At 38.2% G+C, this 244,092-nt stretch overlaps 2 protein-coding genes across 2 annotated transcripts; both read left to right on the forward strand.

Moving 5' to 3' along the window:
• Positions 1-42,051: 42,051 nt before the first annotated feature.
• Positions 42,052-158,826, forward strand: MGAT4D (MGAT4 family member D). The gene is made up of 15 exons (XM_020989857.2): positions 42,052-42,443; positions 76,630-76,791; positions 92,961-93,101; positions 93,845-93,978; positions 102,189-102,235; positions 104,302-104,415; positions 110,992-111,067; positions 140,244-140,355; positions 142,087-142,217; positions 145,067-145,174; positions 149,243-149,436; positions 151,933-152,011; positions 152,111-152,192; positions 155,176-155,288; positions 157,503-158,826. Exons 1-15 carry the CDS (start codon positions 42,350-42,352, stop codon positions 157,521-157,523), a joined length of 1,608 nt encoding a protein of 535 aa, XP_020845516.1. The 5' UTR covers positions 42,052-42,349; the 3' UTR covers positions 157,524-158,826.
• Positions 158,827-169,639: 10,813 nt separating this feature from the next.
• Positions 169,640-242,461, forward strand: CLGN (calmegin). Its single transcript, XM_020989860.2, is given in 16 exon segments — positions 169,640-169,775; positions 193,468-193,623; positions 195,420-195,493; positions 200,052-200,110; positions 204,182-204,323; positions 207,786-207,867; positions 209,456-209,615; positions 209,618-209,647; positions 214,994-215,183; positions 217,265-217,378; positions 217,515-217,665; positions 219,965-220,180; positions 226,409-226,528; positions 226,715-226,871; positions 229,390-229,490; positions 241,904-242,461. Coding segments are annotated over 15 exon segments (1,824 nt in total). The 5' UTR covers positions 169,640-169,775; positions 193,468-193,476; the 3' UTR covers positions 241,985-242,461.
• Positions 242,462-244,092: the final 1,631 nt, after the last annotated feature.

Genomic DNA, 244,092 nt, shown 5'->3' on the forward strand with positions numbered 1-244,092 from the left:
TTGACCACATGGTCCAGGTCCCTGGTGTTCTATTACCTCACAGTCCCTGCAGACTACTTGCCCACTCCTAGATCCCTCCCATAGTCTTTCTGTATGTAAAGTCCATCTTGTCTCTATTAAGGTGCTCAGATTCTTAAAATCTAGCCAACAGCTCACAGATGCTCAGATCCCTTAAGAGTCTGGCTAATACACTGAATCTTTAATAAGCCTTGTCTCTGGCTGAAAGAAGGCTTGGGTTGAATTTATTTGGGCAGGACCAGCATGTCATGATTTTGGGGTCCCAGCACCCCTAAACCTCTAGACCTCATCAGGGAGAGGAGGGAGAAAAAAATTTGGAATTCAAAATCTTACAAAAGTGAACGCTGAAAATTATCTTTACATATAATTGGAAAAAATAAAATTCTATTAAGTGGGAAAAAATAACTGAAGGAAATGCTAAATTTCCAAAAAAATGTATGTTGCAGCACTTTTTGTGGTAGCAAAGAACTGGTGATAAAATGGGTGCCCATCAATTGGGGAATGGCTGAACAATTTGTGGTATATGCATGTAATGGGATATAATTGTGCGGTGAGGAATGATGAATGTGACAAATTCAGGGAAACTCGAGAAAACTTATATGTTCTGATGCAGACCTAAGTGACCAGAGCCAAGAGGATCATTTGTATGATGACCACAGTAACATAAAGAAAAAGAACATTTAGATTCCAAAACCCTGATCAATAAAATGACCTAATGTAACATCAAAAACTAATGGCACGGTATTCTTTCCATCTCCTGGAATAAAGATTTTAGACTATCTGGGAAATAAAAACCTTTTTATGAAGGCAAACTAGGTCATCTTTTGCCTCAATTCTTACCTAGCTCATTGTGATGGGGTTGGAATCTAGACCCCAGAAAGGAAAAACCCCATGGCCAAATCTCTGGCATTCACCTGAGGCTATAATCCCATCAAGTGGCCTTTCATTGTGGCTATACCCAATCTCCCAATTCTGTTAATCTAGCCTGGCCTTCCTTTGTTTTACCTCCCTATGTATGGCCCCTGGCCATTTCCCCGCCGCCTTAATCCTAGCTAGGCTTCATTCTCCCATGGCTATGAGGTCTAGGTCCCAGGAGTTCTGTTCACCCCAGCTTACTGGCCACTCCTAGATCCCTCCCACAGTCTTTCTTATACAGTCCACCTTGTCTCCATTAAACTGCTGAGATTTTTATAGTCTAGCCACTGCTGGGATTCTTAAAATCTAGCCACTGGTCAGATTCTTATAATCTAGCCAATAGCTTACTAATGTTCAGACTCCTTAAGAGTCTGCACAATGTGATGTTCTAATAAACCTTGTCTTAGACTGAAAGAAGATTTGGGTCAAATTCTTTCAGACAGGACCTGTGTGTTGTGATATTGGGGTCCCAATACCCCTGAACCACATCAATTGTATTTTAAATGGAGCTATTTGACACAGCCTTTAAACCCAAAACACTCTGGCTTTTGCTGAATGGCCAATACTAGCCCCAACCCATACCTCTGTGGCTCATTGCTTAGGTTTTGATGGGTTAGAATGAGTATAAATAGCAATTGGTTTCTCTTCTGACCAGAAACTCTAAGGGTCTTCCTTTCCCAGATTGATATCTTTGTGATGGTAAATCTTTTTTTCCCAACTCTTACCTAGCCATAAATCACTGAATAGGTGTGGCCTTTAAGAGACTTGGGAAATGATGGGGTGTGGCCCAAGCCAAGGTCTTTGCCCCTTGCCCCAAAGGGAATCTGGCTTCCCTTTGTCTACAGGCCCCAGCCCCTCATCTCCCTTTGAAAGCCCTAGCCCAACCTTTTTGATCTCATCACCTATTCCCATTGTCTATTCAATCTCTCAGGCCTTCAAATCAGAATTCTCACCCACACCCTTTTCCCAGACCCTCCCTGGTCACCCAAAGTATATAAGATCTACCCTGGCCCCCATTCAGGGCTGAGAATCTCAGGCCTACAAGGCTGAGAATCTCTCATGCCCACTTGTCCTTATAGGAGTCACCTGGCCTTATGTGTTTTATCACAACGTTTCCTCTGGCTGAAGAAGATTTGAGTTTTATTCTTTCAGGCAGGGCCTGGTACTGTGATCTTGGGGTTCCAGCAGCACCCCAAAAGTCCTAGACCTCTTCATAAAGGCCTTAATTTAGAAAGGCCAAGGTCACGCACTGTACCCTGGGCCATTACCAGTCTCTGGACCTCTGTCTTGGCACCAGACTTTAATGACTTGGGAGGTAAGAGTGAGGCTGATGACTTTGGGCAGCTCTGCCTCACTTAAATCTTTTTATTTTAAAGTAAATTATTTACATATACTAATTAAACAAGTGGGGGCAAGAGGGATTGTGTCTACTCAGCTTCTGGGCTATAGTATCCTTATTGAATAGTTTTGGTCTACTATGATTAGGAAAACCTCTGTTGAAGTGTGGAGTGTCTTATTTCATTCCAACACCAAACCTAAACTAACCAGGAACCAGCCTGAATCAGGCCTGCCCATTAAACCATCCTTTTAAAAGCCTAATTCAAAATGTACTTATTCCAAGAAGCTTTCATTAATTTTCCCAGTACTTGCTTCCTTGAGCCCTTCATGAGTCCTGCCTAGCACTTTGTTTCACAACTCTGTAGTTCACATAACACACAATGTCATGTTTTATAGTTATTTGTGCTGATATTTTATCCATTTATGAAATTATATGGTACTTAATTAAAGGCAAGATTTACATCTTAGGTAAACTTCATATCTCCCCCAGGAACTATGCTTGCAATTGTTGTTACTAATACTGCGGTTGTTACTAACAGTCAATACCATCATTTTTGTGTATATAGTATTGATGGGGTTGGGATCTGGGCCCCAGAAAGGAAAAACCCTGGACTTTCCCACATGGCCAAATCTCTGGTGTTCACCTGAGGCTATAATCCCATCAACTGGCCTTTCATTGTGGCTACACCCAATCTCCCCTCCATTGTCTTACTTCCCTATGGCCCCTAGTCATTTCCCACCCTTAGTCCTAGCTAAACTCCGTTCTCCCTTGGCCACGGCGTCCAGGTCCCAGGAGTTGTGTTCACCCAGCTTATTGGCCACTCCTAGGTCCCTCCCACAGTCTTTCTGTATATAAGGTCCATCTTGTCTCCATTAAGATGCTCAGATTCTTATAACCTAGCCAATAGCTTACTAATGTTCAGATTCCTTCAGAGTCTGCCCAATATGATGGATGTTCTAATAAACCTTGTCTTTGGCTGAAAGAAGGCTTGGGTCAAATTCTTTTGGACAGAACCCACGTGTTACGATTTTGGGGTCCCAGGACCCATGAACCCCTAAACCACATCCTTTTGGTGGCCCATAAAGGGAAACTGCCTAACTTCAAGTTCTTCTCCAACCAAGACTGGAAGGTATATAAGCCTCCTTTCCCTCCCTTTCTTGCTCTGCAGTTGGGGTTGCTCTCCAAACACCAAGACTTGGAGGTGCTTTTCTGGCAGGCAGTTATGAGGCTATCTCTCACTCGGCCTGATGCTGTCAGGCTCTCAGTCCACTGGGTCAGTTCAAGGCCATGGACCTGGGCACACCTTCCTCAGCATAGAGGACAAAGATGGAAGCCCTATCCAGAAGTATATGGTCAATTCTATTAATTCCCTCAGTGCTAGGGAATTGGGGGAAACTGCAGTTGCTTTTTGGTTCCCTGAGGCTTACTTACCCCCTTCCCTCTGCACCTCTGAATTTTCCTTCATGGGGGTTACAGGGAAATTCCAGGGTTTTCCTTTCTGGGGCCCAGATCCCAACCCCATCAGTGGGAGTGGGGAAGAGAGTAAGGAGTCAAAAGTGTTGAAGCTCCAGTCTCTACTCTTAAGGAGCCTAGGATATAGTTTAGAGATACTCTGTTCAAGAAATTCTATATTACTTAAGTCTCTATTTCAATGGAGCTCACATACCTAAATGGATATATTATTATACATTGAAATCACCCCAGACCTGCAGAAAAGTAAGCAAGACATATGGAATGCTAACTTCCAGCGAGGGATCTAGGGCTGACCTGGGGCAAAAATTGGGAAGCAAATAAAGTTTATTTTTGCTGCCCTCTCATCTACTTCTTCTAACCCCTCTCTTTAGCTCTCCATTCCTCTCTCTCATGCCATCCCTTACTACCACCTCAAACAAACCCTTGGCTTCCCAGAACACCTTGATGCAGTGCCTTAACTTAGTTCTAGAGCAGTTAGGCGGCACAGTGGATAGAGCACCACACCTGGAGGCAGGAAGCTTTACCTTTCTGAGTTCAAAACTGATGTCACCATTTACTAGCTGTGACCTTGGGCAAGACACTTCACCCTGTTTGCCTGTTTCCTCATCTGTGAACGGGATGTCCCAGCGAAGACTCCTCAGTGTAATTAAGGTTTGGGATAAGGCTGAGTGGGATGAGGTCCCATGAAAACTTCTTAGCAGAATAAATAGAAATTGTATTAGACTCAAGGCAGGCATAGCCATTAAATACCCATTAGGGTATTTAATCAGGTCCTTTGTTGTTGTCTGTGTCTCCTTTCATCAGTGTATTCTGGTGGAGGGACACTCAAATCTCGAGGTTTGATATAATAATAATAAATTAACTTTCTGTTTCTCCTTGGATACCTCTGTGTTCTTTAATTTGAGTGGCATCCCACACATCTGTAAAATGAACTGGAGAAGGAAATGGCAAGCCACTGTAGTATCTTTGCTATGAAAACCCCAGATGGGGACAACATGGCTCCACCTTTTTATTGCTCCTCCTTTCCTTGATCAAAGTCAATTCTATACTCCTTATTACTCCTTCCCACAACAACACTTAACTGGTCCTAAGTCTGAATCCTTCTCAGCTAATGCTCAAACTATCATCACTAACCACAGGATAAATAAGAGACCTCTCCCTGAAGGAGCTGCATTTTAGAAAGACTTTACAGATGCTTCATCTGCTTGTATTACAGTCACTTCTAATTTCTATTTCTCCCATGTTCCCCACATGAATCCTTCATTGTTACAGAAAAACAGTTCAGCAATACTGTAGAGGGCCGGCTTTGGGGAGTTGGAGGGCTTAGGCCACCTTGGGTCTTACCTGTAGATTGTACTAAGCCTGACAGCTGTGAAACTCAGGATGTCGGCTCACCACCCCCCTGTTCCTGTCTCTTGAGAACAGAATGCAGTAACGGAGGAAACGGATGGGGTACAGGACAGGATGCAGGAAAGAATGTAACAGACAAGGTACAAGGAAGTAAGGAAATCACCTAATTAGATTTGTACTTTTCATGAATAACAATATTACTATTGCTTGATCCAGTACTATATAAGCCTGAGCCCCCAGATCAATAAACAGAGTTTGTTCTTCACTGCTCTCACCTGGCCCGTGATTCTTTCTCTCTTCACACTCTGCCGGCATCAGACCACAGCTGGGGATGCAGGTGCTCCCGGCACAATACCAACCAACAGAGATTATGTCCAACCGTGTATGCAAGATTGTGCCTTGGTAGTAGCGCTCTCTCCCACTCCCTAAATATAGTTTAACAGCAATTCAGGATACAAAGTGCTTTAGCCCAAATGAATGAATCTTACATGGTGGGATTCCAGACATTAAGATGAATTACTAAGTATATATTTTCACAAAATTAAAAATATTTACATACTGAGTCATCATAAATTTTCAATGTTATTTATTTGAATTGGGAAAAAATGTGTTTGCATTATCTAGGCAGGCAGGCAACAAGTATTTATAAAGCACTTACTATGTGCCAGACAGTGTGCACTGGAGATACAAACACAAGCAAAAAGAAAGACAATCCCTGCCCTCAAGGACCTTACATTCTAATGGGGGAAGACAACACATAAAAAAAGAACTGCCAAGAGGGATAGAGGAAGGTATGGAGGCAAGAGCACGGTGGTGAAGTTCAGAATCAGAAGCACAGCCAGGAGGGGAATGACGTGGGCTGGCTTGGGCCTGTCTCTAAAATGGAGGCCCCTGGGGCAGCTAGGCGGCGGTGGATAGAGCACCAGGAGGACCTGAGTTCAAATCCGGCCTCAGACCAAACACTTGACACTCACTAGCTGTGTGACCTTGGGCAAGTCAATTAACCCCAATTGCCTTAAAAAAAAAAAAGGAAAAATGAATTGGAGGCCCCAGAAGGAATTCACCCAATGGGAGAAGGCTCATGGCATGGCTCCAGGGTGAAATGGGCCCTGGGACTAAGGAAAATAGCAGAGTGAGAAGGCAGCTAAGTTATGATAGCAAAGTTGGAGAGAGTCTAAGAAGATGGAACAAGGCATTTACTAGTATTGATTGATTAAAAGATTTAATAAATATATTTTCTCGGAATACTCTAATTCTGAAACTAGTCAAAAAAGAACAGACACACTTCTATGTATATATATATATGTGTGTGTGTATATATATATATATAAAACATATATATTTACATATATACATATGTAAATGTACATGGATCAAATATCATATATCCCACAAATTTCTTTTAAAATGTTTTTGTTATGAAATTAAATGAAAATTTTAATTTAACTTACATATTTCCAATAAAATGAGACAGTGGATATTATAAGCTCTTTATAATTAGAAGTTGTTAAAAAGACAGATTCTGCACCCATTGCATTTCATTTAGTTATTTCAACTGACCAAAGAAATGACTGACCATACCAAAGATTATTCTGGTAGCAGCAGTAATCACCACTCCTATTTTGTGTTTATTTTTACAAACCCTAACTTAGCTCAGGACTTCCCCGGTCTGGTTGTGTGACATTGACCTTTTAAAAGCATTGCAAAGGAGCATTCCACCTGCTATGTTTTAGAAAGTCCTTTAGGAGAGCAACTGCTCTCCTGGATACTGGATCCTAGAAAAAGGAAATCTGCCTTGAAAGGAATCACGCGGCAAACTAGACATGGCTGGTCTCATTATTAAACTGCTAACACGGTTCCTTGTTTTTCTCTTTAAAAAATATTTGTTATTTATTTTTAACATTCTTTTTTAAAGTTTGAATTCCAAATTCTTTCCCTCCCTACCACATATCTCTCATCCATTGAAAAGGCAAGCAATGTATCAATTGTACATGTGGAATCTTGCAAAATATATTTCTATATTAGCCATATCACACAAAAAAAAAAACCAAGAGAAAATTATACTTCAATTTGCACTCACAGTTCATCAGTTCTTCCTCTAGAGGTGGATAGCGTTTCTCATTATGAGTTCTTTGGAATAGTCTTGGATTGTTGTATTGATCAGAGTACCTAAATCTTTCACAGTTGGTCATTATTAATATTGCTGTTCCTATGTGCAATGATCTTCTGCTTCTGCTCACTTCACTTTGCATCAGTTCATATTGGTCTTGCTATGTTTTTTTTCTGAAACCATACACCTTGTCATTTCTTATAACACAGTAGTACTCCATCATAATCGTGTGTCACAAATCGTTTAGTCATTCCCCAACTGAAGGGTATCCCCTCAATTTCCAATTCTTTGCCACCACAAAAAGAGTTGCTATAAATATTTTTGTACATATAGGTCCTTTTCCTTTTTCTTTGATTCTTTTGGGGTACAGACCCAGTATTTCTAGATCAAAAGGTATGCACAACTGGTTTTCCCTTTGGGCATAGTTTCACATTGTTCTTCAGAATGGTTGGACCAGTTTACAATTCCACCAACAGTTCATTAGTGTACCATTTTCCCTCATCATTTTCCCAGCATTATCATTTCTTATAGGTGTGAGGTGGTACCTAAGAATTTTTTAAATTTGCTTTTCTCTCATCAATAGTGATTTAGAACATTTTTCCATATACTTATAGATAGCTTTGATTCCTTGTTCTGAAAAATCCTTATTCATATTGAAGAGGATGAGGTTCAGCAGTTGAGTCATCTGGAAAGAATTCAAGAGGCAGATATTCTCCTAGTCAAGAGAGTTTTATTGCCTCAAAAGCACCTGGCTAGCCCTGAGGGTGGGTATTAGCAGTTTTCAGGAAGATAGGGATTTGTTTTTATACAGAATTTTTGGGCGTTTGACAAAGAGCAGAGTGTGCTCCTGCATGAGTAGTTAATCTCAGCAAAAGAGGGAGGCAGGAAAGGGAAGCAGGTGTACTGAAAAACAGTTCAAGGATGTGATCACAGAATAAAGAACTTAGCTTGCTCCAGTATAGAGGGCGTATCATGTACATAGATTATGGACTAAGGAAGCAAGATTTTTGTTGTCTGACAGAGCTTTCGGTTACTGGGCAGAATTAGATGAGACTCTTATAGTTGCTAGACAAAAGTTAGCCTCACCATTCCCCCACTAACTAATAAGAGAAATCTTTTGAGACTGAAGGCTAACGTCTCTTCTTTGGTAACTACTTCCTGCTGGGAGGGAACATAAAGCTGTCCCTGCCTGAGTGGGGGTGGAGAGGGGAGTAAAATGAGGCTAAAGCAGCATCCAGGGAGAAGGGGACAAGGAACAGGTATCCTTGTTACATGACCATCTGCAGGTAGACAGCCAATAGGCTAGGAGAAGACGAATCTGACAAGCAAGTTCAATATGTAGGGCCCAAATAAGGAGCATTAAAAGTGATGTCAGAATAGAGGAAAACAAAGAAGGAAACCAAAAGCCCTATGGATATCCCTTGACCTTTAATCAATTGTTTTCATATATTTGACCCGTTTCCCATGTATTTGAGAAAAGAGGCAATTATCAGATAAATTGCTCATTTATCAGAGAAAATTGTAAAAATTCTTGATATTACCTCATTGTTTATGGTACCTTTTATCAAATGTAGCTTCTCAGATCATATCTTCAAATTAGAGCTATTTTTGCTTTTGCTTTGTCTAAGATTATGATTACTACCTCTGCCTTTTTAACTTCAGCTAAAATATAATAGATTCTGCCTCAGTGTGTATCTTTCTGTTTCAAGTGTGTCTCTTGTAAATATCTTGTTGGATGTGGATGAGCTCATCCCACTCACATTCATAGTTATGATTACTGTATATTTCCCTCAATCTTGTATTCTTCTATTTATCCTTTTTATCCTGTCCTTCATCCAAAGTTGGTTTTGCTTCTGTCTACTGTTTCCCTTATCCTGACTCCCCTTCCCTTCCTCCCACACCTTTCTCTTAATCCCTTTCCCTCCTATTTCCCTGTTGGGTAAGATTCATTGTGTATGAATGTATATACATTTATACATACTACGTATATATATATTCTTCCCCTTTTGAACCAATTGTAATGAGAGTGAGATTCAAATATTGCCCACCACTGCACCTATTTCCCCCTCCATTGTAAAAGCTTTCCTTGCACCCTCTCTTTATTTCTTTTCTTTTCTTTTTTTGCTTTTTGGTGAGGCAATCAGGGTTAAGTGACTTGCCTAGGGTCACACAGCTAGTAAGTGTCAAGTGTCTGAGGCCAGATTTGAATTCAGGTCCTCCTGACTCCAAGGCAGGAGCTCTATGCACTGTGCCACCTAGCTGCCCTTCACCCTCTCATTATTTTTAGATCATTCCAGTATAATCAACTCACACCCATGCCCTCTGTCTCTGTAAACTACTCCTAACTGACCTAATAATGATAAAGTTCTTAGGAGTTACGTGCATCATCTTCCCATGTAGGAAAGTAAACAATTAAAGTTTATTCTGTCTCTTATGTTTTCTCTTTCATATTTGCCTTTTTATGCTTCCTTTGAGTCTTATGTTTGAATGCCAAATTTTCTATTCAGTTCTTGTCTTTTCACCCAGAATTCTTGTAAGTCCTCTATTTCTGGGAATCTGTAAGTTTTCAGTGTTTGCAAGGTGGTATGATCCTGGGAGATGTGTGATCACTGCTCTCTTGGTCTGAGCTCTGGTCTTCACGTAGGAAAGGCTCCTGATGTTCTTCAGCAAACAAGGTCTAACATTGATTCCTCTCAGCCATGGAACTGTGATCAGATCCCTTGTTCTCCTACAGCCACAAGCACTAGGGCTCCTCTCTGCCTCAGAACTGAGACCTGGAAGTGCATATGGGCAATACATTTGCCAATCAGCACCAGCTGTACCCAGTGCCAGCAAAGGGTCCCCTGTAATCTCTGACCAGTGATGCTATCCCTTTACCATCTCTGAAGCTAGTCACCTCCAAAGCCCACCACTGGTAGTGCTGCACCGTGCTCCTGGCCAGTGCCCACCTCAGTGTCACAAACCTCTCTTGCCAACCTCCTAAGTTGTCTTAGGCTGGAAAAAAAATGTCTCACTCTGACCTTACAACCCTTCCCATGATTCCAGTTGTTGTCCTGCTGGCTATTGTTGTCTCTATTTGGTGACCAATGGAGCTGATTCTGAGAAAACTTGAGTCAAGTTCAGGAAGGAACCTAGACAGGCTGAGGGGGAAAGGCAGTGGAGGTCTAAGCCTTGGAAACTTTTTTTGCAACTCACAAAGGTTGCAGTCAAAAAAGGTTCAACTTGGGTTTAGTTTGCTTCTTGAAGTAGAAGAGGATCCTGAAAGTTCATAATAATGCCACTATCTTTATGTAAGCATCTACAAAAGAGGAGGGCATCCTCTTTTTCCATCACAGAACTATTTTAACAGATGTAGTATTTGATCAGTTACAGTGTGGAACTTTTCTCTATGTCAATATAAAAAAAATTATCTGCTTTCACACATATTTTCCAAACAGCTTCTCCACTGACAATTTCTTTCTTTGGTGCCTTTCTCATCCAACATTCCCAACTTATAGCAATGCAGAAAAATTACATGCTACAAGAAGATAAAGCTGCTAAATCACCTTCTAGTTTTTTTTCAGAAAACCACTGACATATTGAAGTGAGGGCAAGGGGAAAAAGTCTTTATTTAAAAGAGTTTTGTTTTTGTTTTTTAATTTTCTTTAGTTGGTATGTTTCTGAGATGTCTTAATTTTAGAGAGTTACACTGTCAGAACATTATTTTCAAAATCCAAATATAATCTGTGTAATAAAATGTTCTCAGAGCATTAGCTATAAGAGTGTACTTTGCAAATTTAGGCATTTTTAGGTTTTTGAGTACAACTTTTGTAATGACCACACAGATCAGAAGTATAGGAAAATTTTATTAATGACTTCAGAAAGAAAAAAAGGGCTATTTTGTGTAAAAATTAGAAACTGTTTTGCTATGTAGCAAGTAATATAACAAAAACCAGGCCAAGAGTTTGCATGCATGCATAAAAATTAAATTCTCTTTAAATGTTTAAATTTTTAAATTTAATTTAATAAATTTAAATATTAAATAAAAATTAAATTTAAATTAAAATGTATGTCACCCTGATATCTGATCATAAACATAAAACATGATCATAGCTCAGAAGAAAAAAGAGAAAAGAGTCATACATTTTCCTAGGTTAAAACATGTAAAAACTGTTCCTGGTTCCTGAATGAATGGGAGCTGTAGACCCTAATTCTTTCAGTCCTCAGTCTTCCAAAGCAGTGTAGACTTCAGGTCCTATTTTAGGCATCAGGCTGACAATAATAAAAGTAGAAGTCAAGAAATGCCTACATCAGTCACACCTCTCTGCAAATAATTTTAATATATATAAAATGGTGTCCATATCACAGGTCATGATAAAGGTATACATTGCTATAGGCTTAAAGCCCTGGGATGCTAGAAATTATTTGCCAGTCTCAACTTTTGGCCACTGAGGCCAACAATTTTTTTTTCATGAGTCGGTATTTATTTAAGTTGAAGAACAGATTATGAAGCGTGGGGGGCACATGGATAACAGAGTCAAAGGTGGAGCCCTAGGAGAGAGGGAAGAAGTGGGGAGACAGGGAGAGGAGAGCCTCTCCTCTGTGTCTGCTCTAGACGAGGTTGATCTTGATTTCTGAGCCTTGGTCCAGGGCACGCAATAAAGCACAAAATAAGATGAGGATCCAGGGGCTGCAGGTTTAGGAAACACCAAGGGGTGGCCAAAGTTACACATCCAACCAGGTGAGGGCTGGGATTTTCCTTGGATCAGCAACACCATGTTCTTTTAGGAATTGAAGACTGCAGGCCCAGATATAAAGCAGGGACTAGAATTAGGACCCAACTTTAAGAAGATAAAATATCCTTAGCTCTGTTTGGATTCAGATAATTCAGTTTTCCAACCATACAATATCAAATCCACCTCATAACCAGACTCAGGAATAGCCAGGTGGGTAACATTCCCTTTGAAAGGAACATAATGGGGAAACTGAGCCAGGAGGATCCCATCTTAGACTGAGGCTAAAATTGTCCTCTCAGCTTTTCCCAATGCTGACTTCCCACCAGTATCACGTTCTCTGAGTAGCTTGTAGCATTTCTCTCAGATGGTGGGTTATTGATTATCGATGGATTATGACCCATGAGACAACTCAAAATAAAATCCTATGAGCTTTTACCTCAAACAGCAAGTTTTACTAATCACAGCTTAGAAAAAACTTTTCCAGGATTTACATCTCAAACTTAAATTTGTCCTGGTGTAAAAAGCCAATCATTAGAGATTTCTATACACTTGCAAATTCTCAGCAAGCCATACATAACCCAAACAAGCTTTTTGGTTAGTTTACACATTAAAACAATAGCCAACAATAGCTAAATTATTTTAATGGTAACCAAATTATGACATAACTGATACAGAAAGTTTACCAATTTGAAACCACTACTCAAAATTAAAACAAAGACTTAGATACCTTGAAAGCAGAAAGGAGTTTATTGCTTTCTCATGAGAAAGGGCACCGCCCCTCACCAGACTAATGGCACCGGCCAGGAGAGTACAGATTGGTTACAGAAGCAAGGTTTATTTATACCCTAACTCAAGCTCCTCCTCCCTAACCCCCTTCCCCTTATCCCATTGGCTGGGCTTCAGGGGGCACAATCTATTCACAGAAATCTTCCCCAGCAACACAGACAAGAAAAGTCGGGAAGTTTTGCAAGGGCAAGCAGTTCAGATTGGGGGTAGGGCTATTCTTTCTGCTATGTGCTTAAAAACAGGGTCTGGGGGTGGGAGGGGGTGTAGTTTTGAAAGCATGCTTTTACAAGGTCAGAAGGGCAGCAATACAAAAACTATTGACCTTCTGAGGAGGCTTCACTTCTGAGAGATCATCTCTCACAAAACAAACCCGTTACCAATCAGGTGACTTCAGTTTTGTTAAATGCACTTCCAAATTACTTTACATAGAGAATCAACATCTCATCATTAACAGTAAAACTAGAACTTTAAGAAGAGCATGCTTACCCAAGTTTGGAGACTAGCTTCATTATCTTGAGCAGGATATGCTGAACCTGGGTGATGCTTCCAGGCAAAGGTTGTCCCAGAGCTGCCCTTCCCCCCTTCCTTTTCCCCAGGTTGGGGAGGGTGAAATCAAAAGTGAGGGGTAAAGGGTGAAACTCTCTTCTCCTATGGGAGGGATTGACAGATACCCTCTTGACTCAAGCGAATCAGATGTTTCAAAACTCCTTAATGATCAATCACAAAACCTCCAGAATATGCCAAGATATTTTTAGCTGTTCTAATTTTCCCTGTAACCTCCATGAAGGAAGATTCAGAGGTGCAGAGAGAAAGAGGTAAGTAAGCCTCAGGGAACCAAAAAGCAACTGCAGTTTCCCCAATTCCCTAGCACTGAGGGAATTAATAGAATTGACTATACACTTCCAGACAGGGCTTCCATCCTTGTGTTCTATGCTGAAGAAGGTGTACCCAGGTCCATGGTTTGAACTGACCCAGTGGACTGAGAGCCTGAGAGCATCAGGCCAAGTGAGAGACAGCCTCATAACTGCCTGCCAGAAAAGCACCTCCAAGTCTTGGTGTTTGGAGAGCAACCCCAACTGCAGAGCAAGAAAGGGAGGGAGAGGAGGCTTATATACCTTCCAGTCTTGGTTGGAGAAGAACTTGGAGTTAGGCAGTTTTCCCATATGACCCACCAAACTGATGCAGTTTAGGGGTTCAGGAGTCCTGGGACCCCAATATCACAATACGCAGGTTTTGTCCAAAAGAATTTGACCCAAGCCTTCTTTCAGCCAAAGACAAGGTTTATTAGAACATCCATCATATTGGGCAGACTCTGAAGGAATCTGAACATTAGTAAGCTATTGGCTAGATTATAAGAATCTGAGCATCTTAATGGAGACAAGATGGACCTTATATACAGAAACCCTGTGGGAGGGATCTAGGAGTGGCCAAGTAGTCCATGAGGTAATAGAATTACCAAGGGTGGGAAGTGGCCTGGGGCCACAGGGAGGCAAGACAATGGAGGGGAGATTGGTGTAGCCACAATGAAAGGCTAGTTGATGGATTATAGCTTTAAGTAGAATGCCAGAGATTTGGCCATGTGGGAAAGTCCAGGGTTTTTCCTTTCTGGGTTCTAGATCCCATCCTCATCAGGCATAGGATGACAAACTGAGAGGCATACACTGTGAGGTGTAGTCTAGATAGAAGCATGCTTGGAAATTCTCTCACATAATTGGGTCCACAAATAGAAAGTCATACAGACAAGGAGTAAGGGATGAAAGGAACAGGCAACACATGAACTTACTCTAACCCAAAGTGGTCAAAGAAGGGAAGAACATACACCCACAATTGGGTACAGAAATAAATTTCATTCAGTAGGGAAATTGTTTCTGGTTAGCCCCTCCCCCAATCTGCCCTCCCGTCTATCATCCCCCTTATCTTATCCCCTTCCCCCCTATTTTCCTATAGGTAAGATAGATTTCCATACCCAATTGAGTGTGTATGTTATTCCCAGTAGGAAAATTGTTATTTGTCCTTTGTTCCTGAAGAGGAATAATGACATCAGGAGGGTGATGTCTTGACCAAGTGAACTGGATTTAAGTGAGGCAGGACTTTGCAGAGTCATCAGAATCATCAGCCTCACTGTCTCCTCCAGGTCATCTGAGTCAGGACAACTGGAGATGACCCCAGATGCAGTGGGAGATAGGGAAATAGGAGAGAAAGGCAAGGAGAGGAGAGAAATGGAATAATAAGAGAGGTAGTTTAAGGTAGGGATTAGTCCTAAGAAAAACAAACCATAACTAAGAGTGAATATGGAATTGGGTTTAAAAGAAAAGGATAAGAACCTATGATTGAGCTCTGAATGCGGGAATAAGAAGGGTAGGGGAGCAGAAGCAGATTACATGAAATCCATAAAGCATGGATAATGAGTACATTCATTCTTTCTAACCACCTTCTTCATCTTTATAAAGAGAGAACTGGAAACAAAGAGAAGAATATTGGTTAGAGGAAAATACACAAGTAATGATCTTAATAGTGAATTAGAATGGGAAGAGCTCACTCAGAAAGTGGTAGTGGAATCCAACAACGTGTTGTTTACAAGACACACTTGAAATATAAAAGATTAACACAGAATTAAAATAAGAGGCTGGAGCAAGATTTATTCTGCTTCAGCTCAAGTAAAGAGTTAAGAACTCTGATCAATCCAATTGATGAGGATGGGATCTAGACTCCAAAAAGGAAAAACCCTGGACTTTCCCACATGGCCAGATCTCTGACATTCCCCTGAGGCTATAATCCCATCAACTGGCCTTTCATTGTGGCTACACCCAACCTCCCAATTCAATTACCCTTAACCAAGCCCTCCCTATGGCCCCTGGCCATTTCCCACACTTAATCCTAGCTAGGCTCCATTGTCCAGGTGGCAGGAGTTCTGTTCACTCCAGTTTACTGGCCACTCCCATTCAGATCCACTCCTAGATCCCTCCCACAGTCTTTCTGTATGTAAGGTCCATTTTGTCTCCATTAAGATGCTCGGATTCTTAAAATCTAGCCACTGCTTAGATTTTTATAATCTAGCCAGTAAGCCTTACTAATATAGCTTACTAATGTTCAGACTCCTTAAGAGTCTGCCCAATATGATGGACATTCTAATAAACCTTGTCTTTGGCTGAAAGATGGCTTGAGTCAAATTCTTTTATTTTTTTATTTAATATAAATTTATTTATTTTTAGTTTTCAATATTCACTTCCACAAGTTTTTGAGTTCCAAATTTCTCACCCCTCCCCCCCCAAGATGGCATGCATTCTGAATACCCCTTGCCCTGGTCTGCCTTCTCTTCTATCTCTCCCCCCTCCTTTCTCTTATCCCCTTCCCCTTCTATTTTCCTGTAGAGCAGGATAGACTTCTGTACCCCATTTCCTGTATTTCTTATTTCCCAGTTGCATGTGAAAACATTTTTTTTTAAAACATGTGTTTTTAAAACTTTGAGTTCCAAATTTTCTCCCTTCCTCCCTCCCCACCCACCCTCATTGAAAAGGCAAGCAACTCAATATCGGTTGTACATGTGCAGTTATGCAAGACTTCCTTAGTAGACATGTTGTGAAAAACTAACTCTATTTCCCTTAATCCTATCCTGCCCTCCCATTTATTCTATTCTTTCTTTTGACCCTGTCCCCCTTCCTCAGAAGTATTTCTTTACTTCTTTTTTTGATTTACCCCTTTCCCAATCTGCCCTCCTCTCTATCATCCCCCTGCTCTTTTGTCCCCTTCTCCCCTTATTTTCCTGTAGGGTAAGAAAGATTTCCATACCCAATTGAGCCTCCTTAAGCCAAATCCTATGAGAATAAGATTCACTCATTCCCTCTCACCTTCCCCTGTTTCCCCTCCACTGTGAGAGACTTTTTTTTTGTGAGATAATTTACCCCATTCTACCTCTCCCTTTCTCTCCAGTCATCCTCTCTCATCCCTTAATTTTATTCTCCAGATATGACCCCTTAATCTTCAACTCACCCTGTGCCCTCTATCTATCTATATATACATACATACAATTTTTTTCCTTCAACTACCCTAATACTGACAAAGTTCTCATGAGTTACAAATATCATCTTTCCATGCAGGAATGTAAACAGTTCAATCTTAATAAGTCTCTTATGATTTCTCTTTCCTGTTTACCTCTTCATGTTCCACTGAGTCCTGTATTTGAAAGTCAAATTTTCTATTCAGCTCTGGTCTTTTCATCAGAATGCTTGAAAGTCCTCTATTTCACTGAATGACCATTTTTTCCCCTGAAGGATTATACTCAGTTTTGCTGGGTAGGTGATTCTTGGTTGTAATCCTATCTCCTTTGCCCTCCGGAATATTATATTCCATGCCCTGGTCCTTTAATGTAGAAGCTGCTAAATCTTGTGTTATCCTGATTGTGTTTCCACAGTACTTGAATTGTTTCCTTCTGGCAGCTTGTACTATTTTCTCCTTGACCTGGGAACTCTGGAATTTGGCTACAATATTCCTAGGAGTTTTCCTTTGGGGATCCTTTTTGGGAGGAGATCTGTGGAGTCTTTCAATTTCTATTTTGCCCTCTGATTCTAAAATATCAGGGCAGTTTTTCTTGATAATTTCTTGAAAGACGATGTCTGGGCTCTTTTTTTGATCATGGCTTTCAGATAGTCCAATAATTTTTAAATTCTCTCTCCTGGATCTATTTTCCAGGTCAGTTGTTTTTCCAATGAGATATTTCACATTGTTTTCTAATTTTTTATTCTTTTGGATTTGTTTTACAGTGTCTTGATTTCTCATAAAGTCACTGTCTTCTAATTGCTCTATTCTAATTTTTAAGGAAGTATTTTCTTCAGTAATCTTTTGGACTTCCTTTTCCATTTGGCCAATTTTTCTTTTTAGGGCATTCTTCTCCTCATTGGCTTTTTGGACCTCTTTCCTGGCCTGTGACCACAAGTATTCCTTTCTGTCCCTTAACTGTGAGGAGGGGTTCCTCTCCACAGCCACTACAAGCTCCACCACACCAGCGCTCCTCCTCACTCCAGCACTGCCGCCCAGAACTGTGACCGAGATCCACACACGGGCAAAGCAAGAGATTCCTGCCTCAGCACTGGCAAAGAGATCCCTGCAGTCCCTCTCTGATCAGCCACTGGATTCCCCCTCAGTCCGTGGGTTGGAAGCTCGGGAAGCAGCTGCCCCCCCCTTCCAGGGCTAGGCTCTTGGGGAATGGAGCTGAGATTCCGCCTTCCTCTCTGACCACCAACAGAAACAGACTTTCCCCACTGATCTTCTAAGTTGTCTTTGGCATTCATGGATTGAGGAGTCTGGAAACCTCCACAGCTGCCCGCGATTCAGTCCTCTGAGGCCTGCTCCAGGTTTGCTGCGGCCTGCGCACCCACGCTGCACTGCGCTGCACTCCCAGCCCGGTGCGATACACCTTTCTGATCAATCGTCCAGGTTGTCTTGGGCTGGAAATTTGTTTCACTCTGTCTATTTGTGGGTTCTGCTGCTTCAGAATTTGTTTAGAGCCATTTTTTATGAGTATTTGGAGGGGTTTGGGTGAGAGCTCAAGCAAGTCACTGCTTTCACTCTGCCATCTTGGCTCCACCCCTGCGAGTCGAATTCTTTTAGACAGGACCCATGTGTTGTGATTTTGGGATCCCAGCATCCCTGAACCTCTAAACCACATTACAATGGCCAATTACAATTCTAGAGGCTCAATGAAGAAACATGCAACCCATCTCCTCACCTAGGGGTGATGAATTTAGCAGGCAGAATGAGACATACATTTGGACATAGCCTATGTGAGAATTTGTTTTGTTTAGCTATACATATGTTATAGGAATTTTTTCCTCTTTTTCAATGGTGGGGAAATGGAAAGAAGAAAAAACTGGCAACTGGTGGAGTCTGAATGCATATCACAGCATACTTTTTAAAAATTTTTCTTGGATTTTTTTTGTCTGTATTTTTCACAAGATGGCTTATAGGGAAATATGTTTGCCATGACTGCACATGTATAACCTATATCACATTGCTTGCCTTCTCAATGGGGGAGGGGGTGGAGGAAGGAGGGAGGGAGGGAATTTAGAACTCAAAATTTGAAAAAAAGAATGTTAAAATTGTTTTTAAATGTAATCGGGGGAAATATTAAATTATTTTAAAAAGATGAAAAAAATGATTTTTAACTGACAAAAAGTTAAACTAAAAAAATGCAGTCTAATACTGAATAATCTTCTTTGGAAGCCATATCATACTATTAACTTATATTGAACTTGTAGTACACTAAAACCTATAGATCTTTTTAAGATATCATAATCTCTATATTTTGTATTTGTAAATCAATTTTTTTTCAATCCAAGTAAATTCAAAACAAAAGTGGTATCATGGGACTATGGACAGAAAGAATTTTTATTTTTATTTGTTAAATGTATTTTTAGTTTTCAGCATTCACTTTTATAAGATTTTGAGTTCTAAATTTTCCCCCTCACTCCCCTCCCCCCTTCCCAAGATGGCCTGCAATCTGATATAGGCTATACATGTACAATTATATTGCACATATTGCCACATTAGTCATGTTGTAAAATAAGAATCAGAACAAAAAGGGAAAAACCATGAGAAAGAAAAAAAAGAGAGAGAGAGAGAATGGTATGCTTCAATCTGCATCCAGACTCCCTAATTCTTTCTCTGGATGTGGCTAGCATTTTCCATCATGAGTCTTTTAGAATTGTCTTAGATCATTGTATTGCTGAGAAGAGCTAATCTATCAAAGTTGGTCATTGCGCAATGTTGCTGTTACTGTGTACAATGTTATTCTAGTTCTGCTCACTTCACTCAGCATCAGTTCATGCAAGTCTTTCCAGGTTTTTCTGAAATCCACTTGCTCATCTTTTCTTATGCCCAATTAATGGGCATCCCCTCAATTTCCAATGACAGAAGGAGTTTTTAGATGAGTGTGGGAAGCAGATCACAGAGGCCTGAGGTGTAATATTAAAGTGATAATAGAGATTCGAATCACCTCTCTACCCCAAGTTGAATCATCCAGATTTTTTGCTGGAGCACTTCCTTAGCCAAAAGAAGACATTTGTTACTGGCCTAAATTATAATTTCATTCTTCAAAAGGCAGAGGAAGTGAAAAAGAGAAGTACTATTCTGGTCCTGATTCTGGTCAATGAGAAGGAACATGGTTACTGAAGTAGCAATGACAGGAACCTTGGAGAATGTGACTACTCCATCACCATGTAACTGATAGAAGAAGAAAGTCAGGCATATTCTGATTTGCAACCTAAGTTTTGGGAGAGTGAATTTCAAAGGATTCAAAGAAAGTTTAAGTAGGATCTAATGGCCTATATTCTTCAGGGAAACATGATCCTGAGAAGAAAGGGAAATTCTAAAGACTGACATTTTAAAGAAATTATTCCAGCAAAGAAGGGAAAAGGAGAGGTATACTACAAGACAAGTGTGGCTGAAGAGGGAATTCCCTGACTAGTTCAGATTTTTAAAAGATAGACAATAGAAAATGAAAGCAAGGGAAGGTAATTGGGGATGAATACAAAAGAGTCATATGGCCCTAACATAATTAGTGTCAGGAAAGCTAAAGTTCAGAGTGACCCAAACCTGGCAATGAATGCTAAGGACACCACACAGGTTCCTTGCTGATGTTGTTAAAGCAATTTTAGAAATAGGAAAAGAATCAAAGAAGGTATGCTACTGCTGCTTAGGGTGGAGGGGATAGGAATAATGGATGATGATAAAAAGGCTGAGCTATTTAACACTTATTATTATTCCATTTTCTCTACTAAGATTTCTCTTTCTTTGAACCAAGAAGGACAACATAAAAATAGTTAACAGGGAGTTGAGATTAAAGATAAATATGGACATTGTAAAAAATAGCACCTTACTGCTCTTCATAAGCTCAATTCACCATTCCCAGATGAGCCACATCCTAGGGTACTAAATGAACTGGCAGGTATAATTGCTGAGTTGCTTTAAGTGATTTGGGAAAGATCATAGAAAATTAGAGGAATTGTACTGAACTAGAGAAGGGCAAGCCAGTATGCTTGACTTTTTTGCTCCTGGCAAAATTCTAGAACGTAATTAAAAGGTAAGTTTGTGAGCACTTAGAGGCAGAAGCAGTGGTTACTAAAAATCAGCATAGCTTTCTCAAAGCAGAGTATACGAGAATAATCTCTTTTCCTTTTTTTTCTAATAGAATAGCAAGATTGGTAGATTTGGGGAATGTTGCAGACATAGTATACTGTGATGTCATTGAAGCATTTGACAAGTCTCTTAGAAAAGATGGAAAGATGTACGCCAGATGATAATATATTTAGGGGGATTTAGAACTAGTTGAGTGACCAAAACTGAAGAGTAGTCATTAATATATGGATATCAGTTTGGAAGGGGTCACTAATAGAGTGCCCCAGAGATCAGTTCTTGGCTTTGTATTCTTCAACATTTTTATTGATGAAGGCCCAAATGGCATGCTTGTCGACCTTGCACATGTGGCAGGATGAATGCAAAAAGCCTGCAGGTAGAGATGGATGAGAGTCAGGATCCCAAAAGATCTTGATGGTTTGAATCTTAAAAGAAAAAAATTCATTAGAGATCAATATAAAGTGCTTCATAGGTTCAAAAAAATCAACTTCTCAAGCATAGGATGGGGGATGCGTGGGTAAAACACCATTTATTTGAAAGAGATCTGGGCTGTTGTTGAATATGGGTCAATAGTGACATGGAAGCCAAACAAGAAAATGTGACCTTAGGCTACATAAAGAGAGGCATGGCATTATAAGCATATATTGGACACCTAACAGATACTTGTTGAATGACCAACTGATAGAATGAGGGAATAGTTTTCCTTCTATTCTCTGCCCTGGTTATACCATATCTGGAGTGCTGTACTCATATTGAAATTTTACATTTCAGAAAGTCATAGACACACTAGAGTATGGACAGAGAGGGCAACCAGGATGATGATAAGGCTCTATAATATGCTATATAAGGATTGGGTGAAGGAACTGAGGATGCTTAGTCTAGAGCCGAAGACTGAGGAGGAAATCTGACAGTAGACTTCAAGTATTTGAAGGGATAACAGGTGGAAGAAGACTCATCTGACTTGGTCCCAGAGGTTTGATGTAAGAAAAAGCTTTCTTATTTCCTTACAGTTCTCCCAAAGTAGACTAGGCTGCCTTGGAATGCAGTGGGCTCCCCCTCACTGGGGGTCCACAAGCACAGCCTAGGTGGAAACTTGTCAGAACAATTGTGAAGAGTATTCTTGTTCAGGTATGGGCAGGGGTATGCTGGAGCCAACTGGTACTGGTTCCAGAGAGCCAACTGTTAAATTTTCAGTGCAATCATTTACACATCAGAATTGGGCAAATGTTACGCATCAGGGCTTGATTTATTGTTTTGTTGACTTTCTAGACTAAATAAAGTGATAGGGGAAACATTAACAATGCAGACTAAACTTAAAAGTCTGTTGTGTGTACATTTTTCCAGAAAGTCAGTTGTTAAACACTTAGCAGTACACCTCTGGCTGTGCATTGGACAAGATGACTTCTGCAGTCCTTTTCCTATTTATGATTCTATGATTCTCCAAATAATACTGACTCTTCTCACCTTAAGCCTAGATGACAACAGTTGACCAAGATAACTTGTTCTTCCTGACTTCAATCCATCCTGCTCTCCAGTGTGAAATTGATCTTCCTAAAACACTACTTTCAGTTATGTTACTTCCCTAGCCCAACCTATCCATTCCTTCCTTATTTCTCACCACTCTTCAACATACACCCTCCAATACAGTCAGGCCAGAGTCTTCCCTCTTTCATGAAGATGACATGTTCAATCTAATCCCTCTGCTTTCAGATGAATGCTTTTCCTTACCTACAATGGCCTTTCCTCTCACCACTCCCATATAATTCCTATCCATCCTATACATCTTTCAAGGCCCAGAACAATTTCTGCCTCCTCCATGAAGCTTCCTCTGCCATCTTCAGCCCTCACTGGTAATCCTTTTCTTTGCAACATGTAATCTGATGCTTGGGCAGGTAAGTGGTGCAGTTGATAGAGTACCTGGCCTGGAGTCAGGAAGACTGACCTTTGTGAGTTCAAATACAGCCCAAAATACTTACTAGCTTTGTGACCCTGGACAAGTCACTTAACTCTGTTTGCCTCAGTTTTCTTATATGTAAAATGAGCTGGAGAAGAAAATGGCAAACCACTCTGGTATCTTTGCCAAGAAAACTCCAAATGGGGTCACAGAGTGGTACACAACTGAGATGACTAAATACCACACACAGTCTAGCACTTAGAATCATAAGACTTCAGATCTTAAAGGGACCATTAGAATCATCCACTTCAATTTCTTCATTTTACCGATGAGGAAACTTAGGCTTGGAGAGGGTGTGTGCATTGCCCGTTTACTTAGCTAGTGAACAACAGAGCCAGACTTGAACTTGTCTCCCAATGCCAAGTTCTTCACCCAATGCTGCTTCCCAGAAGAGAGAACTTTTAATAATATATGGTCATGTATTATTTGCTCTAATTTCACATAATTCCTGGGGCATCCTTTTCCCTCCCCCTCTCGCCTATTAGCTCTTCAAGGGCAAGGCACCTGACTGATACTTCTGTATTCCACATAGATTCTAGCACAATGTTGAGCACATAGCCAGCCCTCACCAAATCCTAGGTGACTGAATCTAGGTTAATTGCTTTCAAAACAAAATACAAGGACTTTATGAGATGGAATGGAAGATGGTGAGGGGAATGAGGAAGAAGATAGCAGAGACAAAAAATAGTGCCCCACATGAGGCCAAACATGTGGACCAAGTCACAACAGAAGCGGTCATTTGAGCCATCTTCATGGTTGTTAGAGATTATCATACATAGTCATAGGTGCTTAAACTAGAGCTGATAGGGGCCTTAGAAGCCATTTAGACCAATCCTTTTAATTTTACAGATAAGGAAATTGAGGCCCAAGGTCACTAAATGATGATCCAGGGTCACTCAGATAGTGAGTGTCAGAGATGAGATCCCACAGTGTGCCTGCAAGATGCTACTAGATGTAATTTCATATGTCATTAAATGTCAGAAGAGGAAATTTCTGTTAACTCCATCTCCTCTCTCTTTCCTGCCTTTGTCATTCAGGATACTTCACCCTGCTTGTCCGAAATGGTCTCTTTGCACATCAGCATCTGCTAAAACCTTTTCCTTTCTTCAAGGCTCAGTTCAGGTTCCATCTCATTAGTGATGCTTTCCCTGATTTCTTTCTACCTTCAAACAACCTTTCCCTTCTTGGATCTTTGACATTTTCTGTCAGGATTTCTCATTGGCGCTTATTGTACATGCATTACATTGTCTCGAATTTATATAGCTCTGGAGTTTCATAAGCTCTAAAAAGAGCCTTCTTCAAAACAACCCTATGAGATATCTCCATTTTAAAGATAAGAGAACTGAGCCTCAGAACAATTAAGATTAAGTCTACTTTTCTAGGGTCACACAGCTAGTATCAGAGCTGGGATACGAACACAGATTTTTCCTGGATTCAAAGCCTACCCCTTGTCCACCATATCATGTATGGATATTTATTTGTCTCATTTCCCCCATTAGATTGTAATCTCCTTGAGGGCATGGGCTTTGCCATTTCATTTTTGTAATCCTAGAATTTAGTACATAGGGAGATGGTTCAGTTATCTTTGACCTTATTGACTTCCCTGCTAATTGTGGCCTCCCTTACCCCAGGTTAGGATTTTGGTCTGTTAGTGGACCACATGCCTGCAATTTAGGTGCCATCCTTCCTCCAGCTGCCTGGTCTATTCTGCCTGGATTAAGTAGGACTAGGTTTTACCTAATTGTTCAGGCCTCACTCCTCTGGTTCAGAGAGCAGGGTACCAGTGGAATTGAGAGTTTTAGAATTATTGGCCTAGGATCTGATGGGATGAGTCTAAAACTAAATCTCAACATGGAGACTTCGCTGAATCAGGGTAGCCCAAGATGAGACCAGTTTGCCGTTTGTTAATTCATCCATAAGCAGTTCCATAAATCTTTTTACAAACTTGTCCGTGAGAACATCTCCACATAGTCTCTCTCCTTTCTTTTATTGTTCCAGACTCATGATTTCATCTGTATAGAGTATTCCTGGTGAAGAATTTCTTTTACCAATTCAATATGGCACTGACTGCAATTTGCAGTGTTAGGGAAGTACCAGGGACACTACGAAGTTAGGTAACTTGCAAACATCATCCAGCAGAATATTTTTATTCTGTGTTAATTGCCAATTCACCTAAAATTAGTCTGTGGCTAAGCTCTGCCTTCGTCAAAGATGATTGCTCTTACTCTTTTCAATTGCAGCCTAGATCAGGAGTTCTCAACCTGGGATACACAGACCAACACCTCCCCCCTTCCAAGGGTCCATGGAGAGATTTCAGGGGAGTCCATGAACTTGCAAGGAGGGGGAAAATCATATCTTTATTTTTACCACCCTGTAACTGAGATATGTAATTTCTTTCAAGTAGGAATTTTAAAAAGAAAAGATTATTCTGAGAAAGGGTCTATAGACTTCACCAAACTGTGAAAGAGGTCCATGACATACAAAAGGTAAAGAACTACTAGACTAGATAATCAGCCAGTCAATAGGCATTTTTTCTCTTTTATTTATTTTTCTAATTCATTATTTATTTTAAATATTCATTAATTTTTTAATTGCAAGTTCTTTCCCTCCATCCTGACCTTTCCCAATCCATTGAGAAGGCACACAATATGATATTATACATGTGAAATTATGCAAAACATATTTCCATATTAGCCATGTTGCAAAAAAAAAAAACAGGCAAGGAAAATAAAGAAAGTGAAAAAATTATACTTCAATTTGCACTCAGAGCTTATCAGTTCTCTCTCTGGAGGTGGATAACATTTATTTTGGGGGGGGCTAGGCAGTGGAGTTAAGTGACTTGCTCAGGGTCTCACAACTATTAAGTGTTATGTGTCTGAGGCTGGATTTGAACTTAGGTCCTCCTGAATTCAGGGCTGGTGCTCTATCCACTGCGCCACTTAGCTGCCTCCATATATAACGTCTTTTATCGTGACTACTTTAGAATTGTCTTGGACAATTGTACTAATCAGAGTAGCTAAGTCTTGATTTGATCATCATTACAATATTGCTATTAATGTCTACAATGATCTTTTGTGCTGCTCACTTCACTCTCTATCAACTCATATAGGTCTTCTCAGGTTTTTCTGAACTCATCCTGTTCATCATTTCTTATAGCCCAATAGTATCCAGTCACAATCACATGCCATAACTTGTTCAGCCAGTCCCCATTTGATGAACATTTCCTTAATTTCCAATTCTTTGTCACCACTGAAAGAGCTGCTATAGATTTTGCCCTTCTTCTTTGGCTTGGCTTAGGTCCATTTAGCTCAACTCAGCTCAACTCACCTCAGCTCAGTTCTGCTCACCTCCTGGTTTAACCTCAGAGGAGATTAAAGAAGATTATAATTCCCTGTGGAAACTATGGACTGCTTCAGGATCTCTCTTTCAAACTCAGGCTCATCGGAATTTTGTAATACTGACAGACTCACAGGAAATTCAACGGTGGAACCCACATCCATATCCTTGAATGACAGTTCCAATAAGGAAAATAAAGTCAGGAAGAGAACAGCCTACATCCAAGCACAACTTAAGGAACTGCACACTTATTTCAATCAGAATGCATATCTTGATTCCCCACAGATAGGACACATATCTCAAAGATTGGGGATTACCCACAATCAGGTGAGAAAATGGTTCCAGAATATGAGAATGAAGAGGAAAAAACAGATGAATGTTTCAACCCAGGAATTCCAGTCATCAAAGATGTGTCACCCATCAGAAATGAGCCCCAGTGTGACTCATGGTGTTGCCCAGCCCATCATTGCCCAGCCCATAGTTACCTTGCAGCAAAACTCTTGGACAAATACTACTCATGCATTCAAAAGGGACAACCAATCCTGGGGTTACTACTCTCATTTACATAAACAACAGAAGATAGAAGAGTTCCCAAATGGCAATTATAGTCAAGCAACTATTGTTCCCACATATCCCAATCCTTATTTGGAGCCTAGTGCTTTTCAGTCAAACTACGGAATGGACCAGCCCTGGAATATGTCCTCAATAGACAGCAACAGCAACAAAATATAGGAAATTACCAAGCTGGCCTACTTTCTGGCTACCCTGAGGCCAACTCATTGACTAGAGCATGTACAATCTTCACACAACTTTAATACCATCATAAACCCCAGCCACACTTTCTACCTCATTCTCTAGTCTTGCTCTACCACCATATTAATTGCCTTTTCCCTCAAGCATTCCCTTATTTGGATCTTGTTTTTGAACCAGTTCAATTCTTTTCTTTTTCTTTTGGCACTTGTAATTTGAAAAAAAAATCCTTAAAAATTAATATTTCATGTAAAATTTTTTCACATTCATTTCTTAAAATTTTGAGTTCCAAATTTTCTTATTACCATTAAAAAAAAATAACATAACCACACACAGACCCTCCAACATTTTAGACATTCTCTTTGATTCTTAAAGATATTAGGGTTCTGAGGAGACATATTTTTTATTTGACTGACATGTAAACAATTTACCCCTACACATATTTATTTTAAGTCAAATCAATATTTATACCTTTTTATGTTTCTATTGGAAAATCAGTCCATCAGTCAGTCAATAAACATGTGTCAAGCAAAAAAAAAAAAGAGCTGCTATAAACATTCTTGTACATATAGGTTCTTTTCCTTTTTCTTTGACCTCTTTGGGTACAGTCCTAGTAGTGGTATTCCTGGGTCAAAGGTTATGCACAGTTGTATTGCCCTTTGGGCATAGTTCCAAATTGATCTCCAGAATGGTTGGATCAGTTCACAACTCCACCAACAGTGCATTAGTGCCCCTGCTTTTCCATATCCTGTCCAGCATTTGTCATTTTCTTTTTCTGTCTTGTTAGGTGTGAAGTATATCTCAAAATGGTTTTTTATATTTCTTTAACCAATAGTGATTTAGAGCATTTTTTCATATGACTATAGAGAGCTTTGATTTCTTCTCCTGAAACATATCCTTTGACCATTTATCAGTTGGAGAATGGTTTTTATTTTTATAAATTTGACTCTTTTCCCTATATATTTGAGAAATGAGTCCTTTATAAGAGAAACTTGCTATAAAAATCTTTCCCAAAGTCCTGCTTTCCTTCTAATTTTGACTTTTTCCTTCTAATTTTGGTTTTGTTTGTACGAGCCCTTTTTATTTTCATGTAATCAAAATTATCCATTATACTTCCCATGATCCTCTCTATCTTTTGTTTAGTCATAAAAACTCCTCCCTTATCCATAGATCTCACAGATAAAATTTTCCACGCTTCCCTCATTGGTTTATGATAGTACCTTTTATATCTAAACTATGTACGCAGTTTGACCTTATCTTGGTATATGGCACAAGATATTAGTCAATGCCTAGTTTCTGCCAGCCGACTTCCCAGTTTCCCTAGCAATTCTGTGCAATTTGTGAGTTCTTGCCCCAAAAGTTTGACTGAGTTTATCAAACTGGATGTTACTATGGTCATTTACTATTGTACATCAAGTATTTATTAAGTGTCAACTATGTTCATGTGAACTGTGCTAAAAGCTGGAGATACAAAGAGAGGCAAAAAATAAAATCCAAAAAAATAGTTCCTGCCCTCAGGGAGCTCACAGTCTAGTGGGAGAGCAAACAGGCAAGGAACTATATACAAACAAGATATATGTGGGATGAATTGGAAATAATCCATACAAGGAAGATACTCAGGAAAGTCTTTTTGTAGATGATGAGATTTTAGCTGGACCTAGAAGGACAGTGTCCCCCAGAATCAGATTTCTGAGACAAAGTTTTCAATGTCGTGCAGGAGAGCCTCTCTTTCATTATCAATGGTGTCACCTACTATAGGAGGCCCAGAACTAACACAGGTATGAAGCATCCTGGGGGGTATTAATGGAAAGGGTGAAATTTGCACATTCAAATAGCCCGCAGACCATAGAACATGGGGCATCCGCATTGCTACGGACACAAGGCATAACTGGAGCTGAAACTTTACCTCCTCAAGGACATCTACCTATCAATCAAGGACAGTGTTGTATTCTGCAATCCTCATACCTGAGACCTATCCAGAGGGAGGAGCAGTGGATGGTCATGATGTTGCTTCAGGTAATTGCGTGCATTTCTGTAGACCTCTGAGCTCCTTCCTCTCCTCCCAAAAATTGTTTAATCACCTACTGGTCCTAGAAAAGAGAGAGAATGTTACCATGGCTCCCTGGTCCTCTGGACAACAAGGACCATCTCCGAAGAACATTTCCCTTGGATTCCAGGCCCTCTTTCCTTACTTGGCATGTCAATTCATCCTTTTTCTTAGAGATCTTCAATCTTTAGGATTTGCTTCTTGAATTTTGACCTACCTTTTCTGTCCCATTTGGTGAAAAGCTACTTTCAGAGTTGCCACAGCATTTGTTTTGAAGTTGGCTTTACCACAGGGGTCTCAAATCCAAGGTGGAAAGCATTGGACTGCTTATAAACCGCCCCCCCATAATATTATTTTCTCTTTCATCTCTTTGTTTAAATGAATATGTAATTAGATGAACAAATCTCAAGAAAGGAGTACTATAAACTAATGTGCAAATCCAGTTTGGCCTCCTTACTACACCCAATTGCCCCATATTGGACATCCAGGCTCTCTCTTCAATGAAGGCTTAGTGGTGGTCCGACAAGATCACTTATTCTAAAGTATAATCTACCTTGATCTGAGCCTGGTTCCTTCATCTAGTTCCTGGCATGGGATCTCCTTCCCAATTCAACTTCAAAACCTTCCTCTTTAAAACCTTTTCTTTCTCTTGGCCCTCTTATCAGATTCCTGATTAGGGCAGTAAAAATAAATACTCCTATAGGCCAGTAAACAATGGCTACTTTTCCTTTAGGTCTTAGATTACTGAGTCACTACTCAGGCTCCTCCCTTGGCTTCCTGGACTTTGGGCTTCACTGTAAAGTTGCTGCCTGATGCAAAAAGCATCCATCGGACAATCAGAAGCCCTGTCTCTTGCCCTGGCTCTGCCACTAATAGTCTGAGTAACTTTGGACAAATCATTTGGTCTCACTGAGCATTAGTTTCTTTATCTGTAAAACGAGAGGCTTCAACAATGATCCTTATGATTCCTTCTAATCTATGATTCTGTTATGATTGTGTAGTACCCCTCTCAAATAAAAAATGTCACAATAGACTTGATCCTTTGGACCATCTTCATGGTCCAATTATCATTTAATTTACTTATATTTGGCTAGCATCCTGATTTCTAACCAGGATCCTCAGGAAAAAATTCTGGAAACAGCCCCCTTGAAATTTATTTCATTCAAATTAAAGAGATTTTCAGTGGTGAGAGGCCATTCTGTTTCATGAACCCAACTACAATGTTGTACTGTTAGTTGTATTTACATCTATAGTTGGTGTTATAATTTGTTCTGTGCCAAAGTCTAGCTGATATATCTATATCTGTATCTATCTATCTACATCTTTATGTATCTGTCTATATCTATATAATCTGCATAAAGTTCAAATCTGGCCTCAGATACTTACTAGCTTTGTGACCCAAGTCACTTAATCCCTATTTGCCTCAGTTTCTCAACTGTAAAATGAGAACATCCTAGAGAGAAGAATGACAAACCACTTTAGTATCTTTGCTTAGAAAGCCCCCTGAACAGTGTCCATGGGGTCATAAAGAGTCAGATAACTAAATAAATGACTAAAAACAACTACCTAGCTCTCCACACATATATATGTATATATAACATACATGCACATAAACACACACATACACATACACAAGCACAAAGAGAATATGAAAAAGATAATTTTCTGAGAACTTTCATTTAGACTGTAGTCTCCCTAGAGGCAGGAACTATGCCCTTCCTTGTCTTTGTAGTTCTAGTACCAATATATTAAAAATCTGTGATTTTGTCATAGTAGAGAACTCTCCAAGGAACTGTATCTACCAACACAATTCTTTAACCAGTTTAGGCTTAATAGCTGTATCCTGGGGAGTTGCTTGAAGCATAAAGAAAGGGATTAAGCTCTTTCCCCTGTCATGTAATTAGTGAGTATCAGAGACGTTACTTGGAACACAGGTGTTCTTAACTCTAAGCTAATCATTCTAACCACTACACCTTGCCTGCATAGGTCTAACACAATGCTCATAGTCTTCAAAAGAGATATGCAGAGAAGTAAATATCAATTAATTTGGGGACACAGGGAGAGCCCTACCATCTGAGCTAATCAGAAAATTACTTCTGTAGAAAGTAGAACCTGGGGGCAGCTAGGTGGTACAGTGGATAGAGTACCGGCCCTGAAGTCAGGAGGACCTGAGTTCAAATCTGACCTCAGATCAAACACTTGACACTTACTAGCTGTATGACCCTGGGCAAGTCACTTAACGCCAATCGCCTAAAAAAAAAAAAGGAAAGAAAAAGAAAGTAGGACCTGAATTATGCCCTTAAGGAAGCCAGCGTGTCTAAGATGTGGAGGTGAGGAGGGAAAATATTCAGGTATAAGAGACTTTCCACTCTGTCCATTATTGAAATATGAGGAAAGATGCCATTTTTTAACATAATATGAAAGGCTATGCAAAAACAAAGGATAATCAGAATAAGCATAGTACTATGACTGTCTGATAAACAGACAAAATAACAAAGGCATATATGCTACATACATTTGTGCTCATACACATATATGCTTGTGAAAGGAAAACTTCAATACTGCTAAAAATGTTCACTAGAAATCAAACTGAAAGGGTTAGTTGAATTCTATTCCCTCAACAGTCAATAACTAGGGTTCACCTTGGGAATATCACAACCTCTCTGAACCTCATATTTCTCATCTATAAATGGGGATAATAACATCTGCAATACCCACTTTTTGTGGTCAGTAGGAAAATGCTTTATAAACCTAAAAGTTTTCTACAAATATGAACGATTATTTTTTGTTATTGACAAGTACACCCTACTATCATTGTCAGAGAAGATGCTATCTATGTCCAGGATCGCCAAACAGCCAAGGATAAAGGATTTACCCAAGGTTGCACGAGGAATCAGTGATAGAGTCAAAAACAGATATAAGCTCTTCAACCTCTAGATCAAATATGTTATTATTACTATTAATAATAAAATGGAGGGGCAGCTAGGTGGTGCAGTAGATAGAGTTCTGGCCTTGGAGTCAGGAGGAGCTGAGTTCAAATCCAGCCTCAGACCCTTGATATTTACTAGCTGTGTGACCCTGGGCAAGTCACTTAACCCGGATTGCCTCACCAAAACAAAAAACAACAACAACAAAATAATAATAATAAAATGGAAGATGCTTGTGTCCACCAATGAGACAAAAAAGGCTTCACCAAAGACAAACTGGACAAACCAGTCAACAGTGATGACAGCAACAGGTTTTTTTTATTTGTTGTATTTAAGGCAAAGTCTAAAAGAAGAGGTCATATGGCTGAACCAGAGACATCCAAGGGATTGAGTATAGGGACAAGGGAAGATTGCTAGGGCATGCCCCTCATGGTGGAGTCAGGACCCATTCCTCCAAATCAGAGCAGCCCTTTCATCCCTTCACACACCTCAAAACAGAAGGGCCAGGAAATGTCGCTGACCCTCAGGTGAGTTTTTTCAAAAAGATGAAGTCTGTGATGCTGTAGTGGGTCCACGACTGGGGGCACATCAGGCTCATGGATCAGCACTTCTCCAGTGTTTTCTGGAAGGGGAGATCCTACTCAGGGAGGTTTAATAGGTTTCTCCCCCTTGAGATCACAGGCAAGGGAACTGCTAATCAGCTAGGAAATACTAAGTTTCTAGCCTTTGATGTTCCAAGTATAATGTTTCCAGATATGCAGGTAGGAGTGTTTGAGAGAAAGGGCAGAGCAGAAGGGAGTGTGGCAGGATGGGGTAAGCACAGAGAAAGCCAGTCTGTTGGCTAAAGAAAGACTAAGCCAAAAAAAACCACATTGTAACAGGTTACAGGTTTTTGTCTTTGTTTTTTTAAATTTTACTCAGACTGTAACGGAAGGTCTTCTAACACATTAGGTTGATGTTCTGAGGAAACTCTACAGAAGAATGTGGACAAAAGTTGCATAGGATGGACAGGCAAGGATGGGTTGTGATCAGCACTGATGGAGGGGAATACCCACACTGATGATGTCAAGGATGGATTAAAGCATTGATATATTAATGAAAAAGATTATTAACTGTACTAATAAATGGAACAGTCTACAGATAAGCCATAATATTATAATCTCATGGTGATCACTTGAATAAATGAAGGTTAATGTTGAGAAGGCAGTGTGGCATAGGGGAAATAGCCTTGGATTTGGAAGTAGAGGACCTGGGTTCAAGTCCTGGTTCTGTGAACCTTCAGCAAGTCACATAACCTTCATAGGTCTTGGTTTCCTCATCTGTAAAATGAGGGGGTTGACATAGAGGATATCTGTTGCTGTTTTTTTTTTCAGTTATGTCCTACTCTATGTGACCCTATTTTGAGGTTTCTTAGCAAAGATACTGGTGTCCATTTCCTTCTCCATCTCAATTTATAGATGAGGAAACTGAGGCAAACAGGGTTAAATGACTTGCCCAGGGTCACATAGCTAGTAATTGTCTGCGGTCAGATTTGAACACAAGAAGATTAACCTTGCTGACTTCAGGCCCAGCCGCTCCATCCATTGGACCACCAAGTCTTTTTTTTTTTGTAGGCAATGAGATTAAGTGACTTGCCCAGAGTCATACAGCTAGCAAGGGTTATATGTCTGAGGCTGAATTTGAACTCAGGTCCTCCTGAATCCAGGGCCGGTGCCCTATCTACTGTGTCACCTAACTGCCCCCAGGGACTACCAAGTCTTAATGTACAGATCCCATTTATTCAGGTGAGTTGGAGGGGCCAGTTTCCTTCTTGAGTGTTCATCTATAAGTGATATCATAAGAGGTCTTCTTTGTATATTGAAATGTTTGTGTTTGTTGATGATTGGGTTCAAGCTTAAGAAAAGTTATTTTTTTTGTTGTTTTTTTAGGCAGTTGGGGTTAAGTGACTTGCCCAGGCTCACACAGCTAGTAAGTGTCAACTGTTTGGTCTGAGGCCTTATTTGAACTCAGGTCCTCCTGACTTCAGGGCTGGTATTCTATCACTGTGCCACCTAGCTGCCCCAAGAAAAGTTATTTTTTAAAAAACTGGCCCATCCCAATTTCTTCAAGTTAAGCCTGATTCACTCTCCCAGCTCCTGGATATATTTGTTAGCAATGATATCCTAGAATTCAGAGGTTCCCAAACTTATTTGGCTACTGGCTCTTTTTTTAAAAAAAAATTTACTCAGTGCCCCCCTGGCAATCTACTTTTTTTTAACTCTTTAATTTTTTAAAAAATTTGAATCATTTCAAAAAATATAAAATATTTTTAATGACATCTTAAATTTAATAATTTATTATAAATTTTGGGGGTTTTTTTCCAGGTAATTGGGGTTAAATGACTTGCCCAGGGTCACACAGCCAGTAAGTGTTAAGTGTTTGGTCTGAGGCCAGATTTGAACTCAGATTTCACTAACGTGAAAATATGTTTAATGGGTATGTAAATGTAAAGCCTATATCAGATTGTGCACCATCTTGGGGAGGGTGGTGGGGAGGAAGGGGGAGAAAAATTTTAAACTCAAAAACATATGGAAGTGATTGTTGATAAATCAAAATAAATTAATTTTTAAAAACTTCAAATAAAATTTTCACATTTTTTTTTCAAATTTTGAATTCCAAATTCTCCCCTCCCCACCACTGGCAAGTAGTTTGACATAGGTTATACAGTCATGCAAAACAATTTGCACATATGACATTCTGTGAAAGAAAACACAGATAAAAAACCCCTCCAAAAAAATAAAGAAAAAGTGTCTTTGATCTGCATTCAGGTTTTACCACTCCTCTCTCTGGAGAGAGATAGCACCTTTCATCCTAAGTCCTACAGAACTCTGACCTATATCTTGCCACTGGACTGTGACGATTCTGGAGGAGAGAGTAGGGTTGAAGACTTGCACAGCTCTCTGCCTCACTTAAATCCAATTCATCTGCAAGTCAAGCTGTCCCCCTCCTATGTCACTGGTCCTCTTCAGGAAGGAAGGAGGAACAACTGTCTATGAGTAGTAGTTGCTGCCCCACTGGGGGACCCAACAGGCCGGTTCCAGTTGGGCAATGCTGCTATTTTTTCCTCCTCCTCCCCTTCTCCCTCTCCTTCCTTTGTCCATGTGGGGAGTCACACCCTCACATGTGGGTCCTTTGTCCAAAGGAATATAAACTTTGATCCCTTATACTTAGCAAGGTATTTTGGGGTTTGAGTGCTAGATTTTTGTCTTCCCTATTTATTTGTTCTATCATTTTTTTAAAAAATGAGACAATTCTTTTGTCTCATGTAGTGTTCATTTATGATTTTTTGAGCTATAGTGCTGGAAACCAGGCTTTGATAAAGCCCACTGGGATTCAAATGGAGCTATTTGACTATGTCTTTAAACCCAAATCACTCTGGCTCTCACTGATTGGCCAATAATAGGCCCCAGCCCAAGCCTCACTTGCTCATTATTTGGGTTTTGATGGTTCAGAGTGAGTGTAAATAGCAATTGTTTCTGTTGAGGCCAGAAACTCTGAGGGTCTTCCCCTCCCTGGTTGATTCTTTTGTGAAGGCAAATAGACCTTTTTACCTCAATTCTTACCTAGCCTTTAACTATTGAATGGATGTTGCCACAGACAAACCTGGTGGGAAAAACCTTGCTGTGGTTGTGTGATTTGTCCTTCGTTCTCGAAAAGGACCATGACATCAGGGAGATGATGACATAACTTGCAATTGACTTTGGTCTGAGCGAGGGAGGGCTGTGCAAAGTCACCAGCCTCACTTTGTTCTCCAAAGTCATCTGGGTCCAGTGGCCAGATATCCATCAGGATGACCGGAGATGGCCCAGGATGCAGTGGGAGACCTTGACCCTTTGAAGCTAAGGTCTTTCCAGGTTCTCACTTTGAGTGAGGCAAAGCCTATTCAGTGAATAGGCCTCTTTAAGAAGTGAGTCCAGGGATGGCCCCTTTAATAAAAAAAAAAAATCAAAATGGGAGGGGAAGACCCTCCGGGTTGCTGGCCAAAAGAGAAATGGTTACTATTTACATTCACTCTGAGCCCAGAGGGCCCAAAACATAACCATTAAGTGGTGCTTGGGTAGGGACTGTTGTTGTCCAATCACTGAGATACAGAATGAATTGAGCTCAAGGCTTGGGAAAGACCTTAACTTAAGCTTAAAAAGTCCAAGGTTTCCCACTGCATCCAGAGCCATAGCCAGCCATCCTGACCTATGTCTTGCACTGGACTCCGATGACTCTGGAGGAGAGAGTGAGGCTGATGACTTTACACGGCTCTGCCTCACTTAAATCCAATTCATTTGCAGGTCAGGACGTCACCTTCCTGGTATCATTGGTCCTCTTTGCAAGGAAGACAGCAGCAACAACTAAACCAAACCAAAACACCATCTCTTAGATTGAGTAGAATTGACAAGTACACAAATAGAACTACTATAAATGGTAGCCTAGCCCAATATCTATAGTTTGATCTGACTTAATAGCTAGCATTCCTATAATGCTTTAAGTTTTGCAAAGCGCTTCACAAATATTACGTAGGTAGCATGGGGAAAAGGCACTATTATTATCCCTGTTACAGATGAGGAAAATGAGACAGAGGCTAATGACTTGCTCAGGGTGGCACAACCAGTAAGGAAATGTCTGAGGTTGGATTTGAACTCTGGTCTTTCTGACTCCAGGTGTAGCATTCTATCCATCCACTATGCCATCTGGTTGAAATTGGAAATGATGATACTTATACAGGATTGCTTTGAGGAGGGTGTTTTGTAAACTTTAAAATGCTCTATAAATGTCAGTTACAGAGTATTAACATCATTGGCTGCATAGGATTTTTTAAAAATTCAAATGATATAATTTTTGCTCACAGAGTTCTTCCTTTCTTATGTCTTCTGTAAATTGGGCTCTTTAGAGACTTTTTCTCATTCACCTCTTCCTGTTTATCTAGTGCTTTTATAACTTTCCTCCCACCTTAACTCTGCCTTTCACTCTACTCTGTCTTTGTCTACCTAATCCACCCCCCAAATTTTCACACTATGTACCAGGGAGCCTATCCCACACACCTCTGGTGTGTGTGTGTGTGTGTGTGTGTGTGTGTGTGTGTCTTCACCTCCTCATTACTGCTCTTTCCATAAATATTCAAGAGTTCCTATTTCCTTCCCAACGGGACAAAAACCCTCCACAAGCTGAGTGAGGGGACCAAGGAGGGGGGGTCCCTCATCCCCCACTCATTGAACAGGTCAAGAGAACAAGGATAGTTAATCCCTGACTATGGAGCTGGTAGGAAGAGTTCCCATCTAGTAAAGAAGGCAGTGCAGAGTTGGGGATCACTGTCTAATTGAGAGTCAAATTGGTAATCGGTAGCCCTGGGAATCATTCAAGAGACAAAGAAACAAGATAAGGATGAGGAACTGGGGAAATCTTTAAAACAAATGCAGGAGAAAAATTAGCACAAGTTAGGCAGGTGGTGCAGGATGAAATTGGGACATAGGGGTGACTATTAAAGATTTATTAAGTATTTGGGCCCTGATCAGAATGTCAAGCAGTGATACTGCCTGACTGCACCTATGCCCTTGCAGAGAGGCACTGTGGTAGGAAAAAAGTGTGATACTTGGAATCAGAGACCTTGATTTTCTGTCTCAAATCCTGTCTCTGACACTTAGTTATTGTATGATCATGGGTCAGTTGCTTAAACCAATCTGAGCCTCATTTTTTCATCTGTAAAATGGGAATAATGCCTATACTACTTATCTCCTGGGATTTGTACAAGGTTCAAATCAGAGAGATAATGTACGTGGAGCTTTTTATGTAAAAATATACACAAAGCAATTCAGCTGAATGAACTGGGCAGCTCAGACAACCCACCTGATAGAATTTTTTTTAATTGGCTGGTAAATTCAATCAAAATTGTTGAACTGGTCTCTGAATGAACAAAGCCAATTGAGGCCCCAGGGAAACCTGAATGATCAGGTGAGGTATTGTCCTCATTACTATCCTCTTTTAAAGTGCAGATTCTGAAGGGTAGAACAATATAAAAGATCTTTAGTGCTGGAATGAATCTTAAAAATAATCTAATCCTTGGTACATATAATCTAATCATTCTGTGGAAGAGGAAGCTAATGGTGATCTGTCCAAGGTCACACTGGTTGGAGGCTAATAGGTTTTGAAAAAAATTTGAACCCAGGTCTCATTTAAAATCTAGTGTTCTTTCAATACACCACTGCTACCTCATACTGTAACCATGATGTACCTAATATTAATTTTTTTTGGATCAGTTTTCCTCTGAGAGGAGGGATGGGCCGCTGAAGATGCTATCTCACAGGGAGAAAAAGGAGAAAAACCGCCAAAAAGGGAAACAGAAAACTACAAAGACAAACTTTGTCTATTTTAATATTCTGACCTTGGGGTTGGCCCTGATGTCATTTTTAAAATGGGACATTCTGGGCTTGGAAAGGAGAGGGGTGTGATGGGTTCTCCTTTGCACAGTTCCATATTTAGATATACAGTGAATCTATGGTGACTGGCAAAGACTTAGATCGCTATACAAAATGATCTGCAAAGTACCCAGCAGGATGCTTCTCATCATTTTTTTTTTTCTTCAAAAAACTGTGGCTAAATATGGCCATTGGGGACCTCCTCCTGTCATTTACCCTCTATTCCCTTCATGCTCCTGTGGGCACAATGAAGCTGTTAAGGGTGGTCAGAAGTGTCCCTGAGGCAAGGCTGGGTTCAAGGTGTTTGGTCCTAGGAATTAAACCTCTGTGTAGCAGGGAAATAGAAACAAGCTTTGTCCCCTGAAAGCCGCCCCCACCTGTTAGGGTTCAGGTTTCATTTTGGTCTTTTGAATGGTGTGTGTAACATGGAGAGACAGAGAGAAATAAAGAGACAGAAAGAGAAGCTCTACGGCTATTGTAGAGGTGGGGTATTTCTCTGGCATTTTAGAGGAGGAGAAGGTGAGGCACAACCCTCCCCCACTTAAATCCAGTTCATTTCCACATTGTGGCATCACCTCCTTGATGTCGTAGTCCTCTTTAAAAATGAAGGACCACCGGGGCAGCTAGGTGGCGCAGTGAATGGAGTGACAGCCCTGAACTCAGGAGGACCTGAGTTCAAATCCAGCCTCAGACCAAATGCTTGACACTTACTAGCTGTGTGACCCTGGGCAAGTTACAACCCCAATTGCCTTTAAAAAAAAAAAAAGGAATGAAGGACCACCACCTCTACCACCATCACCACCACCAACAGAGTGGGGTAGAGGGTAGAGGGCAATATGAGACATCAGGAACAGTATCTGGCAAGTTTGCAGGACTGTGCTCTACCCAAAAGCTTAATTCAATTAAATTAGTATTTATTAATTAGGTACCTACTATGTGCCAGCTCCAATGGTTTTCTAGTACAAGGGTTGTTTTTTTTGCAGTGGGGTTAAGTGACTTGCCCAAGGTCACACAGCTAGTAAGTGTTATGTGTCTGATGCTGGATTTGAATTCAGGTCCTGCTGACTCGTGCTCTATCCACTGCACCACCTAGCTGCCCCTTAGGATAAGGGTTCTTAACTTAGAGTCCTCGAACTTCAAAAAAAATTTTTTTTGCAACCATATTTCAATGTACTTGGTTTCCTTTGTAATCCTATGAATATTATTTTATAAATTAAAAAAAACCCTTTTTTCTGGTCTATAGGCTTCACCTGATTGCTAAAGGGTCAGTTACAAAGCATTTATTAGTTTCTACCATGTGCCAGGCATTACCTGGAGATAGAAAGGGAAAAAAGGCAAAAGACAGTCCTTATCTCAAGGAGCTTATGATCTAGGAAGAGACAACATGCAAACAAATATGTACAAACTATATACAGGATAAATAGGAAATAATTAACAAAGGCAAGGCACTAGAATTCAAAGGGGTTAGGGAAGGCTTCTTGCAGAAGGTGAGATTGTAGTTGGAACATAAAGGAAGGCAGGGAGTTCAGTAGTCAGAGCAGAGGAGGGAGAGCATTCCAGGCATGAGGGATAGCCAGAGAAGATGCCCAGAGCTCAGGGATGGAATGTCTTTGTTCATGGACCAGCCAGGAGGCCAATGTCACTGGATGGAAGAGTGCAGGGTAGGGAACTTACTCCCTTAAACCTTAGTGTAAGAAGACTGGAAAGGTTGGAAGGAACTAGACTATGAAAAGCTTTGAATGCCAAATAGAGCATCTTGTTTTGATCCTGGAGGCAATAGGAGCCCTAGGAATTTGTTGGCCGATGGAGGAAAGGGGAGGATATGGTCCAGCTCAGCATCCCCACTCTCAGATCAAATAAAAATACTTCTGTTTGGAGTCTCTAGATCTTCCCAAGCTGGCTCCAGCTGACCTTTCCCAGCTTATTACATATTCTTCTTCAAGTACTCCAGAGTCCCACCAGATTGGTCCACTTCCTGTTCCTCTTACAAGTCATTTGATGTCTTTTCTTTAGATCTTTGGACAGGTCACCCCATAAGGTTCAACTTAAATGCTACCACTTACACAAGGCTCTTCCCAACTCTTTCAAAAAGTACTTTGTCCATTATCACATAGCTAATGAAGTGTATGACACAGGATTCTAACCCAGGTTCCTGAGCTCAGTATCTATTAAGCGCCTGGATGTACCCAAACCTGTTCATATTCTAGAAAAGGAAATTAAAACATACCATGAAGAAAGCGAATTTGAGAGGGGGAGTTAGAAATGGAGATAGTGGCATTAGGGAAGAGGGGAAATCATAGGATTTAGAGCTAGGTCTTTCCTCCATATTTTACAGACGAGGAAACTGAGACCCAGAAAACTTAAGTGATTCACTAGTTATTAAATTGAGGATTTCTGTTTAGTCCAATTCCAGTTTATTTAGAATTTTCTGTAACTGACATTTTGATTTTTTTTGAAGAGGTAAACAAAAAAAAACAAGCATAAGTTACTGAATGGAAAAGTCCTTCACAGTTTTTATTCCCCCACCCTTTTTCCCTTCAAAATCAGACATAAACATTACAGCCATATCAAAATATTTTGTTTCAGATTGTCTTCGTAAAATTTCAAGGGTAACTGAGAGGGAGGGACATGGTGGTATTGGAGGAGAGAAGGAGGAAAGGTGAGAGGGGGGTTAGGGAGGAAGACGGTGGGACTAGAGAAGGGAAGGAGGGAAGATGAGAGGGGGTAGGGAGGGAAATGGTGAGGTTGAAGAAGAAGGTGAGAGGGGGTTAGGGAGAGAGAGTGGGCGCTGGAAAGGAGAAGGGAGGGGAAAACTGGGAGGGGAGATAAAATTCTTGTTTCCTCTCTCTACCCCAGCTGGTAGGGCTTACTAACATGTACTTTCCCAGTAGAAAAAACAGGTTTCTTGAGCCTAATCTGGGTTTCATGTTTGTTTTTGAAACATTACTGAAGTCAAATCAGTAAGCATTTATTAAGGGCCAAGGATGTGCCAAGTACTGTGCCTGGCACATAGCAGTCCCTAAATATTTATTCAGTAGACTAGAGAAGTCAGAGACATGGTGAGAATGGAGAGAAGACAGGGATATATACTGGTAAGTCTTTAACGACCAGGTCTGAGGAGGAAAAAAAAATGTAGGACACACTTTTAATTTTAATCTACATAATTAAGACTTTCTTAAAACCAAATAATCTACAACACAATGTATCAATCCCTGATTTGTACTATTTGTGAAATGCCTACAGTGGAAATTTGACAATTGGCTCAGAGCCTATTGAGCTGGCTCCCCCTGACTCCTGGAAAGAGGGAAGGTGAGAGGGGGTTAGGAAAGCTAGGTGGCACAGTGGATGGAGCACTGGGCTTGGAATCAGGACGTCTCATCTTCATGAGTTCAAATCTGTCCTCAGACACTTACTAGCTGTGTGACCCTGCCTCAGTTCCTAGTCTGTAAAATGGAGAAGGAAACGGCAAACCACTCCAGTATTTCTGTCAAGAAATACCTCCAAATACCTCCAAGAAATGCCTCCAAATGGGGCCACGAAGAGTCGACTCAACTGAAAAACGACATGACAACAAGAAGAAGAGATTAGGGAACTAGATGGTAGGGCAGCAGATGGGAAAGTTAGGGAAAGGAGATTGGAGAGAACGAGGCGGGCAGCTCAGACCAAGCCGACAGTCTGAGCTCTAGCCGCTACTCCTTCGGTGGTCAGGCCGGCTCTTTGCACGTGGGGGCAGTGGCTCAGGAGGCGTGGCGCGCTGCCCTAGAGCACACGCCCCGCGCACTCGGCCTGGTTCCGGCTGTTGCCCCTGTCCCCAAAGCTGCTGTATGTGCTAGCGACGGAGTCAGTGCTCAGTCCACGTCCCCGTCCGCCTATCTTGGCAGGTGCCCGGGGGTCAGAGGAGGGCAGAGGAGCCCGGGGCTGGGCAGCCGCGGCTGCAGCGGTACCTGGAGCGCAGGAGACTCCCAAGGGCGCTACAGCAGCCACTCCTCTCTTCTCCAGCCGAGGGGTGGCCCTAGAGGGGACCCACAGGGGTCCCAGGGGGGCCGGGGCTATGAAATGAGGTTCAAGCAAGGGAGTTTGCTTGCCCTGCTGACGCTGGGAGCCTTCCTCTCGCTTTCCTGGCTCAGCGCTGAATGGGGGCGTCGGAGAGGTAAGGATGAAGATCTCTGCCCATGTCTGGTTCCCCCATCGCCCCACTCCGCACCCTCTGCCCCCCACCCCCTTCTACTTGACGTTGAACACTCCTCTAACCTTTTCCTTTCTTTCCAGTACCCTGGGGACGGTTTTTTCCAATTTACTTCCAACTCTTCTCTCTCGTCCCTCTGAGAGATTTTCTGAGCGAACGTTGCACTCCAGCCCAACCACCGTTTTCGAGCTTTTCTTAAGGGTTGCCTCACGCGCTCAAGCAGGAGTGCAAGATATGTGGGTGCCCCAGGAGCCCGTTTCCTGCTCTGTGCAGGCCTCTTCTCCATCTAGCTTCACGCTGCCCTGCTCCCTGGTCCCTTCTCTTACTGAGGTTCCTCTGCTCTCTCTTTGCACCCCTTTTCTCGTCCTCCACGCTATCTAGCCCCATGCCTGCCAGCCCCATTCCCTTGGCCGTTTGGAGTTTGAGGAGTAGTGTCTGCAATTTTATTTTCGCAGAAAATCGCTTTTTAAGACAGGCAATTAACATTTTGAAGATGTCCCAACTTCTGTAACTATCGCTACCCAGGGTGTGGGAGAACCTCTGGATGCCATTGGAAAGACATTTTTTTTTTTTAATCTACCCGTGCAGCCAGCGTGGAGTAGAGCATGTTTGTTACTTTTATTTTCTTTGCCCTTCTGGCTTCTTTCTGTTTACTGTGTTAGTTTTATTTTCTTTGCTTTTATTTTCTTCTGGCTTTCTCCTTTTTTCTTGAAGGATGGTACAATGTAAAGAATCAGGGGACCCAGGCTCAAATGCCACCTCCTGATGCTTACTATCTGTTTGACCTAAGTAAGTCATTTAATCTCCTTCGGCCTCAGTTTACTTATCTGTACAAAAGAGGGTTAGGCTAGATGTCCTCCGAATTCCCTATGAACTCTGGATCAAAAAGACCCAAAGAATTCTAAATTTCTGACTCCATAATTCGGTACAGCCAATGTCTGCTGGGAGCTTTGGCCTTAATAAGTCATACTGCCCCCCGGGCCCCTGCCCCCATTGAGTGACCATATAAATGAATTTAAATCTTCCAGTGCTTTTTTTTTTCTGAAGTAGAAAGGTAAAAGTTAGTTTTTCCCCAGCGAGATTAATGGATCTCAATTGGGCTGGCAGTGAGTGACTTGAAGGCTGATTACGTATCTACAGTTTCTCAAGAGATCCGTGGTGAAATGTTTGAAAAATGGTTTTATGACTTAGAGAAATGTGCTAGAATATGATTTTGTGAGTTTGGTCAAGTTACAGAATTTGTGAACTCTTATGAGATTCTAGAGAATGGGGAACTCTTTCCTCTACTAATAAATGGGGAACTATTTGCTCTGGGGCCTTCGGCTAAACATCGAGATCAATCTCCTTTGAATTCCTTTAGATAACTGTGACTTTGGATAAGTCTTTTTATATTTCTGAACTTCAGATTTCTTTTAGATAAGATGAGGAGTTTGGACTAGGTGAACCTTGTTACGGACCCTCCCAGCTCTAAGTCCTATAATCTCCTTAAAAGATGTTGGTTATATCTTTAGATATAATGAATGACACCCAAGAAATCATAAAAAACAGGCTTATAAAATAATTTTCTTTTACTAAGCTATTGTTGTATGTACTTATGTGGAACCAGCTTCTGGTTACAGAACAAGCTAGTGACAAAATATTTTCACATCAAGAAAAATTTCAGTTTGATATCCAAAAGAGTAAAATTCTTTTTTAACATAATATTTTATTCCCCCCCAATTATTTAAGACAATTTTTAACGTTTGAAAAAAAGTTTTGAGTTTCAAATTTTATTCTTCTCCCCTCTCTGAGACACTAAACGATCCATTATAGTTTATACATGTGAAATATGGAAAACACAAAATAGTGCCATTCTAAAGTAACCCAAAAGTTTAAAAAAAAATCCTTTAGTACTAACCTGGATCTTAAATGGGTTCACAGATTTAGGACAGAAGGGATTTAATGAGCCCTTTGAGTCAGACCCACCCTCTCATTTTACATATGAGGAAACTTAAACAAGACAAAGTGAAGTGTCACCCAGGTCTAAGATCTGAAATATGCTCTGGAGTAAACTCCATAGTCTGGTGTGAATACATATATACACACACTCACATACATACATACATACATACATACATGTATAAAACAGCTTGTGCTTAAAGTAACTTCACAATCAAATACATTTTCTGCTGACAAAGTCCCTTCCTGTATTCTGACTGAATGATCATTACATTGCTCCTATTCTAGGAGCAAAACATCCCTCACCTGTCTCTTCCGCCTAAATTGACTTTCGTTTTTCCTCTTATTCTCTCTTAATTTTTGCTTATGTATGAAGCTCCAAATTGAAGGACACAGGGGCATATTTTCCATATTTTACTTTTGATTGCCGATGGCCTGACTTAAGCATAGCACTTTGGGCATTCTCTTTCACACATGATCCCACAGAAAAGCTATACCAGATTCAAGGTACTTTCTGGAGCAAAACCTTCCTGATCTGTTCATTTTTACCAGCTGTCCAGAGGATACTTTAGTTCAAAACAAAAGGCATTGAATCAAATGCCTAGCATATCAAGGGATAAGGAAGGATCCCTCCACGTACACATGAGGTATGCTCTCCTACAGCATACCATACCGCTTCTGGAGGAGGGAACATAGAGAAAATATATATGACCAGGGCACATGCATGGAGGACACACACATACAGAGAATATGATCAGGACCCGAGCATATCCATGACAACTCACATCCCTGGTAATGTAGGCTACCAGTGGTCTTTGGCATTGTCATCATACTGCCCCATGTTGGTCTCATGATTGTTAACCTTTCTGGGCTTTAGCTCTTCAAGACTATCAGCTAGGCTCTCAGCTCTATTCTAAGATATAGTAAATAGAAAGCCTACTGTTGTGGTGGAGAGGCTAATATTGCTCTTAATCCATAGCTGAGGTGATTTGCCACTTCTAGATAAGGGCAGCTGGAGTACCCTAGGCTAAGAATAAGTCTTTTGTTTTAACTATCTGGGGATCTGACTTATCTGATTTAGGATTGGAAATTCCTTGTAACTTCTGTTTAATCCATTATCAGCATTGTGTGTCTCACAATTCCATTTTTGGGACTTGATCAAATAAATCCTCGTAGGAGATGTTTGGCATAGAAATGAAATTGAACAAGAAAAGTTATGTGAAGAGAGCAAGGCTCACTTGCCTGATCCATATTTCTGCCTTTCTGTCAACAAAACCCTTGGCTTTTGTTGTATTCTAGACAGTGCAAAATGACTCCCTGTATGTTACTCAGGCATGGCTTTCAGCGAACCAGAGTAAATTTATGATCACCCTTTTATTTTTTTTAATTTTTTTTAGGCAATTGGGGTTCAGTGACTTGCCCAGGGTCACACAGCTAGTAAGTGTCAAGTGTTTGGTCTGAGGCCAAATTTGAACTCAGGTACTCCTGACTTCAGGGCCGGTGCTCTATCCACTGTGCCACCTAGCTGCCCCCTATGATCACCCTTTTAGGACATCATACCTTTTAGGTATGATGACTGGGTTGGTGCTTCTCCAGTGTAAACACCTCCATTGGATCTGGTAGCAGATGGGCCAATGACCCTCTCTCAGGGTGGTCTCAAGGTCTGCTGGAAAGACTAATGACATTTCTCACACTAGCATTTTCACACCTGGAGCAGTAGAATTTTCTAGTGATTTCCATGCTCTAGTTTCTTCCATCTTGTCTGTAGACAGTATGACATTGGATAGGGCACTGGCCTAGGAGTCACAAATCAGATCCTTACACGCTATACTTTAGGCCAGTCAGTTAACCTCAATGTGCCTCAGTTTCCTCATCTGGACTCAATGGCCTCCAAGGACCTTTCCAGCTCTAAATTTATAATCTGTCAGCCTATGAGCTTTCATTTATCTTCATTCTTTTTTTGTGTGTGTTTTTAGGCAATTAGGGTTAAGTGACTTGCCCAGGGTCACACAGCTAGTAAGTGTCAGGTCTGAGGTCAGATTTGAACTCAGGTCCTCCTGACTTCAGGGCTGCTTCTCTATCCCCTGCACCACCTAGCTGCCCCTATCTTCATTCTTAAAGCACTTAATTTTCCCCTCACAGAGCCCAGCACTTACATATTGCCTTGTTTCATGGATTGCCATGGCCAAAGAATTCACTACTTACTGGCCATTCTACTGAAGTGGAGGCTGTCTTGTCGTTAGCCAGGCCAGTCCCTGTATAGTAAACATCATCTTTTTGTTCCCACATTGCTTTAGACTCTACCCACAAACTCCTTTGCCTTTGCCTTATTGTAAGTGTAGTGATGCCCCTGGGTTCTCAAAAGCTGTGCCAGCAGAGCACAAGTTCTGGCAGGTTTGACCATGCTTTGCACATAGTAGGGGCTTTTAATAAATATTTGGATCAGATTAAGTAGATGAGGAGCAGAGAACCCTTGAAAAACCAAAATATGAAGGGGAATTGAAATTTTACAATATCCCTACCATTGCATTCCCACAGTGGAGTGGATAATTGATATTTGACTGTATAAAAGACTGTCCTCTAGAATAGGCATCTGCTGTCCAGTGTGAGGTGGCGTAAATATTTACTAGCCCCTCTTTACAGACATGGAACAGCTTGAGGTTGTAACCTCCCTTAGCCATACAAGCACATGAGCACTGTCTTTGGGTTCAGGTCTCCAGAGCCACTCTTTGCCTCCAGATCTTTCCATTTTAACTTAAATTTTTCCTTCCTATTATGAACTTGAGAACAAACATGGCAACATACAGAGTAAGGATCGTATACGCGATTGTGAACTTTTATTGTAGACTTTCAAAGTGTGGCTTCAGCACTGGCTTGGTGGGGAGCGAGCTGTCCTGGAGCCTGGGAGACCTGGGTGGGTTCTCTTTGAAGCATTGACAGTCTTCTCCTGGATCCTCTCTCCTGGGTTTTCATGACGCTGCTCTTTCTCGGTTCACTTTCTACCTGTCTGATCATTCCTGTTCAGGCTCTTCTGTTAGATCATCATCCGTATCACAGGTCCTCCCAATCTCTCTCATGGGCTCTCTTCCCTTTTCTCTCTGTACCCCCTCATTTGGTCATCTCAAGCTTCTATGTGAGTCTGAGTATCAGTTCTCTGCACATCTATATATCGAGCCCAAACCCCTCTCCTGTGCTCCAGTCTCACATCACCACCGTCCCACTGGACATTTAAAACTAGATGTGCTATAGGCATCTCAAACTCAATGTGTCCAAAATAGACCTCATTAATTATCCTCATTATCACCCCCAAACCCATATCTCTTCCAAAATTCTCTATTGCTGTCAAGGGCACTCCCAGGTTCACAATCTCAGTGTCATCCTTGACTCCTCACTCCCCTCACAGATTCAATCAGTTGCCAAACCTTATAATTTATTTCTATGCGTATCTCACATACACTCCTTTTCTCTATTCACACAGCTACAACCCTAGTTGAAGTTCTTATCACTTTTGACCTGGGCGATTTGAATAGCCTCCTAATTAGTTCCCCTATTTTAAATCTCTCCCCCCTGCAATCCATTGTTCACATAGATGGCAAAGTATTTTTTTTCCCTAAGGCATAGGTCCAATCATATCACTCTCCTACTCAGTGAGCTGCCTTGGCTCCCTGTGACCTCCAGGATTAAATATAAGCCCCTCTATTTGGCTCCTTCTTATCCTTCTACTCTTCTTTCTCTTTATTTCTCTCCATGCACCCTGTGGTCCAGGTACTTGCTCTTTCTGATACAGTAGCGTCCATCTCCCATCTCCATGAATTTGTTCTAATTATCCTCCATGCCTGCAACATTCTCCCTCCTCATGTCTGCCTCCTAGAATCTTTAGCTTCTTTCAGGGTTCAGCTCAAATGCCACCTTCCACAGGAGGCCTTGCCCAGCTCCTCCATCTGGGGAGCCTGTCCCTTCAAAGGTTACCTTTCATCTACTCTGTATGTATCTTATATCTATTTATGCACATGTCTCCTCCATTGGAATGGAAGCTCCTTGAAGGCAAAAACGGATGTTGCTTTTTCTTTGTGTCCCCAGGGCTTAGCACAGTACAGTATTTGCTGTTGACTTGTTCCAGTTGCGTCTGACTCCTCGTGACCCCATTTGGGGTTTTCTTGACAGAGATACTGGACTGGTTTACCATTTCCTTCTCCAGCTCATTTTACAGATGAGGAAGTTGAGGCAAACAGGGTGAAGTGACTTGCCCAGGGTCACAAAGCTAGTACTTAAGCATCTGAGGTCATATTTGAACTCAGGTCTTCCTGATTCCAGCTCTGGCACTATCCACTGTACCACCTAGCACAGGGAACACCTAATAAATGCTTGTTCATAGAGTATCGTTCACATTTTACTGATAAGGAAATTGCAGTTTAGGAAAGTTAAGTGACACGTCTAGAGTCACAGAAGAAGTTAGGTGGCAGAAGCCAGGTTTGAACTCAGATCTTGGCCTCCAGATCTCATGTACTTTCTGTTTCACAGCATTGGACCCTCCATACTCACTGCATCCTTAATATGCTTTATTGTAAGTATTCTTATTTGCCTGTCATATGTATTGTATTGGATGTAGTTACTTTGGTTCCCCCCCCAAAAAATTTTTCTGCAACCTGGGTGTGACTCTGTAGTTGGTTTTTTAAAATAGGGCTTGGCTGTGAGTTTGGGCCAGTAGAAATGGATGAAATGCTGGAGAAGGCTAAGTTGTGGAATGGGTAGATGAGAGGCAAAGATAAGGACCAGATGGATGCAGTATTCTGAGTTAAGATCAGGCTGACATGTTAGAAGGGGAAACAGAGAAGCTGGGATGAGACATAGCCACAAATCATGTGTTGTGATCATTAATAAAAGTCTTTAGTAGGGTATATGGTTAGAAAACAAAACACATAGGTGAAGGGTGACTGGGGATTTCGGAGTGGCTAAACTCTCTGGAGGGGTTGTTTTATTGGTAAAAGGTCAAAAGGGAGAGAGACTATAGGAGATATTGGACTTCCTGACTGCTTGTTCAAAAGGGTTGTAGTTTTAGAGCTTGGAAGGACCTTTAGAGATCAGCCACACCAATGCCTTCCTTTTATAGACAGAAAAGCTGAATCCCAGAGAGATGAAGGTCACACAGGGAGGGAGTAAGTAGCAGAGTGAGGATAGAATGCTCAGGTCCTCTGATTACGTACATGGCCACTACTTCCATTACAGACCGGCTTACAAACCTTGTATTAGGCATCTATAGATTTCCAAAACACAGGATTAACAGATGGAAGGCATCTTAAAGGATGGGACCTTAAAGATCACCTAATTCAGGCTCTTTTATTTTCTAGATGATCTGGAGAAATCAAGTGACTTGGACAAGGTCAGGTATGTAAATGCCATAGCCAGGATTTGAACTCAGGCTCTCACCCTTCAAGTACAGTTCTCTTATCACTGCACCATGATTACATGATGAGATGTTGGACTCTGATGGAATTATCTTTGACATTGGACTCACGATGAGATTAATAATGATGATGTTAGGGGCAGCTAGGTGGTGCAATGGATAGAGCACTGGCCCTGGTGGCAGGAGGACCTGAGTTCAAATCTGGCCTTAGACACTTGACGCTTCCTAGCTGTGTGACCCTGGGCAAGTCACTTAACACAGACTGCCTCACCAAAAAAAAATATAATGATGATGATGATGATGATGATGATACCTAATATTTATATAGTGCTTCCTATGTTCCAAGCACTATGCTAAGTGCTTTACAGATATTATCTCATTTGATCCTCATGACAGCCCTGAGAAAGAGGTGCTATTATTATCCCCATTTTACAGATGAGGAAGTTGAGGCAAACAGAGGTTAAGTGATTTCCTCAGGATCACACAGCTAGTAAGAGTCTAAGGCTAGATTTGAACTCCAGTCTTCCTGACTCCACATTCATCTAGATCATCACTTCTTAAACTGTGGGTCATGAAAAATGTGACAACAGTAAAAGGTTTCTGAACATACAATGACTGAAAAATAATTAAAAATCAAACACGTAACAAATCAGAGGTGTTTTTGGCAGCACTCGCCCCTGTTCACCTCAGCCTTTCTGCTGCTGCTTTTTTTTTTCTGTATAGGAAACCAAATTTGAGGTGCTATTGACTATCCCTTAAAGTCTAAGGGATTTGTTCTTTAAAACTTGGACTCAGTCAAAATGGCTGCACCCAAGGACCTAGAAGGCCACATGTGGCCCCGAGGCTGCAGGTTCCCCATGCCTGGCCTAGACTGTCTCAGAACAGCACCTCATGAGGGTTTTGCCTACGCAGGCCATTTGGCCTAAAGACCTGTTTTCTGCACATATAGTTCTATCCAGAAGTGGGGAACCTGCAGCCTTGAGGCCACATGTGGCCTTCTAGGTTCTCAAGTGCAACCCTTTGACTAAATCCAAACTTCACAGAACAAATCCCTTTAATAAAAGGATTTTTTCTGCAAAATTTGGACTCAGTCAAAGGCCGCACTCAAGGACATAGAAGGCCACATGTGGCCTTGAGTCTGCATGTTCCCCACCAAGGCTAGGCCCACCTTCAGTCAGCCCTTTTTATCTGTATATAAGGCATTAAACCATCCATCCTCCAAAACTGATCATGACAGGAGACCTTATCCATACTTGATCCTGTACTGTCTTTTGATAGAGGCTGTTTTCTATACTGTTAAGCCCTATGGATCAGAGCATCTTTTTTTTAAAATTTATTAATTTATTTTGATTTATCAACAATCACTTCCATAAGCTTTTGAGGAAAAGGAGAGCAAATAGTATGCTTACATCTGCACTCAGACTCGATATTTCTTTCTCTGGGTATGGATTGCAACTTCCATCATGAATCTTTTGGAGTTGTCTTAGATTCTTGTGTTGCTGTGAAGAGCCAAGTCTATCAAAGTCAGTCAGCCCATAATGTGGCTGTTACTGTGTACAATGTTCTCCTGTTCTGCTCTTTTCACTCTGCATCAGTTCATGTTAGTCTTTCCAAGTTTTTTTGAAGTCTGTCTGCTCATCATTTCTTTTTTTTATTTTGCTTTTTTTAAATTAATTTTTTATTTTTAGTTTTTAACAATTACTTTTTGAGTTTTAAATTTTTTTCCACCTCCTTCCCCACCTCAAGACAGTGCACAATCTAATATAGGCTATACATATACATTCCTATTAAACATTTTCACATTAGTCATGTAGTAAGGAAGAATTAGAACCAATAGAAGGAACCACAAGAACAAGGAAACAAAACAAAACAGAAGGAAAAAAAAGCAAATATTATGCTTTAACCTGCATTCAAACTCCATAGTTCTTCTTTGTGGATAGCATTTTCCATCATGAGACTTTTGGAGATGTCTTAGATCCTTGCATTGCTGAGAAGGGCTAAGTCTATCAGAGTTAGTCATTGTACAATGTGGCTATTACTATGCACAGCATTGTCCTGGTTCTGCTCACTTCACTCAGCATCAGTCCATGCAAGTCTTCCTAGGTTTTTCTGAAGTCTACCTGCTCACAAGTCTTGCTTCTGAACACACAGCATACGCACCTTGCACATCCCCTCAGGGGAAAAGGGGTCTTGAGTGGAAAAAGTTTAAGAAGCCCTGACCTAGATTATGTTAATCCATTTATCTCCTTTCCTGATAGTCACAGAAAACTAGAAGAAATTTAACCAGCCAGCTAGTCCTCTCATATATAGAAAAGAATCTCTGCTCCAAAATACCCAGCAAGGAATCACCCAGCTTCCCCGAAAGACATCTAACATTGGGGAGGGTTTTTCTTTATATCAAGCCTAAGTTTCCCTCTTTGCAATTTGATCTCCTTTGGAATTATTCTATAGAAGAAAGAGACTGGCTAGGAATTTTTTTACCCTGCCAGAGTTCCCCCAGTATCCAGTATCCAACCAAGAGTCAAATGCTGTTGTTTCCTCCTTTGCAACATCACTCTTTTATGCACACTTCTCTCCTGACGCTGCCAATCACTGGTGGGGGCCCTCAACACCTCTCACCCAGACTGTTGGTTTCCCTTTCTCAAGCCTTTTCTCACTCCAGTCCATTCCCCACTCACCTGTCAAATTAATCTTCCTAAAGCACAAGCCTGACCTTGTCACCTCTCTCTTCAGCCAATTCCTGTGGGCTCCGTCTGGCCTCCAGGATCAAATATAAAACCCTGTTCGGCCCTTCAGAACTTGGAGCCTTCTACCTTTCCAGTCTTCTTACACTTTATTCCTCATCTTGTACTCTTTGATCCCATGACACTGGCTTTCTTATTGTTCCAGGAACAAGACAGTGCATCTCCAAAACTGTGCATCTTCACTGGCTGTCCCTCATGTGTCTTCACTGGCTGTCCCTCATGTGAGCCTCCTTCTTCATCTCTGTTTTCTGACTTTCTTGGCTTCCTTCAAGTCTCCGCTAAAATCTCACTGTCTGCAAGAAGGCTTTCTTTATCTCCCTGAAATCCAGAGTCTTCCCTCTGATCTTACCTCCAATTTATCATGTATGTAGCTTGTTTGTACAGACTTGTTTACATGTTGCCTCCCACATTAGATTGTGAGCTCCTTGAAATCAGGGATTGTTTTGCCTTTCTTTGTATTTAGCACAATAGTGCCTGGCTTATATTAGGTGCTTAATAAATGCTTATTGATTTGATTTACTCTAATTTCTGCTCTGTCAGGTCAAGTAGAGCCAGTCTAATTGGTCTTCTACATGACAGGCTTTCAAAAACTGAGACTGCTTTCATATTCCATCTGCTTCTTCCTCAGGTCCTTCAGTTGAACTTCCTATGGCATGGTCTTTTTTTCTTTTTTAATTTTTAAGCAGTTGGGGGTTAAGTGACTTGTCCAGAGTCACACAGCTAGTAAGCTTCAAGTGTTTGGTCTGATGCCGGATTTGAACTCAGGTCCTCCTGACTTTAAGGCCTGTGCTCTATCTACCGGGCCACCTAGCTGCTCCCAACCCTCCCCCCATGGCATGATCTTAAGGCTCTCAACCAACATGATTTCCCCTTCTGGATTCTCACTAGCATCTATTTTCCTTCCTAAAATGTGATGCCTAGAACTTAATATAATTACCTAGATGTGGACTAATCAGAATTGAGTATAGTAGAGCTGTTGACTCTATAAGCCTCTCCCATTGCAGCTGAAGATTGCTTAGCTTTTTTTTTGGTCTACCTTTGACTCATATTGAGCCTGCAGTCTACTGAGAGCCCCACACCTTTTTCAGGCTAGTTAGTTGTGTTCCCCACCCCAATCTTGTATTTGTGAAGACAATTTTCAACCCAAATTTAAAACCTCACATTTATACCAATTACACTTCATCTTATAAATAAATAAGCATTCACTATGTGCCAGGCACTGTTGTTAGTGCTTTATAACTATCATCTCATTTGACTCTCACAACTGGTCCTGGGAGGTAGGTGCTTTTAATATTATTCCCATTTGATAGCCCAGAAAACAGGCAGGCAGATTTTAGTGACTTACCCAGGGTCACACAACTAATAAGAATCTGAGACTGATTTTGAACTCATGTCTTACTGACCTAGCTGCCATCTTTACTAGATTTGGCTAAATGCTCTAGCTTGTCAGGATCTTTTGGGATCCTGACCCATCCAGCATCTTAGCTACTGTACTCAGTCTTGTCATTTTCAAATCTGATGAATGTGCCATGTATACCTTCTTCTATGTCACTGATAAAAATGTTAAATAGGGACAGATCCCTGGCTCATTCTGCTGGAGACCTCCTTCCCAGTTAATGTCAGTTTTCCTGATCCATCGCCGTAGCCTTATAGCTACTTTCTGAACTTTAGTCTACCACAAGACAGAGGTACTTTTGGTGGCTAAGACCTCATGCTTCATTAGGAAGGAGAAAGGAAGGAAGATCTCTGGCTGCTTACCTGAAATCATAGCATTCAGGGGATCAACAGGTGGATTCTTACCTGTAGCTCACTTGACGCAGCTGGACCCAAACAGTGATTATCTTACTTTGCACAAATCGAAACCTTTGTTTTGGTTCAGATAACCTAATACTAACATGAAGGTGGCATTAGAAGTTTAGCAGAGCTAAAAGTGATTGTTTAATGAGAGGATATCAAACATTTCTCCTTCCTGCCAAATTGTCTAACCTTTGTTGAGAAGTTGTAATTAAATAAACACATCTTTGTGAAGAGAAAGGTTTAGATGCAGTTATGCAGTTTAGATTAGTAGCACCAACAGATTAGTGATACAACTCAAAATGAACTATACAAGTTGAGTCACAGACCATTGGGCTAGTAAGATTCACCAGTGGTTTGCGGCTGGGGCCCATGAAGGATACTTAATAATAAGGGAAGAAAGTGGAATGTAAAGAGCTATAGTGACAAGAATGTACAAAGGTCAGCTGAGGGATGTGAAGGGACAAAAGCAGGGATTTAGAAGCCACCTGCTCCTTTGAAAAGTTTTTAAAAGTGTGCGTGTTAACTTTTAACAAGGGAATAGCAAAAAACCCCTTTCACAGGCATGAAAAGAGATTAGAGCTGTGGCACTGAAAGGGACCTTAAAAGCAATTATTTTTTAAAAATTAATTTTGTTTTTTCAATTAATAAGCATTTATGGCCTCTCCCCATCCCTCACACCAAAGAAAAAAAAGAAATACAAAACTCCTGTAATAAATATGTATAGTCAAGTAAAACAAATTCTCACATTGGCCATGTCCAAAAGTATATATCTCGTTCTGCATTATGAGTCCATCACTTCTCTGTCAACAAGTGGATAATACTCTTCAATGGTACTCACCCTGTCATTTTACAGATTAAGAAACTGAGGCCCAGAGAATTTAAATGACTCGCCCAGTTCATATGAGTAGTAAGTGGTTCAGCTAGGATTTTGAATTCAGCTTCTTTGACTCTAAATTCAGCTGACATCCCTATTCCTTCACACTTTTCCTCTTTTGCTTCTGGATTTTTTCTTTCAAAATATATTCCAGACTTCAGTGCTATTGGAGAAGTAGTGTTGCCAGGCAGACCTGGGTTCTGGTTCCTGTCTTTTTTTTTTTTTTTGGTGAGGCAGTTGGGGTTAAATGACTTGCCCAGGGTCACACAGATCGTAAGTGTCAAGTGTCTGAGGCCGGATTTGTGGTTTCTCTTTTTGACATATGCTGACCATGACACCTGAGCAAGCATTCCATGCAGCTTTCTAAGAAGACTCAAAGTTGCAGAAAAGCTGCCAGTCTTAATTCAGAGAAGGAATTTCATCAACCAGAAGTTCCTTTTACTGGTGAAATCACAGGTCCAAGCCTCATCTCTTTAAAAAAAAAATCCTTACAGTCAGTATTTATATGGTTCTGCTTTTTATTCCCTGATCCCCTCGTATTAAGTCTTTCCACATTTCTTTGAATTCTTCATATTTGTCACTTCTTATGGCGCAATACCAGTCTGTTATGCTCACAGAACATAATTTTTTAGCTGTTTCCCAATAGTCACACCTTTGGGTTGTTTCCAGTTTTGAGGCTGTTATGAATACTGCTTCTATGACTCATTTTGTACAGATAGCACTTTTTCCCCCTGACTGTAATATCCTCATAGCCTTAGTGGTATGATACTTTATGTATTTCTATCAAAGGGTATCTTCTTGAAGGGTTATTATTATATGTTCCATTCATTATAATAGTAATGGAACATGGTTACAGGTATGAATCCTAGCCCAACAAAGACAAACATTTGGAGTATTACTGCTGACATTTGTAGGCAGTGTGGTATAAGTTTGGCTTTGAGAGTCAGACACCCACCAGCTTTGCCCCTCACTACATAGGGGACCTTGGGTAAGTTCTTTTACCTTTCTTTACCTCAGTTTCCCCATCTGTAAAATGAAGGGATTGAAACAGATCAGAGGTTCTTTACCTTTCAGGGAGGTGAAGGCCTTTGGACCACTTTTCAGAATAATGTTTTTAAATGCATAAAATTAAATACAGAGTTACAAAGGGAGACAATTATATTGAAATATGGCTATAAGAATATTTATCAGACAAGGTCATGGATCTCAGGTTAAGAACCTTTGGATTAGGTGGACCTTTAAGCTTTGTTCCAACTCTGCAATCAGTGATTATTCTTGTCCAGGTGACTAGACTGTGTCTAGTTTGGGGGTTCCGAAAGCCAACCCTCCCTCTGTGTTGATGGAACTAAACTATTATGCAATACGCGTCCTAAGGGGTGTATGACTGGCACCAAAGTTCTGAGTGAGGCAAGTTTCTGGGTCCCCACATCAGTCTTTTCTGTCCTAGATAGTGAACTTGGGGAGTTGCAGTCAGTGCAGTCTCTTATCTCCTCGCCCAGCCCCACCCTTGGATGGGGAAGGTGTATTAGATCAGGTTGAGGTTAATTTGTTGTGAAAACATCAGAGTCCTCATTTTACCACCTAATTGGTATTTACAGAAATAAAACTCTGGTACATGACTTTTACCGAATAAACTATGTTTGCTTCAATTGTGTACTTAAATAATGATTAATTTTGCTAAAGGTCAGTCATGTTACATTGCCAGAGAGGACATGCAGCTGTATCTGGTTCACTCCAGCAGCTTTTATCAGGAAGAAATTGCCCCTAGACTAATTCGTGGGACACTTTCTAAGCAGGAGCAGGGGTGGTTCATTGTAACTTTTGTCTCATGTTCATTGATGCTTGGCATCTGCTACCTGGACAGGTGTCAGTGAATCTTTCTTTTCCCCCTAGGCAATGGGGTTAACTTGCCCAGGGTCACACAGTTAGTAAGTGTCAAGGGTCTGAGGCCACATTTGAACTCAGGTCCTCTAGACTGCAGGGCCCTTGCTGTATTCATTGGGCCACCTGGCTAACATCCCCAGGTGTCAGTGAATCAAGTCAGCTAGGATTTAATTAATTATTCACACTTAGGGCTGGTTAGTTTGCAAATGCTCTACATGCATTTGTGCTAATACTCTGGGCCTCTATAAAATGGAACTTTTTTTTTTTGGAACTTTTACTTATTTGTCTTAAAGAATACAAACTAATGTGTGCATGGGAGGAAAACCCCCCAATTTTTTTCCTGACTTTTTTTTGATACCTTTGGAGAAAGTTTATTCCACAATTCTAGGCTCAGTGAGAACAGCTGCGTTCTTGTGTAGCCCTATCATTGTAGCACATACCCTATGGAGAAGCAGAGCTGTTTCCTGGCAGTGTGTAAATGTGTGTGGATTCATAATTACACAGGATCATAGATTTAGAATTAGGAAGGACTTTAGAGGTCATCTAGTCCAGTGCCTTCATTTTACAGATAAAGGAAACTGAGGCCCAAAGAGGTTAACTACTTGTCCAAAGTCACATAGAGGAAAGAAGTGGAAGAGACAGGATTCGCATTCAGGTTCTTTGTTTCCAAACCTTGCAGTCTTTGCTGCACACAATGCCTTCCAACACACACACAAATATAGATGTATGCATATACACAGACACATGTTTACGTATTTATCCTTAATCATTTTAGTGCTGAACGTGGAGTCAGGAAGAGCTGGTTTACATCCTGCCTCAGATAGTAACTAACTTTATAATCCTGGGCAAGTCCCTTAACTGCTGTTTGCCCCAGTTTTCTCATCTGTAAAATGGCAATAACAGTAGGAACTACTTTCTAGAGCTTTTTTGTTTTGTTTTTTTCTAGAGTTTTTGTGAAGATCAAAGGATGTCAAGTGCTTTGCAAACCTTGAAGTCCTATGATGATGATGTTCAGACACGTTCTTATATGGAAGATTTTACCAGATCAGCAAATTTAAAATATTCCTTACACTTGGATTTCTTTTGAAAACTCATCTATTGAGGAATCACTAAGATCGTTATAATTTTAGGTGATGACTGTTGAGGACTAGGGGCATTCTGAAAGTAAGGAGGAAATATTACAGATAAGAGAATCATGATTATGTTGGGGTTTGTTGTTCATTTGTATCTGACTCTGTGACCCCATTTGCTGTTTTCTTGGCAGAGATAATGGAGTGGTTTGCCATTTCCTTCTCCAGCTCATTTTACATGTGAGGAGACTGAGGCAAACAGGGTTAAGTGACTTGCCTAGTAAGTGTCTGAGGCAAGATTTGAACTCAAGAAGATCAGCCTTCCTAATTTCCAGCCCACTCTATCCACTGCACCACCTAGCTGTTCCATGTAAGGGGTAGGGCAAGATACAGCTGAAATGGTGGTTTTGAGTCTGGTCATAGAGACCCTTGAGTATCATGTTAAGTTTAGAATTTTTTTTTAATTTTAGTTGGTAATGGTGAGCCCCTGAAGATGTTAAAGTTGGGGAATGACTTGATCATAGCAGTTCATTATGAATATTAATTTATGTTGTGGGTTGGTTTGGCGGGGAGGAGGAACCAGAAGTCTGGAGATTGACAAAAGGGACTGTTGATTGTACAGTTCTGTGTGTAAGGTAATGAAGGCCTAACTAACCACCACAGTCAGTGACTGGGAAGGTTAAGGAGGGAGCAGATGATGGGAGACATCAGGTGAGCTGCTTAAAGAAGCTCCCTAACAATAGAGTTACTTAGATTCAGACTCCTAGAATTTTAAGGCCAGAAAGGACCTTACTTCACCTTTGCCCAACTCTCTCATTACACCATTAAGGGAACTGAGATCCAGAGAAGTGAAGGACAACCCAGTAAGTTGCCCAGTGAGTCATTAGCAGGGCTGATACTAGAATCCCTATATTTTTAGTTCTCTGAAATCAGACAGTAATAACTTTTCCCTATGTGTGGGCCAGACCAGAAAGGGTGGCAGTGTGAGTCAGGCAGCATACTGGAAACTCCAGTGGCCACAAATCAGAACTTGGGCCAAAGTGCCTCCATTCTGGGAATATTGCATTTCTGGGACACTGATCTTCAAGTAACAGAAAGCTAGAGGAAGTCGAGAAAAGTACAGCTCCTTTAGCAGCCAATGGGTGGTGACCACGCTCCGTAAGGGTGGTTTTAAAAAGGTCTTCCTTAGTTCAGAAAGATGGAAGCAGAGAGGGAATAGAGCAAAGGCTAGACCATCTTAGAAATACTATGCTCAGAGATTTAAAGCTGGAAGGGACCTTGGTCAATCAGTTCAATTCTCTCTTATTTTCTAGGTAAGCAGCTAAAGCCTGAAGAAATTCATTGACTTTCCCAAGGTCATACAGGTACTGACTGGCAGAGTCTAGGTTCAAACCCAGGTTCTCTCATTTCAAATCCAAGACTCATTCCAGCACATCCCCTCTATGGTAGCTTTACACACAACTCTTTAGTGTCCTAAAATAAACTTCTGGAACTTGTCACCCTCAGGGATGGTATAAGCAGAGAAGATAAATAGATTCAAAGATTATTTAAATAAGTTCAGGGGTGATAATCCCATAATAGGATTATTTATGGTTCCTGGTTACCTTGGAGATGATTTTGTCCATTAGCTATGAAATCAGAGACGTTTAAAAAAAATTGTGCATAAAAAATAACTTCCACATTGACTACAAAGTGGGTGCCATTGCCCACAACAGACGATTGGGTCAGATAGACCATTAGTCTTAATTAATCTTAGCCCCCAACCATGCTATGTACTCCTTATGTTCAATATGTCCCCAGTACCTAAGCAGTGGGTGATATCAAGGAATGCTGGCAGAGTGGACAATGGTGGTATATAGGGACTGACTTGTAGGCCCGGTGACCTGGCCAGCATCCTCAGAATTGCCACTTTGTGTACCAAAACTAAAGAACCTGTGTCCTAATGAGTGGTCTTTCACAAAAGACTATGTTTCCTTGAACACCCTGTTGCCAGGGCGTGAATGGGCCCCTCTAGAGAATTGGGTTTAAATTGAATCAGATTAAACAAGCATTTATTCAACAAGTGAGTAAAGTCATTTAGTGGATGATAACTTGTTTCATAAAGAATTATAAATATTTTGTACATCTGTTAATCCTCTTTTGATGACAAATATATTAAGAACTCCCTAACTAGAGAAAGTGACTTTCCTATAATACAAAAAGGGGTTGGATTTCTTTTTTCTTCTAGTAATTTTTTTTAAAAAGAGGAATCAATAAAAGTGCTTTGCAGTTTAAAGAGTGTTTTTGTTTTACTTTTCCCTCCATTACATGTAAAAACAATTTTTAACATTCTTTTAAAAAAATTTTTTTGACGTCCAAATTCCTACCCTCCCCACCTCCCCTCCTCCCTCCTTGAGAAGGCAAGAACTTTGATATAGATTTTACAATGTGCAATCATGCAAAACATTGCCTTCAAGTATAAATGATCTTTTTATTTGCTTTAGATGTGGTGTGTGAAAAACTCCTTGTTAAGGAGTCTGATTTCACTGTAAATGTCTGGAGTGTACTCCTTCCCTTCCCCCTTGTAAATGTCTCAGCTTTCTTCAAAGTACCCACTTCCTACCTTCTCCTGATTTCCCTCCAGGAATTGTCCTGATTATATCTGGCCACTGGACCTAGATGGCTCCAGAGGAGAAAGTGAGGCTGGTGACTTTTGCACAGACCTCCCTCACTGAAATCCAATTTACTTGTATACCATGGCATCACCTTCCTGATGTCATGGTCCTCTTCTTGAACGAAGGACAAACAACAACAGTTACTAACACCCATTCCCTCTTGAAATTACTTTGTCTTTGCTTACTTATGTAATGTTATACCTATCACCTCTCTCCTCCCACCTTGTAGAATGTAAGTTCCTTGAGTGGGGTTTGTTTTCATTTTCATCTTGATATCAAGATGATAACAACAGAGGTAATGAAGTGCTGAAGTGGATAGAGTGAAGAGTGCTGTTGCTGGCACAATGATCTCCTTGTTCTTCTCACTTCGCATCACTTGGTAGAGGTCTAGGCATGTTTTTCTGAAACCACCCCCCTTGTCATTTTTGTATTTTGTATGTATAGTTCCAAATTGTCTCTAAAGCCACATTTTATTATGTTAGGTCCATCTTATTGTATTAGGTCTATTATATTTGGATCAAGTTAGGATCCAAATGAGAAAAATGATGTCTGAGATGAGGTACATACATAAATCCATACGTACCTGTGCATGTTTCCTTGTGGGGTCCTGAAATCTTCCATCAGTTTATTCCCATCATCTTAATGCTTTACCATGCTGAAGCATTTTGTATGCCCTGAAGATCTGGACGTTTCATTCTATAGCCAGTCTTCCACAAAACTTATAAAAATGTGATATAAACTTTACTTCTGGAAGGTTTGGAGGGATCAATGATCTTATTTATTTGTAGTCTCTACCTCACAATTCTCAGCCTACCTGAATGTTCTTATGTCACCATTCCCCATTCAGAGAAAAGTCATGATGGCTCTTGTTGTAGGCCAGGACTGGTAGTTTTGTTCCAATTTTGGAATGAAATGAGATATTCAAGGAACATTTATCACTTAACAAAAGGGGGTTTACTTGGCTATCGCCAGGAAAGGACATTGACAACAGGAAAAGTCTATTCTGTGAGGACACTGAGCTAATTCAGTGGAGCAGAGCAGAGCTCCCCTGCGTCGGAGTGACCCATAGGACCCATAGTGATCTGTTGGAGCCCAGCTGGAGCTGTTGTTGCTTATTTTATACTCAGGTATCCAGGAAGTCATGTCAGTGGCCTAAGTCTTAATCCTCTGAACCAGTTCAATCATAAGGACATGCATTTTTATACTTTCTAAGGAAGAGCTAGCTAACCTGAATGGGCTAGGGTCTTCAGTTACTGCTCCTACCCCACCTACTTTTTGTTTCTTGTGTTTCGTTTTTAAGCCAGCTATCTCTCCCTTAAGTTCTTGACCTGAGGCTTGCAAACTTTTTTTTAAATCTGATAACTTTTAATATAATGGAATTTCTTTATAATCTTGAATTTTATGAATTTTAAAAATTCTGAGAAGGGGTACATATGTTTCACTGTGCTTAAGGGGTTCATGACCCCAAAAAGATTTAAGAACCTCAATAAACAGAACATTCTTCTCCATCCTTAGGGTTTTATTTTATAAATAGGCTTGGTCGTGGAATGTTTAAGTGCCACAACATAAAGGATACTATTTTCCTGTTAATGTCTCTCTCTTCAGTAAGTTAGCTGGGTTTGGATTTTTCCCCTATAAAAATTATGTTGCCTTTCCTCTAACAAGTTACATTTGCTCAGCTGAGTGGGGATATTTTAAATTGTCCAGTCTGCAAGAAAAACCACTGAGGCAGAGCTCTGAGCCAATGGCATTTTCTTAAAGGGTCCATGGCTCTCTCTAATGAAGTGGATCTCAGATCTTCCTCACTACCTGAGATGCCCCCTTCCTCTTAGGGCCTTAGTTTTATAGTGCTTGATACCTGGACAATACAGGTGAAGCAGACCAAAAATAGAGAATCTTATTGGTTGACAGACCTTGCCCATCACCCTCTAGGAGGGTCTACACAAAATGTGGAATCCCATTGGTTGACAAACAGACTAGTGAGCAGACCTTAGCCTATCTTGACCTTTCAGGAGGTCCTGCTAAGCCCTTGAACAGGCTCGTGGGGTTGGACTGATGAGCAGATGTCAAAACATCTACATGGGCCAGTAGAAGGGCAGGCCACAGTCTGCCAACCAGGGCTGCTCACTGGTTAAGCGCTCATGGTCATCTCCCCATTTTGGGCAATAGAAGGATGACAAGGGATAGAGGGGCAACAAAAATAGCTAAGGGGCTTTCCATGTAATTGAGTAACCTCTACCACACTGGTCTTTGGTCACCATAACAAGGAAAAACAATCTAGTTAGTTTCTTATGATTAAACAAGTGAACTTACAATCTGCAGTTCATAGCTCTGGGTCCTACTATCAGAACTAAGAGTCACTACCCCACGGAATCATATCAAACTGATTAATACAAATAAAACAGGGGTCCAATTAACCACCTATCACAGCTGTATAATAATAATAAGTAGCACTTATAGCATTTTAAGGTTTGCAAAGCATTTTTTGTGCATTATCTCATTTGATTCTTACAACAACTCTGTGAGGTAAGTGCTATTGTATGATCCCCATTTTACAGATAGAGAAACTGAGGCTAAGAGAAGGCAAGTGACTTGTCTAGGGTCACAGCTGACAGAAGAAAGGTACACTAGTTCTTAGTTCCCACAGCTTCCTCTGGAGTCTTTTTTTTTTTGGCAGTTGGGGTTAAGTGACTTACCCAGGGTCACACAGCCAGTAAGCGTCCAGTGTTTGGTCTGAGGCCGGATTTGAACTCGGCTGACTTCAGGGCCAGTGCTCTATCCACTGCGCCACCTAGCTGCCCTCTCTGGAGCCTTTCTTCAAGAGGAGCCAGGATAGGTCTCTCACCCTGAATATGGACCAACGTTTATTTTTCCATCTGCACTACTTGACTTTTTCATCGACCCTCAGCCCCCCAGTTCTAATTACTTTCCAGTATTTGATTTGGACATCTCCTTTGTAAGGTGGTTTCCAATCACTCTCCCCTTGGAAAATAAAGCTGTGAGTTTGATTGACATTCCCTTTTGCCAAATGGGAACGCTCAGCAAGTCAAATGACTTGAGTCAGATTGTCTGGGAAAATGAACATCTCCACAATTAGCATTTTGAACCTCTCGAGTTTTGATATCGTTGCTTAGCCACTGAACCAACCAAGCACAGCCAGCTCTTGAGAAAACTTTCCCTCCCGTGTTTGCCAGGTTGAGCCTTTGGGGCCAGAGCTGAGCTGTGCAAGCCCAAGTTTGTTGCATCATCCATATCTAAATTCTGAACACAGGATTATTTTCTCAACGAACATTAGGCAATTGCCTGGGAACCCTGGCAGTGCAGGGACCCCTTGATTAACCTGCTAGAGCTTCTGAAGTTTCTAAACAACCTCAAATAGTGTTCTGTAAGCACAGTATTGTGCTATCCACTTTCAGTCAATTAACAAATGTTTATTAAGCACCTGCTGTGTGCCTGAAGCTATGCTAGGTGCTGGGGACCCAAAGACTGGAGTGAAACAGACCCTGTACTCAAGGACCACACAATCTACCAGGGACAGGAAGCCCCTTCATAGACAGATAAAGGCGGGATATATGCAAAATAAAAAATGATTTGGGGCTGGCATTAGCAAGTGGGAATATCAGAAAAAGGCCTCTTGAAAAAGCTGGCGTGAGCTGACCCTTGAAAGGAATCCCAGAAGCAGAAGTGAGGAGGGAGCATTCTGGGGAGATAGAACATTGGGGATGAGGGGGTGTATTGTGGAATCAGCCTGAAAGGGGGCAGGTCATAGTCATATTTCAAAGGGCTTTGAATGATACACAGAGAAGCTTGTATTTTACCTCAGAGGCAATGGGGAGCCACTGAAGTGTTAGATTTGATTTCTGTCTTACAGATTTTCAGTCACTTATCATCTCTCACCTGGACAGCTGTATTCTTTTCCTTTTTTTTCTTTTTTTTGGGGGGGTCAGTTGGGGTTAAGTGACTTGCACAGGGTCACACAGCTAGTAAGTGTCAAGTGTTTGGTCTGAGGCCAGATTTGAACTCAGGTCCTCCTGACTTCAGGACTGGTGCTCTATCCACTGCACCACCTAGCTGGATATCTGTATTAATAGCCTACTAATCAGTCTCTTCTGTTCTCCTGTTTATCTTCAACATAGTTCTCAAAATGATCTTCCTAAGGCACAACTCTAACCATTTCGTTTCCCTACTCAGAAATGTTTAGTACCTTCATCTTGCCTGTAGAATAAAATCTGTATTCCCTGGCTGGCTTTTAAAGCCCTTGGGGATCTGGTTCCAGCATCTATTTTTGGAGTTATTTCCCATTACACCTCTTGACACCCTCTGCCTTCTGTCTCAGTGGTTCTCAACTTCCTTTTGTGTCATGGACCCCTTTGACAGTCTGGGAAACCATTCAGATCCCTACTCAGAAGAAGGTTTTTAATGCATAAAATAAAATACCTAGGATTACAAAGGAAACCAATTATCCTGAAATAAAGATGTATTTTTTTCCCCCATCCTTGTTCATGGTGCTCAAAATAGTAACTCTTGCTGTTAACTGAACTCAGCAACACACCTCCTAGACTGAAGGCTTCTTTCTGGCTGCCCACCCTTGCCCAGCATTCACTCTTGTCTATTATTATAAGCCTGCCTTGGGGGCCCAAGCCTTCTGATTCTAATGACTGTCTCCTAGTGGTTAGTTCTGTTTCCATCCTACCATTCTCTTCTGTTATCTTATCTATGCACATATTGTATTCTCCCTGCCTAGTGGAAGGTATGCTTCTGGAAGGAAGAGATTATTTTGTATCCATATTCATAACCCCAACAACTATTGATTGTCTTGCACTATGTATTTTTTTTTTTTGGTGAGGCAATTGGGGTTAAGTGACTTGCCCAGGGTCACACAGCTAGTGAGTGTAATGTGAGTCCGGATTTGAACTTAGGTCCTCCTGACTCCAGGGCCGGTGTTCTATCCACTGTGCCACCTAGCTGCCCCTGACAATGCAGCCTTTTAATAAACTGTTGAGTTGAATCGATGGAGGATTCTTTTGAGAGTATTCTAGCATTCTTGGCATGTAATTTATCTAATATTTGCTTAAACACTTTTAGTGACTGGAGGCTCTCTACTTGTTTATTCAATTTGTTTTAGTGTTTTGTAGTTCTAATTATCATAAAGTTATTTCCCATTTTGAATCAGAATCTGCCTCTGTTGTCTTTCTCTTATTCTCTTTGGAACAAAATAGAAAAAGTTCCCAACTGCTTCTGGATGATATGTAATGCAGAACATTATTTTGCCATTTAGGTAGTAGGGCCCTTTAGGCAATGGAAAGCAGAAGTTGCTGCTTAATCTTGCCCCAGACCTCTTTCCTCCTAAATCTAAACAATAGTGAAATGTACTCTTGCATAGTTGAGCATAGCCCGTACCTCCAACACAAATGGATAAGAAAAGCTTGCAATATAATTGCTTTAGATAGTTATGTTTATACCAGAGACCAGGATACCTGGTCTAGTTTGTGTGATCTCTGACCTGTAATGATGGGGTGCTCGGGTGCTTGTACTTGTGCCCCAATTTCTCCCTAGTCTCAGAAACACTGTCTCTGACAACCGCTCCCCAGCCCAAGGACACTGGGCCTCAGCATGACCCTTATCTCTCTCCCTGGTACAGCTACACAGAGCTGGGCTGCTCAGGGCCCAGCCCTCAGATCATGTCTCTGGAAGCCTCCCAATTCCTTAGTAAGTTCCTGTGTTGTGAGAAAGCTTTCCCTTGTTGCAGAGCATTCTTTCATCAAGACAGAGGGAGAGGGGTGTCCTTGGCCAGCCCAAGGACTCTTCCTCCTTCCAGACTCCAAAGATCTATCCCCCTCCCTGTCCGGTATACTCCCTGTACTTTCCCATCCATAGCCCCTAAAGACACCTGCACCTTTGGATTACCTCGTCAGTGTTCCTGGCATTTCTTTCCCATGCTCTTTTCCATATAAACCCTAGCTCGACCCCTGATCCAGCTGCTTGATTTGGATGTGCATACCCCTTGCAGCTGTGTGCTAATAAATCCACATTTTAAATTACGTCTGGGTCTCGCTCGAAGATTTCTCAGTACAACAGATAGACCTTTTAAATGTTTTGAGACCATTTTTGTGAGCTCTTTCATTGTTTCTTAAGATTAGCGCCCCCAGGGCTTTTAGCCATGCCTCATATTAAATGGTCTCCAGACCTCTTCACCTTCCTGTATTGTTTGTAGTATATGGCATCCAGGACTTACTACAGTATCCCATATGTGATCTTAACAATGTAGGGGATTGGGGCAGCTAGGTGGGGCAGTGGATAGAGCACGGGCCCTGAAGTCAGGAGGACCTGAGTTCAAATCTGACCTCAGACCAAACACTTGACACTTACTAGCCGTGTGACCCTGGGGAAGTCACTTAACCCGAATTGCCTAAAAAAGCAAAAAAAAAACAATGTAGGGGATTGTTTGGGGGTCTTAAAAGGAGTTCCACAAAAATCAGATCTGCCAGTGAATGTGTAAAGCAGTTGACCCATATTTTATGGTACATTTTAACTTACAAGGTAGGGCTTAGGGATTTAGGAGGGACTACGAGAATGGGACATGGGGGCAGGAGTAATAAGGAAACCATAAAACTGGGGTGGGCGTGAGACCCTGAAACTGAGGCAGCTGCTGAAGCCTCCAGAAGAAAGTGCCCCTACACCCTGGGACCAGATTGATAATTTAGTGTGATATAGGTAAGGGGGAGGAAGTATGTAGCAGAAGGAGCAACTCTGGCTCTGGACTCGGAAGGCCTGGGCCTAAGTCCTGCTTTGGTGCTGACTACTTGTGTGACTTTGGGTAAATCCCTTCACCACTCTGAGCTTCACTTTGCTCATGTGTCAAATTGAGGTGATTGTGCTGGGTGATTTCTGAAGTTCTTTCTAGCACAACATCTATGATTCTATGATCCATCCAATTGGACACGATGGAACTGTTACTAATAGTAGGATTACTGATTCTAATGGCATGATGATTCATTTGGGTTACTGCTATTCCTGTACACCTGCTAACATTGTTTTTTTATAGTTCTAATTTATTTTTGCCTCATTGAATGTTAAACCTCATAGTCTTAATTCGTATTTCTTGAATTATTAATGATGTATTTTTTAAAAATTGGTACTATATATCTTTTTTTTTCAATTATTTTTTGACCAGCTGTCAACTAGAGGTATTATTAGGCGAAAGAAAGAAAGAAAGAAAGAAAGAAAGAAAGAAAGAAAGAAAGAAAGAAAGAAAGACAGAAAGAAAGAAAGAAAAAGAAAAGGTGATTTTCACTTCCAAATGGTTGGTCATCTCTGGTTTTTTCTCTTTATAGACTTGTAGAATTTTAGAGCTGGAAAAGGGTATTAGAGGACATCTAGTTTGGACTTATTTATTTTAGTGGTGGACAACCCAAGGTCAAGGGGTTAAATGATTTGCCTGTGGTCACACAGCTGTCTGTGGCAGAGTTAGGACCAGAACCTGAGATTTTCTGACTTTTGCTCTAATGCTCTTTTTTTTAAAAATCAGTTTATTTTGATTTATCAACAATAACTTCCATAAGCTTTTGAATTTTAAATTTTCCTTCCCCTCCTCACCTCTCTCCCCAAGACAGCACGCAATCTGATATAGGCTATACATATACATTCCTATTATACATATTTTCACATTAGTGATGTTGTAAAGAAGAATTAGACCAATGGGAGGAACCATCAGAAAGATGAAACAAAACACAACAGAAGAAAAAAATAGCAAATAGTGTGGTTTAATCTGCATATAAACTTCATAGTTCTTTCTCTGGATGTGGATAGCATTTTCCATTATGAGGCTTTTGGAGATATCTTAGATGCTTGTATTGCTGAGAAGGACTAAGTCTATCAATGTTAGTCATTGCACAACATGGCAGTTACTGTGTACAATGTTCTCTTGGTTCTGCTCACTTCACTCAGTATGAGACCATACAAGTCTTTCCAGGTTTTTCTGAAGTCTGCCTGTTCATCATTTCTTTTTTTTTTAATTTTATTAATTTATTTTGATTTATCAACAATCACTTCCATGTGCTTCTGAGTTGAAAATTTTTCTCCCTCTTCCTCCACCCCACCCTACCCAAGACGGCACACAATCTGGTATAGGCTTTACATTTACATTCCTATTAGACATATTTTCATATTAGTGAAGTTGTAAGTAAAAATTAAAACCAGTAGGAGGAACCATCAGACAGATGAAACAAAACTCAACAGAAGGTAAAAATAAGTGATAATGATTCAACTTCCATAGTTCTTCCTTTGGATGTGGAGAGCATTTTCCATCCCAAGGCCTCTGGAGTTGTCTTAGATCCTTGTAACACTGAGAAGGGTTAAGTCTATCCAAGTTAGTCATCGCATAAGATGGCTGTTATTGTGTACAAAGTCCTCTTGGTTCTGCTCATTTCACTCAGCTTCAGACCATACAAGTCTTTCCAGGTTTTTCTGAAGTCTGCCTGTTCATCATTTCTTGCTAAGAGGTTTTTTTTTTTGTTTTGTTTTTTGGCCAGGCAATGGGGTTAAGTGACTTGCCCAGGGTAACACAGCTAGTAAATTGTCAAGTATCTGAGGCCAGATTTGAACTCAGGTCCTTCTGGCTCCAAGGCCTGTTCATCATTTCTTACAGCACAATAGTATTCTATTACATTCATATACCACAACTTGTTCAGCCATTCCCCAATTGATGGACATCCTCTCAATTTCCAATTTTTTGACACCACAAAAAGAGCCGCTATAAATATTTTTGTACATATGGGTCCTTTTCCCATTTGTATGATCTCTTTGGGATACAGCCTAGAAATGCTATTGCTGGGTCAAAGGGTCTAATTTCCACAATTACTTGGTCCTATTTCTAATTTTATTACATTGTTCTCTAGAACATGGTAGTAAGGATTTCTGCCACTTTGTATTTACTCATTTTTTTGTGTGTCCTGGCATTTTTGTTAAATAGATTTTATTAGTATTTTTATATCACCTAAATTTCCCCCTTTGTTCCTTCCCTTCCACCTCCTAGAGAGCATTCTCTATAATAGATCATTTTTTTAAAGGAAGTAAAAAGAAAAAAGAGTAAGTGAATAAAAATTTAACAGTCAATCCAGTACATTGAAAAATATCTGGCATTATATGTAATGCTCACATCCAGAAACACCATGCCCCTCCAAACCTCTGTAAAGAATGGGAAAAGATGCCATCTTATTATTTCTTCTTTGGGGCCAAGCTTGTTCTTTTGCATTTTGCACCATTCATTTTTGATTATTTTGTGGTGGTTCTTTCCATTTACATTGTTATAGTCATTGTATATATTGTTTTCTTGGCTTTGCTTACTTTACTTTGCATTAGTTTGTGGAAGTCTTTCCTTGCTTCTCTATATTCATCATTTCTTGCAGCAAAGTAATGATCTTGTACATTCACATACCACAGTTTGTGTAGTCTTTCCATAAATGATGCACATCTACTTTGTTTCTAGTTCTTTACTATCGCAAAAAGTGCTGCTAGACGTACTTTGGTATAGAATCTTTCTTTTTGTCAATTACCATATCTCTAGGAATCTTTGGGTCAAAGCGAATGCATATTTTTACCATATTGTTTGGGTCATCTCAGATTGCTTTCCAGAATGATTGTGTAGCTCCAGCAACAATGCCCATCTTGAAAGGACCCCTCCAACAATGACTGTTCCTATCTTTTATCATTTTGCCAATTTTTAGGGTGTAAGTTTTAATTTGCACATCTCTATTATTAGCGTTCTGGAGCATTTCACATTGGTTTTAATAGTTTGCAATTCTTCTTTTAAGATTAAAATTGTAAGATCCTTTGTGTGTCCCAGTATTTTTTTTTAATCTGGTTGAAAGCTGTAGTTTTATTGGTATACGGAATTCCTGGTCTGAAAACTCCACCAATGCAGATTCACAATTACTCTTGCAATTTCTAGTCTTAGAGACTCACCTGGGGAACTGAGAGATTAAGTGATTTGCCCAGGATCATTGAGCCAGGATGTTTTAAGAGGCAAGACTCCAGGCCCAGATCTTGACTCCTTTGCTGAGAGACCAGTATAGACCAGTTCCCTAACCACTGTTCCAGGATGCCTCTCGTGTTGCAGCATATAATCAGATTTCTTTTTTTTGCTTTTTGGTGAGGCGAGATTGGGGTTAAGTAATGTGTCTAAGGTCACACAGTTAGTAAGTGTTAAGTATCTGAGGCTGGATTTGAACTCAGGTCCTCCTGACTCCAAGGCCAATGTTCTATTCACTGTGCCACCTAGCTGCCCCATATGATCAATTTTTGTGAAAAAGATGCTCGCTCCCACTTACAGTAAATTTTGTAGCTTTATAAAGCATATGGCTCCTATCATGCTTCTGACATTTACAAAGTTCTTTCCCTACATCCTTTCAGTGAGAACTGTCATGGATAGACTGCTGAACTGAGAGTTATGCTAGACAATGTCATATTGTGCCTCTGATACTTACTAGCTTTATATTCTTGAAAAAGTCACAACTTCCCTGAACCTCAGTTTCCTCATCTGTAAAAAGAGGATTATAATACATTTAGTAATTACCTCTCAGGATTGTTATAAGCATCAAGTTTGTAAAGTGTTTTTTGCAAATGACAAAACATAGGTAAATGTCAGTTTATATAATTAATGCAAATATTATTTGAGGAGAGAAGAGACAGACTTATACAAATGATACTTATCCACAATGGCCAGCATCTTTACAGTCACACTTAAAAACAGTCTCAAGTAATATGCACAAAGAAATAATTGTATTCTCTGTATCTTTTACCGTATTGGGTTTTTTTTTGCCACCTTAAAGGCTCTCCAGCAAGATATCTCCCTTCTATGTGTCAAAATCATAAAATTGCATGAAAGATATAATAGCACAGATAACTTTGTTCTATGACTTTCTGATGGTTAATATTAAGCTAGTCATAAAATAAGGAAACATGGTAGTCAAGAGTGTTTGTTGTTCTCATGGAGGATCAGAGGCCAGAAGGATGGAGGAAAGAATGAGTGATTATGAGAAGGGTGGTGATTGGGAACTGTGAGGCTAATGGAGCTCACTCTTCTTAGCAGAGGAGTAGGCTGAGTCATCTCCTGTAATCGAGGTAACCATTGGGAACTGGAGGTAAAGGGTAAAAGTCACTGCACAAGGTATGATGATAAGCCTTGAATAACTAAGCATAATTGGAACTATGGAATGGAGAAGGCTTGCCACACAGCAGAGAGCACAGCTAAGGATACGTTCTGTACCTTTCTGTTTCCAGTTATTTGTTGTATTGCTATATTGATGCAAATGTCTCTTGTAGCATTTTATTGTTCTTAACCATGTGGAAAAGATGTAGAGTGCTGACTAAATGACCCACTGAAACATGCCTTTCTGATTTCTGTGGAAGATTTTATTTTGATTTCTGGCTCCTTGTCTCACTTAATCTAGGCTTCACTCATTTGCTATCAGGGACAGAGTTTAGCCACAACTCACAACTCCACTCCCCTTGTTAGCAGGCTTCTTCTTGAAGCCTTCTGGGAAAAGTGTATGCCTTCTGTGATATGTAAGCCCATCACCCTAGAAAATTGTACGGTTAAATTTTTTTTTACCAGAATTGTCTGTTAGTTTCTTTTTCTCAATTCAGTTCACATTTATCAAGCACTTTGTTTCAGTTCTAGGATTTCAGGGAATATAAAGCTTCATTGCTGATACACAAAGCAATTTGCTGAGCTCATCCAAGAAGAATACAAGACATTTATATTGTGTCTCCCTTCTTTATCCTGGCTAGGGTGAAATAAAGCCACCTGTATATTTAAGTGCTGTACTGTTAACAGGCCAGTTCTGAATGGACTGTGAAAGTGAGGGGCTATGTGATTTTTTTACTGAAGAACTTAGAGCCTCTTACAGATGTATCAGTCTATAATTTGTAAGCAGAAGTAAGGTCCCTTTGAACATACCAGTCATGAGTAGATTAGATTAAATAGAATTCCTTTGGAGTCCAAGTCTACACTAATGAAATTCATCTTTTTGGTCACTTTAGCTATCTCTCTCCATGGCCTTTCTTATTTCTCTGGATTTGGCCTAATAGCCTGTATCATCACAAATCAGCCTTTTGGTAGATGGTGAAAGAACTGGAGATCATTCATTCAAAAAGACCATAAGCTACTTGTCCTCTTTTTGTGGCAAAAGTTTTTAAAATGCAGTCCGTTCAATGCAGCATCTGAAATAAACTTAGCTTGGAAGAACCTTAGAGTAGGTCCTTCACCTTTTTGTGTCCTGGACTCCTTTGTTAGCCTGGTTAAGCCTTCTAAGAATAATGTTTTGAAATGTATGCAATAAAATACTATGAAATAGTACTGTAAAGGAAACTACTTATGTTGAAATAAAGATGTAATTTTTTTAAAGGCAATTAGGTTAAGTAACTTGCCCAGGGTCATACAGCTAGTAAGTGTCATTTGGTTTGAGGTCACATTTGAACTCAGGTCCTCCTGACTTCAGGGCTGGTACTCTATTCACTTTGCCACCTAGCTGTCCCCAAAGATGTAATTTTTTTTCCTTATCCAAGTTCATAGACCACAGGTTAAAAATCTCCTGTCTAGGCAGATCATGTTGAAAAGGGTACAAGATCTAGGTGTGTACTGCAGAGTCTGTTTAGAATATTTACATTGACTTAGAGTTTCGATAAAGGAAGAAGAAAAAGTATTTTGAGGGAAATCTTGAAACTGCCATCCCAGAGCAAACTTGGACTAGCTGCCAACATAAATAGCTTGATTTGAGAAATCCACAGCTCTTTACTTTATGCTAAAGTCTCATGGTTTTTGTTGAATCATGTCAAATGACAAACATGGATTTCACCCTAGAGGAGCTTAATAGAGGTGCCATGAGATAATTCCGAAGAAATAGTTTTAAAGCAATTACTAACAACAAAAAACCATAGAAGATAGATAAATATGTAAATACTGAGGAAATTTGTAATAAAGTAAAGGTATGAGTGGAATTGATCCCAGATCTTTAGGGTAGGGAATTTTGAACCAGATTTTCTTGAAGGATTGTGTGTGTTTGGTGGGGCAGGAGGAGGCTTCATTTAGATGGAGGAAATGGCATCTATAGAAGTAGAGTTTATTGTGTTTTCCTGACTGTTGAGGGCTGGGAAGAAGGATTGGAACAGAAAATCAAGTAACATAAATTCAAGGCATGAGCAGAAGGAAGTTTGTGGAGAACAGGTTACTAGACTGAGGAATTTAGATTTTAAAAGAATAGGCTATATAAAGAACTTTGTCATCTATAAGAATATGAGTCATTCTCTAATTGATAAATGGTAAAAGGATATGAACAAGAAGTTTTCCAATGAAGAAATCAAAACAATTTGTAGACCATATGAAGAAATGCTCTAAATCGTTATTGATTAGAGAAATGCAAATTAAAGCAAACTTGAGATATCATTTAATATTTATTAGATTGGCTAAAATGATTGAAGGGGAAAATAACAAATGGAGGGGATGTGAAAAAACTGGGACATTAATTCACTGTTGGTGGAACTGTGAACTGATCCAACTATTCTGTAGAGCAATCTGGAATTGTGCCCGTAGCGTTATTAAACTGCCTGTACCCTTTGATCCAGTAATACCGCTGCTAGGTCTGTTTCTCAAGGTGATCAGGGGAAAAAAGAAAAAAAATCTTTATGTTCAAAAATATAGCAGCTCTCTTTGTGGTGGCAAAGAACTAGAAACTATGGAGATGGCCATCAATTGGGAAATAGCTGAACAAGTTGTGGTATATGATTGTGATGGAATAGTACTGTTATTATAAAAAATAATGAGCTTGATGATCTTCCGAAAACATGGATAGGCTTGCATGAAATAATGAAGAGCAAAATGAGCAGAACCAAGAGAACAGTGTATACAGTAATAGCAATATTGTTTTAAGAACAATTTTGAATAACTAATTTTGACTATCATAAATACCCAAATTATCAACAAAGGACATATGAAGGAAGACACTATCTGCATCCAGAGAAAGAACTGATAAATAGAAGTATGTACAAAATGATGTTTTACACACACACACACACACACACACACACACACACACACACACGTATAGATAGTAACCATCTCTAGGGTGGGGGAGGGAGGAAAGGGAAGAAAAAAAGGAAAAAAGTTAGTATCATACAATCTTTTTTTTTCCTATTCTACTATGTTATGGAAATTCTGTTTTTAATTTTTAAGTTCAGAAAAAAGTAAATAAAGTGAAAAATAAATAAAAGACTGGAAGTAAAGACTCAATGAGGATTTTTGAATAGGCAAAGGACAGTCATAGAATGTGAGCTAGATGGGATCTTAGAGGTGATCTAGGCCTATTCCCTCATTTTTCCCAATTAACTTATATTTATACTTTTTATATCATCCTCATTTCCCAACATAACATCTCTCATTCAATCCAAATATTTGAGCAAAACCCAACTGGCAAAACCATGTCTGCAACATTCTATACCCATAGCCCTCCACCTCTCTACTGACAGGAAGGAGGTGTGTTGCCCCTTATGTTCTGTGGGATCAAGGTTATTCGTTGCAATTAATTTGGACTCAGTGGTAACATTTTAAAGTTCTTTTTGTTTGTGGTATTGTGGTCGTTGTCTTAATGGAAACTGAGTCTTAGGTCATGAAAAAAGCAAGAGTTTAGGGAAGATTATCCGAAATGTATGAAGGAGGGATTAGGAGTTATATATTGAATAGAGAAACTGGAAGCAAGTAGACCGCCTAGGAGGAGACTAATGGAAAAAGGAGAAGGAAATAAGTATTTAGATAGTACCTGCTATCTAACAGTCACTGTGCTATGTGCTTTCCAAATATGTCGTTCGATCCTTGCAACCTTGGAATGTGGGTGCTATTATTATCTCTATTTTACAATTGAGGAAATTGAGGCAAACTTGTCCAGGGTCACACAGCCAGTAAGTGTCTGAGACTGGGTTTGAACTCAACTCTTCCTGACCTGAGGTACAGCGCTCCATCCACTGTTCTACCAGCTCCTTCCGAAGTACTTCAGATATGTGATGAGAGTCTGAATAAAGGAGGAATAAAAACTAACACCAAGATATAATTCTAGGATCTTGGAGGATGATTATCCTCATTGACATTCATGGAGATGTTGGGAAAGGAGTATAATTTTTGTAGCGAAGATTTTGACTCAGGGAGAGTTTCAGGTGTCAGGGGCACTTCAGTGGAGATGCCTTCTAAGGAGTTAGAAATAGGGTACTGGGACAAGGGTGAGAAGCCAGGTGTAGATGTAAGCAGCAAAATTATTTACATGCAGGTACATTGTGGTCAAAACTATGAGAATAAATGAGATCCAAGAGCGGTGAGTGTCGATTGAGAAAAATAGAAGTGTTAAACCTTGAAAAAATGCCCAAGGTAAAAGGTGAATGCAATCAGAGAGAAAGCTGGGAGAATCAATAGAGCACAATGTTATTTTGAAGCTAAGGGTGGAGAATGTTTCCAAAGTCTGGGGTGTGGTGGTCAGCCATATCAGATGCAACTGAAAAGTCTAGAAAGATAAGAACTGAGACTGAAGGTGACCCTGGGTGAGTCAGTTTCAGTAGAATGGTGAAATGCAGAATTTTAGAAGGCAGAAATTGAGTTACAGGTAGTAAAGGAGAGTGTTGAAGAGGGGATTAGAACAAAGATGCAGCATCTAATTAGCTGTGGAGTTGAGAATATCATTTGGATTTTTCATTGTTTTTGTTGTTCCAGAGGAGAGAAAAATCTCCACTTTTTGTTTTTGCAGGAAATGATGCCAAAACTTATAAAAACCAGATTTTGAAGTTTCAGGAAAAACTGTCATTTTTACAAGAAGAAAATAAAAAAAGATCTCTGGAGCTGTCGAATGCCTTGAATAAGATCAAATGTACCAGTTCAGAAAGAACAGTTCCTGCTGCAGAACTTAAAGGTTTGTTCCAGAAAAGGTTTTTCCTTTCTCCCCTCCTCCCTCTCTCTGCAGAATTTTGATTTTCAGACTCAGTTCTCTTCCATCTGCATGAATATCAGGCCTGATCATTTCCATGTTAGGGAGGCAGAATTCAGGGAAGTGATTGTTCCTTCTTGGCTGGATGGCAGTGTTAACTTCCCCCTATCACATCCCATAGGGTCCTTGGGCTTCAGAGTAATGTTGAGATCAGGACTTTCCAAGGCACATGTGAGACTCATTGTCCTATGGGAACCTAAATGAACTTCCAGATTATAGCACCCCATTTGCCTTCTTTCTGGATGCATGTTTGCATCATCTCATTCTGCCTCTCTCAGCACTCTCCTTTTATCCCTACCCAAGATGCCCCCTGCCACAAAGTAGGCAGGAGCAACTCTCTTTACTACTCATGTGCATTAAACCTTACATTCTCTATATTTAAATTTTTTTGTTTTCTTTTTTAAATTAATTTATTTTGATTTATCAACAATCATTTCCATAAGCTTTTGAGTTTTAAATTTTTCTCCTCTACTCTTCCTTCCTCCCTCCCAAAGATGGCTTGCAATCTGATATAGGCTATACATGTACATTCCTATTAAACATATTTTCATGTAAGTGATGTCATAAGGAAGAATTACAACCAATATAAGGAATCATCAGAAAGAGGAAACAAAACAAAACAAAACAGAAGGAAAAAAATAGCAAATAGTATGCTTCAATCTGCATTCAAATTCCATAGTTCTTTCTTTGGATGTGGATAGCATTTTCCATCATGAGGCCTCTGGAGATGTCTTAGATCCTTGTAATGCTGAGAAGGGTTAAGTTTATCAATATTAGTCATCGCACAACTTGGCTGTTATTGTGTATAACATTCTCCTGGTTCTGCTCACTTCACTCAGCATCAGACTGTACAAATCTTTCCAGGTTTTTCTGAAGTCAGCCTGTTCTTCATTTCTTATAGCACAATAGTATTCCATTACATTCATATACCACAGCTTGTTCAGCCATTCCCCAAATGATGGGCATCCCCTCAATTTCCAATTCTTTGCCACCACAACAAGAGCTGCTATAAATACCTCATGGTCATTGCACCCTATTTTTTTCAGTTCAAAAACTGGTTTATAACCTTTCATCGCATTATCATCACATGATATAAAATTCTGTCACTCCACTTAAAAGGTCAACAGAGCAGCAGTGTATTCCCCCGTGTCATATGGATATGCATTTATCTCTCAGAACCTAGATTTCTCAGTGTGTGGCATGTGCATTGTCGGTATATTTGCATGGTTTGTTTAGAGCGCTGCAGTACTAACAGTATTGTCACTCAACCCAATGAAAAGTCATAGGTGTGAGAGGTCACAGGAGGAGAGGGTGGGTAGGCAAAGTTTCCATGAGTAAGTCCCATGATATGGTATGCATCTTCCTGCACTAGCTAAACTGTACAGTTTGTCTGCCAGTGATACAATTTAGTAATAAATGATTTTTAAGTAATACCGGCACAATTTAAAAAAAAAGCTTCACATAATGGTTGTACCCCACTTTTTTGCAAAAAAAAAATCTGACAAAATCTGCGATAATTATGTGGTGAAATACAGTAATATTAAACATATTGCCATGTGCCAAAGCCACATGCTAAGCTCTGGAGATATAGACCCAAAAGACTCCCCTTATTACCTTCTGATGGAGGGAAATAGAACATTTAGGGTAATAGTAGCCAGGGAGGGATAATTTGGTTTGGAAAGTTTTAGGGATGATGACTGAAGCCACTGGGGTCAAAGTTGTATTGATTAAGCTTCTGAAACTAGAAAAAGGATGTGGAGGATGGAGGAAGAGACAGCAGTGGGTCTTTTGAGTATAGTGGCATGATATAGGTAGTGAAGAAATAACCAGGGAGTGAAGAGTAGCTGCAACCTAAGCCTAAATGAAGTGATCAACTGAGCCAACCACTATCCATCACAGCAAGGCCCCCAACTGTGAATTCTAAGTATGAAAAGATTAAACCTTCCAGGGCTTGGTTTTGGGGCTGGGCAGCATGGCAGCTGGTGAGGAAATGGCCAGAAAATGAAATTCAACTGTGTAACTTCATAAAGAGGAGTAATGTGATAGAAGTCTGGAAGGGTACACTAGAGCCATATTGTGAAGATTCTGTGCTAACCTGACATGTTCCCATGAATAAGCTGAGTCACAGGAGACAATCATGGTTCTTAGATGTCCCCTTGACCTCTCCATTACCTTGCAGCCAGTATTCTCTTCAGGATGTGATAGATAGGGCAAGGTGATGACTTTGTGTTTTATGATTATTAATAGTAAAAATAATAACTAGCATTTTATTTAGTAGAAAAATTAAATCCTATTTTATTCTAGAGGCAGTCACTAAAGACTCTCTTGAGCAGGAGCTTACATAGTTAGATCTGTGCTGTAGGAAAACTATTTTAGCAGCTGTGTAGAAAAAGACTGGAGAAGAGAAAGTAATGCCTGGCAGGTGTGATAGGGGCCTGAACTAGGGTGGTGGTTGTCCGTGTGAGAGAAGAGGAGGAGATGGATGTGAAGGAGGTGGTGGAAGCAGGACCAGTTAGATTTAGCAACTTATTGGAAATGGGCAATGTGGAAAAGGAGTGTAGGATGACTCTGAGATTGTAAAGCTGAGCATTTGGGAGAGTGGTGGTGGTCTTGTTGCCTGATAAAGACGTTTGGAGGAAGATATTCCTAGAGAGGAAGAGACGAGTTCTTTTTGGGACATGTTGAGTTTGAGTTACTTGTAGGATTTCCAGGTGGTGGTCTCCATCACGTATATGATGATGAGGCTCCAGCATAAGCCTAGATATGCAGATTTAGGAGTCATCTGCATACATACCATAACTGAACCTTTTGCAGCTAGTGGGATTACTGAGAGAGAGGGTATAGAGAGAGTAAAGGGCCTAATACAGAGCCAAGAAAATGAAAGTTTTTATTGGGGAACTCAAAAATGTTCCTGTTGTCTGTGTAATCAAAAATCGAATGAAGTAACATTGACCAAATTGAATTGATAGAAGGAAGAAAGCAAGCATTTATTAAGCACCTTACTGTGTGCTATGGGATGTACGGGTGTGCAGAGGGGACCAACACATGTGGTTTGAGGGTTGCCGAGCCCTTTTCAGGGCTGCTCATCCATCTGTCACTCAGCTCTCACCTGGGACTCCAAGAAGCTGTAGCATGTGCTGCAGTCACATTTTGATGAAATAATCTCGGCCTACATACTAAACCAGGTTGAGGGTAACTGACAGGCCACAAACCTGTCAGTGAGTTGGGGGATATCTACCCCAAACATGCAAAGACTTCCCCCAGAAGAATGGGTGGATGAGAACAATTTGTTCCAATAGCAATGAAGGCTAAAGCAGGCACTATGGAGAGCCTAGAGCTTGTTCAGAGATCAAAGATGCCAAGGTCATCCCTTGCATCCCAGGCCATTGCCAGCCATCCTGACTTTTTTCTTGCCAGTGGACTTTGATGACTTAGGAAGAGGGAATGAGTCTGACGATTTTGTGCTGTGCTTCCTCACTTAAATCCAATTCATGCATGAGTCAAGACATCACTCTGTGATGTCACTGGTCCTCATAGAAACCAAGGACATACTATGTGCCAGGCACTGTGGTAGGCGCTTTACAAATAATGTTTCATTTGATCCTCAACAACCTTGGGACCTAATGCTATTATTATTATTGTTATCATTTTATAGTTGGGGAAACTGAGGCAGAAATCAAGTAATTTGCCCAGAGTCACCCAATCAATAAGTGAGGTCATTTGAAGATAGGTCTTCCTAATTACAGGCTAGCACTCTATATTCTATGGTGCCATCTAGTTGCCTCTAATTGGAGTGTGTTGTAGCCAAAAGAACCACGCATTTGAATCAGAGGACCTGGGCTCAAATCCTGTGTCTGCAGCTTACCCTTGTCTCTTAGGGTTAGATGATTTCTATGCACCATTCTGTCTTTAATGCCTATAATCCTAGTGCATTTGGAAAGTTAATGGGAGAATTAACAGAATTAAAGACAATCAACAAGGTTATTCTGTGGCTGAAAATCTCTAGCAGCTATTTAGTGTGTTCATTTGAATAAAAAAATAGATATGAACTCATCTTTGTTTCTGCAGCAGGTAATTCAACTGTGGAATTAGGACTGACATTAAAAGAGGAAGTTGAATTGCTTAAAGGGGAAGAAGTAGATCTAACCTTTAACTTGGAAAACTGAGATAAGAAATAAAGGAAGAGTTATGTGGCAAAGATTTATGATTTCAATTTCCTTGTAGCCTTTTGTTACTATAAATCTTGCTTTGGGGGGAAAAAAGTGTCATCCCAGTACAAATATACAGTGAAAGTTTTATTTGTAAAAGCCAATGCAAGTGCAAGCCTAAGGGACATTACAATGTTTCTAAATTAATAACCTGACACAAAATACCAAAAAGAAGCAAGGGATAGAGATCATGATTGCTAGTCCAATCAGTAAGGCAGAGCATCTGAGCTGTGGGGACAGCAAGGTTGCAGTCAGTAACCTTGAGAAGTGCACCTGCTTTTATCCTGTGGTGGTGGTGGGGGGGTGTTGCTTGTAACCAACACGCAGTCAGGGAGGGACATTTCACTTTCCTTTTGGGATTAGAAAGTAGCTCGATACTGTTATATGTTATAGTGTTGAAGAAGGGAGAGAAGATGAAACAGGTAGGACTTTGTCACTAGTGTGTGATTGTTGGATTCAGCTGTTCTGAGGGATTTCTATGGGTGTGTTTACCAGAAGAGGTTATGTGCCAGGATATACTGCCAAGTGAACTGAGTTCTGGGGTTTGGAGAACACTGTTGGTAACACATCCTTTTCCTAGGTCAATCCTGTAGCATGTTCTGAGCCACTCCTTAGATAGAATGTTATATATGGGAATTGCTTCTTGGTATAGAACTAGTGCAACAGTGTTACTAAAGGGCTTTGCAGTGTTGTTCATCATTTGTTTTAGAAGAGGACCAATGACATCACAATGTCTTGACTCATGCAAGAATTGGATTTAAATGATGCAGAGTTGCACAAAGTCATCAGCCTCACTCGCTCTCTTTCCTGAATCATCAAAGTCCAGTGGCAAGACAAAAGTCAGGATGACTGGTGACGGCTTAGGATGCAGTGCATGATTCTGGTGTCTTCTAGGTCCAACCAAGCTCTGTTGGGCTCCACAGTACATGCTTCAGCCTCCATCACAGCCATTGGAACAAATTGTTCTCATCTGCCCATTTCCTCCCATTTCTGCCTGGAACAGTCTTCATGTGCTTAGGGTAGACATGCCAAGATCGTTTATCAGAGCGTGGCTGCTGTGCATATTACAGCATGCAATGTAGTGGGATTTGGGCAAACTCTATCAATGTCATTGTGAAATGACCTTAGTATTCCTGTTCCAGAATAAGCATGGCCTTGTATTTCAAGATTCTTGAGATATTGAGAAAAAAGTGCATGTAACAGAAGGTCTTGTGACTGCAAAAGTCAAGTATTTCTGTGGGAGTGGATAGAGTGCCAGGCCTGGAGTCAGGAAGACCTGAGTTCAAATTGGACCTCAGATACTTACTAGCTGTGTGACCTGGGGCAAGTCACTTAACCTTGTTTGCATCAGTTTCCTCATTTGTAAAATGAGCTGGAGAAGGAAATAGCAAACCACTCCATGATCTTTGTCAAGAAAACTCCAAATGAGAACAATCTGGAACCATGCCCAAAGGGCTATAAAAATGTGCATACCCTTTGACCCAGCAATAGCACTTCCAGGGCTATATCTCAAAGAGATCATACAAATGGGAAAAGGACCCACATGTACAAAAATATTCATAGCAGCTCTTTTTGTGGTGGCAAAGACTTGGAAATTGAGGGGATGTCCATCAACTGGGGAATGGCTGAACAAGTTGTGGTATATGAATGTAATGGAATACTATTGTGCTATAAGAAATGATGAGACCTGGAAAGATTTTTATGGTCTGATGCTGAGTGAAGTGAGCAGAACCAAGAGAACATTGTACACAATAACAGCCACATTGTGTGATGACTAATATTGATAAACTTAACCTTTCTCAGCAATACAAGGATTTAAGACATCTCCAGAGGCCTCATGATGGGAAATGCTATCCACATCCAAAGAAAGAACTATGGAAGTTGAATTGCTATCTTTTTTTTTTCTTCTGTTGAGTTTTGTTTCCTCTTTCTGATGGTTCCTCCTATTGGGTTTAATTGTTACTTACAACATCACTAATGTGAAAATATGTTTCATAGGAATGTAAACGTATAGCCTATATCAGATTGTGCACTGTCTTGGGGAGGGTGGTGGGGAGGAAGGGGGAGAAAAATTTTCAACTCAAAAGCATATGGAAGTGATTGTTGATAAATCAAAATAAATTAATAAAACAAATTTTGAAAAATTAAAATAAAACAAAATACTTCCTGCCAAAAAAAAACCAAAGAAAACTCCAAATGGCATCACGAAGAGTTTCTGAAACAACTGTACACTTTATACAAAGGAATGGGTTTTTTTTCCTGCATAGATCCCACCAATTGATGTGAAATGTCCAAAAACCCCAAAATATGTAAAATTACAAAATACACTTAAAAAATAAGTCTGAGGTCTCCACACTTGAGGCTTATTCTTCAAAAGGAAGAAAAGAGAAAGGGGATAAAATTATGGCCTGACAAAGCTTTCCATTCCTGACAGATAGAAAGATATTTGCCATAGTGTTTATCCTAAGGTTTATCTTAGATTCTACTATAGAAAGCTAGGTCAAACCATGGATAGAGTCAGGAGGAGCTGAATTCAAATGCCGCTCCAGACTGTTAGTAGCTGTTACCCCCAAGCAAGTCACTTAACCTTTGTCTGCTTTAGTTCCTTTACCTGTAAAAGGAGCATAATAACAGCAACTACCTCCCTGGATTATTGTGAGGATAAACTGGGATAAATGTGTAAATCTGCATACAATATATTATTGTTACTATGATTACTACTATTTATTTCAACAAATATCTATTTATTATCCTTTATTTGTAAAATATCACTCTCATTGTTAGGGATGGAATACTTCAACGAATGCATGTCCTCACAGATATGGGTATCCTTTCTAAGGATACAGAATCCAGGCTTACCTCTACCGTCTCATTTTGTGTTACTCTTGCCTATTTCACTCCCTAGAGGCTTTACTGAATGCCTGTCCACAGTGCAGGAGTACTACTATATTCTTTTAATATTTCATTGGTGCCAGTATAGTACTTGGGGAGTTACAAAGATTAAGGAAGTAAGACATGGCCCCTTCCCAATACTTGGTTGAATGATTGTAGAGTCCACAACCTGGTAAGGGGTAATGACAGATACAAAAATGGCTTTAAGACAAAGTGATAAAAGATGAGTGCGTAAGACATGTAAACCTTGTGCTGAGTAAGATCTGAAGAGAGTGAGCATTGTTACCAACTAGTGTTGGGAGCAGGATACACTTGTTTTACCCTGGAAGAATATAAGCCCCTTGAGGGTAGGGGATGTTTTACATTTTATCTTTGTATTCCCTTCTAGGGCCTAGCTCAGGATCTTGAAAATAGTTGATACTTAGTAGATGCTTTTCAGTTGACTACATTGTCATTTTTCTTAAGCCATCACAAATATTTTTGGGGTTGTTTTTTTTGTTTTTGTTTTTGTTTTTTGTTTTGGCTAGGCAATGGGGTTAAGTGACTTGCCTAGAGTTACACAGCTGGTAAGTGTCAGGTGTCTGAGGCCTGATTTGAACTCAGGTCCTCCTGACTCCAGGGCCCTCTAGCCACTGCACCACCTAGCTGCCCCCCATCACAAATATTTTTTGAATTAATGTTATGGAGATATCATGTGGGGAAAGATTAAGCAGCGTGTGATACATGAATGGAGTGGATGCTGTTGCATTGTAAGAAATGATCATTCAATCAAGCATTTATTGAGTGACTGCCGTGTGCCAGGTATGTTGCTAGGTGCTAGGGACACAAAGCCCCACAGTGCCTCCCCTCAAGGAGCTTATATTCTATCAGCGCAGACAATGAGGACTTATTTAAGTATATATGGAAGAAATACAAAGATTAAAAAAATGAAATACAAGAGAGTTAGGGAAGGTACCAACAATGGGGGTGAGAGTGGATTAGGAAAAGCATCATGTAGGAGGTGGTTCTTAAGCTATATCCTAAAGGAAGAGGGATTCTAGGGAGGAGAGATAAGGAAGGAGTGCATTCCAGGCATGGAGTGGGGCCAGTGAAAAGATAAAAAGAGAGGAGATGGAGTGCCACACACAGGCAACAAGGTGCCAGTTTGGCTGAATCAGAGTGTGAAAGTCTGACGAGGCTAGAAAGGTTGGTTAGGGCCTTTGCTCCCGGAAAGGGCTTTCAAAGCCAAACTGAGCTGTTGACGCTAGAGACAATAGGGGGCCACTGGAGTTTATTCAGTAGAGTAGTGATGTGGTCAGAATGGTGAATATGAATTCCAAAAATTTGGGAATACTTCTGTGAGCTGATGCAGAGTAAGGTAAGCAAAACCTGAAAAATAATATATACTGACTACATAATATATAAATAATAATAATATATAACATATACAAATAATAATATACAATAATATATAATGACTACAACAACACAAAAGGAAAGAACAGCAGCAAGAACCGAAACTGAATGCTGTGTAATTATAGTGGAGAGGAAATGAACAAAAAAGAATCCAATATCTTTTACAAATGTCAATTTTTGTCATTCAAAATTTAATAAACAGCAATTGACACACATTTCCCTATATAAAGAACTGAAAACAGTGTTAATGTATATGAAATCATAAATATTTATTACAGATTGCATTTTTAAAAATCATATACTAAATTTGACATGTTGACCTCAAAGTTATCCTTTCTGTAATTATCACCCTTTGACCTTTGTTTTCATTCTCTCTTCTAAAATGCTTCAATAACACCTTCTCTCTTCTCTTTTCCTTTTTGGCATTGCTATCTCTTACTCCCTTTCCCTTCCAATTCCCACTCTTGATTTAAAAATAACAACGACCTTTGCAACCAATAACCAAAGTCAAGAACGAGTCTACACATTGGCCAAGTCCAAACATGCACATCTCATTCTGCCCCTCCCCTCTGTAATCCCTGTCAGGAGGTTGGGTAGCATGCTTCATCCCTCACTGGCCCTCTGGAGTCTTGCTCAGCCATTGCTTGCATTGTTCTTAAGTTTGGATACCTTTCCTGGACCTCTGTTGATTTTTTGCGGAAATGAGGAACTATAGATGTGGAATTTTGCATATGCTATCAGACTGCATTGATGTGTGGGTTGGTTATTTGTTTTTGTTTTTTCCTTTTTTTTATTCTTTGTTTCAGGAGATGCCTGGGTGATGGAGGGCTAAAGGATATATTTAGAAGCAAAGGTGATATAAAAGTAAAACATATAAATACTATCTTAAATACAGCTACAAAAAGCAAAAAAAAAAAAGACATGGGCACCTTATTTGTTTTCTTGATTTGTTTTCTTTGCATGCCTTTTGATACTAAATGTTCTGATTCTTTAGTGGGTAGCAGAAGTTAGTACAGACACTGATATTATGTTGCACCAGAACAGCAATCTTGCTACCTATGTAGATAACACCTGGACATCAAAAGATTCTGATGAAAACACCGAGTTCTATTCCTGAGACAGGAAGCTTAGAGGACACACAGATAAGACGGCTGCAGTGTCTTGCTCCACAAATAAAGGTTTGAATTACAGTGAATCAAAGAGACAGTTCCATTTTAGATGATCTCATTTCACATGAGAATATTCTTCGGCATTTTTGAAACCCCACTAAAATGAGAGGAAAGGTTTACCAATGTTGCTTACTTAGTGCCTGAGTTTGTGCTTATTGCGGCCTATTGGATGATTGTCTTACCTTTTCTCCCTTTTCTCAGCCCTTTAAACATTTTGGGTCTCACTAATGTACCAATCTAACATTGTGATGTGGGGAAAGGAAAAAGGTGAAATAAAATCTATTGACTTTGCTTCATGTAAACAGCTTTAAAACAAATAAACAACTGGGCAGTGGAGGAAATTAAACCTCATGGTTGAAATGAGTTTTTCTGATTAACTATGGGTTTCAGTTATCTGTTATTCTTTCCTGCTCTCATGACCAGAAATTTTAAAAAATGGCAATTGATGTTTGTTAAATTAATGTTTACAAATGGTTAAATGAGATCCTTACCCTTATCATCTTCTCATTTAACTAGTAGGCCCCAGAAGAATATTTCTTAGGTGTTTATGCTAACTGCCAGCGGGAAGAAAACCATTGCAATTATCCAGGGCTCGATTTTCATGTGAACAATCTTCAAACCTTTCTCAATCTTAAAACATAATTAAAAGAAAGGAATCAAAATGAGAAGAATCATGAATGGAGGACAGTTTTCATAAAAGACAACTATTTCAAAGTGAAATGGTGAGATTCAGAGCGGTTATTGAGAAATAGGGAGTAAAATGGAGAGAAAATTTGTACCAAGAATGGCCAGATTATAGAGAGAAACAAAGAAATGAAAAGAGCCTATTGGGGATCAGAGGACCCATGTTTGAATCCAAACCCTGCCAATCAACCTGGATGACCTTGGGTAAGTCATTCTTTGGGCTTTGATTTCCATATTTGTCACATGAAAGAATTAGATTAGATGGCCTCTGCAGTACTTTCCACGTTTACATCACTGATACTAGGTGCAGTGAAACAGACATTTTAAGTCCAGTTTTCTCCACTGGATTGAGGTTTACTCCTTTCGATTACAAAATGCAGAGGGTCAATGAAGGGGCAAGGCTGTGTGGTAGTGGTAGTGTAGTGAATGGAGTACTTAACCTTGAGTCAAGAAAGTTCAAGTGGGTTTAAATCTCCCCTGACCCTTTTTAGCTGAGTAACTCGGGCAAGTCACTCAATTGCTGTGCGCCTCAGGCAACTTACTAGGTTTTTCCTGTCAGTGAGCTCAGAGGGATGTCTACCCCAAGATGTGAAGACTTTCCAGGGAGGAATGGGGGACGAGAACAGTTTGATCCAGTGACCATGAAGGCGGCTGAAGCAGCTGTTGTGGAATGCCGAGAGCTTGGTCAGACATCAGGGATGCCAAGGTCATCCACTGCATCATGGAACTGCAGCCAGTTGTCTTGACTTTTGTCCTGCCACTGGACTTTGATGACTCTGGAAGAGAGAGTGAGGCTGATGACTTGGTGTAATGGCCTCACTTAAATGCAATTCATGCAGAAGTCAAGACATCACCCCATGATGTCGTTGGGCCTCTTCAAAAACGAAGGACAAACAACAAGGATTTTCCTGTTCTTTTATATATGGGTTGATTTAACCCGAAATTTATGGCCTAATCCAGTGGCTTTTTTTTTTTAACCATGGTTTTAGCGGGAGTTACTGGCCATACATAGTTTGGACTTCAGTTAAAGCATTAGTTAGAGGAAAGTTCATCATTCATTTAGTTTACCTGTTTGTGTACACTCCACCCCAATGGCCCTTTCCTTTTATTGGTCAGCTTTTCCCAGAGTCTCCATTTTAAGGAACATTATGCCCAGTTCAGCCATGTCTTCATTATTCCTGGCTCTCTCGACTTTGTTTTGATGTAGGTTAGTTTGTTACATTTCTAATGGTGACTTTTGCACATGAAGTGTTATCAAAGATTTTCAAGAGAAACATAACTGGAAAAGGGGTGGGCCAGTCCTGTAAAGAAAGAGACAGATAACAGATGGAAAAGCCCAGTGCTGCATTGATTGATGTTTATGACATTTTAAAAGACTTAGTGGAAATGTATTGGCTAAATCTTCAACAAAAGACATATAGAAGTACATGGACAAAAATCATATAGGATAAGGAAGCTTGGAGGGGTGGCCATTTGTACTGGTAGAATGAGTATCTACATCCATGATGCCAACAATTCACCTATATGCCAAATCAGAATTTGAAAAGGAAGATAATGTATAAACAGCCCACCAAAGGGAGACTTGTTCAAATGAAGGAGTCAAATAGGTTAACTGCAAGTCACTTGACCTCTGGCCTCAGTTTCCTTATCTGCAATATTAGGGGGTTTATTCAATGATGCTCTGAAGTCCCTTCCAGCTCTGAATCCATGATCTCATGATCCCAATACCTCATTTGATATCTCTCTGAGCCAGATCTCATTGACAAACCTACACTTTCCCCTCCTTTCCACTTTCATAAACTCGCTATTTTCAGATTATAATTCCATCGGGATTGCATGAGTCCTTTGAGATATGTTTTGTATGTTCAGTGTTGCAAGGTCTTTTATTTGTTCTCTCATTCTTTTGTGCTGCCGACATTGGACATCAGCCTGCTGATAGGTGAAAAAGCCATGGTTTCCTTTTTGGAGCTGGACAGCAATTTAAGGGTAATTGGGAGCCCTTTGTAAAACTCTTCTTTACATTCCGGTAGAAATGTCAGGGGGCTTAAACAAGTTAGTATGCCTTTAAAAATATCAGCTTTTCTTATTCATGCTTGTGCACATCTTACTAAGAGATACACTTTTAACATGAAAATCATTTATTAAATTCTCATTAGTGGGATAAGGATTTCATTAAAACTTCATTAAAAAGAACAGGTTATTATCTTTATATTGGAGTCATGGAAATATGAAGTTAAAGATGATGTCTGATAATTTAATAACTAGAATTCTTTATAAGAGTCACTTAGAAATCCTGGTTTTCTGAGTCATATAAGGAAATTAGAAACTACGCATTAAAGTACAAAGATATATGAAGTAAAAATTGAGCTAACTCATTTTATTTTGCCCCTTCTTGCTACTTTGTGCATATTCCCAAACATCACTGGCCTGTTGGCCATTTTAAGAGTAAATCCTAGGAAATCTGTAGCTTCCTCCAATCTCTTTGATAGGTTTTTTTAAAAACTATTTCCTCTTTTTCAAATGTGTCTTCAGATAGCTGGAGATCCTTTCTACCTTCTCTTGTTCCACGTGTTTTATCAATGGGCTGTGTGTGAGGTGAAGAGAAAGGTTTATTTTCATTGGCAAATGGAAAAAAAAAGTGCATGTAGAGATGCATCCTGTAGAAGTGAGTCTGAAATGAGGGTCTACCTATTTCAGAATCATTCAGAATACAGCTCACTGAGAGAGTAGTGCTCAAAGTGGGCCTTAAGGAAAGTGAGGTGTAGTTCTTCAACATTCAGAGAATGTGAAGGGGGAGTGCATTATAGACTAAGGAGGATGACCTACACCAAAGTGGGAGACAGCAGGATGAGATAAGGAGACAGCTCCAATTCGGCTGAGGTGTGGAATGTGTGAAGAGACATAGTGTAAAATAAAACCTAAAAGGTTTTTTTGGAGCCAGCAAGGGGAGGAACCTTAAGTGTCAGCCTAAGGAGCTTGTTTTTAATTTCATAAATAATAATCACCAAAGCTTCTCGAGCAAGGCATTTATGGTGGTTGGCCCCTATGGTTTAGGAATACCAATCTGGCAGTCATGTGGAGAGGAGAGAGAGAAGAGGCAGGAATACTACTGCAGAATTAAGAGACCATTGCAATAATCCAGGTGAGGGCTTGGACAAGGGTAGTGGCTGTGTGAGTAAAGAGGAAGGGATGGAAGTGAGAGATGTTTGGAGTTAGAGTCAATTAGATTTGGCAACTAAAGGATTTTGGAGGCTGAGGGAGAGTGAAGTTGTGAATCTGGGTGATACCCTTGCCTTCTCCTGAGAAGATGCCCTCTTCTTTCTTTCATGAATCATAAACACAACCAGTTTGAAAAAGGAACTTGAGGAAAAACTAGAACTTAGGAGGGATAACTGGAATCTTCTAGCTGCAATCTTTCACTTAATCAACAAGCATTTTTCAGGGACTACCACATATTAGACACTCAAGAGCAAAGACAAGAATGGACCTTACACTCTTGCTTTTTGTGTTTCTCATATGACATGTCATTACATTACCTTATTTATAACACCCTCTCCTTCTGACCCCCAACTTCTTGAGAGCAGTGGCTGTCCCTTCTTCATCTATCTCTCTCCTAACCTCATACAATACTTTTCCAATACAGTAAGGAGCTATGATTTTATCACCACAGGTACTCTCTGCCCTAACCCCACTTGTAATCCTTTATAAGTTTGTGTAGACCACCTTTGAGAGTTGCTGGAGCTAATTTTTTTTCATTTTATGGTCAGTTTAGTCCACTGTGGTCATTCTGGTTTGACTTTGTGGTCACTCCTACCTAGATTGGTTCTTAGACACAGGTCATAATCAACCCAGTACTTAACTTTCCTGTAGCACTTGTCAAAGCTTCAGCTCCCTTGGCAGAGCCTTGAAGAATTCAAATTCACTTCCACTTCATGATGAGACATAAGAGGAAGACTTTAGTGTGGGAGACATGATAGACACAATCAGACAATGAACTTGCACTGTCTGGGCAGCTAAATTGAGAGAGTATTTCGTAGGTGCTTATTATGCCCTGGTCAGTGCACTAGGCATGGAGACTTAGAAGCAAACATGAAATAGTCTGCCCTTGATGAATACCTTACATTTCGTGGCTTGTCAGGGGAGACTACATGAACATGAATAAATATATACAGAACAAATGCAAAAGGAATATAAGGCATTAAGTGACCAAAAAAATATTGAATTGGGTGCTCTGTTCTATTAATTTTAGGAGCTTTTATTATTTTGGATTCTGCTATAGCTCCAATTTCTCCAAATGATGGATATATGAACTGCAGGAACTGTCATGTGTTGGCTCCTCAGATCCTGGATTTCAGGAAACTTTGTTGGATGCTGGTGAATAAGGACAATCAGTTTGTAAACTTCTTGAGGGCAAGAACTAGCTTTTATCCTCAGGGCCCAGTATAATACTAGGTGCTTAATAAATGTTTATTGAATGAATAAATATTTTAAAATTATAGATGGGTTAGGGTTAAGTTGCTTTGAGGTTGTGCTGTATCGTGATTACATGTACTGTATTATATTTGCTTTCAAAGATGACACGGTGGTCTTAGATTCCAGAAGACCTAAGTTCAAATTCTGCTTCAGACTTGCTGTGTGACACTGGGCAAGACAGTTAACTTTTTCTAGACCTTAGTTTTCCTGATCTGTAAAAAGAGAGGGTTGAACTCTGGTCTCTTAGGTCCCTTTCAGGTCTAAATCTATGATCCTGTGAACCTTTCATTACTGTATCTTTTTTTTTGTGGTGAGACAATCTGGGTTAAGTGACTTGCCTAGGGTCATACAGCTAGTAAGTATCGTGTCTGAGGTGGGATTTGAACTTAGGTCTTTCTGACTCCATTGCCAGTGCTCTATCTACTGTGCCACCTGGCTGTCCTGCTACTATATCATATTAATACAAACAATATGCCTTATACCTGAGGTTTCTTTGAAAGAAAAAATATATGGTGCATAAGTTATTATTCTAAATATTATTATAATATCATAATATTAAAAAAATATTGTTAAGTTATTTTTACTATTATAAATACCCAAATCAACCATAAAAAACATATGAAGGACATTGTGGCATCCAGAGAAAGAATTGATAATAGGAATATGTAATAGAATAATTTTACGTGTGTGTGTGTGTGTGTGTGTGTGTTTATGTTTCTAATGATAACCATCTCTGGTGGGGGGAGGATAGAAAAAATTTACATGATAATTTTGTTGTAAATTATTTGAAAGAAATAGCAAGTTGTACACAGGTTTGCAGTTTCACATACAATCATCTTTTTGTTGTACTATGTTATGAAAATGCTTGTTTTATTCCATAAATAGGTACTAATGTAAAAAAAAGAGCAAAATATATGTATACATGAGTACATACATATACAAGTATGTACACATGTGTATGTGTGTATATATATGTGTGTGTGTGTGTGATTATTTGGAAAATAATACTTAGTATAGGTTGCACTCAGCTTTTAGAAAATCCAGATTTGAGAAAATGTGTGTTTTATGTTTGAACCAATACAATATTTTCATCTATTCTAAAAAGTCTGTGTTGTAATGTAAGGAGAATGTAATAACAAATATTTAATATGTTGTAGTAAGCCTGTAACTTCTATGAAGTTGAACTATCTTAACTTGAAATAGTTCATAGAACTGGTTTTCCAAAATTCTGATAAAGGATAAGTTGATTTGGAACGCTTGTCTCTTCTTTCAGGTGATATGAATTTGGAAACCCTTGGATTTTCCAGCTTAGACTTCATGAAGCTTAGCAGCCTATATTACCATCTGCCTCATCTAAGGGCTTATGAAAACAGTATTTACCCAAATATAATCTTTGGGAAAAATAAAACAGGAGGTGAGGCATACACTTTAATTTAGAAAATAAATTGCATCTGTGTTAAACTAAGGGGATTGAGAGTGGGCTACTGCAAGCTACTTGGGGATAACGATTCATTTAGAAGCAAACCTGTGCTGGTCAGTGTCAGTGGAAGCCTTCAGGCAATGGCCAGATGGTTGCTTGTCTAGGATATTGTAGAGGAGAGTCTTTGAGGTGCAAGTTGGACAGGATGAGGGGTGGGGAACCTGTGGCCTCTGGACTAGATGGTCTCTGAGAGTTCTTTTCAGAGATTCCATAATTGATCATTTTCTTACTTTGAGTGCCAGCCTGTTATTTAGCAACATGGGAGCTTAGTCAAGTGTAGCTCCCTTGGAGCAGCAGAAAAAACCCTGGCCCTGGAGTCAGAGGACCAGGGTTCAAATCCCCTTCCAGCTATAAATTCTAAACCTGTGATCCTAAGACCTGAACATGAGCATATCTAAAGAATTGAAGGAAGAAAGCCTGGGACTAAATGTTGCAAACTGTACATGAAAATATGACATGCTGATGGACATAAGTATATTAAATAGTCCAGAAATGGGTGTAGCATGGTTTACGTTGCTGACATAACATGACACAAAATGAGTCCTTTCCCATTTACTAATATAGTTGTTCCCTTCCTTTTTCATATATTATTTTGTCACATCAAAAGAAAAGTCTTGTGGCTAAAAAAAAAAGTTTATTACTTGAAATGATACAGCTCCATCCTCTTGTGTTTGCAGTCTCTGTGGTGATGGGTGTTCCCACCATAAAAAGAGAAAAAGAAAGTTACCTGATACGAACGCTGACTTCTCTCTTCTTCCAAATGTCCAAATTAGAGGAAGAGGACTGTCTTGTGATTGTCTTTGTAGCTGAGGTGAGTGTGAAAAAGTAGCCATGTGAAGGAAAATAAAACACATCCTCACACCTCAAAACAAAAGTTTTGGTTGGCATTTATTAAGATTTCATCCCCTAGTTCTCCATTAGAATTCGTCTTGGGAAGCCTGAACTTGGGGGAGGAACATATTGGCAGATTCTCACATCTGATAAGTTGCAAACTAACAGGTTTTAAGTGTATTGCGGGGGGAAATGTACAATGTTTCCTCTTTAGAAATTTTAGCTCAAAAATGAATATTCCAATCTGCCAATTAACTTATTTATATACAAAATTTCTTTGTAAAGGAATACAGCAGTAATAATCAAATTCCCTCTTCCTATAGTTTGTTAGTAGGATTATGATTGGTTTCATACTCTCCCTCTGGCAATCAAAATACTAGACACAGGTGTTTTAGAAGTCCTGCAGCTCACCTCCCACCAATCATTCTGTCAGCTAATCAATCAGCAAACATCTATTAAGTGATTGCTGGGTGCCAGACACCTCACTAGGACCTTGGGGATATAAAGACAAAGTGACAACTGTCTCTGCTCTCCAGGTGCTTATTATATTCTTGTGAAGGAGACAAGAAATATGTTTGTGTGTATGTCTGTGTTTCTATATCTACATGTGTATATATGTGTGTGTGTATATGTATAAATGCACACACACACAAACACACACATATATGAGATACCTTAAAAGGTGGGTAGTTGCCCTCTTCTGTTACAATTTAAAGTTTGTTTTTAATAATTCCATACTGAATTAATAAATAGACATGAGGCCATAAATATTACTCCAGATCTTCTTCCCTATTATTTTTTTTTAGAGGATTATTGACACTCTGTTTTACCTCTTGTTCTGTATAATATACTGTTGTATAGCTTTATTCAGGCATTTTTCTTTCTGCCCCTACACTTTAGCTTAAAAAATCTCTTGTCAAACATGCTGCTGCTTTTGCCCAACATGGTCCATCTCTTGCCAGGAGCTCCTTGTTCTGCTACCATAAGCCATTTCAGTGCATAGCCAGCTGCTCATCTCCCATACCCCCTGTTCTTTCAGTGTATGACCTTCAGCTGGAAGACAAAATAAAAACATCACCCATGCTCCCAGCCAGAATTTCATAGTCCCTGGAAAGACATCTCAGAGATCTTCTGGCTATTCCCTGTGTACCTTTGTGGATTAGCTTCAATAACAGGATTCTTCTTACCAGCTAGTACCCCTGAGTCCCTCCTGTTGTATTGTGGGGACATGAGCTGGTGCTGTTCAGTCACTCAACAAGCATTTATTGAACCTCTGCTATGTTCTAGGTACTGTGCTAGGTGCTGGGGATACAAAGTCAAGATTAAAATTAGGTTCTTGGTCTCATGGGGTCTCCATCCAGCTCAGGGAAAGCATATGAGTACATACAAAATAAATACAAGGCAATTTCATGTAGGTGTTTCTGCTTTGTTTGGAAGGAGGCTTAGGATTCTCAGAAGTAGGAGTGCACTAGAGGTAGTACATTCCAGACATAGGGGACAGCCACTGAAAATGCAAGGAAAAAAGTAGATAGGACATTGTATATAAGAAAGAGCAAGAAGGCTAGTTCGAACTGTAGTGTGAATGAAGGGGAGTCAAGTATAATAAGCCTAGGAAAACAGGTCAGATCCAGATTGCAGAGGACTTTAACTCCCAAACAGAGGAATTTGATACTAGGGGTAGTAGGGAGCAGCTGATGCTTATTGAATGAGGGAGTAGAGTGGTCAGAACTATGCTTTAGGAAAATCACTTTGGCAAATGTGTGTATGGTGGATTTGAGACAGGAGAGGCAGGGGACTTAATTAGTCCCTAATTTGAATTAATAAGTCTGTAACTGGGAAGGCTGTTGGATTTGTCCAAGTGAGAGGTGATGAGTGCCTGACCTAGGATGGTGGCTGTGTTAGTGGAGAATGTGACAGAAACAGAATTGACAGAAAATTAAAAATAAATAATTTTTTTAAAGAACAAAACAAAGAAAAAGAAATGGAATTGACAAGACTCGACAAATGATTGGATGTGTAGGATGAAGGGTAATAATGGGTTGAGGATTGTTCTAAGGTGGCAAAAGTAAGTGCCCAGAGGGGTGTTGGTGCTTTTGACATTCTGAAGGGGGGGGGCGCAGGCTTTCAGAAACAGATAATGAGTCCAGTTTGTGTATGTATATTGGGTTTGAGATGCTATCTGACATATGGTCCAAGAAGTTGGTGATTTGGGACTGGAACTAGGGAGAAGGAGCAGGGTTGGCTAAGAGATATAAAGATATATAGATTGTGCAGTTCATTGTGCTAGGACCTAAGTTGCTGGGAACACATAAAGAAAGTCCCTGAGGAGGTTATATTATAATTGAGGGAGCCGAACAACTGGGCTGAAAAGCTGGGTGGGGAATGGATCCAGACAATAGTCTGGAGAATGAAGGGCTGAGCCAGGTTTGAAGTGAGCCTGATTGGTGTGGCTACTTCCTCAGATGGAGGTTCCAAGGAGGAAGGACCTCCCCAAGGAGGCCATGAAGGTGGAGTCATTGCCAGGGTGTCCCAGGCCACTGGGACAAAAGTGAAGTGTTTGATGTGTAAATTTGTGAGTCTTCTGCAAGGAGTGGGGCAGCTAGAGGGAGTGGAGAGGGAAAAAAACCCTGGACAGTTTTAGGATACACCAGAGTTAGGGGGAGGATCTTCAATTTCTTCAGAAGAGCCAGATGTAACAACTCACCACCCAAGTGATGGGAAAAGCTGCCTACACTTAATGCTTCTCAGCCTCACTACCTACTCTCTTAATTCCTTGCCATTTGGCTTCTTTCCCCAGTATGCTGCTGAAATCATTCTCTCAGATGTTGCCAATGATCTCATCACCAAATTCAGTGGCCTTTTCAGCCTGCTTCCTCCTTGATTTCTGTCCCATTTCATTACAACTGTTTTGGAGATTTAAAGGAGGTTTCACAAAAGAACCAGATGGGATCAATGAATAATATTTAAAGTACTAAGCCTTTATTCTAGTCTGCTTTAAACCACATGAAAGAAAGTTCAGTTTAACTAGAGACCCTGGGGGTTGGGAACACAGGTGCAGACACAACAAGGAAAATATATAACTCAGGTAGTCACCAAAACTTTCAAACCAAGGCAGCAAAGGGATCCAAGCAGAGGACTCCAGCCAGGGCTATTTGATGATGCATGCAAAAAGGCCACAGGTTTTTCAGGGATGTGGTAAATCCTCATTCAGGCACATTTTATTATTTTCCCATCTTTGATAGCACAGGCAGGGAGATGCCAGAGATTGATCAGTAAGATTTATAAGCACGGGGCATAGAAGTTCCCAGGTATGGAAGACTGAATGGCTGGGTGAGGGGGAGGGACACAAAATAACAGTCAGGGTGTATCCTGAAAAGGATTGCTGCAAGAGAGACTCAGTGTGGCCCAAAAAAGGCATAATCTTTGGGCCAGCACAGCCATTCTGTACCTTTTGATAACTTAACCTGCCTTCTTCTGGGTACTCTTTGCCTTTAGAGACATCAGGTTTAACTGATTTCCCCTCCTCTGACTCTAATTACACATCTGTCTTCCCGTCTGAATCTTTATCATTCTCTTAGGTATATAAGGTAGGTCTTCACAAGGGTTCAGCTTCCCATCACCTCCTTCCACAGAAAGATCATTCACTCTCACAGCTTCTACTGTCTTCTCCAAGTTTTTGAGTGTCCCAAATCAACCTCCATCTCTGACCTCCTGAGTTCCAAACCCACATCTTTCCCTGCTTTTCCCATCAGCACCTCAAACTTTAGCATGACTCTACCCATGCTTATGGTCTCTTCCTTTTCCCTGAGCATCAGAGTCAGAGGCGCTTAGGATGCAGCCAGGCTTCCATGTTTGAAACCAGGGCTCTGTTTGGTGTGCCCTCTCTCCTTCAGATTCTCTTATTGAATGAATTACCAACTCCTGCCGATTTGACCTCTGCAATAGCCCCTGCATTATCAGGCCTCCTTTCCCATTGCTGCTACTGTTTTACAGCATTTCTGAAAGTACTTGTTGACCCTGTTCTTTTTTTTAAAATTAATTAATTATTTTTTAGTTTTCACCATTCATTTTTATAAGATTTTGAAGTTCTAAACTCCCCCTTTCTTTCCACTTCCCTTTCCCCAAGACAGCATGCAATCTGATATAGGCTATACATATATGATCATATTAAACATATTTCCACATTACTCATGTTGTGGAAGAAGAATCAGAACAAAAGGGAAAAACCATGAGAAAGAAAAAAAAACCCAACAACAAAAGAGAAAATCGTATGCCTCCATCTGCATTCAGACTCCATCGTTCTTTCTCTGGATGTGGATAGCATTTTCCATCATGAGTCTTTTGGAATTTTCTTAGACCATTGAGGTCTAACACAAAGGTGTTAGACTGACTACCAAACTGAAGGTATACAGAGTCATAGTGCTGACCTCATTACTGTATGCCTGTGAAACATGAACAGTATACCCAGTGCCATGTCAGGAAACTGAAACGCTTCCATTTGAATTGTCTTAGGAAGATTCTGAAGATTACCTGCCAGGATAACAGACACTGAGGTCCTTTCTCAAACTAAACTGCCAAGCATTCATACTCTACTTCAGAGAGAGCAACTCTGATGCAAAATGTACGCTTGCCAAAAAGATTATTGTATGAAGAGCTCACACAGGGGAAGTGTTCACATGGTGGCCAGAAGAAGCAACTCAAGGACACTCTCAAGGTCTCTCTTAAGAACTTTGGAATTGATTGTGTGACATGGGGGACACTGGCACAGGACTGCTTGGAAGGTGCTGTGCGCTCTGTGAACAAAGCAGAATTGAAACAGCTCAAAGGAAACACAGGATGTGCACATTTGGAGAATCTGCCCCAAATGCTCACATGGACTATTTGTGCCTGACCTGTTGTAGAACGTTCCAAGCTTGTATTGGTCTGATCAGCCATAGTGGGACACACTGAAACTTTGCTCTAGCTTAGTTATGTCATTTTGGTCCTCTCTGAGAACAAAGGACAACCACCAATAATGGGTGTAATAATATCTGCCTCTTGGTTGCTGGAAGCTACAAAATGCTATGCATATATCAGCTATTATTATTCAGAGAGGGATCAGTGGAGTAGGAGAAAGAATACTGGACTTGGTGCCTTCTGGACTGTCACTTAACTTCCCTGAATTCAGTTTCTTCATGTGTAAAATGGGGATCATAGTACTTATTGCACCTTCTTTATTATTTGGCACCAGTGAAATAATATATGTAAAGTGCTTTGCAAAGCTTAAAGCCTTATAAGTGAAGCAACTACTTGTATTACTACTTTAATTGCTGCTATAGATTAGTTTATTTACTAATGTGTAGTCACTTGAATTTTATCATAGCATTAAATATTTAATGTAGAATTTGGCTTCCTCTTCTTCATTCCTAGCTCTAGTTCTCCTTTTTTTGCTTTGTTAATAACATTTTATGCATTGAAATTACAATTTTAAAAATAATTTATTCTAAATTGGGTGAGGAATGACATGAATCCTAACTATGTACCTATCTACCACTTTAAATTCTAGCATTTAAATTCAGGCTAACAACTGAATTTTCCATACTGAAATTAATCATTTAATGACTCCCTCTGGAAGTCTCTTGTGATAATCTCTAACCTGTATGTTCCCTGGTCTGCTAAGCCTGAACTAAATTCCCAAGTTTTAAGTAGCCCCAGGCAAAGCAGACTCTACTAGGGTTGATTTGTTCACTCATTATTATTCAAGGAAAACCAATATAGCCAGAAAACCTTTTCTCATGATTAACTGAAGTGGTGGTTCAAAGTAAAAATATCCATAATGATTTTTTTGTTTTCAAAAGATTAACATGCCAGACATTTTATATTTAAATATATATTGTCAACTGTAGGTCATCACCCTACAAGTCCATATGTGTATTTCAAAGATGCTGTCCCTGCTCAAAACACCTTGAGAACTGCTTTTCTGTATTTCCTTCAGCATCTTAAGCTTCTTTTAAATTTTCATCCAATCCTAGAGTTTCAGAGTTGCAAGGGACGCCAAACGGGATACTTGGCCAAGAATATTCCTTTTAACATCTCCAATTATTGACCCTCCTGAGGTTTGAAGACATCCATTGGGCGAAAGTCACTGCCTTTTTTTTTTAGTAGTATTTTATTTTTTCCCCCATTTACCTGTCAAAAAAAATTTAGCATTAATTTTTATGATTGTGAGTTCTGAATTTTTCTCTCTCCTTCCTTTCCCTCCCCTCTTCTGAAAATGGTAGGCAGTTTGATATCGTTTATTGTACATGTGCTATCATGTAAAAAATATTTCCATAGTAGCCACAGTTGTGAAAGAAGAAACATTAAAAAGACATGAGAAAAAATAAAGTAAGGCAAAAAAATGCTTTGATCTGCATTCAGAGTACATTAATTCTTTATCTGGCTATGGATAGCATTTTCCTTTGTGAGTCATTTGTATTTGTCCTGGATCATTGTATTGCTGAGAAGAACTGAGTCATTCATAGTTCATCATCACACAGTCTGCATATGATATTTTTTCTGGTTCTGCTCATTTTACTTTGAATCAGTTCATGTAAATTTTTCCAGGTTTTTGTGAAATCTGCCTGTTCATCATTTCTTATAGCACAATAGTATTCCATTACATTCATATACCATAGCTTGTTCAGTCATTCCCCTATTGATGAGCATCCCTTCAATTTCCAATATTTTGCAACCATGAAAAGGGCTGCTATAAATATTTTTGCACATGTAAGTCCTTTTCTCTTTTTTATGATCTCTTGGTCACCACCTGTTCTTTTTTTTCTTTTTTTTTTAGGCAATTGGGGTTAAGTGACTTGCCCAGGGTCATACAGCTAGTAAGTGTCAAGTGTTTGGTCTGAGGCTGGATTTGAATTCAGGTCCTCCTGACTTCAGGGCCAGTGCTTTATCCACTGTGCCACCTAGCTGCCCTTGGTTACCACCTTTTCAATTGCTTTTCTAATCACAGATTCCTTGGGGTGGGAAGTAGCCTTACAGCTCAACTAGTTCTTTGCTTTCATTTTACAGTTGAAGTAAGCAGACCCTAATAAGGTTAAATGACTTGCCCAGAGTCACACAGGTATTAAATAGTAGTAGGATTTGAACCCGGGTCTGTTGATTGCAAATCTGGTATGCTTTCTGCTATACCACATTGTCTTATGTTGAGCGGAAATCTGTCTGCCTCTCCAGTACTCCTCCCTCTTCTCTATACTGTTAAGTAAAAAAAGTCTAGTCTGTCTTGCATATGACAACCCTTCAAATATCAGATAAGTTCTCTGGTGTTACCCTTTCCCCAAGTGGTCCCTTCTTCGCTTAGGCATTGGAAAATTCCTTGCACAGATTCTAATGTTACCTTCCAAAGATGTGTAGACAAAGTAGTCCCAACCGTGGTCTGACCAGGGCTGTCATCAACTACCTCCCTTGTTCTGGGTACTGTGTGAACTATACCTTTGTTAATGCATCCCACTCTTACTTTAGCCTTTTTGGCTACCACATTGCATTCTTGATATTGTTCCATTCTCCTTTATGGTAAATTGGCATCCTGGGAGGGTAGATTTGAGTTTTGAAAATAGCCAAATATTATTCAAAACCAGGTTTGTTGGCTAAGGTGAGTATCAAGCCAAGGCATTCTATTTCAGTCTGAAAATGAGACTATCAAGTCACAAGATTTAATTTTGAAAAATGTATCCTATTCATTCATCCATTTATTTATTTGTTTGCTTTATTTGTTTATGGTTGGTAAATGGGCTCTTTCAAGTTGGTAAATTAGTCCTTTCAAAAGAAATATTAGGTCCAAAAAGGTTTTGAGAAACAGCAGCAAAAATTGGGTAAAGGATATGGCCTTCCAATGGAGACTAATGAGGGACAGCACTTATTAGGTATATAGGTTTGGGAATGTTTATTTTAAAAACTGAGTTTCACAGCTTTCATTCAATCCGCAACTCCCATACCCACAAGAGGGGAGGATAGAAGTGGCTGCTACATTTAAACAGCAGATGTTAAGCCCACAATAAATATGAAAATTGTGGTGTTGAGAAGTGAAAATTCCAAGAAATGGGAAGATGCAACAACCTTTCATATTTAAGTTCTATCTGCAGTTGCTGAAAATGTGGACTTGCTCGAATAGTAAGACCCTTTTAATTTTAATGAACCCTTTGTTTCCTTGTTCATTAGGTTGATGAAGCTTATATTAAGGATCTTGCAAAAATGGTCCAAGAGAAGTAAGTATCCTATGCAAGTTATATATGTTATAAAGGGAATCACTTTTCCATTTTATCTTTATCCCTCCTCCTCACCCTTCACCTTTTTATTGCTTTCTGCTTTTTTCAAATATTTCTTCTGCTAATGATTTGGTCCTTATAGGCAAAATGAGCTGGGGTGGGTCTGATCCATGAGCAAGGGTGGATATACCTTGTGAGTAGTTCGGTCCATTTCTTTGCAGAGCCTTCTTGCATCTGAACCTCTGCATTTGCGCCTTTCCATTCATTCAGTTCAATGAGTATTTGAGAAGTATCTGAGGGAAAGGTTGGAGGATTGGCGAAGGCTTCCTATAGCAGACAGCACTTGATCTGATGGGGCCTTGAAAGACATCAGGGTTTCTAAAGGTGGATGTGAGGAGGGCAATGCATGGGGGTCAGCCCATGCAAAGGAAGAGAGTGGGAGATGGTGTATTGTGTTAAAGGAACTACAGGAGGTTGGCCAGTTTGACTGGGATGAAGAGCCTGTGAAGAGGAGTAATGTGAAATTAACTTGGAAACATAGCCCTGAAGCAAAATTGTGAAGGGTTTTCAATGCCAGAGGAGTTTGGGTCTTATCTCCTAGAGACAATAGGGAGCTACTGAAGATTCTTTACCTTTTTTTTTTTGTGAGGTAGTTGGGGTTAAGTGACTTGCCCAGGGTCACACAGGTAGTAAGTGTTATGTGTCTGAGGTCAGATTTGAACTCGGGTCCTCCTGACATCAGGGCCGCTACTCTATCCACTGTGCCACTTACCTGCCCCAATTTTTTTATGAAGGTTCTTAAAAGCAGGTGATGACATAGATCTGTAATTAAGGCCTATCACTTTGCTTTTATTTTCTTTCTCAGTCAATAAAAATCTGTTTTCTGTCTTCTCTCCTATTCCCACCCTACCACTACCATCTTAAAAAACAAAAATAAAACCCTACAACAAATATACATAGGCACCAGGAGGTGAATGCTTTGAGCAATCATTTCATGTGCTTTTACCAGAAGCAGTGATCATATTGGTTTGGTTATTATCCTCAGGGCAAGAGGCAGAAAGTAGAGGAAGGGGAGAGGAGGGAGGGGGCTGAACTCCAGTGTCTCACAGAATCAGAGCTGCAAAAGACCTAAGAGGCCATCTAGTCTAACTTAGACAAAGAAAAAGATCCTTTTCTAGCATACCCAAGAAGTGGTCACTTTGCCTTTTCTTGAAGCCCTTCAGTGAGGGGAAACCTACTACTTTTTGAAGTAGCTCATTCCAATTTTGTCAAGCTTTAATTGTCAGACAAATTATCATTAAAAAAAGTCAAGAAACTGACTGTTACAGCAGATGTTCAGATATTTAAAAGTTTCCCATCATATCTAAATCATGACATGGTGCCAAGCTTATGTCTGTTTTCCCAAATTTGTCTGTTTTCTCTTTCTGCCTGGGTAGTCTTTCATATTCTGATGACAATTTCACTCTTCCTGCTTGCATCTATCTTCATTCCCCCAAATGTTCTTCACCCTGCTTTCTCTGGTTGGTTCCTGGGTTTCCTCAAGAGTACATCTTAGTATGGAATTCTCTCCCATCCTCCATCCATCCACCTCCCCTCTCCCCAGCCCTTTACCTATTTCGTTTCCTATGAATTAGGTATTGCAGTCAAGGAATTCCATGAAATCTCAGAGATACCTGTAAGGTCACATTTGTCTCCCTGCATTTGAATCTGTAATTCATCTTTCTCATTACCCATACTTGGTCTATCAAATTAAATATCTGATGTTAATTTTGATTGCAAAGGAAATATAGGAAAATAATGTATAAAATTTTTCAGTAATGTTTTCTAAGTATCCTAAGGAACCTATGCTTCATTAATAAAACATCCTGAATTCATTTTCTAGCAATAATAGCTATCCTATTTAGTAGCTATCTTTTATATTCTCAGGTTACATAGCTTACAATGAAATCTTATTAATTTCTTAGGGAAATGGTCTGTGTTGAGGGAGAAGACCTGCTTTATGTTTGTTTGTTTGTTTCAGGAAATACACTATTCAGTATTGATCTACTATTTGTTTCTGTTTACAGATTCCCCCAAAAAGTGAATTCTGGAGTCTTAGAGATGATTTCTCCACCTGCCTTTTTTTATCCATCTTTTTTAGACATCAAGTTAATGTTTGGGGACTCAGAAAAAAGAGCGAGGTATGACAATCTGGACAACAGTGTGTTTAAGTTGATAGTGATTAATTTTGTGAAAAATGTATTAATAATGTTTAAGAATCTGCATCCAAGCTGTATATTCCAAATGTTGTCAATTTTTGGGTACATTTAATGAATTTCCCAAAAAAAGCCTGGATCCCGTGGGGAAGTCTTGGAGCTCTGAATCAGGAAAGCTGCATTTTATTTCTAAGGCGGCCACTCAATTAGCTGTGAAATTTTATGAAAGTCACTTAGCTCTCTGAGACAGTTTATTTAACCTTTCAAATGAGTACATAAATACCTTCCTCATCTAGGTGTTAAGAATCACTGGAGGCAATAAATATGAAAAGAACTTTCATAAATTAAAAGGTTTTTTTGACTTTGCATTATGTTACTGGAATATCATAAAGGAAGTAGTATTAAAATGCTACAATGTTGGTTCCTTCTCTGAGTATTTTTCTTTTTTTTTTGTTTGTTTGTTTGGTGTTTTTTGGTTGGGCAATGGGGGTTAAGTGACTTGCCCAGGGTCACACAGCTAGTAAGTGTTATGTGTCTGAGGCCAGATTTGAACTCAGGTTCTCCAGAATCCACTGCACCACCTAGCTGCCCCTCTGAGTATTTTTCTTGAGAGCAAGACTAGGCAGGACTACTCCCTGAAGCTTACAGTTCTGTTTGCCTTTGGTTTGAAAGTGCCTATAGTATGTCAGACAGCGGATGCTTGCTACAGGCTTGATGTATTTGCAGAATCCTAGAATCCCAAAGTTGGAGAGCTCCACAGAGGCCACCTCATCCACTCTTTCCCTCAACAAGAATGCTTTCTGGATCACACTGCATGATTGGTTGTCCAGCCTCTATTTTAAGGCCAGCAGTGAGAAGAGAATATACTTTTTCCCTCAGGTAGCCTATTCACTTTTTGACAGGCTTATTTGTTAGGAAGTTTTTTTTCTATTTGGAGCTAAAATCCTCCTCCTGACAATGTTCCACATGTTACTTCTATCACCAGCTGTCCTGTAGACCAGTGCAGAAAAAGGACCTGGGATTTAGAGTGGGATCGGATCTTTGAGGTTATCTAGAACAACCTTTTCAATTTTTAGATGAGGAAGCTGAGATGTTAAGTGATTTATTCAAGATCACATGGAAACAGGATTCAAACCCAGGTCTTCTGATGTAACACCCTTTCCACTGTAAAATACTGCCTTCCCAGGCTCATCACTTTTCAGTTTCACAGCCCTTCTAATATTTAAAGACACATCATATTCTCCCCCATATACCCACCCAGACATTAGATCTCCCCAGTTCCTTCTATGTGGCAAAACTTTGGAGCCTTTTATGATTCTGTCTACTCTCCTTTGGATCCTGCCAGCTAGCTGATCAACATCCTTCTCAAAATCTGGTGCCCAGAATTTAACACAACATATTCCAGATATGGTCTGACCAAAATGGAGTGCAGGGGGACTATTGTGTCTGTCTTTCTCATCACTGTATCCTCAGTCTCCCTAAGATTCTGTTAGCTACTTTGGCTTCCATATAACACGTATTTAGTTTGAAGTCCATCAATACTCTTAGATATTTTTTGGAAGAACTGCTTTCTGGTTATGTCTGCTCCATCTTGTACTAGTGAAGATTTTTTTAAAAATCCCAATATAAGATTATTACATTTATCTCTCAAATTTGATCATTGTCCAGATGTAGGCCAGGGGTCTAGGTACTGAACCCTTTTTGAATACTGATCCTTTCATCCCATATGTTAGCTGATCCTTCTAACTTTGGGCCACCTTTTGTCTAAGTCATTGATAAAACATCAACTGTGTAGTACAAGGATAAGGACAGATCCCCTGAGGAACACCATGAGACTTTCTTCAAAGTTGATATCAAGCAGTTATTGAAAAATCTTTATTGTTGTTGAGTTGTTTCAGTCATGTCCTACTCTCTGTGATCCTATTTGGGGTTTTCTTGGCAAAGATACTGGAGTGGTTTGACAGTTTTTTCTTCACTTCATTTTACAGATGAGGAATTGGGTCAAAGAAGCTTAAGTGACTTGCCAGGGTCACACAGCTACTAAATATCTGAAGCTGAATTTGAACTCAAGTCCTCCTGACTTCAGGGCTGGCACTCTAACCACTGTGCCAGCATCCTATCTGCCCAGTCTTTGGGTCTGACCATTCAGTCAGTATCATCTCCTCCTAACCATACTTTTGATTAGAAAACGTCTCCATCACAATGACAGCCAAGAGACTTTGTTAAATACTTTGCTAAAATGTAGGTGTAAACTATGTATACAACCTATACCTGATCTACTAGTCTATTTTCCTTGTCAGAAAAAAAAATCAAGTTAGTCTCCTGTGAAAACTGGCATGGTTTGTTCTTGATGAAGTCATGTTGACTTTTTGTAATTCCTGACTTCCTTTTTCAGTTATTCAATAACCATTCTTTTAATAATACATTTCAGAATTTTATCAAGAGCAGAAATCAAGCTCACTGGTATACAGTTTGCAGACTTTACTCTCCCCCCGCCCCATGCACTTTTTTATAAAATTAAAATATTTGCCCTTCTCCTCATGTGACATCTCTCCTGTTCTCTATGATGTTGAGTTTCAATTCCTTATTCACCACTTTTGTTTTATTCTTTCTAGTCCAAAGGTCATTCTCCTATGAGTTCTATGTGTTTCTCTATGAGTTCTCAGTATTTCTAAGATGGTTTCTTCATACAACTTCCCCTTTTCCTCCTCATAGGTAGGAATTATATCTCCTTCTGTCTGTAGAATTTCTTTCTTGGACAACTTACCCTATCCTTTCTCTGATCCCTTTGAAATCGTCTTTCCCTGCATAAATGTTCAAGCTTTGCTAGCTTTCTTCTTCATCTCTGTCCCAGGTTCTCAGAAAGAAAGGGAGTGCTCACTTTTTCCCAAGGTTCCCACCATTTCTACTTTTTTTTTTTTGCTTTTTTTTTGGCTAGGCAATGGGGTTAAGTGACTTGTCCAGAGTCACACAGCTAGTAAGTGTTATGTGTCTGAGGCCAGATCTGAACTCAGGTCCTCCTGACTGGAGGTCTGGTGCTCTATCCACTGTGCCACCTAGCTGCCCCCCCACCCGTGTTTCTACTTTTGCAACTTGTTTCTCCTTGTTTGGTGAGGCTCTGGCCCTTCATCCCTCATCTTGGTCTTTTCTGCAAGATTGTCACAGAAAAGATATTCTAACAGTTTCTTATGTCTCATATTTCAGAAGATTTATTCTCAGAAAACATTTTAATGATTCTGCTGGTTGAGTCCGCAATCTTTCATCTAACCCAAAAGAAGTTCATTTGTTCTCAATCTTCGGGTCAATTTAGCTAGTTTTTGATTAGCACTTGCTCCAGCTGTTCATTAAATGCTAGGTGTTGTGGGGAATATGCATGCATTGCATAACACTGCCCTTTACTCAGGGAGTTTATAGCCTTTTGTCAGGGGAATAAAACTTTTGTATATGAAATTATGAAAACAGTAGCAATAATAATGCATGCTAAATCACATAACATTGTATAATCAGATAATGGTACAAGACACAGCATGGCATAGTGGTTAAGAGTCCTGACCTTGAAGCCAGGAAGATCTATGTTTCAAGTGCTGCTGCCTCTGACCTATATTGGCTGTGTGACCATGGGTAAGTCACTTAACTCTGATCAGCAGTTCTCTAGGACTACAAATTGTTATGTAATGGCTGAAGGATTTCCTCATCCAGGTGTTTATGGTATCAATGTAATCACAGGTTTAATTCTTATCCCTATATTTGGCAAAATATTTCAAGTCATAAAAGTGAACTAATGGAAGAGACAAGAATCATGAGTTGGAGGGGAAAAATCAATTAATTTCCCTTCTGGAGAGCATATTAAAACAGTTCATTACATGCAGAACATAAGGTTCTTTTAAAATCTTCATTTAGAAAATTACCTAATTAGGAGCATATGGGATTACCAGCATATGGTTTGAGTGAATGAAAAAATGTGAAGAGTTTATGGCAGGGCAGCTAGGTGGCACAGTGAATAGAGCACCAGCCCTGGAGTCAGGAGGACCTGAGTTCAAATCTGGCCTTAGATATTTACTAGCTGTGTGACCCGGGCAAGTTGCTTAACTCTAATTGCCACCAAAAAAAAAGTTTGCTGCATGCCAAGCTCTAAGGATATAAATAGACAAAAAAAAAAAACCCAGGACAGTCCCTGTTCTCAAGGGGCTCATAATCTAATTGAGGAAGACTTATTTTATTACTTAATTCTTTGGTTCTAAGTTTTCTCAACTTTCAAAGGAGGGAGTTAGACCAGATGACATCTTAGGTATCTTCTAGCTCTAAATGGACAGTCTATGGATTCTCAAAATGATTTAAATGTTAACTGTACTCATAAGATCAGAAAATCATAAATCCAGAACTAGAAGTAACTTCAGGGGTTATGTAGTCTGACCCTCCCCCTCCCCCCCCATTTCATTAATGAGGATACCAAAGCTCAGGGAGTTTTAATAATGATTTGACCAAGATATACAAGTAGGAAACATCAGAAGTGGGATTTGAACCCAAGTCCTCTTACTCTATAGCCAGTGCTTTTTTTCCTCTGTATCATATTTGAAAAATACCAATTCATTCTGTTTCTTCAGAATTAAATAAAATCAAATGTACTTTTATTTTAATATATTACTGTTTAATTACTAAATGACCATTTTCTGTGTCCTCTTAGTGCCTGCTTTTACCATGGCAACAGATTTTAAAGAGGTGGTAGATTGTTGGGGTGAGAAATGTGCCCTTAAGAGGTCTTGACCCTCCTATCCCCATCAATATGCAAATCATTTGACTGGAATGCAGCCAGCATTGCCAAAGTAAATCACTGATCTTTCCATCATTCTGATTGCTTTTCAGTTGTACTAAGACTCGATTATGGTTTTACTCCCCATTACTCCTTCAGATGACTTTTTTATTTATTTTCATTTAGGAATTAGTTGCACTTATTCAAATCATTATTTATTTGTTTTGGTTTGGGAATGAACTACTTTGAGCCAATGACAAAAATATGTCAAGTAGAACAAAAAAAAAAGTAATTTTTCCCCTACCGTTTTCTGATCCAAATGAGATATTTTTTCACTTTCTCTCAGTCACCTAAAAATGCCCAGGATATCAGTATATTATATGCAGAAGCATAAGAAAGAATTGCAGTCCACTGTGCTATTGGATAGCTAATAATATCTTTTATGTACATTATGGATTGCTTCATGTGAGGATAACTGTAAGTCACTTGACCTCAGAAGGCATTGAGTGGCCCCAAACCCTAGGAAGTAGCAATCGAAGCTGCTTTGAAGTTGTAGAGAGATTCCATAATAATTTCCAGCCCTGCTGGCACCATTGTTGTTAGAGCAGTTCATTCATTCGTTTAAAAAATACTTGATGAGAACTAGGATGTGTGTCAGATTCTCAATTATGAGAGAAACCTTGTATGTATAGAATTACACATGTCTGAATGTGGGGAGAGGGAGAAATTGGGGGTTCCTGAAGGAAGGTTCCATGGACATGGAACAAGGAGAGTATCTACCAGCAGCTGCTGAAGCTTCAGCCTTCAGCTCCAGTGGCCAAGACCAAACTAGTCATTGCATTTTGCATTTGTTTATTTATTGCATCATTTATGCATACTGATTCACTTTTACTGATAAACATGAAGTTCCTATTTGACCAGAGACTCGACCAAGAGAAACAGTGTATCATCTTTCCTCCTTCCCCCACCCTTCCCTGGCCACCCATATACCACGGAAAAAAAGGATTTTAAGTTTGTGTCATATCTTATGGCCTGCTTTAGCATATGTTCTGTATGATAAAGTCATTCATTTTTAATATCACTGAAGCCCTTGTTAGGAAGGGCAGATATTTGTAAAAATACATAAATTATGCTGGCTGAGAAACTTGTTCTCTTTAATTATGGATCTTGTTTACCCCATTTAAATTTATCCAGGTCAAGGTGTCGTATAAGTATCTCTTTTAAGCATGACAAATTGTGGCAGATGGTATGGAAAAAAGTATCTATGGGAAGATTTGTATGCAGTCTATGATAGCCCTACGACTCTATGCTAGGGGGCATCTTTCATACAGTTTGTATAAAATGTATGTAGACTGACAGTCTATAGACAATTGGGCAGATAGCAGAAATGAAGCATTTTCTTTTACTCCAGATGACAGCTTTCTTGGTCCTCATGTTCCTCATAAATATAGGAAAACTGTTTTTTTTCCTTGCCACCAAATAATTGCACTGGTAGGAAGAGAATTCTGGTGGCTCCCAATGATGATGATTCAGATTGATCATTTAATAAATTACAGAAATCTCAACAGAAAATGGACTACCAAATTAGAAGATCGGAGGAGTCCAGCTCAGCATTCCAAACTCCCCTCATTTTGTGGTGGTTGATGTTAGCTACGTAGAGCACACAAAGATGCTGGCTTCACTTAACCCAGGAAGCACTTTCTCATAGTAACCATCTTGAAGAATTTGATCCCTGAATTGTGTTGTATACATCATACCTTTGAACAATAATGGAAAAAAATATTAATGGAGATTTTATTGCTAACCTTTAGGTGGAGGACCAAACAAAACCTGGATTATAGCTTCTTGATGCTGTATGCCCAAGATAAGGGCAAGTTTTACCTTCAGGTAAGGTAATATTATAATCATTCCAGCAGGACCATTTCAGTTGAACAGAAGCATATCAGACAGTGGTTCTATGGGGGCTAGATGCTAAGATCGATCTCTGACTTGTTATATCTCCCTATTAGTACAGCAGTGTGAGAGGAAAAGATAAGAAATGGTATCATTGTAATAGGAAGTGAAAAATGGTAATAGAAGAAAATGCTGTATAAGGACTTTCCAGCTGGGGAGGACCTGGGACAGATTCATGGAAGGAGCTGCCTGTGGACTGAGACTTAAAGGAAAGCATAGTATGTCAATAGGCAGCAATCGAGGGAGGGCATTCCAGGTGTAATGAATGGTGTGAACAGATATCCAGAGGGAGGAAAATGTGTGCTATGTACAGGGGCCACCCATTTTTTTCTCCATGAGATATAGTTAGAAAGGAAGGTTGATACCAGGCTCTGGAGAGTCCCGTTTGTTTTGTTGTAGCAATAATCATTCCTTTTATTGTTTATTGATTTTTTTATATTTACCTTTTTCATTTTTTATTTTGGCAACTTAATGTTTTTCTTCTTTGTTCAAGGTAGCTACCAATTTATCAGTTTAGCTTATCTTTAAAAAAAATTTCAGGGTTCATTTCTATCATCTTTTGTGACCTGGTTTAACCATTCCCCCCCTAATTTTCAACATTTTGTCTTTTGTTCTTGGTTTGGGTTTGAACACTGATTTTCATACATGGAAATAAATGGGACTGACACTTGAAGAAAGTGGAGAGGTTTTTAGCTCAGAAAGTGAAATTAGTAATCCAGATTCTTCCATTCCTGTGTAATGGGGTGGCTCTTTCCAAGTTTCCTTGGGCATCCTTATGTCTTCCTCTGTGGCAGAAATACCATATTACTTCCTGAAAGCCCACAACCAGGGATCATAAGTTGGCATGATTTTGTTCTGCTATTGACATTGTAGCTCCCAGGTGAGGTAAGACCAGAGGATTGGTGACTTTCAAATCACTTTAGTTATTAAGCACCTATTATGTGCAAAGCACTGTGTTGAGTACGGGGGTTTTAGTGAAGCCCAAGCTTAATATGACTGCACCAATGCAGGTTATGACCCTTTTAACAATTTGGTAGGGTTGCAATGTTGAGAGCTGCTGTGTCTGTAGAATTCATCTCCCTATGGTCAATGTGGGGATGACCATTTTTGAACCTAGACAGGGTGGTCCTTGGGCAGCATACCTAGGAAAATTTGGGGATAGAAGGAAGATTAAGAATTGTGGGGAATGAAGGACAACTCCAGGGAAGAATTGGCCCCTGAATGGAACCTTGGAGGTAGATAAAGATAAATCCCGTGGATTTATGGGAGGACCTCCTACTTTTTAGATGGCTCTCATTGCTAGGGAGGAGCCTGAATTGCTTTCCTTGAAACCTGTACCCTTGGCTTCCTTTAGTTCTGATGCCTCCGAAGTTGTTGTCTTTTCACAGTGTGGCCTCATTATTTGGGATTGGTGGGTTTGGGGAAGGGGCAGTGCATTTCTTTTTTATAACCTCAGAGATGCCCGCAACTTAAAAAAAAGAATTAAAATGCATTCCAAGGCAAATATAAATGACTTAGGGATTTATTGCCCTGCCCTTAGTCCCCTTGAAGGTTCAGGTGAATAATGGAATAGTGTGGAGAAGGGGACAGCAGTTCAGTGGAAGGAACATCAGACTTTTAGGATGATGAACAAGCTGGCTCCAGCTTTACCAGCTATCACCACATGCAAGTCACTTAACCTTAAGCCACCATCTCCTCATGTGCAAAATGGGGGAAATAATACTTGTATTCTTTTACCTCTGAGGGAAAAGGAAAGCTTTCTGTAAGACTTAAAATGCACAAGAAAAGAGGTGTGATTATTACTGAGTCTACTAGGAATCTTTTTTTTTTAAATTTACTTAGCTTCATTAAATCAGCTTGTGATTGCAGTCAGAAGAGTTTGCTTGCTGTTGATGTAATAATTCAAATTGGAATTTCTATAGTGCTTTAAACTTTGCAAAGCCCTTTATTTACGTTTCAGATCTGACTTGAGCCTTTAAACAGTGCAGGAAGGTCAGTGTTGTTGTTGTTGTTGTTGTTGTTGTTGTTTGTCCCTTGCTCAGAGAGGACCAAAATGACATGACGTGAGGTTTGATGTAGTGTGTCCAGCTGGGGCTGATCAGACCAACATGAGCTTAGAAGGCTCTATCACAGGTTGGCTACAAGTAGTCCATATGACCATTTGGGACGGAGATGTCTCTAAGTTTGCACATCTCATGTTTCTTTTGAGCTACCACAATTTTGCTTTGCTTATAGAGCACAGCTCCTTCTTTGATGCAGGCATGCCATGCTGGGTGGTCCTATGCCAGTGCCTTCCATGTCTCACAATGAATAGCAAAGTTCTTGGGGAGTTTGGTACTACAGGCTATAGATAGACGGTATGATAGACTATATACCTATAATCCTCAGACAAAGAAACTAAGGATCAGAGATATCCATCCACAAGATAGTGGAACTTGCCACTTGACACTGTTAAGTGTAGGAGGTAGGATTGAACACCCAGGTCTTCTTGAACCCATACCCAATGTTCTATCCCCTGTGCCATGCTGATGTCCAAATGAGCTTACCAGATAGACCTTAGAATAGTTTCCAAAAGAGCTTTTGAAACTGGCACACACTTTTCCTGAGCAAAGTATAGGCATAAATGAATTATTTAGTCTTATGTAGGTTGCGTAAGTGGTGTGATACAAATTGTTGTTGTTGTTGTTGTTATTGTTGTTGTGTTGTTATAACATCAGCTAGGTGATGACATGACTTAGCAATTGACTTTGATTTGAGTGAGGGAGAGCTGTGCAAGGTCACCAGCCTCACTTTCTCCTCCAGAGCCATCTGGGTCCAATGGCCAGGACCACTGGAAATGACCCAGTGATACAAATTAAATCCTTCTACAGAATAACCATGGTAGAATTCTTTAGGGACAACATAAAAACCTATTGCACCTTTTGAGAAGTCTCCACACCTGTAACATTTTTTCAGTGCTACCTAGACTTTCCTAGCTCAGCAGATTAGTGGCAGACCAGAATTCCTGATGAATATTGTGTGCTCCTAGGTACAACGAACCTTTTACAAATGAACTGTTGGTTTTCATAATTTCAGAGAAGATTTTACATTTACTCACACATAAAAGCTGATTTTCATACTGGATATATCTGGAGACTGAGCAAATTCACAAGAAAAACATGCTTTACCTCCAACAACCTTCTACTAATCCTTCTTTGAATTGTGTATCACTTGAATAGTACTAATCACCATCTATCTACCTTATAGTATCCTTTTTTTTCCCCTCTAGACCCACAACTTTATCTGTATAGGAAACTCCCTAATGTGGCAACTTTTTCCACCAAGGCACAGTGATAACTTCTCGGTAATTTATATATAATCTTTCAGCATTGCCTGAAGCACTGACAGATTAAATGTCCTGTCTGTTGACCATGGGGGTCATATAACTAGTATTTATCAAAGGTAGCACTTGAACCCAGGTGTTTTTGGATTTAAGACCAGCTCTATTACCTCATATTGCCTCTCATTCTGTCCGTCTGTCTGTCTATCTATCTATCTATCTACATATCTATATCTTTCTACCTACATACTTACTTAATTTTACATCTATATACATCTTCCAATCCAGGGAGGGAAGTATGAGTGTGTGTGTGTGTGTGTGTGCACGTATCTGTGTATGTGAGTGTGTGTATGCAATATACATACATTATATATTATATATAATATATGCATATATTATATATTATATATAGTGTATATATATTATATATATATATATCATACATAATATATATATATGTGTGTGTATATGTATATATATTATATATATATATCATATATAATATATATATATATGTGTGTGTATATGGAGAGGGGGAGAGGAGAGAGAGAGAGCGCAACATATCTTAATTCATCTTTCCATCCCCTTAGCACTCAGCACAGTAAAAAATGGTACAAATTTAGAATCTGAGGACCTTCACCTCTGATGTAAACAGCTCTTCACAATACAGCTTCCACTTACTCTTGTTACTTCTGCCTTTATATTTCTCCCTTTCAGAAGCACTTTGTTCCAGCCAGACTGGACAATTGGCCTGAATTCAGTTCTTCACTGTGGGAGTGCAGTTCCTACTCAGCCGTGTCTTTCAGAATCCTTATTTTCTTTACTGATTTCCTTTCCTCACTGTTATCTCCTCCTCTCTGAGGCCTTCCCCACCTCCCCTGGTTGTTAATACTCTCTCTCTTTTCAATTTACTTTGTATTATACTTATCTGCAAATATGCTCTTTCCTATTTTCTTGCCTAAGAAGAATGAAAATCTGTAAAAGCTGGGATTGGTTTGTTTTTGTCTTTGTATGCCTAGCAGTGCCCAGCACAATGCCTGGAAACACAGATGCTTAATAAATGTTTGTTAAATTTAGTGGGGGTGGGGGGGAAGGCCAATTAGGAGACTGTTGTCACATTCAAAATAGCATTGTTCTGGGTGAGGTAGAAAATGACTTTCATCCCTTTTATTTCATGGTGTGATGAGCCATGATGTGTACAGCACAAAGGATGTTGGATCTGGAGTTAGTGACCCCGGATTCAAATCCTGACTCAGTCTCATTACCTGTGTAACTTTGGGCAGACCGTTTCACTTCTCTAAGACACAATTTCTTCAGGGATAAAATATGGGCATTGGATCAGATGACCTTTAAGACCCCTTCAAGTTCCGTAAATTCTGTGATCCTAGGAGCAGATTAGCAAGAGTCAGCAAAGAAGCCTTGATCTCAAAATCCCAAGGATGTAGACACTGGGGGAGGGAAGGCAAAGGGAGAAGGATTACCTGTCACTAAGAACCTCTTTGCAACCTTATTTAACATGCATTCTTTAAAGATTCAGTTGTTTCTCATAAATATTTGTAATAGAAAAATTTAATGTTCTGTTTAGAGAGATTTTTCCCCCCTCTTCAGGTACAGTCTTATTATTCCCCACCCTAGCACTGGTTATTATTAAGGTTAATTGATAATGAAAGCAGATGGTTCCCCCTCCTCCCACCTCCCCACACCTGCTAATAAATCCCTCTGTGATCTCGTATCCTGAAGTCATGAGATACTATCTCATTTATTGTTCCTGATTCTTTGTCCACAACAGACTTGAGTCAGAGTCCAAAATTATGTTGAGATGCTTCCCTAGCCAGTGTGGGCAGAAATGTTGGGCAATCCTGATAACTGTTTGATAACCATCTTCACAAGATTCTCAACATGTTAACTTTTTTTTTTCTTTTTGGCTCTCTTTTAAAATTAAATTTTATATAAAATGAACCTACATTTCTCCTTTTCCTGGCAGGGGAAATTTGATTCTAAATCCCCATACAAGTACAAATGAAATATGAGAAGCTTTATGGAATGATTAGATAAATTTTATATAATCGGAAACCTTTATGAAACATGAGTTTCTCCAGACAGACCCTAATACCAAGCTCTAGCTGAGTTTTTCCTGAAAAAAGCTTTGCTATAAAGTTGCTTGATTTGATGAATGATCTGCTCTTTTTTTTTTTTTTTGGTGAGGCAATTGAGGGTAAGTGACTTGCCCAGGGTCACATAGCTAGTAAGTGTCAAGTGTCTGAGGCTGGATTTGAACTCAGGTTGTCCTGATTCCAAGGCCAGAGCTCTATCCACTGCACCACCTAGCTGCTCCAATAAACTTCTCATTTATAGATACCAATTATTTGTAAGTCCCCTTGCTGGACCTCTTTGGGAAATAAAAAGCCTAAGGCCTGGACTCTGCCTTCCTAGAATTTACAGGCTAGGAGAGATAGACGAGGAACAGAGATAATTTCAGATAGTATAATGTCAATGTGGAAGTCCAGTAAGAGAGAGGAGAGGGCTGTTTTATTTCAAAGTAAGGCAAGATTACTCCCACTCTGGAGGAAGGAGAACTGACCACATGAGGCAGTGGAAACAGGGTTGGATTTTGGAGTCAAAGATTATTTTTTTTTATGAGGCAATTGGGGTTAAGTGACTTGCCTAGAGTCACACAGCTAGTAAGTGTTTTGTGTCTGAGGTCAGATTTGAACTCGGATCCTCCTGACTTCAGGGCTGGTGCTCTATCCACTGCACCACCTAGCTGACCCTGAAGCAAAGGTTATCTTGATCAGAATCTTGGTACTTTGACCGGCTACCATTGTGACCTTTGGCCATTCACTTAGTTTCTCCAGGCCTCAGTTTCCTGATCCCTTATATGAGGGAGTTAGATGCAGTGGCCTCTGAGGTTTCTTCTAGCTCGGTTATATCTGTGGAAAGCTCTTGGGAAGAGATGAAACTTGATGTTGGCTTTGAATTAAACAGACAGTACTGGAAGGAAAGAACAACCCGGTATCAGCAGGAGCACAAGGATAAGAAAGCAGGGGACATTTGTGGGGCATAGCGAATCATCCAGCTGGGACAGTCTGGGTGTCCTGGGTGTACCGGTGAGGGCAAGTGTGAGATAGGCTGGAAAGCTAGATTGGAACCAAAAAAGAACGGGCCTTGCATATGACTCAGAGGAGGTTAGATTTGTTACTGTAATAAGGAATCAGGGGCCTTTGAAGTTTGTTTGGTTGTTTTTATATGAGGAAAGGGAATGCTCAGAGGCAGTTTTTAGGAAAATTACTTTGACAGTTGTGTTTGGAGGAAGGAAAGACTTTGAAGACAGGGAGACCAGTTAGGGAGCCACTGCACATGTCTAGTAAGAGAACATGGTGGCCTGCGCCAGGAAAATGACGAGGAGGAGGAGAAGAAGTCATTGGTCCTGGTGTGATACAGTGGCGTTGGCTCCAGTCCTACCTCTGAGATATATACTGTGTGATGCTGGATCAGCCACTTCATATCCTCAGGCCTCAGCAGTCTCATTTCTAAAATTAGATCACTAGATGGCCTCTGGGGGCCTTCTCAGCTCTGAAAGTATGAGCCTGTGATCCTGTCACATTGTGCTGTTGTTTAGTGGGAGACCAGAAACCCCCCAAAACAGAATGCAGTAGTCAGTGGTCCGAACACCCCAGGAGATAACGTGAGGGTCAAAGAATATGAAATTATCAGAGACAAGGAGCAGGTGAAGGGGCACCAATCCAGCTTGTTAATAAAAGTGCCAAGGGACACACAATTCTCAAACAAATGTGTTAGGAATCTAGGTAAGTAAGTGGCAGGTTAAATACCAGGCAAAAGGTACATAATACAGGTGCTCAAGCTAGTTGGGTCACAGCCCCACAGTCCAGAGAGCTCTGTGATGTCAGTGAAATCCTGAAACCAAGTTTGTTTCTGTTAGGGGCATATACTCTATATATATACTCACAAGCTATGGAGTCACCAACTCACCTTAGGTGGTAAAAGGACTGGGGCTGTGTGTATTAGTGATCAATCATGATCAGAGAAAAATAGTGCGTGGTTATTTAAAAAAATTTTATTCAGTCAATGGGAATTTATTTTTTTTTCTTTGCCATCTCCCCCATTAGAAAAATGCAAAACAAAATAAAACCCTTGTAACAAAATGCATATAGTCAAGCAAAACAGTCACCTTATTGGCCATGTTTTAAACAAGGAAAAATAGACACAGTGTTCCTTGAGGCTTGTCTGGCCTTAGGAGTGCAGGATCACAGACTGAGAGCTGGGAGTCCAGATGCCCCATTTTTCAGAGGAAGAACCTGAAGGCCAGGGTAGTGAAGGGATTTAAATGTTCAGGGGACAAAGCACTGGGCCTGGAGTCAGGAAGACTCATCCTTGGGAGTTCAAATCTGACCTCAGATACTTCCTAGCTGTGTGACCCTGTGCTAGTCACTTAACCCTGTTTGTGTCAGTTTCCTCATCTGTAAAATGCACTGGAGAAGGAAATGGAGAACCAATCTAGTGTCTGCCAAGAAAATTCCAAATGGAGTCATGAAGAGCCTGACACAACTGAACAACAGTAATAAATGACAGAGGTAGGGTTCAAACTCAGGTCCAATGACCTGGCCCCACCGGGTATTAAAGGTTTCAGTTCTCACTTCAGCCTTTTTCTTAGCTTGCTTTATTATTGTTTCTTTTGATATTGTTATTTTTATTAATGGCACAGAAGTGGCAGAATAGAAAGCACGCTGGATTTGGAGTCAAGAAGATCTGCATTTGAATCCTGCCTAGATGCTTACTAGCAGTGTGACCCCAAGCAAGTCATCTTTCTGCCTCAGTTTCCTCGTCTATGAAATGAGGATCATAGATAGCACTTACTTTCCAGGGTGGTGAGGATCAAATGAGCTAATATATGGAAAGCACCATATAGATGTTTTCTGTTATTAGGTGATAGGTTCCCCCAGCCCTTCCTGCTTGCAGACGACACAGTACTGATTGAATTGCACCTTGGAACACTGCAAATGCCTACTCAAGAAAAGATCCATAGCCACTGGACTTGGAGTCAGGGAGACCTGACTTCTAATCCTTCCTCAACCACTTAATAGCTGTGTGACACTGAGCAAGTCACTTCACTCTCTGTCTCTCATGTTTTCTCCTCTGTATAAAATGATGATAGCGATAGGACCTACCTGACAGGACTGTTGCAAGAATCAAATGAGATAACATGTGAAGCCTTTTGGAAAAAAAAAAGTATTATACAAATGATCGCTATAATGGTTAATGATGCTATGTTGATGATACAATTAATAATATCAGGCATCTACATAACATTTAAAAATTTTGAAACTTTACCTTTAACCAATTGAGTAGGCACTATAGGTATTATCCTCATTATGCAGACAAGGAAACTGAGGCTGAGAAAGGTCAAGTGGTAAAATTCTCTAGGGTCAGGAATCTAGAAAGGTAAATTGCAGATTCAATTACCAGCAAAAAGGCATAAAATCTGAGTAAGATGGGTCTGATCCCAGAGTCAGAAAGCACTATGTTGTGAATAGCATTTTGAGTCAAGGTTTGTCTTATACAAGATATCTCAAAATTTAGTGCTGATTTTAGTTTTAATAGGGCCACTAGATGGTGGAGTGGATCGAGTGCTAGACCTAGAATCAGGAAGACTCATCCTGAGCTGAAACCTGGCCTCAGATTTCCTAGCTGTGTGACCTTGGGCAAGTCACCTAACCCTGTTTGCCTATTTCCTCATTTATAAAATGAACTAGAGAGAGAAATGGTAACCATTCCAGTATCTCTTCCAAGAAAACCCCAAACTAGAGCCACAGAGGGTTGGACGCAACTGAAAACAATTGAACAAAATAAGTTTTAAAAGCTTTTAATGGAATTCAAATTCTTTTTTTTTTTAGGGCAATTGGGGTTAAGTGACTTGCCCAGGGTCACACAGCTAGTTAAGTGTCAAGTGTTTGGTCTGAGGCCGGATTTGAACTCAGGTCCTCCTGACTTCAGGGCCAGTGCTCTATCCACTGTGCCACCTAGCTGCCCCCTAGAATTCAAATTCTTAAAGCAGTTTTAAGCTAATAAAACTCAAAATGGCACTAAATTTTGGGTCATCCTATCTATCTATCTATCTGTCTGTCTATCTATCTATCTATCTATCTATGCCCACAAATTATAAAATTCTTAACTTGCCTAAAATGGTAATGGTCTGGCCTTAGAATTTACTGGCCTTACATTGCTTGTTAGTAGTTACACAGCTATTACGTGCCAGGGGTCAGAATCAAACCTTGGTCCTAGTCCTCATCTAGCCTTCTGTCCATTATGACATACTGCTTCCAATTCTGTCCACTCGTGTCTGCTTTTGTTACACTTGCCCCACCCCCTTACATGATGGTAGCACATCAAGTGTTGACCCCCAAGATGACCATCTCCCTCACCCCTGCCATTGCTGATCAGTGTTGAGACTCATTTCCACTGATCTTTTGAGCCCTGATTTTAGCTTCCCATTAGCAACAGATATTTAAAATAAAGCATGTCAGGCCAGCTTGATTTCATCATGACTGGCCTTCCTTCTAAAGATATGGTTTTGCCTCTGGTAGTTTTTAAGTGCCCCAAACCCCAGTAATGCTTCCATGTTACTCTTATACATAATTCAGGTAAGTATTGTGTTTACTCTGTACTTCAAAGGATCCATGATCTTATTAGTGTGGGTTCTTGCTCCAGTGGTGCAGATAATAACCCCTTCATGCTTTCTCAACTGATGTAATTCTTGTTCATAGACAGGCTATTCAACACTCTTTAAGTCTTCCTCTTCTATTTCAATATTGCATGGTTTTCAGTGACAAACTTGGCCCTATTTGTCTGTCATGCTACATCCTTGATATTAACCGGCTCACCTCCTTTTCCTGTTACATAATAGATAGAATGATGGGTTTTGTGGACAGATGACAAAGAATTGGAGACAGTGAGTGTAGACCAATCTTTCTAGAAGTTTGTTAGTGAAGGGAAAATAGAGATGGGATGGTGGTTCAGGAGGGTAGCAGGGCCAAGGGAAGAGCTTTTATAGATGCTTTTCAAGAATAGGGCAGACCTCAGAATGTTTATGAGTAGAAAGGAAGGCAGCCTCTGGAGAAGAAGATGCAAGAGGGTTGGGAATGGGAACATAAGGCACTGTAGCAAGGGTGCAGAAGGAGCAGAAAGGGATATGATGGGATTGGGCATAGGTAGAGGAATTAACTCCTGAAAATGAAAAAAGATTCTTAGAATCTTGTAAGAGTTTAAAATAGGAATAGATCTTAGAGATCAGGTACAAATGCTCTCTTTTTAAAGATAATGAAGTTACTTGCCAAGATTACAAAGCTAGTAAGTGTCAGAGGACTGTCTTCCTGACTCCATGTCCAGCATTCTATCTAGTATTCCACATACTGCCTTCTTCATCTGAGATGCTGATAGTGTAAAGAAGGCAATGACTGAAAAGCAAGTTGAGAATTTCTTCAAGAAAATAAATCTGACATTGTCTGGGTCAGTGTCTGTTCAAGCTTATGGCCCATGCCATTTCCATCTGCACAGACAATCGCAATGCCTGATCACCCTGAGAAATCAACAAAGGTTAAATTATGATTACAATTTTTGTTGTTGTTGTAGGAAGCACTCACATGAATGATATCACAGTTTTGTGGAAGCACTGAAATCATATTTCTTACTTTGAAGTATCAACACATAACTGGAATTCTGTACCAAGTATAAAACTAATAATAACCTGGACAAATTCATATATCTCGTCTACACAAGTAACACTTTTCCTAGGGGGTCTACCCATAGTGTTGAGGACCTTCCTCTAGATATTATTATATGTACTATGGATTATATGTATATTATATTAAGTATTACATAGATTGAATGGATATGATTATATATTACATACATATTATATATTATTATAGTTATTATGTTAATTATATCTCTTGGCATTATTATGTGGGTAGTCATGGAGCACCATGGTGCTGTCCATTCTTCTCCTTCCATTGACTACTACATAACTGGTCCATGTTCTTTTCTAGTCACTTGTCTATCTCTGATCATATCTTTTAAAAAAAATTTTATTAATTTATTTTGATTTATCAACAATCACTTCCGTATGCTTTTGAGTTTAAAATTTTTCTCCCCTTCCTCCCCACCACCCTCTCCAAGACAGCTCACAATCTGATATAGGCTATACATTCCTATTAAACATATTTTCACATTAATGATGTTGTAAGTGAAAATTAAAACCAATAGGAGGAACCATCTGATCATATCTTTTATATGCTTCTCTTCACAATTCCTTATAACATCATGCAACCCACTCACATCCTCTGTGCATCTTTCTGTGGCCCTTTGGGTGAACCTCAGTGTTAATTCTTTGGAGGCTGTCATGTGTTGGAACTCCAAGCCACACAGCATAACTATAAGAATTTCTTTCCCCTGGCCTCCCTGATGCCAGATTTTACTGGGTTAGGAATCTTCCAATGAGGAATCTCTTTGCACACCCACTAACAGTCCTAGTAAATTGCCCAAAACACTGAGAGATGCTGTGACTTGCCACAGGTCAAGCAGCATGTATATGTCAGAGGCACTTGTGCTCAGGCCTTTCAGGCTCTGAGGCTGGTAACTTTGTCACATTGCCTCTGTTACGAGAAGAATATCGTTAAAAAGATGGGCCTTGGTTTTAGGGCCATTAAAAGCTCTCCAAAATTTTCCCAAGACATCTCTCTCTAACTCCTCCTCTTTTTCCTATTTAATTCTTGGTTGAGCTCATCATCCATATGCACTGTCTTTTCAGCATAGAGCATAATTACGTGATTTGTGGGTTTAATTGCATTTCGTTCTTTAAACAACAGATATTCTTCATCCACTTAGTTTTTCCTCTGTGGATAGTCAGGCTGAACTCTTAAAGTGATTATGGCTCTCAGCTGAGAGGCTTTGCATTGTTCCTATGCTTGATGTAATAATCAGCACAAAACTTTAGTTTACATCTCAGCTCTGCAGTCACTTAACCTCTCTGGGACTCGGTTTCCTCATCTGTAAAAAGAGAGGGTTGGAGTAGATGATCTCTAGGTTCCTTCTATCTTTATATCTGGTCTTCTGATCCTAAACAAGTACGTCTGTAGTTATGAAATAACCCTCATGAGTATTACAAAAAGACAATGGAATAAATCAACAAAAAGTATCTTTATCTCTTCAAGCATCATTTGTGTGCTGTAAGTAACAACACCTTTTGAAATTCCTAGGTAGATGTTTTATGGGTGGCACAGTGGATAGAAGCCTGGGCCTGGAGTCAGAAAGACTCATCTTCCTGAGTTCCCATCCAGCCTCAGACACTTACTAGATGTGTGACCCTGGGCAAGTCATTTAACCCTATTAAAGCACCTCAGCTTCCTTATCTGTAAAATGAGCTGGAGAAGGCAATAGTAAATATTTACCAAGAAAACCCCAAATAGGGTCATGGAGAGTCTGAAATGACTGAATGTTTATAATACTAGCATATGCAAGGACTATTGATTTGTCCTTATTCCGTTTAAATCCAGAAGTAATTCTGAAACTTCATAGCAGTTTGAAACTCCAAAATCAACTTCTGAAAATACAAGTGATTATGTGTCAATTGTTTTCCCTTCTCAGTTCACACTGGACCAGAGGTGCCCTCTGGTCCTGACATTAAGAACCATTCATGGAACATGATTCATGTGCCTTAGGTATGTCTTACAGAATGGTTCCACAACTCTGGAGCCTCAGAATTTGCTGAGTCAGACAGAAGAGATGAGCCAATATTGTACTTATACAGCAATGTCTTCTTATACTTAGGCTTTTAAAGTAATGGATAGAGGTTAATTTTCTCATTTGAATACAGGTCTGCCCTTGGTCTTCCACTAAAGGAAGATTAGAACCCGTATGGTCTTTGATTTGGAGAACCTCTGGCCCAGGGAAGAGCAGTGATTGGTCCAAGGTCACACAAGTAAAGGGAAGCAGAGCCCATACTCGAACCCAGTCTAAGTCCAGTGCTCCTTTTGGTTCTACTGCTATGCAAGCCACAATACTCTACTATACTGTGATTCAGCTTGTTATTCAATTACACTCAATCTACCAGTCAATCAAAAAGCATTTATTAAGCACTCTAGGAAATGTTTTGGAGTGCGCAGTGGGAAATGGCTACAAAAGTAGGCAGCCTTACCCTGGGGTCCGTGCGCTGTTACAGTTATTCCTCAAATCCATTTACATTTAGCTCTCCTTCATCAACTAATTGTACTTTTCTAAAGCTGAAAGCATCTTTGAGAGAGGCTCAGTTACAGTTAAGTGCTTTCTATGCATGCACAGGGGAACCAGAATGAAAATGTGAAATGTGACAGCTACTTTGAGGACCCTCATTTGGAATTTGTCATAAATTCAGGCTTATCAGTATGGGCAGTTATTTTAGCCCATGATTTATGCCTAACTCTGTCATGGATTGAATAAATGTGTTCTTATTTGCTGTAATTTAACTCATTTCACTTGAAAAAAGAGGATACCAATAAGGATGATCTCTATATCAGCTCAATTAGCTCAAGAAGAGATTTTTAGCTCTTAAGGACACAGAAATGCATATAAGCATGCATCAAAAGTAATTGAACAACTTTGCAGTACACTGGGATATATAAAATATTAAAGGATCAGAAAACCCAAGGTTAATTAGGTAGAAATTGAATGTGGGGGAGTATTTTTCTGTGTCATTCACATAAAATGGAAAGAAAATATTAAAAAATGGGTGCTTTTCTTATCTCTTAAAGGAAATAAACCTAAAGTAGTTATTACTTAGTTATTTGAATATTTTATAATCTATACATACTTTACATACTTAATATGTATCAGGCACTGTACTAAACCCTGTAGATACAAAAAAAGGGAAAAAAACAAAAACATGGTCTCTGCTGAGTTCATATTCTACTATAAGGGGGTGGGGTTAGGGAGAGACAAAATGCAAAAAACTGTGCATACAAGATATACACTATTAATGGAAGATGGTCTCTGAAGGAAAGTTCCAGCAGTGGGAATGACCAAAGAAAGGCCTCCTGCAAAAGATGGGATTTGACCTGAATTTTGAGGGAAACTAGGGGAGCCTGGAGGTAGAGATGCTGAGGGTGGGCATTTCAGGCTCATGAGATACCCTGTGAGAAAGCACAGTCTGGAGATGGAGTGTTGCATGTGAGGAATGCTTAAGTTACTTGTCCAAGGTCTCACAGGCAGAAAGCATAGCTAGGATTCAAGTCTGTCGCACACTGCATCTCCAAATGTGCTACTGTCTCTTTCTTTGAAATGTGAGGTCCTGAGAACAAGCCTGTTGTGCAGCAAGGGCTCTTTCCTCACTTCTGTGGCTGTCTCCTTACGCTGAGAGAGGAAAGGGAACCATGGCCAGAGAGCAGGGATCTCCTACCCTAACTGTTCCAGCATCTCAGGGAGGAACCTGTGGCTGCAGCTGAAGTGGGGGATGGCCACAAGTTCAAGTGCATCTTTTCTCAGTTCCCCGACTGAACAGCTGCCCTACAGTCCTGGAGTCCTGGTTTGCTTCTCAGGAATCAGACCTTGGGATCTGCCCCTTTCTCTTGCCGTACCAATGAAGCACACAGGGAAAAGCAAAGCTAAAAGGAGTTGATATATCACCAGTGGAGAAAATAGACACAATTTGAAAAAAAGATTTTGCAGAATAATTTCACTGCCCTGAGTGATAGTAATATGAGTATGGTTTCTATTAGTCTCCATTCTGCTCAAAATTTTGCTTGTGCCTTCAGGTGCTAGTACCAGCCTGTGAGCTGGGCTTGTCATTCAAATTGGTTTATAGAATCAGGTCATACCGGTTTAAAATAATAATAGCATTTATATCATATTTTAAGGTTTTCAAAGCAATTTACAATTTTATCCTCCTAACCATGGAAGGTAGGTATTATCTCCATTTTACATATAAAGAAACTGAGGCAGACAGAAGGTAAGTAACTTGGCTATTTAGTCACACAGCTAATAAGTGTGTAAGGCCAAATTTGAAATCAGGTCGTCTTGCCTGATTGAATCATGGAACCACTAGTTGTTAAGGCCACACGTTACTTGTGAATGGAAAATCATTGGGTACCTAGAAGCAGTATGGGGCATGAGTGTCCAGAAGGGTGTAAGGTATGCTGACAGCTGTAACCTTAGCTACATGTATGTGTAATAGGCAAAGATTACAGAGTGTTAGAAGGAGGATGGATGGCAATATAGTCATACTTCGCTTCCTTCACAGAATTTCCCTACACATAGCCCCCTCTGAGGGTCTCTGGCTCACATACTTTGAGCCTAGTCCTATTCCAGAAAAGAGCTAGCTGCTCTTTTGACCTTCTTTAAACCTTATAAAATAACATCATTTTATTTGAATTATAATGCTGTAGAACGGAACACTTCCCTAACAAATATACTTAGGCCTTCTTGTGATATTTTTCTAACTAACTCCCATAGTACAAATATACACTTCTTGGCAACAGTCATTTCTACCATAGTTCTTTGCTTCCCATAGTACAAAAAGCCTATCTGTAGGATTTAAATGATCCTTTTGAAAAAGAAAAATTGTATTAATCAATGTGTTTACTCAACAAGTATATTTTCTTTCCTTAATCAGGTTTGGCTTTCTGTAGCCAAATGTCAACATCCATAACTACTGTATCCTTGTTCATGGTTGTGAAATAAAATCATTATTGTGTTCTATCAGGAAAAAAATGCCAAAAAGTTATTTCCCACCAACAATGTACTTGTAGATGCCTAAAGTAGAGTGAGTGAAAAAAAGCCTCCCAAAAAATTATTATATCCTACTATAGGTGGATTTGACCTTAATCTTTGAAAAAAAAAATAGAAAAATACTCAATGACTAGAAATAATTTCATCTTCGTTTTTACTGCCATAATCCAATTTTCTGGAATGAAAGCTTAAAAAGACTTATGGGGCTGTTGGGCATGCGCTGCTTTCTGATTTGGTTGAATAACCAAGTCCAAACATGCTTTGCAACTTTAATACCTGGATAAGTCTTTGATTTTATCAGAGTGGGTTGTTCTTTTACCAATGCAGATCATAACTCATTTATGTCTTCTCATTCAGTTCCATTCTTGTCCTTATCCTTCCATGATTATGCTGCAGAAGACCTGCCTAATGTGCTAGAGTACTTCCTCTGGTTCTTTTAACAATCCAGTTACCACAGCTTTGCTATCCTTTCCCTTTCCCTAAGGGAATGTTATTACTTTTCCTTGCCATATAACCAGCCCTCGTCTTTTTGCATCATGCATATCCTCAGTGATGCATTTCTTTCATTTAAGTTCTTGTTATAGTCTTCTTATAGCTTGCAGGTGCCTTCTGTTGTCCTTTTAGTTACCTATAGCTTTTATTCTAAGATGATGCTGTTCTATAATCTGCAGTCATATCATTGTTGGGAAGATGTTGGTGTTAAAAAGAGAGATTTTGCTGATGTGAAGTCGCTTGGGATCATTGAAGGCACTGTGAAATATATCTGTTGTTGGACAAACTCAGTAGGTTCCTATCAAAGTGTATGATGCAAGTAATCTGAGCAATAGGCATTCCTCATCCATTTGGGTTTTCTTGGGTGGATTGCTAGACTGACAGTAACAATAGCTAAGATTTGTAAAGGGTTTTCTGGTTTTGCAAAGTATTTTACCTATATTATATCACTTGATCCTCACAACAATCCTATGTGATAGGTTCTCATTTTTTACAGATGAGGAATTAGAAGCAGAAAGGTTTTAAATGGATTGCCCAGGACCACACAGTTAAAAGTGGATGAGACAGAATTTAAACTAAAATCCTTCTGACTGCAAGGCCAGCACTCCATTTGCGGTGACACTTTTTGAGTGACTGTAGATATTTTCAAGTGGGGACCACAGTGTTCTGAAATTGAATTCAATCAATATTGTGTCATTTGCAAATAGCCCTTGTTGGGTGAACCTCATCACTTCTAAGGACTCTTTCTTACATTTATAGTTTATATGGGATGTCTTCCATGACATTGGCAAACATATTTAGAAAATAATTATCTCCCTGTTTAATGCCTTGATTGATAAAGACAATCAGACAGTCATTGAACTGAGTTACCTCTGTGACTGAGGCAGTTCGGTGCTACAGTGTACAGAACATTAGGCATAGAGTCAGGAAAAACTAAGTTCAAATCCTGCCTCAGACAATTACTAATTGTGTGACTGTGGGCAAGCCTGCCTCAGTTTCATCAAATGTAAAATGGTGTAATAATAGCACCGAACTCCCAAGGTTGATGTGAAGATCACAAGTATGCTTGTTCCCTTTTCCCTCTTTATCAAGGAATTTCTTTTTTATCTTCATGTATACAAGGCTAACAAATTGCTGAAGCAGAATCTCTAGGAGATTGTTGAGGGAGAATCTTTAAGGATGCATTTTGCAATAAGGAGTCATGCTTTTTTTTTATTATTAACCCACAAGCACACACATACACATATACCCATTAAATCTTACATTCTATAATTCTCACTCAATTCTGCATCTGTAAAGATGTGGTCCTCTTCCACTTCTGCTCTGCAGCTCCTGATTCTTTCTACTGTGCTCCACTGCCTCTTGGGTTGTCAACCTGGATATATATCCACATTCCGTTCTGCTCTTAGGTGTCTCTATGCCGTTTGCTTCACTTGTTACGTGAAAGTAATTTCTGATAACAAACTAATTACCCCCATCATGCCTCCTTTCAGTGCCCTTTTTAGTTATATTTCATTTTAATCCTCTGTAGCTTGTGATATTCATTATTTGTACCAAGAGAACATTATAGGGAGAATACTGCTATTCAAAAGGTGAGGCTCTATGAGCATTTTAGTATCATTGAGGGCACTGGGCAATTTCCCAAAAGCAACCTAGTCTGCAGTCCTGTGCCTCTAGACCAGAAGAGTGCCAATGAAAGATGAATCAATGTCAGCCTAGAAGGCAGAGTTATAGTGACATGCTGTGGGATCCTATTGTGTTCAACATTTTTATTAGGGAAACAATTCTTGCTCTTAAGGAGCTGGAATTTTCACTGGGAGAGACAATGTGTGTGTGTGTGGGCATGCGCATGCATATTTCAAAAGGACACATGCATAGCAGATTACAAGACAATCTTGGATAAGGAGGCTCTAGGGATGAGAGGATCAAGAAAGCATCTGAGGAAGGTGCTCTTAAGGAAACTAGAGACTCCAGTAGGTTGAGGTGAAGAAGCAAAACATTCCAAGAATGGAGGACAACCGATGCTAAGTCACAGAGACAGGAGGTGGAATTCAATAGAATATGCATATTGGATGACAGAATCTAAATCCAAAAAAGAACTTGACAGTCCAGTCCAATCCATTCCAATCAGATGAAAGTCTATGTTATTTCCCCCTGTTACTTATCTTAACCTGATAGGACAGATGCAGAAGATCTTAGTAGAAGTATAAGTAGGCCAGGACAATGCAATTAGCTAAGAACTGTCCACCTACTGAAGAACTCTGAGCATGCAAATGTAGTTTACCACCCCATGCATAGCATTATAAATGTTTCCATATCTTGGCTCATTGACTGCTTTTTCTTGGTTTCATTTCATGTATGTCCCTTGTTAGAAAAATCTGCCATCAGCCTTTTCTTTTCCCTCCACCTAAATCTTATTGTTTGATGGAACTAACATTGCATCTCATTCCTATAAAATGTTAGTAGACTCTAAACTATGGCAGTCCCTCCTCTGCCAGTTCATAGTATTTCAAATGTATTCAGTCCTATCTAATACACATTTATTCAGAACACTGATGATAAAGGGCATTTGGGAAAGGCTTCTCTGAGTAGGTGGCATCAGGGCTCAGATTTGAAGGAAGATGGAGATTTTAAGAGGCAGAGGAGGAGGGGAGTGCCTTCTGAGCATGTCCCCAGTGACTAAAGTCTTCAAATTTCCACAGTGTCTTTGTAGAAGCTGCCAGCCTCTGATTGCAGCTGGAGAATGAGTGGTTCCAGGGTCCATTGCACTACAGCTCTCAGTCCCAAGCCCACCAGATTTTCTGGCCAAAGACATTGCCTGGTTTTCTGTCTCAGACCAAACTGTTCTCTGGCAATCTTTCATGAAATACCTGATGATCAAACTAAAGTTGCACTGGTCGCCTCTCACTCCTGAGAGAGCTCCCCTATAACGGATGTCACCATTGGCAGTGACAGAGAGCCCTCTGCTGGGTGACTTTGACATGTTTGTTTTGGAATTCTTTTGAATGTCTCAGGACCCTGGGTTAAGAGAAAAATTCCATAAAGAGGTTCAGGACCTGAGACAGGGACAGAGTTCAGTTATGAACTTTTCCAACCCATTTCAGACTGTGAGCCAGTATTTAGCTTGCAAGAAGGTAAATCTAATGGATTAATAACCCATGTAATTTAGGGTTGAAGTCACATACAGGGAAACAATCTCCTGGCTGCCCTGATTAAACAGTCTCCATGTTGAGTACCAGCTTTGGAAAGGAATAAGTCATATAGCCAGCTCCACAGCCCCATAGTATTTCAGAATGTTTGTCACATCTTAAGGTACATATTACGCAGTCAGAACAGATGCAACATTTATCAATTAAGTTCATCATCTTATGTAAGTGTGGTTGCCAAAATAATTACAATAGTAATATCAACTTTTCTTCCATGTATGTACAGCTACTAGATGTCACTGAGTGAAATGGTGAGAGAGATATCTTTTGTCCCCTCTGCACTTCTGTCAGGTACTTCATTGTTCCATAATGTTGGGCATGATTTTAAGGATGGCAAAGGAGAAACACTTTTCCAGAATCCTTATAGTAAGGAGATGCCCACTTTGTTCTTTTCTTCCTAATTGAGGTATAACATGTCAGTGGCCATATCTTTGGTAGACTGCCCCCTTCCTCCTGCCCCTGGTCTGGAAGATGAGTCATGTCCATTTTTATTTCCAAATAGTCATTACCTGCCCCTGCTTCTGGGATCCCTAAGCTAGGCTGAAGTCCCTTATGGAAAGGCACTTGACCAAGGAATGACCATTTCAGAGCAGTATTAGTATACTAATTATTAGTATTTAGTCAGTATTTCTAATATATATTTCTATATAAACAGAAAGGGAGCTAGCTGGGTAGGTCTCATACTGACTTAGAAAGCTACATATTAATATCTATTCTAGTTTTTTTTTTAATTTTGTTAACTGTTTCACAATTACATTTTAAACTGGTTCTGGCTGGAATGTGTTGGCTGCATATTTTGCTTCTGGACTAGAAGGCGTGATAGGTCCCTTGGTGCCCTTAGAATCTGTTTGGCCAGTCAACACAGGTTTATTAAAAGTACCTGACGTGTACAGGCATACCTCATTTTACTGCACTTAGCTCTTTTGCGTTTTGTAGAAATTGCTTTTTTTTTAAATTGAAGGTTTGTGACAGTCCTGTGTTGAGCAAGTCTTTTGGTGCCATTTTTCCAACAGCATGTACTCACATCATGTCTCTGTCATATTTTCATAATTCTCATAATATTTTGGACTTTTTCATTGTTATTATATCTGTTACAGTGATCTGTGATCAGTGATCTTTGATATTACTATTGTAATTATTTTGGCAATCACACATAAGATGATGAACTTAATTGATAAATGTTGTGTCTGCTCTGACTGCTTAAAACATGTACCTTAAGATGCGATATTCTCTCAGGGTACAGGCGAGAAAGGGACGTCTGTGGAACCCAAATTAAGAACCCCTGATCTAGAACCTGGTTTCTATTAGCACAGTTTTTGAGGATCCAGGATCACCTATACATTACAATGAGTCATTAAAAGCTGTGTTACAGCACAGAGAACTCTAGAGTTAGAAGATTTGGTTCAAATGCCACTTCAGATGTTCACCACTTTTGTGAAATTGGGAAAATCACTTCACCTCCAAGGCCTCATTTTCCTCCTCTGTAAAATGAAAGGGGGATGTAGACTAGATGACCTCTGAGGTCCCTTCCAGCTTTATATATGATAGTGTAAGGACTTTACTAGCCTTATGTCTTTACTGAAGTAATGGCATAAACAATATAGTTGTTTAAACGCTTGAACTTTTGAAAGAAATGGGAATTACATACCAGCACTTTTAGTAATAGCAAAGAACTGACTACAAGTTAGATGTCCATCCATTGAGGAATGGCCAAAAATTTTGGAACAGGATTGTCTGTGCCTTTAGAAATGGGAAATACTGTGAATTTAGAGAAGCAAAGAAAAGCTTTTTGAATTAATTTGAATTAATACAGGGTGAAAGAAGTAGAACCAAGAAAACATCATCCACAATAACTAATTCCAATTGGTACATGTCCATGTATCCTACACAAGGTTCGAACCCTCTATGCTGAATCTGGGATGCCTTCTTATCCTGGTGTACAGTCTCTCTCTGTGTTTTACCAGAAACTGTCCCCAGTGTCTACACATCTTTATGTCTGTCTTACTATGCCAGTCGTGGCTAGAAAAATGATGTGTGTGTGTGTGTGTGTGTGTGTGTGTGTTTAAAAAAGTTTTTAAATTTGGACTCAGAGCAGTGCATTTTCTGGATCTAAAACCATGTTAAAAAAGAAACTGAATACTGGGTGAATAAAATTACCACGCTTGGGCATGGAAAACATAACCTTACCCTCCTCTCTTTGTAGAGATGGGAAGTGTGTAGTATTATATAGACTCAAAAATGATTGGATGTGTTGATTGACTTTTCTGAATTTTTTCTCTAATTCTTTGCTGTAAATAATGGTTCCGTGGGGAGAGAAGGCTCCATTTGGAAATGAGGATCATATAAAAACAAAATGTATCAACAAAAATGGGAATTAGTTACATACTATATTTTCATAAGTGAATACAAAAATCATGTGGCTTAATTTTTATTACTAACCACAGGTATTTTGTGGAAGAATACAATTCAATATTCAACAAGCATTTATTAAGCACTAATTATGTGTCACCATGGGGCAAGGCACTGGGGAAATAAGGAAAAAGCAAAGCCTGAAGGAGTTTACATTCTAAGGGGGAAGACAACATGCATAGAAGTAGAAACATGTATGTATATATGTACGTCTGTTTGGAGAGAGAAGGAGGGAGGCAGGGGATGAGAGAGAGAGACAGAAACAGAGAGGATGAGATTTAGAGTAAAAAAAGCAAATTTGAATCCTTCCTCTGCCACTTTCTACATATGTGAACTTGGACAAATCCTGTTAAAAATATCATCTCTTGGGGGTGGAGCCAAGATGGCAGAGTGAAAGCAGTGACTTGCTTGAGCTCTCCCCCAAACCCCTCCAAATACTCATAAAAAATGGCTCTAAACAAATTCTGAAGCAGCACAACCCACAAAAAGAGTGAAACAAATTTTCCAGCCCAAGACAACCTGGATGGTTGATCAGAAAGGTATATCCCGCTGGGCTGGGAGCACAGCGCAGCGCAGTGTGGGCACGCAGGCCACAGTGAACCTGGAGCAGGCCTCAGAGGACTGAATCTCAGGCAGCTGTGAAGGTTTCCAGACTCCTCAATCCACAAATGCCAAAGACATCTTAGAAGGTCAGTGGGAAAACTCTGTTTCTATGGTGCTGAGACAGGAAGGTGGGGTCTCAGCTCCATTCCCCAAGAGCATGGCCCTGGTGGGGGGCAGCAGCTTCCCGAGCTTCCGGCCCATAGACTGAGGGGGAATCCAGTGGATGATCAGAGAGGGATTACAGTGTTGAGGCAGGGATCTCTTGCTTTGCCCGTGTTTGGATCTGGGTCACAGATGTACGTGGCAGTGCTGGGGTGAAGAGGGACTCTGGTGGGGTGGAGCTTGTCATGGCTGTGGAGAGGAACCCCTCCTCACAGTTACAGGACAGAAAGGAGCACTTGTGTTCACAGGCCAGGAAAGGAGTAGACACCTTGTGCCTTATCATACCACCTTGGAAGAACTGAAAATTTACAGGACCCTACAAGTATCTCTGAAAACAGCTGTACAAACCCCTGAAGCTTGGGACAGTACATTCTCCACATTGGAAGCAGATTCGTACCTTAACAAAGAGTTTAAAACTCAAGTAATTGGCCAGGATCATGAGCAAGCAGTGCAAAAAGAGTCATAATATACTATCTTACTTTGGTGGAAAAGAAGATCAAAATATACAACCAGAAGAAGACAACAAAGTCAAAGCTCCTACATCCAAAGCCTCCAAGAAAAATATGAATCAGTCCCAGGCCTTGGAAGAGCTCAAAAGGGATTTTGAGAAGCAAGTAAGGGAAATAGAGGAAAAATTGGGAAGAGAAATGAGAGTGATGCAAGAAAATCATGAAAAACAAGTCAACAGCTTGCTAAAGGAGACCCAAAAAATACTGAAGAAAATAACACCTTAAAAAATAGCCTAACCCAAATGGCAGAAGAGGTCCAAAAAGCCAATGAGGAGAAAAATGCCCTAAAAAGAAAAATTGGCCAAATGGAAAAGGAAGTCCAAAAGATTACTGAAGAAAATACTTCCTTAAAAATTAGAATAGAGCAATTGGAAGCTAGTGACTTTATGAGAAATCAAGACACTGTAAAACAAATCCAAAAGAATGAAAAATTAGAAAACAATGTGAAATATCTCATTGGAAAAACAACTGACCTGGAAAATAGATCCAGGAGAGAGAATTTAAAAATTATTGGACTATCTGAAAGCCATGATCAAAAAAAGAGCCTAGACATCATCTTTCAAGAAATTATCAAGGAAAACTGCCCTGATATTTAGAACCAGAGGGCAAAATAGAAATTGAAAGAATCCAGATCTCCTCCTGAAAGAGATCCCCAAAGGAAAACTCCTAGGAATATTAGCCAAATTCCAGAGTTCCCAGGTCAAGGAGAAAATATTACAAGCTGCCAAAGAAACAATTCAAGTACCATGGAAACACAATCAGGATAACACAAGATTTAGCAGCTTCTACATTAAAGGACCGCAGGGCATGGAATATAATATTCCGGAGGGCAAAGGAGATAGGATTACAACCAAGAATCACCTACCCAGCAAAACTGAGTATAATCCTTCAGGGGAAAAAATGGTCATTCAGTGAAATAGAGGACTTTCAAGCATTCTTGATGAAAAGACCAGAGCTAAACAGAAAATTTGACTTTCAAATACAGGACTCCAGTGGAACATGAAGAGGTAAACAGGAAAGAGAAATCATAAGAGACTTATTAAGATTGAACTGTTTACATTCCTGCATGGAAAGATGATATTTGTAACTCATGAGACCTTTGTCAGTATTAGGGTAGTTGAAGGAAAAAAATATATGTATGTATAGACAGATAGATAGATAGATAGATAGATAGATAGATAGATAGATAGATAGATAGATAGATAGATAGAGGGCACAGGGTGAGTTGAAGATGAAGGGGTCATATCTGGAGAATAAAATTAAGGGATGAGAGAGGATTATACTCAGAGAATAAGAAAGGGAGAGGTAGAATGGGGTAAATTATCTCACAAAAAAAACCTAGGATTTGGCTTAAGGAGGCTCAATTGGGTATGGAAATCTGTCTTACCCTACAGGAAAATAAGGGGAGAAGGGACAAAAGAGCAGGGGGATGATAGAGAGGAGGGCAGATTGGGAAATGGGGTAATCAGAAGTAAATACTTCTGAGGAGGGACAGGGTGAAAAGAAAGAATAGAATAAATGGGAGGGTAGGATAGGATTAAGGGAAATAGAGTTAGTTTTTCACAACATGTCTACTATGGACGTATTTTGCAAAACTGCACATGTACAACCTGTATTGGGTTGCTTGCCTTTTCAATGAGGGTGGGTGGGGAGGGAGGAAGAGAGAACATTTGAAACCTAAAGTTTTAAAAACATATGTTTAAAAAGAATGTTTTCACATGCTACTGGGAAATAAGAAATACAGGAAATGGGGTACAGAAGTCTATCCTGCCCTACAGGAAAATAGGAGGGGAAGGGGATAAGAGAAGGGGGTAGTGATAGAAGAGAGGACAGACTAGGGGAAGGGATACTCAGAATGCATGCCATCTTGGGGTGGGGGGAGGGGTGAGATGGGGTGAAAAATTGGAACTCAGAAACTTGTGGAAGTGAATGTTGAAAACTAAAAATAAATAAATTTATATTAAAAAAAAAACCCAAAAAATCATCTCTTCAAAATAGGATGATATAAACAGCCTGTACCAGATATAAGTAGATTGTATGAATTTCCCCCTGCAGAACACTAAAAATTGAAAATGTTTATTTTAGGGACTATTATTAACATGAACATGTATTGAACTGAATCCCGAAGTGCAATGCTATACTCACAGAGGGTTTGTTAGAGCTTTAAAAAAATTTTTTTTTTTTACCTACAAAAAGAAATTTGTGAGCCACCACTTTCCCCTTCCCCCAAACACCTGCAATGTAATGTTTGGATTAATAGGTTGCAGGTATGGAGACATTATACCTATAAGCAGGGTTTGAATTTCTTTTTTTTTTTTAATAGTATTCTGTTTATTTTTTTTGAGGCAATTAGGGTTAAGTGACTTGCCCAGAGCCACAGCTAGTAAGTGTTATGTGTCTGGCTTCGGATTTGAACTCAGGTCCTCCTAACTCTAGGGCCGGTGCTCTATCCACTGCACCACCTACCTACTCAGGGTTTTCATTTCTAACATAAACATTCTATGAACGGTTAAATTTTACATAAATTAAGGAAACAACACTTTATAAGTGAAAATACTCTCCAGGGGAAAAAAGGAAATGGCTTTTTGTTTAGTACCTGAGGCTGTGCTTTGCTGAGACTTTTAAAAGACTTTTCTTCCCCCTTCAAACCAAAACTTCCTCAACAGAGTTGAGAAGAAATGAGGAAATGGTTAGCAGCTGTGAGCTGGAAAGAAGACCAGCAGTGAGCAAAGCCTCCTGATGCTTTTGACCACTGGCCATCAGCTGTAGAACTGTTAGATCACTGAACACAGCCAATAATCCTGGTTGTATTGCATTGACAAATGGACTTCCCCTTTCTGGCCTTCATTTCTCTTCTGTAAGATGGAGGGGAAAACAAATCCCACAAAAAATATTGATTCACTGATAGGTTTGGGAAATTGAGGTTTTATTCATAATGCCAAGGACCACCTCTCCACCATTACCACCACTCAACTTCTGCCTTCACTTCTGGTTCCTTGTGTACATTTAGAAAGAATATACTACTGGTCTGGTCTTCCTGATGTCACCATGTTTCTGCTGTCCTTGGCTGCTGCGTTCTAAGCTTTGTTCCTTTTCAGAACACATTATCCCATTCCCTTTTGCATTTTCTGGTGGTGTAGAGTAGTCTTGTATTACTAGAATTTCCTTTTTCTTCGTGTTTGAAGGTCATATTCCTGGTCATTTGTGGAATTTATTGTCTCTGAATTGTGTTGATAAATGTAAGACACTGTGTGTCTTGGTTTTGGCAACCTTGGTTTTTGCTTTTGTTTTGTTTTGTTTTCTGGAGATGATCTTTGCATTTGTTCAAATGGTATTTCCTATTTTGTTTGTGTTCAGGAGTTCAGGGCAATTTTTTTGTACTATTTCTTCCATTACAGTATTCAGATTCTTTTGACTTCTGGGAGACCTACAATCCTCAGGTTGTCTCTACACATGCCATCTTTGAGATCAATACGGAGAGCGTGTTTCCTTGTGGTGTTACTACTTTTCATTCCTCTTCTTCTAGATTATCCTCCACTTCTTTGTATTTTTATTCCTAATGAGTTGTCCTCTCTTTTGTTTCTTTGGTGACACTTGCCATTGCAGATTCAAATGTTTTATTCTGCCAACTGTCTTCTTGTGTTGGCCATAAAGTCTCATTTCTCTTTTAAAGCACTCAGAAACAGCATGTTGTGTTTCCATGTTCTCCTCAAATTCCATATTCCTCTCATCAAATGTTTTACAGTATTTATACATGCCTGAACTTGTTTATTAGATCTGAAATCCATATTTTCATCTGAGGTCAAGGTTAGCCCTGTTGATTTGTTGATTTATGCTTAAGGTCTTTGAGTTTTCATCCTCTTAAGATCTTTAGTAATTTTCAATCTTTTTCCCTATTTCCTCTCCCCCATTGCTCACTTTCTGACTTCCTATCTCTTAAGCATTAATTAATCAATTAATATATTTATTTACTTGTTTATATATATATATATATATATATATATATATATATATATATATATATATATACACACACACACACATATATATTCATTCATTCATTCATTTATCTATCTATCTATTTATTTATTTATTGGCAATTGGGGTTAAGTGACTTGCCCAGGGTCACACAGCTAGTAAGTGTCAAGTGTTTGGTCTGAGGCCACATTTGAACTCAGGTCTTCCTGACTTCAGGGCTGGTGCTCTATGACTTCCTGTCTCTTATGGTGCTTTCCTTTGGGGTTCAATCTCATAGTGTCCCAGCCTCTTCCCAAACTTGTCAATTCATGGTGCCCTAGCCAACGTCTCTGCCCCAGTGGTGTTAGGGCAGACTGCTGGGTTTTCTCTCAGGCTTAGTGGAATGATGAATACCTCCACGCTGCTTCCTATTGTCCTGTCCCATTCACTGTATTTCACTTTTCCTGTAGAGATGCTTTTCAGCACAGAACACAAAGATTCTGGCTGTTTTCCTGGATTCTGGCACATTTCTACAGTTTGGATCTCCACAACACTGGAAAGAGGGAGAGGGAACGGGTTATACTTTTTTTTTTTTGGCCAGTCCTTGGGTTGGGTTGGCTAGTGCAGCCTTGTGACTAGTAACATGGTGGTCAGTGAGGGAGGAGGTGCTGAGTCATCTCAAGGTAGCTATTAGTTTATAGAGTTGTTGGGGTTTTTTAATGTTCTTGTTGGGTTTTTAGTGTTCTGGACCATGGAGGTAGCTAAAATTGCTTTATCTGTGGCCTATGAATTCTGTTTTGTTGAGGTGTGAGAGGTCATGAATATCAGAGACAATGTTTAGCCCTTTATCTTGTTGGTCACATGAGTGATCCAGTTAGATATGCATTTCCTATCATAGGGTCATAGATTTAGAGTTGGAAGTATCCATAGAGATCTAGCTCCCTTATTTTGCAGATAAAGAAACTAAGACTCAGAAAAGTTAAGTGACTTCCCCAGGTTCTCACAATAAGTGTCTGAGGTAGAATTTGAACACTTTTCTTCCTAACTCCAAATCCAGTGCTATTTCCAGTATACCATTCTGTCTAGACGTTTTCTATCTCTTCATGAGCTCTCTCATCCTCTATCCTAGTTAGTAAAGTTGCTTCTCTGCCCTTGAGGCTCCAGTCATGGAGGTCTAAACCTCTTTGTGTGTGTTTTATGAGGCTTCCCTGAAGGACAAAAACAGCTCTAGTGAAATCACCCAGTTCAGTTCCATTACCCCCTTTCCTAGATCAAAAATGAATTTAGCAGCCACACTACTTGAATCTTGGACATATGATAATATACTAACATAAACAGTATCAGGATGCTCCACCAATGCAATTTTATGTATGGTACTCCATTACTAGAAAAACAAAGATGAGAATGAAAATAAGTGTGCAAAAATTTGTCTGTGAATGATAATGATTGGGGGAAAGGGGAATAGTAATTTAGTCTGTCTACTCTCACTATCAGAAAATAAATTCACAGTTCTTCAGGTGAGTATGAAAGCAAAACCCAATAGCATTCCCTCATCAGATTGTATTCTCATTTTGGTCCTGTGAAAGCAAGTAATTGCATTTCAGATGTAAAGTTCATTTTAGCTATTTATCACAAACCATGAAAGACTAATGTTATTTGGGTATTGCCTTTTTTTCCAGCTAGAGGATGATATCATAGCCAAACCAAGGTACTTTACGGCAATAAAGGATTTTGCACTTAGGCAAACCTCTGATTGGCTTGTACTGGAATTCTCAAAGCTTGGGTTTATTGGTAAGTAATTTCTCTGTTTTGTTGGAGCCAAGATTTGGGTTGGTTTTTTTTTTAAAAGGCATTAACCCTGAGAGTTCTTAAGAATTTAAGAAGGGAGTTAGTATTGACCAAATAATAGAGGCATAACAGGAAATAGTTTAAATAAAATTGATTATTTTAACAGAATCATCTGATATTGGTATTCCAAATAATACCAATATGCTTAGATTTTTTTTAAGAGGAAGAAAACAGTGTGCCATATCTAAAGAGATTTAATACATACAGAAACCAAAGATAGTGATGTTTTAGGCAAATATATTTCTGAAAATGTCAAAGGAAAAATTTATTAAGCCCTGTTTTCCAACTAGCTCCTACTATAATAAAAATAAGAGCCAATGTTAATGGAGTGAGTTAAGGTCTGTAAAGTGCTAACTTTAAATTAATTCATTTTGTCCTACTAACTACCCTTTGGGATAGACATTATGATTATCTCCATTTTACAGATGAGGAAACTGAGGCATCCCCTAACAGAAAATTCAGAACTCACATAGCTATGAAACATTCTGAATCATAATAATTTATGCTTAATTTAGCTATACTAGGGAAGTGAGGGAGATCAAAGAAAGGAACAGAACTGCTATTCAAAAGAAAAGGGAGGTAACAAATGATAGGGAAAAAAAGGCAAGACTGACTATTTCACAATTGTCTTGCTTCTATTTTCTCTGTTAAGGATGGCTACTGGATTGGAATGGATAACCTTGATGAGGTCCAGTCACCAAGCCTAGACAGACCATATTTCCACAGTGTGGGAAGAAGTGGGAAAAATGATCTTCAAGGGCTCCCTTTTGTTCTAGAATAAAGTAAAACTCATCCTGGCATTTTTGGCCTCTCATGTACCAGGCAAACTGGCTTATTAGCTGTTACTTGAATTCAACCTGTTATCTCCTATCTTCATGCCTTTGTATATGGAGGTTGCCTTCCATTTCTGGAATGTATGCCTTGGTCATTTCCTCCTCTTAGAATCCCTTCCTTCAGGGTTCAACTTAAATGTCAACAATTTTTATTGTTAGGCACACCTTCCCTGAAGGCAAACCTTCCCTGGTTTCACAACTAATAGTGTCCTCTCCTTCCTGAAATAATTTTGTATTTACCTTTCTCTGCATGAGAGGCAGCACAGCATAGTAGAAAGGAACTGGCCTTGAAGCCAGGAAGATCTGAGTTCAGATTCCTTCCTGTGACACACACTAGCTGTGACTCCTAAGCTGTTTTTTAAAAATCTTTTATTTTTTTCAATATTTACATTCTTAAATTTTGAGTTCTGAATTATCTCCCTCCATCTAGCCCCTTTGAGAAGGCAAGTGATATGATACTAATTATATATATGAAGTCATGTAAAATATTTCCTTTTTAGGCATGTTGCAAAAAAGAAAAGAAAAGAAAAAAATTAAAGCAAGGAAAAGAAAGGAAAAAAAGGTTCAATCTGCACTCAGAATTTATCAGTTCTCTCCCTGGAGGTGGATACCACATTTTTTTCATCATGAATTATCTGTGTTCTTGTTGCTTTCTCTGATAGAATGTAAGTGCTCCTTGAGAACAGGAACTCTCATTTTTGCTTTTGTATTCCTAGCTTAGTGTAGGTACATAATAAATACTGATTAATGACTTGATGGTTATATGATATATATGTGTACATGTATGATATGTACAGTTTATGTACTTAATTGTATTAGTTATTTCTCTTCTTCCCTCTAGGAAAACTGTTTAGAACCAAAGACTTACCTTTGATAGTGCAATTTTTAATAATGTTCTACAAAGATAAACCCATAGACTGGCTTTTGGATCATTTATTCTACGTGAAAATATGTCATCCAGAAAAAGATAGCGTGAGTATTTCTTTGTTTTGTAGAATACCAACTATGTGTAGACAGAATAATGTGACATTATCGAGGTATGAACATTTCACCGGCCATGTTGAATGCCTTACTGAAATGGAAATGGACACCATTGATGAGGCCTTTCCTGATTTTCTGGGCTGTTAGTGCCCCCAACTCCACTCTCCTCCAATATTTTGTACTGACCTATTTGTGTACATATTTTATCCACCTTAAAATTGTAAGCTTCTGGAGGACAAGGAGTGTTTTACTTTCATTGTTGTATTCTTAGTGCCTAGCACAGTGCCCTTCACGTTGCAGGTACTTAGGATAATGCTAGGGACCAAACCCATTACTTCACTGGTATAGAGAACTCCTGGATGAGACTTTCTACTGATAAAAGTCAATACCTTCTATGGAACTCAGAGTTTTAGAGAGAGTTCTCTTGATCCTACGACATTCACTGACTTCCTCAGGAGGCACCTGACATTACTAGTAAGCTCCCAAGGCAGACCCTGAACCCAGGTAATCTATAAGAAATTTAACTGTGAGATTCCTTCCCCTCGGCTCCTGCCCCAGTTTCCACAGATACCTGTTTTGGGGTGAATGGAAAGATTTGGAGTCAGAGATGGTTGTTGTTGTTCAAACAGTTCAGTCACATCTGACTCTTCGTGACCCCGTTTGGGGTTTTCTTGGCAGAGATACTGGAGTGGTTTACCATTCCCTTCTCCAGCTCATTTTACAGATGAAGAAACTAAGGCAAACAGAGTGAAGTGACTCACATAGCTAATAAGTGTCTAAGGCCAGATTTGAAGTCAGGAAGACAGTCTTCCTGACTCCAGACCCAGTGTTTTATTCCCTGAGTCAGAGGACCTGGGTTCAAATCTCAGCCTTACCACTTAGTGAAAGGCTGAAGTTACTTTTCCTTGGGCCTCAGTTGAGTCTTTTAACTTATCTATAAGAAGCAGGGGTTAGAATGGATGGCATGGAAAGGACGGAGTCCTTTCTGGCTCCAAAACCATGATCTTAAATTCTTATAAAAATAGAATTTTCCTAGACATAGCTGTCTCTGAAGGTCTCTGGCTCACACAAAAGAGGGTTCACAATTCCTATGCTGTGAACCTCAAAGCCTTGTCTTAAGACCAGAGGAAACAATGAATGTGTGTTTTATAAACTAAAACAGCTTGTAAATAATGGTAGTAGTTTTATTAAAATAAGTATAAATAAATTACATCTTATCTAGCATAGGGTATTCCAGTATCACCAGGAAGCAAGCAACAAGCCACTTTTAAGCATTGATTATGTAATAGGTGGTGCAATGAATAGAGCACGTGGCCTGGAGTCTGGAAGACTCATCTTCTGGAGTTCAAATCCGGCCTCAGACCCTTACTAGTTGACTTACCCCAGGCAAGTCACTTACCCCTTTTTGCCTTAGTTTCCTCATCTGTAAAATGATCTGGAAAAAAAAAGACGCAAGCCACTCTAGTGTCTTTCCCAAGGAAACCCCAAATGGGATCACAGAGAGTCAGATGTGACTAAAACAACCGAACACCAACATGTATCAAAGGCTGCGCTAGGCACTAGGGTTAAAAAGACAATGAAAAAAAAAGAAACCCTACCTTCAACGAGCTCACATTCTATTGGAAGTAAAACATGTACACTCATAAGTAAATACATATAAAATAGTTTTGAGGGAGGGATGTTAGCAACTGGGGAGATGAGGATAGACTTCCTATAATAGGTCACACTTGGGGTGATCTCTGAGGGAAACAGAAATTCTCTGAAGCAGAGATTAGGAAGGGGTGCATAGCAGGTTTAAATAAAGTCTGTGCAAAGTTATTGATATGAAACAGCAAGCAGGTTCTGGTTAGTAGTTATTGTACAGATGTATATTATGTATACATACACATACATACATACATGTAGTATATACATACACATATATATTTATGTATATGCATACTGGGAGTGGGAGAGGAGGCAGATTTTTAAAAATTAATAAAAATAAATGCATGCATTGAATGATTTGTTTGTGATATACCTATTACAGATCTATTTTCAAGGAATTAAAATATAATGAAATGTATTTACTATGCTATACTAATATTATTAAATATTAGGGGCAGCTAGATGGTGCAATGGGTAGAACACCAGGCCTGGAGTCAGGAAGACTCATCTTCCTGAGTTCAAATCTAGCTTCAGGTACTTACTAGCTGCGTGACCCTGGGCAAGTCACTTTATCCTGTTTGCCTCAGTTTCTTCATTTGTAAAATGAGCTAGAGAAGGAAATGGCAGGTATCTTTGCCAAGAAAACCCCAAATGGCATTATGAAGAGTCAGACATTATTGAAATGACTGAACAACAACAAAAATTTACTATTACAAGTATGTTGAATATAATTTAAATTTTCTTTGGCCATTCAAAGCAGTGGCATGGGGTTAGCTTTATGTGCCTCAAGTATCATTGTACCATCAGTCAGGCAGTTGATAAACATTTATTAAGCATCTGCTATGTGCCATGCACTGTGCTAAGCACCTAGGATTCAAGGAAAGGTAAAAGATGGTCTTTGCCCTTAAGGAGCTCATAGTCTGATGGAGGAAATAACATGTAAACAGTAAATGTGAATGCTGGCTAATAAAATTCTGCATACCCAAGAACTTAGGAGCATAAGCTTAGGTTAAACATTTTCATTTTATGGCTTTTCTCTAAAAAGATGCCTAGCCTCACTACTAATCAAAGAAATGTAAATTAAAATTACGTATTGGCAAATTACTCACACATCATAATTAACATTTCCAAAAACATTTAAAGTTCTGTAATTTATTTTTCCCGTTTGAAGATGATTTCGCTTCTTTCCCCAGCTTGACTGTGCGAAGCAAAAACAGAAGCTACGCATTCAACATCAACCTTCTCTCTTTCAACACATGGGAAAGTATTCATCATTGCCTGGAAAAATACAGAATTTGCAAGTAAAATAATTTTAATTTAAAAGTTGTTCCATTTTTTCCCACATAATTTTGTTTAATAAATATTAAATATTAGAGACTTTGATGAGAGTCACTTTGTTTTAAAGTCTAGGAGTAAAAAGAATATTGGGCTTGGGGTCACAAGAACCAGGTCCAAATCCCACCTTTGACACTTAGCAGCTGTATGACTGACCACTGAGCTTCTGTTCACCCATGTGTAAAAAGGCGATAATATTACTTACACTCTCTACCTCATGGATTTGTTGTAAAGAGTGTTATATAAACCTCATGCTTTGATGGAAATATGAGTTTCATTTCACAAATGAAATATCTTCAGAAAGTTGAAACATATTCTTACTAGATGGAAATACTAGACATGAGCCGTTCTTTAGTTTATGCCTATCTGTCAAAGTAAGTCAAGTTAGGGAGATATAAATACATAAAAACAAAATACTGTATTCAAGAACCGTCACAAGGCTATATGTGATGAAACGAATGCCATTGACAATAAGTAAAGTAGTAAGACATAATAAAAGTAAGTGCAGTCCACTCCAAGGATGGTGACATCGCTGTATCCTGAGGAAGTCTGAGAAGTCTTGTTGGCGAATTAAGACAGCTCTGCTCATAATTACCTATTCAGGGTGTTCCTTGATCTCTCTGGCCTTCCATTTTCCTCATTTGTAAAATAAGATGGTTGCTATCTAAGGAGCCTTCATAGCATTTTTGGAAGACTTCCTGAGCAGTCTTGCTCCCACATATCTACCCCACCAAACCCTGAAGTTTGGTCAAATAATGATCAAGAAGTATGAGGACAAAGAGTAAGTGAATTCTTCTACCGTAGAACTGAACAAAAAGTCAGCAGTCTGCTCCATCACCAGCAAAGCCAAGCTGGAACAGGGTAGTTTCAAGTTATGACCAAAGATAACCAGGGACATTTGTGACCTTTGAGATTCTGTTTTCTGGGAGGAAGCCACAGGGTAGTCAGAAAGGCCCAGCAAGCCACAACCAGCTGCCAGGGCAACTCAGGCCCAGGGAGTCTGAAGTCCCTAACACTGCCCTGATATGCCAGAGGTGGCCCTAAGATCTGCTGCTACTCTGAGCCTCCAAGACCTAGAGTGAGGCCTAATCTCAGGAGTCACAGGCAGTGCAGGAATCCAGGAGACCCAGGGCAAAACCAAGTAGGGTCTACTATTTTCTTGCCCTGGAACAGAACCCTAATTTAGGAGCTAAAGCTGAAGAGATGATTAAAAAAACATACTATTCATTATCAAAAGTTATTCCAAATTTAACTCCATAACAACTGTAACCAGAGATTCAAAGGAAAAGTTGGATTTTCCACAAGGACTTTATAAATACCTAGAATAGAAGCAAAATTTTTTTTAAATAAAATAGAAACTTTTGAGGAAAGAGTCGGAGAATAAGTAAGCTAGTCTAACAACTAGCATTTATTAAGTACCTACTGTGTGGGAGGCACTGTGCCTTCACCCAAGAAATATACTTCTTGAAAATTTGAATAGACAAAACAAACCAATGACTCCATGAAAAAGGAAGAAATATAAAATAAAATCAATACAAGAAAGGTAAAATCTCTATATGTAAAAAACAACTGATTTGAAAAGCAGGTCAAGGTGAGATAATTTAAGAATCAATGGAATCTCGAAAAACTACATTTAAAAAAAAATCCTGGACATTACATTTGAAGAAATCGTAAGCAAAAATTGGGGAAAGGCTGAATAAAATGGTGATATGTAAATATAAAGTAACATTATTCCTCCATTAAAAACTGTTAAAGAAGACAATTTAAGAGTCCTGGGTCATATGAACTAAAACAATGAAATAAGCAGAAATAGGAGAAAAAATTATACAAGGATAGTAACATTGTAAAGAAAACTGAATTTGAAAGGCCTAAGAACTCTGATCAAAGCAATAACCAACCATGTCTCTGGAGCACTTATGATGAGGCATGTTACCCACCACCTCACAGAGGGGGCAGAGGGATATAAATTTTGGACCTGGCCATTTGGATTTGTTTTACTTATTATTTATTACAAGTTTTTTGTGTTTTTTTTTAAACTTTCTCAAGTTAATTGGAGAGGATTATTGTAACACCTTGCTAAATGCACAAAAGAGAACAGAAGGAAACAGGTTAATAGGACAGTTTTGAAATTTACTATAGAATTTATCATATATTTAAAAAAGCAAATGGTATGAATTTCAGATTCATGCCCTCATGTAGAATTTTCTTTTTATGTTCTGCTCTATGTACAGAAATGTTCCCTCTTTTTTGGTGTTTGTTTTTAAGTTCAGGATTTTTTAAAAATCATATTTTATATTAAAAATGTAATTATACTGTTTTCTTTGTGTATGTGTTATCTTAACCCAATAAATACCTGTTGAATTGAATTCTGCTTTGGCCCTTTGACAATTTCCCATGTTGTCTGTGGTTATTGCTTATAGGTCTAGAGCTGGAAGGTGCATCATGGGTCATCCAGTTCAGCCCCCTCATTTTACAGCTAAGGAAACTGAGGCATAGAGCAGTTAAGTGATTTGTCCAAAGTCACCAGAATTAGAATCCAGGTACTCTGTTTCCTAGCCCTGTTCTGAGCTATGCTGTAATAATTTTGAGATTCCCCCCCCCCCCTTCTTGAAACAAGAAGAAAGCATGTGCATTGATTAACACCCACAGGTTCCCAAAGTGGGCGACACTGCCCTTTGGGAGGCACTGGAACAATCCAGGGGGGCGCTAGTAGTCTTGGGTGCCGTTAGGGTGCATTGAATAACAATAAAAGGTCTGAGGAAGCATAAGGAAAGAAGAGAAGAGAAGAAAATTTTGAAAAACCATTCGTATATGCTTCATCTGTTCTGTAACAGAGTTGAAGTTGTAGTGATTACATTATTTTCCAAATAAACACACAAAATGCAAGTTATAACCAGTCAGTGGTCAACTCTGCCAACAGGTGTTAGCAAGCAAGTGTTGGCAGGTGAGCATGCATCAGCAGTAATCTGTGTGTGTAATGACTTGTTTACAATATGATGCTGTATGGTTACATGACAAAATCTTGTGTCATCAAAGTTTCAATGCAGGGAAAAAACCCCACAAATTTATGATAAATTATTAAATTTGAGATGTGTCATTTAAAAATACACGTGTTTTATATTTTTTTGACATGATGGAAAATTTACAAATACTGTTAAAGGGTTAAGAAAGTAGATTTCCATTGTGCTATAAGAAATGATGAGCAGGCAGACTTAAGAAAAACCTAGAAAGACTTACATTAACTGATGCTGAGTAAAGTGAGCAGAACCAGGACAACATCGTACATAGTAACAACCACAATGCGTGATGACTAACTTTGATAGACTCATCTCTTCTCAGCAATGCAAGGATCCAAGACAACTCCAAAGGACTCATTTTAGAAAATGCTATCCACATCCAAAAAAGAACTATGGAGTCTGAATGCAGATTGAAGCATATTATTTGCTCTTTCTCTTTTTTTTTTTCTTTTTTGTTTCTTCTTTCTTGTGGTTTCTCCCATTTGGTTCTAATTCTTCTTTACAACATGACTAATGTGAAAATATGTTTAATATGAATGTATATGTAGAGCTTATATAAAATCACATGCCAGCTTGGGGTGGGGGGAGGGGAGAGATGAAGAGAAAATTTGGAACCTAAAATCTTATATATTATATATATTTTATTTTTTAGGCAATTGGGGTTAAGTGACTTGACCAGGGTCACACAGCTAGTGAGTGTTATGTGTCTGAGGTCGCATTTGAACTCGGGGCCAGTGCTCTATCTACTGTGCCACCTAGCTGCCTCCTTCTTTTATGTATTTTTATTTTTGAACCTAAAATCTTATGGAAGTGAATGTTGACAGCTACAAATAAATACATTTTTTAAAAAAGAAAATAGATTTCCAGGGGGGCACTGAAGAATTTTTTTAAAAGGGGTGGTAGGCCAAATAAGTTTGGGAACCTCTGGGTAACACTTATAGACTATGTTAAACTCTGTATTTGCATAATGTAAGCAAAGGTATATGTATTTTAATTCAGTTTCCTTTTTGGTTATAGGATACTGATTTTGAAAAACATAAATTATATCCATTACATTCTAATCCACCTGCGAGTCTGTATACTTCTTTAAAAGTCCATGAGAAATATTCTTTGGAAAATGCTTATCTAAGAAAAGGATTTTTCTGGGCTGTCTCTCCAAAAGCTGGTGACTATATGCTCATACAGTTCAGTGACCCATTGAACGTAAAGGAGTAAGTATTACTGCAAAAGAATTTACTTATTTATCACATCATTTTTTTTCCCCTCAATGTTCATCCTTTTTATTCAGTATTTTATTTTCCCCTGGTTACATGTAAAAACAATTTTTAAGATTTATTTTTAAAACGTTGAGTTCCAAATTCCCTTCCTCCCTCCCCACCCCCCCCCCCCTCATTGAGAAGACAAGCAACATAGGCCATACTACATGTATAGTTGTGTTCATCCTTTTTGACTTGCTAATTTGACCCTAATTGACCACCTTCTTCTCCTGGATACTTTCTCCTTTCTGGGTTTTTCTAACATTCCTCTCTCCTGCTTTAAACCTCCTAACCTGTCTGATCACTCCTCAGGCTCCTTTGCTGGTTCGTTTTCCATGTCAAGCCCCCAACTTGTGGCTGTTCCCCAATCCAAGGTTCTGTCCTAGGTCCTTTTCCCTCTTCACTATTAACTCCCCTCATACCCATAATGACATCCAGTCTCTCCCGGAGCTACAGTCCCACATGACCAAATTGCTCCTTAACACATTTCAAATTGGATGTCCAAGAGATGTCTCAAATTCAACATGTCCAAAACAGGACTCATTCTTTCCCCCAACCTCTCTCATCTTCCAAATTTTCCCATTTCTTTTGAAGACAATACTATCCTTTCAGTCACCCAATCTCAAAATTTTAGTATTATCCTTGACTCTTTACTGTCCCTTACCCCACCTATCACTTGCCAAATCTGGCTGTTTGTGCCTGTTTCTTGCTTCTGATGCCTTCTCTCCCCTCAGACAGCTACCACCTTAATCTAGGCCCTCGCCACCTCTCTCCTAGGTTATTGCAACAGTCTTGTGACTGAGCCCTCTGCCTCATGCCTCTCCTCACTCTGCTGTATCTTACACATAGCTGCTGAAGTGATTTTCCTTAAACATAGACCTGACCATGTGACTCCCATACTCAGTCAACTTCAGGGACTTCCTTTAGGATGAAGTGTAAATTCCTCTGCTTGATTGTTACAGACCTACAGGACCTGGTCCTAGCCTATCTTTCCAGATTCGTTGGGTAACATTCATCTCCCATACTCTGTGATCCAGCCCAACTGTCTGGCCTCTCTGTATCTCACTCATGACACCCCATTCTCCATTGCTGTTCCTTTGCAATGGCCATCCCACATGCCTAGAAGACATTCCTTTCTCAGCTTCTCCTCATAGAGTATCTCACTACCTTTAAGGCTCAACTCAAGCTTTATCACATATGTGAAATCTTTCCTGATTGCCCAACCCATAGTAATCCTCTCTCCCCAATGGCTCTGTATTTAACTTCTCTGTATGCATTTAAGCTTATTCACTTTATGTTGTATTATTTATATATGTACTTGTCTCCCTAATTAGAATGTAAACTCATTGCAAAGTAGGGATTGTATCATTCTTTTTACTTGTATCCACAGTGCCTACCATAGTGCCCACCACATAGTAATTCTTAGTAAATGTTTATTGATTAATTTTTCCCTTTTTCTCCCCTGTTGGGATCTGTATCCACAAGCCTGTTTCTTTTTTCCTTTTTTTCCCTCCTCTTTTTTTCTTTTTTCTTTTAGGCAATTGGTGTTAAGTGACTTGCCCAGGGTGGCACAGGGGGTAAGTGTCAAGTGTTTGGTCTGAGGCTGGATTTGAACTCAGGTCGTCCTGAATTCAGGGCCGGTGTTCTATCCACTGAGCCACCTAGCTGCCCCACCTCTACTTTCTTTCTAGGGCTGCTAGGTGGTGCAAGGGATAAAGTTCTGGGCATGTAGTCAGGAATGCCCTGCTTCCTGAGTTCAAATACGGCTTCAGATATTCACTAGCTATGTGACCTTGGGCAAGTCTCTTAACCCTGTTTGCCTCAGTTTCCTCATCTATAAAATGAGCTGGAGAAGGAAATGGCAAACCACTCCAGTATCTCTGCCAAGAGAACCCCAAATGGGGTCACAAAGAGTCAGACATGACTGAAACGACTGAACAAACAACAAAAACGACAAATTGTTGTCGTACCAACTTCATTACATCTTCTTTTATCCCCACCATCAACCAGGCCCAAACTTCCCTTCCTGAAAACACATATTCTTTCATCATTGAGTTTGGAAGTCATGTACACTCCTTAGTTAGACTCTAATATTCCTAAGGAAATGTGTTCTCATCAATCTGCATATTCTTTCCTGCAGTGTAGTAACAATCCGTTGATCCCTCCCTGTCCTGTATGGTTCTTGATCCTCACTTAAATTTGCCAGCATTTTGGGAAGCCTTTCTTATTTTTCCTGACATCACAAGGATGTCAGTGAAGTACACAGGCTATCCACTGATTATCCCTCACATTCCCCACCTTATTTACACAAAAGTATCTGAAATACAGCCATTTCCTTTTCCTTTTATCTTTGGACAGTTTTCTTGATTATCGAGACAAATAAAGAATCTGTCATTTTTCTACAGCTTGCTACAATATATAGTTTTCTTTTTGTTTTTTGGGGGGTAACAGGTATGTTTTTACAAGTGGAAATGTTCAACATCCCGGAGATAAGCTTTTCAATACCATTGTAGAAATTTTACCTGAAAATGTAAGTATTCAGCTTCCAGTTAAAATACACATTTTATTATGACTGAAACTTAAGAAGAAATCACTGAATGGATCCAATTTTTCTCTTTATTTGTTGCAGGAAACAGATTTTTTGTCAAATTTGTTAAGCAATGGAAGTAAATTTGACTACGAAGCAACCAATAATGGGTTTTTTAAAATAGGTAAATTATCTACTGCCATCTGGAGATTGAAACCATTAGTTCTTAAGCAAATTTAAAAAAAAATCTGAGTTGTTGAAATCTGTTCATGTTAGAAATGTCATACTCCAAAACCAGACAGTCAGTGGATACTGTGGTATGAATTTTTGTGTATTAAATCAAGGTACAACACATGACACAAGAATGAATAGTGATAGAACTTGATTTTTTTTATAGTTCTTGTAATTATATATTGAGAAATACTTATTCTTCAATGTTTCATTTTCTTCCTTGAGATGATTGGCTGTGATTTCAGTTCAGTATACTAAATGAAGGACTGAATAAAGTTAGATTGTCAAGATTTTGTCATGAAACCTCCTACATAAAAGAAACAGTCTTTGTTATTCTCCTCCTCCCCAAATGTAATTTTTGCATACTTTTAAATGCTAATACTATGTTCAAATATGTAACAATTAGGACTATTGGGGTCATATGGATAAAAATACATACATTCTAATCTGAAGTAGACTGTATTATACAATGGAAACAGGTTCTTTTAAAAAAAACACGTGCACATCTATTCCAAATAAATTTCTCATATCATTCATTACCTTCTTTTAGCTGAACTGTGAGTATACTCATCCACTTGCTTATTTAAAAATTTTGCCAATACAGTTTTTTGTTGGTGCAGGGGATAGAATACCAGCCCTGGAATCAGGAAGACCAGAGTTCAAATATGGCCTCAGACACTTGACACTTAACTAGCTGTGTGATCTTGGGCAAGTCACTTAACCCCAATTGCCTTGCGCCCCCCCGCAAAAAAACATTTGTCAATACAATTTTTTTATACCATAGATATTTTCCTTTCTCCTCATCCCACTAACTCTCCTTTTTCACAATGTACATACATCTTGAGCAAAACCAAGCAACATGATATCCACATTTGCAAGTGTATGCATTATTTTGTGCCCTAGTCTACCAACTCTGAACTAAAACTATAAGGATCACAGATGAAGATCTGGAAGTGACTGCAGAGGCCATTTAGGCTCATTCCTGCAGTTATATAGGTTTTATGCATCAGAGGTGGGATCTGAACCCCAATCCTCTGACCTACAGGATCAGTGCTCTTTCCAGGGAATGAGGATGGTGTGTGGGTGGCAAGGTGGGGAAGAGGTTGTTTTCTGGAGCCAAAATTGATGATTGCCTTTAATCTGAGTTCAGCTACCTTACAGTCTTGTTTTCATTTGCCTTATTATAGTCCTTGTGTATTATTTTTCTAGTTATATACTCTTTCACTCTGCATCAGTATATTTAGTGAATTTTAGTTTTTCCTAATAGGTGAATATCTTCACATCAGTAGCCCAAATTCCATTTATCATCTTTAAATCACCACTGTACTTGGCAGAAATTTTTATTGCACTCCTCTTGCCTTCCATAACTGTGCTTTCACGTTTAGTTCCTTTTTAAAATTTTGCACCTTTTTCATAGATTTGTTATAATTCTTTATCACTAGTCAAAAATGTGTGTGTGTTCTGAACCAATATTGTTGGATATTTTTGGTTGTTTTTTTTTTGAAGAAGAGCCCCTTTTTGTTCAGAATACACAACTGTAGTTCCTCTTTGGAAGCAGCATGATATCACAGAAAGAAAACTTGATTTGGAGGCAGAGGACTTGGGTTCAAGTCCAGCTCCACTACCTGTGTGACCTTGGTTTGCTCACTTACCCTCTCTGGGCCCAAGCTTCCTCATCTGTAAGATGAGGGTGCTAGGATCATCTCATTCTTTGTATTTGTATCCCCAGTGCTAACTGCTTGGCTTAATCAACATTTACTGATTGATTGATTGATTGATTGATTGATTAGATAACCTCTAAGATCCCCATCATCTGCTTTAATTACTTGACAGTTTTGATTGATTGATTGATTAGATAACCTCTAAGATCCCCATCATCTGCTTTAATTACTTGACAGTTTAAGGAGAGAGTAGTATAGTGGAAAGAATCCTAAACTTAGGATTTGGGAAGCCCTGTTGAATACCATCTTGGCCATGTCATTTAACTTCCCAGGGCTTCACTTTTCTCATCTATCCAATGAGAGTTAGATCCCTTGCAACATTAATAATCTCTAATTTATTCCAGACTGGCTTCTCAACTTCTGCTTGACATCATTCCAAGCTGATGTCTGTTATGTTAACTGCCCTAAAATCCACATCAGTTTTAATGAAATAATATAAAATGCTTCTTGTGGTACATCCAATGAGCCTACATTTCCCAAGAATTCTTTTGGAAATTTTTTATACATTTTCAGATCATGTCCTTTCTAAAGGAACAGACTTTTTTTTTTTAAGTTTCATTTTATTTATGCATTTTGTTTGTTACATAACAGTCTCCCCCAAGGTACCCTTCATTACATAAAAGACAAAACCCAATAACTGCATCCTGTAAAAAACAGTTTAGCAAAATCTTCTACTAAATATATTAGAAGCAAAATACAGTTTTCTGTGAAAGCAGCTGTCGGATGAGTGCTTTGTGAATTATAAAGTCCTATAAAGGTGATTTAAAAGATGCAATTTTTGAAAGACTAACAACTAAAAACAAATTCAGATAATTGACAAAGACCATGAAAGAGAGAAATAGTCAATGTTCTTTTTATTGATGGGGGCAGGTGGGACAAAAGTTTTTTGGTTTTGTCATTATTGGTTAGTTTTGCTGTATTACTTTTTTGTCTTTTAAAAAATTGTTTCAAAGGATAACTTATTAGGTAGAGGAGGGGGAAGGATATATTAATGAATATGATGTATGATAATGAATATGATGAATACAATAAGGATATGCAACAATTAAAATATTATTTCTTTAAGGCTTACATTAAAGTATTTCTCTTTATATTAAAATAGGATTTTGTAGTTTTATTTAATGTTCTCTTCCTTATTCTTTATGTTGAATTAAAATTTAAAAAATTTATGTGAATGTCAAAATATAATCTTTTTTTTTTTCCCATTTCCCAAAGGTACATTTGAAAATGGAGTAGCACAAGGCATCATCAATCCTGCACTAGGAAAAATCAAGGCTTTTCGTTTAACTGTGCTATCAGATTCACCTGTGTGGGCTATAGTGGGTGAGGTAAGATTAAAACTAGCAGTGCTACAAAATCTCCTTCACACATGAGATCCAAGTACAGTCTGAGATTTAGGGAACTTTCCTATCAGTGGCTGAATAAAGTGAAATTTGTCCTTACAGATATTGCTTCATTTTTCAACACCAACAAATTCCCTTTTACTTAAATTAATATAAAAGATTCATTAGTATTTTTAATCATGCCTTAAATGTGTTTCCAAACTGTTTATTACCAATAGAATGCTGTAACATTCTAAACACCCAAATTTATTTTGAATTTACATGAGATTTTTCTCTAGATTATTTTTAGTTTGGCAGAAACTTTAAGTAGCCTCTATAGGTCCAGCTATCATGAGTTATTCAAACACCTGTGATTGATAGGTTTTCTTATGATAATAATTCACATTTGTTGATATCTTTAGGTTTTCATCACAACAACTCTTTGCGGTATGTAGTAAAAATATTATTATCCTCACTTTGTAGGTGAGGAATGTGATGATTAAAACATTCCTAGAAACGTAATTTCTGGGTATTTTAGTCATTTTATTAATAAGGCTGGCTCGCTTATTCATAAAAAGATCATCATTTGGCCCATTTGCTTAGGCCAAAGACAGTCATCATGGCTCTAGGCTCACAGTTTATATGTCCAGTGAAGAGAAGGTGTTATCCAGGGTGGGAATCGACCCTGATTGGTTAACACTTAATGAATGAATATGACTATGAGGGGTTTAGAGTGACATCCTGTCACCCTTGGATGGAGAAACTATCTCTATACCCTGACCATCCCTAGTTTTGGGCATCCATCCATTAAAAAATTTTATGCACCACCCAAGCCTGAGCAGAACATTATCGCTACTCCATCTGGGTGGAGTCTGAACAAGAAACTTAGTTCAATCTCATTATCAGCAATGTCCTTCAAGAGACTGAACTTCTGAAAATCAGGACTTCAGCAAGGGGGCAACTCTGGATCTCACCAAATCATTGGTTATTAACTATCATTTTTCTCAGGAAACTGAGGTTCTGAGAAGTTGCACCGTATCTTTAATCACACAGTTGGAAACTGTACAGTTACTGGTAGTTCATGGTTTGTCTACTTTCCTCATCTCCCTAGAATATAAGCTCCTTGAGAGCAGGAACTGTTTCACTGTTGTCTTTGTAACCTCTGCATGTAGCATAGGGCTTAAGTAACAGTATACTTTCAATAAGTGCTTTTTTAATTGGAAAGAAGCTAGAATTTGGATGTAAGCATTCAGATCTTTCTTTAAGGAACCACTGCCCTCACTGAGACAATTTCAGAGGAAGGGCAAATGTAGCACCTGTCATACTGGGGTTGAATTCTTTTGGAGACCTCTCAGAAGTCCTAGCAATACAGACAGGTCCACACAAGAGGTGTTTGATTGTTGGGAACTAGTTAGAGTTCAGAAAGAACTTGCTCCTCTCCCCTCCACCTGCTTTGGGACCCACAGTTCTAGATGTTATACTAAACTCAGGTTTGCTTGTGTCCTTTCTCATGTAAAGAGTTTCCATTTTTTTGGTGAGCAAAGGACAGTGATCTAATTTGTTTTACTTGTCATATCAATGTTGTTCCCCAGAGTTTCTTTGTGCTATAGAAAAAACCAAAAGATTTAAAATTTTAGCAGCTAAAAAGTTCAATTTCCCTTTTCTACACTAGGCATTAATAAGGAAATAATAGTAAATTTTGTCCATAATATACTATTGCTATTACCAATCAGTGTTTTTTGTTGAATTTAACAGATACCTTTTATACTGAGAAATGGATAGAAATAGAAATCCTTCTTTTTGTAGAAGAAAGGACCTGATATGTCTTTTCTGTACCACATTCTTCAGGTTTTTTTTATCTATAGTAGAGGGAGGGAAATGGCATAAACCTTCAATTCATACATTTTCTTTTTATGGCATGGACTGACAGGCCAGTAACATCACTAGCTCATGCTGTGGTATCAGCTTTCAGACCATCAGAATGTAAGATAGCCAGGGTATCAGCAATTCCCTGAAAAAATAGACTTTACTAAGACAGCAATGATATGTTTAAGAAAGTTGGAAAAAGTTCTGACCTTGGAAAAGCACCAGGTTGGGGAAGAGTGTAGCTTAAAAAATATCTTGAAAATAACCTCCTTAATTAACATTATCAATCCTTCAGATGAACTAATCTGAAGTTATTTTCAAATGATAATGGCTTGTCTTCTGTTTGTGTTTCAGATATTGATCAAGGCAAACTGAAAGTGCCAACTGCCGAGACAAGTCATGACACATTTCAGAAATCTTTCTGATAGACTGCCTTGAAAATCAGACCGTCCATTGTTGGGGGGGGGGGGTACTATCAACAGCGGACTTGAAAATGTAAACTTTTTACTTTTTTTTTTTAAGGAAAAAAAAGTTGAACCTTTTTATGCAGAATATTTTTGCCCTGGAGAACTTGAATACTAAGCAAATATGTGTAATATAAAAATAATGAAGTCAGGAACCTTTTTAAAATTAAGAAATAATATTTTTATTCATTTAGATAAGCATTTCCTCTGTATATATCTTTATGTAATATGTACATATACATATACAAACACAATATATGTGTGCGTGTGTAGAGATATGTATATATATAAACAGTATCACTTAATTTCATAAACTTGACAAAGCTGAGCTTTCACTGACCCGAACCTCCTTGGGTATGAGCCAGTCATTAATTTGGGCATGAGCTAGAGAATCCATATTAAAAGAGTGGCTAGAGAGAAGGTACCTGAGTCATGCCTCTTATCTGTCAGCCTTCTGCCAAATACTGAGATCGCTTTATACTCCTGCTATTTCTTCCCACTACCCTACCACCCATGTGCCCTACTACCTTCAATATACTACATTCAGATAATTTTCATGGGGTGCTTATCATCCTGTCTCTGTCCCTGTGTCTAATTTGTTAACTGAAACAAAATTATACATTTATTAGTTTTTTTTAAATGAAGTCTTCCAAAGAGCCTAATAGGTTATTAAAACCTGATGTTCATACCATCTTTCCTTGGGGGGTGGAAAAAGGAATTTAATTTTGTTGTCTTTTCCAGGACTAATAGAGCCAATTTCAGGAAAAAAACCAAACAAACTCTTACTCTCTTACTATAAAAGGAATATAAAATTATAGTATGTTGTTATATATTCCTCATTTAAATTTTTATACACATAATTATACATTTTAAAATTTGGAGGGAAATAATTTTTTACATTTTTCTACCACCTAGAGTATTAAGATCCTTGGGCAGAGGAGGCTGGGGGTGGCACATTCTGCTAATAGTAGTTCTATCAATAGTACTACTTTCCTCTCCTAATCTGAGGATGGTGTACTTTAAGAATAAATGTTAGCAAATCTAAATGTTAGTAAAAATTCAAGTAAACATATGTTAAAATACAAAGGGGTAAAAGAAGTAACATGATCCTAGGTGAGGGAAAATAGATCTGCCCATTCTGTAGATGAATGCCAACCCCCCAAATTAATACTAATGAAAGTTAAATTTTAAATAAATTTTAAACTAGAAATAAATGTGGGTTCCTTTAAAAATCATATATATATATATATATATATATATATATATATGTGTGTGTATATATATATATGTATATATGTACATATACCACCGTTTCACAGTTTTATTTTTTAAATTATACTAGAGCTATAAAATCTTTGTCTTTATTTTTTTTTGTAAATAATAAATATGTATATATGCAGTGAACTAGTTTCTGATAAAAATAGTTTTCCAACAACTTTTCCCCTCTTCCAAAAGCTAAATAAATATTTAGATTAGGGTGGAGTGTGCTGACCGAACTCTGAACAAAACATATTTCTTAGCACCTCTGCACTGCTAGCTGAGCTAAGGAAGCTTAGTAACTAATTTCCAGTTCACTTACACTTTAATTTCACAAACCAGAAGTTACTTTAAGATTGCCAAAAAGACCTACAATATTGTATTATTGATCCCCCAGATGCCCAGGGAGGCAGGAAAGAAGGGTAGCTCATGCATACTCATACTCATTCACACTCGTTGCTGTTGCTGCTGTGTATTTCCATGCTGGGTATGCATGAATCTGGTCTGGTTTTTTTTTTTTTTTGCATAGCTCCTCATCATTTTCAGCCCATTTGCTAGAGAAGCCGCCTATCCCCTTTGATCAAAATTTGCTTCAAGTATTTTTCAATATTGTTGAGTCCAAAATAAAGGGTGCTCCTTCGGAACAAGTTTGGCCCTATAAGGGAAGCTCTATTTAACAGGATACTGAGAAGGATGGTGAAAGCCATTAGCTGGGGCAGTTGATGCAGTCTTCAGAGACACTTCCTCAGAAGCCTCGGATTTAAGTCCTGTCTATGACACATATACTGGCCTAGGCAAGTCGTGTAACCTCTCACTATTCCAGGGAAGTCTCTCAAAGTAGAAATTGTGGAGAAAGTAGTACTTAAAACTAGGTACAGGGAATTTTTCGTTGGGAGCTCCCTGTGCTGACACAGGCCTGATTCCCCTCCAAAGGAACATAGTAACTACTAGGTACAGAGAAGCGCTAACCAGGGTAGAGCCACAACTAAGGGAACTGGGATAATTTGGGGGATGATTAAATTATTTTTAAAGGAAACAATCACCTGTCTCTTGTTGCTTTTTGCTGAGGAAACAGCATACTTATTAACAAAGGATTATTAATAATTAAGGTTTATAAGAAAATCTCAAAATTCATTAAAATAAAATTTTAAAAGGTGGGGATATAGCTGAAGAGATGTTCATTTTCCTCTCTATAAAGTTATAAAGCCATTGATGTGGTATATATTCCTTTATAACAAACTAAGGCCAAAAAAGGTATCATCTTATTAGTTGAAGCTTAAATATTTAGCAATAAATGTCCTGACTACTCAGTCATTAAAAGAATTGCCAAGGAAGGCTTTAGATTCTCCTCACATGTAAAAGTTTTAAGAAATACTGTCTATTTCCATTAAAAGATTTTAATACTTGGCAAGATTTATATCACATTGTAGGAAATGTTTCTAAAATCTCAGATACAAGTTGTAATCTTTTTTTCTTTTTCTTGTTTCCTTGCCACTTTTCTAAAGTTTTAATTATGAATCAAGTATGTTTTACTACCAGGTATTGCAAGGGAGTATTATAATAATGACTTTATATCTTTTTTTTTTTTGCATTGGCAATTGGGGTTAAGTGACTTGCCCAGGGTCACCCAGCTAGTAAGTGTTAGGTGTCTGAGGTTGGATTTGAGCTCTATTTGTCCTTCGAGCTCTATCTACTGCACCACTTAGCTGCCCCTAATATCTCTTAACTTTATGATTAGACTCACTTGTATATCAGAATCTAGTCAAGCAGGTAGGGACAGGATTGTCCAGTCAAGAGAATTGAGCTCTTTTCCTTACAAAGATGGCCTTTCTCTTCATGGTTTCCTTCATAGCTGCCAAATCTAATAGTCTGTTCCCAGTCTTATCCTTCTCAGTCTGTCTGCTATGTTTGATACTCTCAACTGCCCTCTCCTCCTGGGTTTTTATGACAGTTCTCCTGGTTCATCTCCTTCTGACTGCCCTAACTGCTCTCTCTGAATCTTCTTTGTTGGCTGAGCATCTCTAAATGCTCCTCTGATTCTGGGTGCTTTCTCATCCAAGATTCTCTCCATTCATCCATCCATCCATCCATCCATCCATCCATCCGTCCGTCCGTCCGTCCGTCCGTCCATCCATCCATCCATCTGTCTGTCCATCCATTCATTCATTCTCTCTTCCTACCCCCTGAAGTTCAAAACCTTATTATCCATTGAATATTAGAATTTCAACTCAAACTCAATATCTCCAAAACTGAACTCATTACTCTTCCCCCCTAAACTTTCCCCACTTCAAACTTTCAGTATTTCTGTTGAATGCAGCATTGTCCTAGACTCCTCCTTTTCTTTCACCCCACACATCCAGTCTGTTGCCAGATTTTGCTGTTTCTCCCCTTATATCTCTCACATCCTGCTTCTAAGTAGCTCCCACTTATTTCTGGTCCTCATTACCTCTTTCCTAGGTTACTTCAACAGCTTCCTGGCTGTTCTCCCTGCCTCAATTTCCTGCTCACTCCAGTCCATCCTTCCCACTATGTAAATTGCTCTGTTTAGACTACCTGGCCTAAACCTATCATTCTGGCCTTATTGGTCATTACTCCCACAAGTACTCTGTAATCCAGATATATTGCCCCCCCTCCATTCCTCATGCATGATATTTCATCTCTTATCTTCATGTCTTTGCATTGGCTATTCCTCATGCTTGAAATATACTCCCTCCTTGTTTCCACCTCATAGAGTCCCCCCCTTTTTTAAATGCAGTTCAAGCACCATCTTTTGCCTGAATCTCATGCCCAATTTCCCCAAACTCTAATGCCCTCCTCAGACTACCCGATATGTAATTACTTCATATACGCTTGTACTTATTAGCTTTATGCTTATGCGAAATATATTTTTCACATTTATTGTTTACCCCACTGGAATATAAACCCCAATAGGTATCCTTTCATTCTCTGAACTTATATTCTTAGTGCCTAGAACAGTACCTGGCACATGGTAGATACTTAGCAAGTACTTGATTGACTGATAAAATTTCAGTTGTCAGTCATGGTAAATTTATTAGGCAAAATTTAAGAGACGGGCGTTATCAAGTACCATAGTTTGCTCCTCAGAATATAACTCATTTAAACCAATATCACTGCTTTTTCAAAGTCACCTGTTTATAAAAGGATAGAGACTGGACCCAGATGCGGAAACACCCCTATTCCAGTTCAGGCCAGCACAATCTCTACAATTTAGAGTAGCTTAGAAACACTGAAACAATCAGTAATTTCCATAGGATCCTAGCTGGTAAGCCACACAGGGATGTGTTAGGGGTGGGACTTGAATCCAGGTCTTTTTTTACTACCAGGTCACTTCTGTATCCACTATTCTGCTCTGCCTGTAGATATATCTCATACATGTATATGTGTGTATTTATGTATATGTATAAATGATATATAATAATAATATTTATAGAATACAGTTAATTACCACCCATAAGAGCTGACTTTTGGTTGAAGATAAACATCTATTGACCATGTCATTTTGTTTAATTTGAAAATTGCAGTGGGTGACATAAGATTTATAAATCCAATCAAATCAAATCACTATTATTGGTAGCTTATATGGAAACTTGCGGGAAGAAAAATCAGGTGGCTGTATGGTATTATAAGTCCAATAGGCCCACCAAAGACCTGGCAATAGTTCCATCTTTTAAAGCAGCCATTTGTAAGCATGAGCCAAAGAATCTCAATGGACTGTTTGTTACTACTAGGGGCATAATACCAAAAATTGATGAAGAATTTTACCTATGCAGAAATATACTTGATACTTTAATAATATGCTACTTGATAGTGTGAAGAAATCATGAAGAAAATAGAGAACTATTGGAGAATGTAGTTCTGGGACTTAACCTAATATTTAAGTATTTAATAAGACTTAAATCTGACAATTAAAATAGGGTTCCCCAAAATAATTTTTTAAATTATATAAATAAGACAATATGGTCTTTGTATTAACTGTACCTACTATAATATAGGTATTCCTCATATTGCATATAAGATTTCACCATTTACAGAATTCCTAAATCCAAGTAGATACTTGGACTATGTTATGAAAATCTTGACCTGTGGAATTTTGAGTCCCTGGGCATGTATTCCTTTATCTCTGCCTCCTACTCCTCCGACAGCACCAGATACCTGGGCAGCAGCAAAGCTATGTCTTCAAGGTCCTGAACAGCTGATGCCTGCCCACTCCTACTGTTACCGTTACTGTCTCTCCAAGGCAGATCTTATGTGGCAAAAGTAATGCAGACATTGGTACTGCCAAGAGAGAAGGCTAGCAGGCAGAGGAAAGATGACCTCTCCACTTCTGCCTTAGCCTATCTTGTGCTGTTCTTCAGTTTTATCTGGTGCAAGCTACTCTAAGCCATAAAATCAGTTCTTAGACCCTGCTGCACTATTGCAGACTGGCAACCTAGCTGTCCTAGGCAGCCTTCCCAGGGAAATCATTGGTGTTATACCTTGTTGGTTGAGCTCAAGTATGTGTTCCTTTATATGCATTCTAATGATTTTATATTAATAAAGAAAACTTTATATCTTGAGTCCTAGTGAATGTTGTGTTCAAGTCACTAACTTTTAAAGGTGCAGAGATGTTCAGCATTTCCAAACTAGATACCCTGAGTCTTTTCAATCCAAATCAATAAACATTTTTAAGTATTATACTAGGAACTGTGGAAGATAAAACATTTGGGAAATCGATAGTATCTCCTCTCATTCAACTTACCGATCAGCCTTTCTTTTGAAGTGTTGCAGGGATTGGGAATGTGATTGTCCTCCCTGTACAAGTCATTGCTGATAGCAGGGCACATTTTTCAGGTTCCCAAGGACTCATTGAATACACTAATATGTCTGCTTCCCTGAGCACCTAATTACCAGTGCATGATTCAGGTACCTCCTGAGCTCTGTGCTATCCTTTGCTCCCAGAACACTAGCTATGTGACTTCATGCAGGTGGAAAGGGAGAACAGCCATTCTCTGGTGTCTTCCCAGAAGGCTCACTTGATAGAGGGGAGAATTCCATAGTAAACTGCATTTGTGAAGCACATGCTGGGTACCTTAAGATGGGCCACAGCCACTTTTGTGAAGATATGTCAAGTGCACTCACTAGATTGCCGTGACTACTACTGCCTGCTTTTACCCTCTCATTCATTCCACAGACATTTACTAAGTACCCACAGTGTGCCAGGCATTGTGCTGAGAACTCTATTTTGACTTTGGTTATTCCTTAAGACAAACTTGGCCCAACTAGAAAATGGGGTATAAGGATTGTGTGATGAGTTCTAACCAGGGGATGGTAACTTCCCCCAGTGATATGGGTGACTATAAATTCCCAGAACTTATGTATGTGTTTTTATCCTGACCTGCTTCTGTAAGAGAATTGGGCCAGTCACATAGACCAGATAGCTTATATGGCCTCTCCCAGCCAAAGGTCCATGAATTTATTGTGATGCCCCTTTTTGGCTCTGTCTCCAAACGTCCACTTGTCAGTACTGGCAGGTTGTGTCTTTAGAAGGCAATGACTAATTACTCCATGAATCATGAGGTAACCCTGAGGGTTTGAGGTTTTTGGTTACCATGGTTCATGACCACCCATCCAAAGTGCTCAGTCATCCAGGAGAATTCTATTAGCATTTAGAAAAGAGTACTTACTAAGAGGAAGCAGCTAGGTGGCTTAACCCTGGGCTTGGAGTCAGGAAGATGTGAGTTCAAATCTGGCCTCAGACACTAGCTGTGTGACCCTGGGCCAGTCACTTAACCTCTTTACCTTAATCCACTGGCGAAGGAAATGGCAAACCACTCCAATATCTTTGCCAAGAAAATCCCAAGGACGGTACTGGCGTGCTATGGTCCACAGTATCCCAAAAAGTTGGACAGAACTGAATGACTAACAATTTACTAAGATGGTATAGGAAGAATAGTAGACAGAAACATATACTGTACCTGCTCTCCCCAAAATAAGAATGTGCTCTCTATCCCTGCACATACAAGGTCCATGGAGAGAGTGGACTCAAAATTAAAGTATAAAGTTAGACAAATGTAAAGAGCACGTGGAGCTGAGGGGACCTCAAGATTCCGGCCCTGGGGGTCCTTTCCTCCAATTGTGCAGTCCTCACGAAATTCTCCCAAGAAACAGCTCTCAGCTGGTCTCTGAGGATCAGAACCTTTTTTGAATCCACAGCCAGTATTTTTATCACAAAACATAACAAACCCTGAACTAATGCTGTCTTCCATTTTCTGTCATCAACCACTACTACTTCATCAGATTCTGCCTGATGGATTTCTTGGTTACCTGAGCTCTTGCATCTCAGAATATTCATTTCCCTGAGATCAGGAAAAAATGTACACAAAAGAAAAGTGTGCTTGCACATGTGAGCAACCAGGTGAGAAATAGGGCAGCTGTCCTTACCACTACCTGCTTCACAACAGTTCTGCCCCACTTCCGGCCAAGAAGGAAAAAAACCAGAGCCAAGTCATGCTTGTTCTATGCAAACCCATTTTTGGCTCAACATTTCCTGAGTCATCAATCCTTCTAGGTTGTCAGGCAATTAGGAGACTTTTTGTTATAGCACAGTAGCAGCTCCTCAATCGTCATGACTAGAAACAGGTTTCCCAAAGTTCCCAGTGTTGGATTGAAACCAGGTAGGAATATCTGAATGTACTCTGTAGTGTCTACCAAGAAGGGTAAATCTCTACTCTATCATACTCTAAACACTGGGTCCTCGCTGACGAAGTCTCCCTTTACACTATGAACATACAATGTTTGGCTCACAATCTATATAGCATGGGATCCTCAATCCTATGAAACTTGTATTGTACCTATGTCTCAGTGTGGGCAGCTAGGTGGTGCAGTGGACAAAGAGCCCATCCTGGAATCAGACACTTCTCTTCCTAAGTTCAAATCTGGCTTCAGACAATTACTAGCTGTGTGAGCCTGGGAAAGTCACTTAGCCCCATTTGCCTCAGGTTCCTCATTTGTAAAATGAGCTGGAGAAGGAAATGGCAAATCACTCCAGTATCTTTGCTAAGAAAACCCCTAAATTGGGTCACAAACAGTTGGGCATGACTGAAACAACTGAACAAACGCCAGTGTACGTGTAGGTTTGATTTGGTAGAATAAGTTTAAAACCTAAGCTCTCAAACCTGACAAAAGAACACATATGTGTATATGTGTACATATATGTAAACACACATACATATGTATTCCCCCAGTATAAGAATCTGCATGTTATGTTAAAGGTTAACTATCAATTCAGTATTAAAATCATATTTATAAATAACATAATTTAGCAGGCATGTGTTACATCAAATATTTATATAATTAGGTAGTTTCCCCCAAACCTATTTAGCAAATCCTGCCAAATTCTAGTAAGGACAAATAAAAACTTTATTAAGAACATAATAACAATTACATATTATTAGTTTCTTTTACAATGAATTACTTTTTTAATTTAGATTTTTCAAAATAGGGGAGGGAGATATAAAGATCAGGAAAGATGCCAGCAGAGAAAATATACAAAATGCAGTAAATCATTCCTATACAAATGAAAACATTCAACACAAACGCCCACCAAGACAATCCTTGTTATAATATGTGAGAAGACAAAACAATAGTAATCACATGATCTGCAGCAGCCAAAACTTACTAGTTTCTAATGCTTCTCCCTTTAAACAATCATTATTTCTTGAATTGGCTGACACACACAATAATGATTCAAATGGGATTCTCGATAGTGGGAGCTTCTCATAAGAAGTTTATTGCTCATAGAAATGAACACTTTATGGAAGAAAAATAGATAATTTGACAAAAGCCATTATTAATGCTGTTGGGAATAGGGAGAGGGATAAAAAATTGGCAATCCATTATATCCAAAATGGGATATCAGTCGAAAATAACTTATATCACAGGAAGCACATGTACAATCTATTTTAAGAATTTATTGAAATAAAAATGAAATGTTTATATTTATGCAAAGTCAGCAGAACATTTTCTTTACAATCCTTTGAGGCAGGTAGTACAAGTTTTATTATACCAATTTTAGCAAATTCAGGGTTTTTTTTTTTAAGTGGAAAGAAGGAATCTTCCTGATTCTATTTCCCTGGCACACATCTGGAGCACCAAAAAGGTACCATTATCTCCCTCCTGTCTCTTACCACATTCCACTTCTTGTGTATAGCATCTGTTTTTTCTTCATCTGTTTTCTCTCTTCATGACTGATAACTGCAGCCCTATTTACCTTTGAGGTTAAAATCACAGACTCTCACTTGGAAGGGACCTCAGATGCATATTAAAACTAAATGTCCCCAAAGTCTTACTGCAGTTCTGAGCTATTACAGCTTGAAACTTTGCTCAGACTTTTGGAATATGCTGTATGTGCACAAGAATGCTCATATTACATCTTCTACTTGTGAGCCCACAGTCTTCATTTGGAGACTTCAAGGTGGAAGACCCACCATTCCTGAGACAGCCATTCCCATTTTGGAAAGCTCTAGTTAAGAAATTTTTCCTGACACTGAGTATAAATATGAGCCTGTGCAGCACCGCAGGCTGGCCCTTTCTCTGAAATTTATAGCTGCCTAGAACAGTGATGTCAAAGTCAAATAGAAACTGAGGACCACTAAACCTTCCGAATGATCCCTGTAAGCTGCATATTGATTTAGTTTTACAATGTAATATTTTATTGTATTTTTATTTATTTTGTTAAATATTTCTCAGTTACATTTTAATCTGATTCAGGTTGTATTTGGCAGTGTTGTGTGTTTCTTGTTTGACACCTCTAGCCTGGAATACTGAAAGTTTAAGTGACTTGGTCTAGCTAACAGGTGTCAGAGGCAGAAACGAAGCCTAGGTTTTCCTGACTTCCTATGTATATAAGAGGCAGGTAGCTGGTGGCACAGTGGATAGAGCCCTGGGCCTAGAGTCAGGAAAATGCCAGTTCAAATCCAGCCTCAGACACTTATTAGATATGTGACTCTGGGCAAGTCATCTCTGTTTGCCTTAATGCAAACCAATCTAGTACCTTTGCCAAGAAAACCCCATGGACAGCATTGGTATGCTATGGTCCATGGGGTCATGAATAGTTGGACAGGACCGAAGAACAACAATAAAAGGCATTGGATGAGATACGTACAATCAGGAAATTTCAGATGCCATTCATCTCCAACCCTACCTGAAAAGATTCCTCTCCAAAATACATCTATCTGACAAGTCTTTGCTTGAATGCTTTTGGTGAGGGGCCCCACCACTTCCTGAGGCCACCCATTCCACTCTTGGATAGCTCTAATTGTTAGGAAGTTTTTTTCTTCCATCATACATAAAGATCCTTCTCTGGCATTTTATACCCAATATGCTTTGTTGTGACCTCTGGAACTAGGCAGAACAAGAAAGCAGCCTGGTAGGGAGGTGAAGAGACTTGAATTTGGAGTCTGAGGTCCTGTTCTTGCTTCTTACTGCCTAGCTCACTGTGGACAACTCATTTCACTTTGAGCCTTTTCCTGAGGATGTTGCACATTTAAAATACTTGAAAGCTATTCAGTGCTTTCTCCCCCTTCCCTCTCCTCTCCTCTCCTCTTCTCTTCTCCAGGCTAAACATTTTCAGGTCCTTCATCCTCACATACTCCAGAAGTGGAATCCTCCACTTCCCTGGCCATCCCAGTGCCCTTTCTCAGGCAGGGCTGAGCTTAGACCCAGGAAGATGTTCATAAGGTATCTATCTGGTACAAGCCCCATGAGAGGCCAGATCTGCTGGAAAAACAAAAAATAAAAGCGGATTTAGGAGCTGAAACTGACCTTGGTGGTCATGTTCACCTCCCCCTTTATTTTGCAGATGAAGAAATTTAAGGTCCAGAGAGATTAAAATCAATCAAAAAGCAATTAATAAGAACTTGCATAAAGGTACACAGACTTTGGACTCTAAATTGCACGCTCTTTTCACTGCAGCAAGCCCTAATAGCAAATGCAAACACTAGCAAACCGGTCACTAATAAGGTATACTCCACAGTAATTCCCCAGGTCCTACCACAGCCTAAATGAAGCCTCGAGCCCATCCAATTCCCTTTGCTCAGTTCTGCTTCCACCCTCACTCAGCAACCTTCTGGTTACTAATTCGGTTTCCCAGATACCTGCATATCAGGCAGGGGGAGGGGCAGGCAATAGATTGTAGGTGCAAGTGCTGGGATGCCTCAGAAGAAGCCCTACATAATAAGCAGACACTACATGGTGGGCACAAATGTCGGGATATGCCCGAGAAAGGCACGGTTTCCACGAGATGTGACTAAACTCGAATTCTTGTGGGTAAGAGTCAGTCTCTCGAGTTTAGTTCCTGAACATTTCCCACAGCGTGACTGCTCCTGCATGAACTGATAAAATCGAATTTCCAAGCCTGCTAAGCTAAGGGCTCGTGCAGGGACCTACAAGTGACCCCACCATACTCCAGGTGGTGTTTTGCATCTGTCCATGCGGACCCAAGGGGCCTGTCTGCTCAGGGGCAGTCACCACGATCATTTCATTAAAGAGGTGGGGGCGCAAGTTGGGGATACCTTGGGCCGGGAGTTGCAGACCCTCGACACTCGCGCGACTGCATGAGGGACTAGGGGCGGGAAAGCCGAGGAGCGCGCCGGTAGCCGCGAGGCCGCGCGTGCGCCGGGAAACCCGTTGGGGGCCAGGCAGCCCAGGTTGGCGCCCCCTCCCCCTTCTCAGCCCCCAGGGGCCCGAGCCCAGCGACCGTCGTCGCGTGCCGCTGCTCGCGCATGCGCCGTTGGTAGACGCTGTTGAGCGGCCGGCGGCGACTTTGGTTTTGTGGTGGGGTGACCACCCTGTGGCCGCCGGCCGGAGCCGAAGCGCCTCTGCCGAGGGGCCCCCACTCCGAACACAGGTGCGTGACTCCGGCCGGGCCACTGAGGAGGGGACGGAGCGGCGAGCGGGGCGGGGGCGAAGGGGCGAGCGTCGGAGTTGGAAGAGGAGAGTCGGCTCAGAGCCGAGAGCCCCTGAGGGGACCCGGACGAGCGTCCTCCTTGGCCCCAGAGAGGGGGGAGGGTTTGAGTGCGCCCGGGGAGCCGGGCTGCTCCGTCGCCCTGCCCCGGCGTGCGGAGATGGGGAGGGGGCTGGCCCGGGCTGGACGCGAGTCCGTTACAGCGGCGGTTACTGTCCTCCCGCCCCCCATCGACGTACCCGGGCGTTGGGCGCTCGAGCTCCGGGTCCCCCCACCCTCCACTGGCCCTTGGGAGGAAGCGCGCGCCCTCGGGGCCGGACTGGTCAGTGGAGTGCGCCCCGGGGCTGGACGGGCGCGAGGGCCCAAGGGGGGACACGGGGCTGTAGGGAGCGCCCTTGGGGGCACGGGACTGGACGGGCGCGCGCTCCCACGGCGGGACTGGGGGAGGGGGCTGGGACTGCCCGGAAGCGCGCCCGCAAGCTCTTCCACTTACCCGGGGACCTGCTTCGGTTAGGGAAGCCGGGTGGATCTGGAGCCGGGAGGCGCTGCCTGCCTCCATCCAGTCTTGGCTCTGCCAGACTTTGGGATATTAGGCAGTACTGGACTTAGCAAGTATTTATTTAGCGCCTACTGTGTGCATTGCCCTGGAGTTGCAGAGATCAAAAGGGAAGCGTTCCCTGCGCTCGAGCTTACATTTTGATGTAGTCGCCTCTGGACCTTTTTTCTTCACCCGCCAAAGTTGACCTAGACAAGAATTCGTAATCTTTATTTCATAGATCCCCCCCCCCCCCCGCTCCCGGGCACTCAGGGGAAGTCTGAACCCCTTTTCAGAATGTTTTAAAATGCATAAAATAAAATACCAAAGGAAACCAATTATATTGAAATACAGCTATAAAAATATTAGAAAAACAAGTTGGTGGTCCCTCGGTTAAGAACTCCCAGCTTAGATGATCTCTGAGGCCGTTTTAAGCTCTAAATCTGTGGTCCCCGACCCCCTTCTGTTTGGTGTCAAGTGGCAAGAGGATTGGATTCGAAGTCCTGGTCCTAGTTCTGGCCTTTTACTACCTATACAACCTTAGGCTTGGTAGCTTTCCTTTTCTGGGAAAAGAGATTGAATTTAGTGATTTCTAAAGGTCTTTTTCGTTTCTAAATCTCAGTTCTTGAACCCTGCACCCTAGATGCAATTAGGAACCCGGTGTGCTCCTGGGGGAGGGAAAGAGGAGGGCAGAGTTAAATCTAACTTTAATTAATAGCTCTGGGTAAGAGACTCATTAGACAGGAAAATGTCTAAAACTTGTTTGTCTGTTTATGGTCAATCAGTGCTTTGCCTATTTCATTTATGACGCTTGCCCCAAGCAAGGACATTAGGCAGTTAAATTTCTCCTGGGATGGGATGAGCAGATAAATCTCATTAGGCTTAGAAGAAAAAAACAAGTTTTAGAGTAGGGGAGAATCCAGTAATATTATGATGGTATGTTGTGGTCTTGACCACCTTTGAAATTTCTTGCAATTTATTACTTTGCTTTTATAGCCTGTAGGAGGAGTAGAGGTGCTACACTTTTTGTTTCCGAATTTTAAGTTTGATCTCTTCCTGATTCATTCTTTTGTCTGAACACTTAACTGATATGATAAATTTGATTATAAATCTTATTCACAGACTTGGTGACATTAATTGTATTGGTATGAAGTGGCATATTCTTTGAATAGAACTTTTTAAAAGTGTGTTACTTGATTTCAGTATTAGAAAATTTTCTGTCCTTTTTAATTGGAAAATTAAAATTAAGTTATGGTAACCATTGCAACAATACTTAAACAGATAGCTTCTGAAGCTTATGAAGTACTATTTGCTAATTTTGACAATTATTTGATTTTTTTCTGAATTGTTGGGCTGAGCAACATAGACTTCTATTTCATCCATTTTTTCCTCCTGATAAGTACTTTTATCCCTTTTAGAACTTTTTATTGATGAGCTCCCTCAAGTGTGATACAATGGAAAAATTCCTAGCTCTGGAGTAAGACGACTTGGGTAGGTTCTGATGCTTCCTCTGATACTTATTTGTTACCTAATGACCTTGAGTAAGTTAATTAACCTTCCTAGAAGAACTTTTGAGGTCTTTTTCTACTCCAGGTCCATGATCTCTTTGAACACTTTAAATAAAGTGAAAAACTCTGCTTAATAAATATTTATGGAATAAAAAAAACTGAACATATGAAAGTGAACAAAACAGACTAGAAACGGTTATAAACATGGGAGCAAAAATCAGTAAACTCAGTGACTGACAAAATGTTGAATCATCACAGATTTTGCAGTTACTAAAGCCAAATTTCTGTGACTTTGGAAATTTGACTTGGAGATTAATTGTAAGAGCAGATGGCGTTTTAGACCCATTTTGTTCATGGTCCATGACTTGTGGGGATGTGGATAAAGAAAACACTTGTTTTATCTTACTAGTTTCCTTTTGACGTCTAGTGGTTCAGTTTGTTTCCATATGCTCATTTAATGAGAAACAAACACTTTTTTGGATATTCTAAACATTTGTGGTAGGGTCTCTGGATGAAAAGACAATTGATTAATCCATTAGAATGGATTAGAAAAGATCTTTTCATCTTTATTTTAATAGGCACCCTGTCTTCATGTCAGTAGGTTCCTGCCTATTGTCTGACACATGTACATCCAGCAGTCTCATCATCATGAATAATATCTGACATTCACAGTGTCTTAATGTTTGCAAAGTGCTTTACACACATTATCTCATTTGAAAATGCCCAATAACTCTGAGTTTAGATATCATAAGTATATTTTCCCCATTTTATAGATGGAAAGTGCATGTATAGGGATTTTCTTTGCCAAGGAGAAGGAAGATGAGAACTAAAAAGGAGATATTGGATACAGTGAATTAGGCCATTGGTTACTGTTTGTTATGAACAGTTAGTTTCAGGAGAGAAATGAGTAAGACCAAGAGCTTGAGAGTAGTGAGGCTACAGAGACAAGTGTAGACAATTTTTCAAGAAAAAATAGTAGATATGTGGACCTAGAAGCCAGAACAGCTATATTCAAATTCTGCCTTCAACACTAACAGTTGTGTGACTCTGAAGTTTGTAAAAGGGAGTTGCGTTTGCAGGGAAAAGATTATGAATGAGTTCTGTTTTGGACATGTTGATTGTGAGATATCTATGAGACATCCAATATGAGATGTCCAGAAGGCGGTTGGCAATGGGAGGAGACTGGAGCTCATGAGAGAGGTTGGGGCTGGGTATATAGATTGTGAATCATCTGCATAGAAATTAATTGTTCATTGAACTCATGGAAGCTGAAGAGATTACCAGACAAGAATAGTGGAAGAGAAGAGGACCAGGGGCATAGCTACACCTATAGTTATTGGGCATGACCCAAATGAAAGTTCAGAAAAAAAGTCTCTGAGGTGGAGCACCAGAAGAAAAAAGTGTCATGAAAGCCTATAAGAGGAGAGAGTATGCAAAAGAAAAGGATGATGGATAATGTCAAAGGCTGCAGAGAGGTCAAGAAGGATATAGATTGAGAGAAAGGCAGTGAATAGATTTGTCAATTAAGAGACTTCAAATCTTCGGGAAGAGTAGTCTTTTTTTTTTTTTAAAGTAGTCTTAATTGAACGATGAGGTAAGAATGAGATTGTTGAGGGTTTAGAATCTATTGAAAGGAAGTAGAGATAGCATGTAGAAACAACATTTTCAAGATGTTTTGCTACCCCTTTAATTTCACGATACCACTACTAAGTCTGGACCCCAAAAAAAGATAAAAGAAAAAGGACCTATGTGTACAAAAATATTGATAGCAGCTCTTTCTGTAGTGGCAAAGGATTGGAAACTGAAGGAATGTCTATCAATTGGGAAAAGGCTAAACAAATTGTGGTGTATGATTGTAATGGAATACTGTTGTGTTTTAAGACATAATGAAGATACTGATTTCAGAAAAATCAACTACATTCCTTTCTCAAAGTTGAACATAGTCAATTAACCACAACTCTTGGGTCCAGTTATTCAATCAATTCTGAATCCACCTAACGTACTTTAGTTTAGCACATCTAGGGAGGTAGAAAGAAGAGGACAGATGATGAGATTTGCTTTATTAAGCAGTAGGGGTGCCAGGAAGAAGCAGGTGATAGTGCTGAGAAATTTGGGTGAACGGTGGACAGGAGGCTAGGGGACTGATAGAGTTCATGTTTGGATCATCACAGTTTCTTTAGAGAAGTAAGCTTCAGTCATCTCTTATAATGGTGATGGTGTGGATGAAGGAAAGGAAAAAAAACTTTGAAATTGTTGAATGGATATATAGAGTAGGATTGTCAACATCAGCTCAGGCCAACCTAAGGTTATGTATCATTTTGATGATATTTTTATGTAACATTTGTAGTATATTCTAGGGACACTTTACATGGTCCTTGGTTTTTATACTTAATAATTTCTTTAAAGAAATTTTATTCTTATTGTACAGTGTGTAGAAGATTTACCCTTCCCCATTTAACATGTCACGTTTATCTCTTATCTATTTCATGGCGTCAGGGTTACCTTGGTCTCAACTGTATTTTGGCCATCATTTTTGTTTGCAAACCTTCAGATGCTATATAATTATTACCATTGCCTATTATCTGATTTGCTCACCACTTTTCAGACCTTTTAATCTAGCTTTTTACTGTAATTTGAATATTTATCTAAATATTTTATACTCTAATTTGGCTTCTGATATGTATCTCTTAATTTATCCACCAGCTGTGCTTTTAAAATTTGTTGGCCAGTCAAAAGATAGTTTTATCCTCTATGTTGGTGTATAAAATTAATTTTCTTAGTCATTTATATTTTAAAAATAAAACTGCATCTAATTTTTTTTATTGAGCTAAATGGGAAAGTTTTGGCAAGTAAGTAGTTAAAATGGATGTAATTTATAGCATACTATGTGCTGTAATTTAATTTAATTTAAAAATTTCATAAAGATGTTTTTATCAGGAGTTACAGTTCCTCAAATCAGTTCACTTTGGGGAATCTAAATAACAGTTTACTTCACCTCTTTTTTAAAAAAAAAGCAGAAAGCAGGGAAGGGGCATCTTGGCCATGAATCAGAGCTAGACCTCAACTAATTTTTTTATGCTCATATGGCAAGTTCCAAGAGCTAATATGATTTACATTTATAAGCATGAAAACATATGTTTTTTAGAAGTCTCTAGTAGGAATTCCCTGAAAGACTTTAAGGTAAGTATTAATTAGTCCATGAGATAGGTGACTTTTCATTGTAAAATGAAATAAAACATTTCCCCCTCCTTTCTAGAAGAAGAAATTAGTCTTATCCCCTCATTCAAAATGAGGAAAAGTGAATGTTTCAGGTATACCTGTTTTTAGGTAGCAAATAAAGCACTATAGTAAATTCATAGTGTTTGCCTTCCCCTTGACTTGAAAAAAATTTAGAGGTGGTTTTTGAAAAATAATAATTGTATTCAATGAGTTAGAATTTTAGGTCTAACTTCTCAGACTTAAGAGGAATAAGTATTAGCTACCAGCCAGATATAGTGTCCAAAAGTAGCTGTCCACCTGTGTGTGTTTCAGCTGTTTGGGGTTTAAACAGTTTGAGGCGAAGTGAGAGAAAAAATACAGGAAAAATTTCAAATTAGGAGTGGAAAGTGGTTTGAAATCTTTTAATTAGCCTAATTCATTACATCTTAGGAATCTGGAGGATGAAAGAAACTGTAGTTATGGTGATATTATAAATGAGTGCCATGAGTTAAATCCTCAAATTTCACATCTCTCCACTACATCAGGTCTCGTGGGGGGGGGGGGAGATTATATTCCCTGAGTTAGGTATAGTGGAAAATTATTCCTTGTCATTTAGATTTATTGATATTTCTTTGAGGTGTTGGGAGACAGTTTATAGATCCTAAATGAGTGGTTCTTTTTAAGCCTTAGAGTGATCCCAGTATGAAATGACCTGCCCAGAGCTAACCTGCAGTGACTTTTAAACTTAGAAGAGGATTTTAGATTTAGCGTTATCATAGCTCAGACAGTCCCTTTCAGACTAGTTCACCTTAGCCCTGGTGCCAAAATTTGTTGCTGTTACATTTTTTTCCCAGTTTTTTTCAACTTTTTATTTATTTTTTTGAAGATTTTTTATTAATTAACTTATTTTTAGTTTTCAACATTCACTTCCACAAGATTTTGAGTTCCAAATTTTCTTCCCATCTCTCCCCTCCTCCCATCCCCAGACGAGGTGTATTCTGAATACCCCTTCTCCCAATCTGCCCTCCCTTCTATCATTCCCCCCCCCTCTCCTATCACCTTCCCCTTCAAATTGCCTGTAGGGCAGGATAGATTTCTATATCCCTTTGTCTGTATATCTTATTTCCCAGTTGCATGTAAAAACAATTTTTAACATTCATTTTTAAAACTCCAAGTTCCAAATTCTCTCCCTTCCTCCCTCCCCATCCACCTTCATTGAGAAGGTAAACAATTCAATGTCGATTATACATGTGTAGTCATGAAAAACACTTCGGTAATAGTCATGTTGTGAAAGACTAACTGTATTTCCCACCATCCTATCTTGCCCCCTCATTTTTTCTATTCTCTCCTTTGACTCTGTCCCTCCTCAAAAAGTGTTTGCTTCTGATTACTCCCTCCCCCAATCTGCCCTCCTTTTTTTATCATCCTTCCCTTTCTTATCCCTTTTCCCCCTATTTTCCTGTAGGGTGAGATAGATTTCCATACCCGATTGAGTGTGTATGTTATTCCCTCCTTAAGCCAAATCTGATGACAGTAAGATTCACTCATTCTCTCTCACCTCCCCCTTCTTCCCCTCCATTGTAAAAAGCTTTTTCTTGCCTCTTTTATGTGACATAACTTACCCCATTCTACCTCTCACTTTTTCTCCTCCTCCCAGTGTTGCTGTTATTCTTGATGTTCATTCAATCATTAAGCATTTGTTAAAGTAGCACATACTATGTGCCAGGTGCTTTACAAAGACAAAAATGAAATTGCTCTGTGCCTTAGCCCCAGATGTAATTTGTTGTGCCATCCCTCCCTCAGACCATCAGGGGAAGTTGGCAGCTTCTTCCACAAAAATACATTTTCAGGGCCACAACTGTGCATTTAACTAAAAAGCTACAACTTAAGGTGGTTAAAAAAAATCGTAAGAATATGTTAAGCGTTATAGAATCAGTTCACTTGGTAGGTTCAATAGCAGCCCTGTTTACAGCAAAGAAGTAAGTATTAGGTTAATCATGTTCCACCTAGCAAAGAAAAATGAAGTTTTTAAAAGTTTTCAGGTTCTTTTCTCCTAGATCTTTAGGTTTAACCCAACTCAAGTTCAGAGCCACTGTCTCATTTGTCTGTCTATTCCTCTAGACTCTTGAATAGAGCCAAAGAACAGGATTTAGCTTCTGAGTCGTGTCTATAGTTCTTATCACTTGCCCCTTGTTTTATACTGCAGTAAGATTTAGCACTTTTTCATCTGAGGAGAAAAGTCTTTTTGTTGTTGTTGTTGTTGTTGTTGTAGTAATTCACCAGGTGCTTGGCCTTTTGATTCTGTTCAGATAAGCTGTCCAGTTTTTCTGGGTGGCAACTTGCTAGCTACATACATCAGGGATCCCCTTAATAATTTGAAATGTCACTTTGACGCCTTGGGTCAGTTAGTGTATCCAACTGACTCTTCTCAGAACAGCCTAATAGCCATGATTATATAATGATAGGTCTCTGTAAAGACTGATTTTAACATATAGTTTAAAATCTGAATTACAATAAAAAATAGCTGTGGTTCGTATTTATTTTCATAGCATTGTTCACGTGGCTTTAAATGTTTCCTGTGACTATAATATTTATAGATACATTTTCATCGAATCCATTAATAACATTTGATGGTGCATATTTTATGTTTGTGTGCATCTCAATCCAGTTTTTTCCCTTTTTCAAATTATTTTCTGTTCATCACCTTATGGTAGGTTCCTAAGTGCAATCAATTGACAAAAGAAGGTGAACTTTTTTATGGAAGTTATTACTTTTATTTTTACCATAACTTGGATTAGGAATAGCATAAAGAAGAGTGCATTTTTTTCTTTTTACAAACTCTACAATCTCAGTATTTAACCTTATAATCTTGATACCTGCTTTTGATTATTGTAATTATTATTTTAGAGAATTTTCCATAAAATACTACTGTGATACTTAATTATGTCATGGAGGTAGCTCTAGGTTCTGAAAGGTTATATACCACTGGAGTATAAGATTGGGCAGGTCTTAAGTCCTACTACGAGAATAGGGAACAGTCCTTGAGAGAAGCCAAGTCTGCTGAGGGCAAGTCAGACTTAGCAGGGAGAGGTTTGTCAGTACTGGGTTAGCTATTAGATGATGAATTCTTTGGCTGTAGTAAACAGTGAATCAGGGCAAATCATGGCTCTTGGAACTATGTTACATTTTCCCTTCTATTTCTGTTAATAAAGGTTAACATGTAAGTTAATATTTATAGATGGTCAACTTCCTTTTCTACCACTGTGTATGTGATAAATGTTTTAAGATCTTTGCCAGGAAATTACTATACTATTGGAAATTCCAAACCACATCAATACTTAATTTGACAATGAAATAAAACCAGGAAAAGACAAAAGGAAATTGCACTAAATATTAAGATGGCTCATAGGTTCTCCTTTAGAAAAATAAGCAGAGGAGTTGATGAAATTGGTTTCACCATGAATGCTTTCAGAGATAAGGAACATCATTTCATAAGACATTTGGTAATATCACCTTGCACTGCTCATGATGAGCGTAAGCTTCAAAAAGGCCATTATGAAAGTAATTGTAACATAAATGTGTGGCATGGAAAGAAGGCTGGATCTGGAGCTAGAAAAGTTGAATTTCAATCCTGGCTCCTCTGCTTACCGGTTCTTTGGTCAGGGCCTGGTTAACTATATGTAGTTGTTATGTAGACAACAAATTACCCAACCTCTTCAGGCCTCAGTTTCTCTTTAACATGAGGGAGCTAGAATAGACAACCTCTGAGGTGCCTTTGAGTTCTAAGTCGGTGATCCTATGATCTGTTGCAAAGGATGACTGGATAGAGAATCTTTATAAGGAATTTTATGAGATTCTGCAAACCAAGTCAGCATGTATTTTGTAGATGATGTTACTTGATTTTAAAAATGGGCTCAAAGGAGTTGCATAAAAAATTGTTGAACGTGGATTTGGGTTTGAGAGACGAATGAAGTAGAAAACATAGATTAACAAAAGGGGGCCTCTAAACAACCTTATACATAATCAATCTTTTAAAAAACTGATGCCTTTTGTTTTTACATAATATTCATTTTGAATAGATCCTCTCTCTTCCTGTATCCTCTTGAATTTTTCATGTAACAAAATTTAAGATAGAAAAAGGAAATTAGCAAAAAGAAACAGTACAAGAGTAATGTCTGACAGTGCCTCTCAGATGAAGAGAGGTACATTTTTATAACTATTTTTGAGAAGAGAGTTGGAAGGCCCTGGACATGAGGTACACTGAAAAACTTCATGAAAAAGAAAATAGACCATATTTTCAACAGAAAATGACTACATATGGAAGTCAGCAAAATAAGCCGCTTGTGTACTATTTTTCATATCAGTTGGGGTGAAGGTAAAAATTAATATCAAATTAGAAAATAGGCTTAAGATGGGAAGAAAACACTGTAAACAATTGTAGTAGTTTACCCTTAATTTGATCTATTCAAATGATGCTTCCCTGCCAAAAAATGAGAAAAATAGACTAAGACAATTTGATTGTGCCTTAGTCAGTTTATCTGATCTCTGCCAGAAAAAGAGCTAGTAAGAACAAGACTGGTTTAAGAATACAGATTCATTTGTAAATACTGTTGAGGATTATGGGAGGAAATTAAGAACATTATATCCTTACAAAATAATGAAAAGCAGTAAAAATTAAAATGTGTCTAAAGAAGAGTTGACATTTGGGTTTAACTAGCTATATTACCATAAGAACATTCATAGATGCAGGTGGCAGGGAAGACCAGAGACAGATGAAAAACTTGATAAATTTGCCAGCATTTTCTCTAATGAGCTATTTTCATCAGCAGTGATACAAGAACTGTTGTTTGGATACATTGCTCAAAATGGTATATAAAAACGTAGAAATGGTGCTTCTACAAATTTGCAAAGGGACTCTGGGCCAGACCAAATAAAAAGTGAAGATAGCCATGCTAGGGATAAACCAATCAAGCATTGATGTATGAAATTAAAAGATATCTCAGTTAAGAAAAGATGACAGGCAATAAACATGTAACACAAGATAAAAGGGATAGCTCACAAACTACAATGAAAATCAGGTTCCAAAAAGATCTTGAAAAGTTAAGAGCATTGAGTTGATTCTAGTAAGATGAAATTCTCATATAACTGTGGTCTCATTGATTTTAAATTCCCTCTGATAATGCAGATCCATGCCTGCCCATCCTGTGTGACTCATCCTGTCTGTAGGTTTGCCAGTAGGGGTCCACCAGCGTGCCACATGACTTCCCCTCTCTCACTACTGATGTTGTGACACTATTAGTGGAACCTTCTTGTTTTTCTAGAATGTTTTTATCTTGCTTTTCTTGTTCTTGTTGTTTGTTTTATTCTTTTCCAATTACATGTAAAGAGAGTTTTCAGCATTCATTTTTTATAAGATTTTGATTTTCAAAATTTTTCTCCTTCCCCCCTAACCCCCCTCCTCAAGATGGCAAGCAATCTGATATAGTTTATACGTGTATAAACATATTTCCACGCTAGCCATGTTGTGAAAGAAGAAACAGTCTTGTTCTTGTTCTTCAAAGTTCCTCTTTGGTTATATGCTGCTGCTTGTGCACACCTACCATGTTCCTTTCTATTGCCCTCTAATAATTTAAAAAAAATTTTTTTTGGATACTGTTGTATTTTTGCTTTGCTACCATATATTAGGTCTGATAGAATGTTGGTATTAAAAAGATGGACTTTTGGAAAGAGTATTGTTATTTTAAAAGGGGAAGCTTGGGTTTTATTAAAGGATTTTGGTATTTTCCTGAAGCCATGCCACCCTCTCCCCTTCCCTTTTATTCAACTCTGGGCCCAGCTTGTCCATTTGAACTTTCAGTATGTATACCTGCAGTAAGCTGGCCATCCAAATGCATGTTACATTCTGGGCAGTAGATACCCTTCATCCGTTGAGCTATGCATATTTTGTGACTAATAACATCTCTTTTGGGAGGCGCTGAGTTCTGGGGTGTTCCAGGACTTGTTTAAAGTAGTACAAAGTCATCCACAAACAATAGCATCAGGAGGATCTCACCATCCACGAGAAACTCCCTTCAATATAGGCTATGCACACTGAGTTTCCTCCATCATACAGGCTTAACAACTTTGGCAAACATAAAGCTCCCTGCTTTGTTATTTGTTTGATATTTTCCATCAGAGGGTCATCAAACAGGTTTAAGAAATCTAGACTGATTTTTATACGCGAATGGGTGGGACGTGTTCTTTTTTTAAAAATTAATTCATTTTGAATTATCAACAATCACTTCCATAAGCTTCTGAGCTTCAAATTTTTCTCCCTCTCCCTCCACACCTCTCTCCCCAAAACAGCATGCAGTTTGATATAGGCTATACATATATATTCCTATTAAACATATTTTCACATTAGTGATGTTGTAAGTAAGAATTAGAGCCAATAGGAGGAACCACCAGAAAGAGTAAACAAAACACAACAGAAGAAAAAAAATAGCAAGTAGTATCCTTCTATCAGCATTCAAACTCCATAGTTCTTTCTTCTTTGTGGATAGCATTTTCCATCATGAGGCCTTTGGAGATGTCTTAGATCCTTGTATTGCTGAGAAGGGTTAAGTCTATCAATATTAGTCATCGCACAATGTGGCTGTTATTGTGTACAACGTTCTCCTGGTTCTGCTCACTTCACTCAGCATCAGACCATACAAATCTTTCCAGGTTTTTCTGAAGTCAGCCTACTCATTGTTTCTCATAGCACAGTAGTATTCCATTACATTCATATACCACAGCTTGTTCAGCCATTCCCCAATTGATGGGCATCTTCTCAATTTCCAATTCTTTGCCACCACGAAAGAGCTGCTATAAATATTTGTGTACATGTGGTTCCTTTTCCCATTTGTATGATCTCTTTGGGATACAGCCCTTACAAGTGGTATTGCTCGGTCAAAGGGTATGGATATTTTTATAGCCCTTTGGGCATAGTTCCAAATTGCTCTCCCAAAAGGTTGGATCATTTCACAACTCCACCAGCAATGTTTTAGTGTTCCAATTTTCCTACACCTTCTCCAACATTTATCATTTTCCTGTTTTATCATGTTGGCTAGTCTTTTTTTTTTTTAAAGCCTGTAAGGTAGCATTTTGCTCTGCTTAATCAAATACTTCTTCATGACCAAAAAGTAATAATAATAAGCCCAGTGAGATAGTTTCCAAATTTTTCATTCAGTTGTGAAATGTAATAATAGTTTGTTGTTAAAGTCTACTTGTTCTATACTAGTATTCTCATTGAAGTTGTCCTTATTTCATCTTTATATGATTGTCATAAAAAGTTTTTATAAATGGGAGGATAGTTATTGATGATCTTGTAGTCGCCATTTCTCAGTAATGAAGTCCGAAATCTTATCCACACTTTCATTATCTCCCCTACTTTCTGATACCTTGTGTATTGATTCTTCAAAGTCTTCACAATTGTGTCATCTCCAGTATGGATCTCATATGTAAATATAAACATATTTCTGTATGTGTATGTGTGCATCCATCCATCATCCATCCAGGTATTCTATCCTGGCTGCTTTTCATGTTTTTGTTTTCTTTTTTTTTTTTTGTTTTGTTTTCTTTAGTTCCATTTCTGCCTCTCTGGTCAGTGCATCTAGGACTGTCATGTTAGGGTCCAAGTATGGTGGTTTTACTGTCCTTGAAGAACAATACTGTCAAATAATTGGTGATAAAGCAGGTGGGTACTTCTGCCAAATGTTTTGTCCAGTTCTTGGGTGGAAGAAGTCACTTATTGTGGTTTTTTTTTTTACTAGATTTTTTAAACTGAATTTTAACTAGAGTTCTTGATCATTATTCTATTTGGTACAAACTTCAGGATTTTGTTGTGGTAGGTATGATGCCCCTAGGTAGTCTGCTTCCTTTTCAGACAGCCACCAGTCCTTATAAAATCTTTGTGAAAATAATGTAGTTTCATATTGGTTGTGTCCTCAGTGAAATAAGAATTGAGGACAAATAAGTTTTTCATGTGATTCTCTTCTTACTCTGTCTTTACAATCACACAACTGACTGAAAGGTAGAATACATGATTCTGCTGGCTTATTGTTTATTAATTACAGATGCAACCATAAAGGTAATTAAAATGAATCCTTTTTAATGTAAAACAAGTAATAAAACAGGACAAATTAGGCTTAACAGATTTGTTTGTTCCAGTTGTGAAGGATGACTTCCTCTAAAGTCTGAGTTGAAAGAGGCGTTCCTTAAGGGTAGCAAGATCCTCCAGATACTCTGATATTGGGGGCATCAGATCCCCAAACATTACAGAATATCTTCAGTGAGAATCATGATTATTTTAGAGTAGTCTAATCTCTTTAGTTAGGAAAAGCTAAATGTATGGAAAATGTCTCTTGTTTGGATTAAGATATGTAGTGACTAGTCCATTGAGTTAGTATGTTACTTAGTATGTTACTACCTATAATTGGGACAAACATTACACATGAATGAATCGGGCTAAAAATTGAAGAGAGAGAGTAGATGGCATTTGGGAAATTGTGTGAGGAAGTTTTAGTAATCTAAAAATGCCCACTACAAAGGCCAATATTTTCAACAAAAATGGTGTCTTGGTGATGGCTTATGGTTAGGGAGCATAGGATACTACACTTTCCAAGGAATTCAAAGTTGTAGGTTATTCAAAGCTTTATCAAGTAAATAACCATTTGTTAAGTGATTACTTTGTGCCAGATATTATGCTAATTTCTGGGAATATAAATACAAGCAGAAAGAAAGAAGCCTTCTTCCCCCCCCCGGGGGCGTATATTTTAGTGAGAGAAGACTTAGGACACAAGCTGAAAAGCTGGGGAGTAGGAATGAGATGGGAAAGATGAAGCAAGTGTTGGGCAAGGGGAACACTGTAGGGAAAGTCTGGAGAGTTAAGAATACAGCCTGAAGAAAAATGAAAAGATGGTTAGTCTGAGTGTTTTCTTGAAAATGGAGATATAAGTAAGCTGCAGCATATTTCTAGTGCTGAACTCTTAACTCCTCTTTAAGTAAAGAAATGGCTAACTTTGAGGAACTATAATATCAGAAAAGTGAGTGGGCCAAATAGATGGACCCAGTCAGGTTCCTCCATTGGCACCCTCAAAATATTTTTTTTTAAAAAGACCTGTAGGAATGCTTTGTGCATGTGGATGTATAGACACACACACATGTGCATATATGTGCATGTGTGCCTACATTTGGTGGACAAACTGCCTGTGGAGGATCCACAGAAGAACATGGACCTTTGCAAAAGATGAGAAGGCATATGTGGGGATTGTGCTTTGCACTGAAGGAATAATCACATAAATGAGATCACAGATCCATTGTAGTGTTTTAGACAAATATTTCCATGTTGGCTACAAATTTTTATTATTCAAGATAATACCATTAAAACCTTATTACTTAGCAGTACAGATTTTAAACTGTATTATAAGGTGGTAATTATAAAATCTATCATATTGGCAAAAAAATAGATATGCGGCACACAGTAATAAATGATTATAGTAACCTTAAGTATGATAAATGTAAAGATTTAAGCTTTGAGGATAAGAATTCACTATTTGGTAAAAATTGTTGGGAAAAAACTGGAAAGCAGTCCGGTGGAAACTAAGTATAGAGTAGACCAATATCTTATGCCATTTACCAAGATGAGGTCAAAATGGATACATGCCTATATATAAAGGGAGATATCATAGGTAAAGTAGAACATGGAATGTATTACTTACCTGATTTACAGGTAGGAGAAGAATGAATGAATAAAGAAGAGATAGAGAGCATTGTGAGGTGTAAAATGGATAATTTTGATTACATTAAATTAAAAAAGGTTTTGTACAAATAAAACCAATGTGGCTAAGATTAGAAGGAAAGCAGAAAATGGGGGGGTATTTAATTTCTCAATTAAGGGCCTCATCTCTCAAATATATAGAGAACTTTGTCAAATTTATAAGAATATGAGTCATTCCCCAGTTGATAAATGGTCAAAGAATATGAACACACAGTTTTTGGAAGAAGTCAGAGCTATCAGTAGTCACATAAAAATGCTCTAAATCATTATTGATTAGAGAAATTCAAATGAAAACAGCTTTGAGATATCATCTCATACCTGTTGAATGGGCTGAAATAATAGAAGGGTAAAATGACAAATACACATGCTGGAAAGGATGTGGAAAAATTGGTACACTAATTCTTTGTTGGTGGAATTGTAAACTGATCCAACCATTTTGGAGAGCAATCTGGAATTATGCCCAAACAGTTAAAAAAAATTGTGTATACACTCTTTGACCCAACAATGCCACTATTAGATCTGTTTCCTAAGGTCATCAGGGAAAAAGGAAAAGAATCTATATGTTCTAAAATGTTTATAGCAGCGCTCTTTGTGGTGGCAAAGAACTTGAAATTGAGATGCTGATCAATTGGGGGGGTGACTGAATAAGTTGTAGTATATGCTTTTCATGGAATACTGCTGTACTGTAAGAAATGATGAGCAGGTTGATCTTAGGAAAAAATGGAAAGAATTGTATGAAATAATGAGAAGTGAAACGAGCAGAACCAAGAGGACATTGTATATAGTTAACAGCAGTACTGTTTGAAGGGTAACTGAATGACTAAGCTATTCTGAGCAAGATGGACCTATAAAGGAAGATGTGATCCACTTTCACAGAAAGAACTGATATGTGGAGCTATATATTTTATGGTTTTGTATATATAACTTTGACAAATGTTGGCCTTTAATGGTGCAGGGTTGGGGGGGAGAAAGGGAGATAGTTCGAAACTCTCAAAATGTAACCAAAAAAATTTTTAATTAAAATTTTAAAAAATATTGCTTGATTAGATTTTTGGCTTGAAATTTTTTGAAAATCTTTGCTACGCTAAGTATTTCAGTAACTTTTTCCTAAATATTTAGAAATTCCAGAACTTTTTTTCCCCTCAGTTTATCATATTCTGTTGCAAATTGAATAGGAAAAAGAGATTTGGCTGGACTAGCCAGTTGGGAGATTGTATAGCACTTTTCAATGATGCTGATCTGGTAGCCTCTATAAATGCCTATCTTTTTATTACTAATATTCTGCAGGTGATGCTATCTTGCTGTAGATGTCAGAAGAATCAAAATGGAAATGATTCTTGAGTATAATGGAGAGAGATATATGGTTGTTCTAGATAGGATTTTTTTGTTTTGAGAAGTGGCATAAAAGACATTCATTGAAAACATATATATGAGTGGAAAAAGAGGTGGGTCAATCATGTAATATAAATCAAGAGTACCCAGTGTACAACCAAAGTGCTGCATTGGTTTTCACACAATAATAAAAGAACCAAGGAAAAGCTTCCAAGTATTAGACACTTAACTAGCTGTTTGACCCCAGGTAAGTCATTAAATGTTTGTCTGCTTCAGTTTCCTCATCTTTAAAATGAGGATAATAATAGTTCCTTTCTTCTAGGATTGTTGTGAGAATCAAATGAGATAATTATATAGCAGTTTGTAAACTTTAAGGTATCATATAAATGCTAGCCATTAATGTTATTTTTATAATAACTCATTTATCTACGTACTACATCGCTGTTTAGCAGTTGTCCTGAACAATGGATGGACAGATACCCAGAGGTTGGCATTTTCCATTTTTCTAGGATAGCCAAGACAAGCATCTGCTTTTATTTGGTTTGTACAAGTCCTTGAAACTTCCTCCACTCTTAGATGTAGCTAGAAAAAATGTTCACTATTTGTCTAGCAGCTGCTAGCTGTTGATAGGTAAGCAGGAGCCCTTACTCCAAGTTGTTACTGTGCTTGTGAAAGGATTTGCATTGAGGTTATAAGTTGCTTTGAAAATTTTAAACATGGTGTGCTTAATGTGGAAAATTTTAAATATTTGTTCATTGTTTTATTGAATATAACAAATTTACCTTCTAAAATCATTAGGAAAGTTGCAAATGTTTGCATTTGTTTTCTTAGCAAGCTGTATGTGTGAGTGTGTATCAAGCTTTTTTCATCCTTCTTCAATAAACAGCTGCTGTTCTGCACTGTTTTGCCCCTCCCTCCTGCCTCCAGTTTCAACACCTCAGGGAATTCTAGGCAACCTTAATTCCTAACAAAACAAAAAGGGAGACTTCTTGGTTATAATGCAGTAATAAAGATGGAAATATTTTGCAAGTTGAACTTTAGCAGTGTCTCTCATATCCCAATTATTTGCTATACCAAAGTCTTAGAAGGTGTTAAATAATAACCAAAAACAATTCTTGTAGTTGTTATCATTTTAATCATCCTGAATAATAACACCTATGGTAAATCAGCAAACCAATAATTATTGTGGATGTGGTTTCAAAAAGAAGAGCACTCTGAATAAATTGGTAAATAAATGTCATCAGTTATAAACAAGATCATTCAACAATGATTCTTAAGTGACTGTGCCATGCACTGTGCTAGGTACTGGAAATAGACAAAAGAATGATAGTCCTTGGCCTCAAAAATCTTATTTTCTACTGGTGTGGTTATCATGTATGCACAAGAATAATACCAGATAGGGAATGATGCAGACAAAGGAGAGACCCATACAAAGTGATCCAAGAAAATTTTAGGAGGGGGAGAACACTTTGATCCAGGGAGAGTTTATAAAGGAAGACTATACCAGGAAGATATTACTTGATCTGGGTTTAAAGAAGAGAAGTATTCTTAAAATATGAAGATGAGGAACCAGTGCATTTGAACCATGCAGAATGATTTGTGCAGATGCACAGGGATGGAAGACCAAATAAAATCGATGGAAGACCAGATAAAATCTACTTAGAGGAGTAATGTGAATTAAGGTTGTAAAGATAATTTGGAGGTAGATTTCAGTGACTAAGGAATTTGTATTTTAGCCTAAAGTAATTCAAGAATCACTAAAAGTTCTTAAACTGAGAAGTGATAATGCTAGTTGTTACTACTTGGTTTTTAGGAAGATTATTTTTGCAGTTGTGTAGAAGGTGTGGAGAGCCTAGAGTCAAGGTGTCAAGGGAAATGCACAGTTAGTAATCATAATTGTGAATGTGAATGGGATGAACTCACTCATAAAACAGAAACAGATAGCAGAATGGATTAGAAACCAGAACCTAACTATATGTTGTTTACAAGAAACACACTTGAAACAGAGAGACACACACACAGTTAAAATCAGGAACTGGAGCGGAATCTGTTGTTTTAGCTGAAGTAAAAAAAAAAGCAGTCATTATCTCAGACAAAGCAAAAGCAAAAATAAACCTAATTAAAAGGGATAAGCAGGGAAACTGTATCTTGCTCAAAGGAAGCATAGATAATGAAGTAGTATTAGTAGTAAAGATATATGCACCAAATGGCATAACATCCTAATTATTAAGGGAAAATGAATTACAGGAAAAAATAGACAGTAAAACTATACTAGTGGGAGACCTCAACTTTTTCCTCTCAGAGCTAGATAAATTTAACAATACAATAAATAAGAAGAGTCAAGGAGATTAATAGAAGATTGGAAAAGTTAGATATGATAGACCTCTGGAGAAAACTGAATGGCAGTAGAAAGGAGTATACTTTTTTCTCAGCTGTACTTGGCATTTTCACAAAAATTAACCATGTATTAGGGCATAAAAACCTTACAACCAAATGCAGAAAAGCAAAAATGTTAAATGTACCCCTTTCAGATCATAATGCAATAAAGTTATATTTAATAAAGGGCTGTGGAAGCAGAAATAAAAGTTAACTGGAAACTAAATGTAATCTAACCCTAAGGAATGAGTGGGTCAAAGAACAAATCATAGAAACAATCAATAATTTCATTAAAGAGGACAACAATGAGACATTCCAAAATTTGTGGGGTGCAGGCAAAGCAGTACGTAAGGGAAATTTTATATGTCTAAATACATGCATCATTAAAGGAGAGAAAGAGCAGATAAATGAATTGGGCATGCAACTAAAAAAAAACAACTAAAGAACAAAATTTAAATCCCCAAAAATAGAAATCCTGAAAATTAAAGAAGAGATTAATAAAATTGACAGTGAAAAAGCCATTGAACTAGATGCTGGTTTTATGAAAAAAAAAATCAACATAGATAAATATTAATTTTATTTAAAAAAATGGTCTGGTATTACTGGTATCAAAAATTAAAAGGGTGAATGTACCACCAATGAAGATGAAATTAAAGCAATTATTGGTAGTTATTTTGCCCACTTACATGCCAGTAAAACTGAAAATCTAAGTGAAATTGATTAATATTCACAAAAATATTAACTCAGATTAACAGAGAAGAAATACAAATAATCCTATCTTAGAAAAAGGAATTGAACAGGCCATCAGTGAGCTTCCTAAGGAAAAAATTGATTTGCAAGTGAATTCTGCCAAACATTTAATGAACAATTAATTCCCTCCCAGTACTTTACAAACTATTTGAAAAAAAAAACAGATAAAAGAGTACTACCATATTCCTTTTATGACATAAATATGGTTTTGATATTTAAACCAGAGAGAGCAAAAACAGAGAAAGAAAACTATAGATCAATTTCCTTAATAATTATTGATGCAGAAATTTTAAATAAAATACTAGCAAGGAGATTACATCAACCTATAAAAAAGATCATATGCTGTGACCAGATAGGATTTATACTGATTGAACAACAGCTATGAACAGGCAGTTTTCAGAAGAAGAAATCAAAGCTATCTGTAGTCACATGAAAGCAAGTGCTTTAAACCACTGCTGATTAAAGAAATGCAAATTAAAAAGAACTCTGAGATACTATCTCATACCTGTCAGACTGGTTAACATGACAGAAAAGGAAAATGACAGGTACTCAAGGGGATGTGGAAAAAATTAGGACGTTGTGTACTGTTGGTGGAGTTGTGAACTAGTCCAACCTTTCTGGAGAACAATTTAGAACTATACCCAAAGGGATATAAAACAGCATACCCTTTGACCCAGAAATACTACTACTGTCTGTTTCCTAAAGAGATTAAGGAAAAGGGGAAAAGACCTATTTGCACAAAACTATTTATAGCAGCTCATTTTGTAGTGGCAAAGAAACAGAAACAGAGGGGATGCCTATCAGGGGAATGACTGAACAAGTTTTGGTATATGATTGTGATGTGCTGCTATTGTGCTGTAAGAATGATGAGCAGGATGGTCTCAGAAAAACCTGACAAGACATATATGACCTCTTGTAAAGTATTACATGAGCAGAACCAGCAGAACATCATTATAACAGCAACATTTTACAATGATCAGCTGTGAAAGATTTAGTACTCTGATCAAGACAATGATTTTCCAAGACAGTTCTAAAGAACTTATGATGAAAAATGCTATCCACCTCCATAGAAAAAACTGATGGAATCTGAATGCAGATTGGAGCATACTTTTTCTTTTACTTTTTTTTACTTTGTTTTCATTGTTTTCTCTTTCGCAACGTGGCTAATATAGAAATATGTTTTGCATGGCAACATGAATAATCAATATAAAATTGCTCACATCAAGGAGGGAAGAGGGATGGGAGGGAGACAATTTAGAACCCAAATTTTTTTAAAAATGATTGTTGGGGCAGCTAGGTGGCACAATGGATAGAGCACGGCCCTAGAGTCAGGAGGACCTGAATTCAAGTGTGGCCTCAGACACATAACACTAGCTGTGTGACCCTGGGCAAGTCGTGTAACCTCAATTGCCTTACACACACACACAAGAAGATTGTTTAAAATCCTTTTACATGTAATTAGGAAATATTTAGCAAAATAAATTTAAAAAAATTTTTAAGGCAGGAGTTACTAACAGCAGAGTCAATTATTCTAAAATACTAGATAGATAATAACAGTAGGAGGCCTCAGAATTGGCAGGGTAGAGACTAGACTGAAGGAATGGTTTGCTACCTTGTTAAATGACTATTCATTGCTTTGATTTAATTTGCATAGGTAAGTCATTTGACTCTCAACCAGGTGGTATTTTAACTGTGTTATCTGGTATTCTACCATTAGGAATTCTCTATTTGCCAACATTTATTTAAACTCACATTTGTATATAGGTCTGAAAAGGCAACATGCTCACTAAAATATAATGATTTTGAATATATGAAATTTAAAAATTTTGCACAAATAAAATTAGTGAAGGCAATTGGAAGGAAGAGCAGAATGGTAAAAAAAAATACTCCATCAAATATGATTGATAAAAATTTGGAGAACAGGTGATGAAACATATTTCCTTTTTAATGTCAGAGACATGGAAGACTATTGAGAATAATATATATTGATATTAGATAAAATCCATAGCATTTTTTGCTTACTTTTCTTATTCTGGAAGAATGGGAAATGATTGTAATGTGAAGAGAAAAATAATCAATAAAAATAATTTTTTAAAATGGCTTCATGCCTCTCACTAATATTCTAAAGGCCCATAAGTTTTGTTTATGGTTCTTTATCCCTAGTACCTAGCCTAGGTGCTTGATAAATTCCTTTTGAATTGAATCAAAGTTGGGAATTTTACTCAAGAAAAGTAGATATAACTTCCAAATTAGTCACTCCCTACATTGACTTATTACCATACCTGTTTTTAAAGCTAAGAATCAGAAAAGTACATTTTCCAACTTCTGCTTACAAATGATTATTTTTAACATCTCGTGAAATATTCTGGGTATTGAGGGGTTTATTTTTTTCCCCTCCATTAAAAAGAAATCAGGATTAGGAAGAACCAAGGTGTTCACTTTTTTTGGGGGGGGGTGTAGTCTCACATAGGTCCCTCATTCTAGACTTCATAATTTCATTTTTATATATGGGAAGTTCTTTAAGGGAATTATTAAAGAAAAAAAAATTTTATTATAGTGTTAGTAGAGGTGTATTTTTATCATAGTCTACTAACTCAGTGTGGATACTCTCTTCCATTGAAGTAGATTTTACGTGACCTAGTTATAGTCAGACTTATTGTTAGCCAGCAGTACTTTCTACACAGTGATTCTTGATTAAATTGCAGGGGGCATGTGCCTTTTAAAAGTAATGAAATGTATATGAATATTTTTAGATACATCTGCGTGACTCCTGGAGTTTTTAAAAAAAGCTTCTAAAAGGTGTGAAAATATATTGTGGTAGAAGTTTGAATCCTTTTCCTCTTCTGTATCTTAAAAATTTCAGCAATAACAAGGTAGAATAAGAATAGATTAAAGAAGTAGACTTATGAAAAAGTGATGGAGTAGGTTTTTCATGACCTTGTGTCTGGTTGTAGCCCATGAGATAAGACACTTAACTACTACATAGGTATCATCATCCATAATAAGAAAATAATACCTATCTGGGCTGCTGTCTCATAGAGTTGTTTTCAGGATCAAATGAGACATTGCATGTAAAAACACTTAGTAAAATGCCATATGTCATTACATATAATAGAATCTTATAAAACCTGGCATTTTACAGGTGAAGAAATTGAGATCCAAAGAAGTTAATATATTCTTTGTTATCACTATACTCATCTCTACTTCACTCAGTGAAGTAATGTAACTTATCTTATAGCATTTTAAAGTTTATAAACCACTTTTTTTCACAACCTGTGAGGTATGTCATGGGTGAGTTGTTCAAACAAATCACTGTGCTCTAATATGACTATATATATAGTCATGACATGGATGGTAGAGTAAAAAATGTTGAAGTTAAGTTTAGATGTACTTGGTCACTTTAGAGCTTTAAAAATTTATCCTTAAAAATTTAGTTATCGACAACTTGCAAACATTTACAGATGCACAACTTTTTGCACTAATAGCATTCTTTACCTGAACCTCATTGTTGCTGAATAGAATCTTTTTGGGGGCTGTCTTTCTAAATACAGTCATTTTTATCAATTGAAGGCCCATTTTTTACTAACAACTGACACATGTTGTTTTTAATTCACTAAAATGTCTTTATTCACCCAGATAACATTACTGACCCATCAGGAATATAATGACATGCATTTAAAAAAAATAAAGTGATAATGGCTTTTTCTTAATTTCTCTATGTGGACTCACCAGGCATGCATTACAAGATAGCTAGCTCTCTGAGGTCAAGAGTGAGTTCTGATTTCTTAAAAAAGAGCACAGAGGAAGCCTCTTTAACCCATTTCTGCAGTATGTTACTCTATGACAACTGAATTAACCAACCATTCTTTCTTACAGTCTTGTAGTTTAGACTTCATGAGACTGGGAAGCATTGTATTTTGGAAGAATGTGTGCACTGTAGACCCTGTTTTCTTAGAGGTTTAGAGTTGTACTTATTCATAGCATGATAATCAAATGTTTTCATACATGCTTTTGCTAATGGGCTGCCCTAAAATAAGGAGGGGTTGGAGTGGGGAAGATTGAGTCATTATTTGTAAAAACCGTAAAGGTAGCTTTATATGTTATAGTTACATTGGCAACTCGATCTTAATTTTACAGATAAGCAATATGCAATTCCAAGGCTTTGGGCTGTGTTTGAGTCTTCTGCTGCTCACCTTAGTGAAAGCAGAATTGCAGGATGAAGATGTTGAAATGGAGGATTTTGATGAAAGTTCAGAAGAAATTATGACGAATGAAGATAAACTTCCCCCAGAGGTAAGATTACTGTGCAATGAAATTTAATTATAAAATGTGCAGTTATCTTTTTTTTTTACCTTAACTCATATATGTGATTAATCCCTGAAGTTCTTACTAGATCTACAAGTCCATGATCTCTGAATGGACTTACTCATGTCAACATACTTATGACCAGGTTGTCTAGATTGTTAACCTATCAACAGGAATTGTTTTGTTCTCTTTTGTATATGGTACCTAGCAGGGTATTGCTTTTTTTTCAAGTGATTTGAAGAATGTTAATTTTTACAAAGAAAACATCAAAATAGGACCTTGTGACTAGGTTAAACAAATTACTTTGAGAATGGTTTTAAACTTTACTATTTCTAGGGCTTCTAAACTATAGAGTCCTCCTCCAACAAAAAAGAAAATGTTGTAATTTCTTATCTGTTGCAGAGAAAAAAAGCACTTTTCTTTCTCCAAGAAAAACATTTATCTAGTGAAAAATAAGGTGATGTTGAAATATGAACACTCATTAAAATTTGGTATGTGCTCAGGAGTAATACATAATTTGTATAAACTCATTGTTTCATGTTTGGATTTTATACTTGCAGAGAGATGCAAGTGTACACATTCTTGAGTGTTGTTGCCTCAGCTAAATTGTAAGCTCCCTGAAGGCATCTCTTTTGTTTTCCCATTGGGGCTCATGGTATATTTTGATTTTGTTTTCCTTGTTATTCCTCTCATTAAATACAGAATTTTAGAATCTACAGAAAGCCGGCGCACTTATTTATTATTGTCCAAGTAACTGGTTTAGTCACAGCTATTAAGTAATCCTCTAGAGCCATGGTGTGAAACTCAGCTAGAAACTGTACTTCAGGATCCCTCTGGGCAGTGTAGCATATTGACTTAGAAAACTACATATTAACATTAGGTTCTATTGTCTTCTTATTTATTTTGTTCAATATTTCCCAGTTGTATTTTAATCGGTTTTGAGCAACATTCAGAAGTATAGGCTGCATGCCTGGTGTTTGACACCTCTGCGTTAGAGAATTACACCAAAGAAACTGGTGACTGTCTGTGGTCCTGAATTACATATTCATGCATGAAGAAAGCTTTAGGCAGGAATTTTCTACCCATAGAGCCAGATTAAACCAGGCTGTCTTAATACATGCTTTTTTTTTTAAAGTGGAGAAGTCCAAAATGTCAGTAAGATGTAGAGTAAGAGAAAGCCGGTATATTCTTAGGAAAGGCCTACTAGAAAAAAAATCTTACTACTTTCAGTGTCATTCCTGTTTCCCATACCACTAAAATGACCCTCACAATTTTTTTTAGAAGAAAAAGAATCCTCCTAAGCAGATATATTTCAGTAAGCTAGGGGTAGACTGAATCATATACCATAGCTGTAATCATAATCCTGCTAATAAGCATGTAGAATCTTGCTTGTTCACTGATAATATCTTTCTCCTATGGGAACTGGAAATTTTTTCCACTCAAGTTACAGTGTTGCTTAATTAAGCTATAGTCTTTCCCTAAAATCTAAAGCTAGTCTCCTCATTGATAGGAAAAATAATATATCAACAAAATTACACAGTGCTTACATAGAGGAAGACCCAGAAGTTGAATGTTTCTAGCAATTATTTTCTTCAAGTTTCATCACTGTGAGTTGTCAGTTTTTTTGAGGCAATGGGGGTTAAGTGGCTTGCGCAGGGTCACACACTTAGTAAGTGTTTGAGGCCGGATTTGAACTCAGGTCCTCCTTACAAACTGCCCCATAAACATAAGTTCTTTTCAAAAGCTTTCTTTTTATTTAGACCTATGTGTAACATGTCTTTTAGGTTAAATACAAGACACCGCAACCTATAGGAGAAGTATATTTCACAGAAACCTTTGATAATGGAATACTGACTGGGTAAGTTTATAGCGAATTAGGAAAAGATATTTTACTTGATGGTTTTTTGCTGGGTTAAGTGATTTGGGTTATATGTCTGAGGTCAGATTTGAACTCAAGTCCTCCTGACTCCAGGGCCAGTACTCTATCCACTGCATCATCTAGTGGCCCCTTAATGTTTTAAATTAAGGGATTTTAGACCATTGAAAACTGCTTTTAATACAGACCTTTACAGAAATATAAACCTTTCAGGTACCTGACAAGTTTCTGTGAAATATAGTGACCCCTTCCCTTTTGTACTTCAGTCATATCTCCAGAGTCTCAACTAGCTGTAAATCTGTGATCTTTTTACCCCTTCTTTTAAGGTTTCTTCTGTTGTCTTCTTAGGGGAATAGGAATTGATAAACTAAATCACTCTTAGCTTTTTTTTCCAGGCTTATTAACCAAATGCTTCCTACCACTAGGGACAGTACAGTGGATAGGCCCTGGAGTCAGGAAGATGAGTCTTCCTGTGTTCAAATCCTGCCTCAGACACTTACTAGTTGTGTGACCCTGGGCAAGTCATTTAACCCTGTTTGCCTCACTTTCCTTGTCTGTAAAATGAGCTGTTAAACCAATGGCAAACTGTTCCAGTATCTTTGCCAAGAAAATCCCAAATCAGGGTCATGAAGAGTTGGACATCACTGAACTATGCCTCCTACTTGAAACCTTTCCTGATTTCTCTAGTTATTAATGATATCTTACTTATCTTTATAAATATCTGTCTCTCAACCTCCTTGTAAGCATCTTGAGGGCTGGGACTTTTTGTTTTATCTTTGTAGCCCTAACACCAAGCAGGGTGCCTTGTGCTTTGTAGATACTTCATAAAAAAATGTTGAATTGAATGTTAACTCATCTGTGATCTCATCTATGTAAGTGCTCAATAAGTGGAGAAAAGGCTTTTGATAAAAGTTAAGATTCATATATAGTAATAATCACTTAAAATATTTTAACTTATTTTTAAAAAGCAAGGACTAGAGGGATTTTTTTAGTTATCCTTACCTACAATGGACAAATACCAGATTTCGGATAAAAACAGGTAGAAAACAAAAGTGTCCACTCTAACTGCTCTGATTTGACATAGTACTAGAAATGCTCCAGTTGTAAGAGAGAGAAGACGGAGGAAATGCCCTAGGAAGTAAAGAAGACCAATTATATTGAATTATATAATTACTTATAAAATTCTTTAGCTTCAACAAAATATTGAAATGTAACATGAATTCAACAGAATTGCAGTATACATGGTAAATCTATATAACATTTACATTCTTACAGTTTCTTAATATAGACCATGTGAATATTCTAAAAAGAGAAACCTTTAAAAAAAACCACACACACAAACCATTAAATATCTTGATATTAACTATACATGCACATTACCTATAAAGGCCAGAAATAAAAGATTGAAGTGGAAGGAAACTCAGTATTCATGGATGGGTGGGATGAGTATAGCAAAAATGACAATAATCCCTAAATCATACTGTATTACAAGTAAGAAAAAAAATTATCATTGGGGTTCTGTATAGAACTTAATAAAATTATAGTAAAATATGTATGGAAAACAAGCTATTAGGAATATCGAAGTAATTACTTTGAAGGTAGGGAAAATTTCAAATGAAAGTGGACTAGCTCTTTCAGAATTTATTACATAAAAGCACTGTTCTTAAAATTATTTTTTATTGTGTAAAATATAGAAAAATAAGCCAGTGGGACAGAATAGCAATGTAGAAATAGAACCAAAAGCACATAAAAGATAAATATTTGATAAACTTATGGATAATAATAATATCTGCGGAAAAGGATACTTTATGTAAGGAATGTTGGAAAAACTTGTAATATGGAGTAAAATAAATGGAGATCTTTGTGTCACATACCACAATAAATTCCTAATGGATTATATATTAAATAATATATTAGGGAAAATGTAATATTGCCTTTATCTTAGTTTCATTTAACAGATATGTTTTTAAACTATTAAATGATAGTGAAAAAGTAGATTTTGTAATAAAATTATATTTACACCAAAACCCCCCACATAATCAAGATAAAAATATGAGATTGGGAAAATATTTGTAACAAATTAGACATACAAATGTAAATTGTCTAAAATGTTTTAAAATGCTGTAAATATTTTAGGTAAATAACCTAGCCATTAGATAAATGATAAAAGGATATGAAAAGGCAATTTACAAAGAAGAATGGATGTATGTGTTACGAACAGTCACTTGAAAAAATGAACAATTACTTAAAAAAATGTTCAGCCTTGCTAATCATTAAGGAAATGCATAATTTAAATAACTTTGAAGTGCCACTTTATACCCCCTTTACATCAGATTGGCAAAAGTAACATAAAAGGACAAAGCTCAATTAGTCATGGTATTTTGGAGAAATCAGTACAATCCTTCATTGTGGATGAAATTGCCAGTTGGCAGTATCTTTTTAAATAGTAAACACACTAATCACAAAAAATTCTTAACTTTTAACCCAATAATCCTATTATTGATGATATGCCCCAAAAAGAAAAAGAGACGTATCTTCAGTTAGAAAGTGACAATTGAAATCAAAGTAAATCAAGGCTCAAAGGTCTGCATTTATTAGTAAGGCTAGCAGTTATCCATAAAAGGGTTCTTTTTTCAATAAAAAAAAGTTCTATAACAAGCAAAAGAAAGACCCCAAATGAAAGCAGATAAATAATTTTTTTATAAACAAATGGAGGAGCATCCAAAAAGTAGAAGGCAGAAGCATCATAGATGGGAAAAACATGATTGGTTACAAAATCTTAAGCATCATGGGTGTGGGGGACAATGTGATTGGTGGTATCCACCTTCATGGCAAGTATCACAGTGATAACAGACCAGACTTTCTTGAAGGATAGCCAATGTTGCAGAGATAACAGACTAGACTCTCTGGCTGGTACCCACCTGCATCCTTCAAGGATAACAGATTTCCTTGACATGAATAGAACACTGATTAGCAGGAAAGCTGAACTTCTAAATTTAATTAACTTAGAGAAGAAAGATGAATTTTTGAACTTAACTCAGCATGATTTAGGTAGTATACAAAATGTCAGCAGTGATCCAGAACAAAATCAGTTACAAAAATGGAGACAATATAAATTTGATTTCCTCAGTAGAAAGAGATGTTTGTGCATGTATTTATATACATATGTAACAGCATTACTTATAATTGAGACCAAAAAATCTAAATGTCTTACATCTCTCATCTGACTTTTCTTGACTGACATACTACCACCATCCTAATTCAGACTTTGATTACTTCTCAGATGGGGCATTGTAATAAATGTGTTGTAATAAAGTCTCCCTCCTTTCTCTCCCTTCTCTAAGTCATACTCCACAAATTCCCCAAATAATCTTCCTAAGACACATATCAGATAATATTCCTCTTTGGCTTTCCTTCAGTTTTTGGCTCTAGCTTACTTTTCTAGATTTATTTTTTATTGCTCTCCTTCAGAGCCTCTACATTTCAGCCAAACTCAGCTACTCGTTCTTGAACTTGACTTCTCTCATCTGTGTTTAATTTGTACAACCTATATCCATGCCTGGAATGCACTCCCTTCTCAACATGGCTTTTCAGAATCTCTACCTTCTATTTAGGCTCAATTCAGAGGCTACCTCTTCTGTGAAATCTTTCCTAGTACTCCCAGTTGTCAGTGTTCTGTACAGTTCCTTAAGCACCGCTATACTTGGCACAACGTGTGGTACATAATAGTAGGCATGCTTGTTGGTTGAATCTAGGGACTGTGGAGTTTGCCTTTATCCCAAGTGCAAGAAAACAATTACTCACACAAAGTAGATGCTTTAATAAATATTTGTTGAATTGAGCAATTGTTAAAATGCTGAATAAATGTCATATAATGATATATGATATAATAATAATAGCTTAAATTTGTATAGTGCTTACTTACCATGTGCCAGTCACCTTGTAATTATAATCTCATTTGATCCTCAAAACAACCCTGGGAGGTAGGTGTTGTTATTATCACCATTTTACAGATGAAGAAATAGAAGCAAACAGAAGGTTAAGCTGGTATGTGTCTGAGGCTGGATTTGAACTCTGGTCTTCCTGACTTCAGGCCCAGTGCTAAGTAATGATATTAATAAATATCATGGAGAAAAAGGAATTTGGGAAAACTCATGTTAAATAATATGAAACAAAGTTGTGTCTAAAGATAATGACCAACTATAAAAAGAAAAATATACTTTAAAACATAAAGATGAATGACCAAAGGCTGAGATTCAGAGAAAGTATGTAAATAACTTGTCATTGATATATGTCTGAGAAATGTTTTAAATTTAAATAGTTGTAGGTGTTTCTTTGGTTTTATTTCAAGTTAAGTTCACAGTTACTTTTAGAAATAATAAATAATTTATAGTATTTTCAGTGTAAAGTGAACCTTATTAGGTTTTTTTTATATAAAATACAGTTTCTTTGGAATTTACTCATTTGTCTTTTTCTAAACTATCTGAAAAGCTGATGAATACATGTGCCATTCATTAAAAAAAATACTAATTGTTTACAGGTGGGTATTATCCAAAGCAAGGAAAGAAGATACTGATGAGAACATTGCTAAATATGATGGTAAACTCCTTAAATACATATATATTTAAGCCACATTTTGTGATCTGTTTAGTATATTTGACTCAATTACATTTTTGGTGGAATTTGCCAGTAGTCTTTAAAGAAACTTAAACAAAATTAATTTTAAGTTTTTGGAAGATACACTTGTATGATGTACACTTATCAGTGAAGGGGTAGCAGTGTGGCAGTAAAACCTGCCTTTGGAATAAAGAGACCAGGAATCAAACCCTGTCTCAGTCACTTTCAAGCTGTGCGACCTGGAGCAAGTTACTTACCTCTTTCATCTTCATTTTCACCCTCTATAAAACAGAAAAAAATCATGATGCTTATGTTGCATCTCTCATAGTGTACGTGGTGTGAAAAGAGCTCCATAAAGTATAGAAGTAGGTTATCAGGATTGTTATGTTTAAAATAGATCAGCATTAACTATTCATAGGAAGTGTAAAGACATTTGCCACTGCTCCAGGTAATTTAAAACTTAAGTCATCTAATTATTATTCACTTTGACATAGAGATTTAAGTTTTACAAGCTTTTCCCACAACAGTCTTATAAGGAGACTTATATATGAAAGCTTAATTGTAGAGCCAGGATTTGAACCCAGGCATCCATATTTTGATTCGAAACACCCTTGAATTGCTTTTGAGCAGCTCTTCTTTTAAGGTAAAACGCTGCTAGTACTTGATAAATCAGCCAGAAATCTTAGGGTAGCAATGTTGTATTTCAGGGAAAAGGAAGAACAAAGGGGGTAACCACTGGGAGGAGTCAGAAAAAAGTTAATTTGCTGTACGTTTTGTCATTAAATAAAAATTAGTGTGTTCTACCTTGTGGAGTAGAAACATCATGTAAAGGTTTTCGGTGATTTGAATTTCTGGCTACACGTAAGAACTTAGCAAATTTTAAAAATGTATATGTGTACATTAAAAGAACTATTATATGTTTACAAAACTTACATCCTTTTAAGGTCTCTGTATGAACATGTGACTCAGCAGAATAGGAGAGGAAAAGAATACAGTGGTCATCTTCAGTCTGTGGATTTATCTTCTAGCTCTCCCATTGATAGATTAGTATAACAGGCAGCAGGAGTACTTTGTCTTATGATACCTTAGTAATCTGCTTCTGTACTATTTCTTAGTTAAGTTATCAAACAAGACTCTTCATCCTTTTCTATTAGTGTCCTTTGCATAAAATAGAAACAAAAACACTAGTCTACAAACTTTAAAAAGTTATTAAAATAATAAAAATCTTCTCACCCCTTTACTTTTTCCTTTCCTGTTACCCATTTCAGAGCTTAAGAAGTTTTTGACATTCACATACTAGTAAGTGGCATTTTTTCCTGGCTCAGTACTATTAATCAAAACTCCAAGAATGAATTAGGGAACCCTCTGATTGCATCCAATCATATTTAAAGTTCAACTTTTATATATTAACATTTTTTCTCTTTGAATGACCAGCTATCTAAGGATTGAGGTAAAAGGTTATTCAAGGTTCCTATCTCATTTGTTTCTAGTTGCCACCAAAAGTGTATTAAATTATAATTGGAAATATAATACTGTTTTTGTTGTGACATCATTGAAGTTTTGTTTTGAAATATCATAATATTTTAAATTTAGCCATAAGCCAAGTTTTTATGAGTAACATTGAGAACCATTGGATTTACTAAATTAATGCCCTGTGAAATTCTGTATAATTAGTCTGGGAATAAGGTTTCCTGATCGGTTAAATATTTTGATCAATAGATAGTTAATATATACCATGGGGCAGGGAATCTTTCAGTCCAACGGCCAGAATTATTCCTCAATTTGATTTCGTTTTGCCCACTCAAAGTTTTCTAGAGTTGTATCTGTCTGATGCCTGTTTCCTAGTTGATAAATTCGATTTATTGCTTATGGTTTGTAAACTCAATATGATTTTAAAAATCTATAGCCACGCTATCCTAAAAGTCCACAAGATGGGGTGATTACTCAGTGAAAGAAGACTACTCTCTTAGTGATCACAGAAGACTTAAATTTAACATCCTGGTGGTAGAGGAAGAACTAAAGAAATTTGTTATGTAAAATTACTTAGTTTTTACTGTAATTACTCAGTTGAAAAAAAAGTGTTACCAAGTTCATATGTCAGTAAGAAAAAAAGGTGAAAGATTAAGCCAAAAAAGTCACCATGTAGCAGGCCTTGCAACTATTTTCAGACTTCTTAACTGCAGTCCCAAAGGGAAATCTAAAAGAATGATCAAGGCACTCAGTGATTTTAACGAAAAAGGCACTTGAGAAGTAACTCCTTACCCTATACTTTCCTAATTTCTTATCTCTATAAAAATATCAGAACGAATTGAATAGTCATGTATCATTTGTCCATAATGGCAACAATAAAAGGCAGTTTTCCTTTTTTAAAAATTTTTTATAAATTTATTTATTTTTAGTTTTCAACATCCACTTCCATAAGCTTTTGAGTTTTAAATTTTCTCCCGCTCCCTTACCTCCCCTCTCCCCAAGATGGCATGTAATCTGATATAGGTTCTACATATACATTCATAGTAAACATATTTTCACATTAGTCATGTTCTAAAGAAGAATTAATACCAATGAGAGGAACCATGAGAAAAAAGAAACAGGAAGAAAACAACAACAAAAGAGCATATAGTATGCTTCAATCCGCATTCAGACTCCATAGTTCTTTCCCCGGATGTAGATAGCATTTTTCATCATGAGTCTTTTGGAGTTGTCTTAGATCCTTGCGTTGCTGAGAAGAGCCAAGTCTGTGAAAATTAGTCATCGCACAGTGTGGCTGTTACTGTGTACAGTGTTCTGGTTCTGCTTACTTGAGTCAGTGTCAGTTCATATAAGTCTTTCCCGGTTTTTCTGAAGTCAGCCTATTCATCATTTCTTATAGCACAATAGTATTCCATTACATTCATATACCACAACTTGTTCAGCCATTCCCCAATTGATGGGCATCCTCTCAATTTCCAATTTTTGCCTCCATAGAAAGAGTTGCTATAAATATTTTTGTTACATGTGGGTCCTTTTCCCATTTTTATGATCTCCTTGGGATACAGCCCAAGAAGTAGTATTGGTGGGTCAAAGGGTGTGCACAGTTTTGTAACCCTTTGGGCATAGTTCCAAATTGCTCTCCAGAATGGATGGATTGGTTCGCAACTCCACCAACAATACATTAATGTTCCATTTTTCCACATCTTCTCCAACATTTTTCATTTTCTTGTTTTGTCATGTTAGTAAAAGGCAGTTTTTCCACAGGTGTTTTTCTATAGTACACCATTTCTTTGCTATCATAATTACTGAGAGATACAGAAAATATATAGCCCACTGGGTTTATTATTTTTTTTAAAAGGTATTTTATTTGGAATAGAGAAAAATACAGGCTTAAAAGCTCTTGGACAATGTTTATGAGAGAAGAGAATAATAACAATAGTGATAATAAAATTTTCAACATTTAGAGTATTGGAATCCTTGGATAAATAATGGACCAAGGCTCAAAAATATCAGGCTGTTAAAAATATACTTGTCTAATTGCCAAAGTTAAAAAGGCACTTAAAAATGCTGAGGGAGTAAAGAAAAGAGGGAAGACGTAAAAGGTCAAGTCCAAACTAGAGATTAGGCTAAACAAAAAAGAATCTGAGGATACTTTGTAAGAGATTACAGCTAATAAATAGTTAATTAGGTACAGCAAAAGGAGAATTAGGTACAGTAAAGGGAGGAAGCCAGCTAGAAAATCAGTGATACTGCTTGATGATCACGGTGCAGTGTGACTTGAAGACAATATATATTGAACATAATTTAATCCCCACATCCTACTACTTCAGATTTTGTAGGTCCCTACAGGTACCGTCAGTTAAAAACATGATAATCATTGCATGGAAATATTCAAAAATGCCACTTAAAAGAATATTTTGGTTGAATAAACCAGTTTTAATATAGTGAGTTGCCTTCTCAAAGCAAAAGATACTTGTATATTTTCTTGACTAACATAGATGTTATAATTATTAGTATATATATGTGCGCTTGATTTTTCTTCCATAAAATTTTTTTCATTGTCCTTTTTTTTTCCACTTTTAGGAAGATGGGAAATAGAAGATTTGAAAGAAAATAGAGTGCCTGGTGACAGAGGACTAGTTTTGAAATCACAAGCAAAGCATCATGCAATATCAGCTCAATTAGCAAAACCATTTATTTTTGCAGATAAACCTTTGATAGTTCAGTAAGTTTTGTGGCTGCTTTCTCAGAACTTCTAATTTTGTGAATTTGAAATACTTAATAGATATATTTAGATTTTAGGCAAGAGTACTAACTTTCCTTGGCAGACTTGCCTACCTTGTAGAAATTCACTATCCTATTGAGTGTGAAACCAGTTAGGTATGAAATAGCTGATGCATTAATTTGTTACACATTTAAATATGTTTAATTCTTTGTAACAAAGTAATGCAACCTAAATTTGCTGTATAAAAATTGCTATATAAAATTTGTTATTTGAAAATAACACTAAGTATATTGTGATATGTGTTTTCCTCACAACAGTCCTGTGAGGCAGATGTTATAAAGGATGTTATCCCCATTTTTATGGGCAAAGAAACTGAAGCTTAGTAGTTAAATGAAAAGTTCACACAACAAATTAGTGTCAGAGCACTTCTTGAACATGCTGATTCTAAATTCTAGGGCTCTCTCCACTCTCATGCTTTATTTTTGGTTAAAATGCTAGCTTAAGTTCTTGTGTTCTTAAGATAGTAGTCAAATTAAATGGTGACTTATTGTTTGCCAGTCAACTATTAGTGAAAATTTAAAGGCTGTATAAAAGAATTATTACCAAAAAAATAAAGCTACTTTAAATATTAGTCTTTTTAATTTAACTGAAACTTTTAGTGTCTTGATCAAAAATAAACAGTTATAGATAGAAATTTTTATTTTCATTTATGGACTTTAGCAGTTTGACAGAAATAAAAACATCAAGCAAACATTAAACTTTAAACTGTTTACAACACTACAGATTCTCTTCTGATCATTACTAATTTTGCATGTTTTTATACAGTTGTGACCCATCTATGTATGCATGTAAGTTCATTTTTAGGTAGGCTTTAAAAGAATACAGTTGTGAACTGAAAATAGTTTAGCTTATCAATAAGATTTTATCATCTTGAAAATTCAGTTTCTTTTCTCTCATCTTCTGTCTCAAGGTTACTCCTACCACCATATTTAGAATTTTATAGGCTTCTAGGAGTTATGCTTTTTACTACAAAATTTAAATAACAGAGTTGAAAGAAAAGCAACAAAAATTTGTGTTCATAGTTTTTTTTTCCAGTTCATCAGAGAAAAGCCAAGGGATGAAACAGTGAAATTAGTAGCATTCATAATTATCTTAACACAAATCAGTGCCTGAAAAGCGAGCAAATTCCTGCTAACAGTACTAGATGTAAAGATTGGAAAGTCATGGCTTAGAGAAGAGTTGATTTAAAGGAGATAGTGAATATTTGTTTTGTCTTTTCCATTGAGGAGATGATTAAGTCAAATGGGCTTAATTGGCTTCAAGACATTTTAATGTATATCAGAGGGTAGTAAGAGGTTATCTGTAAGAAAGCCATTGATTTATATACCAACTTTTTTTTTATTAATTTATTTTGAATTGTCAACAATCACTTCCATAAGCTTTTGAGTTTTAAATTTTTCTCCCCCTCCCTCCCGCTTCCCTCCCCAAGACAGTGCATAATCTGATATGGTTACATATTTTCACATTAATGATGTTGTAAGTAAGAATTAGAACCAACAGGAGGAAACAAAACACAATAGAAGAAAAAGAAATAGCAAATAGTATGCTTCGATCTGCATTCAAATTCCATAGTTCTTTCTTCTTTGTGTATAGCATTTTTTATCATGAGGCCTTTGGAGATGTCTTAGATCCTTGTATTACTGAGAAGGGTTAAGTTTATCATTATTAGTCATTGTATAACGTGGCTGTTAACTGCGTACAATGTTCTCCTGGTTCTGCTCACTTCACTCAGCATCAGTCCATACAAGTCTTTCCAGGTTTTTCTGAAGTCTACCTGCTCATCATTTCTTATATAGCACAATAGTATTCCATTACATTCATATACCACAACTTGTTCAGTCATTCCCTAGTTGATGGGCATCCTCTCAATTTCCAATTCTTTACCACCACAAAAAGAGCTGCTATAAGTATTTTTGTACGTGTGGGTTCTACCAACTTTTCTTTAAAGAAATTATTATTGCACAGATATTTTAACTTAAACCTAATCATTTTAAAGGCTATTTTCAATCCAATCTTATGTTAATCTATGTGCTGCCAGGAGTGGGGAACCTGTGGCCTCAAGGCTACATGAGTCCTCCTGTTCCTCATCCGTTAGACACTAGCATGTACAAAAATGAAACAAAATTCCTGCCTTCCAGTAACTCACATTTGAGTGGAAGAATGTAACATGTAATCATATAAAATAGAGTAATGATTACTTGAGGGGGAAGAGAGCGCAATTAGTGGGCTCAAGAAAGGCCTTCTGTAGTAGGGGGCATATAAAGTAAGCCTTGAAGGACACTGGCGTGTCCTAAGTGGTGAAGGTAAACATGCATGACACCCTTTGTGAAAGCACAGAGAAAGGAGATAGAGTGCTAACTTTGACGAAGCTCCAATAGGCCGGTCGAGCTCAAAGAAGTAAAGGGGAAGAATGTATAGTAAACTCGCAAAGCTAAGCTGAAGCCAGATTGTGAAGGTCTTTAATGCTGAGCTGGGGATGGGGAAGAGTGGCAGACTGAAGATTCCTGTTAGGGAAATAACATGGTCAGATTATTTTACCCATGTTGCTAGGAACTTCATTTAGATGCTGCTCTTCTGACTATGGCTTGTTTTTGCTTTGTTGTTTTACACTAATTTTTCAGTCGTGTCAGACTCTCCGTGACTGTATTTGGGATTTTCTTGACAAAGATATAGGAGGGATTTGCCATGTTCTTCTCCACCTCATTTTAGAGATGAGGAAAATGAGGCAAGCAGGGTTAAGTGACTTGCCTAAGGACATATTTACTTTTTTAATCAGGAAGGAGCATAACTAGCAGAGGCACACACAGTAGCAGAAGATTCATGAGAAGAATCTCGTTCTAATTTATGCTTTGCCCTAAGTCTGGGTATGTAAAGATTGTGAAACACACTCAAAAAGGTTACTATTCATAGAAGTGTTTAACTGAATAATCATCTACTGTAGGTTTAGGTTAACTGGAAGACAGGTAATCTGGATGATCTGAGTTCTGGAGATTGCAGTAAATATTTTGTTACTGAGATGAAAAGCAGACTATCATGAGGAAAACAAGTCTGTGGTCCTGTCTCTTTTGGAGTATGAATTTGAGTTACATGGATATTTGAAGTTCTGTCTTGAAGCTTTATTGGAGCATATTGCGGGCATACGGCATTGTCTCAATCAAAACTTTATATTTTTCAGCTGCTCTTGAAGATTCTCCTGTGTTGTGTATGAGAGAGAATTGACAACTTTTGTTTTGTATTTCACGGCCTCAAATTGTATTTTGGCAGGAAGGTCATTTGCTGTAGAGATTGTAGGAGTTACATTGAGGTCACTTACCTGACATGTAGGGTGCTTTTCTTGACTTCATATTGATAAATAGGAATAAAGTGACCATTTTAATGATTTCTTCTTTTTCACTTACGCAGATACGAAGTAAATTTTCAGAATGGTATGGATTGTGGCGGTGCATACATTAAGCTTCTAACAGACAATGATTATTTGAATCTGGTATGATCTTTTAATATTTTATTTTATTGAATTGATACACATTTTTAAAGACTTTATTTGGTAAACTATGAACAAATGTTAAAATTAGGGGTAATTGAAATAACTTCTGAAACGTATTTAAAAAATCTAATAAGACTTTCTAAAACTCAACATAACTAAAAGCTTTTGTTCTTTTGTTAGTTATGTTACTTGCTAGTAACAACTTTATTAAAATTTTACTGTAATTGTAAATTATAACACATGATTAAAAATACTATAGGTAGGAGTAAAATAAATTTACATATAATTTCAAAATAAGATTCACAGGTTCAGAAAAAATAATATAACACAAGTTACATTGAAGCATTCTGTTTATATTGTTAAGAGAAAGGTTACAGAGGGAACCCAGAAAAGAAGTAGAAAATTGTAACTGGAAAACGCTTTGATTAAACAGTCTATAAAGGAGTTTTATTCAGTCTGTTTGAGAGGAGGGATAATTTATCGTAACATATAGTTTGGTAGAATTTCTGTAGTAGAGTTTCTTAACCTGGGCTCTATAAGCTTGTTTTAAAATACTTTTTATAACTGTTTCAGTATTTTATGCATTTGAAAAAACATTATTCTGAGAATGGGTCCATAGTTTGATTAACTTCACTGTGGAGGAGCACAGGGCAACTCTATGACACAAACGAGGTAAAGAAGCCTAGCTCTGTGGAATGTGGCTTAATACGATGTATCAAATAGGAGTTCTGGAGCAACAGTTTGTAGTAGCATTCCTGATTGGTCAGGGTCACTTGAAGATACAATCCCAGTGGGAGGGGAAATGATTAGGAATAGGAAGCTAGTGTGTGTGGTTTCTTTGGTCCTTCTGTGCCTGTTGGAGTAAAATTTTTGCTGCTTTTTCCCTTTTGTGTGTTAAAAGAAAAATGAAATTAATTCTTTAGGTATAAAATTATTCTCTTCCATAGAAACTTTAATATATCACATTATTAATATAATTTTCATATTTAAGTACTTTAAGTCTTATGATAAGCGGCATTCCATAGCTGATAGCTGACCTTTGAGTCAGGAAGATCCAAGGTTAAAGTCCCCTTACGCATACTAGGCAAGTCATTTCACCTTTCAATGTCCCAACTATAGGTTGGGGACCAGGTGCCCATCTGTATTGGTAGAGGGATTCCCTTACAGAGTTTCCTACACCAGTGAAATCACAGGTTCAGTTTTTTTAAAAAAGCCAGATTATGTGAAATGGAGCATATAAAAATGTTGGCTGATACATGGTAACTTCAGATTCTTCCTCAGTGTCTCCAGATTACAGAGGTAGCATAGGATAGACATTTATAAAATGTCATTGTTATGTCTTGTAATTCAGTGCTCTTTCTGTTGCTGCCTCCTATATTAAAATTGTTTCAATTTAGTCTATTAGTTTTCAGAAAATTACTCTTTTCAAGTAATTTTTCATGTATTGAGAATAATTTTCTTATACAGAATATATCTTAAGGGATGAACTTTGTATAGATTGAGTAGAGAATAGGAGTTCATTAAATATTTTTTAATCCCATATCTAATATTAAGACATCTCTCCCCTCTCCCCTCTCTCCTTCTGCAGGAAAATTTCTTTGATAAAACACCCTATACCATTATGTTTGGACCAGATAAGTGTGGAGAAGAGCATAAACTTCATTTTATTTTTAGATATAAACATCCTAAAACTGAAGTTTTTGAAGAGAAGCATGCGAAAATTCCAGATGTAGACTTGAAAAAATTTTTTCTGATAAGAAGACACATCTCTATACACTTGGTATGTCCTTTTAATATCATTTAAACTAATCAATTAATAGACCAGGTTAGAAGGGGCAGCTAGGTAGTGCAGTGAGTAGAGCACTGGCCCTGGATTCAGGAGGACTTGAGTTCAAATGTGGCCTCAGACATGTAACACTTACTAGCTGTGTGACCCGGGGCAAGTCACTTAACACCATTGCCTACCCCCCCCAAAAAAAAAAGAACAGGTTAGAAATGGAACTGTTTTGCCAAATATTTAAATCAGATTTTTATTATCTGTCAAAACTGTGCTTTTTGTATCCTCTTACATTGTTCTGAAGTTGATTATGGCTACTGAGAGTTACAAAAAAAGATTATTCTTAAAACTTTTTTATTCAGAATTGTTTTGAGAAAACAAAACTAGTTCTGTGTTAAGAATATTATAGGATTTATTTAGTAAATTCCTATCACTTTTTACGCAGGAGAATACTAGTATAACCATTGGCTGAATATTGTTTTTATATTATGCCTTCTTGTTTTGCTATTGGTAATTTTAAGTTAAATTTAGGGCCTAAAGCTATTTTCAGAACCTAAGTTGTAGTAGGAAGGAAAGTGTTTTCTAACAGATAATTATTAGTTATACTTTTCTTCAAGAGGGAATGGAAATATAGCATTACTGAATACTTTTGTTGCTATTGAAGAGATGCCATGAATCTAAATCTATGTTGAGTGTGTATATGTGTGTGTATGTATATATGTATATAAACATGATGACATAAATTTCCTTATTCTGACTATCCTTCAGATATCTTATAGGAAATGACTAGGTTGAGATAGTAACTCCCTTTGTCAGTTTTATGTTGTTTGTGTAAGAGGATACAAATATATTTAAACTACTAAAAGCTTAAAACCTGCACTAAGACTTTTGGGATGCTGTTTTTATTATATAGTTTAGTATTTAGTTTAACCACCAGGAGGCATTGCTGGTCGGGTGTCTGACCCTTTTCATTGATGAGTTCCTCTCTTTCTATGTACGGCAACTCATTTCTTTAAGATTTTGGTGTATATGTGGATTTATTTAATTAGACGTGTCTCATAGTACATTCTCCCCATTAAAAACCAATACCATATATGAATGTAATGGAATACTGTTGTGCTATAAGAAATGATGAACAAGCTGACTTCAGAAAAACCTGGAAAGACTTATATGGTCTGATGCTGAGTGAAGTGAGCAAAAACAAGAGGACTTTGTACACAATAACAGCCATGTTGTGCGATGACTAATATTGTTCAACTGAACCCTTCTCAGCATTACAAGGATCTAAGACATCTCCAGAGGCCTCGGGATGGAAAATGCTGTCCACATCCAAAGAAAGAACTATGGAAGTTGAATCGCTATCACTTATTTTTACCTTCTGTTGAGTTTTGTTTCCTCTTTCTGATGGTTCCTCCTATTGGTTTTAATTTTTACTCACAACTTCACTCACATGAAAATATGTTTAATGGGAATGTAAATGTAAAGCCTATATCAGATTGTGTGCCGTCTTGGGGAGGGTCGGGGGGAGGAAGGGAGAGAAAAATTTTCAACTCAAAAGCATATGGAAGTGATTGTTGATAAATCAAAATACATTAATAAAATTATAGTCTTTAAAAAAAAAAGCAATACCATTGGGGCTGCTAGGTGCCCTGGGGTCAGAAGGACCTGAGTTCAAATCTAGCCTGAGACACATGATACTAGCTGTTTGACCCTGGGCAAGTCACTTAACCTCAATTGCCTTCCCCCCCCAAAAAAAGCAATACCATCTTTCTTTCCCTGCTTTAAAAAAAATGCAATTAATTACCCTTCATGGTTTTAACTACATACAATTGTTTACTCATAATCATTGATGAGAAAAGAATAAAAATCTTATATGTTAAAATAACGACCATGTAGACCATATATCAATATGTGATTCCTTGTAGATCAGCCCTTTTAGTAGAAAGTATGTTTTTAAACTCTAAGAAACAAAGTTTGGGTCCCTGTCCTTAACCTGCTTCCACAAGGGGAGCTAGGAGGTATATTTTTCTACTCAAGGCCAGTTTTCTTGGAGAATTGGTGTTCAGTCATTTGGAGGGGACTCATAACATAGGATATTTTGATTGGTGGTCTCTGTTTTCTTCAAAGGCAGCCACCCACAATCTGATTTATACATACCTCTAGCTTGTTCTTTTTCTGCCAGCTGCCAGCTTTGCTTAGGTACCACCTTCATCATCTTCTATCTAGGGGCTTAGTCTCATCACATAAAAATATCTTCTGGGCCTTCATGCTCACAGCTTCCTTCTTACCTGTGGCCATTTTGTCTCTGTCTCCCTTTCTGTTCTTAACCAAATTCACCTGCTGGTGATTGCCAAGGTCATTTTTGCACCAAGCCAATTTTGACTCCTCTCTTTTGGATCTTTCCTTATCATCTTGGTAGTTGAAGCCTTATGGGAATGCTTACCTTTTACTTTCTTCTAAGCTTTATGTATGGGACAAACAAGAGACATGGAGTTTATCAACTGGGGGAAAAGGGTAGAAGTGTAGACCTTCCTCTGTATTTGGTAATAATAACTTGGCTCTTTTATTTTTTTAAGGTAATAGTCTTCACTATGTTCTGTCTTAAAATAGATGTTTGTTTTACCTTTCTTGCCCCTTTCTTTGCATTTGAAATCCTTAGGTTCTTTCTTTCAAATATAGGAAACAACCCTGAAAAAAGAACCTAGATGAATGATATTAAAGGTATTAGGGATTTAAATGCAACACCATTCTCAGAGCAGAAAGGATGATGGTGGTTTATACCTTTCCTTTTTTTCTGGGGGTGGGTAAGGCAGTTGGGGTTAAGTGACTTGCCCAAGGTCATACAGCTAGTAAGTGTCAAGTGTCTGACGCCAGATTTGAACTCAGGTCCTCCTGACTCCAAGGCTAGAGCTCTATCCACTGCGCCACTTAGCTGCCCTTGGGGTTTTTTTGTTTGTTTTGTTTTTTAAGAGTTTTGTGGTGAGTTATATGAAAATAACATCTTTAGGGTAGGATGTATACTTTTACATATCATATAGTAATGAAACTTTTTTCTGACTATGCATATTCTCTCACATTGTCTTTTTTGTGGTGGGAAGGTGTGCTGGCTGGTGTTAGGTAGTAGTCTTTAGCCATGGGTTTGTTCAGTATTCTTAAAATAGGGTCAGTGAATTTTTTTTAATATAATATTTTGATCCCTATATTCTAAGAGAATTGGTTTCTGTTGTAATCTTGTATATTTTATATATTTTAAAAAATTATGAGAAGGGGTTATAGGTTTTACTAAACTGTCAAAAGGGTCCAACACATGGCGCGCGCACACACACACACACACACACACACACACACATCAACTCTTGGATTTGAGAGAAATTAACTAGCTATGCAGGACACCCTTGCCTGTCTGATTAAGCACCATACTCTAAAAACAGATATTAAGTATATTGCAGTAGAGAAATAGTAATGCCTAGTACTTTGATCCCTAGATGAAAGTTTGCTTCTAAATCTATCCCATATACTGATTTGCTGAGTAGACCTAGGCAACATTTAATCCTTTAAAACTGAATTTTATTGGTAACTTATTTTATATTACTTGTTTTCTATTGTGTTCATCTTCCCAGCCCTCCCAGAGAACAACCTCTTATAAATAAAAATAAGAAAAAATCAGCAAAATTAATATGTTTAAGAAGACTTATTACATATAGTATTTCATACCCATGGCCCCCCACCTGTGCAAAAAAGCAGGGACAGAGAGAGAGAGAGAAAGGTATAGAGGTATCTAATCATAGCTCTTCTTTGGATTTCAAAGTATTTAATTTTGATGATTGTTATTGTCATTTGCATTGTAGCAATTGTATATTATTTTCTTGGTGCTGCTTAGTTCACTTTGCATCAGTTCACATCAGTCTTTGCATACTTTTTTATATTCACCATATTTATGATTTCTTATGACAGCAGTATTCTGTTATAGTGAGGTACCATAATTTGCATAGCCATTCCTCAACTGATGATTATCTGCTTTGTTTCTAGTTCTTCTACAACAAAAAGTTCTTTTTCATCATTGACTTTCTCGTGCAATGGAATCCCTGAGTCAAAGGGTGTGGACATTTAGTTATTTTGTTGCATTGCTTTCCAGAATGGTTGAACCAACAATGCATTGTCTGTCTCTGCCCCTGCAGTATTGGCTTTTGTCATTTTTGCTTATTTGCTGAGTATTAGGTAAAATCTTGGAGTTATTTTGATTTACATTTCCGTTATTATTTGTGATTTGAAGAATTTTTTCATGTGGTTGTTAATAATTTGTAATTCTTTCTTTGAGTACCATGTTTTCATATGTTTTGACCACTTACCTATTGGGGAAATGAGTTTTGACCTTCTATTCTGTTAGTTCTCTGTATATCTTGCCCTTATCAGAGATAGTCATACCAAGTTAAGTTTTTTTCCCCAGCTAACTGCTTCCCTTCTTATTCTACTTGTATTAATTTTATTCATGCAAAAGCTTTTCAATTGCAGCTTACATTTAATTTGGATAATTTGGTATTACTGTGAAAATAACCACAAGTGATTTTTTTTTTGAGGCAGCTGGGATTAAGTGACTTGTGCAGAATCACACAGCTAGTAAGTAGGCCAGATTTGAACTTGGGTCCTCCTGACTCCAGTGCTCTATCCACTGTGCTACCTAACTGCCCTACAACAAATGATTATAAAGTATTGGACAAGTGTTACATTTTTTAAAACATGTTTTAAAATGATACCTAAATGACAGGTTGTTATTCTGGTCTACCCTATGTACATTTTTTTCATTATTGGTTCACAGTTCAGTGGTCTACAATAGTCACCAGCCTAGGGTACTGTATACTTGTCTAGAGTATGGAGATTATCTGGTAATAACTACTTCCCATTGAAATGAATTTTTTTACTTGCATGTGAATGGTAACCTTGAAGGTTCTATTTCCTTTCACTGTGATTAGAGAGTACAAGAACATTTACTGAGAAAGCTAAAATGGCATGGGGACTGAATAAGTTCGGTAACCTGGTCTAGAACATATTGTGAGCTTGATTTTGCCTGTCTGCATGCTGCTGTTGCTATTCTCCAAGAGGGTATCACGAATTTGAATTCCAAATCATTGTGATTCCCTTTCTTCAAAATACCAGTGACTCAGCTACTTCTAGCTGGGAGAGAGCCAAATGTGTAGTGAGTTGTATGCATTTGTTATTTCAATTGCATTTTTACCTAACCATTACCAAATTATAACTTTTTCCATTTGGCTTGCAATCAGTTTTCCTTTAAAAGATTGTCATTATAATGTTGCCAAACAAACTAACATATGTGTTTAAATTGGACTTTAGTGATGAACCCAGATAACACGTTTGAAATGTATATTGACCAAGTGGTTGTAAACCAGGGAAGTCTTTTAGAGGATGTGGAGCCTCCAGTCAACCCTCCTAAAGAAATTGAAGATCCTAATGACAAAAAACCCGATGATTGGGATGATAGACTAGAAATCCCTGATAATACTTCCGTTAAACCGGAAGATTGGTAAGTAAGGTACTGTTTTTTAAAATGCAGTTACAGTTGCATTTGTAACTTGCATGTATTAGGTACACAATAAATAATTACTAAATCAGTGAATCACTGAATGAGATGTTGTACGTTTTTGAATTTTCTACCTTTATGAATTTTATATCACTTTTAAACACCAAACGTTTTTTTTTAAAGAAACCATTGTAATGAAAATGTTCCTATGCATTTCCCTCCCTTCTTAAAATGGAATATGATGAACATTATTTAAACGTGGCATTATGTCTCAGAATCGTCATTATGGTTTTAATATAAATCCCCACAAGAACTACTGCAGTGTTTGGAGCTAACTGTGGAACAGCTAGTTTCTAAGCAGCCCTTATTAAATTGGCTTTCTGATGTATTGTGAAAAGTCATCCGATAGCTGTTTTGTACCTAAGGACCCTCAGGGGAAGAGCTATTACGTAATAATTTATACTTTTGAGTTAAGTCCCTAAAACAAAATCATGATATATAAGGTAATAATGTCCTTGCACTGTGCATTTTTCAAGCATCTAGAGGAGTATTAGTTTGACCTTTGTGTTCTAGTGGGTGCTTGGTGACATGATAAATTTCATTTCCAAAAAGTGGGGGGCTTTTATTATCCCATTTCTTCAAACAGTAAAACACTAAGTATTACATTCCTCCTTTACCATTCTCAATCCTATGTAGGTAAAACTTCTCAGTCTGTAGTTGCAAAATAATATAAAATGGAAATGGTGAGCATTTGTCAGGAATTTAGATGCAAAATTATCGAGTATGTAGATAAGGAAAAGAAATACTTTCCAAACTTGAGTTAAACACTTAGCGTTTGCCTGAGTTATGTTGAAATTCATGTTGTTGTTTTTTTAAAGTGTGCTACAATTAGTTAAAATCCAATTTGCCTCTAGTTTCCCAAACTGGAGACACACTGTTTTTACAGAGTTGGCAATAGAGAGTACTGGGGTTCAGTTGATACAGCAATTAACTGTGAGTCATTCAAAAGAACAATGCTGTGTTAAAACTGAAGAATTTAGAGAAGAGTAGTACAATCTATTTATTTTATCAAGGGAATTGAGACCCAAGGAAGTCCAATAAGTTGTTATGGAATAAAACCTAAATCTCCTGATTTTTAGCCCTAGACTTATTCAGCTACACCATGTTGTCACTTGTTTTAAGTTTGGGGATTGCATCAAGGGAATACTTATTTCAAATACATGGGGTACAAGTAAAGTGTTTTCCACATAGCAAGAACAACCTACTGCTTTTTTATAAAGAAAAATAAGGGGGAAACACTGTAAATATACCAATACAAAGAAGTAGGAGTTAAAAAAATTAAGAGAATTATGTATACATACCAGTTTTACTTTCATATGTTATATCAACTATTTTGTGAGTATCAGATTTACTTTACCTAGGGAGCAGAGTGGTATTTTATCAAAGTAGTTATGATCTTTTGAAGTTTTGGTCATCCTAATGGTATCTTTTCCAAAATGATCAATCAAGAAGGATAATATTGACCATTGTAGACTGTTGTAAATATTGTAGTTTAGTTATTTTTTTAAATGAAGTAATGAAGAGAACTAATTCTCTAATCTTACCTACCACCACCAAAAAACCCATACCTACAAGAAAAGTTTTCCAGCAACTAGAATTGTCACAAAGGGGAATGGGCTACCTTGTGAGATAGTACTTACAATCTCTCACTGGACTGGAAGCCATAGTGCTGTAGAGGGAATTACTCTGCTGCTTAGATAATCTCAACAACCCTGTGAGCTATAAATAATAGCCCTGTAATGCATATGAATATGTACTGCTGTAATACGTTATTCAAAATGATTTTTTAAAATGTTCCCATTGGTTACAGCCATTAGGCTTTCCAAAGCTTAAGGTGAAAATACTCATAGGTTGTTCTTTTAAAGTATTTTTGAGTATATTTATTTAACATTTATTTACTTTTTAAAATTACATAGTGTTAATAGTATGTATAATATAGCCACTAAAGGATTTTTATGAAAATTGAATTAAACAGTAGCAGCATATTTTGAGAATAGTAACAGCAAACGATTCTCTGTTTAAAGGGATGAAAGTCAGCCTGCCCAAATAGCAGATCCTGAAGCTTTTAAACCTGAGGGCTGGCTTGATGATGAACTAGAATATATTGAAGATCCTAGTGCTGAAAAACCTCCAGACTGGTAAGGGTCCTTGAACTCTGGATGTACATTTAAAGTCTTTTTCTCCCTTCTTTTGCTATCAAATATTTTACTTAACCTAGAGGAGAAAGAAGTGAAGGCTACTTTTTGCAACTTTTTGATGTATTCATGTCTACAGGAATGAAGAAATGGATGGCAGGTGGGAAGCCCCTCTTATTCCTAATCCAGCATGTAAGATTGGATGTGGGCAATGGCAGCGTCCTATGATTGACAATCCAAAATACAGAGGAAAGTGGGAACCTCCAATGATTGATAACCCCAATTATCAGGTAATATTCAGTTGTTCCAGATTATCAAATAAGAATTTTTGTGATCTATCCTGATAGATAGTTTTGATTTTTATAAGTCCACGTCAACTTCGTATTAAAATATTTCATAGCTACTTTATTAGAGCACAATAGTTATAATTCATACTAAAATGTTAAAACCTCAGTGTAATTTTCCATTATTAATTTAATTAATTTTAGATACTTTTTTTTAGAAAAAGAATATTTTATTGTGATTTTTGTGTTTAGTTAGCTATAATGCTTCATGCAGGAATATATTTAATTTACAAATTAGCGCTAAGTAAAAGTACATAAGAAGTCAGGCAGCATAGTATATAGTTGGAAGAAGACTGGACTGATTCAGAACTGGTTTAAGTTCAAGCTCTATCCCTGAGTGAAGTTTGGAATTCAGATTTGGATTTGAATCATGATGTAGCTTAGTTGTAACCTGTGGAAACATGGGCAAGTCACTTCACTTTGGACCTCAACTTCCTCCTCTGTCAAATGAGGAGTTTAGAGCTAGATGGTTTCCATGGCCTCTTCCAATGATAAATAATATGATACTACCTTGCTTACTAGCTTTATGATCTTGGGAGTCATTTAACTGCACTGAGGCTCATATTACTGTTTTGGCACTCCATTGGACTGGAGTTGAGGGCCATATGAGATGATGGTGGTAAAAACTCTGTGATCTGTAAAATATCATATCAGCATGTTATTTTATGTTATAGTATTATAAGTGGAGAGAGCCAAATTTAATTATTAAGAACACATGTTTTAGGGGTTCTCAAAGAACAAAATCAGTTTTTAATATGATTTAACATGTTAATAACTTTTCATCAAATAATTGTATTTTATTCTCTTACCAGTTATACCCTGCCCACTTTTCCTTCTTAATTTTTGTAGCTGATAACACAAATGCTAATTTTTTGTTGGTAACATAAGGGACTAACATAACTGGTTTTTGAATATACTTAGCTTTTAATGTCCTAGCTTTTCTGTTTCTTTTCCATCACAATGATAAATTATATATTAATTTTTATTTAAAATTTTGATGTTTTTATATTGTTATGCCTTTTTACTTTTTTATATTTCTGTTTTGCTGATAGTTTGACAGTCTATGTAAATAGACAATTTCTGAGTAATTCTTTATTCATTAACAAATTGGGCCACTTCTATAGTGTTATAAAATAATACATAAAATTTCTTCAACTGCATATACTTCAAAATGTGAGCAATTTTATCATTGTGAATATTACTCAACACCTGTCCAGACTATAGTTCTTCTGTGTTATAATTAGCTTTTTTATCTATTGCTATGGCCTAGTGACTACTTTGAATTTTTAGAATAAAATTTACTTTAAGCAATATTTTATGTGTAAATTTCTGGGTGCATGGTACTTGCCTAAAACATTGTCTTAAAATAGGTTTATTTGATGTGTATTTTAGATTTTGTATGGTATCTTTTATATGAAGCTCAAGGTGTTGTGCAGATAACTTAAATTGCCTCTGATACTCCCAAAGAGCATTGTTATTGGATAAATTGTTATTAGAAAATAGGACAAAATAATTGAATCCAGCAAACTTACCAAGTTAGGTAAAATAATTGATGTGTGCTTTGCACAGAATTGAGAGTTCTAGTCCTAACTCTAGTCCAGACCACAAGCAAATGGCTTAACTTATGGACCTCTAGTTTTCACATCTTTAAAATGAAGGGTTTGATTTTCTGCTAAGTTTCCTTTCAACTCCAAAATTCTGAGTTTCTGTACCTTTTTTTTTCTTTTTTCGAGTTGTATAAATGAATGAATGAATAAAGCATTTATTAAGCACATACTAAGTATAAAGCATTGTGCTAAGCCTAAATTTAGGGATTCATATAGAACACTAAGTCTCTGCTGTCAAGTAGCTTACATTCTAATGGAGGAAACAACATACATATGAAACAAAGTTTCAACTGCAAGTCATTTGGCAAGGTCCCATGGTCCAGAGGGTACAGCAGCAAAGCAGATATTAATGCCTCTTCTTTAATTGGACTGTCTCCATTAGTGTCTGAGGGTAGATGATGGTCAGGGTGGTGATCGTGGTGACTTGACTTGTCACACATGCCAACTTTTGTCTCTTTTCAGCAACTTTTTTGTTTAGCTAGCATAATTAATTTGGTTAAGTTGACATTTGTTTTTCCAAGTTGTATAAAATATATTGTCTATTATGTATTGTATTATATCTATATAACCTATTCTCTATCGTATATATCTATTGATATCTAAATCTTACCTCCTTTTGGTTTTGTTTTTTCACCCAGGGAGAATGGACCCCTCGAAAAATTCCAAATCCAGATTATTATGAGGATAGAAATCCATTTCTTCTGAGTTCTTTCAGTGCTCTAGGCTTAGAACTATGGTCTATGACCTCTGATATCTACTTTGATAATTTTATCATCTGTTCAGATAAGGAAATAGCAGATCGTTGGGCTGATGATAGTTGGATGGTGAAAAAATTGGTAGCGAGGGCTAATGAGGTATAGTATTAACTATAATGTTAATAATGTTTATGTGTGATATAATTCCGTACTGAATTTTTAATGATGAAATGATTTATGAAAAATTTTCATTTTAAAAGGTAAGTAAAACTGTAACTACTAAAGCTTTGATGTAACTTACTTTATTTGGGCATGAAATATTTAATTTGTCTTTTATGATACCACATTTTAAATAGATGTCCTTAAATTTATGTAGTTAAAAATAGTATCTTTTTCAAATGAGATTTTAACACCATTTTTTTTTCTGTTTGGAAAAGTGAAATTTCTAATCATTATGGACATTTCTCACTTCACAAAATTAAAGCACTGTTACTTTTTGTAAAAACACTGACAAGTACTATAGATGTTAACCTTTTTTCAGTTTAGTTATCTTTTATTCAAAGTGGATATAATAATTTAAAATCTTAAATGTAGACCTGACTGTGCCACCTCCCTGTTCATTGTGTTCCAATGGCTTCCTTTTACTTTCAAGATCAAATATAAAGTCTTCTGTTGGTGTTTAAATGTCTTTATAACCTGGTGCCTTCTTACCTTTCCATTCTTCTTATACCATACTTCCCTCCATGTATAATGTGATCAGCCTACCTACAGTTCTTTGAATATCTCACGCTCCCATTTCTGTATTTAGCACAGGCTGTTCTCCATGCATGGAATGCTCTAATCCTCCTCCCCCCTTTTCCTAATGCCCATTTTTTCCTGGATTTCTTCAAGATTCAGCTCAAATCCCACCTTCTGCAGGAGGCCTTTCTTAGTTTTCCCAGTGGTTTTGCAGTAGCCATGGAGGACATTTGGAAAAAAGCCTGCTTTAGAGATAGTTATGTTTATGTACTAACTTATATATCTCTTGTAGAGGGCAGGGAAATAGAGAAACTCTTTTCCATTAAATAATATAAATCTGTTAGGAATTTGAGGAAGAGATCATTTGGCTGGGAAGCCCTAAATTTGAAGAGTCTAAGGAAACCTTAAAGAGGCAGTAGGATATATGTAACGATATGGATAGTCAGTGTTATGTGACTAGTTAGTAATAGCTAGAACTAGAACAGAGGATTCCTCACTGCAACAGAGCTCATCCACTGTTTTACCTTACTTGGTAGGTAAATGTATATTCTTTGGCAGCTGGAAGATAAATAAGGCTGGAGCAGAGGGTTTTGGTAAGAGAATAAAAGGTTAAGTTTAGCCTATATTATACAAAACCTTGAAAACCAGTGTTTTCGGCTGGCCAAATACTAGCTAGTTCTTCAGTAGTTTATGTCCAGCATTAGAATAAAATGAGACACTTGTAGGTCACTCAACAGTTAAGAAAAGGAGAATTATTTCTCCATAGCAGGAGGAAGAGATTCAACAAAGATAGACTTTCAGAATACCTTGAGTTGATTTAGCTCATCAGAGTTCCACTGCCTCTGAATTGCTCATCAGAGTCTGACAGCCAAGCATAAAGGAACATTTGAGCTCTTTGTAGCAGTTTTGTACTCGGATGGCTAAATTAAATTAGTGTATATTTAGGTACTTTAATACAAAAGTGGGTAAACAGTGTATTCCAGGCATATTCGAGGCCAGTGAGAAAGTTGGTTAAGTGTCATATATCTGTGTGATGGAGTGTCATGTCTTAGGAACAGAGAGAAGGCCAATTTGGCTAAATCTCAGAGTGTAGGAAGAGAAGTGAAGAGTAGTACTTATCAAAGCTGGAAAGACAGATTGGGACAAAGTTATATAGAGCTTTAAAAGCTAAATAGGATTTTGTTTTAATCCTAGAAGCAATAGGAAGCCACTGGATTGATTAAATTGAAGAGTCATACTTAAGGAAAATTTGAGGTTAAGGAGGAGGCTGTTGTCATGATCTAGGACTTAAACTAAGACAGCAGCTATGTGAATGGTGAGAAGAGGTCAGATGCAAGTGATGTTGTAAAGGTAAAAATTAACAGGATTTTGGCAGTTAATTGGTTATATGGGGTGAGGGCAAGTAATGAGTCCAAGGCAATGTCAGTATTACAGGCCTGTGAGACTAGAGCCTTCCAGTGATGGTGGTGGTGATGTGATGTCTTCTGTTGGTACCTTTGACGGAAGTAGGGAAATTTAAAAGAGGTGAGGGTTTTTGGGGAAAGAAGGAGTTTGATTTTAGATGCGTTGAGTTTAAGGTATCTCCTAGATATCCAGAACAGAATAAAAACAGAATGATAGGGCATACAATTGAGGTAACTATCCAAGGGCAATTGGTGATGAGGGATTAAAGATGGGGAGAGACAAATACAGACATATACAATACATATATGCATATACACACGTTTGTGAGTTGTCAGCATAGAGATGATAGGTAAACCCATGGGAGCTAATGAAGTAACAAGAGAAAGAGTGCAAGGGAAAAGAGAAAAGGACCTACCAAGGACAGAGTTTTGGGGAACACCAACTGGAGCATATGTTGAGCCATCAAAGGAGACTTGAAGAGTATTCAATCATGTAGAAAAACCATAACAGAATAGTGCCACGAAAAATTCATAGAGAGCAATTTCATCTGAATGATAAGGTTAGAAGCCAGATTCCAAAGGGATGAGGGGTTAGAAAGTGGAGGCAGTGATTGTAGACAGCTTTTTCAAGGAATTTGGCTTAGAAAGGAAAGAGAGCTGTAGGACAGTAGTTTGAGGAGGATAGTGGAGTAGGGCTTAGTGAAAAGTGCTTTTTTTTTTTTTTAAGGAAAGGCGAGACAGTATGTCTGCAGGTGGTAGGGAAGGAACCAGTGGATGAATTTTGAAGTTGAGAAAGTGGGATAAACAAGGCTCCAGAAAACATGTATGCTCAGAACATTGGATTTTTACGGTGGAAATCAATACCAAATTAGGAGAAAGAATAAAAACAAGAAAATATGGCATATAATTAAAAAGGAACTGCAATTTAATGAAACTACAGATGTCAAGGAAATGGTAATGGGGGAAAAAACTTACGTTGGCATAGACTATCACCATTTTTTAAGCAAGTTTTATACATTTAGTTGAATTTCCACAGCCAGGCATCTAAGAGTTTAGAAAGTGCCTCTGAAAACATTTAGTCTACTTTAGGGAGATAACAGAGCCAAGGCTACTCTTTAACATTGCAGTCCTAAGAGTTTTGGTGCACGATGTATGAGAAAGTAGAAATAACACTAAAGAAAACAAAAGTAGGAAGAGCAAACACTAACCCAAACCTATAACAGATCTTAATAGAGGTTATACAGTTTTCAGGGTATCTGAAAAGAGGGAGGATACAAAGCTTTTGGGGAAAGTCAAGTTAATTGTAGAATTTCTTGGAAGAAAAATACTCTTTGAATAAAACAAACAGTTACTGTGTAACATAACATTAGGATCAGGTTCCTATGCATACATGTAGCTATATCTCTATCTGTCTATCTATCTATCTGTCTATCTATCTATCTATCTATCTTTATATTTAGCCTATGAATAAGGAATAGTAGTGGTCTAGGATTTCCCTAAATTTAAAATCCTCCTGTCTGCAATGTAAATTCAAATTATTTTCTGTGGTCAGGTAAAACTAGGATTTCTCTCTTGTATGGCTCTTGTATGATTTCAAATATTTTAAAATATCTTATCAAACATTAGTGTTTCTAGTTCTTAAAAAAATTTCAAATACAAGTATTAATATGTGCTTTCTACTATCTCTCTTTTGTAGCACATTTTGAAACAAAACAAACAGAAATCAAATCCCTTAATACAGCTCTACATAGTCTGTCAAAACAAAATCCCATTTTAGTCATGTGCAAAAAATACATATCTTTTTCTATATTTTAAAGTTACACCTTTCATCTTCATTCTTTTGGACTTGTTTATCATTTCAGAATTTGAGAGCATTTTAGAGTTGTTTTTCTGTGTAATGTTATTATAAATTGTTCTCAATATTCTGCTCACTTCACTCTTTATCATTTCATAAAGGTTTCCTCATTTTCCTCTGAAATTGTCCATTTCATCATTTCTTATGGAACAGTAATATTCCATTACATTCATATACCAGAGTTTACATAGTCATTCACAAATAGAAGAACAATTCATTAGTTTCCAATTTTTGGCTGCTATGATATTAGTTGCTAAAAATATTTTTGTACATAAAGACCTTTTCTGTCTTTCTTTGATTTTTGGGGGGGAATAGGCCTTAGTATTGGTATAGCTAGGTGAAAGACTATGCAGAGTTTGGTATCTTCCTTGGCAAAGTTCCAAATTCCTTTCCAAGAATGGCTTTACTGATCCATAGTTTCCCCCAGCTAGTGTACTTGTTTTTTCACAGCTCCTCCATTTGCCATTTTGCTCTTATATCGTCTGATAGTTGTGAGATAGAATCTCAAAGTTGTTTTAATTTGTATTTCTCTATTAGCTTAGATTTCTTCCCCTGAAATCTGCCTGCCTTTTCATATCCTTTCAACATTTATCTAATGGGGAATGGGTCATAGGCTTATTAATTTGAATCAGTTCCTTAAGTATGTCTTCTAAATGAGACCCATGTTAGAGGAACTTGTTGCAAAGATTTTTTCCCAATTACCTATTTTCCTTCAGATGTTTATTACTTTAGATTTGTTTGTATAAAAACTTTAAAATTTTACATAATAAAAATTGTCCATTTCTATGGTCCTATCACTTATTTAGTCATTAATTCTTTCCCTATCCATAGATACAAAAAGTAATTTCTTTCTTGCTCCTCTAATTTGTTTATGATGTGACCTTTTCTATATATTTAGAACTTACCTTGTCATATTGTGTGAAATGTTGGTCTAAACCTGATTTCTGCTAGACTTCTGTCCAGTTTTCTTGCCAGTTTTTGGTGAAATAATCAGCTGTTTCCCTAGTAACTGGGAATTCTTTGGGTTTATCAAACACTATGCTACTGTGCTTGTTTGCTTCTGTATGCTATGTACCTAATTTGATCTGATCTGATGTCTCTCTCTGTTTCTGTTTTTTTAAATTAACTTTAAAAATCGTTTTAATGATTACTGCATTGTAATATAGTTTGAAATCTGGTACTGAGAGATCCTTTTCCTTCTTACTTTTTTCACCCTTGATATGCTTGACCTTTTGTTCTGCCATATGAATTTTGTTATTTTTTCTAGTTCTAGAAATATTCATTTGGTAATTCAATTGATGTACCATTGAATAAGTTAATTAATTTAGGTAGTATTGTCATTTTTATTATAGTAGTTTGACCTAACCTTGAGCAGTTAATGTTTCTCTGGTTATTTTGTCTGTCTTTATTTCTGCAGAGAGTTATAGTCATAGTTATATTCATAATATTCCCTGGATGAATCTTGGTAGATACTCTCCTTATATATTTCATAGTTTCTGTAGTTACTTTGAGCTTCTCTTTTTAGCTCTTTTTTTTTTTTTGGCTGGGCAGTGGGGTTAAGTGACTTGCCCAGGGTCACATAGCCAGTAAGTGTTAAGTCTGAGGCTGGATTTGAACTCAGGTCCTCCTGACTCCAGGGCTGATGCTCTATCCACTGTGCCACCTAGCTACCCCTTTTTAGCTCTTCTTGCTGGGTTTTATTAGTTATATATGAGAATGCTGATGATTCAGGTGGATTTATCTTACATTCTGTAACTTGAGTGAAGTGATTAATTGTTTTAAATTGTTCATTCTCTAAGGTCCTTTAAGTATATACCTTCATAGTGGCTACAGAAGGTGGTGATAATTTGTTTTCTCTTTCCACATACTTATTTCTTTAATTTCTTTGTCTTATTTTATTGTTATAGCTTGTTGAGTAGTAGTGGTGATAATGGATATCTGTACTTTACCCCTGATCTTATTGGAAAGGCCTCTTACTTTTCTCTATTACATATAATATACTTTTTGCTGTGTTAATGGATTTATTCCTATGATTTCTAGATAGAAATGAATGTTTTATTTTGTCAGAAACATTTTTTAGAATCTATTAATAGGGCTTTTATTATTTTAAACATGGTTTATTATATTTATAATCTTCCTTCTATTGATCTAGCCAGCGTTTCTAATTCTGCAGAGATTTTCTGCTATTAAATTATGTTAAATTAAATTATATTAAAATAATATTAAAACTTTTGTTATAGATTAAAAAATTTTCTTAATAAGTATATTATGATAGAATAAAACACTCTTTTGCTCACATATTCTTTTACCTAGCTAAAATTGAGTGTCTTTATTTTATAAGAAAGAATTTTGAAATATGACATTTTTTTTCTTTTCTTGTTTTTCATGTAGCCTGGTATATTTACTCAGTTGCTGACTGCTGCTGAAGAGCGGTGGTGGCTTTGGATCATTTATGCCTTGACAGCAGGGCTGCCTTTAGTATTGATTACTTTATTTTGCTGGCCAAGAAAGGTAATGGAACAGGATTTCTTTTCTGAGTGCTTTTTTTTTTTCAGTGTTTAGGAGTTTCTGTTGACTGCCCAAGTGATTCGTTTAAGTAGTAAACTAAACTTTGTGAAAGATTTTAATAATACTTAATTATTGGTGTGACACACTAATTGCAAGTTGTAATAAATTAGCTTATGTTAACCACCACAGAAAAAGGATGAAGATGCAGAGTACAAAAAAACTGATATACATAAGCCACAAACAAAGGGAGCACTAGAACAAGAAGTGAAAGAGAAGGCAGCCCTAGAGAATACTGCAGACCTGGAAGAGGAAAAAGAAAATCAAGATGATGGTGAAATTGAAAAAGGTATGATGGTAGTGATTTATATGGGGAATCACCCATATAAAAAGATTAGTGCTATCCTCACCATAGCTCATAGGCCAAAAACCAGAGGCAGAGGAAGAACACATTTCTCAAAGCAATTCCAGATGTAGTGGTCTGAGAGGCCTTTCCATGTTTTTGATGGTGGTGGCTGGTGACAATCTCTGTTGCTGAAGTTGGCCTCTTCTCATTGGCCATCTATTACTTCTTGCACCGCAATTCATCATCAGGTTTCTGAAGAACAGATGGCAAAGAAGTCAGGAGATATTATCTGAGTTGACATTAAAGACCTTAGATCCCATCAGCAGCGTCTCTTAGAAGACTAAAAGGAAATGCATTTTGGATTTCTTTAAATATTTCAAAGGATCGTTTATTGTGAGTTGGAGGGAATATCAAAGGCCATCTAATCCAACCCCTTCAAATTTACAGATAAGAAAATGAGGCCCAAAGAGTTTTTAGTAATTTACCCACACAGAACTAATAAATATCAGAGCCAGGATTTGAATCCAGAATCTCTCATCCCAGATTTAGCATGCTTTTCATTGTAGCACTTTAAAAGGTTATCATGCAAAAAAGTGACTGGACAATTTGTAGGCTCCAGATGGCAGAACTAGGACCATTGTGTAGAAGTTACAGAGAGACAGATTAAGGAAGTATAAAGAATTGTGAGCAAGAACTTCATAATAGTTAGCACTAACAAATAGGTCCTACATCAGTTCCAAAAAGGGAATAAATTGCTTTATATATTAGTGAGTTATCCATCATTTGGAGGTGTCCTATAAGATGCTAGATAACAACTTGGAATATTGCAGAGGAGATTAATGAATTAGAGTGGGAATTAGAGTAGGTGACATCTAGAATCCCTTGTAATATTAACTGGGCATAAATCCCTAGTATTCTGGCTTCCCAGGAGCAAGTTACTTGGGTGAATTTTGTAGAGCTACAAGTCAGATGCCCAGAGTTTCATTCACCTTAATTGCTTTCAACTGAATTGTTTATTATATGGGCCTATAAGGGGTCAAGGAGGAGTGCAGATGTAATGGGTGCCAAGTAGCCACTGCTTAGGGGCAACTAGATCACAAATAACTAGTCCTTCAGTGGCAGATGCCCAAAACGTCCATCCCACAGAACATGATTTCCACTGTTCAAGGATTCCTAGAACTTTCTTCCTATCTCTCTCTCTCTCTCTCTCTCACATTAGTCTAACTGAAGATGCTAGATCTGAACTAAATCCTGTGTCCTAGTGTCTCTCCACAACAGACTGTGTTGAGTGCTTATAATTTGAAGGAACTCTTCTGAGGTCTGCTGTCATTCTAATCTTGAATATGGAATCAACCTCTGTGCCAAAAAAGTGGTTTAACTCCAAATGACCTGTCAGGTTTTGTTTCAATAAAATTACTCTTGGAACACTTTGGCATGCCTTGAGATTACATACATACCATGTAGTTTATTTCCTGAGATAGATAAAATAGGAATGCAGATATAAAATAAAAAGATGTGAGGGCTTGTTAAATATGATTTATATTCATTTCCTATGCCCTTAAGGATTGCTTTTTCTTTTGTTTTTATATCAGGGTATTAGTAGAGCTTAAAAATAGAAGGGTGTTAAAGGAATTGATTTTATCAGTGTCTGTTGTGCTTCTATATCTCAGATGAGTCAGAATTAGGATAAAGAAAGAGTAGCAAATATTTAAGACACTAGAAGTAAACACAGAGCAGCAAGTATGCTTATTAAAAATCTAATCTGTCTCTAGGAAGGTATTCAAATTTTAGAACACAAGGAATGTTCATATGTTTTACTTCTAAGTCAAAATAAAATGTACTCTTTCCTCTTGCATTAATCCTTTGTTACTGTTTTAATGCCTCAGGAGAAAGATAATGGGGTTGGATCTTGAATTTTGTATTTTGAAGTGGATTTTGCCTTATCTGGTAATGAGAAGTATATGGTACAGGGAAAGAAACACCGGATTCTAAGAATTAATGATCAATGGATTTCCATTTCCTACTTTTGTGTTAATTTTTTTCTTTTGGACAAGTCTGTTATTCTGTTTGTTATCTTAATGTAGAAAATTAGTACTAATAATATTCACTCATATGTGAAGTTTTTTGGGAAGATTGTATGATAAAATGATTATGAAGGCTTTTGGAATGATATGATGCACTATGCAGATTATAGGTATTATTAAGTTGTTTCTGTGAGGAGGTCAGCCTTAGGATTTTTCTTTCTTCCAGTTCATCAAAGTTGACAGTGTGATATGGTATTTAAATCTGTCCTTTAGAAAGACACCAAATACTTCAAATATGAATAATTTGTTTCAAAATTTATAACTGGAGTCAATGTTTAACAAAATAAGGGATATTATAATTAACACAGGAAATTTTTGAGTGGAAGGATTTGTTTTTAAAAATGTTAGATTCTTTTTATTTACCTTTATTGTATCTTATTTTCAATAACAGCTCTGAATTTACAGAGTGAATCATTTCTGTGACATCTCTATTCTAGAGGAAGATGATGAAACTGAAGAAAAGAGTGAAGAAGAAAATGAAACTCTAGATGGGCAGGAAGAAGGCAGTAAATCCAATAAATCTGGATCAGAAGATGAGGTGAGCTCTTAATAGGAAGAACTAGTTTCAATTTGATGTGGTCATGGATTCTTAAAAAAAAAAATCTGATGCATGTCGATTTTTCATCACACTTCCTCTTAACAGCCTTCTAAGAAGCCTTCAGCATTGATGCATATTTGTCTTTAAGGAAGCCAGGAAAATATTGCAGTTAATATTATCTTAATTCCCAGTGCAACAGTAAAAGAGGCTTAGTTGTTGACATATGACTCCTAAAGATAACAGTTTGCATTATAACCATTTTTAAATCAGCAGAATTATAGTGAAGGTTATTAATCCTTTTAAGGTTTTTTTTTAATGTTTTTGATATTAGAAAATCATTTTTCTTTAATGACAGCTATGAAAATAGATTTGTTCTTTTATATTAATGTTTTAATGACATATTTTAGGAACATGGCTCAATAAGTAGTTACTGAGCACTTTGTACCTAGAGTATTATGTTAGGTGTTCATAAACCTTTTTTTTTTAAATTTTATTTTTTTAAATTTTTTTTTCCATATGCTTTTGAGTTGAAAATTTTTTCTCCCTTTTTCTCCCCTCCCACCCTCCCCAAGACAGCGCACAATCTGACATAGGCTTTACATTTACATACCCATTAAACATATTTTCACATTAGTGAAGTTGTAAGTAAAAATTAAAACCAATAGGAGGAACCATCAGAAAGATGAAACAAAACTCAACTGAAGGTAAAAATAAGTGATAGCAATTTGACTTCCATAGTTCTTTCTTTGGATGTGGACAGCATTTTCCATCCCGAGGCCTCTGGAGATGTCTTAGATCCTCGTAATGCTGAGAAGGGTTCAATTTAACATTCTCAGTCATTGCATAACGTGGCTGCTGTTGTATACAAAGTCCTCTTGGTTCTGCTCACTTCACTCAGCATCAGACCATATAAGTCTTCCCAGGTTTTTCTGAAGTCAGCCTGTTCATCATTTCTTATAGCACAATAGTATTCCATTACATTCATATACCACAACTTGCTCAGCCATTCCCCAGTTGATGGGCATCCTCTCAATTTCCAATTCTTTGCCACCACAAAAAGAGCCGCTATGAATATTTTTGTACATGTGGGTCTTTTTCCCATTTGTTTGATCTCTTTGGGATATAGCCCTAGAAGTGCTATTGCTGGATCAAAGGGTATGCACATTTTTGTAGCCCTTTGGGCATAGTTCCAAATTGTTCTCCAAAATAGTTGGATCATTTCACAACTCTACCAACAGTGTATTAGTGTTCCAATTTTCCCACATCTTCTCCAACGTTTATCATTTTCCTGTTTTGTCATGTTGTTGGCCTTACTTTCTTCATCCATAAAATGGTAGTAGTAAACTCTGTTTATACCTGACAAGGTTGTGAGGATCAAAGAAAATAATATCTGTTGAAACATTTGGTATACAATATCAACTATTTTTTACTAAAAAACATTTTGTATTATGATTTCAGATGGAATTTCATTAGTAATTGAATGTCCCTTTTTAATGAAAGATATAATTTCTTTAGTACTTTGAGGTGTTTAAAAAAAAGATAACTTCATACTGGGATTGGGTTTTCTTAGAGATCACAGAAACTACAAATTATTCATGTCATAATTCTGAATAAAATTGCATTTTTAAAGTCTTTTCTCAAGTTAATAGATATGAAGAGCTATAAGAGAAGCTGTTTTCTATTATATTTTTGGGTGTAGTCATATAATGCCAGTAATAGTGTGCATTAAAGTTGTATAGAGCTAGTAGTAAGGACTGTACATGTGATTTCATTGGCATGTGGATGGATCTTCTGATGAGGAAACTTCCTTTAACAATGCAGGCTTGCATCTTCATAACTTGCCCAGGGTCAGGATGATGCAGTCCAGACGTATTAGAGGCTTGCTTCTAGGTGCCACACTGCGTCTCGAAGATTAGAGGCTTAGAGCTGAGCTCTGAGAGTCCAGCAAGCCCACCGTTATCATTCTATAGGTGAAGAAATAAGTACTTGTAATTAAAAAGTGAAGTAGCATAGTGGTCCAATAGAAAAGATTCTTGTTCATAAGACTAGCTCTGTTCCCATTATTTCAGTTGAATAAGTGTTGATTAAGCACCTATTATGTTAGCCATCATTTTGCTAGATGTTAGAATACAATAACAAAAAAATAAAATCCCAGCTCTTAAGAAGCTTTTATTCTGTTGGGGGAAATGTGAGAAATGTATACACATGTACAAATTAGTAACTGAAGGGGACCATGAAGAGATCAGGCAGTGCTCTTTGATTCTGAGGAGGGAGAAAACACTAACCGCTAAGGAAATCAGGGAAGACTTCACAGAGAATTCAACACTTGAGCTGAGCTTAGGAGTAAGTTCAGGAATCTTAAAGGTGAACTTGGGAAGAGGAGCAAATGCTAGGTATGGGGGACAATTGTGTGTACAGATAGGAGTCAGGTGATGAAATGCCAAGTTCTATGGAGTAGCTAGTAGAATCCGCCTTCACTAGAACACTAAGTGGGACAGAAAGTTATGTGAAATCAATGTAAGGAGGGCAGGAGTCTTTGCCATTCTGACAACAGTTGTCCGAACCCTTCCACTTGTATTTTTCCATCATAGGGGCCTGGAGGAACAGCTGCCCTTATTTTTGCCAGGCAGTTAGCTGGTGCAGTGGTAAGAGTGCTGGGCCCGGAGTCAGGAAGATCTGAATTTATATCTGGCCATAGACATTTAATATCTGTGTGACCCTGAAAAGTCACTTCACCTCTTTGCCTCAGTTTCCTTAACTGTAAAATGTAAATAATCATAGCACATACGTAACACACACTCTTAGGGATATTGTGAGGACCAAAATAATAATTGTGAAGTGCTTAGCGCAGTGCCTGGCACATAGTAAATGTTAGTTCTTTTTATTATTATTTCTAATGTTTTCCTTGAGCTTCTTTGAATATCAGGGCAATTTCTGTGGTCTGCCTCCTGCCACAGAGCAGAAATAGGAAGGGAAGCAGGAAAATGGAAATGGTAGATATTTTTCCCTGGCCAAGAAGAAGGTTCTGAACAGCTTGACTGATTAGGAAAAGGGACAAGATGAATAGAACTTTTTTAACTCAGGTGTGAGATAGACTGATAAGTAAACTGTAGACTGAGAAGGCCTAGTACGTGGAAGGCAAAGAAGATATTCATTAATTGACACTTTATGTTGTCCTCTCATTCTAAAAGAGCTGTAACACTTCTCTGAGAATAGCAAAAAGTGGGAAACAGCTATAGTAGCCAGCAGTTGGAGCTACAGTATCAGTTATTTGTGGAGGAAAACCAAACCAATGAAAAGCACTATAATTCTTGTCAAAATGGCAAAACCACATGAAGTCAAGCAATAGAGCACCATGGACAGAAAATGGTGTGGTGTCAAAGTGTACAAAAAGAGGTGGTTGGCCAAGGAACAAGGAACAGAGCCCTAGTAGAAAGGGGAAAGAGAGGATGACACAAGGCGGAACTATGGGATTGATGCCCAGAGGAGTGCTTGTCCAAGGAGCAGTAAATCACTGAACCCTGCCTTAGAGGACAAAGCTGTACCTTGCCCCTTATTCACTCAGGTCTTTATCCAAGGTGGTACTGTAAATCCCATGGATTGTGCTGGTTGGAGGAGTAAAGTGACTTACACATATATAGGGGTTCTCCAAGTATTTTAAGTCAAGGAGAAGGTAGGGCACACCAGAGGTTAAGGCAGCTTGATTTTAGTGAACCCAATTCCTTTTTCCTTATTAAGAGCCAAAATGCCAGAAGAATATATATCTGTCTTATCTACAAGATGGGTCTCTGTTGATAAGACATTATAAGGTCCCTCAGAAAAGGGATAGAAATTATCTTGACTGTATGTGTCCATTGCTTATAAATAAAACCTGGTTTACTTTGATATCTTGCTAGCTTCAGTGTTTAAGGGAAACTAAGGGCAGCCATTTTGGGGAAGTGTCATTTGCTAATGTTCCTAGCTATTTTGAAGGTAAGAAGAAGCGAACCCTTCCCTTTTCTTTTTTCCCTTTAACACCAGTGATCTCTTAATTATAAAATCTAATGACCTCTTCTCAGTCTTTATCCTTGACCTCCCTGGCATTTGATACTATTGATCAATCTCTCTGTTCCTATGTGTTCCTCTCTTTGTTTGTATGACAGTGCTGTCTCTTAACATGTCTGATTACTTCTTCTCTGTCCACAGTCATCCGTATCATATCCTATGTACTCCAGCACTGATTTTGTGGACCATCTGTGTTCCCTTATAGGGTGACTTCAACTCCCATGTATTGTTATAATTTGTATTCAGATGACTCTTAAGATCCTGCTTATATTCTCTTGCTCTCTCCATCTTCCCACTCTCTCTCTGCCTCCTGCCTTCTGTCAGTGTATTTGCTGTTCATCACATAAAACGTTCCATCTTTTGCTTTTATGCAGACATTATGTTTATATTGTTGCTCAGTCATTCTGTCACGTCTGACTCTTCATGACCCTATGGGCCATATTATGCCAATACTGTTCTTGGGGTTTTCTTGGCAAAGGTATTGGATTGGTTTGCCATTTCTCCAGTGATTGAGGCAAACAGAGGTAAAATGACTTCCATAGCTGCTAAGTGTCTGAGGCTGGATTTGAACTCAGGGCTTCCTGACTCCAGGCCCAGCACTCTATCCACTGAACCATCTAGCTGCCTCTTATATTTATATACATACATATATGCATACATATATACATTTTCCCTTATAAAACATGAGGTACTTCAAGATTAGAGATGGTAAATTTTTGTTTTTTCTCAGTGCCTAGCTTAATGGCTGGTACATAGGTAGCTGTTTAATAAATGTTTACTGATTAATCAAAAGGAGTAAAGAGGATGTGCAGGCACAGTTACTGTAAACTCCTTTCTATGAATTTAGCTGTGAAATCAACTTGGAACAATAACTTAAGGAGATGGCAGGATTAAATAAGAAAGTTTTTTAAAAATTATTTGAGATTTTATTTTTTTTCCCCAGTTACATGTAAAAACATTAATTTTTAAAATTTTGAGTTCCAGGTTCCCTCCCCTGCTCCCTGCTTGAGAAAGTAAGGAATTTTATATAGATTATACATATACAGTGATGCAACACATATTTCCATATTAGCCATGTTGTGAAAGAAAACCCAGACCAAAATAAACCGCAAGAAAATAAAAGTATAAAATAGTATGCTTCGAGCTGCATTCAGATTCCATCAGTTCTTTCTCTGGGGATAGATAGCATTTTTCATCATTAGTCCTTGGGATTGTCTTGGATTATTTAATTGCTGAGAATGTCATTTACAGTTGATCATTGTACAGTGTTACTGTTACCATACACAGTGTTCTCCTGGTTCTGCTCATTTCACCTTGCATCAGTTCATGTAATAAGTTTCTCCAGGTTTTTCTGAGAGCATCCTGCTTATCATTTCTTATAGCTCACTAGGAGTGCATCACAATCATATACTACAGTTTGTTTGGCCAGTCCCCAATGGATGGGCATCCCCTCAATTTCCAATTCTTTGTCACCACTAGAAGAGGTGCTATAAATATTTTTGTACATGTAGGTTCATTTCCTTTTTGTTTTGTTTTGTTTTTAGGGATCCAGACCTAGTAATGGTATTGCTGGGTCAAAGGGTTTTATAGCCTTTTGGCCATAGTCTTTTTTTGTTTTTTGCTAGTCCAATAACAAGCATTTATTAAGCACTTACTGGGTGCCAGACATTACTGAGGTCTTAGGGATACAAAGAAAGGCAAAAACATGGATCCTGTTGTAATAAGGGAGAGTGTATGCAAATAATTTGGTGCATTCAAAATATAGATATAGATAGATAGATAGATACATGTGTTTGTGTGTGTGTGTGTTTGAAGTGGGGAGAGGAGGGCATAGAAGTCCCCCTGCAAAATATGGGATTTGAATTGAGTCTTGACGGAAGCCATGGAATGCAGAAGCCAGAGGGGAGGAGGAAAAACATGCCCTGCATGAAGGAAAGATAACCCAAATGCATAAAGTAGGGCAACTTGTATCAGGAACAGTAAGCTTATGGTCTAGGGGAAGACACATCTAGGAGAGTGGTGGCCAGGGAAGTGATTGGTAAGTCCCAGGAATGGCAGAGGGTACCCAGTGAAAGGATATGATGGTGGAGATGGAAACAAATCCCAGCAGTACAGCTGATGAGAAATGCAAGTTGACTGAATTTCTGGGCTTTTTATTTTCTTTTTTATTAATTTATTTTGATTTATTGACAATCACTTCCATAAGCTTTTGAGTTTTAAATTTTTCTCCCCCTCCCTCCTCACCTCCCTCTCCAAGATGGCGCGCAGTCTGATACAGGCTATCCATATACATTCCTATTAAACATATTTTCACATTAGTCATGTTGTAAGGAAGAATTAGAAACAATAGGAGGGACCACATGAAAGAGAAAACAAAACAAAACAGAAGAAAAAAAATAGCAAAGAGTATGCTTCAATCTGCATTCAAACTCCATAGTTCTTTCTTTGGATGTGGATAGCATTTTCCATCATGAGACCTTTGGAGATGCCTTAGATCCTTACGTTGCTGAGAAGGGCTAAGTCTATCAAAGTTAGGCATCACACAGTGTGGCTGTTACTGTATGCAACATTCTCCTGGTTCTGCTCACTTCACTTAGCATCAGTCCATGCAAGTCTTTCCAGGTTTTTCTGAAGTCTACCTGCTCATCATTTCTTATAGCACAGTATTATTCCATTATATTCATACACCACAATTTGTTCAGCCATTCCCCAATTGATAGGCATTCTCTCAATTTCCAGTTCTTTGCCACCACAGAAAGAGCTACTATAAATATTTTTGTACATGTGGTTCCTTTTCCCATTTGTATGATCTCTTTGGGATACAGCCCTAGAAGTGCTATTGCTGGGTCAAAGGGTGTGCACATTTTTATAGCTCTTTGGGCATAGTTCCAAATTGCTCTCCAGAATGGTTGGATCATTTCACAACTCCACCAACAATGCATCAGTGTTCCAATTTTCCCACATCTTCTCCAACATTTATCATTTTCCTGTTTTGTCATGTTGGCCGGTCTGATAGGTGTGATGTGGTACCTCAGAGTTGTTTTGATTTGCATTCCTCTAATCACTAGTGATTTAGAGCATTTTTTCATATGACTTTACATGGCTTTAATTTCTTCATCTGAAATCTTTGGCCACAGTCTTAAATTGCTCTCCAGAATACTGAATCAGTTCACAACTCCACCAACAGTAGCTTAACATCTCAGTTTTCCATATCACCTCGGATATTTGTCATTTTCCTTTTCTGTCATATTAGCAATCTGATCAATATGGGGTGGTATCTCATAGTTGTTTTAATTTGTATTTCTATAATCAATATTAACATGAAGCATTTTTTTCACATGATTATAGATAGCTTTGATTATTTTGTCTGAAAACTGCTTGTTCACGTCCTTTGACTACTTAATCATTTGGGGAATGGCTCTTACTTCCTATAAATTTGACTCAGTTCTCTGTATATTTGAGAAATGAGGCCTTTATCAGAGAAACTTTCTTTAAAAAAATTTTCACAGTTATGATTACTATTTCCTTCCATCCTATTTTCCCCAGTTTAACCCTCTCTCTCTCTCTCTCTCTCTCTCTCTCTCTCTCTCTCTCTCTCTCTCTCTCTCTCTCTCTCTCTCTCTCCCCCCCCTCTCCCCCCCTCTCCCCCCCCTCTCTCCCCCCCTCTCCCCCCCTCTCCCCCTCTCTCTCTCTCTCTCTCTCTCTCTCTCTCTCTCTCTCTCTCTCTCTCTCTCTCTCTCTCTCTCTCTCTCTCTTTCTCTCTCTCCCCCCCCCCGGTTCATCTTCAAAAGTGTTTTCCTTCTAACTGCTGCCTCCCCCAGTTCTGCCCTCCATTCTGTCACTGGCCCCTCTTCCTTCTCTCATTCCCTTCCTCTCCTACTTTCCTGTAGGGTAAGATAGATTTCTGTACCCATCTCAGCGTATGTATTGATCACTTTCTGACCTACTTCTGATCACAATAAAGTTCATGTGCTTCTCCTCCTCCCCCATCTTTCCCTCCATTATAAAAGCTCTTTTCATACTTCTTTTATGTGAGATAATTTACCCCATTCTATCTCTTCCTTTCCCTTTCTTCCAGTGCATTCCTCTTTCTCACCCTTCAGTTTTATTTTTTAGATAATCATCCCATCATATTCAACTCACTCATGCCTTCTGAAAGTTCTTAGGAGTTACAAGTATCATCTTCCTATGTAGAAATGTTTTGAATCCCTTATGATTTCTCTTTCCTTTTACCTTTTTATGCTTCTCTTGAGTCTTGCATTTTAAAGTCAGATTTTCTGTTCAGCCCTGGTCTTTTCATTGGGCAGGCTTGAAAGTTCTCCATTTCATTGAATGTCTATTTTTTGGCATGAAGGATTATACTCAGTTTTTTGGGGATAAGTAATTCTTGGTTATAATGCTAGTTCCTTTGCCCTCCAGAATATCATATTCCAAGTCCTTTGATCTTTTAATGTAGAAATTACTAAATCTTGTGTTATCTTGACTGACTCCACGATATTTGAATTGTTTCTTTCTGGCTGCTTGCGATATTTTCTTCTTGACCTAGGAGATGTAGAATTTGGCTTTAATATTCCTGGGAGTTTTCATTTTCGGATATTTTTCAGGAAGTGATCAGTAGATTCTTTCAATTTCTATTTTACCCTCTAATTCTAGAATGTCAAGGCATTTTCCTTGATAATTTCTTTTTTTTTTCCTTTTATTGTGGCATCCAGGTAGTCTAATAATTCTTAAATTATCTCTCCTTAATGTATTTCAAGGTCACTTGTTTTTCCAGTGAGATATTTTACATTTTCATCTGTTTTTTAATTCTTTTGATTTTGTTTGATTACTTCTTGATTTCTCATAGAGTCATTAGCTTCCACTTGCCCCATTCTAATTTTTAAAGAATTATTTTCTTCAGTGAACGTTTATACTTCCTTTTTCCATTTGCCAATTCTGCTTTTTAAGAAGTTCTGTTCTTCAGCAAATTTTTGAATACCTTTTTCCATTTAGCCAAGTTCTTCTCTTCGTCGTGTTTTTGTGCCTCTTCTACCATTGACCTGTTTTATTTTTTCAGGTATATTTTCTTCAATTTTTTTTTGTGCTTCCTTTACCAACCTATTGACTTTTTTCCCCACGATTTTCTTATATCACTGTTATTTCTTTTCCTATTGTTCCCTCCATCTCTCTTATTTGATTTTTAAAATAGTTTTTGAACTCTAACAAGAATTCTTTTTGGGTCTGAGACCAAATCACATTTTTCTTTGATGCTTTGGATATAGCAGTTTTGACTTTGTCGTCGTCTTCTGATTTTGTGTTTTGATCTTCTCTGTCACCACAGTAACTTTTTATAGTCTGGATCTTTTCCTGTTGTTCACCCATTCTTCCAGCCTATTTCTTGACTTTTAAATTTATATTAAAGTTGGATTTTGCTCCTAGAGTGGAGGGGCCATGGTCCCAACCAAGCTTCAAGTTTTTTATGCAGATAGTTCTGGATGTCTCTAAGCTTTCAGTTGTTTCAAGGTGGTAGGATCCAAGTAGAGATGTGTCCTCACTTCCCTGGGGCCAAAGAGCTGGCTTGTCAGTACTCTTTTCCCTTGGACTTTGACCCAGGATCTCCATATGGGCAATGCCAGTGCCAGCAAAGAGACCTCTGTAATCTCCTTATGATTGGTTGTCCAACCTTCTTATCACTGATTCAGTTGCTCCCAAGATCTGATGCTCGTTTGCCAATGTGTGGCCTGCTCTGGACTAGGCTGTACCATCACCCCAGGATGATAGACTTTTCCTGCCAACTTTCTAAGTTTTGAGGGGCTGAAAATTGTTTCACCCTGTCCTTTTGTGGATTCTGCTGTTCCAGAATTTGTTTTGAGGTGTTAAAGTTTGGGGAATTTGGGAGAGCTCAGGTGAGACCCTGTCTTTTCTCCACCATCCTGGCTGTGCCCCCAAAGTTGTTTTTTCAAAGGAATGAGGAATACCTGAACATTTTTTAAGTAGCAGAAAAGGTACCAGGAAGTAGAGGAAAAGATGAGAGGTGAGAAAAGGAATGTATGAAAGAATGATAGATGGGAACTACTTCCACAGGAGTCAAGAAGTCTCGGTTCAAGTGTACAAATAAATGAGTTACTCTTGACAAGGAGAGTGACAATTATTTTTCTGAGTCTTAAACAAAAGAAAAGAGGACAAGTTGAAAATGTCTAGAGATTGTGATGTAGAGGTGAGAGAGTGCAAGACTTTATCAGTTTCCTCAATAAAGCAGGAAGCAAGGGCATCTGGTAAGAGCAAGGCTAGTTGGAGTGAGGAATTTCTTAGAGCTTGGAGAATTTTTGACATAGCTGCTGTAAGGAATGTGATAATCATAGGTGGATGAAAGGGTGGCCATGCCACAGGGAGGGCAAAGTTGATGTAATAGTGCAGATTTGTAGTGAACCTAGTTATATATTCGTGATCACCTTTGGCAGTTCATAAGTTAGAGAGGATAAAGTAGATAGTAGAGATCCAGAGTTAGTGATAAAATCAGTCTCTCTGTGAAAAGGAATAGCTATTAAAAAATGTTTGCCCTATGAATTTAAAACTAATTTACATATCAAAAGGGTAGAAAACAGAAAAAGATTAAGCAAGAAACCTAATTAAGAGGTGCATGAGGGCAGCTAGGTGGTGTAGTAGATAGAGCACTGGCCCTGAAGTCAGGAGGACCTGAGTTCAAATCCAGCCTCACACCAAACACTTGACACTTATTAGCTGTGTGACCCTGGGCCGGTCACTTAACCCCAATTGCCTGGCCAAAAACAAAAACAACAAAAAAAAATACCCCCCCCAAAAAAAAAGAGAAAGAGAGATGCATGTTGGTCTTTCCTGTGCTGTCTTAATTCTATTTGTTTATTCAACAAGCATTTGTTAATTTTACTATCTTAATATTACTGTATGCAAGGCACCATGGTAGATTGAGGGCTACCCTGAAGAATCTCACATTCTAATTAATGTGGAAATATGTTTTGCTTAATTTCACGTGTATACAAACCTATATCAAATTGCTTACTGTCTCAGGGAGGAGGGAGATAAGGGAGGGAGGGAAAAATATGGAACTCAAAATTTTTAAAAAATGAATGTCAAAAGTTGTCTTTACATGTAATTGGGAAAAAATAAAATATTTTTAAAAATAAAAGAACCTTACATTCTGCCGTCAAAAGTGTGGATGACACTGAAAATGAATTTAAAATGAATGCAGTCTGGATATGAAATCAATCAATAAGCATCTGTTAAATGCCTAGTAAGTACTAGAAATACAAAGACAAAAGTGGAAGTGAAAAAAAGTCCCTGCCCTCAAGGAACTTACATTTTAATGGGGAGATGACATATGCATATATTAGTATGTATAGAATATATGCAAAATGAGTAAAAGGTATTTTTGGATGGAGAACACTAGCAATTAGGGGCATCAGGAAAGTTTTCATGAAGAAAGTAGTGCTTGAGTTGAATCTTGAAGGAAACTTGGAAGGAAATCTAGGAGACAGAGGTGAATAGGGAGTGCAGTCCAGGAACAGAAGATGGCAATGCAAAGGCACAGTGACTGGAAAAGAATTGTCATATGTATCTGACAGCAAGTTGGCCAACATGGATGGAAAGAAGACTGCAAGGAGAGGAATAAAGTGTAAGAGGACTGGAAAGGTAAGATAAGGTCAGGTTGTAAAGCTGCAAATGTCAAACAGTGGAGTTAATTTATATTTCCTTTGGTAGGCAGTCACTGAGTTTGTTAGCTCCACACTTCTGCAGCTGTGTGGAGAATGGATTGGAGTGGGAGGGGCTTCAAGGAGATAGAGAGACCCAAGTAGGAAGCTATTATCCAGTTAACAGGTGATGAAGAGGCTGTGTGAGTGGAGAGGAATGGGCATACCTAGATAGAAATGACAAGATTTGGAAGTTAATTGGATATGTGGGGCTAGTGATAGCGATGATGGTTGTGAACTTGCGTAGCTTGAAGGATGGTGATGCCCTTAGACAGCAAGAGGGAAGTTCAAAAAGTCACGTGTATGGGAAGAAAGGTAATGAATTCTGTTTTAGACATGTGGAAATTGGGATGCCTCCAGTACATGAAGTTTGAAATGTCCAATAAGCAGTTGGTAATTGGGACCAGAGCTCAGGAAAGATATTATAGGAAGGGATATATAGATCCAGGAGTTGTCTGCATTGAAACTAACAGAAGTTGGCTGCAGTTACTGGGATAATAAACATTGATAATCCATATAAGTAGTACCTAATCATGGTACTGAGGTGGTTAAAATTTAGTACTTGGCTAATTTGTTAGTAGTATACTAGTCAAATGCCTTTCAAGATAGATCAAAAGAAAATGTTCGAAAACAAAATTACTAATATATTTTCTTTTTTCTTAGATGAAAGAAGCTGATGAAAGTACAGGGTCTGGAGATGGGCCAGTAAAATCAGTACGTAAAAGAAGAGTAAGAAAAGACTGAAATACTTTCAAGTTTTTTGTAGTTCCTAAAAGAGAAATTTGGCACGCCAGTATAGATATGCCAATCGCTGGACTTAACTCTCCACACTTCCTGCTCCATAGCCAGCCTCTTTATTCTTCTTACATTTTACTTTAGGCTTCTTTTTGAGGAAGAACACTATTTGTGAAGTTGTGTGGTGTTTTAATTTAGAATAAAAGAAAAATGGCAAGTTGAATAACAGATTTAAGAGCATAATATCTATCATTAGAATTTATTTAGTCTAAGTCACTTGGAGGTATTTTAGTTCTTTAAAACTTGTGTAGCAAATGAATTTGTTCCATCTTCTCCACTGCAATTGGAGAGATCAATTTAAGTGTTTCCCATTTAATGAAAATGGCTAAACTTACAGCACAACTAGTCAAATTGCCTATTCAAAAGTGGGATAGGGTTTTTTGTTGTACAGAACTAAATGTAATAAAGATATTTTTTGTGTTTGTATTTGGTTCTAAACAATTCAAAGTATTTGTATATGGCCTACATTTATCTAGTTTGTATCAGTTTATAGTTATGGTCAGTTGTTAAGTAAATTTATTAAATTACTATAAATAAATTACTAAGTAGTAATTTAAGAGGTGCTTTGTTGATAGACAAGTTGACTTGTCTGAGTGTCATTCATGGAATCACTGGGTGTTGGTGCAACATATTTTACATTTGAATGCAAAGATGTTAAATTTTATTAAAGAGAATGGTGTACAGATTAATTTTTCAAGCTTTTATAGGTTTGAGCCAGAATGGCCTACTCCTGTTGGAAAAACATTTGCTAAATGTGTATTGCTCTTAAAATAGAAATGAAAATAAATATTTTTCTTTAAATTATAACCTTTTCAACAGATAAATTATTGTGGGAAAAGCTTCTGAAAATTTCTGTTTAGCTGGTCATTCAAGATGTTAGTGGCTGAATAAGACATCAGTCATAATTATACTTTAAAAATTTTTTCTACTGCCTTTGAAGATTTCAAATCCCTTTCATACCCTGACGTTGTCCCCTGAAGTGGGTAGGGGCAGGTATTTCATTATCATTTTGACATGTCTTAAATTACAAAGTTATTTGTCCAAATTTTGGACAAACTCAAAGTCAGATATTACTAGCTAATGTTAAAATATCTTTCTATAGCTACTTCAGGACTTTGTGCTAAAAGGAACCATTGCTTTTTAACGGAACAATTTCTGTCTGAAGGACCTTGTATAATTTATTTTGGATTCCTTCATGTTTCCCACAAGTTTCATTTTTGTACAGTGTTCTTAATTCTATTAATGGATACCTACTTTCCCTTTTTGTTAACCATATTTAGCCCTTTGTTTCAAAATAGAAGGTTGAAAATAATTGTCATATACTGAACTGGTGTTTAATACTAATATAGACTCTTAGTAAGAGATGATAGTGTAGAGTCAGCCTCTTTATTTTGAAAGGATTTTCACCAAACTAATTAATGCTTGATTTTCTCTAGAGTGTGTTTAATGAAGAACTGTAAATTAAAATCTTTTTCAAAAAGTGAACCTCTACAACTTAAGGGATCATTCACATCTAAATTTTGTAGAAGCTCTTTTGCTGACATATATGCCTTGTATGTGATTTTAAAGTTTCACTAAAGTTTTCTCTGCCTGATTTGTAATAGACTTGCTCCTGATTTATAATAGACTTGATTTTTGATCAAGTTAATAAGCCTACAAGGCCTGATTGGAGAGAAAATTCAGTCTTTAAATTAGTGCCCAGTCCTGGATTCAATAGTTATTAAGTCTGTGTACCAATTCTTTTGCAATATAGCAGACACAGCCCAAGTTCTGTCATGTTCTTTTATCATCTAAGGATATATAGCTTTTCTTTTACTACCCTAACTAGCTTTTTTGTTTTAAAATGGCTTGCATTTTATTCTCTTATAAAATAAAGGAGTAAAATAAGTATATTTTGCTTTTCTTTCGAGTTAGCCTTTAAATGGAGGCTTTTTAACTTAACAAGGATAAGCCTTAGATAGTTTTCCTTGAATTCTTTTAAGAATAGCCTTCATTTCATTTAAAGTTACTAACTACAAAAGAGACTGAATTTCACCAGAATCATGTTTTATTTGCCA

The sequence above is a fragment of the Phascolarctos cinereus genome, unplaced genomic scaffold, assembly GCF_003287225.1.
Source record: "Phascolarctos cinereus isolate Bilbo 61053 unplaced genomic scaffold, phaCin_HiC Scaffold_9;HRSCAF=440, whole genome shotgun sequence".
NCBI classification, from domain to species: Eukaryota; Metazoa; Chordata; class Mammalia; order Diprotodontia; family Phascolarctidae; genus Phascolarctos; species Phascolarctos cinereus.

What these genes read in the sequence shown, in the direction of transcription:
- MGAT4D (XM_020989857.2), top strand. Translation starts at nt 42,350, where the DNA reads ATGAGGTTCAAGCAAGGGAGTTTGCTTGCCCTGCTGACGCTGGGAGCC. An exon ending in TGGGAAAAATAAAACAGGAG is followed by an intron (nt 93,102 to 93,844) that starts GTGAGGCATACA and finishes TTGTGTTTGCAG; the next exon opens with TCTCTGTGGTGATGGGTGTT. An exon ending in GTCATCCAGAAAAAGATAGC is followed by an intron (nt 142,218 to 145,066) that starts GTGAGTATTTCT and finishes TTCTTTCCCCAG; the next exon opens with CTTGACTGTGCGAAGCAAAA.